This window comes from Salminus brasiliensis, chromosome 1 (assembly GCF_030463535.1).
Source record: "Salminus brasiliensis chromosome 1, fSalBra1.hap2, whole genome shotgun sequence".
NCBI classification, from domain to species: domain Eukaryota; kingdom Metazoa; phylum Chordata; class Actinopteri; order Characiformes; family Bryconidae; genus Salminus; species Salminus brasiliensis.
In genome coordinates, this window is record NC_132878.1 from 65,545,754 (window position 1) to 65,776,082 (window position 230,329).

Below are 230,329 nucleotides of genomic sequence, written 5' to 3' on the forward strand. Positions count from 1 at the left end.
TGTTCAGGTCCTCTTATTTGATATGGAAAAAATAGATTTGAAAGCATTGTGGCTTTCCTTCCTTTTTTTTTTTTTTTTTCATTCGTCAAAATTGTTTCACAGCCAAAAAGTGACTTGATTGAAGCTCAGATTCATTAAAACTTAATTAATATGCATCATTATGTAAATGAGACTGCCGTTAATGAGTTTTTAAAAGAAGCATTCCTTAATTAGTTCACTTTTAATGGCATCATCATTTATCTTTCCCTTCTTTGAAGCAAAATGATGTGCAAGAGCAGCCAGTATCAAAATGCTAATCTGTGTTTTATGATTTCGATCGTACTGATTTTCGGGCGACTGGCACGCCGCTTTTTAATGAAAGGAGGTGTTTGCGTTTTCCTGCTCGCATGTGAAATGTGAACATACATGCGGCCTGTCTGCCATTCTCTCTCTCAGTCTCAAGCGCTCTCTCTCTCTTTCTCTATGTCTTGTGGCCTTTCCTACCAGGCTGAAGTTACACACAGGAAAACATTTCAAGACAGTGTTTTCTCCGCTGAAGCAGCTTGCTGCTCATTAGACAGGCCCTGCCACAGCAAACAGCTAGAAAACAATTAAAAGCACATGTGTAAATCCTGTGCATGGCACCATCGAGTCAAATGTTGTGCGGTGGCTGTGAAAAGTCATCAACAGCTTTTTTTTTGTTGTTGTTTAAGAGAGAGAGAGAGAAACAGAGAGAGAGAAAGAGAGAGAGAGAGAGAGAGAGAGAGAAAATTGCACTCATGATGTGCCAAGAGCCCTGCTGAGAGGGGGAGATTTCCTCTGTTTCGCGACGCAGCTACCTGCCTTCTTCCTGTGAGAACCAGACGCCGTCCGCTCCCACCAAGCAAGAAACCAAAGTTCTGAGCCGTAGATTCTGCTTGCAAACGTGGATGCGTTTCAAACTTCAGGCTTCCCCAGTATACACTGCAGCTCTCTCATACACACGCGCGTGTGTTAAGGTCACTCAGTTAGAAGAGTCTGTGTGTGAGCCATCTGTACAAAACAAGAACAAGTCTGGACCAGTTTATATGTTTTAAACGCTTGAATACCTGCAGTTATTAATAACACAACCTGATTTTAAGACCAGAAAATTAATAATGATAATAATACGCAAGCTTAACAGAAATACAGTTAAGCCACAAAGAAACTACAGTTAAGAATACACACTAATACACTAATACAGTAGCAGTAAGAAACATGAACATCAGCTGATTTAATGATAAATTAATTTGATAATTTTTTTTTTTCTTAAAATATGAAACGGGTGAAATGGGTGTTAAAACAGTGCAGCATTTTAAATGAATTCTTTTTATAAACAATAGGGATTATAGGCGATAGTAGTGTGTAGCAGGATGAACAGATCTGCTTGTAAATATCAGTCCTATCACAATAACAATTCCTAAATAGTACTAATAAATCTCATTATTATTATTATTATTATTATTATTATTGTTATTATTATTATTATTATTATTAAATTCCATCACCAGCATTGTAGTGCTTCTCATTATTTAGATGTGCGTTGCCGTGGAATCAATTCTCAGAGACACATATAAATTACTGTTTAACGAGACGCCATATTCCATAAATTATTCAAAACACCTGGGATTACAATATGAGATCAAATGATAGGAAAGAAAGAGTACTCTGCTGGAGGCAGCGTGAACACCAGCCATCACATTCTCGTTTTGATGTTAAATAAGGCAGTCGCTCGGCGAGCTGCTCAGACAGGAATAATTGGTAAGTAACCGCCCGCACCATTATTCCCTCTTTTTGGCCCAAGTTTCTAACAGGACTTGGCCAAGTCTACTGACTACTGCATTACTGTTCAGCACTCAGATCTGCTGAGTTTAAGATTCTGCAGGATTTTTAATGTATTTTATTTATTTTTTTGTTCCTTCTTTTTTATGAGGTTATTTTGTATTATAAACAGTTTTATTACCTGAAGCATATTTTATACTCATTTGCAGGAATGTATTATTGTCTGCTACATTCACAGTGACAGAAATATGGACCTAAACACATGATAACAACTCATAAGAATGATAATTTGGGTTTTTAAATAAGGATTAAGCCAAATGACCAGCAGCACTCTAATCAAAGTTTTAAAACTGACATAAAATAACCTGGTAAGCCCCAAATAACAGCTTACCAAAACAGAGATTCTCAAAGAAAGGTCACATTGTTCAGTTCAAATTGTTGGTTTGGGAGAACTCTACAACCTTAACAGTGTGTAAAAGCACAGAGTAACCTACAAGCTAATATAACTACTCTGCATGTAGAACTTTACTGTAAATATGTAGTGTTCAGTACTCTGAAAGCTGTTTCAAAGAATCTGGCTGCATGTAATTCACATGAATTTTGTAAATTCAGAGAAAGTAAATGCTCACCAGGTCGACGGCTGTGTAAAATTGTTTGAACATGAGAAAAGCAAGTAGATAAGGGTGAACATGTCTGTGTGTGTGTGTGTGTGTGTGTGTGTTTGTGTGTGTGTGTGTGTGTGTGTATGTGTGTGAGTGTATATGCATATGAGATTCATCAGTACAGTACACAGTGGAGCAGCGGTAAAGTGAAGAGTGAGTGAAAAGCTTAAAAAGTGTACTACAGCGCCCCCAGTGGGCCACATGTCATTATTTCCAATAGACACTTCTTTCTAATTATACACTTCTCACCACATTAAGAAAAAGGGTGACCAAAGCTTTGCCCAGTCATGCCATGTCTGATGAGTTACACATAGGCTAGCAAATGTCCTCAATCTTCAATACAGAAAATCCCAGAAAAATCGCCCACTGTTGTTTTAGTCCTTCAGTGAAAGAGTATAGCCCACCAGGTAAATGCAGACTAGGAGTAATGGATTAACTAGTCGGCTAGTGTATCCACTAGTTACCTAATAAACCCACTATTTGGCTAATAATTCTATGTCTAATGTTAATCTGCTAGTCTGATAATATTACAAGAAATCTGCCTATAGATCCACTAGTTACCTAATACACATCTACTAGTGTGCTAATATACCCACTAGACACCTAATATACTAGCGTGCTTTTATATCCACTAGCTGACTAAAACATTGGCTAATATATCTGCTTGTTGACTAACATATCAAAAAACAGCTAATAAATACACACTAGCCACTGATATATTCACCAGTCGGCTAGCATGTCCACTAGCTGACTAATATATCAACAACCAGCTAATAAATACACACTAGCCACTGATATATTCACCAGTCGGCTAGCATGTCCACTAGCTGACTAATATATCAACAACCAGCTAATAAATGCACACTAGCCACTTATGTATTCATCAGTCGACTAACATATACACTAGCTGACTAATATATCAACAACCAGCTAAAAAAACACTAGCAACTAATATATCCACCAGTCGGCTAGCATGTCCACTAGCTGGCTAATCTATCAACAACCAGCTAATAAATGCACACTAGCCACTAATATATTCATCAGTCGACTAACATATCCACTACCTGGCTAATATATCAACCACCAGCTAATAAATACACACTAGCAACTAATGTTTTCACCAGTCAGCTAACACATACAGTAATCGTTAAAGAAAAACGCATGAATTTAACACACGAATAAGTGTCACGGATGTGCCGGCGATACAAAACAAATGAAACACATGTATGGCTGCAGCCAGTTTGCACAAACATAATTATACCGGAAATACCAGATTTATACACGCTAACTAATCAGGTCATTCAGCTAGCTAATACATAGGCTATATTTGGCTAATACATCAACTAGACAACAAATATATGTATATACAGTAGTTGCCTAATGACTAATGTATGGCACATGCTGACTAATTTTAGTGGCTAATTAGCTACTCTGCATACAGTAGTTCATTGCCTGTAGGATCCAGAAATATGATTTTTTTTTTCTGCTAAACATGAAGACTAGAAATACTTCATAAGAGATTAAACTGACTACAGTTTCACTTGCAGTTTATTGGGAGAACTACATCTACTGTCTGATTAGAATTTAAAAAATATGTCATATGGACACCCCCCCCCAAAAAGAGGGATCTATCACTGCTAGTAGTGAGCTACTAAAATGTATTTTTCACTGGTGTGTGAAATGCTCGTTTTTGATGAATAGTGAATATGTTTTGAGTAATGGTTGATTCATTCAATGGCAAACAAAGGTTATAGTCACCTGCATTCAGGTCCTGCAGTTTATAGGTTTGTAGGTAAGTTAAGAAGGAAAGCTGAACAGAAAGGTACAGCAAGTGCAAGTTATGCAAGGGTGAAGGGGAAAGCGCTTCATTATCATTTTTTCCCTTTATTGTAGAGAGAGACAGGTTTTAGAGAAGCAATGATAATGAAGTTCAATTTGCATGAACAATAGAAAAGTAAGCTCTGCAGCTGATTGCCCATTTCTAGTCATGTTAAAGCACTTGTCACCTACTGGGGTGTATGAGATGATACACATACTGTATTGGTGTGTTTTACGTCTGTGAACGAGAGCAGATATAAAAAAGCATGACCAACAGTGCCACCCATCTCCAACACACAGACACAGCAAGTGTGAAAAAGTGTGTGTGTATGTGTGTGTGTGTGTGTGTGTACGTTGTGTGTTTGCAGAAAGAAAAAGAGAGCACACACTCTGCAAAAGCAGCTCAGCGCATCAGAACTGTCTTTGGTAATGCCAGCTCGCCCACAGAAGTGAAAGAATTACGAACGAAAGGTGTGGAAAAAGTGAGTAAAAATTGTGCAGGCAGAAGATGAGCTAAGCAGGGGAGCTCGCGGTCGCGCCAGCAAACTGACAAAATAACTGCAGATAATTAGAACCTTTTGTAGCATGAGCATATTTCAACAAAGACACCTGCATTTCCTGCGGTGGGGAGCGACACACACGGTGATTGTCATTTTTAATCTGCTCCTCCCGCAGCGTTCTCCGGGGCGCCGCAGGGAGCCCGACGGGTGTGTGAGCGCCACGATGAGAATTGGCCGAGCGTCCCGTAACGGCCCGGCTCCGACAGGACCCCCGCCGATCGGATTAATCACTGTCTTCACATAAAGTCCAGATCTCCGCCTTAAGATGGTGGGGGGCCAGAGGGAGGGTTCTCTGGAGGTCAGAGGTTAAACTGTCATTTTAAAAGGATGTTTAATTTTGACTAATTCAAACAGGCTTTAAACGATCTCTAAAGGATCACGTTCTAGACTGAAATGAGCTTGGATGACCGACATCATTATTAAAGAGCCTGTATGATAGAAATATCTAATTTTCACACATGGAAATACATGGAGCTGCTTTCATTACTTTTGTGATGTCAAAAGAACCAACTATTTTGCACCGATTCAGCCTATAGCAGTTTAGCTCCGCCCATTCACAGTGAAGTTATAAGGGGTGTTGAAGCCTGGATTGCTTATTGAAAAAGGGCAGCTAATCTAGAAAGAGCTCAGTCTCAAATGCACAGTAACAGTAACTGTAAATGCTTCATAAACCTTGAAGCAAAAAGTGAAAATCTGAGATATGGGATGTCGCGCTGCAGAATATTGGGAACAACTGACATTGCAATAGTTTTTTTCTCTTCGATACATATTTCTTATATATTTTCGATATTAAATAATACAGGAATTTTCACCAGAAATCACCACTTGTCCAGCACCCTACATGTCATGTCCAGGCACTCAAGACTGGAATAAAATAAACAGTCCTGGCCAGATATGATATGCTTCTGACTCCTCTTGTAGCAAAACAGTTGTAGAATTTGTCTTAGATGACGCTTAGATGTGACTACTGTGCATGCCAATATTGCAATGATGATGCTGAAACGATATGTTGTGTAGCCCTACTTCATCTTATTATAAAGCAAAATAAACAAACACAATTACCCCCCTTACCCCAAGTGTGGTCAATGAGCCAAAGCATATTTGGTGTCTGAAGTTCTTTAGTTTTCTACTAGAAACTGAGAACTGCTGTGAGGATTTGAATGCATTCAGTGACAAGAGTGTTAGTGAGGTTGGATGATCATCACCTCACCTCGTCCCCAACTCCTCAACTCATCCCAAATGTAATGGATGGAGCACCATCATTCCAGAGTACACAGTTCCACTGCTGCACAGCTTAATGCTGGGGGGCTTTATACCCCTCTAGCCCATGCATGGCATTAGGCATGGTGCCAATAGGCTCATGTCTATATGCTCCAGTCTCCTATTGTATTGGTAGACAAGCTGTGTGTGTGTGTGTGTGTGTGTGTGTGTGTGTGTGTGTGTGTGCATTTGCAACTTAAAGTAGCTGTATGCATTCATTAGAAGGATTGTCCACAATATTAGAAGGATTGTCCACAATATTTCAATACAGTCCTGTGCAAAAGTTTTGACCACCTGTGAAAATTTGACAGCAAGAGTTTCCTCCTTGAACACCACCCATAAACATTTTTTTGGTCTCTCTATGATTGTAGATGCTGTTCTTTGACATTCACTGTGGCAGGAGCTAACGGAAGGTCCTATGATAACATGTCCTGGCCATGTTGGCAATATAAAATGTATAAAATGTTGTCTACTTGGAAATAAAATGTTTTAGCTGAGAGTGGAACAGCTAATTTCTGTTCTGAGGTATTTTAAAATCCATTGCCAAACTATACAACCTTCTTTCTGAAGGCCTCAGAGAGCCGTTTGAATCCCATCATGGGAATAACACTCACTTTACCAATCAAGAGCAAAGAAAACCACATGCCTGAGGTTTTAAAATTCTACAGACTTTCCTCTAACCACCTTCTAATCATCTGCATTTTTTCTTACAAGAAAATTGCATTTCTACTCATTACACTTTGCAAATTCTTTTAATGTTAAAGCTAAATATGCTTCAGTTCAGAGGCATTCTTCAGTTAAATTGTGGTTTATTAAGAAAAATGTATTGATAACCGAGGTAAGAGCTATACTAATGCTAGTTTGGGGGTATTTATTAGCCTACAGATGACTAAAGTGATGTCATCATTCTGTAGTCAGCCCATATAAGGATCTCCGGTGATTAGATGCACGTCTTAATAACAGAAATGAATAGGATTTTCAAAAAACTTCATCCTGTGGTAAACAAACCTGCAATGTTTTGTTCTATGAAAATTTGGATCCTTCGAATTAAGTGATTAAAAAGTTGAAATAAAATGTTACTATATGCTAGCTAACACGGCTGCACACTGAGCTGACATCATAAGACTGGCAGCCTTAACAAAACACGCCAAACAATTGAGCAGGCTTTGTGAAATTAGGTTAGTAAGTGTCTCTGACAGCAGAGGACAGTTTGAGTAGCTAGTGTTGTTATGTAATACTGATAAAGTTTAGTTGTCTACTTACCTTCATGAGGCATAATTTCATTGCACAGAAGTTTTAGCCTTTTCATAGCATGGATTATTCATAATTTGACTTACTAATGACCTCTGAAATTCTGAGGATCCAGTAGCAATAAGGAAACAAATTTACATTAGGACAAAACGACCCTAATATGGACATGATGTCGACTACAGAATGACACACAAATTCAGAAGACTGGAACAGTCCTAGCAGTCTGTTAGCAGGACTGCAGAAGGACCCCAAGAAATATTAGCATAGTGCATGTATGGTACTGCAGTGAGAAAACACTGATGGATGAAAGCACAAAAAGGATGCATTGCTGTTGTACAGAAGCCAGTTTAAGGCTGGAATTCCCTGTTAAGTAATCTGTAGTAGACTTGCATATGTGATTTCTGACACTGTATGATACATTATTAAATATACACATGGCCATTGTTAAGACAATCATGTTTGATGTCACAGAGTCCAGTATCATCACATCAAGTTTGTCGCTCAGCGCTTCTTCTCATCTTAATCTACGGAATGACTCAGCCTGTTACAGGTTAGGTGTCTGCAAAGACAACATGATGTGCTTTAGGAGGAAACAGTAGCATCTGCACTATAGAAAAAGTTTCCTCCGAGATTTGGGTGAGCCCTGCAGTGCTTTATACCCCACCGAGCTCATCAGGTTGGGGGGGTGGTGGTGGAAATCACAGCGCCTGGCTCTCTTTCATCTGCTCTCCTGAATGGAGCTCCGTGTCTGATCGCCCGAGCCAATTTGCCAGCCCATGTGGCACCCATCCCATCAGACCTGGGCATTGTGCCTCCCTGCATTCTGGCATTGCACGCCAAATTATTTTCATCCGCGCACACACAGACTCACACCCCCTACCACCCACCACCAACACACACACACACCAAAAAAAATGCACGGATATGCGCCGCTGATTCCGAATGCCCAGCTCGCGCATTGTCGGGATCGTTTTGGCTTGACGCCAAACCTATTATATTGATCTCTCTTTTCTGTGCACTTCAATGGCCCCAGACAATGCAGATTTCGAGCAGAACATATTAAGCAAATAACACGGGCTCTGAGCCCCTGCACTCAGAGACTGATGTCGTTAATATCAATGCCTCGGTGTCTCAGCCTATAACTCAGCATTTCAATACTCTCGGGCAATCGAGCAGCCTCCTGCTCTGGTCTCCAGTTTTCTCCACACCCCACACCCCCACCTCTTAAATCGTGTTACGTTTTCCATAATAAACTCAATGTAATTACGTTATGGAATATTTCTGTGCCGGTTGTGGGGATTATAATGGGTCGACCCGCTTTAATGACACTTATCAGCCTGCTATCTGCGAGCGGCTCCATGGGGTTTTCCTGCTGGCACGGAGCTATTGGCTTCCGCTGGCACACTGCACTCTTCAGCGTCTCCCAAAGCCAATATGGGAATAGTCGGTCTGCTTAAACCGGCTGGGCACAATACGTCTGCTAATGAGCACGTCTATGAGCTGATTCCCCCCCATTTTCCTGAGAGGGGAATCAGGGTAAACATTTAAATGGGAATCCTCTGTGGACCGGAGGAGACGTGGCGGGGCCTGCCAGGAAAAAGCAGCATCTCATGTTCTCGGCGTGTGATGGTGAAATGACAAAGTGTGCGATTCCTTTAACATCTGTAATGAGCGTTACACTAAGTGAGAGGCTGCATATGGCTCCATCAAAGAGAGAGCAGGAGAGAAGCCAGGCGTTCAGTGTCAACCTAATAGTATGGGTTTCTACTGCATGCAAATGGATCACTTCATTTTGATAGTTTACTTTGATGGAATAAACTATACAATATGAGCAGTGTTAGGGTTAAAGTGATCATTCATGAAAAACCAAAGTTCTATTGCTTGTTCAAAGAGTTATTTTTCAAGTGTGGTGTTTAATACACTGAAATTAAGGTGCCAAAACAGCCCATTGCGAATGAATTACTTTTGTGATGTCATACTATATCTACCTATTCAGTCCCCAGCAGTTTAGCTCTGCCTATCCATGGTCTTTAAAAGATAAAGGATTAAACAGAGGCCATTTTTTGGCCATTTTTGCTACATAAACACACAGAAATGTAATGCATGGTCGTGGACAAGTTAGCAACTTAGCATGACACTTATCCATTTTAAACCATTTTCAATTCATTCACATGCTGTATCGACATGCATTTTCTGTTGGTTGTAATGACAATAACTGACATAAATGTTGCATTAACTGCAGAACAAGACACAAAACATTGTCTTTCAATGGTTAAGTTCAATGGTTTTTAGATATCTGAATGTCTGTTAACACCTGTTATCAATGTCTGTTATCAATGTCTGTTAACATTTCTATGGGTACACACAATTCCCAACCCTCACAATAGCATAATTTACATAATTTACATATTAATACTTTCATAGTGGTCACCATATGAAAGCATAGTTACTAAATATATAAATAAGTCTTAAGATTAATAATAGAATAACATACTTGCACAACGGTCTAATCATTTACTGACCAGAATACAACTTTTTCAGTGTAAAGTAATACCTGTTTGTTGTCATCAGCAGCACAGATTAACCTCACAGTCATGGTTGCTCGTCACACACTCTAAACTGTGTTTTCTTCGTTGCTTGTCTGAATCAAGTAAAGCATCCATGTCTGTGTCTAAAGATGAAAAACAGGATAAAAAACAGCACTAGTTACATATCATTTAATATACTCATAAAGTTCAATTCATTATCAGTGTTTTGAAGGTATAGACCTTCATGTGCTTCCTTTAAGTCACCGCATCTTTTCAAACTGCTGCTGAAGGAACACCACTGGAGCTGAATGTGCGTTGCAGGAGGACGCTAAGTGTCCAATTCTGTTACGTCAGCTAACAGACACTTGTGTTGGCTGGTATCATGCTGAGTGCCGGGGGAGAGGGAGAGGGCCACCCAGACAGCAAGGCCAATTATGCTCTCTTGGACTCCATGAGCTCTAATATCTGGCCTGTAGTGCTGAGCAGATTCAGCTTTAGGATCAGCCCTCCCTGTGAAACGGTTGACCTCAGGTAATTACTACTATTAGGTATTTTCTTTCAGGCATTTTTGACAGGAATCTGTCTTTGGCCTGAACTGACAGTGAGTCACAAAGAGATCACTTGTGTTTTGATGGTCATCTCTGTCATTTTCACCATTATCAAGCGTGTCGGAAGTGGTGCCATCATAAACCCTGTGAGGTGTCCAGGGCATTCTACAGTTATATTAATTGTCTCAAAAACGAAATATAAAAACTAATCTATTTACCAGTCTATTTACACAACTGTGTCAGTAACAACATAGCATGGCCGATTATGGATACGGCTGCATTGACATTTCTGAATGGCGAAAATAACAACAGTATATGCAGTATATATTGGCACTGGCCAAAGGGGGCCCTAGGCAGCTGCCTAATTTTGCCTAGTGTAAAAACTGCCCTTGGGTCTACCTGCTATGTTATAGAGCACTGTAGTCATGTCTTTCCTCTGTAGTCAATGTTATAAACAATGTTGTAGCCCATATTATAAACTCTGGGTCTACGTTGAATTTCTGTGTAACAGAAATTAATGGAATGTTCAATACCTATATCTGTCTCCCAAATGCCACTGAAGCCTAGGAGATCAGTAACAAGTCAAAAATGCTGGGCATTAAACTGACATCATAACACTGGCAACCAAAATACCCCAACTAATCGAGCAGGCATGGTAAAACTAAGTTGAAGTTGGAACTTTGGCAGCAGCGGAGCACAATTTGAGTAGCTGGATGGATCAACATTCAACTCATTAACAATCTTCAAATGCAGAGGATTCAGTGACATTCAGGAGAGAAATGTCTGAGGGACAAAACCAAGCAGACTTTGGCATATGGGCATGACAGTGACTACGGAATGATACATGACTTTAGAGGTCTATTAAATATGCAATTACATAATTATTTCTGAATAGGCTTGAAAAAAATGAAAGTCTTGACAAAGAGTTAGTATCTATTATTCATTTGATTCAATATATAGTGATGGTCACTGAGAAAGCACAGCATTAACAATGCTCACTGTATATCAAAGCCATAATGGATTTTAAATGTATCTCACCATTTATCATTTATGCTCTTATTGTACAGCGGCTTGCTTCTTGATTTGGCCTCAGTGGTCATCACCTCAGCTCCACCATACGTGAAACGCAAGGCACATGTGTGTGACTTTAATACCGGATTCATTTGTGCCGCCAACGACGCCCTATTCGCTCGGCAGTCGCTAAAGGGACTCGGGGGAGCCCTATCACAGTTCTATATGCAAATGTCCTTGCACCTGGGCAGCGGTGCAGGCATGCTGGGAGCTTATTTATGCAAATCTGATAGAGCGCCTGCATGCACGCAAGCTGGAGACACCAGCAGCTAGATTTCAAAAAAATGCTCAGCTTCTGCCAGGAGGGTTACATCAGAAAAGGACACACAAACACGCACAAAGAAGAAAAAACACAAGAGAAGATGCTGCGGTAGACATTCACCAACTCTGCTTACATGATATTGCTCACACTCACACACAGGGACATATTATTTTCCAGGCCCAGATGAATTTGAATATGAGGGAGATCATGGTGTCACCTGGACACAGATTTTGGATTATGGCCTTGAAATTGACCCATCCAAGCCCCATTCATAAAAAAAAAAACATTTATTTAAAAAAAATAAATACACTTTAGTGTGCATATTTACCTTTGGCATTTGTCTGACATGCTTATGCAGACTTATATCTGAATCATGTTACACAGGTAGATGAATGTAATGTTAGGAGACTTACCCAAGGACTTTTATTGCTGTAGCTTGCCTGACTAGGAAGGTGTCTGTTCACTGTGTGGTCACCTTTGTAGGCTTCTATCTCTGTGAATGGAAAGAGACCAAAACACTTGAAAATTAAGGTCAAATTACAGTTACAAAATCGCATTTAAATTTTGTCTTGTTCTGGCTACTGCACAGATCTCCACCTCAAGGGTGGGGGGTTCCTTCACTCACAGTTTAACCAGCAAGCTGACTGACTCATTTTGTTGAAGGGTGTGACTTTATTCGTAAACAGACGCAATGTTGAGCGTTACAAGAACTCCCACTCATATTTTAACCAGTGGTTGGTCTCCTCATTTATAAAATCTCTGTACAACCACATATAAAGACTGCAATAAATAAATAAATGATGTTCTTATTCAGGGCTTAGAAACAGAACCAAACTCAAATCAAATCAAACCCAACCAGTTTGTTCTGAGACAAGCAGCAGAATTATAATATATTGCATTTCAACATAAACACAACAACTGTTGAGCTGTTAAGAACAAAATGAAAAAAGGCTCAAAAAATAAATACAAATAAACAGGCTACATACTTTACAAGAAACGCTTTCGGCTGTTATGCTGTAAAGCAAAACAAGCCTGCATGCACATGTTTATTTATACATTTTTACTGTTTTAATACTCAAAAAATGAGCTGGTTATTAAGGATGTTGGCTAGCTACATCGCCTAGCTTGGGTTAGCTAGCTAGCTAAGCTATTTTTCTTTCATTGTCAGGGATGTAGCACAACAGCAAGGATTAGCACACCTATTAATCCTAACACACACACACTTTAACACACTCTGTGTTGGGAAAACATTTAGGGTAAGGTTAATTTACCTTGATTGTCCATCAATGAACTGAAGCTGCGCAGCACTTCAGCCTGACCAGCACAGCTCATGTAAAATGATGCACTGAATGAAACCCTGTAAAACATCATATAGATCCATAAACAGTCAGGGGTCCAGAGGTAAAACACAAATAATAAACAGACGATAATCATATTAAACATGAAGAAATATTTAAATGAATGTTTCTTTTCCAGAATAACAATATTTTCTCCTAGAAAGATTATGTCCTGTTAGGCTTTTCATTTTTATTATTTGAATCAGTTTAAACTATGCTCTAATTGTGGGTGTTTTGACAGTATGGAGCTACTGTTTTTCATTAGGTATAACAGAATTTTAACCCTACCTATTCTTAACCAACAGTTGCTACAGAGCTTTTATGTAATGTTAAAAATGCCTCCGCCATGTTTGACAGATGATGTGGCATCCTTCCTATCCTTCTCTATAGTTGATCTTGGATTCATCTGTCCAAACAATCTTGTTCCAGAACTAGGCAGGATTTTTTTTTTAGATGTTTCCTTGCTGTTCTATCTCCCTTTCTGTTAGTGAAGGTGTATTTTGACAATTATATGCCTACCAGCATTGAGAGTGTTGGACTTGATGTTGTGACATAGTTTTTCCTCATCAGAGAAAAGATTCTCTGTTAATCTGCTTTAGTGGTGTTCTAAGGTCTTCCAAGCCTTTTGGTGTTGATGAGCTCACCAGTGCATTCCTTGTTTGTTTTTAATATTGTTAATTTCAAGTTTGTTATTCGTCAGTCTAATGAAGCCCTCCTTCACTTGCATCATCACCTCTTTGGGCCACATACAGACAGTCCCCATAAATGGCTACCAGATGCAAATTCAGCACTTTCAACATCAGCATCAGAACTTTCATGTTTTTGTCATGAAATAATGAGGGTGCCTAAAACTGCTTATCAGCCAGTTCTTTAAATATTATACTTTTAAGCCTGTGAAAATTTAGGAACTATGTAAAAAAAAAAAAACTTGAAATACAGCTGAAAGTCTACACATCTTCAAACACATCTCGATTGCTTCTTTTCAGATCCGAGGCAAAATCACAAATATTGTGTCACTGTCAAAATACTTCTCAACCTGAATGTAAATGCAGGCATCACAGTGACAAGGAAATCCATGCTACTGGTTCTGTAGTTTGCAGCTGCCCTTTAAAGCCACCCTTTAGGACCAATACCAGCAGGTGTCAGTCCCACAGCATCTGACACACATAAAACTCTGAGCCTGCTGTCTATTGATGCTGATAGATTTTAACTGCACTGGCTGCAGGAAGTAATTAATACTGGAGAGGGTCTCTGGGGGCATTCAGTCAATGATCTTCCTGCTAATTTTCTCTCTGTTGTACTAGCTTAGCTTTAGAAGGACGTTTGCAGCTTGATTCATTATTATTATTATTTTATCCTAGAGTTCTCAGAGAATGTCATTGTAACCAGCTTTTTTAAGCAAAACAATAAAATTAGGCTTAAATGAAATGCAACATACTCAATGGTATTTTAAAGATTCCAAAAATATGAAATAAATGAAAAAGGACATCTTTCAAAATACCTTATGTTCACATGTAGAAGTTATCCGTGTAACTGCAGCTTTCTAATAGCAAAATGTAGCCAATCATATTTAGCCAAATTTAGCCACAGCTATATACCATGACACAGCAAAGTTTACACACCACTCCCCAAATAACCTGAGGAGAAGCCTGTTAGCCTATTAGCTGCTGAGCTGTTCAGCCCAGGCATAAATAAACACAACCTAATTAAAATGTGCAGTTTTTGTGTTTCATATTATACTTGTATGTAATGTACACACAGTTTCTAACCACAAATGTTTAATCTTACTTAAAATATGTTTAAATATGTTACTTTAAACATATGGGCATTGGTGAGATCCTGCTGCTGTGGGTTTCCTCTCTTTCAGTCATGCACACAATAGTAATTTAAGCGCTAACAGCTTCCCCTTGTGGAGAATGTTCAGACTACTGAACATGCCTTTATGATGACCTGTAAATTCCCTGAATATGATTGTTACAACTTAGTTATAATTGCTTATTATAACTTAGTTTTGTTCAATATGTTGTTCAAATTTAATTACATAATTACATATGTCTTTATTGAGTAAGTAACCCATTAACTGACATTCATATTCAATTAAGACTGTGTATCGACAATGACGATTATTGCAAAAATATGACAAAACAAGTACACCGCATTAACCATCTTCTACGCCCAACACAAACTTGGCATGGATTAAAAGTTTAGATTCCATACTTTGGACAGAGTGTTTCTGCTTATTTTAGTCAGCTACAAGTAAAAGGTAAGATACTGAACCACACCGTGCTTTTGTTACTGCAGCAACTGTGTAAGATCTGGTGTAAATGAGTGACTTATAAAGAGTGATAGAAAGAGAGAGAGAAAGAAAGGGAGAGAGAGAGAGAGAAACAGACCAGTGCAGGCCTACTGACTGACTAGCTGATTGACTATTATCGGGTGGATGATGTCTCTCACTGCTTGTAAAAAATGAGAGCTGGGAGTAAATGTGTTAAAACGGTGGGTTGTAAATGAGGACAAAACAAATCATCACCACTCGCAGCTGGAACGCCACCCGACTGGGCCACACTCCTGTGAAAAACATCGCACAGGAAATCTTTCTTTAGAATAAACAACCCCTCACAGCAGACAATGGGCAAAATTAATGTGCAAATGTATGCAAGGAATTAAAAGGCAGAATTAAACAGGCAAATGAGGTAGCTACACTCGAATCGTCGGAATTATGAATAATTACGCTAAATTTCCCGCTCCTAATATGACTTTTTGGGCTGTAAACAAAGGCTTAATTGTGGAAATTCTGGGGTGAATATTGGTGAGCTGCTGCCAGTTGGTGCTTACAGCAATACAGAGCAGTTTGTAATGGGCTTTATATATTGGATGCCTTCTTCCCTTTTCTTATGAAAACGACTTTGAGAAAAGCAGCTGGTCAACCACACACCCCCAACTGAAAATGCTGAAAGGTAACGGGTTGTGAGTTTCTGAGTGTTTTTAAAAGCTAAAACATTTACTTCCACTGATGTATATATGTGAGGACAGTAATATATCGCTTAGTCAGATTTGTTTAATGCAACTGTGGTGGCACTTGCATTCAGCATCTATATTCAATACACACATAAAGGCCAAAAAGGGCTCTTTATCTTATTCCATATAAGAATTCCTTTCCTTAAAAAATGTCAATGCATGGTTCTTTGAAGGACCTTTTTTGTGAATGAAATGTGACTGTGAAGAAGATTTCAAGGATTTAGATAGTAACTTTCAAGGTCCTAGAAAGAGTACATAGTACATTGAAGCCTTTACGTAAACTACATAGAACTTTTAGTTTTGAGAAGATTCTTTAAATCCTACATTTTGAATATTTTATTTAATTTTATTTCCTTTCGATTTATTAATAAGGTTTCTGTGATTTTATGCAAAATATACACAGTAAGTATGTAAGTTTGGCTGGGGTGAAAAATGGCCACATGCTGTTTTACATGACTTTAAATACCCAAAAGGTAGCACATGAACACCCTCTGAAGTCAGAATATTCTAATATTCTAATAGTAATAGCGTTTTTAAAACATGCTATTTTGCATTTTTAAAAAACATAAAGAAATCCAGCAGCCTCCATGTTTCTTCCCTTACAAACCACATGAACGCAACCACGTCGGGTGAACAAGTTTTATCTCATGGAGAAAATTGCCATCCGACATGCGCTTGAAAGCACCACGTCACCACAACGGCTCACAGTAGCATAGCCCAGCATAGCATGGCATAATTTTAAGCGCTGTAACAAAATCAATCATTATTCCCGAGTCTTATCAATGTTACTGTCCTCACGTTTTTTTCTCAATGCGATGTGTGGTTAGCTAGCTGCGAATGCAGCTTTTCTGACAGTCTTGGCTTTTAGCCTAGCACAGCTCACTTCCCTGATGCGTGGTTAGCTCTAGTCCAGATTGATTTGCTGTTTGTTCTGTCGCTGGAAAGAAGAGATGATTGGCCAAGCGGGAAGGGATGGCTTTTAGCCTAGCACAGATAGGTCCTTGCCTCTACAGCTTCCCCCAGAGTTTGAGTAAGCCTTTTGTGGACACTGCAAAGCTTATATATGACACGAAAAAGGGTTGTGCTACTGGTAGCTGTTGCTGAATCAGAGAACCTTTTAGCTCTTTTACTCAAGACGTTGTCAAAGCTGACACTTTTTTTGCTAGGCAAGTTTAGTCTACCTACTCTACCTACTTCCTTATGAGGCCGATACTGACCATTTTGATTTATTAGGCTGTGATTCATTAGCCCTGCAGTCCACCTGCACAGCACTGTGTTTTCTTGCACCTGAATCACATCATTAACTAATGCGTAAGTCCCTGTGGAGCTGAATCAGGCCTGTTAGAGCATGCTAAACAGGTTAAACCAGGCAGTAAAAGTGGACCACAGTACTACAGGACAGGAGGTAGGAATCACTTCATTAGGCCAGTGACGACCGGTGGGTACTTTTAACTTCACCTCAGTGAAGACGGGCAGTTTGGTCCCCAGCACCAGCGGGGGCACTCATCACTGCTGCTCTTTAATCGGAAGCAGAGGAAACAGAGGGACGCCCTGCCTCAGGTTTTGATTGAGCGTGATGGCTAACAAAGTCGTCATTTGCGCTTGCAGATGCCTGAGGAGGGAGCGGAAGAGTGAACATTAAAAGCGGAGAGGAAAAGTGCGTCTCCTTGGACGAGGAAGAGAAGGTGTCATGGAACCCTCGGGAGAGCTCTGTTTGATGTGCTGCTTGACAGAGCTTAGAAGTCCTTAAAGCCGGCGCAGGCTTGAGGAGAGGCGAGGCCGTTTGTATTATGCACGTTCACACTGTACACCAACGTGTAGTTGGTGGCTCCGCTGGGAATTCATCATTATCGTGTGCATGAAAAAATACATAGCTTTAGACAGGGATGCAAGACACAGCCATTACCACACAGACAAGTTGCCAAGAAAATTTGTTTTGTTGGGTAAAGGGAAATGGTAACTAAATCCTATGCCCGTTCTGCTGATCCATGAACAGTCCACCTCCCTGACCCAGCTTCCACTGAACAAGTGCCATCCACTCTGGTATATTTAACTTGTAACCAGCAGATCTGGCCCTCAACCTAGGGCCCAACAAATAGAAAAGTGCAGTGACTGATATCAGTCTTAATTTAAATTACTTAATTTAAATGCTACATGCCACTATAATACAGATACTGGTTTTACATTTGAATCCTCTTTATAGTTTCAGTTGAACAGTTGCTTTCTGAAATGTGACTGTCAGTCAACTTAAATAAACAGCCAGAACTAGCCTGTGATCTGTGAATTTTATGTTTATTTCATTCAATTATTCTTTTTTAGTCAGTTTAATTTTAGTTTTTTAGCATTCTTATTCTCATATTAAAACTCTTTTTTTCTTTAACCCTTTTGCACAGTAGCCATTAAATGCCTTTTGTAGCAGACCCTCCGTTCAGAGCTTACTTTTAGTATTTTTACTTAATATCAACAACACTGCATATTAACAGGCTTCAATAAACATCAGCCTCTGACTCAATAGTTATATAATTATATTACTGTAATGTCTTTTTTTAACATTAAATAATAAATAATAGTTCAGGATGAATTGTTTAGTTCTTTAACAGTGTAGGCAGTTACTCAGTGGTTATTTTGTTATTATGTACACTTAAAACTTCCAAGTTGTGTCATTTATTTGCCAAAATGACAGTTTGCATATTTAAAATAAGGATTTGGTTTAGTATGATTCAGTAAGTATGTATGTTGCTAAAGAAATCAGAATACATTGAATGGAAGCATGTATTAATATGTAATTAACAATTACATAACTATAAACAATCATGAATAAACCAAAAACATATGCACAACCTTTTTTGGTTTAGGTTTTGTGTGTTCAAATCCCAGCAATGTCACAAAAGTCAGTCTCTAAGCCAGACACAAAGGCCATCATGTGTTTCACAAGTAGAAAGTCCTAAGCACTAAGCAAGAAACAGTGCATAGCTTTAACTTAGTGCTATTATATTCACCATTATATTCTCTTTGTTCTGATTCTTTTTCACATCATGTTATTTATTTAGTGTTTAAGTGGTTTCATATGTTTCTTATATCTTTATGCTTTATTATGTATGTAACTCACTTGCCTTGAATGTTTTCATGTTGTATTTTTATTAAATTACCCATTATGTAGCATATAGTTGCAATATACAATGCTAGTGACGATTGCTATTAGTAACTACTGCCTCATCAGGCTCTACATATGCAATGTTTTATATGTAATATGTCATTTTAAGTGACATCAGCCTTTAAAGGGCATATTTTATTTATTTAATCAATACTGTTTTGTGTCTGGCAACAGCAAAACCTTTTTTAATATCCCTCCCTCAGCGGATTGCCTTTGGTAGAAAACCCTTAGCTCGTTTTCAATTCATCAGTCAGTTTAATGAGGAATGAGAGAGTTACATTCCCATTACTGTTCAGAACTGGTTTTCAGCATTAAGTCATTCCTTTTCTGAACAAAATTAAAAATAAATATGTATCATATAGTCTACACAATCAGGTGTAAGCAGCAAATGGTCACCCCACGACCAAATCATTCAGAAGTCCCGGATCAGAGCTACACCTGAAAACAAGTAGATTTAAAAGTCTTGAGGGCAGCAAGTACATCAGTACTGTACCTGTCAGAAGATACATGAGGAGGACTATCATTACTGAGCCACTCTCAGCAGGAGTCCTTAGAGAGACAGCACAATTATCATTTTTATATCACTTCTGTGCTAAACTGGTCTCTATGTAATGTACTGAGTCATTGTTTTGTGTGACAGGCTCGCCCGCTGATGTGAGCAGGGGGAATGAGTCGAAGATGCAATTTTGCACCTGCGTCAATGACGACCACAGAGACATGCGGTGGAAAAGGGGACGCAGATGAGCTCTGACCCTAAATGGTCATTAACGGTTTCTGAGAATATTCAGCTTAGGAACAAACGGGTAGGTCTACTTTTAAATTGCAATAAACTTCACAGTTTAAGTGCAGCCAGCTACAGTTTAAGTAGCAGTGTAAGTGTGGCTGTATGGTACAGTGAAAAATGTTGGGTGGGAAACCCCAACTCCAACTAAAGCAGTGCTCTGTTAAAAGTTCCCCCACCAGAGCCTTGAAGTTGCAGATTGGGGGGGGGGTGTAAAATCATTTGAACAGTTCACATCATGATATCAGTAAACTGAATGAACATCGCTTTTGATATAAATGTGGTATTGTTCAAATACACTAAAAAGGTTGAAGAAGCACCAGCACACACTAAAATTATTTTACCACATGTATTGTACTGAGTCTCTTATGTTAGTTCATAGTAGGGTACTGGAGTCTTCAGTTAACCATTCAAGGCTATCAGTACTGAATACTGAACTACTCAGTTATTCATTCAAGTTTCATCACAGGCAGATTTTTGTTTTCCAGTTTTTTAAAATAACACTTAAATCAGTGCTCTATGATTATTAAAACATCTTTATCCACTATTGTTATGTAATACCATTAATGCCTTTAGGAACTGTTCCTTGACCAACAATTCAATAAAGCAGTACTGTAAAATGTTCTACTCAGGAACACAATGACAACATGTGAGTTTATTGCCAGGGACGCATGGTTAAGCACAAGCTTGAGAGGTCAGACATGGTGGGGCGTTGTCAAAAGTTAGGCTATGTACGCTACCTGGCGTTAGCTTGGCCAAGAAACAGTGCCTCAGAGTATCATGTTGGCACATCGTCCACCGAGGAGAAAATATTTTGTGTAGAATATGACCAGCAGTCTGCACTCTGTCAGCTAATGAGCTCTTCTGAAGAGGCAGCCTCCATTACTCATCCAACACAAATACTGTATAAGTGTCAGTGCCGATAGTTGAACAAAAGCAGTTGTAAATTGTATATAACAAGTTAAAAGCCACTCATCGATGCTCTGTGTCTTTATACACAGAGACATGTAGCTGAAATTGTTAAATGAGCTCTTTTTGTTTGTAAACTGTGACCATTTATTTTATTATTACTCTTAAATGAAGCTGTACATTCGAGCTTACTGCCATTGTGCTTATGTTTTAGTACTGTAGTCTGAAACGGTTCAAATGTTAACCAGTAAATGCCATTCCTTTAAGCTAACCACAACAAAAATATAACACATCGTACCTGCAGATATTTGAATATCAGGTCTTGTACCCCCATGATCCATAGGGAATGGTTACATTTCTGGCAGCATTGTGTCAAATCACACTCATCTGATTTCTCTTACAGTGGACCTAGTCAAAGAGAACATTAATGAGAAGAATGTCTGTGAGTTAATATATGCTGTATGAACTGAATATGCGCTGAATGAACAAATGAACAGGCTGATGGAGGGTTATACGCTGGAACTGACAGCAAAGCCTCTACTTTGAGTGTCAGTAGAATTGCGTCAACATATTGGCACAGTAGGAATCTGAGAGACGTGATAGAGTTTCCTGTAAAAAGACAGAGCCGTTCATTTTCACCTCCCCCTCCTTCCTTCAAGAACCAAAGAGGGGAAAGAAGAAAACACAAAGTGAAAACTTTTAAAGAAGAGGGTAGCAATTAGAACAGTGTTAATGAACTCTGGCTCATTATCTGATCAACAGGCCTGTGCTAATTATGAGCAGAAACATCTTAGTTCCTCTGTAGCTTGTGTTGAAACTCCCTCTGAACTAAAAACACCCCCTCCCCCACGCACACACACACACACACACATACAGTTACCTGTCTGAAAGTGCAACAGCAGAGGTCAGCAGATCAGAGAGCCATGAATTAGTTCTAGTTTGATAACTCCAGTGTCTAGCTGTGGACTGAAGCAGGAACTCTAGCAGGTTCTTCAACAGAATTGTTTGTTCACCATGAATGTATAAATGTTTTAAGAATGTGTCTCTATAAAACTTACTGTAAATACAGGATACAATACATATAGCTTAGTATTTCTGATGCGACAACACCAATTTTTCCTTTCCAGGAGCGACATTAATAAACACTGGGGCCCTGGCCACATTTCTCTGCAGCCTTCCTCAGTCCCCTCAACACCACAAAGGTTCCATGCCAACCCCGTTGTTGGGATGAAGATGGGATTGGCTTCTTATTAAGATTTCATGGCCCACTATAACTGGTGCAGTAGGTACCTTCAAGCATCTGTACTGGCACCAGAATGTAATGTGTTTTCACCATTTAAGGTGGAATGGAAATACTAACAAGAATCTGGGAAATAAGAGGTCAACTTTGCCTTGTGGTGTTGGACATGTTCAGTATGTTCCCCATCAAAAATGCAACAAAAGTACCTCCTCCTCAATGTGCATTGAAGTACTAAAGTTTTCACCTTTGTGGATGAGACACTTGCCAAAAAGTGCTTATTTATTGCGACACATTGGCAACAACCTAATTAGCTCATTTGCATAAATCCATTTTAAATTCTCAAAGTGTATTTTTATGGCTTATGTTTTTTAGTCATATTAATTTTCTGGTGTCGTCATACATTGTATTGGTTGTGTGTGACTAACAAAAATGTAATGGCCAGCATATTATAAGTCAACACTGGTTGGGGGCCCACTAGTGGCTGGGGCCTCTGGGTTTATGCCCAGTGGGCCAGGTTGGTAATCCGTCCCAGTTTTTAATTAAAGTACTTCACTCAAAGGGGACTTCAGCTCCTTTCTGCATAATTAAACGGTTAAGATGAAAACACAGTTACTGAAATTCTCTGTTCTAGAGAAACTTACAGAGTGGTGGTGAATTAAACCAGATGTTTCAAGAGTTTGATGGCTTTCAAAGCTACATCAAAGAAAGCCATCACACCAAATGGATTACGAATAGTCTGCCTGATGTCTGAGATCTTGTTTTACAACAGGTTTGAGAAGAATTTGAAGAATTACATTTAGTAAAATCTGCTCATGGTGGAGAGGTACATGTAGGTTGGTATAAGGAAGAAGACACGTATAGGTTCACTGGTGTGTAAAGTGGCTCTATTTGATTGGTGGCCTGTGGTTCCTATCAGCACCACTGTTCAGAACCTGGTGTAGTAGAGTAGTCTGTGTCTGTTAAATTTAAAAATATATATATTTCCCCTTTTACATTAGCAAACTGCTCAACAACATCACATCATATTGCGCAGTTTTGGTTGATATCGGCCTAATATCAAAAGCTTGGTAACTGAAGTGAGTTTACGAATGGTTGAAAATTGGGCTACATGATAATGTACAGTCATGAAGCTTTAGTGTCTAACCGGAAAGGTCACATTTACGACACGTTTACATCTCCAGCTCATTTCTCTACAGACACCATCTGTCAACTATATTAAGAGAAAAAGGTGTCGCAGGACACGAGATCAGTACGTCGAAACTAAACTTTGAAACAATGCTACACTGAAAGCATTTTTACTATAACGTATGTGTTCCAGTTCTGTAAAGCGATGACAGATATGTAGAACGAGTGTATACATCATGTATCCACTAGAGGAAATGCCGGTGTCATACACACACCTCCCCGTGAAAGAGATGGCAAAGCTTCAGCAGCTTAAGCCGAGAACGGTGACTAAACATGCTCGTCCCAAGGGGCTGCTCTCAGAGTTGTAATTCAGAAATAGCACTTTAATAACAAGCTTCTGCGAGTGTGCATCATTAATCTGCAAATTAATGAAACGCTCCACCCCCGTGTTAATTCTTCTTCTAGCATTATTTTTAGTTATGGGGCCAAGCACTTAACGTTTCTGCGCTTGCTCGCCTGTTTTAAATCCCACCCATCACCAAGCAAGTGGCCCTCTAGAGAGCGAGGGCTGCGGGTCTTAGCGCCTAACCTTGGCTGCTCTACATCCTGACATTATTATGTCTTCCTCATAAACATATAGCCTCCCTTATGCCCACTGCACATCACAATAAATACTGCAGAAATGAAGCGTCCTGTTTTAACGAATAGCTTGAGCACAGATTAGAATGAATGGAAGGTAGAAGCGACCATTTAGCATCATGCCATTTATGTAATCCTAATTAGTGGCCATTCACATACACACATGCATTTCTTTCAACCACTTCTAAAGGAAGAGAAACCCCTTGCAGCTGCCCTGGGCCGTGAACAGGCCCTGACCTTTCGGGCGGTTCATGGCCACCAAGATTTCGCCAGGCCCGCTTTTGTTCAAAAACATTTCTGTGTCAGAAATGTTCTGTGTTTTTTTTTAATATATATCTATTTTTTTCAAACACAGAAAATAAATAAATAAATAAAAAATAAGTTGCTAATTTCGTCTGGTGCTCTTTCTAGACAGTGCAGGTTTAATTGCTAATTGTTAACTGGGAATGAATGCATTTGCATATTAATTAGGGAGCCCATTTACATTTTTAATTTGCTGCCTTCAAAGGGGGTGAGATAAAAGGTCGCACAATTTTAAATAATTTATGCTCCATTGCTGAAAAGAAGCTGAAAAGAAGTGCTCAGCTGATTTTAACCCCTGAGAGCTTTTACAGAATGAAGCGCTCCAAAAAATTGTTTTTACAAATCTAATTAAACGGAAAAGGGCTCGGAGCAGGCTGGAGCAGAGAGCCACCCTGCGTAGCGGGAGCAAAGGCACTGTGCTGGAGATTCACCGTAAAGAAGATGTGTATGAAATTCCATGATCTGCGTTCTCTCTCTCCTTTGTGACGGTTCACTCTTGCAGGTGTGGTCACGACTCTGTAAGGTGATCACGGATGCCTTAATCGCCGCATTTCCTGGAGACTTCCGGGGAGTCATAGTCCAAGGCCATTTAAAGTCCACATGTAGAACGACTTGATTACTGTTGAAAATGCAGGTTGGAAATTGTAGTTGTACTGAATTCATATGAAAACCAGTTGCCATGACAGCCTTTCATTTATATTCCTTGAACATACAGAGATCATGATGGTACATTTGTGAAACCTGCATGCACTGCAGAGGGCCTCCTATAGCGGTCATGTGCCATATGGGTAATGCAGTATTAGTCATTCAACAAATGCAAAAATGTATTAGACATTAATCCAAGTACAGACACTCAATAAAACATGTGTTTACATGACAGTGTTGAAAAAAGGACTTCATATATACTTCGTATATCTAATCTGATTTACTGACCTCAAATAATACAAAAAGTAGATCTTTCAGCTGAAAACCACCAGTTTAACTGCTTACAACCGTGAGAACAGTTTGTTATCAGCCAAGGAACCGACAGTGCCATGGTGACACCTTTAGCACTCCTGTGGGATGACAGGGAGTGTTGTCAGCTGTGTATGCCTTCTTGTCTTATAAACACACTGATGTTCCTCAGTATTCCTAACGCTGTGTTTTCTTTCAGTGTTCATGCTTCCAACAATCTCAACATCCAGTTTAGTGAACTCTTCAGACATGGGTGTCATTAGACCCAATTTACTGTAAACCTACAGTAAAATATTGCTGTGCCCCACTAAAATCACAGTGGTTAAAAAGTCTATTTTATTGTCAACTGGATTGCTGAGCATAACTACAGAACATGCCACACAAATTCACTACAGGCACTACATTTCCCACAATGCCCCAGCGTTTTACCAAAAGTGAGTAGATGACACTTTCAGTAAGAGGCGGTTTATTTAGTGTTTTTGTAACACAGAGTAATGCATATTTAAAAGCCATGCAGCAGACAAGGGAGTGAAAGCTTATAGCTTTTAACTGTATAAACTACCAGAAATACACATTAGACCACTAAAGCTAAGGCATTAATCAAATCAGCAAAGGCATCACTTATGTTTGTATAGGCTTTATTTGCACTAGCTGGTGAAAGGGGCATTGATAAGACAAGCTTGAAAAATTAGCATCACAATAACCACCTAAATAACAGCAAACTACTCATCTTACAAGCCTGTTATCTACACTCTTAAAAGTATAAGATCCTTGAAGCACCTTTGGAGGTTCTTCAGTTTGAAACTGTGGAGAAACTTCTTAAGGTGCTATTAGGAACCATCAAGGAACCTTTGTCAAAAAAACCCTTTCACTCCAGGTTCCTCAAGCATCTTATACTTTTAACAGTGTAGCTAACATGAACAGATGATGCAAAGACTACATAATTTCTAATGTAGTTTTATACTGCAAAGGACATATTTTATGCATGTGTGACAGTAAAATTACTCATGTAATAATAATTTGTTATATTATTGCAATATTAATAATATTAACTAACAATATATTAAGGCAGGTAGAGGGCTACTGCGGTGCCCCTCTATATTCTGTGTGTGCTCCAGTACAAAAAATAGTCTAGAAACACTCCTGTCTCCAGAACAGCTCTTGTTTTCGAGTGAATAGAGGTGTTCGCATGATCCAGCAAATGTGAAACATTTTGTTTAACAAAATCTAGACCAGAACTACATAATAATTTGAAGGTACCAACCTTATACATTCAAACATGGTTCTTGGAGGCTTTTTTTTAGAACCAGAAACGTTTCTATATAGAAACATAGCAACTCATTTGAACCTTTTTTGTTCAAAACAGCACAGAAAGGCTTCAGAGAACATTAAAAAGGTTCTTCACACTCTTCTAAATCATCCACTGGGGTTTTGCACACAGTATACCTAATTCAAATATGATACTGTTGTCCATATCCTGCAGCATTAGACACCATTAAAGCTGGTTTTCAGTAATCACATGTAGTACTTTCAGTCCTGCTCATTTTACCCTCATTTCCAAGTGATTCAGGACAGTAAAGCACAGATATTTCTTGAACCACCTCCAGATCCAGATGAAATCTCCATTGCTGATTTCCCTTCATTTTTCTTTAAATGAGCTTGATGGCCTGTCTTCTATTTCCTGCATCAGGAATACAATGTGATTTTTTTTGACTCTCTTCTTTGTACCAGTGATCCTAATTACACACCCCGAATGGAGCAAAAGCTGGTACATTTAAATCTGAACACATCGCTCGTCCTCATTGTCTGCTTGGCATTTGGTCTTTGTGCCCATGCACTTAAATTACATCCTGACAATCGCAACGGTCATGAGGAACAGAAAGAGACAGAGAGAGAGAGAGAAGGAGAGTCAGAGGGGGAGAGAGGGAGAGACACAGAGACGAAGAGAGGCCTATGTATGAAAGTGTGACGTGTCTGACCTCGTCCTCATAAGCTAACTCGTAAAAAGACTGCTCCGATCTACTCTGCCTTGCTCATTTGATGGACACAATTAACTCAACATTCCAGTGAACAGAAGCGGAGCGCTTGATGGCTGTGAAATTAACGGACGGAGCGGCGGCAGATTCACCCTGGCCCCTAAAATTAAGTGAACCAACTTCATTCACCCCAGTGAATACGGCGAAGGGAGGGGGCCCTCTTGATTGAATAATTGATTTTCTCCAGCAGTCTATGTTTAAGAGGGATAACTTGACATCCTTTGGACTGTAATGATTGTAATTACTGCAATGACTGGTCATGTCAAATATGACACTGAAAGGACTGTTATTAACCATTATTATCTAGCAAAGAGAAATTTGAAATAGCGAGACACTTCTGTCTTCCGCCTCAGCGTGACCCACCTCAGCGTTCAGAGCTAAATGCATGGCTGGACTGATGGGAGATCACCTCCTCTGTTTTGATGCGGACAGGCTGGTTAATTGACTGTGCATTCAGAACCACTGAGGTGTCCACAGCTTGGATCACCAGCCTCCTCCACTTTTTATCAGAGCTCGACTGAAATCATCTATTTGGACTGCCTTTGGGCTGCAGACCAGAGCTGTAACTATTGATTATAGTCACAATCAAGTAAGCTAGTAATAAGTAAGCTTTTTGATGTGTTTTATTCACATAAATCAATTCATTTGAACATGCGTATAACTGGAAATGCAACATACAAAAATATAATGCTGCATGTGTTTTCTGTTCAACCTGTTCAATCTCTCCTACACCAATAACTGTTATCTGTTAACTAATTAACCAAGACATTGGCTCAGCAGTATCCAATCTGCTAAAACCTTTTGTATAATGTTGAAGAGGAATAGTGTTGTGTTGTGATGAGGCCATCTAAATGTTGGGTTTATCACCAGTGATCTTTGTGGATGCCACAGCTATCCATGGCTAGGAGTCCCAGACAGCGGCCTCACTCGACCTGGGTGAGTAAGATGGCCCATCCTCTTCTTTATCACTGAATGCAATGCTAGCCAGTCTGATAGTTGTTGTAACAGCATTGTCAGCACTCTCCTCCAAGCGTGTTTAGCTGTCCAATAACATTGCATTTGCAGCAGTTTGCCGCTTGGTGTGACTTGGACAAAGCGCATACTATTGCACCCTCCCAACACTGGTAGCATTGTGTGAAAGGGAAGCCATAGCTACTGAGTAGGAATTGGAAATGACTACAATTAGGGTCAAAATTGGGCAAAAAAAGCCCCAGTCTGAATAGCTAATGCTACTGTTTCACTGTATTTTGTATTTTATTCTGTAGTATTAGAAACTATAAAGACTGAAATGTTTTATTGAACATTTTAACTACATTAGATGATGTTCTTAACACATTCAAATAAATAAATGTGACCACAGCACTGGAAAATCACATTATTAAAGGACATAAATATGTTAGTATGCAAAATCAGGCTTCTGTTGTCTTAACAGAGCACAACTGAAACTATAAAATTGTGTGTACTTGTGTATAGTCATATAAACCATGACATGCACATGGTGGGATGTACAGGTTTGTCAGGACACAGATCCTAAGAGCGTCCCCATCCAGCGGACTCCAATAATGCTCATCTCGTTTCGCTTCCTGAGACTAAGAGTGATGCTTCAGTCCATTTCATCATCCAGCTCAAAGCCTCATTGCACTCCTGACAAATGCCCTGAAAAAAAAAAAAACATGCACAGCAGTTTGGCAGCTGTGCTCATTTGCATATTGAGGCATTAATTAGTGTGCGTGAGTGGTGGGGAGAGTGTGACCATGGGGCTTGGAGCGTGGAGGGGATCAGCAGGGCACTGAATGGGAGTTGCTCCACTGTCACTGGTCTGTTGGGCAGTATATGGGTGTAGGTGTGGGTGCAGGGAAGTGTGTGCACATGGCACTATGGTGATAACACATACTGGCTGTTGTTTCCTATTGCTTTAATGCAACAGTTTTGAAAAGGGAAAAAAGGACAAACAACGAAGCTCTGAACATTGTTTCAAATTTATGTTATTTTAGTTTTTCCAGAGACAAACTAATTTAAAAAATCACGCTAAACCTTCTGTATAAAACAATCATGGTTTAAACCAAGAGGCTGTCTACTGATTTCCTTAACAGGTAGATTGGCTAGTAGGCTGACGAGTTCAGCAGATAGCAAAAAAGCTCATTTGGTTCTCCATTAAAGTTAATTAATTATATTTTTATCATCACTGCAATATGACTTTCCACAGCTAACACATTCTTAAGGACTGCCTCAGTAGAACAGATCAAATTGTCTCTTGCACTGAGACTAGCATACAGCATGAACAGCTAGAGTTGAATGTTACATTTGAATGTTTTTAAGGTTTCTGGAATCAGCATACAGTCAAATTTACTACACCTATGTATATTATTAGTTCAATGGTTCCAAAGCTATGACAAATTGTCTTTTAACCCACCAAGGCCACTAACTTCCTGTTAGTGATCATGATTGACTACAGCTAGTAGCTTCCTTGTGTCCACATAAGAAGGGTTTGTTTGACAGCACACTGAAACACAGTCCAAGAAACTGAGTGCAAATCTGAGAAGGATGACTTGTAGATTTACACAAGCCTCTTGGAGCCATTTCTGAACAAGTGGATGGTTCCAAGATCATCCGTTCAAATAAGTGTTTAAGTATAAGCTAGTGGGAGGTATAACCAAGTTCTAGAAGAAGACCCAAACTGTCACTCTCAACTGAAAGAAAATTGGTTTGCATAGTCAGGAACAACCAAATAACCACCAAGACCACCAAGCTGCTAGAACACTAGTATCACTGACTACAGTCAAGCAGGTTTTACAGCAATCAGAATTAAGACAAGATTTTACAAAATTCTGCTTCCAGATTTGCAGAAAAGGTGGGAGCATGCCACAGTAAAAAATGATAAAAGGCATGCATCAGCCCAGTCATCTTCTACCTGATCTCCTTCCACTCAATGAAAGGAAGAGAGAATTGATAATCTCCATCCCAATCAAAAATTCCCAGCTGTCACTTTTACATACAAGAACTAATAGACTAGAAACTCCACATTGCATGTGGAGGTTGTTTAGTTCTTTGAAGCGTTTCTGTTTCTTTCTGATTTTCTGTTTGGTCTTTAGTGCTTCAGGGTGCTAATTGAGTTGAGGTCACTGTCCAAATAATTTTGGCTAAATGTTACCGAATGTAGACAGTATTTATGCTGTTAACGTTGGAGCTATAGTAAATCATATGAAATACATAATGGTAAACTCAAAACTAGACCTCTGTTTTTGTTTTTTGTTTTTTTGTCCTACCTCTGTCCTAACTGCACTATCTGATCTACAAACTGCACTATCTACAAAGTCATGAATCTGTGTTGTCCTAAAAAAAGCTAATTGAAGAGCAGGTATAGCGTAGCGTAAATATAGAGTTCCAAGGACTGGCAATATAAGCATCTAAATGTTTTCCCAACTGGGGGTTGAAAAGGACATTTTACACGGCATTGCCACAGAATATAAACCACATTCAATTGACTTTGACTAAAACAAAGTTTGTAGTTACCTGGCCTTATTCAGTAGGCCGAAACACTGTTCATATTCATACTTTTGACTTTTAATGAACTTTTATTTTTTTGCTGGTGCTTCCCTATCATATTCCGTGTGCCACTGGCTGCAACACAAGCATGATCAATCTACCCCCTGCTTGCTAGAGCTGGGGATGTGTTATTTTCATGAAATTCTGCTCCCTTTTTTTTTGGTTATTGCAGCCAAAAAGTACTATTTTAATGTCATCCATCCATAGGACATGTTTAGGACAAAATGCATCAGATGTCCTTGGAGTGCAACACGCCACACACAAGCCCTTAGGTCACCATGCCCAGTGGCAAGTGTGGGACAGAGGGGTATAAAACTCCTCTCTGGAGTTATGGAGCTACATCCAATGCCTTGATTAGATGGAGGGCCAAAACGTATCATCCAACATTGTGCTCCAGTAGCTGAATACAATCGAATTCACAGAGCAATGTTCCAACATCTACTGTAAAGTCTTACCGGGAGAGGCTGTATGTATTCAGGCTCCCTAAATATGAAAAGAAACACTTGCTGAGCAGATGTCCATGAAAATAACATCTACATCTTATTAGTTTAATATAAATGTATAGAACCACAGTTAATTACTTTTTTCATTAATCCATCAATCAAGCTAATCAAGCAGGCCTTTGACTCATCAGGGTTTAACAACTTTAGAGGACTGCCACCATTTAACCTCTTGTTTAAAAGCTTTTCAGCTCCTCAGCTTGTGAAGGCTAAGCACTTCATCACTCAAGGCTTCAGCTTACTGCTTTCTCTATCCACCAAGTGGACTAACCTTTAACTATTTGACCCTGACGGAGACGGACACATATAGAGGCGAGTAACAAGTTAAAGGTAAAAACCAACATTATGTGTCTTAATAAAGTGTTAACGTAACAAGAAGTTTTCATCAGCTTGTTTTAGCTCCTCATTCCACCTTAAATGCTGCCACAGTTCTCTTAACTGGCTCACAGGCACCATCTTTTGAAAAGCTCCATTTTCAGTGACCAAAAACTGAGCTTTCATGTGGACTGGAGGCCAAAACATCCCTCTTAAAAAAAATTAAGGAGACTGACACAACTGAATGAGCAGGTGTTATCAGGTACCAGTCTATAGTATGTATCTAGAAAAGACTGAGGGAGCTTTGCTTGACTTCAGTGCCTTTGGTTGATCTGTGTCTGTTGGAAGTTGATAGAAAGCATGTGAAAGTATGCAGCAATAACTGTAGTAATTAACTGTGAACAACTTCACAAAGTAGCTCATTTCTGATTTCTTTTACATCTATTGCTGCTTCCAACAATCTTCACAAACGAGCATTTTTGAATGCTTTTTAATTATCCTGAAGCCTGCCCCGGATTCACTAAACAAAGGCTTAGCCCCCTGTTCATAAAACTCCCCTGCTGGTTTGTGAACAAAGTGAATAAAGCTATTTGTGATGGTTTAGACAAAACTAAATATCCCATTCCAAATCAATTCATATTAAATCAGGTTCATTGTCATGTCATAATCACAGGTGTAAATGTAAATGAAGGCTTGACTTTGACAGTTCACACAGATTTGGGGGAATACAGAATATACACACATTAACATACACCATACATACTATTACACTGTTCAAATATACAAGTTAGTATTAGTTATGACTATACAGATTGCTATTTACATATATGCACTTACAGTGAGGGGTGAAAGAGTCTCAGAGGTGTGCAGAGTGACTGGACTGTAGTACAGTTCCCGGTGGTAAAGTGCAGAATTCCAGAGTGAGTTCCATAGTAGCACTGATTAAGGTGAGTTGTGAGTGTGGGACAATGTAATAATATACTGCTGCTGACTGTTGAGTAGCCTGATGGCCTGTGGGAATAAGCTGTCTCGGAACCGCCTGGTTCTACTCTTCATGCTTCTGTACCTCCTGCCACTCTGCAGCTATGAGAACAGGCAATGGTTTGGGTGGGTGGGTTTATAATCCTCCTGGAAGCTGAACTACAGAGATGTGCTGGGCTGTGCACACCACCCTCTGTAGAACCTTCCGCTCGAGAGTGGTGCAGTTCCTGTACCAGGTGGTGATACAGCCCATCAGAAGGCTCTCCACAGTGCAGGTGTAGAATGTCCTGAGGGATGTGAGGATTCAAACCAAACCTCCCAGGTAGAAGAGGCACTGTTGCTAAGTACCTTTGTTGTCCAAGTTAATTATCCAGGTTAAGTACCTTGCTTTGCATATCCCACCTTTAGAAAGCTAGGGTCAGAGCACAGGGTCAGCAATGCTATGCTGCTTCAGCACCCCTGGAGCAGAGGGGGTTAAGTGCCTTTCTCAAGGGCTCAACAGTGGCAGCCTAGTGGGTGTGGGTGTTGTTTTTAAAAACCCAGCACTCCAGCAATTAAGCCACCACCAAAAACTTTGTTCTCACCATATTACAGCCTCTTTCTGTTTTCTTTCTGTAAGTTGACCAGTGTTCCAGCCTTACAATACATTGATCTGAGTGGACATTGTGAATGGCTAATAGTTACACAGCTAAATGCTATCTCAAACATACTTCCGTTATAGATACATACATACACACACACTGCCTTCTTGATACTCACGAGACAGCATGGGCTGTGAGGTATTTAAGCAATTACCTTTAGTTTGAGAGCCAGCTTTGGTTTACACCCCACAAGCACTCACCCACTTATATGATGAAGGAAGACTCACCTGACCAGATCACTTGCTTTCAACAGCATACCTCCTCTACACAGTTGTGGACAGACTGTTCTTACAGACACAAAGTCTGATCATGTCCTGCATTGACATTGCTGCTCCAACATATCGCATAATGCATGAGCATCACGCTCACTGAATGCATGATTTCCAGCCCTGTTTGCTGATGTGTTTTCCAGGGGTGCTGGCAGGGATTTTGGCCACCATAACAGTTCTCAATTAAATACATAAATAAATAGAGTTCTCAACAAATACTCAATTAATACATTTTAATAAACTACAATAATATATTACATGCACTAAGGTCACTTTAATCACTGTTTTAACTAAACAGGCTATACCCAGGGCCACTACCAGGGATTTTGGGACCCATGAAATGATATACACTGGGCTCCAATTCTAATAAGCAAGTTTTAACTAAGACACCTATTAGACCCTAAGAATCACCCATGCTCCCCCTGCCATATGGCCCCCCTGCAAACACACTGACAATTAATCGCAAAAAATTTGCACTTTGCACTGGACACCAAGCAACCTTTCTGAGAGGCATCTACCGGTTTCTACATTTTTAGTATCAATAACTCCCTTATTATTTTAATGCAATTCAATTCAGTGGTCAGCTTCTAGGCTGGCTGGATTGCTTTAGTTGTACTTCTACATTTTGCTCTTTGGGATATATTGGCCCCCTTTCATGTGGAATGTAGCTGTTCACCTCAGGACGGGTGCCTGATTATACTTCCCCAGATCAGCAGTGTTGGTCAATTAAGCTCCAGCCCTATTTGCCCCAAAAATGAAAGCTGGATCTTCTCATCTGGGCAACTTGATCCCAAATGTTCAAGGTCAAGGTCAACCTACCATAGATCATGGTGGAACTATTGTTATGCTTCTCCACTCTTTTTTTTCATGCTTTCCTTTATTTTGGCCCCCTTCTGCATGCATTAGCACAATGTGCAGTTAAAGGGAACAGGGCACGTATGGGACAAATATTCAGTGCTAACAAACAAATCTGGGGAAAAAAGGGATCTTCACCTTGGTCTCAGTAACACCATGACACAAGAACGCCTTCTTCTACCCATGATGCTCGGCTCTCATTAGCAGCTTTAGTCGATCACTCAGTGTGTTTTCTAACGCGCTGGGCTTTTGATCCGGATGAGGAAAGAGACAGCCCTTTCATTTCAGGAACATGGCATTTCTCTTTGAACACACCAATGGTTTAGCGTCAAGCGCTTCGTTAACGTGAAGGTTACTCTTTTATCACCTGTTTTGGAGCTGTCAGTGGAGAGAGAAAACAGTAACCTGGTAGACAGGCATGGTGAACAAAAACAGGTATAAAAGGGAAGAAGTCAAGTCGAGAGCTGAGTCTCAGACAGATCTCACAGCAGCTCCTCAGAAGAAGGCAGTAGATGAGGCCAGCAATCAGCTTTATACAATAGCTTCAGCGTCTAACCATGAGCTTATTACAAACCCTGAGAAACCGTTCCCTTGATAGAAAAGAAAGTTTCTTTGAATTTCAGTGACATCACCTTCAGATGAAAAGGCTTTTCTTGAGCCTAGATGTGATGCTGAAGAAAACAGGTGTTCTAACAATTTGTACTGCCCTATCGAGCCGTCCTACTGACGTTTTTATAAACCTTTTTTTTTTAAGCATGATACTCAAATTATTTTTATTAGTATTTGCTTGAGTGTTCAATAATTGAATAATAATAGTCAAAAACATAATCATCACCTCCTGTACCTCATCTTTATCCTCCAATATGCTGATTTAGGCTACCAAAATGTTACTTTTCATACAGGGAGCATCTTCTGATGAGCGATTTAGGCTATCCAGATACAGTACTTGCAGTTTTAATGCTTTATAAATGTCATTTAGGCTCTCAAGTACCTACCTGCTAGAACATTTTCTGAGACAGTACTTTTAGCCTCTCAGAACATATTACCTACTATACCTATAAATATACACTATGAAAAGACGGACATACAGCAATCTTGGCCCTCCACCAAGGCAGCTGAGAAGAGCCGTCCCTCAAGTGGATGCCTAACTTGTCCTGAGGATGTGCTATCTGTCTTGTTGTTAACAGCCCCACAGATGGGTGCTCAGTGGGTGAATTGGCTAGTTTGCGTGCCACCCGGGCATGGCCTCTCCTTGGCAGCGCTCTAGGATAAGGTTGGCCTGCTAAACTGTGGAGCTGAGGGGACATTGCCCTCTTAGCAAAGGATACAGCAATCATATCACACTGAAGAACAGGGTTTGAGTCTTAGAAAATGATTTAACTATGCTTTTTACTCATGAAGTACATCGTTTTAGGTTGAAGGGACAAAAGACCATCAATTTTACATGAGATATATATATATATATATGAACACACTTTATTTTGTGTACTATATTTTTATATTCCGTAATAGTACACTTAAAATTCGCAATTGTGTCCATCTTTCCTGTCAGAAGATGACTCTGAAAGGATGTGGAGATGTGAAGTTATAACTGAGAAAAATAAATAAATAATGAACTGGCCACTCCTGACCTCAGCATCCCTGAATGTGTTTGGGAGGACTTGGAGGGTGAGAACATCCAAAACTGAACTTTGGAGGTTTAGAAAGTGCTCCTACAGCTTTCTGAAAGTGAGTCTCCTAAAAAGAATGGGAGCTGCAATTAAGGTAAAGAGTGAGCACACTAAATACAGTGATATTGTAACTGGTTGTTTGATTTCTGGGTAATTTTAATGAAATGCTTTCTGTTTTTTTCCCTAAACCAGATAAATGAGCAACTCTGTAAATAAAAGGAGAATGTTGCAGTGTTATTTATATTTGTGTTTAGCAACCTGTCAATACATTAAACCATACCACAATAAACTGCAGAACTGAAAAGCATCTTCACTACCACACAACTACCAACCCATACGGGTGCAAGTGAAACACTGCCGAATCACTAACATTTTAATAAGACGACAGAGTAGAGTAGGATACAACAAAAGGCGTTACTTAGCAACAAAATACAATTTCTTATAAGAGGCACTCAGAAAGAAATCTCGCACGAAGGCTGCAGATGGGAAATCATCATGCCATTTCAGATTAACAACCACAGCTTCCTTGTCCAATTAGATTATGTTGCTTTATGCACAAATTTTCACACTCCGAGGTGCAGTATAAATAGAGCTAGATTTCATTTTCAGCAGCAAGAGAGACCATGAATTGTAAGGTTAGAAGGTCTGATTATAACACTGTGGCAGCACCAGTTGTATGTGAATTGATATGAATCAGATCAGAGTAGGAGCGTTAGGAAAACCGCATTTGACAAGGGAGAAGTTTTTTGTGTCTTTAGTATCTGCACTGATTCTAAATAAATACATTGTTGGAGATCCATGGTCTTTACTGTCACTGACGTGCTTGGTTATACCCTCAACTGATAAGACCACTTGCGTAAAATATGATGGTTGAAGGTGTGGACTCAAATTCACAGTCGTCTTCAAGCTGTCAAGGAGAAAGGAGAACAAAAAAGAAAAAGAAAAAAAAAAGAAAAGGGAGAAAGCAGGAGAACAGAAATCAAGAGAAGATAACTGAGGTAAATTTAACAAAAGGGGGAAAAAAAAGTGAGCAGAGAGAAATCAGGAAGATGATGAAGACGAAGATACAAAAGAAAGGAAGTAAAGAAAAAGTACAAAAGGACAAAGAATTAGTGGGTTGTCACTTGTGCAGCACAGCACCCACAGAACATCTAACAGTTAGACTACCTGCATCTGATGTTAACAGTGATTTGTTGTGAATATAATATTGTGCACAACACTGTGAACTGTGAGCTACGGCACAAAGGCAGCGAGGAGCCGAGGGATTTGGTCGAATAAATGGCCGTGTTAACAAAACAGCTGGATAGAGATTCAAAATAACACACATCTGCCATCTTGCCGCCTACGCCGTGAGCGTAGAGCTTATCATACCGGGACACTCCAAGTTCTCTGCAACCAGACCACAGTGCTTCTTTGCAACTTTGTAGACCTTTATTTGTGAAAAAAGTACAACAGCTCGTCCTTACAAATAAGCCTATGTAAAGTTGAGAACTGAATACGGAAACCAAAGACAGTTGTCACTGCAGAGGAGAAGTGCATTAACAGTACTCTTGGAGCAGCGGTACTGTTACGCATCTCCACATGATTTACACATATAATTAAGACAAACAAATCTCTTGACATATCAGCAAAATATTGAATAGGAAAAGCCAGAACACATTTCAAGAATCAACCAAATCTGTCCCCCTGCCTCAAAAACTAGCACACACTACTGCTTCGATTCGTGTCTCCTCATATCCTAAAGCTTATGACAGCATGTTTGGGCTTATGTCCTAATAATGCTAGATCCAAATGTACTTAAATATGCATCACTGATTCCATGTTAGTTTAACAATAAAAAAAAAATAAAAGAGAGAGAAGGTTCAAAGCAAATAAATGAATTTTTGCTTGTTTCATTGTAATGGATTAACAAGACAATGCCAGCAGAGATCAAAAGAACTAAAGAGCAAACAGGAAAACAATACCTGTTCCATCCCATGTTACAGAAACCACTAGTTGACGCTTTCAAAGCAACACAGCAAAGCAGATGTTTAGACTAGCATAATCTCGGTTCGGAGATTAATTTGGTCAAATGAAGTTCATCACTGAGCGACAGTCACATGAACTCTAGTTGTACGTAAAGCACTACCATTTTCATTAGTCCTGACTAACCTGATGCAACTTGGCCATCTGAGCACCTTTTTGATCCTGATGTCCGAGAAAAAAAAAATGCTAACAGTGGATTGATGTCCAGTCAACTCACTGCAGCCTAAAGAAAAAAGATGCCACATTACAGATTCACAAAAAAAAAAAAAAAAAAAACACAAAAAAGCAAAAAAAAAAAACAAAAAAAAAAAACACCCCACACTCATTTAAAGGAGATGTTCTCTGTCTCTGAGGACAAATATTAAGATGCGACTATGGGAATATACAAGCTTTTTGTGCACGTGCTCACACAAACACATGTTTAGTCGGTACAATGAGGTTGTGAGGGCATGACATCATATTTATGCATCATTGTTTTCTCCATGGAGGGCAAGGACAGTAAATTACAACCATCGGAGAGTTTGTGTTTGTTTATTTTACGGAAGAGCAGCGCTGCCCTCTCGTGGACAGAGCCGGGCACTGCACCTCTTGAGTTCAGGCTGCACCTGAGGCAGTTGGCGACTTCGCACAGGACACTGCGCCATCGTGGGTTTTTTCATCTGGCCACTGGGAGAGAGGCAGACAACCTGAGCAAATCTACCTGCTGAGTCTCAGCTTTATGGAGTTTTTCAGCACTGGGATGGGGTTAGCCGGCAGAAGAGGTACATCGGAGAGATCCGCACTGGCAATTTTCTGAAAAAAATAAAATGTAAAACATTCAGTTACATGGCACATATAACTTAACTCATCAATTTTCAAGGCCTGGGGACCACACTTAATTTCTCACTCTCATAACTACAATATTTGCAGTAGTTATTAGGATCTGAACGATGTATCAGTTGGCCATACCATCAGCTGAGAGTTGACATGGATTTATCTGATACTTATAAACCATGAGTTTTGTAAAAATGCAAAGGTGCTTAAAAAAATATGTGGATAACAAAGTTTTGTGTTTAGACAGTGATGCATAATATTTGGAATCATCAAATAACCCTAATTATAACAAATGAAGTATTGAAAAATCTGAAAAGTGACAAAAACTAACAAAACCACTAATAACTAATGTTCATATACACTACAATATGAATTCTGACTGATGACTTTAAAACGGCCCATGTCCTACAGTTTTATTTTATGTTTTTTCCTTGGGGTCCACTTACAACCTTTGTGCAGCTTCATGTTCCCAATATGGTCAGTTTTTTTTTTTTTTTTTTTTTTTTTTTTTTACTAAACCATTTTCCAATCTCAATATATTTGTAATGATGTTCGTATTGTGACTAATAATGTAAAAGAGCGCTTTTCCTGAATTGTGCCTTATTGAAGAAGCAAGGTAAGCTGATTTTGCACTACATGGACTTTTTTGGACTATGAAATGAACAGTACATTTTTATGAACAGACTTCTTAAAGCAAGAAAAATTTTCCCTATATTAAATGAAATTATCAGATATCAGTTGTCTAAATTGTCCGGCATGGGTGACGATTCATACTGACCTGAGCTTGAGGCTTCTCCTCTGCACCCAGCTCCTACACGAGGAAAAAAGTAAACAGACGGAAATACATCAGCACTATCATTTCATACATGCAAACCAGAAATTTCAAACCTAAAAGTGAAATCACCAAAAGAAACACTTTTAACACTTACTGTCATTTCAGTCTCCATCTTCACCTCTCCTTCCACAGGGGCCTGCTTCAAATAAACAGCACTATTAAAACATTGATTTGTCATCATCAGCATTTGTCAGCAGCTGCCTTCAATAGCAGATTATTCTGGTAAGTGAAGAACAGAAAACTGCACCTCAGACTCTACTGGAGCTTGTTCCTCTTTTTGCACTGTGGCCTTCACTTCTGAGGTAGACTCCTAAAGGAAAAAAAATGCATTGTGTTTTGTTCAACATGCCAAACCTTCCAGATCAGCCATTGTACTGCACATAGAAAATTATCACATTAACAGATTTCCTCTGATGTTAAATAATTCAAAGAAGATCAGGTAGCAAAGTATAAGTTCTAATGAGCACAAGCACTATTACCTCTTCTACTTTGAGCTTCTTGTCCTTCTCAGCTTGGAGGGATGAGCCTGGTCTCTTCCCAGCAGGGGGACCCAGGAGAGGAGGGCTGCTGGTACTGTTCGATGTGGTCCCCTGGGCTGTAATAGGAAATGTAATATTATAGAGAATCTTTATGGTGCAAGAAAGCTTACGAAATTACAGCTGATAAACTTATACACAAAAAAGACAGACATACCTCCAACAGGAGCTGTGCCTCCTGAAGAGTCTGTTTTACCTTGAGATTCTGTACTGGCGGAGGTTGCTGTGCAGCTGGACACATTGTAGATGGGGACATCATATTTTGTAGATATTTCAAGAAAATGAAATAAATAAAAATATGGTTACACTTAATACAGATGCTACCCTACAACCTATCTACCGAAACTGTACAAAACAAAGTTGTTAAAAACGACAGTGAAACTTAACGAATACAGATAAGATTAGGACGAGGGTTGAGATTAGGATGTAGGTCAATGTTAGGGTCTGAGTTTTGCGTTTTTTGCTTGATGTTCGGAATAATAGCAACTTAATAATTAGGAAGTATATAATAATTCAACTTTAAAATATTAGGTTAAGCATTTACAAAACATCTAGCATAGACCATTAAAATGTTGTGCCTGCCACTGTAGACATCTTAAGAATAGAAAAATCAAAAACATCAAATATGGCAGTTCACGCCAAAGATTAATACAACCTTACGCTTGGATGTCTAAAGTATTGTGATACGACATGAGCTATTAGCGAATAATAATTACCCATGAGGACTGGTAGAATGACCACTCTTGGCAACAGTAGAAGAGGAGGTGCCGGTAGGGGAGGGCATGGACATGCTGTTGTCACTGTCCAGTGACAGATCCACACTGCTGTCATTCATACCACGCAGGCCCTCAGTGGAATGCTGTAAGGCAGGAAAAGATCAATAGTTAGGGACAGCAAAAGGAATGTGACTGAAATACAACTGACCAAAACCAGATCTACCAAGAAACTGCGTGTCTAGACTAGGCCTGCCACAATCAAAACCATTTTAAGAAAGATTTATACCACTGATATAATAGAAAAAGCAAGTATACCATTTTAAAGAGTAGGAATATTCATATATTAAAATTGGAATAAAAATGTTTAAATATCCTACATAAATAAAATAAAACCATTGTTAAAAATACATACAAGTAAACAAAATGCGATAATATCAAGGGCACTTAAAATGATAAAGGCCCTGTCCATTTTTAGAACAATAAGTCGATAACATAATTGTCGTGACAGGCCCATTCCAGACAGAATCCAGGAAAATGTTCACATGCCTTTCTCCTCTTCAGAATGACCAGGTCTGGCAGCAGTTGGTGAAGCTGCTTCCGCTTCACATGCATCACTGTTATTTTCATGTCAGGCTCAAACATCTTACTGGTGATGGCCTGGCGGTACACTGTGTTCATTCAGAAGATATAAGTTGCAATTAGTGATAATCAACAACTCAACCGAGCTGCTCTAAACCTGGAAATGAAGCACAAACCCTTAACCCTTACACCAAGATGCTATTAGGACCAATCACCCTTCTGTTGAGTGATTGGAAGCCAAAAGTACTACTTTTGCAAACAACTGTAACATTTTATCTCATGATTGGATTAAACTAAAACATTAACTTCGTTTTAAACCATTAAATAATGTGCAGTAATAGGCTTGTAGAAGCTTTAATTGAACCTATTAGACTTTATTATTCACATTAACCCAATCTAACTCCAGTGATGCATCTAAAAAAATATACATGGCTCATTTAGCATACAAATATATGGGCTACATGGATGTACTACATAGCCATAACCCCAATGAGCTTAGTGTTGAGCCATACTCAACTCACAAACTGCTTGGTGTCAATTAACTGAGGAGTTGCTGGAGCAAAAACCAAAACACTAAACTGTTCAGGGATTGTGGCCCTCCCGCAGTGATATGCATAAACACACACATTTACACAAAAAAACTTCTCAATAAACAACATACTAACAATCTTTTTTTCAGAAAAAGAGCATCCTACCCGTGTCAGTGAAGGACTGGATATCAAAGGTCAGGTCCACATTGAGATGTTCGGACCCTTCCATTTTCTTGAAATCAATGCCAATGACCCACATGGTGCTGAATTCCTCCCTGTTCACAAGCATTGAACATGTAACAACATGTTTAGATGAGAACAGAAAGAAGGAAACAGGGACATTTGATAATTTTCCAGGTGACGAAATAAACAAAGCCTATACAAGAAACATTTTTCTACAAATTGTAAAGCACATAAAAAAGCATTTGAATAATAAAACATGACCTCTGTGAAGGTGCTTAAACATTTGCATACAGCAGTACAAATATGTCAATGCAAAAAGAACTTGTACGTAATCACTCACTTGTCACTGCCTTCCTTGGGTCCAGGGAATGACTGTGGATTGACATGGGCAAGGGTAATAAATTCATTCTTCTCCAAGTTCCCCACCAGGATCCTGATCTTGGACTCCACAAGGCCAACCCTGTTGAAAACATACAGTATCAGGTGGAGGCTTACTCATAAGCTTCCACAACAGCCACCAAGTACTGTATCTTTAATAAAGCAACCAACAAGGCGCTGTACAGACTCAGCAAACGTTCTTTGGCAAAACAATAAAACAGCTCATCAGACCAATCATGTGTCTGCAGTACTCACCACTCGAGGTGCTGCTTCTCAGTGGGCGCACTTGCTAGCAACACAATATAATGCCTTGGAACATAAAAGACAGAACAATGCCATTACATCCTTTAAACAGAAGCCGTTCACCTAAACTCCGGGAGGGCTATGGGCCCCAGGGCCACCCAGACCTAAACATAATTGTACACTGGGATTACTCTAAACTCAAATCAACCACTGATGCAGCATTACTAGTCCATACTAGAAAACCAAGATTGTGTCTATCTTAGTCTACACTTACATATTTAAATGCTTATACAAACCAATGTAATTATTGAAGTTATACTCCAAACTAAAATACTTATGATTATGTTAATTTTACTTCTGGTCATTATTCCTGGAGTCAGATACACCCTAAAATTTAACGTACATATACAAATGAACCACTGAACGTCAAGGGCATTGCTTTGCAATTTAAGATCCTCCCTAATCAACTTAAATCATCCAGAGTCCAGTTATGATCATCCATGTATTTGGGGGGGAAAAAAATAAAACAGTAGACAATTTCACATAAGAATTTATTTTAACAGTTAGAGGGGGAAAAAAAAGATAAAAGTAGTGGTTACTATGAACAAGGTCTTACAAAAACAGCGACTCACACTAATTAATGCAGTTAAGCTGCATCATTTTTGTAAATGAGAACAAGAACAGCAAATCCATTTGGACCACCAGACGAAGAATCTCTTTCTTAAGCATATTTTATGCAAGTAAAGGCAAACCATAATATTAATTGATTTTGTCTAAATTAGAGAAGTAGATAGTCTTAATAGTGCTGTTTCTATATACATATTTTTATTAAGAGTAAGGTATACGCTCCTCTACAGTCTAAATCCATGAAAGAATGATTTAAAGGCTTAAGAATTAAGGATTTATTTAGACAAAACCAATTAATGAATTTCCCAAAATGATTACTTCCTCTGAAGACAAAAATGAAAGTTTACCTCAAACTCCTATTACACTCTAAGGCTACTAGATGGTCTATAGAAAAGGACAAGCATGTTTAACAGCTCACTTTCATTTGTAAACACAAGAAAATGTCCTACTCCTACCATCTCTGATCCTACTACGTGCTGTTTCTTCAGTTCACACGATGTCAGATACAAAAAAAGGGGACAAACATGATGCACAAAGAGAACCTAATGATCTGGAAAGTAGTTAAACTAATGGATTAAACATTACCTTTCCTTCTTGAACAAGAAAAGTTGTTCTGATCAAACAAATAGGTGCTCAGATATTTATGGTTCATTAAATTTGAAGTGCTTATATATTTATATATTAAAAAAACAAGATCCATGTATTTCATTTTTTGGTAAAAAGGGATAACTTCAGTCATGAGATGAGAACATGCACACTAAATGTTTATGGACTTATAAAAAAAAAAGAAAACAAAAAACACTACAAAAACACAGACTAACAAGAAATACGTTGTACAAATTGTGAACTAAAGCATTTTATTTTTGAATTGCATACAATAAGGCACAAGAAAAGCAGTAAAAAAAATCAGATATTTTTTTGATTTCCATATACCTACCTTAGGAAAGACAAACAATCATTTCAAATAGGAGTCTGGTACATTGTGGGCATGGTCTACAATTATTAATCGTCAAGCAGGATTATGACAATTGGATTCATGAGTACGACTGTGCCTGAAGCCCACTGCCTTGTGCTCGGAGTAATTCAAAATGTTAGCATTAGCTCTTTAATTAGGCTTTATTTCTTCTTTTTCAAACTGTAGCAATATGCAACATATGATGTAGGACAGCTTGTTTGTGTTTGTGCAATTTTGAAATCTTTATTGAAATAGTTGAATCTCACCATGTGTGTCCAACAGGATAAGCAGCTCAATACATACTTGTATTTTTGAAAGAAGTTTGGAGCTTCAAATAGTTTGGACCAATCTGCTTTGTTCAGCAATATTTCATCTGTGATGGCTAGACCTGGAAAAAAAACAGCAAAACGCTAAGAAGCATTTCAGGACACCTGATACATACATTCTCATACTATTTTTAACTGTAGTAATCAACAAGAAGGATCCAGTGTACGGCGTGTAAAAAAGACTGACCCTGTTTGAACTCCTCAACCATGATGTTCCGGGTGGACACAGACACATTGTACGTGGAGTTCTGCTGGGGATAGGCCGGAGTAATGATAGGCATGAGGTGGTATCGGTCACTAGGGGTCACCTGCAACAATCCAAGTCATTTAAAATGACAGTTCAGCAAAAATAAGTGAATGAACAAATAAAAAAATATGTAAAAACTACACATGCTTTACAACTTTCAGGTTAAAAAACAAGAAACTGAACATGGAGAACAATTAACACTTTCACTAAATTAAGGTAAGTTCAATAACAGTGCCCCAGAGATGGACTTAAGATAAAGCCATACTCTTGGGTCCCAGACAGGCAGGTTGAGGTTGCAGTCTTCTGGCTGCTTCAAAAGAACTGGATTCGGCCACTCCCTAACAAAGCATTAAAGAAACAAAGAGAACAAAACAGTGACTTACTGAAGTGTCCATTTCATAACACCACATTAGTAAGGTTCATTGATTTAACAACGGCCCTTAATTACCAATATCTTCCTTATTTTCTTAAACTCTTCTTGAGAAAAGTCCAAACAAAAGATCTATTAGAATCACAGCTGTGCTCTTACAATGATGGATCCAATGATCCCATTGTCCTCGTAAACTGAACAAATACCAAATGTATGTGTATTTGTGAAAACTGCTTACGGGGGTTTTAAAAAGGAATTTCTGCTTACAGGCCTATTATAATCCCGATGATATTATCTACCATTATAAGATAGTTTATGAAACATTAAGTACAACTGCAAGAGTAAGAGACCTTTATTAAATGAAACGTTCAAAACTATGTAACGCCACCATGTGGACAAACTATACAATTTATTAATTTTTTTAAGATGTTAGGTTAAGTCCTTGTAAGAATCATCCCTATTAGGGATATATTTTAGAGGATCTTTTGGTGATGTGATATAATGTTTAAGTTAGGAAGAACTCACCACTTGGAGAAAACCAGGAAGAATTTATGAACAAGGGTTGAGGCCACAGCGTTGGGGTAAAGCTGACAGGTACGAGCCACCAGCATGGCCCACGAAACACCACCCAGGAAACCCAGGATATTTGAATAGATGTTATGACCTGAAAAAGTTTGCCCATTAACTTAAAACCCCTTCAGTGCCTTTTAACTCAAATGCAGGATAAATAAAAAATAAAAATCCATTTATTAGACTCAAAACACTGCAGCCTTTTTAAACAGTCTGTACAAGAGACATCTGGATAAAAAAAATGGTTCACTGAGACAGCGTTCAGCACAGAAAAAGTGAAAAAAATCTGATTTATTCATAAATGTGTTTAGCAATTTTTTATTGGGGCTTTAAAGGTGTGCACTTCTAAGCTTCCATACAGATGCCAGCAATTTACCTATTCATTAAAACTGGAAGCCTTAGCAGTGATGCATCACATCCAAGCCAAACTATTGTGCTCCAACAGAAGACAAAAGTCATTCAAAATGCTGCAGTGTAGAGGTCCTTTGACAGCACTAATCCTTTCTAAACACAGCAGTTCTTTTGTTTGTATTCCACAAATGCCACATACAACTACTTCATTAAAAAGAGCATCACAAAGAGGGATGCTCACTGACTCACGTTTGGCCCACAGTTTGATGGCTCTGAGGGTAAGCCTGAAATTTTCAATGTTGGGCACCAAGTGAAGAATCTCATCTGTGACCCTGCAACCTGAGCATGAAAAGTCACATCAGCAATACATCTCACAATATACTATACTTCCACTACTATATTTCAAATTTGGCTACATAAGTAATATAATAAATAATAATTTGAGTGAAGCATTCTATTATGCCTCTACCCAGCACTAAAGGCTTTAGTGTGTACGGACCAACTTTTTATTATTCTATTTGTTGTTTCTTGCAAGTATGCTGACCAATCCGGGTCTTTCGAATGTCTAATGCATGTAAACCAACAAATCTAAATGACATGAATGCAACAACCAATGCGTAATAACAATACAAGGCAAACAGCTTGTCAAATTGGAGCAATATTGATACATTTTGTGTTCTGTCCATATCATGTCTACTATGGACTAGAAAAGATCTTCACGGTCACAAAAAAAAAATGTTTTTTTTGCTGTTTTTTACTCTTTGAAATAATGTAAATCTGGCATTTTTCTTTACATTGTGTCTAGATTTGATGTTGTATGAACTGATCAAATCTAACAATGATACCAAATAGTAAAGAATTTTTTTTTCATTCTCCTGTACAGTTGACACTTTGGAGATGCAAGGTTTTTGCACGAAAACGACAATAAATTTTATTTGGCCGCACAACCAGTGTATAGAAAAAAAAAATTACCATTCAGGCTTCTTATACAGCGGATGTCTAGGTTCTTCAGTAGACTGTCATCTCTCAGGTCTAAATTTTCTGGAATGGTCTGCAGCGCTAGCCGAGCAAACAGTATGTCAATCTGACACAAACAAAAAATAAATAAACAAATAAATAACTCTATAAAAATAACTAATAAAAATGTCCATGTTCCATTCAAACAGAATTTAAGCATATCAAGTAAAATACCTCAATGCCATCAAATGACAGTTTTATCACAGGTACAAATGCTTCTTCCACAGCCTAGAACAAATAATAATAAAGTAGTATCACTTACTTATCTACAAAAAGATTACTGCTACATACTCTTTTCATAAATATCCTACCCTCAAGTCTTTGACCTCCTCTTGCTCTTTTAATTTATCATAAAAAGAGGTGAAGAAGTCTGACCTCTCCACATGGCGAGGAGCAACACAAAGAGCATCTATATCAGCACCTGGAATTTAGACAAAATAAGTCTCCCTTAGATACTCAGGAAGTTTAAACAAATAATAACTACATCTATTTTTAAGTTATAAGTTATGTGGAAAGCTGAATCATTTATTTACCTTTAGTGTGGACTCCTAACCTGTAGGAGCCAAACGTAAATATTTTTCCTCCAACATTATCTATCAGTGATGCTGGAATATTCTGCAGAGAACAAAATCTCATATTAGACGATTGTAAAGAAAGCAATTCAACAAATCAAAGAAATGTAATTGAACACTGCTCCACTCCCTGAATTGTAGATCATTATTTGAAGACAATGCAACCATAATAAAAAAAAAGGGACAAACAGGATGCCCCAAAACCAGTGCACAAAAAAGTGCAAAAAAACATTCAAAGAAGAGCTAAAAGGCAGTAAGCCTTGTGTAAGCAGTACACAATACTATAATACATTGGGTTTTCCTTTTCTACATTAGAAAATGTGTCTTCTTACCTTGGATTCACTGATCTCACGGATCCACTCCTTAACCAGTGTATTTAATTTGCCCAGAACCAGGATTCTGCAAACACAAAAACAGTCATTCAAACTCACAAACTCTTCAATCTGCCAACAACACTCGACTTCCCAATACCGAAACCAGCTTGACACAACTGCTTCTTTGCGATTCAAGACTAAAACCAGTGTTCACCTTCGCTGCAGCTCCAGCTCCTCCTCAAACACGCCAAACGGCTTCAACGCATCTGTCAGTTTCTGAGTCAGCGCCAGGTCTGAATCCTTTGGCAGGACCAGACTGATGGGAGACGTGATCCCATAGTGCTTTGGGGTCTGCTGGGCCGTCTGAACTTGATTTGTGATCGGACTGAGGAACAACAAAGTTGTCAGGTCAGTTAGGTACGACATTTTAACATTTTGAGAGAGAAAAAAAAAAAACTACTCGATTTTTTTTATGCAAATTGAGACACTGACAAACTAAGACCATGATATGGTCTGGTATGGGTGATATACCAGATGATAAATGTCAGGATAACGCCATCCTACAATTTACAACACACATTTAGATTTGGAGGCCACTTTTAGACAACAGTAACTGAAGAACTGAATATCTTGATTACTTTATTGAATATTAAGCAACAGATCAGAATGATATAAAATATAGAAATGTTCATGTTGTCAGAAAAATATATACGAGTCGACTGAGTGATGCTGTAATTCGCCACAAGAAACTGCGACACCCAGCGGGAAATGTCTGAACTGCATGGAAAGAACAAAGTGTTCAATCAGACAGAGGACAGAAATAAACACTCCTCATTCACTCCGTTATCTACACACACATGAACGAGGACACAGACGCGAGGGCTTACACGATACGTTCAGTCTGACATGTAGCTACTACATGTGAAAGACGGGTTTATGAAACGTTATCAAGACAAACATCACATTTAGAAAAGGAACTGTCAAACCTAAGAAGCTGATTTTGGCCTTTTACTAGTATTTCAGTTAAACTAGCTAGCTAGCTAACTGCCACCACTAACATACCTAGCTATGCTACATTTAAAGTGGATCGGAAACTTCACAAAATAATATTACAGCTACTGAAAAATTACGATAATTGTCTTTAAATAATTAGTTAAATATTTTAAACCCAGCAACGTCTCTGGTTTGGTGATAAATTAGGGCTATAATGTGTCCCCTTTTATCGCCGTTTCACGTAGCTAGCTAGCTAGCCTACCGAGCTAGCTAGTGCTAGCTGTCGTTAACGTCACTTCTCAGTGTTTATAAACGTGTTTTATTTCTCTGTCACCAATAATTAGAAGATTGTCAGTTTTAGGTGTGGGCTTTTAGAAACCTGACATAGAGAATATAAACTGCTCCATTAATAAAACTCTAAGTCTTTAAACTTATGAGTGTTTTTGTTGGCCGTAGAGCTGATATAGCCGTTAGCTGCCTTGGTTACTAGGCTAGCCCCGCCAGGTCAGGTAAAATAACGTTGCAAGCTAAACCCGTATCTGACCTGCTGTTTTAACGCCATTACGTTCACAGTATTAAAACAGGTCACTCCTGGTCAGAAGAGAAATCTAATGTTGATGTTTGCTGCAGGGTTTCTGTTATTCGCTTGCCCCCCATAGGCCTCTAAATGGTCGAATAGGTCCGTGTTGGAAATCCGTCATTAATACTCACAACGGCATGGCGGCTCTGCCCCCTCTCTCCCTCTCCCTATCTAGCTGTGTGTCTCTCTCGCTCTCCCTCTCTCTTCAGTTAAAGCTCGCTGAAGTCTGTCACATTCTGCCGCAGCTTAGCGGCGGTTTACTGCGCGGGTTTGGCGCTTTTGTTCGTGCAAACATGGCGCTCCGCAAAACAGACAGCACCAGGGCTTCTTCTGTTCACACAGCAGCGAGACAAACAGGGGGAAACACACCTCCACCCAGCGGAGGAAACGAGGAAAGAGTGTGTGAACTGCAGGAGAGAGGGCGCGGAGCTTCACCGCCATCCTCATGATTACAACTGCTGAGCAACTGTACTGGTGTCAGAGCAATTACAATAATAGCAATACTAGACTCAGGGTAGTAGTAATAATAATAATAATAATAATAGCAATACTAGACTCAGGGTAGTAGTAATAATAATAATAATAATAATAATAGCAATACTAGACTCAGGGTAGTAGTAATAATAATAATAATAATAATAATAATAATAATACTAGACTCAGGGTAGTGGTAATAATAATAATAATAATAATAATAATAATAATAATAATAATAGCAATACTAGACTCAGGGTAGTAGTAATAATAATAATAATAATAATAATAGCAATACTAGACTCAGGGTAGTAGTAATAATAATAATAATAATAATAATAGCAATACTAGACTCAGGGTAGTAGTAATAATAATAATAATAATAATAATAATAATAATAATAATAGCAATACTAGACTCAGGGTAGTAGTAATAATAATAATAATAATAATAATAATAATAATAGCAATACTAGACTCAGGATAGTAGTAATAATAATAATAATAATAATAATAATAGCAATACTAGACTCAGGGTAGTAGTAGTAGTAATAATAATAATAATAATAATAATAATAGCAACAAAAATATAAACATCTAATAACTATAATAATAGCAGTAATGACAGGATAAGAAAAAGAAAAAAGAACCTCTCTTAGTTAAGTGAAACGTTATTATTTTATTAATTAATTTTATTCAACATACGTAAGTAATTTTCTTGAATAATGGAAAATCTTCACTGTTAACTGTTGAGACCATTGGCTGTAGCAGAAAATGATGGATAGGTACCCCCTAGACAGGGCGTCAGTGCATCGCAGGGTAACACACCCATTCATGCATACCGATACTGTCACTATAAGCTCTTTTAATTGAATCAGATTGTGATACAGTACTCATACTTTCACTATAGTACAGTTTCTGCTCTTTTAATTGAGTTAGATTGTGATACAGTATCCATACTTTCACTATAGTATAGTTTCTGCTCTTTTAATTGAGTTAGATTGTGATACAGTATCCATACTTTCACTATAGTACAGTTTCTGCTCTTTTAATTGAGTTAGATTGTGATACAGTATCCATACTTTCACTATAGTACAGTTTCTGCTCCTTTAATTGAGTCAGATTGTGATACAGTACTCATACTTTCACTATAGTACAGTTTCTGCTCTTTTAATTGAGTTAGATTGTGATACAGTATCCATACTTTCACTATAGTACAGTTTCTGCTCTTTTAATTGAGTTAGATTGTGATACAGTATCCATACTTTACTATAGTACAGTTTCTGATCTTTTAATTGAGTTAGATTGTGATACAGTACCCATACTGTCACTATAGTACAGTTTCTGATCTTTTAATTGAGTTAAATTGTGATACAGTACCCATACTGTCACTATAGTACAGTTTCTGCTCCTTTAATTGAGTTAGATTGTGATACAGTACCCATACTTTCACTATAGTACAGTTTCTGCTCTTTTAATTGAGTTAGATTGTGATACAGTACTCATACTTTCACTATAGTACAGTTTCTGCTCCTTTAATTGAGTTAGATTGTGATACAGTACTCATACTTTAACTATAGTACAGTTTCTGCTCTTTAATTGAGTTAGATTGTGATACAGTACTCATACTTTCACTATAGTACAGTTTCTGCTCTTTTAATTGAGTTAGATTGTGATACAGTATCCATACTTTCACTATAGTACAGTTTCTGCTCTTTTAATTGAGTTAGATTGTGATACAGTACTCATACTTTAACTATAGTACAGTTTCTGCTCTTTAATTGAGTTAGATTGTGATACAGTACTCATACTTTCACTATAGTACAGTTTCTGCTCTTTTAATTGAGTTAGATTGTGATACAGTACTCATACTTTCACTATAGTACAGTTTCAGCTCTTTTAATGGAGTTAGATTGTGATACAGTACTCATACTTTCACTATAGTACAGTTTCTGCTCTTTTAATGGAGTTAGATTGTGATACAGTACTCATACTTTCACTATAGTACAGTTTCTGATCTTTTAATTGAGTTAGATTGTGATACAGTACTCATACTTTCACTATAGTACAGTTTCAGCTCTTTTAATGGAGTTAGATTGTGATACAGTACTCATACTTTCACTATAGTACAGTTTCTGATCTTTTAATTGAGTTAGATTGTGATACAGTACTCATACTTTCACTATAGTTCAGTTTCTACTCTTTTAATTGAGTTAGATTGTGATACAGTACCCATACTTTCACTATAGTACAGTTTCTGCTCTTTTAATTGAGTTAGATTGTGATACAGTACCCATACTTTCACTATAGTACAGTTTCTGCTCTTTTAATTGAGTTAGATTGTGATACAGTACTCATACTTTCACTATAGTACAGTTTCTGCTTTCTTGAGTTAGATTGTGATACAGTACTCATACTTTCACTATAGTACAGTTTCTGCTCTCTTGAGTTAGATTGTGATACAGTACTCATACTTTCACTATAGTACAGTTTCTGCTCTTTTAATTGAGTTAGATTGTGATACAGTACTCATACTTTCACTATAGTACAGTTTCTGATCTTTTAATTGAGTTAGATTGTGATACAGTACTCATACTTTCACTATAGTTCAGTTTCTACTCTTTTAATTGAGTTAGATTGTGATACAGTACCCATACTTTCACTATAGTACAGTTTCTGCTCTTTTAATTGAGTTAGATTGTGATACAGTACCCATACTTTTACTATAGCACAGTTTCTGCTCTTTTAATTGAGTTAGATTGTGATACAGTACCCATACTTTCACTATAGGACAGTTTCTGCTCTTTTAATTGAGTTAGATTGTGATACAGTATCCATACTTTCACTATAGTACAGTATCTGATCTTTCTGCCTCTTTAGTTGAGTTAATCTCCAGTCTAGAAGAGGCAAATTAGATTTTTACTTGTCAAGGTAATAATGATGCCTAAAGGCTGGGTTAAAATAATTGTATATTAAATCTTCTGAATAGTTTAGGCAAAAACAGTATCAAGACAGCAGTCCTGTATCAAAAATTGACCAGTAATAAAGGGCTATGACAGCAAAGCCAAAAACCACCCATTTTAAACAGACTGAGAAGAGAAAACTGTTTCTAAAGATTAGGAGGAAGAATCGTGACTGTGGCATGTATAATACATGTAGGTTTTTGTATATTGTGCTATTTAATACAATGAAGAATTCCAGTAGTGAAATGACAGGCTAGTAAATCCCACCTTTCATGTACTACCTGAAATTGTCTCAGCCTTGTCTACCATTGTGTAGCATGCCCTCGTCTCGTACAATTGCTGGAGTTTTGGGACTGTTGTCCCATTCTTGTCTGATGTAGGATTCTAGCTGCTCAACAGTCCTGAGTGTCCTTTGTCTGATTTTTTATTTCATGATGCGCCAAATGTTTTTTATTGGGGATTTTTTTGGACTGCAGACAGGTCAGTTCAGCACCCGGACTCTTCTTCTGCAAAGCCATGCTGTTGTGATGGATGCAGTATGTGGTTTAGCATTGTCTTGCTGAAATATGCAAGATTTTCTCTGTGAGAGATGTTGTCTGGATGGGAGCATATGTTGTTCAACATTGATAGTGCCTTTGCAGATGTGTTGGCTGCCCACATCATAGGCACTAATGCAACCCCATTCCATCAGAGATGCAGGCTTTTGAACTGTGCTGATAACAAGCTAGACTGTCCACAACATTTTAAATTCCATCTGATCACAGAACAATTTTCCATTTTAAATGAGATTTAGGCCCAGAGAAGACGGCTGCGTTTCTAAAAACGTGTTGACATATGGCTTCTTCTTTGCATGATACAGCTTTAACTTGCATTTGTGTTCACAGTGATTTCTGGAAGTGTTCATAAGACCATGCATTCATTTCCAGCCCAGAATCATGCCTGTTTTTTTAATGCAGTGCTGCCTGAGGGCTCAAAGGTCACAAGCATCTAATACTGACCGTCGGCCTTGTCCCTTGTGCAGAGATTTCTCCAGATTCTCTTTGATTTTATTATATAATGTAGATGGTGGGATATCTTCCAAGGAATTTTACATTAAAGAACAGGTTTTTACAGATTGTTCATCCTCTGCCCATCTTTGCTTTCTGAAAAGCCCTGCCTCTCTGAAATACTTATACACCCAGTCATGTGAGTTAAGTTGCAAATTGCTCCCCCATCTGTTTTTTACTTTTACTTACTTTTTCCGCCTTTGTTGCTTGTCCCAACTGTCCTAAGATACATTGCTGCCATCAAATTCTAAATGAGTTATATATTAAATATTTTAAATATTAAATATTTTAATATGTTTTTTCAACATCTGATGTGCTCTACGATAAATGAACACAATATGTACATTATTACATGCCATGTTTGATGTGTGGTAGAAAAGGTATGTTTCCTTTGCCTTTGTTTAAAAAACAATTTTATTAATAATTAGTTTTACTGGGAAATTAATTGTGGAGTTTATTACTTATATTGGTGATTAGTCATCAAACACACCAACTGTTGTAAAGTTTACATACTGGTTACACTGGAATGAAAAACAAATAAGTAATCTTTAAATAAGTAAACTTTATTGTTCTACCATTGCCTTGTTGTTTTGTTATGATGTTCAAAGTTTAATTTAATAATCTGCTCTCAGATTTACACTATTCCTTTTGATCAGTTTGGTTGTAACAGCTGCTTGAGTTATTAGAACTGATCATTATCATATGATCACAAGGTGAATTGTTGTAAAATGGTTAACCGCCTCATGAGAAATAACACTTTAATCAGGAAATCAGGTAATCAGGTAATATTCTTCATTCTTCCATTTGGGTCAGGTCAAGACCAGAAGACTAGTCTTCCAAGGTGTTCCTGAGAAGGTATTCGGCCTATAAGACAGGTAAAAAATATAGAATCTCAGATGTATATATATATATTAAACAGTGAAATGGACAAAAAGCAGAAAAGAGATAAAAAATAAAGGTATTACCAAAAAGTCAACAGGATCGTCAGGTTTAGCCTTGCAGCACTCCACCAGGCCCTCAGTGACTGTTGGTATAATGTACTTCATCAGGTACTGTCTCAAGGGAAGGGAGCGAGCCTCCAGCAGCTCACTCTCCTGCTTCTTCACCTCCTTCATATTCTGGTTCTAGAGGGACACAACAGCTTCAGACACAACATTGACCAGTCCCAGTGCAGCATATAAGATATGATTCTTGAAAAATTTGGTGGTGTCTCATATGTAGACACATGATATAGATCCACATTTTGATACAGCAGTATTCAACACTATGTAAGTATGATATTTTTTATGAATGTGCTCTGTATTAAAACATGTTAGCCTTAAGGAACAAGTTTTTTCTCCTTGTTCTCAATATCTATTATGAGCTATGGTCAGAAAAGCATGGCGGAATGCCCTAGGCCTGGCAATAGGGCAATCATTGATAATCCATTGATAATCCTAATCTTTTAACTAGAAAATATAAAGCAGATTATTTTTAGATATCCACAGGATTTGTCTGCCCTTGTGCTTTTGTTTTTTTTTAATACTTGCAGTGCATTCAATATTAAGCTGAGTTTGTTATTTGCCCCACTCTGTTAAATGTACTTATCAATGAATAATTAATTGAGAGGTTTGTACACTGTATTGTTACAGTCCTGTAAATAAATGTATTTAAAACTAATTATGAGCTTAATGCAACTAAAACAATAAAAGAAGCTCATACCCCAACAGTTAGCTACATGCCAAAATCATCACACTTGTGATGCTAGCTAAAGTACACAAGCTACGTTTCTCTTATAGCTCCAGCTCAAAGTTTGGCTGATCGACTACATTTTTCAGAAGAAAAACTGTGTAACTGTAATGTAATTTTTCCTTTTTTTTTGGACAGCTTCTTCCAGTCTAGATAAACATCCAGGGCTGAAGTTAGTGCCCAGTCCAGCCCTGGCTTATACTCAAATAAAACAATGTACATTTGGACAACCAACCAGATCCATTCAACTGCTGTGAATTTAAGATACGCAATACTAGCTAAAATCAGGTTTAGGATAAGAGAAGCATTTTTGGTAATACTAGTCTCTGATTTACCCATTCTTCCAATTGGGCACTCATTCTAGCCTTCTCCTCAGCCTCTCTCAGCTCCCTCTCTGCTGCCTCCCGTATAAGCTGCTGGTCTTTCTCCACAGCTTTCTTTTTCCTTTCTTCAGCCTGTTCTTCAGGGGTGGGGCCATAGTTCTTTGCACCTCCTACTACCTGGATTATCTTCTTTATCACAGCCTTATTCTCAGAATCATCAGTGCTGCTGACCTCTGGAAAATAACACCAAGCCCTGTCTGCATTAGAATTCCACTCAATAAAAGGTTTCAGGATTCATGATGGCTGCTTCTAACGAAAATGGCATGCTTAAAAAAGGTTTCACGAAGCAAAAATATAGTACCTAAATATAGTATAGTGCCAAAATAATTCAACTTATCAATAGTGGAATGTTTTTTGGTGCTACATTTAACCGTTTAAAAAAAAAAAGTATCTTAAAACCAGGCAACAAATCATTTAAGCATCCAAATGGTACTTTGATTTGCCACTGTTTGACATGGACGGATTGTCTTTACTAAAGAACCCTTTAAGCAAGTGAAGTACAATTGGTAACGTAAAGGTTTTCTTTCATTGTAATAATAAAAATAATTATAATAATAATAATGTGATAGGTTTGCAGTTTTTGAACCAAATTGAAACCAAAGTTTGCTAACTTTAGACACCAAACATGTCTTAGATGAACTGTCCAGGGACAATTTCTACTAGATTTTGGAGCACTGCTGTGAAAATTGGCTTGCATACAGCAACAAAAGCATCTCCAACTCTCAAATTTATCCCAAAAGTATTGGATGAAGCACCACTGATCCACAGCTCAATTCTGTGGGGCTATACCCCCCTAGCCTCTGCCTATCATTAAGCATGGTGCTCATAGGTTCATGTTTATCTGCTCCAGAGAGTCCTGTTTGTTTGGCAATACTTCTCTGGAAAAGGGAGAATTGAATATGTTTATTTTACACTAAATAACTGAATTAAGAAACCTAGCCTCATATTTTTTTTATTCAAATCATAAAAGCTTTAAAGAGCATTAGGAATTGCAGCTAACATGTAGAGACACTGACACTCACCTATGTGTTCTGGGTGTATCTCTAGTTCATCAAAATAGTTAAGCACTGTTTTATCCTCTGTGTTTTCTGCCCTGAATGTAGAAAGGCGCTGCAGAAATTCATCCTGAGTGTAGTGCATCTCTTCTGCTATGTTCTGTGGTAGTTGCAGAACCCGCTCTTTTAGAAATTCATTAGTGGCGTCCAGTGAGAAGATGTACTCTATAGAAAAAGAGGCCCCAAAAACCCCATATGGTGAGAGCAATACAGCACACAGAGCCAAATTTTTACACTGGTCTAGAGCCTAGAATTAAAACCATCCAAACAAATACTTGGGCAGATTTAGCCCTTTGAGAATGCAGGCTTAATTTGTGATTAAGTAAGTACAGTGAATTATTCAACATTTATTAATGAATGATGAGATATACAGCATCTAATAGGGATTATTAGTAATCACCATGAATTATTCTGTGACTTATTCTGCATCTACCATAAAATATATTCATCAACTACTACAAATTATTCAGTAACTATGAGTTATTATTAACTAATATAAATTGTTCAATAACAAATATGGATTATTCGGTAACTACTATATAAATATAAAATTAAAAAGCTGCTGTAAATTATTCAGTATCTCATGTATGAATCTTTTTTATTACTGTCATGCGTTTTATTAACTACTATAAATGATTTAGTAACTACATTGAAGTATGGAGTAAATAACATTAATTATTCAATAATTACTATGAATTGGTTAGTAACTACTATGAAATATTCTGTAAGTATCTATCCATCCAGCCATCATATCCACTTGTCTTCGTAGTGGGTTCGGGGCCTACCATTGCAGATAGTGAGTAACTACTGTAAATGATTCTGTTAATATCTTATCTTATCTTATGTTACATTCAACTTTATTTCAGCATCACCATTATCTGACATTACCTGGTATTATCTTTGTGTTATATGTTGGCAGTTTGGATCTGGAGTCCCTCTGTTCCATGTCCTCATCTGAGACGCATTTGACATTTTAAAAATAAAAAGTCAGTAACTACATTAGAAAAACCTGTTCCTGCTTCTTCATACCAACTTATCACAATGTTAGAAGTGCCTCACCATAGAAGAGTTCTTTAGCTTGCTCATATGTAGTGGGATAGCCATCCAATACGAACCCTTGGTTTCTACAAGGCTTTGAGCTGAGCTTCTCTCTGATGATGCGCAACACATTTTGGTTGTCCAGTTGTTCTATACAAACAAACATCATTTTACTTCATACTCTGAAATACCGGATTATCTTCCCACAATTCATGACCCAACTGTTTATGTTGTTAATCAGTTTATAGAAAGAGGAAACTGCACCAGTATTCTGAGACAGACAGTCCTTGAGAGAGTCCAGCAGCTCCTGAGCTCCCTGTAACACGTCATCATTCTTAGAGTCTCCATCACTGCACTGAAGCATTTCTTCCTATTACAAAAATATCCTCATGTTTAACTTACTACTTCAAAACATACATGATATGGACAAAAGTATTGGGATTTCTTCTGAAATCAAGATTTTGGAGCATTGCAGTGAGAATTGGATTGCATTCAGCAAACAGGTGCAACTTAATGTAGCCGAATACATTCATTAAAAGGGGTGTCCACAAACATTTGGACATACAGTGTACATCGGTACCTAAAACAGAACACAGTGGTGAGGGTAAAAAGCTTGGGACAAACTAAAATGTTACATCCAAGACACTGGATCACACTGACCAGATGTTTCATTTTTTCTTCAATGGCATCCTTGACTCTGATATGATGGAGTTTATAATGGTTACATAGTTGGGCTGCCACTGAAGTCTTCCCAACAGCAGGAGGGCCAAGAAGACAAATCTTGATTGGCTGGAGAAAAGTCAATTAATCTTATTAATATTGCAAAACAACTTACAATACAATAATGACTGTAATACAATTCAGAATACATTTTTAAAAATACACTGAATACATACATTACAGGTGGATATGTTTACAATGTAGACAATTTATAAACAATAAATAATTCTTTGAACTATTTTACTTTCAAAAATAGTCTGAATTTCATTTTGGCTAAAAGGTTACTGAAGATTACTTTGGGCTTTCCTTTGAATGAGTATAACTGAATTATTAAACATTATTGAATAACTTCACCTTCAAATCACAATCACAAGGCATCTGTGCATTTGTATACACTTTAACTGAACAACTGTTACTGTAAGTTACTGTTACTCACTAGAAGACACCTGGTTTGTCTGTACTCCTCCACAACACGGCTGATGTTGTCTATTATTCCAGATTCACACACCCAGTGCAGATTGAAAGTGTCCCTCAGCAAAACTTGCTCAATCCGGAGGTTCAGGCTTAGGTGATCTAGATCAGTTTGCTTGAGAAGATTTAATATTCAAATAAAAATGTCATTTTCACAAATCCATGTTCACATGCATGACACATTTTGCACTACACTAAACTCTGTCCATTCATATGCTGCTTTGATACCAATTCATATCCTAGACACATCTGTGTATGGTTGTGCTGCTTATTAATGTTGTGTATATGTGTGTTTATTGGTGTGTACGTAGTTCTGTGTAATGTGCTTCTGTTGCACCATGAGCCTGAAAAAACAACATCTTCTTCCAGTGTATTCCTGTTACATTGAGGAAGGACAACAAAACTATCTGAACTTGAATAAAGTGTTCCCAGGTCAAAGTAGCCATACCGCAATTTCCTGCGTGATGTTCACATCCTCTTTCTTGACTTCCTCAGGACTCAGCTCATATGCAATAGCCTAAAAGATGAATTAATATGCTGTCTAAATAACTTTAGCTATCACTTTAAATGAGCAAAATACTCAATTTCTCTTGTATTTTGTCATCATCACACAGGCCTACTTTTGGTGCCAAACAGCTGTAATTTGTTTTGACATGATTCACAGCCATATGAGCCATTTGATTTTAACTTTTTTTTGGTTAAAGCCTTTTTTTACTCCATGATATGAAGGGGGTAAAGAGATGTTACCTTCACAATGTCTTGAAGCGTATTCTTGGAGTTATCCACAGCAACAAAGTAGTGTGCTTTGGGTTTGTGATCAATGATATTTTGTACTATCCTGGAGAGGCAGATTGTGCAGTCCATTTACAGTAGATAAAATATGTATGTATGCATAAAATAAAGTGTGACAACATCTACAAGTTAAATATCAGTTTCACAAACCCAGCCAGATCGTAGACATGGATGGTAGGAACGATATTAGTGCCTGACCCGAAAACAGGGATGCTGCTCAACTCTCCAAGCCAAGAAGCCTGAGACAAAAACAATGAAAGGGATAAATATTACATTTCAATAACATCACTACAGTCAAGACAATGCCAGCACAAACTGGTATTACACAGATGGCATAATCCCATCTGCAGTTTTTGTATAAGTAAAAAGTCCTGAAAAATCTGAAAAAATATCAGATTTACCATGATGTTAAGAGCAAATGGATAAAATGGAGCAAAATAAAGATATGTGGTTTTAAATAAGAGATGATAATAATATGAGTAATAATATGAGTTTCTGTTAAATCTGGCACTACCACTCTTTTCTGTTATTTGCATGCACAGTTAGCGCTTCAAAAAACACAACATTGTGCAAATAAAAAAAATACCTTGTGAATGAACCTAATAGTAAATTTCCTAGTAAGAAGCCAAGGGGGATTATATTGTCTTTTCTAGTTTAGAAACATGTTTAATCTCACAGGTCAGCCTTAACGCTTTCAAACACACTCAGCTGATTAACTTTTATAATTGTAAGGGCTCACTTTGATTTGTTTGGACTGAGCAAGATAAACACATCACAACTGCAGTTAAGTCGAACTTTACAGAGTTTAAAATAGATTATTGTACAATGACCTAACTTTGGTCAGCCCATGGTAAACCTGAGAGAGCAAGTAAGTGAGTTACGAGCCAGGTTCATGAGGTACTGAGGCATCTAAAAACAAATGCTGGTCATGTAGATTTTGTGTTAGCTGTTTGAGCATGGCACTTTTAGATGGTCAACTAATGTGATTCACTTGAAAGTGGCTCACGTTTAGTAGCTTTTAGAGAAAACAAAGGAGAAGTAGCAGTACTGGACGATATTTTCGATGTTTCAGTACCAGTACTGGTATTGACAGGGCTTGACAAGGATTTGAGGGTGATATGCCAATCTCTAAAAACTAACTAACTAACCCCACCTTATCAGAGCTACTTATACCAGGACAGGACTGGAAACACCTGGAGAAGAAATCAGTGCTCACTACCATAACAAAAAAGAGCACATGCAACTGGAAAGATATGCAGGGGTACGACCAAGAAAATGGCAAAACGAACACAGAACACCCTGATAGTTTAAATATTTTCTGCTTTAATATATCATTTGAATCTTCTACATCTCTATGAGTGGAATTAGATGGAGACGTTAAACCCAAAACAGTGCTGGTTAACACACTCAAAAGGTAGCTTACAAATGTTACAGTACCTTGAAGAAAAAGTGGAAAATACCCTCACCCATCCCATACTGCAGCCCTGCAGCCACAACATAGGTGGTGAGCTTGGACTTTTTCTGAAAGAAAATATTATTTAGGTTAGGTCAAACAACTGACTGAATAAATATGAGAGGAACAAAAACTGGTTATATATTCGAACCGTTTTCCCCAACTTCAAGACAAGCTTCTCTACGCTGGCCTGCTCTTTAAAATTGGGATGCGATCTTTTTCGTCTGTAGTCGTCTTCTAACAGAGGAACCTCAGGATCATCCTAGGAAAGAAAGCAAGACTGAGTTTGAGCGGTGTCTGTTCCATTGTTAAATGTGTAACAAATTATTTGGTGCAACACTCACAGGATCAGCTGGTCTAGTCATCGCCCACGTCATCAATGTTGATACCAAAATAAAGATTTTGGGGAATCTGAAGTGGTCGATTTCACTGTGGAGAGCTGCAATGAGAGAATCAAACATTCAGACCACCATGAAGTAAGACACACCCATACATGGCCACATTCATTTTAACAGGACACACAGTGGTCACCTGAGATTGCCCATGTCGCTTCATCAATTACTTCTGTATCCTCCGAGATGTTATACACAATAACATCACACTTCATCAGGCACTGCAGGAGCTCATCTCTGCTTAATGCCTGAAACAGTGAGGTTCGAAAAATGACAGGATAAGTACAAGTGAGCAAGACATCAGGTAAAGTGGGTCACTTAACTGTACCTTACATAATGGACCACCATATTGGCATGACCTTATTATTATTTCTGTTTATCATAAAATAGATTGTCCTGACAGGGAACATCACAGCCTGGTTTGGGAACAGCACCAATCAGGACAGATGGGCTCTCCAGAGGGTGGTGTGTTCAGCTGAGCGCATCATTCGGACCGAGCTCTGTGACCTGCAGACCATCTACAGCAAGCAGTGCTGGACCAAGGCCAGCAAGATCGTAAAGGACTTCAGCCATCCAAGCAACAGACTGTACTCTCTGTTGTAGTCAATGAAGCGCTTAGTATAGAGTATTTAGAGTATAAGAAGGAGTTTATTTGCATAAGCCATTCAGACTCTTAACCAGGACTGTGGCTATAAAGACTGTTGATGACACCCTCCCCAAACGGGGACACAGGAAAATAGTCATTTTAAAAGGAGGTATACAAACGTTGACCTCAAAAAACCCACAAACATAAGATATAGGCCCTTCAAGTCTCCAATCAGCAAAAATCAGCATAAAAAGTGAAACACATCAAAGTCAGAGGTATGACCAATCACAAAGCAGAACAGATGCTCAACCAACAACAGAGAACAAAAGAGTTAGGAACTACATTATATGGACAAAAGTATTGGGACACCACACTTCCACTGCTCCACAGCTCAATGCTGGGGGACTTTATACCCCTCTGTCTGGCATTAGGCATGGTGCCAAAGGTTTGGTGTTTATCTGCTCCAGAGAGTCCTATTTTTGGCAATGTTTTCCTCAGGGACTAGACAAGTTGTGTGTGTGTGTGTGTGTGTGTGTGTGTGGATTGGCACATCTGTGTCTATAATAGGTGCAACCTAAAGTAGCTGACTGCATTCTTTACAAAGGGTGTCCACAAACTTTTGTACATATAGTGTTTATTTTAATACGTAAAATGAAAAAGTAGATTAGTTTCCTCACGAACATTTGATAAGTAGACATAAAATACTGCGGAAAGTTCAAATCCTGCAGCTGTATGAAAAGGAGTAGCCTTCATGCTGGACAGCCCAATGCTGAAGAGGCCTTTTTGTGATCCGAAACCTGTGACCATAGAGGGCGCTGTTTCGCCATATCTGTTCACATGCACGACAGCCTCCCGCAGACAACGCGACTCACTTGTACTTTCGGTAGCTTTTAGCTGTGGTACCTTTAAGAAAATCTAACGACGACGAGAATCAATTACATGTTCTGTCTTTTAATTCCACAAATTTCTGCAAACGAGGGCTTTATTCCCAGTTTACAACATCAGGAAACTTAGACATAATCCACACCACAGAAATAACACTGTCCATTGGTCACCAGGCTTAATAACACATTTTGGACACGACCAATACACAAGAAATATGATATATGATGAATCATGTATATAAGATGTTGGGCTTCTAGCCCATCTTGCTTGCTGAAGGGAGCACAGCGGGAATCTAAAGGGAGTCCGTTGCGGAGCGGCGGAACAGCGCCCTCTACGGTCGCACTCAGAGTCCAGCAGTCACCAATTGTATCGGAACAGGTGTAAACAGACTCACCGAGTATTCCTCCAGCGCAAAACCTTTCACCTCCTTATCCTTATTTCTAACAGTTCCAACGACCTGGAGGCGCTCGTCGTGTCCATCTTTGTCCTTTCTGGAAACTTCATTCTCCTCTTCCGCTCCTTCATCCTCCTCCAGAGACTCACCGTCAACACAGGTGGAGAGGTGCTACCAAACACAGCAGAGAAAGGGCTCTACAGCTGCAGGCAAGGTGGGCTTAATGGCCGAGCTGTGCGCAGGCTTACCTTAGCGATGTATTTGGATGAATATGAATCTATGTTGTTGATGAAAATCCGTTTAGAGAGCTGAAACCGCTTCGCCATGCTTCTCCCCCCCTCCGTTGCTATGTGAAGTGGTCTGGTCCAGTCGGTTGCTAAGCAAAACCAACAAAACAAAGTTCATTAATTCATAAAACCGACGGTGATTTTAATGGAAATACACTAAGCGAGATAATGAAGACCAAAACGAGCTGATTTTTGTCTTTTTTTAGTGAAAACATGCTTGAACGGGGCACTGTTGGCACAAGGATGATTGTTAATGATATATTTATTAAATTATTCTAGCTGCTGTAACATTTTTAATAGTAAGGGTACTAAAATTGAGCATTGGGGAATGTGGCAAGATATTGCATAGCTACGACTTTTAAGTTTTAAATTCATGTTTTTTTTAGAAATACATTTAGCCAGATAATAAAGACGGATTAAGAAAAAAAAATCAGCAGATCATTAATTTAATTTATTAAATTATTAACTAAATTTCATTTCTGTTTATTTTAGTGAATGGTTTCTAGTGCTAAAATGAACATAACGGGGGAAAAGGCCCAGTTTTGACACTTGCGTTGGTTTCCCTGTGTCCTTAATCATCTGTCATCTAGTAGAATTAACTTACATCGAGGGACAGAACTGTAATGTTGCGACAAGCGTGACAAACTAGCAACAAATGGCAAAATGTGTAGTAAAATGTAAAAAATGTAAAATAAATAAATAAATTAATTAATTAAAATAGATCAAATAAATAATAGTCTGAATTAGTTACAATGTTTTTGAGTTGTAAAATCTTTATTATGAGGAATCTCTTTACAAAACACAAAATACAAAAAAGAAAATACATTTTCACAGTGATATTAAAGATCTCTCTCTCTCTCATCAATTTATTTATTAATCAGTAAATCGATTTACTCATCAATTAACACAAATTATTAATTTGTTCAAAACTCTGAAAACATTGATTTGGCATCTACTCTCAAATTTACATGAAGTACATATAGGCACATTCTGAGTGTCTTTAAAAGTAGTTGGAGATCAGTCTGCATCCACCAGGAAGTTATCAAACTGTGCAAATTCAAAAGAATGCGTCCCTATTGCAGCCCAGCCATTCTTTGGTTGAAGTACCACAGCATTCTTCCATAAAGGATAACCATTCAGCATCCCAAATGCAAAATCACCCTGATAGAACACATAAGTCCTTAGTCATTCAAAGGTGCTTTTAACAAAGTAACAATACAAAGATACAAAGGGAAACAGATAAACCCATACAAAAGACACATCAAAGAAAAATAAAAAACAACATCATCATCAAGTCATAGGAAATATATAGAATATATAAATGCATTTATCAAGTTAATAAGGAATTATGACAAAAATACAATACATCTAAATATATACTTATGTCAATTTCTTTTGTAGTAACAAATGTTTATCTTTAACATATTTCTAACATTAAATTTCCTTTAAAAATGTTTAAAAGTTTGTTGTGCAGTTTATTTTTTTATATTTTGTTTTTTGTTGTGCAAACAGGAAGCAACAGTGAGCAGTGAAAATGTTTTATACATTTTTTAAATAATATTTAATCAAATTGAACCTTTGGGAACATGCCAAGATATTGCATAAAACTTGCAAACCCAAGTACCCAGTGCAAGAGAAATCTAATAAATGAATGTACAGTTGTAGTCCTACTAAGAATAAACACTTACCTTTACAGTGAGAGTTAATGTATGCCATACGCCTGGTCTGGTCCCTGATAATCCTTCAGCAAGAACTTTTTGTCCACCTTAGATAAGAAGAGGCCATGGTCAGCAGAGTTTGTAGGTACAATGCTTAGTGAAAAGCTATGGAGATCAATAAGAAAGAAAGAAAGGGCTACTCACCTATATCATTGGTCACTTTGTATGTGCCGTTTCCAAATACCCAATAAAAGACACCCATGGCATTCCTTACTGATTCTCCTGCTTGATTCACCCTCGCTGCAACAAAAACACCTCCATTCGCAGCTTCAATGTAGATGTCACAGGACAGAGTCAGATCTTGCCTGTAGAAACAGTAAGCACTGAATCAGCCCCACCAAAGCCTGCATGCGAGAGCAAACATTGACTCTGAATGATCTATAGGCGTCCAAAAGTATCTAGAGACACTTCTAATTTCTTAATTCAGCTACCCTATTGTGCACCCATCGCTAACACGGACATTCACCTGCACACACACCACTTGCATAATCTTGATGGAAAAGCACTGCCAACAGAATGAGACGGCACTGGCTAGGCAATAACCACAATTTTACAAGAACACTACCTACAAGGGTCAAAGCATAACGTGCTCAATTATTAAATATAATGGCATATGAGGAAATGCTCTGTAGAAGCTCTGAGGAACCCACCAGCTGTGGTCTCCTACAACACTGATGGTCTGGTCAGCATCATAAGACCATGAAACTGGTCGCTGGCTGACAGCCTGACGTAAGGTGAAGATGTGCGGCCCTGGATCTGTGAGGTTTCTGAAATATTCAAACACTCCGGTTTGATCAGCAAAATATGGAGCCTCTGAGAAGGGAGGGTTACCTAAACATAAGAGGGATGAAGAAGAGTACACGCTTTCAGAAATGTACTCTATCAAGCTCCTGTATTTTATCACCTCTTGAGTAAAATATGCAAACTTTTCTGCTTACTACAGATGTCGTCAATCTGAGAAGACATCTTTGGTGTCCAAACTTTGCTTTTGTTGGGTTTGCACTGGAACTAACATTGCTAGAGCGAATATTGCTAACAAACACCAGTCAATAGTCACACAAATCTTTTCTGTAAATACATGCTTAAATATGTATTTACATCTCTTGTGACTTGTGTCGATGCGATTTAGTGACTGGCATGTAGTGGCAAACTTTTAAAATGAACAAAATTTCTGTGTGTACGTTAGGGGTGGGCAATATGACGTTTTATCATATGACGTTTGGTGGTATGAAGTTATCGTGGTACACAATATGCTTTTATGAGTATACTGTGGATATTGTGTAGGTAGTCCAATTTGATTAAATGGGGTGCAGCATATTTTGAGTAAAAAATATGGTACTCAGTGTGGTTGAGTCTTAGATAGCAGTTTTTACCATTTTTACACTGTTGTTGCATTTTGTCTGCATGTCAAAATATTGCAATAAATATTGTATATTGTGAAAAATGTCTTTGTATATCATGATATAACATTTTCACCATACTGCCCAGCTATAGTGTACCTGAACTGGGGCAGGGCAATATGGTAAAAATACTATATCACTATATTTAAAGATAAGAGAATAAAGTTTTATTCACTATACACAATATTTATCACGATACATGTAATCACAGACTAAAAACATTAGTAACAACAGATTCTTAGATGCCTAGAAAAGCATATTATGATCAAGATAAAATTTATCACGATACGATAGAATAGCGTCATATTGCCCCCCCCCCTCCCCATTTTAGAATGGGACACCATGCACTATGCAAATTTTGGTGCTGTTACTGAACTTACACACTTGATTGAACTCCCTCATTAATTAACAAGCTCCTCCTGTGCTGGGTCAGGTGCGTTTGAGCTGGGAACACTGAAACACTAAAATGTGCCGAAAATGTTGCCGAAATGCAGAAATGGCTCCAATACGACATAAATCATGAACGTAAACTGTAGAAAGTGGACTGAGATCCTGCAGGGGAGTAAGAATTCAGCACACAGCTCAGCTCACACAGCTGCCCCAAGAGTTCAACTGTGAGCTAAACTGTGAGGTCTTAGTTCATTTTTCATACAGCAAGGCACTCTGACTTGTCTGTGCAACATTAATGGCGACGTGGATGCAGTTTGACCGAAAAGGTTGTGTGCTACATTAGCCTCATAGCTCCAGTGCAAAACTAACAAAACAACAATCATGTTTTGTTTGATTGACTACATGTCAGTGTGGAGTATATAGAGAGCAAAGCACCTACAATAAAAGAGCAAAGAAACTGCAAAGAAACCTACGGGCATCAAAGTCATCAAAATATTTCTTGGGGAAAGGTGCAGACTTGGGGGGATCAGGGTAGAGGCCTTTTTGGCCACTGGCAATGGTTGTAACTGTATAAACTTCATCAACATCCAATGTCAGGGAAAAATATCCATTTTGAATCTGTTGACATTGATATTGATATAAATGTTACAAAGCTTTACAATGTGGTATAAACAATGCACATTCATTTGTATTGTTTTATAATATTTTTATAATATATATTTTGCTATTTTTAGCAATTTATAATACTAATCATTTTCACCTTTATGGGATCAGTCTTCTTGAAAAGTACATCTTTTTTGGTCTCAAAATCAAATTTTGTGTACCACTGCTGGAGCTCAGTGAGTGCTGCCTAAATAAAGAAAGCATGCAACATCTAATTAAACCTTCTAGTTAACAAACAGCTGTCTGGTCATATTAAACAGAGACAGAGAGACTCACAAAGGAACCTTTGAGCTGAAATGTCGCCGTCTGAGGGGAGACGCTGTAAGGTGGGAGTGGAGGTCGTATGCACTGAGAGTGATTGTGACTCTGCAGAAAGAGGAATGGAAAGCCCCAGCTTAAGTAAAAAGTGAACTAACTGGTGACTTCCTTCAGGACTAAGAGAAAAGACAACAAGAAGAACACCCACCATGGTCTCTATCACAACCGTGAGGTTCCCTTTGCCATCTGTTAATGCTACATAACTTCCACCCCGAGCAAGGTGGCCCACAGTATTCAGATAGCTCCAGCCAGGTTGTGCAAACTGGGTAGTGTGAGCTAAACCACAGAGATGCCTTTATTTTAAAACATTTTTCATCACATGAGAAATAATTGATATTTATAAAATTATGTATAATAATTAGTAGGGAACTAAGAATCTAAAAAAAAAAAGAAAGGAATTCCCTCAGAATAAAATATCCAGAAAGCTTAGTGTTTAAAACATGATGAACTCTCTAGTTACATTTGAAATTAAATTAATTTAACAGAAAATTCTAAGATAATTATCATATATTGTTCATGTTGTTCCTAAATACCTGAAAACATCTAACACACTGTTTGAAGTGCGGTTTAATGTTTTAATATTTTGGTGAGCTGTTTAAAAAGAAAAACAACAAAAATGATAAATATCTAAAATATAACTATAAAAATATAACTATAAAATATAACTTTTGCAGAAAGGGATTACCCCTTTATTTTCCTTGCAGTGTACAATACCAGCAAAAGGTATCTGAGAAAATGATAGGTAAATACATGAACAACTATATGAACGTACATGTCTAGCTATTCATCTGAGTGCTAAGCATTTATTTGTATAAAAAAAACAAACTCTAACATTACAATAAATACTCACTGAGAAAGGCCAGTATTTCATTACCTTGGCATTATGATAAATTATTACAATAATGATAACAAACAGACACCTCTACTTTGCATTTTAATTTTCACTCTTATATATGGATCACTGATGTGTATGCCGATTACCAGTTATCCATATCGGGGATTCCACCACATAATTCCCACTCCATGGCTCTTCTGCGGTCATCAAACCATCTCCGCCAAAAGAGAGATCTTCATAGTAACTTGCTATCAGATTCCAGGAAATAGTCCTACAAGACAAGACTATCACTAACATCAAACTACAAACAAATTCATTCATAGACCCTTCATCACTGAGATGTCAGGAGCATTCTGAGAGCGTTTAACTCACGAGGTCATCCTGCCATTGACGTAGTTCTGGTTCAGAATACGAGCCCAGCACCCCGCACCAATGTCATTGTTGAATGTGCTGTAATCCTCAGAGGACCAAAGCCGTTTCTCTGTAAGCAGGGCCTCCTTCACTGTAGTGGTGCCTGGGTAGTGAACTCTGGCAAAAGAGCACTGCAGAACTTAAAATGCCACTGTGAAGCTATGCAGAAGCAAACAGTGGTAATAAGGCTAGCAGAGGGCAATATTAATGTTAATGTTATTATGACTGAAATTGTTTTATTCATATCTATTCTTTCATTCATTTATTGGTTTTTATGTGGCTCTGCTATTTGCTTCTGCTCCGACATGAACTCAGAAAAACTGAATATCATTTTTTTTTTTATTATATTTTCTTTCATTGTCTTCAACTATAATTAATACATTTAATCATGATCTTTTATGTCTTACCCAATCACATCAACAGCATCATTGAGGTATGGATCAACCAGCAAAGCATTTGAAATATCCCAGTTCCCATCTGCTGCTATAATGCCAACATCTACTAAACCTGCTCTGTCTAATGTGTCTCGAAGCACCTGGAGAAAACACAAAGCATAAAAGACAACAGTAAAAAATCTAATTTTAGATTTCTTTTTAAACAATTAATCAAAATACCAAATTATATATTTAGGCCTTTTTTTCTGTCTTACCCTGATGTATTTTGCATTAAAGTCCCTTTCATTCCATATCTAAAAATAAAGTATATAATTAAAAACATATATAATATTATATATGAATATATGTCACTTGTAAGGAAACTGTGACGAAACCTCATAATGGAAGAGAAAATGCATACCCCTATGTACTCAATATCAAGGTTATGATATTGTTTTGCACCAATGACCCAAGACACAACATAGTTAGCGGTGATGTTTGGAAAGGTGTACGGCCAGTTAGTACCATTACCAATCCATCCAGGGAACGCCCAGGGAAGGCCTTCAATAAAATCAAGAGATCTAATGTCAGATAACCCATCATGGGGTGCTGTACTTTTTTTTGCTGTAGTATTAATAAAAAAAAGGAAATCCTACCAATAAGAGTAATGTTTGGGTTCCTCTTCTTGGCTTCCTTCATGAGCCACCACTCATAACCACGGAAAAAATTCTCATCTTTCTCATTGTGCATGTGTGATGGTTCTGTGCCATCTGTAACAGACAATAAATTCACATGGGTGGACAGATGAGCGTTTTGACAGATATACTGGAAATGTTTAGTTCAACAGCAAAGCTTTGATAAGTTTGTACTATTTCTTTTCAAATGATAATAATCATTTTACTGTAATGAAAGAAATCTACCAAAAGTGCACTGACAAGAGAAAACAGAGTCTAACACACTTCAGTTCCTGTGCTGAGAGATGCTGCATATACCAAGAGGCTCCACTGCAGTTCTGGAGGGAACTCATATCATTTTCCTTCAGCACAGGGACATTTTTCTGACTGAACAACAGGTCTCTGAGCTAGCTAAGCACTTCTGTCTTCAAGAGCGTTAAAGGTGGTGGGAGTGGAGGTAATAATAGTGGTTCTAACATTATTTGCCCTGTCAACTGGCGCAGTATGACATCATTCGAAAATCTGCAGAGTCTGCAAATAGCATTACATTTTAAATTTCTGCGCCCCCAACTTTTGCTTGGTGTGCATTTTTTATTTCGCGTATTTGGGATTAGTAGGATAAAAACTAAACTTTGTAGACAAAGTTGTTTTTGCAAAAAACAATGTCCTCATATGAGACCAAAGGGTCAAAGTTTTTAAAAATGAAGTATCATGTTATGGCCCCTAATGAGGACGCAGGGTCTCAAGAGGTTAAAGGATGATTACCGGAAAAGAAAGACTTATGTGTTTCTAACGATTGGATAAGATAAATCGTGCATGATCGGGAGCATGAAGACAGTCATAACGAGGGTAAAAAGGTGCATTTTGATTTCATGTTGTTTGTAACAGTACTTACATGAGTTTATTGATTAATTTAGGCTGTCTAAAAAGGCTGTCACATATCTCTGTTTACTATTATATAATAATCTGTTCAGGAATTACAAATGCATGGCAATTAATGGAAAATAAATGTTCTTTGAATTAATTTGATTTGACTATGTGTTGAAGAATAGCACACAATTGTTTTGGTTTATAAGGATCTTATTGTCTTCACACAGTCTTCACAGTCAGTCAAGACAATGACAACCTGACATTCATGTGACTTCTGGAATGGCTGATCACCTGACAAGGGACTTTCAAATCCACCTTACTAAGGACATTTGGCAAATTCTGAAAAGAATTCATGCATTGAGTAGAAAATGACTTTAGTACCATTTGTTGAGAAGACCAACAGACTAACAGTTGTCATACCTGTGGTTTGGGAATCACCACCTATTTCCACTTTAAGAATGTGTAGTGAAGCTCCAAAGCTGGGCTGCGAAGATCAACGTTGTCCAAACATTAAACAACAAGGGGAACAAATACTTGTCAACTCTCAATAATAATAACCCAAAAATAGTTATTTCTGCCAAAGACCTAATTACAGAGCTTTATTTTTGAGAGTGTAAGAATTCTGTGCAGCTACCTTGAAAAGGTAATCCAGTATTTGACTCCTGTAAGGCTCTTCATAGTTGACCAGAAGTCGCGAAGTGGCCTGGGGGGGCAAACACACACCTCAGCTGTCAGTGGGGCTTCAGAAATCAAGCTGAACAACAGCGCACATGACATACCCCTCCTCCGCTTAAGCCTCCTATGCCATCAAACCGTCTCCCCAGCCCGATCCGGTCGTCCAGAATGTAAAAGTCAGCCAAACATACGCAGAAACATGGCACCAGCAGCGGAAAACGGCCAGAAATCATAGCAGCTTCGTCTGTATAATGATGGGCGGTAAATGAGAGAAACTAATGAGACCATGACCCTGATCTCCACTTTGCTGCTGATGCTTCCTTGTTTAACAACGTGACTCGCTGGACGTCCTCGATGGGCTCTGTTCAAGAGCCACTTCAGCCAGCCACTCACATTTTTATTATTACAGTTATTTTTTTTTAACACTGATTTTATTATTTAGGGTGTTAAAGTATAAATGTTAATAGCACAAATAAGTCTAAAATGAAAAGCCTTCGCTACGCTTCTCAATCCAACATGCTATGCCGTTGTAAACATGGTGTGGTAGGGCATCACCTTGACTCTTCAAACGTAACGCTATCTTAAATCCTAACAACGTCTTCAACAATAATAAGGTCACAAAAAGTACATTATGTTCTAATTGTTGATCTTGGTTTCTCGATTTCGTGTGATCTTGGCGAAGTAAACCCTCCTTAAATCAGCATTGAACGAACAACCACACAAACACGCCACGGTCTTGAAGGTAGCCTGGTGACGTCACGGGGAGGCTTTGCTGCGATTGGTCGCTTCTCCCAGCGGGGCGTTCATCAACAACGAATGTGAAAGTGGAGCGGAGTGCTTCTGAAGTTTGTCGGGGAGTAAATATTAACCTTATAAAATATTATTTTATACTGGATACACGGACACAGCGTGGGAGCTGTTTGGTTGCCGACATGTCGGTGAAGAAACCGAAGCAAACTGTGCTGAGCCCGGTGAGCTTGATAGCTAGCACTAGCTAGCTAACCTAGCTAGCTACTCTGTTTACTCGGTGGTAGCTATGCTAGCTAACGTCAGAAGATTCACCGATGCTTCACTGCTTAGGCTGGTGCTTCTTGTCGATTAATGCATTTATGAGACTTCGTTTTGTCTCATAGTTGTTATTTTATTTCGTGAATAGACCGCTGGTTTGTGACAGCTCGTTTTTTGTGACCTGCGGATAGTCCTAATACTGTTCCAGCTTAAACGAGACTGCAGTTAGATTGGGCTGGCTGTGGGGTGACGGGGTGTAACTGCTGCACCGTTTAAGGAGGAACTGGGCTTTCGGAAAATATAGCTAGCCAGTTATATTGGAGTGTGTGTGAGTGTGTGTGGGTGTGTGTGTTTTCAGTCGGCCATTTCGACCCAGGATTTCTTACTCAGCAATTAATGACCGTCGGCCGTTGATGGGAGTTAGCACTAGCTATCTGTCTAACGAGCAAGACGCTCTTGTATGCAGTCTTGTTGCTAGTTCGGTGTTTTCCAGTGAATAACTGTTAACTAGTTCATGAGAAGGTTTATTAGCTAATTAACGAGTAAAATACTACGTGAACGTCTTCGTGAATGAACGACTAACCAGACCTGTTCTCAAAGTACTTATTGAGATGTGTTTATCCTACAGTTCAGCTTCCAACCGCCAGAGGCCGCTAATTATTCGAGAGTCGGGGTGGACTCTCTTAAAATTATATTATTTGTTAATTATGGATATTTGTATTAAATAACTGTTCAAATTTACACAATAATTTATTAAAATAATATATAGTTTCATTTTTTTGTCATTTATAAGTGTAAATAAGTTCAGTTTAACACAATGCAAAAACAAATAGTGTTTGCAAAAGTAAAGTAGCCATATTGAAGTTGTTTTTTCCTGAAGAGGATTCATTCACGTACTTATGCTTGGACCATTAACAACATGTGTAATGATTGATATATTTACACCAAATACTAAGCTTTTATGTAAAAATCTAATGAAGTTAAATGTAAATAAAACAAAATCAATGTGATGTTTCTGATTTTTCAGACAATCCCCTTTGCTGTAACCATCCTGGGGGGTCTTCATCCAGGTGAAATGGTTCTAATACAGGGTTCTGTTCCCAGTGATGTAGACAGGTGAGTTCCACTGTTTGTATACATGTACAGTTGAAACTGTAACCAGTAGGTATTTTAGTAAAATCTGTTATTTATCAATTCATTCATTTGTACATCATATGAAAATAGCAGATTTTCTATATGTTGTGTGGACATTCGATGATGAATGGGTCAATAGAAATTATCTGGTTCAAAATCCTGCTCTGTTAACAGGTTTTAAAATTAAACACAAAAAGCCCTCTCCCTATACAGTTACTGTTTACAAATACAATGACTTCTCATGACAAGAATGATATAACATTGTCTTAAACATGAACATTTATTGCAGGTTTCAGGTTGACTTCACATGTGGCAGCAGTATTAAGCCAAGAGCAGACGTGGCTTTCCACTTTAACCCTCGCTTTAAGAAGTCCCACATTGTCTGTAACACAATGCAGCAAGAGCAGTGGGGCAAAGAGGAGATCCACTATCTGATGCCTTTTGGGAAAGGATCAGGGTTTGAGATCATTGTTCTGGTAGAGAAAGATGTATATAAGGTAAGGATGCTCATCACTGCTGTTAAATTAAATACAATATGACCCGTCAGAAAAGTAATGCAATTGAATGTACTGATACAATTTTCACATTAGTATACTTTGAGCTAATACTATTAGTCTTATTCCAATACTAATATGAAAGTTGGTCTATGAATAAATTATTATTATTATTATTATTATTATTATTATCATCATCATCATATTCTTTCCCCAATACTTTCCATAGTTTGTCCTCAGTACCCAGATTTGTATCTAATGGCTTCCAGAATCTGAGCTTCAGAAAGTGAGCTTGTAAGTGTGCTCTTTTTTTCTTTACCTGCAGGTGGCAGTAAATGGTGCACATGTCCTGGAGTACAAGCACAGAATAGATCTGGGTAAAGTGGACACATTGGCAATATCAGGCAAGGTTCACATCCAGGCTGTTGGATTCATTCCAAGTACAGTGAGTACCAGACCTAATCATGATCTTAATAATCTTAAACACAGAAAACTTAAATACAGTAAAAAAAAAATGCTCTACTATGTTCTGCTGTTCATTACAGTTTATAACAGCAAAAATGTATATCTTTAAGGAACCTTTATCTTGGAAAAGTGAATTTCCCTAGTGTTTTTAAAATTAAAGCTTGACCTCCCATGTAAACATGGTTTCAGGACACACTTTTCAGTCAATGAAGTCCATAAACAGTGAGTGCTAATGGAACCTTATGTAGCCTGTTTTGAGTTTGAATGAAACAGCCGACATGATTACATAGGACCACCCATTCAGCCTACGTTTAGAATCATCCCACTTGCCTAGGACTCAGCCAATCAAAACAGAGGTTATTTACATAGCAAATGGACTGGGGAAAAAGGCTATGTTAAGGTCAAAGGTAGATGTTATAGATGTGTTGGGAAATAAATTGGAAGCGTGAATAGGACATGAGTAAATGGGAACGTTTTGTTTTTTGTTTTCAGAGCTCAGATGTTTCTCCAGCTGCTGTGATGGGGTTAAGCACACAGGCCAATGTGAGTGGAATTGGTTTTGTTATTAGTGCATGTGTATGTGTGTATGATTTTAACCTACTAATTACCAAAGACTTTGCAATTTGGGTAAGCTGTATAAGGTGAGTAAAAATGTGCTCTATTTTTATTTCAGGTTGATTTGGAAAAGTATGTAAATTCTGACCTACAGTGCACATTAAGACACTTTTGAAACATTTCATTTCAGCAATGCTGAGGGTAGTGCAGAGCATGGATTAGGAATGAGAATCACTGTCATGAACAATGATTCAAATATTGTCTTAAGCACTACTAGAGCTACTGGAGATTTTCTTAGAAGAGGATGTGTAATATAACCTCTCGAGATTGGAATGGCCGATTGAAATGGGATATAGCATCTGTGTAATTTCCCCCAAATTCCCACAGATAGCCCTGAATGGTCACAGCCTGCATGTTTACATCTTTGTTAATCTACATGACATGCTCAGTAACAGGAGCAACCTGCTGCATGGTTGTGTCTGTTAGCAGCTTTTGTTATTTCATTAACAAAAGGTAGATTGAGTTCAACCAATTACAGAAGACTGTTCACCTCGCCAATATTACTGATAGACTGACAGATTAAAATCACTACAGAATTTGTTTCTTATCTGAACATAATAGAATAAAGTCACACCACAATTACTACTGTCACAGTGTACAAAAACCGCACACACTGCAGAGTTATACTGAATTAACCCATGTGTAGTCTTAACCATCTGTATGCTCCCCTTGTCCTAATTGTCAAAAGACAATCTATCTACCCTGGTGGTTTACAGCCGTACGTATGAACTGTGAAGTCTGTTTCACTTTCCTCACTTTAATCTTTTACATTTTGGGGATACTCTAGCAAAACATGACATTGCAAGATGGAGAAAGATAATTTATTTTTTCCTATTAAACAAAGTGGAGTGTAATTTTTAACCCTTAAGACCGGACAAGGGTTAAAATCACATTATTATCAAACTGTAAAAGCAGCACACACTTGTGACATTTTCACACTGCTAAGTAGCCTGTAATACAAAACACAGAAATAGCCCAAAATATAAAAGTGTAGTTCACTGAACAGATAATATTGTCATCTTTAACAATGAGCTTGGCAAGAAATAAAATACTAAGCTTAAACATAAGAGCTGTGTCTGTTTCTTAGACTATTCACAGTAATCCTAGAATTTGTGTCAAGGAGTTTTGCTGTTTTGGAAGTGAAATCTTTTATCCTTAGTATCTGAGTGCCGATAGAATCTTACATGTCTAAGACCACAACTTCTGAACACTGGAATGAGCACAGCCTGTTTTAACATGCTGTTCATGCTCTACTCTCTGTCCTTTAGGCTGTGCTGTCAGAGTCTGGTGATATGGTGAGTACATGTTTCTCTACTGCATGCAGACATACTGTACGGATGTTTGTATGTATGTATGAAATCTGTGTTGCATACATTAGTGTGACAGTTGTGTATAAAGATGTCTTGTCAGAGTCATTCTTGTCAGTTCAGACACTGGATGAGTACACATGAAATGGAATTAGGCCATAGGGTGCACATGGGATCTGGCTTGTCTTGTATCTTGTTTATATGTGTTTTATCTTTTCAGAGTCTTCCTTTTAGGAGAAAGCTGCTGAAGGGGTTGAGTCCAGGACACACAATTACAGTGAAAGGCAGAATCAGTGCTTTTTCCCACAGGTTTGGTGATAAAGATTATAATCCATAAAACTTTATGTGCATGTTTTTAAGTAATTTAAATATTAATATTAAATTTAAATAATTTAAGTGCATGATGGTGTTAAACCATATTGTACTGTTGTGGTCTTATTTATGGTAGTCAAAAGCAGCATAAACGTGACCAAGTAATATTAGCCATGTGTGGCCATATTTGTCTGATATGATTAAAGTCAGGTTGCTTGTTGTCCTGTTCTTCCTGTGTGCACGGCTGTGTGTAGTTTCAGTATAAACCTGCATGTGGGAAAATCTGAAGATATTGCACTGCACCTGAATCCTCGGCTCAAAGCGGGATTGTTCGTTCGGAACTCGTACCTCTCCGAGTGCTGGGGTCCAGAGGAACACAATCTTGCAAGTTTTCCCTTCACACCAGGGGAATACTTTGAGGTATGAGGAGCTATCTAATAGCTGCCGGCACAAACACCAGTATACTGCTGGTCAGTATACTGGACACTGGTTGAATGTTTGGGATTAATGTTTTGATTAATTTCAGTGCTAGTTAGTTGAATGTCTGGCTACACTGGCCTAATAGTTCAAGCAGAAAAGGAAACAAGCAGACATTTGCTGAATTTGAGCCACACTGTTTTCATTTAAACAAAGTATAAAGGTTGTGGTGTCCTAAATAATGAGAATTCAAATATCCTTTTAACTGCTCAGAATAAGCTTAATCATATAACCAGTAATCTCTTGCCCTGCTCCAGATGATTGTCCTGTGCGAGGCGCAGCAGTTTAAGGTGGCTGTGAATGGAGTCCATCAGTTCAGTTATAAACATCGTGTGCAAGACCTGAAGCGTGTGGATGAGCTGGAGATTATGGGGGACCTGGAGCTGATGGATGTCAAGATGTGGTAACCAGAGGTCATCAGACACACCACAGCCAGGCTAAAGCCTTCCAGACTCCGAGAAGCCCACGAATCCAGGAACTCCTGCGAAATGCCTCCTGAATTATGCGTATTGTATAGATGCGTAAACCTAGACTATGAGAGCACATATAACATGCTTTTTGGCCCTAAGCTGAGGGAAATTCTTCAGCCTGGCTATGGAGTTCAGCTTTTTATTCTCTTTCCCTGCTTCTATCACTCTATCCACTGAACATAGTGAGAGCAGCAGGATCTCTTACCAGTTGAATAGTTATTAATACTGTCAGTACAATCAAACCCTCAAGCCTTATGATTGGATATCTTTTCTTTGGGTTGTTTTTTTCCTTGGTAATAAGTGTTCTGTTCTGCTCACTTTAAACATTAAGTTTACCTTGGTGATGTATATGTAAGGAATACAGTCTAATGAAAAAGTTTGGGCACCCCTGATTAAATGAAACATTTAGTTGAATTTCTAAATGAAGATAATTGAAAGAATTCTCTAAAGGAAATGGTTGTAAATGTACTACTGCACATTCAGACACAATTCTCATGTGTTTACTGAATTTTGGAAAAATAAAACATAGTTAATGTGCTGAGACTTTTGCAGATGCCACAGTACATCTTTTTGGAAATATTTTCAACTGTAATGATATGTAATGATAAGCTCTAGAATATGCAGAAGAGTGTCTCTGTAGAGGATGTGAACTTAATTACACATACCTGTAATTTGACCAGGGTGCCCAAACTGTTGCATATGAGTATCTTGCTAACATTGCTTAGTTAAGCTTTGTCTAGCTGCAAATGCCCTATACTGTTCTACCAAATGTAATTGCAACATTGCATCCCTCTGCCTCATTAGTTTGATAGAATTTACATATTTTTTGTGTGTTCATTCATCAGTATTCTCTCATTACAGTGCACTGTGTGAATACAAGTACTGAGCATGCCCACAGTGATAAATATCTGACTTTTTTCTGCATAGAAAACTGCCTAGTAAAATCTCTGCTGGCACCACTGTAGGCAGGCGCATGGGTGTGTTTACCACAGATGTAGTGATGATGAAATTTTCCCATTGTGTTCCTTTAAGCATTTTATTTTAAGATAAAAAAGACTATGTCCACCTGTTAAAGTTAAATTAGCTACTACTACTACTTGCAGATTTATAGCAGTACACTGTCCCTGTTCAGATGTGTGTTTGTTTTGTGTTTTTAATAACGTGTGCTCTACCTGATCATAAATCCAACCAATATGTAACCACAAGTACTCAAATCACATGGCCTTAGTTCAGATAGATACCACTAATGAATGACTCCACTGAACAGTTTCATTGTATTGGTGGGCATCTCAAGGCCATTCATAAAACCAAAATGAAATCATGTCAGATCAAATAATCCTGCACAAAAACTTATTGCAAGCGAAGCCTATGAAAGTATCAAATAAGTAAAGCACGTAAAACGGATCAGTGCCCTGCACTCTCTAGACATCACAAACACATTTCAGATGGCCTGGGAGACCTAGATATCATTATGGAGGAACCTGAATTTGCCCTTTCTGGTTCTTTAAAACCAAAGCTCAAAAAGCTGTATAACCAAGAGAGTGGTTTGGATGCCATGTTTGCTGCTTTTTTGCACTAATAGAGAAATAAATGTAGGAGTTTGACCAAGTGAAGAGCAACGCAGATGAAGGAATATGCTAGCAAGAAAAGCTTGTTTCATAAGCTTTAGTGTCGTCCATCAGCCAAGACATGTTTGGTGTTTGAAGTGTGTGTCTTTAGCCTTGTAGCAAAACCACCAGTGAACCTTTTCTGATGGTTATGGTAAACGAGTGGTAAATCCTGAAAAAATTTTTTTCAGTAGATTAAAATAAATGTTCTCTGGTGCCTAGGACACTGCTGCAAAACAGTGTCCTAGGCACCAGGCAGCGTGTTCTTAACTATTTCATTAAGAGACATACTGACATTCTTGTTAAATATGCTTCTATTTGAACAATTCAGTTATTTACAAATTTCCCTTAATTTAAAACATTACAATTGACAGAATTACATAGCATAACCATAATTGTTTGTTTGTTTGTTGTTTTTGTAGATCTTGGCTGATCTGTATATTTGGTATAAAAGAACTGTACCCCTTACCCCAACCACCACCACTCCCGACCAATATCCACTCTATTACAGCTTTGGAATGACACAGCAGACTGTGGCTTTTATTTAAACATGGGTGCACTTGCTAAAGATAATAGCTTTAATTATTTTTATCATAATAACTGACACAAAGTGTCCTCTTTTCAGACAGAGCTGTTAACTTAAAAGGTTATCAGAGAGCCCTTTTCCACTGAGGGTGCAGCTCCATTCTATGCAGTTTTTAGCAGTCTGTAGTCTGTCTATGCAACCTCCCGCTAGTCTGTTAAAGCCTAAATCATGAACTGAATACAGAATTGAATTGAAGTATCCATGCTCCCTCCGCAAATTAGTTTTAATAGCAACTGTTGCTATGTTAATTGTGAAAATTTTAATTTACTGAGCTGGCCCTGACTTTTAATCTTTAAACTCAGCAGGTTGGAAATGCCATTGAATTAACCTTTAAATTATATTAAACAAAAATATACCCAACCTGTCGTGTTTGGTCACAGCAGTGTGGCCAAACTAAAGTTTGAACTTGACAGTTCTACATTTGTGTATGCTGCGCTGTGCTGTGCTGACTAGTGGCAGTTACTCCTAGAAGACACATTTGTGGGTGGAGAACAGATCAATTGGAGAGTACTTGAAAGACTGATCATCAGTAATTCTCAGTGAACTGGGCTTGAAACTATTTAGAAATGTTGTACCAGGCTGTCTTCATCACTGTATTATCAGGGGTGTCATTTGTTTTATTGCTTCATGATTTAATATATTGCAATGTTTTTTTGTTTCTATCATAACCTGATATTTTCTAACTAAAACCTCTAAATAAATTTCATTAATATGTATTGTTTTCTGCCTATTTCTTATAAGGTGCAGGTCATTGCAGATTAAGTGTGTGTTGTATGTGTTTGAGGTTTATCAGAACAGTATGAGAGAAACTTTACTTTTTTTTACTTTTCAGGTGTTTAGCAGACACTCTTATCCAAAGCAACTTACTGAAGTGCTTCACTTTTTACTCAGAAAACATGCTTGGCTAGTTTGTATCGGCCAGAATCCAAAAGATATCTCAACCTATCTCAACTCATGCATGGATACCTAGATACACAATACTCAACATTCACTACACTTCACCTGAATGTCACGTTAGGAGTACATCCTTTAATGAGTGTGAGAGAAGTGAGAACTTAAGTACTCTTGGAGGAGGTGGGTCTTCGGTCAGGGTTTGAAGACAGAGAGCGACTGTTCGGACACCCACCACTTCAGTGGCAGGACAGAAAAAAGTCTGGACGCTTGTCCTCTGTGCATCTTATAGGATGGCGGGTCAAGCAGAGCCATACTTGAAGCTCGAAGGGCTATTAGTACGAATCTGGTTTCACCACTGCCATCAGGTAGAGGGGCTGGTTCATCTTGGCTTTGTAGGTCAGCCTCAGGGTTTTGAATGTGATGTGGGCAGCTACAGGAAGTCGGTGAAGAGAAGGAACTTAGGAACACTGAAGACGACAGGTTGTGCCACTGGGTTCTGGATCAGCTGCAAAGGCCCGAGAACATTCTTGAGATTTAGAAAATCTGAAATTATTTTAATAATACAATTTACAGGTTTTGCTGCTAATCAAGCTGGATTAGTTGTACCTATGGAGGCGGTGTAGTATTATTAGTGGATAGAACCTTATTTTTGGTATAATTTTCTGTTGTCACAATGTTTCTCAATGAATATTTCTCAGCAGATGCTCTCAATTATGACATTAAGCTCCATCACAAGATACATATCTTCATAATGTATGACCCATAATGAGGCTCAGAATGAAATACTATCTAATTGAGAGTTCTCATAAATGACATTTCATAATTACAAGTGTTTCTCTTACTAGCTCTAATTCATAATTACATTTACATTTATGGGAACTTGCCAGATGTTTCTTTCTCAGAGCGACTTACATTTTATTCATGTACGTTGAACCTCCACTATGCTTATTTCATCATTATGACTTGCTCTTATAAATGAACTGTTATTGAGTGCATTGACCTTTCTGTCTGGTCCAATGACTGTAGACTAGAAAAACGTAGACACCGTGGTTCCATCAAAGCCAGTTTATGGAGAGCATGGTCCCATCATATTTCACCTGTTCAAAACACCAGAGGGAGCATGCGAGTGGATCCTCAAGGAATTAATTCCATACAAAGTTGTGAATTTATTGACAAGATATCACCTCTACAACAGTAAATCAGTGAACTTGTATTTTGGCACATAATCACATCACCATCATGTGTTGGCACCTGATCCGAACATTTCAATAAAAAAAAAAAAAACTAAACAAAACAAAAACAGAAATCTGACGCAGTAGGTCCATAGCATATTCCATAATCACTGATTAGACCACCGTCATTGTCAGCAGAACCCCAGAGATATTAAAAGGCAGTGAGATTGCATTTAAAATCAGCTGTCTATTTTTAAGTGTTATGCCATAATACATCAGTCCACTTCACAGTGGAAGAACCGCAGGCTGTGTCCAGGGGCATAACAACAGTCCGCTCTATGTGGCCTCTTCGCTTCACAGATACATTTTGTCAGAGTGGAATGACTCAGTTGCACACTGATAAAACAACGGCCTTACTAGGAACAAAGTTATTGTGTCTATAGGCTGATTTTAAAGTGTTCTGCACTTGGTCCTTTAACACAGAATCCACTTTGAGGCATAAGTGCGAGTATGCTTGGGGTCGTTTACCAACAGGAGAGCTGGAAGACTGCCTTTGGTCCTAGGTTTGGGGCTCACACGTTTCTATGGCCTGTCCGGGGCCTTGCGTTAAGAGATTAAAGCTCACTAGAAGTGGCCATTTGATCGACGTGGAATTTCTTGGCCGATACCAACAACCAATAACGAACACCAACTTATTGTGGCATGTTCAAGTAATACAAGCATCTGCGCATTATAACCCATATATATTAGTGCAATGACTAACAGGTTAAAACTCTAAATATGCCAATTTTCTCAGGGTGTTTACTCGTGCCACTCGTGCCCTTCAAAACACCTGTAGATCCAGACTGAATAACCCCCTCTGATATAATCCACAGTCACAGCCCTTCTCATTGAAGTCTTTAAAAGGCTTGTACTGTGACACCTTCTGCAGGCTACGCTGGACAGCACTTGTGGGAGATCTGTGGATAATCAACCAGCAGAAGTGGAGCTCCAATTCACCTCGAGAGCCTCCACTTTAAAAAAGAACCCACAAGCAGTATGAACAAGAATGAGACCATTGTCTTTATGATACAGTATAAATTATATGCATATGTAATATTCACTAGAGGCCTCGAGACAAAAATGATCAAGGTCTCGACTTGAAGACCTCCGATATGCATTATTGGTTGGAAAAATGCAGGCACTGTTGCGTTCACTGGAACATTTTTTTCTGAATTACTGAATATAATAAGTACATTCTGATGTAATAAAATGTACTGATTTTTTTTTTTCAAGTCTTCAAAATCTTCAGGGTCAAATTTTGTCCAAACAAGAAAAATGCGATTGATCACATTTACATAGTCCTTCCATTTTCACAGGCTCAAAAGTAATTCAGAGTAAGTTGACTGATGAGCAGTTCCATGGCTTTCATGTGATGTTCCCTCCTTATTTCATCACAAATTAAGCAGATTAAAGGTCTGAAATTTGCATTTGGTAGCTGTTCATAGAACCTCTTAAAATGCACTTTAAAAGAGGTGTGCATGCAAGTGAAGGTCATCATTCAGCTGGAAAAACTAAACAAACCTATCAGAGCGAGCAGAAACTTTAGGAATGGCAAAATGAAAAATGTGGTACATTCTTTAAAATAGGGAATGGTGAGCTCAGCCATGCCAAAAGAACTAGATCACCACAAATGCTAACTAAAGTAGATCATCATACAATTTCTTTTTTTGTTTAGACGCATCATTGTGAAAGTCTACAATCGAGAGATGCCTTCATTAATGCGAATAGGGCTTTTACTTCATAAGGCAAATCACTGCTAACACTGAAGGAAAAAAGGCCAAAGTAGGCTGATAGAAAACAGATAAAAAGTCATTTCAGGTCTGGAACAAGGATTGTTGGATGGATGAACCCAAGATCAAGCGGAGTATGGAGGAGCTATCAAACATGGTGGTGGTACTGTTATGGCATAGGGCATGTATGGCTGCCAATAGTGGGTCACTGGTGTTAACTGATGATGTGACTGCTGGTAGATGTATCAGGATGAATTCTGAAGACAGAGCTATACTTTCTGCTCAGATTCAGTGAAATGCTGCAGAACTGAAAGGGTGGTGCTTCACAGTACAGATGGATAATGACCCATAACATACTGCAAAAGCAACCAACGCCAAGAACAAAACCAAATGTTCTTTAATAGCCAAGTCACCTGACCTCAATCCAACTGAGCAGCTTTTCACTTACTGAAGACAAAACTGAGACAGATCCACAAACGGGACAGCTGCAGTAAAACCCTTTACTTTTGAGCCTGTAAAAACGAAGGGACAGTAACTCTTAGACTGTGATCATTTTTGTTGAATCTGAAAGTCTGCATTTCAGTCACATCCTGCTTACTTAATTTTAAATCAGTTGAGGTGGGTTACAACATTTGAAACCCAAGACTTACGGACAGGACTGTACACAGACCACTGGAGAGAATCTTCAAACGATTAGTTAGATTAGTCCCCCTGACTGTACACTGGCTGTATATTTATTATAAACTGACATTCTGTTGGTGTTACTTTATTGGTTACAGTTATTGGCTGAAATTCCAGTATTGGAGCAATGATCTGTGAATAATATCCACCGCCAGTTTATCGTGCACCCCGAAATAAGTATGGCTTCAGGACCCCACCAGGCTGCTTGTGGCTTTAAGGGACCCCATTTGTCCATTTGAGCCGGCTAATTCCAGTAGTCCTCAGACGGAGCTGAGCTTGACCAGACCACGTACAGAGTCCTCGTGGAGGGAGTCCTGGCTGGCTGGGTCATACAGAGACATATGGTGACCCAAATGTGCAGCGCAGGGTGTCTCTTCTGGACTGATGAAGTGCTGGTGGTGGAGGTGATGGGGACAGTGGTTTTCTGAGTCGTGTAGAGCCAAAACTTCTCCACCGCAGCTCAGGCCTGGGATGGAGGAAGGCAGAGAGGGTTGCCCGGGACCCAGGGCAGAACAGGGACCCCCTACTGATGGCTTTGGCTGCAGGACAGGACCTCCACCTAGCAGAACAGGCTGGGCGTGCAGCAGGGGTGTAGTAACAGCAGCCTGCAAAACGAATTTGGTGCTCTGAATGCACTGATCTTGGTGACACTGAGAGTGGAGTAGAGAGAGTGAGAGGAAGAGGGAGAGACAAACAAACAGACAAACACAAAGAAATGACGGTAAGAAGTTGCTACAGGGAAACATGGGTTAGAGTAAAGCATTAGTGAAGACAACCGGTGAACAAACAGAACAACTGTTTTGTGGAAAGCAAAGCATGACAAGAGAAAGTTAAGGAACTCCCCAAAACTAGAAGTAGAGAGTAGAAACAGTTCATCTGTGACATTCACACCCCAACTGTTTTCATTAAACACTGTTTATTTACAGCCAGTGTAGAAATGACCCCAAGATGCTACACAGGTTTCAAACAAGTAGTAGTTTTAAGAAACATTCAGAATTATTACCAGCACTGTCTATACTGATTAACCCTGATGACTACTGAACACCTAAAGCAAAACACTGATTAACCCTGATGACTACTGAACACCTAAAGCAAAACACTGATTAACCCTGATGACTACTGAACACCTAAAGCAAAACACTGATTAACCCTGATGACTACTGAACACCTAAAGCAAAACACTGATTAACCCTGATGACTACTGAACACCTAAAGCAAAACACTGATTAACCCTGATGACTACTGAACACCTAAAGCAAAACACTGATTAACCCTGAGGACCGCTGAACACCTAAAGCAAAATACTGATTAACCCTGATGACTACTGAACACCTAAAGCAAAACACTGATTAACCCTGAGGACCACTGAACACCTAAAGCAAAACACTGATTAACCTTGAGGACTACCGAAGACCTAAAGCAAAACACTGATTAACCCTGAGGACCGCTGAACACCTAAAGCAAAACACTGATTAACCCTGAGGACTACCGAACACCTAAAGCAAAACACTGATTAACCCTGAGGACCGCTGAACACCTAAAGCAAAATACTGATTAACCCTGAGGACCACTGAACACCTAAAGCAAAACACTGATTAACCTTGAGGACTACCGAAGACCTAAAGCAAAACACTGATTAACCCTGAGGACCGCTGAACACCTAAAGCAAAACACTGATTAACCCTGATGACTACTGAACACCTAAAGCAAAACACTGATTAACCCTGATGACTACTGAACACCTAAAGCAAAACACTGATTAACCCTGATGACTACTGAACACCTAAAGCAAAACACGGATTAACCCTGAGGACCGCTGAACACCTAAAGCAAAACACTGATTAACCCTGATGACTACTGAACACCTAAAGCAAAACACTGATTAACCCTGATGACTACTGAACACCTAAAGCAAAACACTGATTAACCCTGATGACTACTGAACACCTAAAGCAAAACACGGATTAACCCTGAGGACTACTGAACACCTAAAGCAAAACACGGATTAACCCTGAGGACTACTGAACACCTAAAGCAAAACACGGATTAACCCTGAGGACTACTGAGCACCTAAAGCAAAACACTGATTAACCCTGATGACTACTGAACACCTAAAGCAAAACACTGATTAACCTTGAGGACTACCGAAGACCTAAAGCAAAACACTGATTAACCCTGAGGACCGCTGAACACCTAAAGCAAAACACTGATTAACCCTGAGGACTACCGAACACCTAAAGCAAAACACTGATTAACCCTGAGGACCGCTGAACACCTAAAGCAAAATACTGATTAACCCTGAGGACCACTGAACACCTAAAGCAAAACACTGATTAACCTTGAGGACTACCGAAGACCTAAAGCAAAACACTGATTAACCCTGAGGACCGCTGAACACCTAAAGCAAAACACTGATTAACCCTGATGACTGCTGAACACCTAAAGCAAAACACTGATTAACCCTGATGACTGCTGAACACCTAAAGCAAAACACTGATTAACCCTGATGACTACTGAACACCTAAAGCAAAACACTGATTAACCCTGATGACTACTGAACACCTAAAGCAAAACACTGATTAACCCTGAGGACCACTGAACACCTAAAGCAAAACACTGATTAACCCTGAGGACCACTGAACACCTAAAGCAAAACACTGATTAACCCTGAGGACCACTGAACACCTAAAGCAAAAACACTGATTAACCCTGATGACTACTGAAGACCTAAAGCAAAACACTGATTAACCCTGAGGACCACTGAACACCTAAAGCAAAACACTGATTAACCCTGAGGACCACTGAACACCTAAAGCAAAACACTGATTAACCCTGATGACTACTGAACACCTAAAGCAAAACGCTGATTAACCCTGATGACTACTGAACACCTAAAGCAAAACACTGATTAACCCTGAGGACCGCTGAACACCTAAAGCAAAACGCTGATTAACCCTGATGACTACTGAAGACCTAAAGCAAAACACTGATTAACCCTGAGGACCGCTGAACACCTAAAGCAAAACACTGATTAACTTTACCACTGCTGAACAAGTTAGCAAGTGTGTGATGATTTAGGCATGCAGTTAGCCTGACGTATAGCCTCAGACACCAAGCATGCCTTTGCTGACTACTTTAGAGGAAAGGGGTGTGTAAATGTGATAATTTAGTAATTATTTATATTAGCTAAAGTATAACTGCAGGAATGGATCAGAGAGAGTAACTGGGTTTTGTGTCACACAGATCTTACCATATGACTCTGGAGCTGAGTTGTTGGACACGTGTTGGTGCCGTTTGACTGAGCTGCAGGCTGAGGGGTGTCTGGCTCTATAAAACCTCGTCTGTCAATCAAACTGAAGGACAGATGAAGTAAGAGAGAAAGAGAGAGGGACAGTAAGAGAGGAAACAACAGCAGATTAGCAGCTTTCAGCAAACAGAGTGTGTGAGTCACTGAACGTGGGTGAAAGCTGAAGAATGAGTGAGCTTCAGGGAATCAAGAGGGTCCCTGCCTCTGCCTGCCTGCGTATGTGTGTGCGCCTGTGTGTCAACTGGGACTTCCTCCCACTCTGTGTGCCTACACATGAAACAGATGGTAACCACCTGTACCGAACTTGATCCAGCTCCATTTCCCCATACTGACAGGAAACTTGCTAATGGAGTGCAAAATGCTGTGTGTGCGCATGTGTGTGTAGAATACCTGATGGATTAAACAGCTTTTGTTATTTTAGACACTGTTTTTTTTTTTAACAATGTATTCCTTACTGCTTTTAATTTGTTTCTAAATTAATATAAACATTGAGATTATTGCAGATGTATAAAATTAAAAACAAAAATGTCAAAAAACCCCAATGGGTCTCCTCATGAAACACCTTGACAGCAGAGCAAGACTATGTAAAGCTCAAGGAAAATGAGTGACTACTTTAAAGAATGAATAAAATAGTAGCTGTCTGAAGTGTTCTGTAGTTGGCTTTAAGCCCATATTGGAAAATTCAGGCCCAGTTTACATTTGTCATTCACATGCCACAGCACCCTCTGAATTATTAGCTCATTAAATAGCAAGTTTTTACCTATTTTCCACAGGCATACTCATTTTAGCACTTCGTTAAAACAAGTAATTTTTGCAATGATATCCATTTTAATACACAGAAACTACATTTTTGCTGTTACATATCAGGTTAGTGCGCCCACTAGTGGTTCCACATTCAGTTCTTATAAGACTACCACAAACAAACCGGTATTGACGGTCTTTTAGAAAGTAACACTACTGTAGTCATCTTCACTATAACGAAGTACAGTACCATATTTCTTATATTCACATCCTGTTCTGGGAAGCCACTAGACCCCCAGCTTAAAGTGCTCAGCAGTTCCAGTCATCATTGGGAGTCAACATTGGTGGGAGGTTCTAACCAAGACCGAGATTGGTGCTGAAACCTGGGAACTCTACACACTACAGACTTGTACTGATTCTTGTAATCAGATCCGTTACTACCTCAATAAGAAATGAATTACCCACCTGTCTCTAAGAGCTCAAAACTGACTACGCACAATGATTTAAAAACATTTTTGCTAGATTGATTTCCTGCACTTGTCTTTGTGCATAAATTGTGCAAGCGTCTGGTGACTGCATGATCGTAAGTTGGAGTAGCACAGCCCAGGTGTAGGAAGCATGCATCCAACAGCCCTGGCTGCGTGTTCAGAGTGAAGGCAGGGAGAGGGACAGGCCTTTTTTTTTTTTTTTTTAACTGTGATTGGTTGTTTCTTTCTAAATGCAACACTGAAATGACATCATGAGATTTTCCCCTTATGTATTTTCAGCTGATACAGAGTTGTGTGGGAGCAACACAGAAGGGAAGTAGAGCAATGAGGAGTAATATTACTTTTTCCAGGTATTAAGTAAAATAATCCAATTACAGTCTGAAAGAAGTAATAAGTCATTTGTAATTGGTTAAATTTTGCATGCAACTACCCAACTCTGGTAATTATGAGGCTCTGACTGTTTTAAGCTACAGCTACATAATAGTGGACGTACTTTCATATCTCCTTTCAGTGTGATTTAGCCTTACTTACATTTCAGCTACCAAACAACCTTGTAATTATTTTTTCATTTAGCATGACAGAGGCAGCTGAAACGCCTGAAATAACAGGGGTCATTTCTGAATAACTGCTTTGGTTCCTTCAAATAACTCTTGTCCTAGCAGAACACCACACTGCAGCTGCTGGAGAGCAGAGTGAGCAGAGTGAGGCCATTAGCAGAACAACTCAGCATCAGTTATATTCATACGAGAGAGCTGCAAACTGCTGACACACTGTTCCAGGCGCAGCTGAATCAGTTCCCTGAAACGACAGGCGCACATAATTACCTCCTGAGCACACAGATGGAGATATTAATTGAAAAAGGTTTCGTTCATACTCTTTCAGGATAAGTTAGTGATGCTCAGTCCTGGTTCTGGAAGACTGCAGACCCCCCTTGCCCTGCACACTTGAGTGTTGTCCTGCTGAAATGAATGTTTGTGTCTCAGAGTTTTCAATATGGTGCAAAAAATGTCAAAAATACACCCCCCAACTTTCTTCCAAGGGTCTATTATTTGCGATATTTTCAAGAAACTACTGCCAAGTTTGAGGTGGGTGGGGAGGGGCATTTGCTATAGACACACCTACGCTAAACGACTGGGCTTTTCTTCTGAAGCTGCTTATAAATACATAAAAAAAAAAGCCAAACCAAGCTACATAGTATATATATATATATATATATATATATATATATATATATATATATATATATATATATATATATATATACATACATACCATCAGACGTGTCTATGATGTAGAGCGTATCACATTTACTACATTTGCTAGGTTATTGATGACAGGGTTGTAGATTTGACAAGCTATAACACATTCAGTTTCTGATGCAGGGGCACAGTATTTATATAACATGGTCTTAATAAACATAACGCCCACAACTTTTATTTATTCAGTTCATTGATTAATCAAATCATTATGCCTTTTACCATTTCCTATCACTTTGCCTCGCCACTGTTCAAAGCATTATCTCTGCAGCAAATGATTGTCTTTTATGTGCAATGAAACAACTAAAGCCAATTCACCCACTTACATTTCTTGATGTGTACTGTAATCTGTTGTAGCAATCGTAGGCATCATAGCAGTGTGTGTATTCACCTGGGCGGAAGAGGTCCACACAGGGCGGCACAGCAGTTAGTGAGGATGTTGCCGTAGCTGTAGGGATTGTAGTTGTCTTTTCCTCGTTTGGATGACCATGACCCTTTGATCTGAAACAGTGAGACAGTCAGTCAAAACAGCAGCAGCTGCCAGAAAACGTCATGGTCAAGAACAGCCTCAGAAACTGTAACTTCGTGATCATTTAGGTCATGAATCTGAGAAGATGAAACTAACACTGGCCTTGGAGAAAAGAAAACAATAAATAAAATCCTTATAATAAAATTCTTATAATTTTTGAAGCTAGCATTTAAGTTCACAACCAGACCTGAAACGGTTTTCAGCCTAATCTCTTTCGGACATTTGATACGTAATACACATGTAGAGACTGCAGAATTAAACTGCTCCATCTTCTCATGTAAAACAAATCTAATCTGAATAGTAAACACACTCTTATTTTACAAGTCAATGAGGGGGACTGAAGCCTTTAGGAACTTTTTTTCTTAAGACATCTTAGTGAACGCAGCCTCAGGGTCAAAAACCACATAATAAAGTACTGTAACACAAGGCAATACTGAACCACAGCCCTGCAATAACACATCTAACCATTTAAGCACCTCAGACCATTACTTGACCAAATAAGCAAACAAATAAGCAGTTTTCTCAATTTTTCAAATCATGTTGGTATAAACTCTTATGTAACCATCCCCCCGCATATTTTTACATTTTTGGCTGATTTATTTGTAGCTCAATTCCAAATCGTGTCTTCTGGTCTGTGCCACCAATCAGTAAAGGGTACACACACACACTCTTCCTTGGAGACGTTTGAAGTCTGCCACCCTATCTATAACACCTCTAGAGCGTTTCCTTTGATTACATTCTGTATCTTAATATAGACAGCCGCACTCTAAGGGCTGGATTAAAGCAGGATTGCATAACTGATTATGCAGGAAGTGTCTAGTCGTCGCTCACTTACTGAAAAGGTGAGGTACTCTGAAAGTACTGTCATCTTAAAAAGTGAATTAATATGTGTCAAAAATATGATGCCACAAGTGTTTTTTGTTTTTTTTATAAGAAACTGGGTGCACCAGTACTGCCACACTGAAAGGGGTGGTCAACTCAACTAAAAATATTACAAACATTAAACCATGTTTCAGTAAACCAGTTTTTAAATTCACTTTGCTGGAAAATATGGAAACCTCATCTCCTTCGCCAGATCAGGATTCTGCAGGTTTTTCACACAAAGGTGTATCTATGGCATAAAAAAACAACTCCATAACAGAAATCTTTATTTATATGGCCATCATGAAAGTTCTCAAATGGTACCAAACAACCATAGTAACGAAAACATAATTCAATTATTATTTAAAAAAAAATCTCAAAGACATTGGAAAAAGCCAACTTTTCAGTATATATAAAAAAAATGATGTGTCTCAAAAAGATTGGAGTAAATTGATTTTTTTTTTTTTAAATCAGAAACGAGATCAGGTATAATTACAGAAATAAATAAATCATTCATATATAATGTGCGGTATATTCCCTGAATGTATATAGTTTGTTAATATTCTTTAAATATTTTAATATTCTCATATACATATCTTACTTGTACTGCCTCCTTAAAAAAAAAAAAAAAAAACCTTTAAGTTACCATTTTCACAGCATGACAAAAATCCAATAACATCACCTCATAAAACATGTTATTCACCCTAATGTGACATGCACTTCAGTTCACTTCTGTTATAAACATCTTGTAACTTATTATATATGCTTCCATTTTTCAATATGCAACTTACTGTAGCCTTACGGTCAGCTTAAACCAGTCCTGTTGTCCCATTTTCATGCGTTAAATTATTACCTTCTTGTGTGTTTTTAAATGTTTTTGATACATTTTTAAATCACATTAAAATTCAAACCTTATATCACTCCCTTTTTCCACAGGAAGTGCATTTATTAAAATATGCAGTACAATTTCTTTGCATTTCATGAACTGCCCAGCACTATATACCTAATTAAGCACGGCCAATTATCCCCTCAGTGCGAATTTCCAGACATCGAAACCTCAGGCAGTTACTCCACCAACGGTTTCTAAATGAAACATGCAGTCGGCCAATGTTGTGGGAAGGGCTGAACTCCTGATAATGTTCTGTCTTATACAACAGTCTCATTCACTACTGAACACATTAGTGAGCCAGTAACCAGAATAACAGCATGATAACTGGTAGTGTGTCCATGATGGGGGAATAGAGAGAGGATGGGATTGTGTTGTGTAAAGAATGTGTAATGACTCCGTGATACTCACATCTTCATTAGTTGTCTGGTTGGAGCTGATCAGGTAGGTGTGAAAACCCGACAAACCCACGATGGACCAGACAGAGAAAAAACACACCACAACCTCCAGAACAGTGCGCCAGTCAAGGAAAGGGGAACACTGTTTCCATGACAACACTCAGACTTCTCTCTCTCTCTCTCACACACACACACACACACACACACACACACACACACACACACACACACACACACACACACACACACACACACACACACACACTCTTCTTGACACAAAAAAATAAACCCTAATCAGTCGTAAAACAGCTGGGGTATCTGGAGTTGTAGTTATTAAGCCATTAAGTAAAAGTTTTGGTTTTCAGTAGATATTTCTAAAGAGTTTGGATACAAGATTGAGAAAAGAGAAATTAAAATGAAAATATGTATTTAAAAAGAAAAGATAGACCATTAACACTGCCTTCCTCTGTTAAAGAGCACTTTAAGCCTTCATCTTTTAAAAGAACAGAAGAATCCAACTCCACTCTCGCTTCAGATGTGGAGAGGTGTTCTGTTCGTCCTTCTACCAAGAGAAGATGACTCAACACTCTGGTTCTGAAAGGACGTGGGGCTGATCAAGATAATCTGAATTTTTTTTTTAAACCATAATTTGTAAGAAGCAGAAAATGTTCCTGGACCTCTAAGATTGAACTTTGAAGGTGGGGAAAAACGTCCTGCACATTTCAGAAGAAGCACTGAACCAGAGTCTCCTGAGAAGAGTTTGAGAACACTCAAATATCTGATATTAGATTTATCTGTCGTGGCTTCTGTGTTGTTTTCTGCTAAACATATGGTACAGCTACCAGTGTGTATAAGTGAAGGGTGGTCTCTGGCGCTAAAACAGCCATATTTGTATGCAACATCTTTAAGCATTTATGCCCTAAGACTTTATAGTTCCATTTTTAGCCACCTTTGATTTGGTCTGCTCTTTCATGTTTCCCTTCAGCTCAGAAACAGTTTGTGTCTAAAATGAATTAGCTTGGGGACCAGGGGATATGCATGTGTTTACCTGCATGTTAGTCTGAGTGTGTGTGTGTGTGTTTATCATTAGGCAGTAACTGATGCCTGACAAGCCAATAATTCACTGAAAGCAGCAGGCAGGCTTCAGCTAATGAACCCCATCGCTGGTCTTTACAGCAGCGAAAATGGAGGGAGAAAAGATGTCATCTGCTATCGCAACTCTTTCACATTCAAATCCACTTTCATCTCTGCATTACAGCAGCCAAATGTTACACCGCATTTCTTTAGAGAGAGAGAGAGAGAGAGAGAGAGAGAGAGAGAGAGAGAGAGTTCAGCCACATTATTATTTCTATCAGACCTACTCAGAGATGCTACTCTTTGTCATTGGGTTTTGGGGGGGTGGGAAAGCTACAAATAGATTATTTTCATGCCATCGTCCCACTTCGTGTGCGCACACACACACACACACACACACACACACACACACACACACACACACACACACACACACACACACACACAAGGCTTTTGTAAAAGGATATCTGGCTGGGCTGTCTTTGAGGGCACTCAGGAATCCAGTCCGGTTGGATCCTAAAGAAACCGCATGGGTTATATAATGAAGTGAAACGGTACAGACAGGGGCAGAGGCACATTGCCAACAGATTTATACTGAGAAATTACAATAGGTTTTAAAAGCCCCATATTCTACTTTTTTGTGCTTTTACCTTCTACTCTTTTCTCACAGAAGTCTACTAACAATGTGCAATTTCATGTACCCTCTTGCCATTTCTTAACACATAACCTCTTATGTGTATATATATATATATATATATATATATATATATATATATATATATATATATATATATATATATATATATATATATATATATATATACACACACACACACACACACACATATATACACATATATACACACATACACATACCGTGCCCTCCATAATTATTGGCACCCCTGGTGTTCTTTAGCTTCTAATAAATTGAGTTTTTTTCTAAATAATAGGACCACGATGAAAAAAAAGAGTAAAATCCAACCTTTAACTCAAGTGAATTTTAAGGGGGAAAAAAATCCCTGACTAAGACATAATTATTCTTCATAAAATCTCCTGTTCCACAATTATTGGCACCCCTAACATTTCTTAGGAAATAAATGTAAAGTATTTCTGTCAATTCTACAGTAGTTTACGAAGTTGATCAGAGTATGTAGGAACATTTAATTAGTAATTCACAACTTGCTGTTTCCCTGGGGTATAAATATGACGTGACACAGAGGCCATTTCTCTTCAACATGGGAAAGACAAAGAAACATACCATTCAAGTAAGGCAGATGTGTGTTGACCTCCACAAGTCAGACAATGGCTACAAGAAAATAGCCACTCACCTCCACCTGTCCATATCTACTGTCAGAGGAATTATTAAGAAGTTTAAAACAACTGGAACAGTGGTAAACAAGCCTGGACGAGGATGCAAGTTTATTTTGCCACCACGCACAGTGAGGAGGATGATAAGAGAAATAAAAAGGTCTCCAAAGCTCACTGTTACAGAATTGCAACAAATGGTAGCTTCTTGGGGTCACAAAGTCTCCAAAACAACCATCAGGCGCTATCTGCATGCCAACAAGCTGTTTGGGAGGCATGCACGGAAAAAACCTTTTCTCACTCACAATCATAAACGCTAACGTTTGGAGTTTGCTAAGCAGTACTGGAACTTCAACTGGGACCGTGTGCTTTGGTCAGATGAAACTAAGATAGAGCTTTTTGGCAACAAATGCTCTAAGTGGGTCTGGCGTAACACAAGAGCTGAGTATGCAGAAAAGCACCTCATGCCCACTGTGAAATATGGGGGAGGATCAGTGATGCTGTGGGCCTGTTTCTCTTCCAAAGGCCCTGGGAACCTTGTTAGGGTACATGGCATCATGAATGCTTTGAAATACCAGGACATTTTAAAACAAAATCTGGTGGCTTCTGCCCAAAAGCAGAAGATGGGTCGTCACTGGGTCTTTCAGCAAGATAATTACCCAAAACATATGGCCAAATCTACACAGAAATGGTTCACCACACACAGAATCAAGCTCCTCCCATGGCCATCTCAGTCCCCAGACCTCAACCCCATTGAAAACCTGTGGGGTGAGCTGAAGAGGAGAGTGCAGAGGAGAGGACCCAGGTCGCTGGATGATTTAGAGAGATTGTGCAAAGAGGAATGGTCAAAGATCCCTCTATCTGTATTCTCCCATCTTGTGAAACATTATAAGAGAAGATTAGGTGCTGTTTTGTTGGCAAAAGGGGGTTGTACAAAGTATTAACATCAGGGGTGCCAATCAGGGTTTAGCCATCAACGGAGTACATTCCGCCAGAAATACCTATCGTCAACAGGAATCACGAGCTATATGAAACAAAAAGGGGAAAACTAGCTTAGGATTTGAAACACAGCCACTATTGATCCTACGGGTAATTATTGGACATCACTAGGTAACGACAGCTATCTCGGAGCTCATTATATAGATGAACATTGGCAACATCAGAGGAGAGGCATGGTGCTGCGACTTGTGCCGAACATCAGCAGTGGAACATCGAAAGTAAAGTGAGCACCCTACAGCCTACACAGATGTTTAATGCAAGGAATATGATAGCAGCGACAAGGCACCTACCTGGTGTGTGTGTGTGTGTATGTATGTGTAATATATATACACACATACATATATACACACACATATATATATATATATATATATGTGTGTATATATATATATATATATATACACATATACACACACACACACACACACACACACATATGTGTGTGTGTGTGTGTGTGTGTGTGTGTGTGTGTGTATATATATATATATATATATATTATATATATATATACACATACACTTAAAAACCTTATTATTATTATTATTATAGAGAGAAAGAGAGAGAAATTAACTTGAAATTGACCCAATAAAGGTAAAGATGGCCAGAGGGACAGGGGTGACTTGTCCTGATGGAGGGAAAGATAAATGCAGCTAAGCACACCAAGGTCCTTAAAGAAAACCTGCTCCAGAACACTCTGGACCTCAGACTGGGGTAAAGGTTTACCTTTCAACTTGACAACAACCCGAAGCTCACAGCCAAGAGAACAAAGGAGTGGTTTCAGAAAGAGTCTGTGAATGTCCTTGAGTGGACCAGCCAGAGCCCAGAATTGAATCTAATTGAACATCTGTGAAAGGAGCTGAAAATGGCCGACGCTTCTCATCCAACCTGACAGTGCTTGCAAGGATCTGCCTTGCAAGGAATGGGCAAAGACGTTCAGAAACAAGTGTACCAAGCTTGTAGCTTCTTTCCCAAGACACTTTGAATATGGAATTGCTCCAAAGGTGCATCAACCAATTATTAGGCTTAGGGTGTGTACATATATGTAACCCCTAAATAACATTTTTGCCAGTAAAATAAATTTTCTAAAAACCTGTTTTCACTTGGTATTTATTGGTGGTTGTGTATAGAATGAACTCAATTTATTGAAGTCGTCTGTAATGTAATAAAATGTGGAGAAGGTGAAAAGCGTCTGCAGACTTTCTGGCTTGAAGCGTATGTGTCTAAAAGTATCCAATAATTTAGCTAATTGAGCTACTTTGAGGAGCACTCATGCAAACACCGGCGTCCAGTGCATGCACAATTTGTGGGGCGAATTCTCTTTTTGGGACGAATTCTCTTAGCAACAGAATACAGAATATTTGGGGGAGGGCTGAGTAATTAATCGAAAATAAATCAAAACTAATATTCAGAACCTGTAATCTATGCAATCTTACCCATGTCAATTATTTAGATTTTAAATCTGTCCGTACTTTCCACACTATTTATGTTTTTAAGGGGATAGCACATGAGCACAATCACAACGTGATGCGTAAATCACAACAAGAGAATTTTCTGTTTCATCTTTTAGTTGGCAAAACCAGAAGAACCTCAAACAATGACAGAGAAGGGCATATTAGTCACTACCAAATGAACTTTAATTCAAGAACTGAATAGGATGTGTGTCACCCACCCCCCACCCCCTCAGAACAGAATGTATGTTGCCCACCCCTCTCCCTGGTTCAGCCCTGTTCCTACACCACAAGAATTCCCTCTAAAATATATCATAAATCTCATATGTGAGGTCTGAGATTTATACTCCTACTGCCCAGCACTCTCTGGGACAGGAACTGCCCTGTCAGCAGCACTGCAGGCACACACCTCCTCGACTGACCATCGGGATTCAGAGAGATGGGGCTGATTGATAGAAGGAGGCCATTCATCCATTTTCACAAATGGAGTCCCACTACACAACAAACTGTACTAGCCTTTCAAAGGAGATGTCCAATATAATATAGTGAAGCCAGTACATATTATGTACTGCCTATAAGTAACTGTACCAGACAATTAGTCTTTATTTGGCTCTTCATTCCAGGACATTAGATCTAAAATCGAATCATGGCTACAAGGTTAAAAAGCAGAACGTCAGCTTTAATTTGAAACTGCTTACACATACACTACAGGAAAGTTTTTGACAGATAGGCCTGGCAGACTTTAATGTGTTTATCAGCACAGAACAGGTGTGTATAGCAATAGTGTGTGCAGTAAGTTTAGCTGCAGCTGACTCTCCTGCAGAGTTTATCTCTAAATCAGTTTCTTGTTCAGATTTTCCTGAAACTTCATAAACTCAACCAGGTGAGCAACATTAAGAGTGTGGAACGTTTAATATCTGATCAATGTAAGAGATCATTAAGAAACAATGAGAAAAGAAAGCTTTTTACCCTAGAAACTGCTAGAGTAACAGTACAGCACTGCCGCACCAGTGCAATATCCAGGGCATTAAGTATAAATAAATGTGCTTTGTTGCTAGTGTAAAGAAACTTTCATATTTCATATCTTATTGGTCATTATTTAACTTAATTCAATGTCATGGCGCCAAAAAAAGTGATACCAGACTTTAAGACTGTAGGGATCTTGATGTAGAGCAGCAGCACATGATACTTCGGTATAATTTTAGCTACAGTCAAAAAACGTGCAGGCTGAAGTCTCAAATGTGAGTTAAACCCACAGAGGGTGCAGAAGCACTCGAGCTGAGAATTGTAGAGTGTTGAATAAGAGCAGGAGTGTGTGTTTTTGTGTGGGCGGTTAGTGTTACTCACTCAGGATGACGTGGGTGATGACAAAAGCAAAGATAAAGATGGTGAGGAAGGAGAGAGAGAGGATGAACAGGTAGAAGAAGCGGTAGTTTCGTTTTCCCACACAGTTGCCCACCCAGGGGCAGTGGTGGTCAAAGCGCTCTGTTAAAAAAAAACAAAAAAAAACATGTGTCTCACGTCAGAGTATGGAGTCATTCATATATTGTTATATACTACTCCTTACATCAAATCAAATCAGGTTTACTGTCACATCACACTAACACAGGTGTAAATGTGAGTGAAAAACTTGTAGGTACACAGTTCCTTATGGTAGTAAAAACACAAATATATACAAAATAATATAAACATATACACTAAAACACCACTATACACTAAAAATAAACAAAAAACCTGTACACCTGACACACAGTTTGTCCCACTTACCCACACAGTTGTCACACAGGCTGCAGTGTGATGCCCGAGGTGGTCTGAAGATTTTGCAGGTGAAGCAGTACTTCAGCTTGACTGTCTGACCGTTGATGACCACCTCTCTGGTCCTGGGAGGAGGCCGGTAGCCCGGACCACCTGCTCCATTAGCAGCATCTGCAAGCCACATTTACACACATAACAAAGAAGAAAATGTTTTTATTTTAGCTGTTCCTTTGTACTTTTTTCCCCCGCTTATCACATTCATGTAGGTTTTCAACCAAAAATAATCCATTCCATAATTATCCAATCATAATCCATTTCCTAACTTCTTTTAATCCTCTAGAAGTCAACAGGCTGTTTTTTGTTATTATGACTCATAAATGTAAAAAATCTGATCTGTATAAAATCTAATCTGATTAGGTGCATCAAAAACGCTCATCACATCATTCTGAACAAGCAGCTTAAGAGCTGTAGACTGAACAGGCAATCATGCCATGTGCAGGGTGGCAACATTACAACCATGATGAATTCAGAAACAGGCCGTTTCTTTGGTACATGGACTGCTTGCGCTGGGTTCCTGAATGGTACATTTTGAATCAATGTTTACATAAAACATCAAATTGTTTCATTAAGGGAAAAAAAGAAGGAAAAAGGGGGCAAACTGGGGCTAGCAGGGCTTGATAATTAACAGATGAGTTGAGCCAGGTGTGTAAAAGCAGGAGGAACACCAACTGTGTTTTGGCCTTCAGGATTTCAAGTTTGACTCCCATTTAGCTGGGTTAAGATGCACTCCACTTATGTGCTTTCCCCTGATATGCGAACAGCAGACTCAGCACTTTTGTGGAGTGCTGGCTCTATGGCTGGTTCAGCAGGAAAAAAGCCCCGGGGCACAGCAGCAGTGTTTACTAAGCTTCAGATTATTCATCTGAGCTGCGCGACGGTTAGACTTGTTTTCCTTCAGACTCCCATGTCCAAACAGCAAGAGCCAGCTCCAGCTCATAGAGCTCAATCTAACTCATTTACTCCCTCATAGCAGAGAACATTGTGTCCAAAGTCAAAACAAGACATGTTTGGACTCATTACTAAATGATTTGGATGATGTTTAGATTCTTTATGGGAATTATGTAAATCAAATCTTGCCCAAATTTGATCTGATTATTTTGGTATAACTCATTCAATACACAAATGGCTGGAGAAACAATTTACACAGTAGTGAAATATTGACAATAACATTAGCGGTAGCTGTGTTTACACATTTAAATGCAGTTATTTTGGGGGGTTATTGCATATTTAATGTTTGTTTTGCTATGGCTTACACAAAAGGAAGGACTACATATACGCACATGGACAAAATTGTTGGTACCCCTCGGTTAATGAAAGAAAAACCCACAATGGTCACAGAAATGACTTGAAACTGACAAAAGTAATAATGAATAAAAATGCTATGAAAATTAACCAATGAAAACCCAACATTGATTTTGAACCATGCTTGAACAGAATTTAAAAAAAAAGTAAACTCATTAAACAAAAAAAAAATGATTGTACCCCTGAAAATAATGTGACCAAAGGGACATGTTAAATCAAGGTTTGTGCACTAATTAGCATCACAGGTCTCTACAATCTTATAATCAGTGAGTGGGCCTATATATAGGGCCACAGGTAGTCACTGTGTTGTTTGGTGACATGGTGTGTATCACACTCAACATGGACCAGAGGAAGCAAAGGAAAGAGTTGCCTCAGGAGATTAGAAAGAAAATTATAGACAAGCATGTTAAAGGTAAAGGTTAGAAGACCATCGCCAAGTAGCTTGATGTTCCTGTGACTACAGTTGCACATATTATTCAGAAATTTAAGATCCATGGAACTGTAGCCACAGGAGGAAAATTGATGACAAGTCAAAGAGACGGATGAAACGAATGGTAACAAAGGAGCCCAAAAAACTTCCAAAGAGATTAAAGGTGAACTTTAAGCTCAAGGAACATCAGTGTCAGATCGCACCATCCATCGTTGTTTGAGCCAAAGTGGACTTCATGGGAGACGACCAAGGAGGACACCATTGTTGAAAACAAATCATAAAAAGCCAAACTACATGTTGACAAGCCCCAAAGCTTCTGGGAGAATGTCCTATGGACAGATGAGAAAAATTTTACTTTTTGCCAAGGCACATCAGCTCTATGTTCACAAAAAAAAATGAAGCATATCAAGCAAATATTGAGGAAAACATTGGACTATTCTGCAGTGGCCTTCTATGAGCCCTGACCTAAATCCTATTGAGCATCTTGGGAAGGAGCTGAAACATGCCGTCTAGAAAAGGCAACCTTTAAACTTGAGACAACTGGAGCAGTTTGCTCATGAGGAGTGGGCCAAAATACCTGCTGAGAGGTGAAGAAGTCTAACTGACAGTTACAGGAATCGTTTGATTGCAGTGATTGCCTCAAAAGGTTGTGCTACAAAATATAAAGTTAAGGGTACCATCATTTCTGTCCAGGCCTGTTTCATGAGTTTATTTTTTTTATTTTAATTTTCATAGCATTTTTATTTATTATTACTTTTGTCAGAATTAAGTTATTTCTGTGACCATTGTGAATGCCAACAATTTTGTCCATGTGTGTATAACTACATGCCTGATCAAATAATTTTTAAACATACATACATTAATGATTATTATTATAATTGCTTGACTGACACCCTTAAAACGGCTTTATCCAGCCTCAATAAAGGATAATAGGTCTATGAGGAAGCAGAAATAGTACATCACACAGCAACTTGCATGGTGACTGGGTTCACTCATTGCCTGAGGTGCAGTTGACTTTGCTAATGTATGTACAACTAGACTTTTAGGTTAAATATTAGGCTTGAAAGAGTAGGGGAAATCTACAGACTGAGCACTTCAATTTCCGCTCTAAGTATGAATATTTAACGGGTTTTTCCATTTTAAACACAGACAGGAGAAGCAGGAAAGGGCATGTATTATGCATATCCCCAGAGAGACGGAGATAATGGCAAATCCTCTCACTCTAAATCCTAACACACCCTGGAGTCTCTCTACATCAGTCAACAGAGCTTCAAGTCTTGGGAAGCTGAACAGCGAAGGCCGAAAGGGCTTTGTTCTCCCACAATCCATGTCCAACGTTTCATTAAGAAATACTGGGATGATACAAGAGACAATGAGACATTTGTTAGAAGCACTGTGACGCAAAGTTAAAGCTGAAGTGAGAGATGTGTGGACTGTCTGGAAACACAGAGGTACTTTGTAAAAGTGATCTAATTAAGGCAACAGTTAGGTACGAAATCTAATTTACAGTTTCTCTTACCCAAGGACATATCTGGTGTCTAAAGTTTGCTTCTTTAGATTTGCACAAAGAAAGGACTGGAAGCTTATGTCCCACCGATTAGCTTTGTGCTAAATGCATGTCTAAATCATGACACACTTGCCTCAAACCATGTAGAGATGTTCATTAATCTCTAATAGACTTCACTGTGTGGTTTCTGACCCTATACAAACACAGTGGTTATAGAAACCATCACCAATAGCATATTGTATGCTCCAGTCTAAAGAGTACTCCTACCATTGTGAACAGAATTAACTTTCTAATTATGCATCACCACCATCAGGCTTTTTCCCCATTATTATTGTTAGTTTACAATTTCTACAATTTACCTGATCATCTATTATGGTTATCTAGCTATAGTATCTATCAGTAAAAATACAACAAAGTTACCAGTTACCAAAACAACAAATTAAGAGCAGGTAGAGGTCGGCTCCACCTTCACCTACCTATTTGCCTCTCCACATCAGCTGCTTCTTCAGGAGTGGCCCTGGGCAGCACACCTGGGTCACTGAAGCTGGCCCGAAGGAGCATGCCCATGACGAAGAGGAACAGCACTCCACCGATGGCTGGGATGGCAGGGGTGAGATTTGAGGCCAGGAACGGGCAGCTGAAATATTGACAGAGGATAGAGAAACAGGCAAGTGGCTAAATTAATTTACCAATAAATCAATTTATCATATTCACCAATATACTGTAACAGCAATACTGATATTGACAACGGTGTGTAGAATATCCTAAGCCCATTCTGAAGTAAAACAAATGCAATTACAGTGAAACGGAGACCAACTAACTTGAGTAGAAGAATTAAAGGAGCAGCTATAACTATTTAAAGGCTGTAAACAAAGTCATCATATCGTCTCAAAATATCACCGCAGTTTATAGTATTACGGAGGGCAGGGTGTAGCATAAAATGCACAAGTACAGCAGAAAGTTCAACATTTACATGGTTTTCATACAGTCTACGTTATAAAAAAAAACAAAAAAAAAAAAACGTTACAAATACGTTAGTTTGCTCACAGGGTCTAAGTGAACGCTGCATGCCATTTTAAAATCAATAAATGTTCAACAGTTAGTCTGACACAAATATTAACAGCTCTGAATCAGGAGAGAGAGAAACTGGTTTGCACAAGCTTAGTTAGCAGGAAAACAATCCGCTCATTACAAAACAAATTTAAGTCCGACCATCAAAAATAGACGATAACGACTCAGATCGAGTGGCTGGCGTAAAAAGGACCGAAAAAACACACACACACACACACACACACACACACACACACACACACACACGTGTAATTTGTTAGATTAAGATTATTAAAAAAAAAAAACAGTCTAAAACGAAATATAGTAGCTTTCCTTCCTAGAAAAGTGCTTTCTTTCTGTGTAATGTGTACTGTGTCACTAACTACAGTATGGCTAACTTAAATATCATGCTAATATCATTTTATGCTGAAAAGAAATACCTTTTCGAAACACAACATAACACACAAACAAGCAATCTCAAGACAACTTAAAGCAGGTCTAGGTTTTACGGTCTCTTGTATCAGCGGACCATGAACACAGCCCTGTTTGTTAATAATAGGCTTCCGTTTTCTATATTTATCAGGACGTTTGATATTTTCCATCCAAAGGCAGATGATGAAATAATGGAAATACAACAAGCAATAGGAGAACAATAATAAGCAGTTGTGCCTCGGTCTGCACATTTTGAACAAAAAGAAAAAAAGGCCATTTTTCAAAAAGCGTACATCCACTGTCATGTTGAACAGCTGCTTTCAAGCAGAGAGGAATGGAGGTTTCCACAGGCATTTTCTACAGAGAAATGCAAACTTCAAAAGGATAAAACACAAGGCACCCAGTCATAATGTGTTCCTGTTTTCCTCTATGTAATCATTTTAGGCATTACTTGAGTTCGATTAGAAATACTTCTGTTAATTGGAAACTATGGATGCTCCTTTATGTGGGATAATTGTGGGTATGGAGCATGCTGGTTACTTCACTCGTGACTGGATGACTAGGACATCTTTGTGATTTTTGTGGTTGGTTTTGAATACAGTAGCAGTCACAAATTTAATGCTATAGTAGGTTTATACTGTATACCTGGTATGGACACTACTATGTTCATGCTGAGCCCATGATTATTATCCCTCTAAAGTAAAAGGTCTCACATTGCTGTCTGTTTGAACACAGATGAAAATAATTCAAACAACTTTGAATGTACTTAACTTGCCAGTTCATGTTTCTGACTAGGTTCGTTGATTGGAAAGCTGGACACTAACTGGCAATTTTGTTACGTTATCAAAGAGACACCTGCACTGACTACTATTATGCTGAGTGATGGGGAGAGGAAGGGTCGTCCTGCCCAACCAGAGAGAGCGACGCCAGTTTAGGTTTAATTGGACTCAACAGAACTTTTGAATAAACCTTACAACTTTACCATTAACTCCTGGCAACATCTACTTGCATACTGAGTATAAGGCTATAAGAGTAAGTTACTGGTTCCTTGCTGCTGGATACAACATCAGCCACTCATATATTAATGCAGAACTAAACCATCAGCATTGGTAAAGATGGTCAATGTTAGTTCATTAGAAATAACAGCACATTTATCTTTTAAAGGATACATGTGATTTAACATAGCAATGTAATTGGTTAAACTGAGAATTTACCATTTGATAACCTCATAAGTTCAATTAAAGTATCAAGTCTTTCTAATGTAATATTTCCTAAGTTATTAGTTTAGTATCTTATGTAACTTATTATTATATACATTTTTTGTGCAATGGGTTAGCTTAATTTTCAAGTTGATTAAAGTCAACTTTAACCGGGCATTGTGGTTTGAAGCATTGCTGGGTCTGCCATGGATTCACTCTGCATCACAGCTTGCAGACTTTTGGGACAATAACAACAACAACAACAACAACAACAACAACAACAACAAATACAGAAGTAGAAAAGTTTATCAGCTCACTTAAAATTCTGTAAAGTGCAGTCATTCCCTTTATTCACACAATAGTCAGTTTGTTTACTTCTTCACACACAGGCAGGATAATTATTCTGTCAGCAAAGTGGAGCGAAAAGTTGAAAGCAAAAATGCAAATGGATCTACGAAACATCAAAGGACATAAAGTAAAAGGTGCAGCTACACTGAAGGATATATCCCCAGCTAAGACCTGGCACGGTGATAGTACAGAGACAAAAGTTTAAGCTATCAGGTAGGCTTTGGCTTGTATGTGATAAAGCACCAAATCAGAGGATGTATTGATACATAAATTATTCATTAAAAATAGTAATATGACAGCTGAGTGAATGAAAGCTGTGGTTTGTGGCAGTCAGCCAAATTACCTTGCGTTGGTAATGTATTACAATTTTGCTCTACTTGACATCGCTAAAAAGTGACAACCCAATGAAAACCCAAACTGACTGAAGGGTACAATAAAGCTAAGACTATGCTCAGTTAAAGAGCAGTTAGCTACCATAGTGACAGTTAACATGGGCAGCCTACTAAAGTTTCCCAGAAAACATGCCCATGTGGGGTCTGTATGGGTAGCCCAACTGGGTCCACAGCCTCATGTATGGATGCCCACAGTGGTCCAATCACTGACCCTGGTGGGCATCCATACAAGGAGCTAACATGGATGGGACCACGTATGGACACCCACCAGGACCAGTAATGGGACCAGGATGGGGTAAACACTGGCCCCATCTAGAAAGTACATTGCATATGGACCAGAGATGGGACCCATGTGAGATTACAATGGGACCCAGTTACAACCCATGTAAAAACTCCACATGAGCGTGTTGACTGGGTTAAGATATCACATTAGCCTCGGGCTGCAGAAGAATTTGTGTCCTATTTAAAACACTACTAAAATGTGTAAAATATATACACATATAAAAGCAACTGTATAAACTGGCTTATGCTGAGTAATTCTGGTCTGTACCGGAAGGGTGATTGTCGTGCCTCTTGACTATGCCTATGCCTTTTTGTCTTAGCACCTAAAAGGACAAACTAAGCTAAATTAGTTTTAATTTCTAACAGTTTCTGACATTTAATAGCCTCCTTTCTTAAGTGAGATGGCGCAAAAAGTTGAAATTAAATATGTAGTTTGAGTTTAAAGAAAAAACAAAGTCAGATAGGACTAAAATCAGAGCAGATGTGTGCAAGAAAACCATGAACTGCTATTCTGCTGTTTATCTGACGGCTGCTTAACTGACTCCATACCAAGCAGGCAGATACCATCAGTCAGGATTTAAAAAAAGACCCCCATCTCCCAGGAGACCTTTTAAGGACGCCTTGTTGTGTCTGCCACAGCTGGTGGCACACATTGCTGCTGGCTTTTCAACTGAAAGGATTACACGTTGAGCGGCCTCAACCGAGTGGTTTTGAGGACAGTCAAGCACAGCGGCCTTCGAGGACACCGGACACACAAAGTCCTTCCTTCTGGCTGCTATGTCCTGTTACTTTGCTTTGATTTCACAGCGTCTTTGGTGGCTGTGCACATGGGGGTTGACACAAACATCATGCAAGGACACATTCTGAGGCTACTCTGATGCGAAATGAGTTTCGTCCTTGAGTGCTGATCTGGGTAAACAGTACTCAAAGGCAGGATCGTGCAGATCACACAAGCCCATTCAGACATTACACCACAGAGGCCAAACTGAAGTTATATAACCGAGCCTGACTGATGGAAAAACGTCATCACCACTGATCTGATTTCAAAGAGCTAAGAATTCTGAGAGCTGATGGCATGACATGATTTTAAAATTGAAAAGTGTCGCAGCCTTCTGAGTATTGGTGCCATTGTTGGGACATCCCCAATGATGCCACAGCCATCTTAACTGGCATCTCTCAAGCTTAACTGGCATCTCTCTCAGGTTGGGCAGGACGGCCCGTTCTCTCCCCATCTTTGATAACGTTACAAAACTGCCAGTTAGTGTACTTTAGTGAAACCCAACAGCTACTGCAAACATGGAGTTATCAGAACATCCAAAAACCAAATACCAAATAAATCAAGACCAAAAATCAAACCAAATAAATCACAAATTACAATTGAAGTGATCTGGCAAGCCAAAGGAGTCCATGGTAAAACCAAGAGAAACACTGGATAGGATTGACATGATTCTGTGATGTTGAATTGGCTTTGTCCTCCCAAACTGGTAACACAGTGGTAGAGAAGTAGCAAGATGTTTTTTCATGGCATGCTACTAAAACAGGCAGCCAGGGCATTATTGCTGTGGATTTGTGTGTACCTGCATTACAGTGTTATACAGAACAGGTGTATTAGCTACTGTCTAGCAACTTAGCCGGTTAGCTTGCTCATATTGTTGTTTTTTGCATCTGTAAAAAAATAAATAAATAAATAAACAGAGCTAGTCACTATTCCTAGACAATTTCAAGTGCTATCCTCACTGTCCTTTAAATAATAAAACACAACGTATCCAACCACCTAAAGAGGTACCTGCCTGAGTGGATGCTTTATATAAGCTACTGGGCACATGCTAACCAGCTGTACTCTTACAGCCAGTGTTTTATCTGTTACTCAGTGAACGCCACTGTTTATTTCTGTAATCGCTACATCTCAAAGAAAGCCTTCAAACTCCATTTGCCCATTTTTAGTTTTCTATGTTTGGATGCCATTGCTCTCTATGTTGTTACTGTTTCTCCATTCTAAATGAGCAAAACTATGCACTGAGAATACAGTTTCACATTTCACAATTTATATTACATTAACCAGCATTAAAAGTAAATTTTGTGATTTTTACTGTCAACCAAAAAGTTACTATTGGGGATATAGTTGTAGTTTTCTGTAGACAGTGACAATATGTGTCTAAATTGTTAAAAACCAAAACACAATTATTATGCTGATTAGAATGACAGCTGCATACAATTCTTTCATCCTCAGAGCTCTCACGGAATACAAAACTTTGAACTACTCCCCTGACTGAGTGGACATAAACTTGCAATGATCAGATTCATCCATGCTGAAGGGACACTGCACAACACATGCTTTAAAAGTATTCTTCCGTATGAACGCCAGAGAGGTCACTAAATTCCTAAATCCCCCGAAGCTACGGACTATCGCTTCATGTATCTGTATCTATATATCTCTAGGTCTTATTTCCATCAGCTGTCAACAGAGTGTTTCTCTTAAATTCTATTTTCATCTCATCAGCAGTATTGCTAATGCTGATACTGGGAAACCTTACAGGGGATGTCACCTTTTGTCAATGTGTTCATGCCTTTAGCTGTAAGTTGCTGCATGATTGTGCATCTGAATGCCAAAAAAGAAAAACGTTGGTCACTTCAGTTGGGAGCTTCTTGCCCTTATGTCTTTCCTCTGCTGGATTTGAGTTGGGAAGGGCTATGCTGGCAGTCAAGCGATCCCTCAAACCAATCATAAATCAGAAGTCTCCAGTTGTGCCTTGCTAAATACCAGTAAGTGAGGTAGCTAGAGTTTAAAAATAAATAAATAAATAAAACAGCTGTGGCGATTCGACCATTTCTGGGTTGAAACTGTTTTGTTGTTCTGGAGAGCTGTTTTGTTAGCAGACCTATTCCTTCTCTCTCTGTCATTAATATAGCTGAGCTGGATAGCAAAGCTGCAGAGCTGCTGAGTGCACAAGTAACAAATCATAGGTCCAAGGCTGTGTCTGTGGTAGGCATTTGCATACTGAATAAGCACACGTATTGAATGGTCTAGTAGTAGTACACACTGGACTAAACACACCTAGTATACTGATCTTCATGAAGTGAGTTCTTTCTGCATAATTTAGGTCAACTTTGCTTAAATGATTGGTCACTATAATCGAGCCACTAGCCAAATAGTTTATCAATTGCTAATGATGTTTTTATGATTCACCCAATTCCTGCTTGTGTTGTCTACCAGCATTCACCACTGCACCTCTGTCATTTGATATGAAACACAAACGTCCAAGCAGTGACAGAAAATACAAGCTTGGTGTCTTAACTAAGATAACTTTAATAACTTAGTCATTTCCAATAGTACGTTAACAGAATAAGATGTGTGTGTCTTAAATTCCGTTAACTTATCATAAGAAGTGTGATGTCTTTAAAATGTTTGCTTATTGAACAGCTTTTATAAATGTAGTTAAGGAACATTGACTTGATCTACTCACATCTATAAACATTTATGTTTACTTTTATGATAGTTTAATGGTTATAACTGAGATGATGGCACCTCTAATACCTGTCAGTTTTATAGGTCAGACAATATTTCACCCAGGTCCTATTACTCACTCACAGCAAATAATTTTTTCCTTTCAGTCTACTTTCAAAAGCGACAGGAATGCAAACATAGAGTGATACGGTAATGTGCAGCAGAGACAAAAGCGGCTCCAGCTGGTCCTACAGTGCAGAGGCTGGAAGTAGAGTTTAATAGTCTAGCTCCTTTTTGTCTGTGAATAAGCAGCTGATATGAAACTAGACTATTTTTGCTCTCGCGAAACACTCTACATCCAATTCCAGGAAGTTTTGGAAAACACTTACACTCGCCAGAGACTTTCGAAACCGCCGTAAACGTCTCATTTTACAAAGTCTGCTCCGTTGCTTTTGAACACAAACACTGCTGTCTTCTGCGTCTCCGCACTTAAGTGCCGACTCTAATGGCACGCAGAGGCACTTTAATGACTTTTATTACCATTTAAAATAGCATGACACAGCCGGGGGCAGCAAATCGAATCGTGCGGTGGGTGTCCGCGCGTTTCCTAGGAGACGTCGGCTGTTCAAACGCACACATGGAAGTGGCAGAGGAAACTGTTACCAAGGAAACAGCAACACCGGAGGGCTGTTTTGTTGAAAAAAAGTTGTGGTGTGGAATGTGGGTTGTATGGAGGGAGATGAGGTGGGGAGGGGGCCGACAGTGGAAAGTCTGAGGCCCACACGTCCTCTGTCCTCAAATACCACAAGCACCACCACACACCAGCACACACGAGCACTTCCTCTGAAACTCAGCATTGTGTGTCTGAATTGAATTGGTTTTAGATGATATACAGGGTGTGTCAAATGTTTTTTTTGTTTGTTTGTTTGTTTTTTTTGGGGGGGGGGGGGTAATTGGTCAAAGACTTTTAAATGGCACAGTTTATACTTCCCTCCAGATGTGATTTGTATGATATGTGGCATTACATCTCTATGTCTATGTGAAACAACAGTTGTCACAGTCAAAAGTTCAACTGATAGCTAAGTGGGCGAGTTTGTATGAGTAGGGGGTGGGACACTTGCTTACTGTGACGCAAACCCAAAATCGAGAAGAACATCCGAGTAGACATATCTGTCAAGACAACAGAGGATGCTCTTGTTCACATGTGCTGAGTCTAGACTTTAGGAAATTAAATAAAACACATCAACAGCAATCCATACCAATTTCTCCCCCTGACTGAGAAATGCTAATCACTCATGACTTGAATACTATTACATCACCGTTACCACTGTAAATGATGGGGAGTCTACAAGTAGTTGTAAGTTTAGTCCTGCACTTGCCTGGTCTCACAACAGCCTGATTCATGATGAGACATTTTATATACACTTATGGACTGAACCCACAATCTAACTCAATTAAAAGAGCAGAAACTGTACTATAGTGGAAGTATGAGTACTGTATCACAATCTAACTCAATTAAAAGAGCAGAAACTGTACTATAGTGGAAGTATGAGTACTGTATCACAATCTAACTCAATTAAAAGAGCAGAAACTGTACTATAGTGAAAGTATGGGTACTGTATCACAATCTAACTCAATTAAAAGAGCAGAAACTGTACTATAGTGAAAGTATGAGTACTGTATCACAATCTAACTCAATTAAAAGAACAGAAACTGTGCTATAGTAAAGGATGAGTACTGTATCACAATCTAACTCAATTAAAAGAGCTGAAACTGTACTATAGTGAAAGTATGAGTACTGTGTCACAATCTAACTCAATTAAAAGAGCAGAAACTACTACAGTGAAAGTATGAGTACTGTATCACAATCTAACTCAATTAAGAGAGCAGAAACTGTACTATAGTGAAAGTATGAGTACTGTATCACAATATAACTCAATTAAAAGAGCAGATACTGTACTATAGTAAAGTATGGATACTGTATCACAATCTAACTCAAAAGAGTGGAAACGAGTGTTTTAAAGGGGTAAATTAAAAAGGCATAAAAGAAATATGCTTTTAATCATTCTATGTAATTGAGTAAAACTATGTGTTCCTAAGTACATTAAGAAATACAATTGCTAAAGTATTTTTACCCTTGATCATCAATTCTACTCTGAAACACTTTCCAGATATAAGCAGAGTTCTTTTTTTCTGGACACACATTTAGGCTTTTCAATACTGAACCCCCACCGAACGTATAATTGAATCCAGAACTAGTAAGCAGCCCTAATCTGTGTCTGGAAAACTGACCATGAATGGCATGCAGAATTAAACCAAGACAGCAGCTCAGCATTGAGTGGAAAGTCTCAGCCTAAGCCTCACAACATCACACTTCCATGAATGAGCCCCTTGATAAAGCTCCATCTTCTCCTGGAAAACCTGTGTTTATCTGTTCTCAGCTTGCTCATTCGACTGCATCGCCATTCATAATGATAAGGAATGCAGTGAGGAATGCAGGCCTTCAGAATGTGAAGAAGAAATAAACAGGCCACCATCCTTCAGGGTTATGAGCCAAGCCTGAAAGCTTGCAGGGGTGGGCAGTACTGGTATAAAAGTGACCATCATGGTGACATGAGGTGAATTTTCTGTAGCTGCCCAAAATCAAAACAACATTAACATAACATAATAAAATACTACTATCATTATTACTACTACTTTTAATAATAATATTAATACTCCTACTACTAATAATAGTAATAGTAAAGAGAGAGTGAGGCATTAATTGTATTATTTTTTGTTCACTTGTGTTATTTTTTTACTTAGCTTTACATACACACATACATACATACATACATACATATATATACACATATAGTTATATGTATATATACACTTGTTTGGTTTCTTTCTTTTCATATTGATATTTATAAGATTGTCAGTAAATGGAGGAACTGCAAAGTAAGAATTTCACTGTACAGTGTATTGTATTTGCTGGTTTCTGCTGTGCATATGACAATAAACTCTTGAACCTTATTTAATTAGACCTATTTCAGAGTCTTGTATCATATTGTTATTGTGGATTGTAGAAAATATTGTAATACACCAAGATATAAATTGAGCTCATATCGCCCACCTACCAGGAGCTAATACCCCTCTGAGCCCCACAGTGAAACAGCTTGGACCTGTTCATGCAGAGCACGGACAGTTCATGTGGACTTACTCAAAGGCGAAGAAAAGTCCACTGGTGACCAGAATCAGCACAATGGTGAGGTAGAACACCCCGGTCTGCTTGGCCATCATGATCCGTCCATCGCAATAAAACTTGTTCCGGCCAGGGAAAATCTGCCACTTTCTCTTCACTTTCCTCCTCTTGCTGTGTGGAGTCTCCATGGGCGAGGAGTTATGCGTGCAGATCTGATTGTACTGACATTCCCTGGGCTCATCTATTCCAAGATGCATGTTGGTGGTGGTTGTGTTTACCACTCAGCTTGTGGCCTGCAAAATATTGTAAACCAGCAAGAGGGTCCCCCCCAAAGAAAAGCAAGGGAAAGGCAAAACACAGCATAAAGAGCATCACTTTAGATTGAGACTGAGGGGTTGAAAAGGATGCATAATTTGAGTCAAAGCCATGAATGAAAGTGGAAGCAAACCTCTTTCTTCAGAATGATTCAATGGATCTCACTGCAGATTACTGGCACATGTAGCCAGCCAGTTGCATCCAATGCATCCAGGAACACAGGCTATGGTCACGAAAGGAAATCCGCAGGAGACTGAGCAGAGCTGAACTCCCATGCTTGATGGTAACATTCCTCCACTGTGTTTAATTTCCACATAGGATCGAAACAGCTGGGGAATGGGCTCAGATGGAGGGACTGGAGGAATGTGATTAGCCGCCTCGCTTTCCCTGGCTGGCTGGGTGTGTAGAAATGTCCCCCCGCCATCCACACTGTTCAGTTTTCAGCATTTCCAGCAGGAGGAGGAGGAGGAAGCCCCGTCCTTCCAGTGTCCTCGCTCAGTCGTTGTCCGTACCGAAGGCTTTATTTCGTTTGGGGCTGAATCTTCCTCTCAGAAATGCCCACTGACTACGAAGATACTCGCAGAGCTCCTGTGATTTCTCTTCAGAGGAGAAATAAAGCAGGGGAACCGAGCAAATCGGCTCCTTCTCCAACAGCGTGTGGGCTTCGTATCGTAACGTAACGCACGCGCTTGTGTGTGTGTGTGTGTGTGTGTGTGTGTGTGTGTGTGTGTGTGGACTGCCCCCGCCACACATTAGCCCACGGCCCAGGCTGCTTCCCAAACACAACCATACAGCAGGTTAGAGATGTCGCGTTCGCCAACGACTCGGCTCTTTGAATCGACTCTATTGACTCGGGGAGCCGATTCGTAATAAAGAGCCGTTTTATTTTAAGCTATATATGGCCTCCCGTTAAACTCGTTTTTGACGTAAATGTTGAATTAGAGCCACCACAGTTCATTCCGACTTTGCAGTGCGATTAGTCGTGTCGGGTCTGTGTTGAAAAGGAATCGCAGCCGTGGTAGCTAGCTAAACAAAACGGTTCCAGTAACCCTAGCTACATTTTGCCCTGTGCAGGTCTTTAATAAAATGTTCGTCACTCAAAAGTTAAAGTCTAACATATACAACCACTCCATCTGCTCAACCTGCTGCCTAAAACACTTGGCTAGCTAGCTACTGAGCCCAGCTGACAAAGTTCAGTCCATGCTACCGACACGCCGTACTGGATGCTCACCTCAGACAATCTGCAGAGATTTCTGAAGTGTCTTTACTTGGGTATTTCTGTCACTTTCATACTTTTCTCTACTACTCCCCACAAGTCAGATCTCTACTGTCTACTCACGACATGCTACTTCTGAACTTTCATTTCACTGATGTTTAACCCTGCAGTTTCTAATCAGGCACGCAATCGCGCGCCATAGTGACTCTGAATCAGTGGGCGCTTCGGTTCGTGTGAAAGGCAAACGGAGCACCGCTTCGGTTCTGTAGTCTGGTGGAATTGGAAATCAACTTCAATCTAATCTTTACTAATGAATTATTATATTTATTTAAAAAAAAAACTGAACTATTTAATGTGATGAACTGCTCTGACTGAAACCAACAAGCTGCCATCCAAAATCTCTCCCATGCTGAAACTATGCAGCACTCCATTCAGTCAAATAGGCCTGATTACACTCTCTGTAATACAGGCCGGGTTATCTATCTACATCTATCTACATGAAACATATCGTGTACAAAATGTATCACAAAACGGTCAAGTATTGTCTTATTGCCCACCTCTGTCAGACACACCGAGCAGTGTCGATACGATCACAGCGAGCTAACAGTGTTTAATAATGATTCATATTTAAATATGACTCATATATCGGTTCAGCAGGGTTAATGGTAAGTTATGTGAGGTAGGAAGATCTTCAGTGGTCTGAGAAGCTGATTTCCAAACCTGAACAATTGTCCAGTTCTCTGGATAAGCTGTATTTCTATCACCAGTCTCTTAAAACCAGTAAATGACTGGAAACAGATCACACAGTTAAGGAGGAAAGGAGAGGTTGTTGGATTCAGACGAGGGACATCAGGATTGCACCTCTAAACACAGTTAAACTAAGGAGTAATGTAAATGCCATGAGGAAAGGAAAACCGGAATGACTGATGAAATGAAACGAATAGGAGTAATACAAGAATACAGAATAAAAAAATGAAGAAGAAGAAAAGGATGAGTTCAATGAGTTGGTCTGTGTGAGGAGCTGGAGAAGCAACTGCAGACTGGGCAGTGAGTGGAGTTCGTTACTGTGACGTGGCCACAGGCTGCTTGGTAATGGCCTCTAATTTGGCAGAAGGAAACACTAACATTAAAACATATTCACTTTCACATCTCATGACTCGATTGATCTATTTCTTCATACTTGATTCATTTTCCAAACTGTTGTACAAAAGCAATAGAACACTCTGGGTCGAGTGTTATCGTGAAATAACAGCACGGCTGGGATGAAATCAGACGCTTGCCTTCAGCTGCTATCTGCTTCATCACAGCCCTTCTGCTATTTTACGATAACACCCGGCCCGGACTGTTCTATTGCTTTACTGAAGTATGTTTGCATCAGTGCGTGGCCTTAACGGAGTAGCACACTCTGGGGTGAAGTGTGTTTGTTTTTAATCCCGTATGTATTTCTGGATAACTCTGCACCATGCAGCTGCAGGACATTACACTGAAATGTGCACAGGAACAGTCGACTGTAAATCCTGCTGAATTTCCGAGATGCTGTATACAACTTGCTGCTACCAATATGTGAGAGACCCCTGCAGCTTCCAGGAGGTTCTCTTACACCTCAGTTCTATGTGGCATGGACTCCACAAGATGTTGGAAACCCTACTGTTGTCAAGATTGTGCCATGCAGTTGAGGCCAGGCTGTGTTTTTGGAGTATTGGTTGTCTGCTGTTGAAGCCCATCTTTCTCAAGGTTCATCTGATGTTTTTTTCAGCTTTTCTTGCTATGTTACAGTAGCCATGGCCATACCATCAATCATGGCACCAACAATCGTGAAATGCTCAAAATCACTGAGATCACGTTTTCTTCATTCTGATGGTTGATGTGAACTCAGGCTCCCTGAAGCTCTGTAGGAGTTCATGCATTGCACTGCTGCCACATGATTGGCTGATTTAGATGACTGCAGAAAGATGTAGGTGTACAGGTACTCCTGTAGTACATGATGAGTATAGATCTGTTTCCACATTATCAGGGTATAACAGTACATCCAACACAAAAAATATTGATTTTAATATTTACTGAAAGATTATGCTTTACTCTCAAAAAACTGATAGTAGTCCAATCTAAGCTTGGCAACAGGTGGCATGGTAGTTTATCTTAAAATACAATAATATATGGTTAGAAAGTTTGGAAAAATGTTAAAGTGAATTGATATTTTAAATAAACATTAACAGTTGGCACTAAAATGAATGAATTAAATGATCCCTTTTACAATTTAAGTTATGAACAGAACCAAAACGAACAAGATCATCTTAGATCATAACGTTGTTACTTTTGTCTGAATTTAGACAAGAAAATCTAACTGCTACTGAAACAACAGCCGGTTAGGAACTGAAAGTGTCGGTTCTTGTCTGTAAACTGAATCGATTCTTCTGATTCATTAAAAAATGCTAATCACTCCAGCAGGTTTCCTTGGTGAAAAAAAAAAAAAATGAAAATACAGTAATGTAAGTGTGTGTAATGTGAACATTAAAAAAAAAACAATATCTCGTGTCTCAGGACAGTCTAAATCAGTGTTTTATTTGTATAGGATAATAAAACACAACATACGTTTTTCTACATATCATGTTAGAATAAGAAACATGCTTATGTATGAGAAATATACCGCAACTTAAAAAAAATAAATAAATGTGTCTTATTATAAATGTGCTCCTATTTAACTTCTGTTACTGGACGCAGAAAAATTGCATTTCTAGAGCCGAAGCAACCAGTAAAGAAAAGGTTCCTAGGGTGGTTTGCGCCGGAGCAGTAATGAGGGAGGACGCGGTGGAGATGGCGGAGGAGGAGAAAGTCAGTGAGGACGGAGCGACACTGCAGCTTTTAAAAGGTGAACAAACTAAAAAATGAACATGCTATTTTACATGTGCAGGGTTGGAGCACGTTGGAGTAGCGCCAGCTGACACCACTTCGCTCTTTAACTCGTGTTATGTTGCAGCTGCTCTCAGCTTGATGCTGTGTGAACGCTGTGTTGTGTAATGTAGATCCAGGAGGATTATTGGTGTTTGTAGTATTAACTGCAGGGTGAACTCTGCTGTGTCAAGTTCAGTCCTGATATTCTAATGCCCTGCACAGTTTCAGGTACTCCCTGCTCACAGTACAACCTTGAGGGGTTTGATCACTTGCTGATGATCTGAATCAGGCGTGTTTGGGCAGGGAATGGTTAAAAGTAAGCAGAGCAGTCTGGGCCTGGGCTTTATTGTGCTGCAAAACCACTGTCTGTTGCATAGCTTTGAAACATGAGTATTTAAAAAAATACTAATTTCAGAATGTCTGTCTGTGGATTTACACGATGCTTGTGCTTCGTCTCTCCCAGGTGGTGCCTTTCTTACAACAGTGGCCTCTGCTGGTGTAATATTTGGATTCGGGTCAACACTGGCCTTGGCTAAGAAGAAAAGCCCTGAATGGTTTAATAAGGTGTGTTGAGTTTTATGTTGTACCGTGTAAGGACACACAAAATGTGTGTGAAACGAAGATGGAAAATGAATCGGCGGCTTGAGCTGCACCAGTCAGAAGTTGTGTTTTTCAAGCTTGTGCTTGAAAGCTGTAATGCGAAACACACAGGTATCTTAACACGTACAAGGTCCAAACCCGAACAAGGATTGTCAAGCCTTCCACGACTGTGTGCATATACTAGCCTGGCTTATATGATTTGTCAGAAAATCATAACATCATTTTTTTTGGAAACTATTTTACCTGACAACACACTGTATGTGCCTCTCCACCATCAAAAAGGGTTTAAAATGAAAACATAAATAACCTAAAAAGGTGCAAGACATGCATGCTTATGTTCATAAGCATTTTCTAAAATCACTGGGGTTTGGACGTTAAACAGCTCCAGACACGAGATGTCTGCTTCCGTTGACAACCACTGTGAACAATTCTGAGCGTTTTACAAGTAGGCAGAATTCCCATCACTCTACTGACTACAGTAAGTACAAGAACGTAGAATAAAAGAAAAGATGGTGAAATACACAGCAGTGTTAAGCAAAACATCAGTGCAGCCAACAGTTTAGACACCAAAGACACCACTCTACAAATCTGAACAGGATCTGATCCAATTATTCTCACAAAGATCTGAAATTTAACCACCCTCATGAAATGTTGACCACGTGCCGCTAGCATCAGACCTGATAGGCTGAACAGCTGCAGGTAAATACTTTAGAATTGACACAATTGAGATGGTCTTAGAAGTCTTTTAATAAAAACATCTTTACTTGTGTCTAAAGAAAGCATCTACAGCATCTGCCTTTCTGCTCCACCCATAATAAAACTCTTATTGAATCAAGCTATGATTGTGTTTATCTTTGTTTACCTCACGGGATGTAATTAGAAATTGCGCAGATCCTCACATAGAACTCGAGAGTTATATTTGTTTTTAAGCCCAGAGGAAAACAGTGCCCTCCTTGTTGACTTCAGTTTTCTTCTTTTTTTTTTTTCCCCCGTCTATTTTTAAGCACAGTTGCATCTCTGTAAACATGCTTCTCAGTCATAAGGCCTTTTAAAGAGGCCAAATTAGATTCAGTGTGGAGAGGTATGCGGTTGTGAGGTCACGTTGGCGGGATGGCAGATTTGATCGTCAGAGACCATTTGAGCTCTGCCCAGTCTCTTAATTGGATTATGAGGTAAATTCAGCAACTTGGGCTGGACAGAGATGCCTTTCTTACTCCGTTTGTGATGGGGTATCGGTTACTAGATTAAGAGAACCCAGTTAAACCAAACAACACTATTTGGCCTCATGTTTGATGAAAAACACTGTTAAGCATGGGGGTGGGAGCAGCATGGTTCAGGGCTGCTGATGATGGAGGCATGTACAATATCTTGTATACTTCCCCAGATCTGTGGCACAATTCAGTCCAGCATCACAAGAATCATTGGTATAAGCAGGATGCACTTGAGCTCAATTGCAAGTGACATAACAAATTATGTAAATGGCCACTTTAATTGGTAACATGTATAAAACTAAATTTGGAGTGTTGTGTGTAACTTGAGAAAAAAACGGAATCTATTTTAGGATAGGCCTGAAAACTTTAAATAGGTTACAATGCATATGTAATCATTTTGTGCATTCAGGGTATTTAAGATGCTGTTGAAGCTTCTATTGTACTACTATTGGGTAATACCGTTGCCACGAGAAGGTGCACTTGGCCTGCATCGTCTATGTAGGTGATGTGTGTCAAAAATAGCATCTACACGAATGCCAGGATTCTAGGGATCCCAGCAAAACATTACCTAGGGCATCATCTTCCCTCTGTTGGCTTACCTCTTCCAACAGTGCATTGTCGAGCCACTGCTCCTCCCACACACACACACACACACACTTGGGTACCTGTGACCCTGTCACCAGTCTGTTGGTTGTCCTTCCTTTGGAGTGCTTTTGATATGTACTGACCGCTGCATAACTTGGGAACACCCCACAAGATCTGCCTGATGTTTTGGAGATGTTTTGACCCAGTCATCTAGCCATTACAATTAGGCTTGTCTGTTTTTCCTGCTTTTTACACATTATCTTTAAGAACGGACTGTTCACTTGATGCCTAAAATGTGTATCCTCACCCCTTGACGAGGGTTATTGTGACAAGATACTCAATGTTAATCACTTCAGCTGTCAGCGGGAAAATGGGTTCTACCTCTTGCTGCTGTGGATGCAACGTTTATAGATTTGGGCCCACGTTTGTTAGTTGAGTATCCATCAGAGAAGGACATGTGTGAAAGCTGTTTTTTTGTTGCGTTAAGGGTCTGACTGGATCAGCAGCAGTTCCTGAGAGCGGCGCTTCACTTGCTCTGCGTGCCTTGGGATGGGGTTCCCTGTATGCCTGGTGTGGAGTTGGCCTCCTCAGTTTTGCTGTCTGGAAGGCTATGGGTGTCCACAGTGTAAGTTGCATTACAAACCAATAATTGCTTCTCTCAAACTGTAATATGCTTATACTTAAAGTAGCCCAGAACGTAAGTGATTCTTGAGTACTGTACACATCTTCACCGATTGAAAAGTGCAAGGCCAATTAGTACTGTATTGCACAGCATTGTGAGTATTGAGAGCAAGGACATTAAGTTAATAACTGTGTGATTACAAGAATTTAAACCTTAGTCACAATACTTTCTTACAAGAAAATAAAATGTGTTGACCCTGTGTTGGCTTCATCCTAATTAGCAGTATTAGCTTATGTATGGGGTGTTCACAGATATTAATTTAGAAAAGTACAATATTTAATGTTTAGTGCCCTAACAAAATCACCAGTTTATGTTCACTGTATTGGAAAATCTGCATGGAACTGAGAAATTATGTTTCTCTGACATGAATATTACACTGATATCATATTGTCTCTCTTGCAGTTGGTGGAGTTTCGGCAGAAAATGCAGTCTATTTTCCCCGCCATCCCAAAAACTGAAGAGGCACAAGCAAATGCTGCACCGTTTGATTGGGACGCACTATTAAAGTCAAAATAGTCTGCAACTTGTTGATGCCCCAGCGGACTTTCCATACTGGCTGGTCAGCCTGCTTTGAATTGAGGAAGGGGTGAGAATGAAGAATGAAGTTCTTTTCCACCTTTTGACTGAATTCAGTACCACTGGCTTTGGTATTGCATTATTCTCATCAAAAGCTAAAAGGCAGCTCCTAATCTGGATGCAATACTGTATTTGATCTCAGTTCAAAGTGGTGCAGCGTCCTGCAGGTACATCGTGGGAATCGTCAGTATACTAGGACACTGAAAAGCATGGCTCTTTATGGAGGGGGAAAAGAGCCTATGAACAACAGCCAGTACTTGACAGGACTTCAACCTATTCTGCCTTTTATATTAATTTATTGCTACCTAATTATTTTTCCTTATTAAACTGTACTATTTTTTTCTTCTAAAAATGTGCACACTTCTTTTGCCTGGTATAAACTTCAGAAAAGCTAAAAATAATGATTCACATCACATATTTTGGGAAATTCCCTCAAATATTGCAGTAATTTATGCCCCATCATGCACCTTTGTAACCCTTATATGAAAACTGTAATATAACAAAGCTGCTTCAACAGTCAGAATACCTCTGTAAGTGGAGTAAAACATGTTTTTGGATTTGGGACTGTTATTTTTGTGGAATTTTACTTGAGACTGAATCTAGCTTTTCCATAAGCGGAAAAGAAGGCCCGAAATAGTGTCCAGACTGTAGAGAAATGCTGCCTGTGGGCATCAGCATGAGCATACTTGTGACCGCTCCTGATGTTTTCCCCACATTTAGTACATAACGTGATTAAGGGAAAAGAGGTCTGACCAGAGCTGATTCCTCCACAGCAGAGTGGAGGAATATAGGGCTGGCCGAGCTGAGTAACTGAATTTATGTACACAAACATACGCATCAAATATTTCTTCCAAATGTTTACTCATGATTGAGTGTATTTTGTTTGAGTGACTTATTACTATTCTCACTCTTTCCTGTCCTTTCAGCTTATTAGGTAACATTCAAGTCCTTCTGGGGCAGAATCAGCTGTGTTACCAAGTAGCATCCAGATTTCTAATGCTAATCAGGCAGAAAGAAGGCATCATTCAGAATTAAAAGACAAAACACTTAGAAACAACCTTCACAGTGCTCAAACAGATTTCATGTACATTTACTTTTTGAACATGTAGTATAAAGACTTTATACTAATAAACAATGGGCATCAAATCATATGGCATGAAAAAAGTCACAGAGTTGTACATTGTCATTGGAATTGCTGCTTAAGTCATATTGGGATAACTTCAAAAGTTGCTGGATCACAGTTACACCAACTGACTTTTTGATGAGCCTTTTTTTTTTTTTCCTTTATTTTCATTATAATTTTTTCCTCTTTTTTTTTTCTTCTTAAGCCAGACACCTAAGGCCATTCAAGGGAGTCATTCTCATCTCTGTTTCACAGAATGGTGTGCACAGTCCACACAGGAACGTCTTGCGCATCGTCACGTTACCCTCAAAAAGATGATAAGGTGAAAATGTCATGTCCAAATTGCTGTTAATAATTAGCATCAACTATCATCACTCTGTAAAATACCACATCTCAGAGAAAACAAGTGAAAAGGGCATGTTTACTGTACAGCTCATATATACAAATTGCCCTATGAGTCAAATGGAGAGGAGTGGTAACCAAAGCGCTTTCAAATTTACAATCCTGTGATCTTATGGCCATACTGGTGGAAGCAAGTCAGTTGAAAACCAGCTCTCACTTTACCCTTGTATACTGGTGTGGTTATGCAGTGCAATACTGGTTGTCAGATTATGACTATTGCCTGTGGTAAAGAGTCATTCACATTTGGTAAGCTCCCCTCCAACAAGCCAACTACACCCTATTGCACAAAGCTTTTTTAGAGCTGGATACATGTATATCTTGAGTAAAATCAGTGTTTTTATCTTTATCTTAACACATTGCAAGAGAAGTTCTATCTACAACACATCTCACAATTTAAATAAATCTGCATCCTCAAATAAACTAATCCCACCAAAAAAAAAAAAAACCCCAGAAAAAACAGCCACAAACAATGAAAAACTTTGAGAGCAAAATTCTCTGAAACCTAACATACAGTATCTATCAAGATGCCAACTTTGGTTAAAACAAATATGAGGGAGGAGAAAGACAAAACATAAAAAAGAATAGAAAAAAAAACATTAAAACATAAAAAGTATTAAATATCTGTATTAAAATCATTTAAAAATCCCAAATGAAAATAGCAAAAAAAATGGGGAAGAGGAGCTCTATATATTTCTCTATAATAATTTGTACGTAAAAACATTTTTTTTGTGTCTGCTTTTTTATTAAATAAAAATATAACACCGACAATTTTGTGTGGCTCAACTGTGTCCTGTCTTGCTGATGGCACTTAGGGCTGCTGCATGTGTCACGAGCGTCCCAGCTTAAACAGTACCTCGCACATGATGGCCACTACGCTAGAGTTTAGCACAGACGACAGTGTGATGTCCAGCAGCCGGCTCTCGTACAGCACAAACTCAGGCCGGTTTTCCTCCACCTGAGCCATTGCCAGCAAGGCTTTAGCAGCCCGGCACATCATGTTGATGCTAGGGGGCTCTGGATGCGTCGGGTGTCCCGCGTGTAAGAGGCTGTGAGGGCTCTGCTGATACTGTGCCATGGCAATACTGTCCTCTAAAAAGCCAATCAGGGTCCCAATGCTGCCCTTCTGAAGGGCGATGGTGCGAGCTGCTGTGGAGTCACCCCGTGCCAGGTTGGAGAGGATGGCCACAGCCATCTCGCGGCACACCTGACTCTTGCGTTCGCCAACGTGGCGCACTAATGTTGCGTAGAGGCGCTCTTGGCGGCTGAGCGGTGGCGTGGCCAATAGCAGGTCCACATTACAGTCCTGGATGCTTAGTTTGCACAAGCACTCCAAAACCAGCCTCTGCGGCGTTAGGGATGAGAAGCCGCCTGCTGTGCAGAAAGGGTCCTGGGCCTCAGCCGACGGACACACCATCCAGTGCAGAAGCCCGTCTAGGATGGGTAAGCAGATGCTCTCTGGATAAATCGACAGATCTAGCTGTCCTGAAATGTTGGCCAAGGTCACCAGGGTGTTTTCGTGCAAGGCACAGAGACAGTCCCACCACCACTCATCTTTGCTACAGGCCAAGCCTCGCTCCTCTTCACGCTGGTAAGTAGGGGATGTCCTTTTCCGCTTCGGGTGCTCATGGTGCAACATCACCAGCCTGCCCAGTATAAGCACCAGGCCTGGGTGGCGTGCCATGTCAGCGTCGTTACCTGGGACGAAGGACAGGCCACGGACTATGTTAGAGATGCAGATGCAGCGCTTGGCCAGCTCATCCTGCCAATCCTCAGCTGTGGAGAGCGGTGCCTCATCCCAGCATCGTGGTTCATCTTCCAGCAAGGGGATGCTGTTCTCTTGGCTTCGTAAAGAGAAGCCTTTGGCCTCATTCTCTGGCAGAGATGGTGAAGCAGAAGACAACGAATCCTCCACAGTGCCCGTTTTGTCTGTGGAAGCTTGGTCTTCTTTACGAGTTTCCGCATCTACCTTACTATGGTCTTCATCGTCTTGTCCTTTTCTGTTTTCCTCTTCCAACTCTTTTGCGGGTAAGGGTTGAGGTCCTGTCTCCTGACATTTCCTTTCAAAGTGCGTCTGGATGTGTGCTGTGGAGTCTCCTCCACCAGCTTTCCAGTGTAGCAAGCCGCTGGTAAAATCTCCAACCAGGCCCAGCTGCTCTGATCGGTCTTCCACCAGGTCATCAATTGCCTCCCTTTCCTCCACCTTTATTGGCAGTCTGTCATACTTGCTGGCTTGCTTGGGCCTAGGTTCTGAAGGAGGACACTCCTCTTGTCTTGCTTTCATGTCTCTCTCCTCTTCTTGATCAGTCATCTCTGCTGATTTCTTCTTCTCTAAAGCATCTGCTCCAGATGTGCTGCTGGGGACACGCCGCTGAGGCTCTGTCTCTGGCTTCCTGTCAGGCTGCTCAGTATCTGAAAGGCTATCCAGCTCCTGCTGCTCAGATTCCTTTTTGTCTGCTGGCTCTGAAATGGGACCAAGAAGTGTTTTCTGCCCCTCAGTACCCACTTCGTACTCCTCCAGGATCCCAAAGATCTCAATCAAACATCGTCTGAAAAACTCCACTATGAGTTCCAGGAAACCTGGCAGCTACATGAACAGAGAACACAAATGCCATTTTAATTAAGGTCAGACCAGCCAAACATTTTGAAGCAACTACGCTATTACTCATGCGCACCTAGCTGTGCTCAACTGCAAACTCACCTGGGACAGGGTAAAGGATGACACTGTGCTATCATCATACAGTAGGATGTTTATGGTATCCAAGGCCCAAGTGCTCTCTGCTAGCAAACCAGACTTCAGAGACATCATCACACGCCAAGCCTCTGGTGTTCCTACAAGAGTATGATTCAATATGACTTCAGGGTCCCGAAGACTGGTTAGGGGAATGTACTAAGGAAATGACTAAACATAGACTCAGGATGAATTTAAGCAAAACACCTTAATTGTGACTGCTAAATCTAAAATTTTACTATTAAGACCCTTACCAATGTCTTTGGAAGTCAACCTTCTACGAGGTTTCAGCTGAGGTTGTGTGGCCTCCACAGAACCCAGAGGGAAACTGATTTCTCGATGGACAGGTGGTAGGCCTTGGACAGGCACACCACCACTCTGAGAGCCTGGCATGGACCCAGGCATTCCTGGCTTGGGCATCTTCATAGACGGCATCAAATGAACTTTATTGGGCGACATGGAACCACCCATGGGTCGAGAGAAAGGCGCTGGGCTTGGAGCGCGTGCGATGTGGTTGGGCATGGCTGGAGGAGACTGGTATGAGGCCGGAGGTTGGCGGTTTGTCATCGGAGGCATGGAGCTGGAGGAGGACTGGGGAGGATAAGGTGATTGGCGCTGCCCAGGGTGACTTGGCCACTGGCTGTCCTGATTTGCCCTGCCTTCCGGGTCTTCAGTACGGTTCATGGAGGAATACGTGGGCCCGTGGCCCTGTCTGCTTGTGTATGGGTAGCCCATATCAGTCCTGGGGTGCCAACCCTGAGGCCCTCCACTGGGGGTGGAGGACGGGCCTCCACTTATCATGCCATGCTGGGGAGGACCCTGTCCTCCGTGTTGCATGCGGTCACGGTTATATTGGTACGGGAACTGCCCCTGCATGGGTCTACGGTCTGGGTATCCGCCACCATATTGGCCATACATGTCTGGTTGCTGGCCGCTGTACTGCATGCTGAAGGCCTCACCCTCATGCCGTTTTGCTGAAGGACCATACATCCCTTCCCCAGGTCTCTTGTAGCCCTAAGAAGCCAAAGAGTAGTTAATGATTCAGCTGTGTTTGAAATGTGATAACACCACTGTAGAGTAAATGTGTTCAACTAAGGACATAACACATTAGCACACTGACCTGTGGCTGTGGGTACATTCCATGACCACTGTATGGCATGCCCTGGGGATACTGCTGGCCATAGCCATCATGTCCATGCCTAGAGAGAACATAAATTACTGCAAGTTCACATATGCAGCTCAGAGGCACAGCAGTACTTCATCACATAAATTCCATCAATCCTTACCTCTGATGGGAGGGGTATCTATTGCCTGAGTACATGCTTTGATCACTGTTGGAAGGCATCACACTGTTCTGATTGCCAGGGGGCGCCATCCCACTTTCTGGACCCATGGTATGGTCGGGCCTAAAGAAGACACATGGAAAAGACAAATGAAGAAGCGATGCACCGCTTTATAGACATGCCAGTGATCCAGTAACACTTTTTTTTTTTTAGCACAATTTTACAGACCTTCTCTCAAAGTTAGGGCTGTAAGGGTACTGGGGCCGTGGGCCCATTCCCTGCCCTCCAGGGGGTCCACGTGGGTACATGTCCTGTATGCCGCTGCTGGGCATTTGTCCTGGCATGAAAGGGTCACTGGTGCCTGTAAGCACATACAGTTTTCAAAAACAAAAACAAATAATACTCCTGCAACTGAACATCATATATGTTAGACACTAGAGGGCAGCACTCTCCAACAAATTGCTCCAGTCATAAGTACAGCTCGTCGAGTCACACCATTACCAAAAGACAACATTCCAACTAGTCAGTCTGACAGTAAATGAAAAAACATTGACTTACCCTTTCTTGGACCTCCAAAAGGTTCCTTGTTAGCATCATACTGCATTCGAACACTGGGATCTGCAATACTTCCACCCTGCTGGTACATCATGCCAGGGGGCATGTTGCCCCGCTTTTGGAAGGCTGGGTCGCAGCTCTCAGAGAAAGGATCCTGCACACTCACACCACTACTCCTAAAGATAAAGGTGAGACAATCACACACCAGTACCCAGATTAGATAGAAAAGGGTGGGAAAACAATTTTTAAATGTGTACTGCCGGTACGTTACAAATGGTGGAGCGCAGAAAGCATATTCTTCCACTGCACTGTAAGCAGAGCTTGCTGAACACTGAACTTGTGAGTACAACTTAATGTCTTATTACAGGTGTAGAGCAGGCATCTGAAACCCTACAGTCTTTAGGCATTTATTTCCATAGTCCAAAATAAAGTGATTACTGCAGAGAAGCAATCAAATTAAGTAAACACGTGTACATCTTGGATCAGTGTGCAGTTTACACCTGTCTGTCTCTTCTGAATTCTCTCTTATTGGATTCTTAGATTCCTCAACCGTCAAGGGTTCCAGGTTTAGCTTTTCTTTTTTTTTTTTTGCATGTTTGCCCCTTTGGCATTCTTCAGTTTTGTTTACAGCTTGTTACTGCCCTCTGGTGATAATGGTGAATCATGGGACGCTTGAATGCTAAAGACCTACAGATATGGGTATGTTTCCGAACCAGATCAGGTTATGGCAACACTTTACGGAAACTTAACCCACCTGCCACTCGGCTGCGGTGTTATCTGGCTGTGAGGAGTGGTTGCTGGAGTAGGGGGCTTCAAATCTCCTGGCATTTCTGTCATGGAGCTGCTCCCTGTTGACTGTGGAGTCTGAGGTCCCTGGAGAGATCCAGAGTTTGCTATGGAACAGAGAGAGAAGAGAAAAGGAAATATGTGAGGAATATAAGAGACAACTAGTAGACACATCACAGCATTACTCAAACAAATACGCAATTTTTTTTTATATACGTATTTTAAGCAATGAAATGAATATAATACATAGATCATCATGAACCAAAAATCACACTACATTTTAAGTGAAAAATACATCTCTCAGAGCAAGAATAAATAAACAAGTACAATTTTGCTGTTCTATGTTTTCATTTGACTAGCAATATCATATTAGATCATTTTAAAAGCTCTCCTCTCTCAGGGACTAAGGGAAAGCGAGACGTGCTGCTACACCTGTAAAGGTCCGGCCGAAACTCCCAGTCCGCTGTGGAACGTTCTACGTTTAGAAGAGTGGTGTCAAAATGCTGAGGTCGATTGTGATGCGTGTCTGAAGGTGGGGACTCGGACACGCACCCATTCTAGAATGTTGGAATCATCTAGAAGAACGCAGTGTTCTAGCAGTGAGCGCGCAAATGTAGCGTCGCAATAAGCAGAAAAGCCTTTAGCATGCCCTCAGTGCAGAAATCAGGTCCAAGTGTGTATAAAAAATCCAATCCACTCTAGCTGCACATTAAACACATTAAATGCAACATTAATAGCATCCTAAGAACATCTTTAAGAATTAGAGGAAGTGTCATGCACCAGGGAATAGATGCTCCCCCTCCACTTTTAGGTCAACAGTGTTTTGATGAAAAATTGCTTTTGTTGTTGTTGTTGTTGTTGTTGTTGCTGAAAAGCCACGGATTTAACCACAGTTTTTGTTGTTCAGGCGGAACATCAGTGCGATGTGACTTGATGCATTAAAAATGGTGCGCAGCATCAATCTCTGCTATTCAGGGATGGCGTAGACAGCTTTAGTAATTATAATGAAAACAATTTGCATTCGGCTTTGTTGCTCACTCAAGTCACTTCCTGTGTAAAACTTAGATAATAATAATGCTTAAAAAATGAAACTTACCGAATACTTTCAAATGTAAAACAGGATATGTGAATTACTTTATTCTCTACTTCCCAATACTGCATAAACAGTCAGTTCTGTGCATGGTGTATTTAATAGTAGTAAAATCTGGGCTTTCTTAACAAAACAGAATCAGAGAAAATAAATAATTTTTCTAATAAGAAGCTGTTATTATATTTTTGGAACTACAAGAAGTATCGACTTAATTATCTTTATTCTGTATTATTATGTACAAAGAGGAGGGCTCTAAAATCCTACAACTCTAAGGCTCTCATTTCCATAATCCAATAAAATGTGAATAGTGCAGGTTTTAGCTACTATGAGGGAGATGGCATAAGTAGACATCATTTCAGCCTAAAATAATTATGAAAAGTAATAAAGCCAGCTTGTATTTCTGTAATGTGGCGAAGGACAAGTGGCAGCACTTCAAAAGAAATGGAGTGAAGCACAAGGAGGACACTGAAAGTCTTCGTAACACTGCCACCCTCAGAGTAAACAATGCAGACGGGTTTACAGGAGGGCACTTCCAGTGTGAGTGAACTGAGGTGACCTCAATGCCATATTCATTCAGAGTAAGGGAGGGGGAAAAGAGAGGGAAAAAAAGTGCTGGCTCACTGGTCCACTGTGCATGTGTGGGGTCAGACAGAGGTCATTTTTGTTTATATCCCACACTCCCCCCCACCCCCCCCACTCCCATTAATCCTCTCCAGGGGAATCCCCCCTCCTGCTGCCTGACAGCTCTCCCTCTCTCTCCCTCTCTCTCTCTGACATCATCCGTTACTTGCCTGCGGGCAGGGAGGGGGGTTGTTCCTTCAGCTGGCTGCTTGACAGCCTGCCTCCTGCCACCCCCCCCCCTTCTGCCACCCCCCTTTTTTCTCTTTTCCGCTCTCAGCTTGACTCAATCACCTGTCAGATATTTTAGGCTTATGTGCAGCCAGAGTGAAACTCATTCCTAGGTAGATGAGATGGGGATGAAGGAGATGTGTAAACTCTAGAGGGCCACTGTGTAGACTAAACACTATAATGCACCATATATAAATTATTTAACGTGCCATTTAGCTACCATTAACTTTAATACTGTACAGAAAGGTCAGTTTATCTTTGATGGGTGTGGTGGTATATGGTCTGAGCAGTTTTTTTTTTTTACTTGTTTAAGTAAAGAGTTGATATTATTGACTCATGGCATTACTGGTATTGGCAAAAATCTCACAGATAATGTCCTGATAATGACACCTCAGATGGCTGTGCCACTGGGAATCGAAAGAGGAGGAAAAAAACAAAACAGAAAAACAGAAGCGATAAAAAAACAATTACAGTAACCAAAACAGCAAACATTCCTGCTGCTTATTTGACTTTAAAATATGACAACTGAGAACTAACAATTATATAATTCAGTAAAGCACTGTTTATGAAAACTATTTTAAATATAAACTCATTATATATTACTTTCTGTAATGAACCCATACATTTCAATTTGGTCAGACTCTAATAACAAGTTGCTAAGGCTTGAGGAATCAGCTCTGCCAATGTTTAATCCATTAAGATAAACTTATAATATCAAAAGCATGGCTGTTTTAGTATACAATTCTTGAAAAAAGCTGATAATTTGAATATACTTTGCTCTATGTGCAGCTGAACCTTTTGTAATAGTCAAACCTACCATTTAGGTATTCTGACATTAAAATGAAATGAACTTGATGTGTTTTGTGAGCATAGTGCAATATCATGTCCAGGCATACCTGGTGAAGGGGGCTGGATCTTGGCCTGCTGCTGCTGCTTCTTGCCATCTCCCATGACAAAGGCATCTGGCGGGGGTTCCTCCCCACGCTCCACCTTGCACTCGTAAGCAAACAGGTACTGGATATACTGCTTTTTAAGGGAGCTGGCTGAGCTGCTGGATGTGCCCACATTCAGGACAGTGGAGAGCTCCCGCCATTTCTTATTCTTATTCACCTGTGTGAGCAAGGGAGAGGTTAATGAAGCTAATTGCAAAAAGGGGAGAACTGGGGACAAGAGTCTAAAACAAAGTCTCAGCACAGCAAACGCTGAGCAAATAAACAACATGAAAATGATAGAAACCAGACGCAACATGTTTTTGGAATTGGGTTGAAACCCTAGCCAATGGGCAGAATGTCAAAATCGTGAGGTCAAAATGTCAAAATGTCAAAATCAAAATGGTCGAATGAAACTTTCCTGTCTACTTTCCTTGCTTATACCTGATCTGATAGTCATGAGAATTCCACTTGCTAGTCTTGCTAGTAGAGGCCATGAGCTACAGATCAAGCAAAACCACTTGTGTTTTATGTATGACCCTGAACGTCATGTACAGATCGGTTCCACTCACCATTGCCAGCCCTCCGATCTCCCGCACGCACATGTAAAGACGGCACAGGTCAAGAGGCTTCTTCCCCACGGCAGGTAGGTGGGGTACAGGTGTGCCCCTCTCCTCCATAAAGGCCAGGTAACGGTCCACCCATGCCCTCCGCTCTGGCTCGGCGCCCATTTCATACAGCCGAGCTATCTTCTCATTCGTCATTGTGGCTGAACTGTGCTTCTACACATGAGGAGTGAAATTGAGCATGAGATATCCGAGCATGAGATATACACGGACACTGACACACATAAACACAACTCTGAGACTTAACTACTCTAGAATACTAGATACTAGTACTACACGTTAAAAATAAAATACTGGTAGCATCCACAAGAAAACATAAGGGCCCAGTCAGACACAACACACACGGCTGACTTTCCTAATCAGCACTGTGGTTCCTCATCTTAAGCTTAATGAGAAAATCTGTGAAACAGTGTTAACATCGACAGTCAAAACAACATGAGGGCAGAAGATACTATCAGCGAATATGAAGGGAAAATAAACACTAAAGCATGAGAGAGAAAAGGGGGAGAAGAAGAGAGAGTGAGAGAGAGTGAGAGAGAGAGAGAGCAAAAGAAAGGAGAAGGAGGCAAAGTGCTTGTGGCACTCACAGGACTGGTGGGTGTTTTTGGCCAGGCTGGGCTGCTAATGCTGTCACTGTCGTCTCCGTGATTGGAGGAGAGGCTGGCAGGGCTGGGGGAGAGGGGGGACGGGGTGGGGGGCTGAGACACACACTGAGCACTGTAGCTGTCCTGTCACCCAGAATAAGAAAATATACACACACACACACACACACACACACACACACACACACAACAGGATCACATGGTGAGAAACCAAAGTCAAGTGGGATTTCAGTTCCTCCTTTTCACTGTATCCCAGTATTTTTGCTGTCTCATGCACACACAAATCACGCTCTCCTCACAGAGAACTTCCTGTAAGTGTTGTGTTCACATATGCAATACGCCACTGTCCGATAGCACCCCCAAACCATCGCTGAGGGGCAGCCCAGAGCGGAGAAAATGAACACGGCTGTGTTTCTGTTTAGACGTTGGGACGCCAACTTGTTCTTGTTACGGTTTGGACGTTCTAGCTAAAGGTTTTAGTAAATCAAACTTTAAACAGCTAATAAATTCCTCCTAGTTGAAATAATAGGTTTAGAAACGTTCAAAAGTGCAAATCCTCCCCAAGATATTGCACATATATCTGCAGCAGAAGTGTCCAAAGAGTAGGAACAAAACGAAGGAACTTGTAGACTATTATTGTCATTAGGCTATTGGGTTAAGCTTAGAAATGAGAGTGGCTGTTCTTTGTTTAGTAAGGCAAGACGTTAGCTTGAGATTCTTTAGCCCAGCCAAAGAGTTTAAAAGTTATACGCTTTCTCCCCAAACATCCCCATCATCGCTGCTCAATGCACTGATACAAGACTAGGAAGCTGATCAAAAGACCCCGCAAAAACCAGCAAGCTGTATGAAAGGTGGTAGTTAAGTGTCTGAGGCTATTTTTGTTGTCCACGTGTCAATTTTAGCTTTGCTATAATGTGGTAACGTGCTTGTAATTTATTAGCAATATTTCTATTTTGACTATTTCTAGCTTATTTACAAAATGTTTCATGTTGCCCAGATTTAGTCAGTAAGAATACAGTATCCAAATACTGTGATTTCGTTCAACTGGATCTTCAAGGCTAATTTATCTAATGAACACTAGAAGTCAATAGTCAATCATCTAAGATCTGTAAATACTCAGTATGCATCCAGCTCCACATTAAGGTGGCACAGACTTGTGGATGTGGTTTAGGGCACAGTATTACCTATACATTATGGTATATTTACAGTTTTATAGTATAGTTTTATAATAAGAAGTTTTTGGACATGGGTGATGTGGGTGACTACTGATTTAGGGTGTTATCAATGTGACGTGTTTTGGGGAAAGAGAAAAACTCTAAATATGCTTTTGGCAAAACAACGTTGGTAGTAGTTGGGGTTAACGCAAGGCAAACTGTAGTGCCAGCTCTTATGTAAAGTTCCTTATCTGGGCATGTTGCTGACCTCAAAATAATACTCAGGGGTCAGTACTAGAATGTGTGGTCTTGAGCTACTACAGAATAAAACTGTCCACTACATGGGCAAAAGTATTGGGACACCTGCTCATTCAATGTTTCCTCCTAAACCAAGGGTTTATCCTGCTTTTGCTGGAGTAGCTGTGTCTACTGTCTAGGGCAGGCTTTCTACTAGAGGATGTTGGATGATCACCACACCTTCTCACCACCAAAGCACCGTAATTACAGAGTACACAGTTCCACTGCTGCACAGCTCAATACTGGGGGGGCTTTATACCCCTCCAGGCCATGCCTGGCATTAGGCATGGAGCCAATAGCTTTACATTTATCTGCTCCAGAGAGTCCTAATCTATTGGCAATACTGCTCTACAGGGACTAGACAAGCGGTGTGTGTGTTTGTGTGTGCATTTGCACGCCTGTGTCAACAATGGCTACAACTTAAAGTAGCTGGATTAACTCATTAGAAGGGGTGTCCAAAAACATTTGGCCATATCGTGCATTTTCCATGATGGAATCCATTTGGGATTCCTGAGATCGTCGTTTATCAGCTCACACATGACTGAAAGCCAAGCAGTCTAGCTTTTTCCATCTGTGTGGTGCATCAAGAGCGCCAGCCGGCAGCTTTGAAAGAGAGCGCAGAGGTGAGTGCTGCATTCCTCTTCTTATTCTCGGCCTCTCTTATTCACTCCGCCGCTACAGCTATAGAGCAGTTCTGAAGACTCCAAACAGCTCCCACTGCGAGCTATTGAAATGCTACCCTGCTCTGCCACGCTCCGAAACGACATGGGAACGAACAGAGCGAGAGAGACGGAGTAGGAAAATTTAACAGCGATTCAAACAGCATGCGGTTTGAGCAGCAGTTCGCTACACAGGAGCAGAGGTTCTGCATGGAGAAGCTTCCACTTTCCGCTGAGCGCGAGGCAAAAACAAAGCCATGCTACTGCGCTAGCTGTCACCATGACAACAGCCTGCACAATACCAAGGTGTGTGTGTGTGTGTGTATATGAAGAAAAGGAGGGGGGGGGGTGCTCATTAAATAACCCAAAAGGAAAGACAGAGACAAGAGAGGAATTTCTTTAAAACAATTTGAAGCGACAGTCTTCGTCTTCCTGCTCTGATCATAACAGCTCCCCCCCACAGTTCGCTACCAAAGTAAAAAAAACTCCAGGAAAAAGATGTAGAAACAAGCAACAACTCTCACGACAAGTACGAGCACAGACTCAAAAAAAAAAAAAAAAAAGAAAGTATTAAAAAAAAAAATGCAAACAGGGACATGTGTCAAAGCAGTCTGCATTGTAAACCAAGTTCTGAGAGGAGTGTTGTTATTTTCGCATCCTGATCTGCACTAAATCAGTCAAAACAGACTAGGTGTGAGGGCACATGCAGGCACATAAGAAATAAGCGTAATGAGTAACTCTGTCTCTCCCTCTCTCAATAACAAAGTACTACACAAACTCCTATCCTACCAACTGTAATGGCCAGACTGCCCATTTAAATAGAGGCCCCTGCAGTCTTACATAGACAGTAATGTTGTCTTTCCCTCAAGCGTGCCAATGGAAAATGGTTCAAATCCCAGACTAAGGCTACATGATGCGTCCTTTGTTAATCATCACTGCAATATTGGAGGGGGAAAGGAGCAAAAAGACACTACACAGGCACAGTTTTAGGTATTTTCTACTTCAAACTAGAGGTGAAAGAAAATAACGATATATCTGAGTATCGCGATATTATGTTTACCAATTCTGTATGAACTCTCAGAAATACTGGACTGGATGGATTTTCTCAGTCAACTTTTCTTTTCTACTCAGATTTTATGTTTATAAGGCTGAGTTCTTTAATAATGAGTTGCCTTACATTAAAAAAAAAACAAAAAAAAAAAACTTTCTTGCTTACAGTATCGCAATACATTGCACCATACGGAATCAAAACCCCTGTGCTGTGATACATATTTACATTTACATTTATGGCATTTAGCAGACGCTTTTATCCAGAGCGACTTACAAGGTAACTCGTATTACAGAGGTGGGCCAATGTAGTGTTAGGAGTCTTGCCCAAGGACTCTTATTGGTGTAGCGCAGCATAGTCACCCAGCCCGGGAATCGAACCCCAGTCTCCCACATGGCGTGGTAGCTCAGTGGCAGGTAGTGGTGTTATCTGTTGCGCCACACCAACCACGCATATTTTATCATCAGGTTCTATTAGGGGCAGGGGATAGTTTAAATCATGCTGGTCTGTGGTATCCACACAAGTGGACCCTATTCTTCACATTTCTAAGACTGTAGGTATGTCAATTCTATTTTACACTTTCAAATAAAAAAATGATTAACTTCAAACATAAGAGATGCAAAATAACAAACTCCACCTTCTAGGCCTACACAGTACTGTACAAGGCCAGACCATGTATTTTCAGACTGACAGCAGAAACCTTGTTGGTTGCTTCTGTGAGGAAATAGCCTGTCTACAGCCAACACGCTGTAAACGTGTCCAAATCTAATCATGACTTAGATAAAGTCAAATAACTTTGCCATAACTAAAACACAGCTATAATGAAGCTTTGGTTTGGACAAGAAGACAAAACAGTGTTGAAAGCTAACACTGTTTTCCCTGATTCAGATTTATTCATTCATGTTCATCAATACCTCCCCCTCTCACTGGCCACAAAGCGGCCATCCACACCTACAAGCATCCAGTTTTAGTTTAGTGAAGTTCTGGCCTCATGCAAATGAAAGGCTGCTGGTTTCAGGGAAATAAAGGAGAAGTGTGAGATTACACAGAACTAATATGAGTCACAGAGCCAGTTCTGATGTAAATACCAGCAGCACTTTGTGCATGCATCAGTTCTGGTAAGTCCAAAAAAAGTGTGAGAAGGGAGTTGCAAACACATAATATCTAAACCTGCACAAGTAATGTTCTGTACAGGTCAGACTGTGTGCTTAGTTTTGGGACAGTTCTAGTCTCATGCCAGTCTCATGCTAATGAAAGTTGGTTTTTGGAAATACCCAAAACTTATTTCAGAGACCCAAATATTTCTGAGTGAACTGAATGGCTTTTAAAATAATGCTTTATATTCTTTGGCCACATTTGAATGTAGCTTGGTGTAGCCTCCTGTAGAGTCTGTGCATTCAGTGCTTGTGTATGCAGTGTGTGTCTGCAATGTGTTCTGCTTTCTAGTAGAGCAGGAGAGCAAAGCATAGCTGAGCCACAAGTCAGAGGAAAGGGCAGTCAAGCAGCAGCACAGAGGGTAACAGTGGATTCCCTTTATTCTAAGGCTTGATGCGTCTCTGATCACATGCCTGAAGAGTGACAGCAAGCAGAGGAAGAAGAAAAGAAAGAGCACAAGACAGAGACAGGCATAGAGAGGGGAGGAGAGAGAGAGAGCAAAGTGCATCTGTACCTTAGGTTTAGGTTGTTCTGTGCTTGCCACACTGCTCTCCTCTTTGTGCTCTGTTCTCTGTTTTGGGTCAGTGGGCGGCATGCTGTCTCCTGCTCCCATTGCCATGGGTCCTGCACAACACACACACAGTCATGTATCACACATCAAAACAGTTGAGATTGTATTTTGTTACTGTACTGAAGTACTACCAAAACTGAATACTAAATTGAATATTTTCCCTACATAATTGTTTACTAATATTACTTAATTGTACTAAATTACTACATTTTTACAAAAGATAAAATCTTTGCTCCTTGCATGTACATTTACATCTTCAAAATACTGCTTAAAGATATTTTGTTTCCCATCTCATCTTGTTTAAGTAAAAACATTTACTGTTATTTACATTTAGCTTATATAGGTGTGCGTTTTTTAAACATTAATAATATCATTAAGATGTTGATACAGTATCCACACCAGTACTTATGTATGTACTTTTTATGTAGCATTTATTTAAAAGCATAGCTGATATTAAATAATACATATTACATGTTTAAAATATTTCCAAACAAGACACTACATAAAAAGTACATATTTTATATAGACAAGATGAGAATTAAAAATAAATAAATAAATAAATAAATAAAGGTTAAAAAAAAAATAGTACTTGTAGTTTGAGTTAGGATTGTAGTTTGAGTTATGATAGTAGTAGTTAATAGTAAATGTATTCAGAAGGACAATTACATTTCTGAACAATTTCAGTTGTGAGGTCAGAGTTGTACACCCCTTTGAATTACATGTAAGCTATACAAAAATGGAGATTTGCTTTGCTTTGCAATGCACTAACAGGATAACAAGGGTTATAAGTGCTGTGTCCCTCAGAGCTCTCACCAGAGGGCATAGTGTTGTATGCAGGGCCCTGCAGGCTCATCCTGTTGGAGTTGCTGCCCGGCAGCTGGTTATAGGGGCCACTAGGGCCCATGCCACCCAAAGGGGGACCTCCTGGGTAGCCGCCCGGCCTGTACACCCCAAAGACAAACAAACAAACAAAAAAACTTGTCATTATTTAGAACAACATATATTCCTATTAATAAAGTTAGTCATTAGCGGACAGAGTAGCCGTTAGTCATTCTGTACTGCAAAGAAAGAACGTTACTCCAAGCATTCAAAAAGTAAGCTCGTCTGGGAGTTTGGCTCCCAGTGAGGTATTGTAATAAATAGGCATGAAAACAGTGAGTAGATTAAGTCAGAAGCAAAAAAAAAACTAGAAAACTGAAAAGAAAAATTTGGACCATACCATTAAACTAAACAAAATGACCTTCTGGACAGAGCTGCAGAGAATGCTAATCTGTGTCACATTTTCATGATGGATAAACCAATAGAAATGCTCCAAAATAAATACAATATTTTTTACATGAATTATGTTTCAGATGTTATAGCAACAACTGTCTTCGTTTAAAAGCAGCAGTCAACAAACAAGAGAATCCCGGCTTCCTATCCTCACTCCTACGCATTAACAATATCCGGTAGTTAGTATTGTTTCCCATGTAGCTACTGAATAATAGGCCTAAGGATGTAATAAGCCTAGGGTTTTAACTGGGTTCAGCAGTACCTCATGTTGACCACACATTAAATAAGACGACTCAATTCACATTACTTGCTGTGTAACTGTAAGTTATTCTGCACTCGCATTCGCCAAGCTGAAGGGGTCTTGATGCTGCCCTCAGTGAGTTTCATTAAAACTGAGCCTCAGCTTGCTTACTGTATCGTTTAGTAAGAAGTCGAAGTTTTGCAGCCGGGCTCCCTAAAACCACTATCTTTTCTTACTATCTCAGAAGGGCTGTGCGTAATGAGGTTTAAGCTTCAGAGACCCAGAAATGTCTACCCAGAGCCTCCTGAGGTTGAGTCTTATCCAATTTTTAGGTATTAAGTTTGATTTCAGGGAAGAAGCCATTTCACGCAAACCAAACCATCTGACTGGAGTTTGTTGTTGCTCTGCTGCTTTGTTGTCTTGGTTTTCAACTCAGAGCCGGCTATCGATTGCTAAAGAAAATAACTTTTTTAGAGGCCTGTGCTGATGCACAAATATGGCTCCCAGTCACCTTCCCGCAATACAAAAGAACAGCATGTTTCCCAAGTGAGGGTGGAAAACAACCCTGATTCATTGATCTGACGGTGGCAAGTGTATTAGTTTTAAAAAGATAGAAACGTTTATAATACTATTTAATGTTTTGGGCTAAAATACTATACTAATCTGTGTTTAAACTAGGGATGGGTCGGAATGCAATGTCTGAACATCTGATTAGTCATAAAAGTGTGTTAAGTGGAGGGTCTCTGCGCCAGGTAGTAGGTTGGTGAAGCGTAGCAGGGTAACACCACTACCTTCCCCGTGACAGGCCAGGGTTTAATTCCCCTGGCCAGGCAAAGCACACCATACGACACCAATAAAAGACTTTGAGCAAGACTCAAATGAAAGAGGATTCAAATAAAAGTCGCTCTGGTTAAGAGCATCAGACAAATGGCATAAATGTAAATGTAGTAGATAAATAGCACAGCTGTAGCGCACTGGAAGCGTTGCAGGGAAGCCAATAAGCAAGAAATTCAATATCATTTTACACTGTACTTGTATATATATTTAACAGGATAAAAAAAAAAAATCAACACCATTTAGTGAATGTATTGTTTTGTATCAATATGTGTGAAGTTAATAAGTTAGTGTTAGCAGCAGCAGCAGCAGCTCTGAGGGCTTAGTACAGAGGTTTAGGCAGCGGTGGCGGAGCAGGGCTTGCCAGCTGCACCTACCCAAACTGTTCAGACTGAGGCTGACCCAGGCCGCTGCCATATGAGCCGTGATGTGGGTGAGGAAAATGTGTGGAAGTGAAGGGGGATGGTCGACCCCCTGGCCCAGATAGCCCAGGGTACACAGGGGACCTGGCATATGGAGGCCTGGAGCAGAGGGCAAGGGCACAACAACCTCAATCGTCAGGTTTAAAGTCACTTTGACTGATACATATTCATTTGAACATATGTATATGTCATACACTATATGGTCAAAAGTATTGGGACACCTACTCCCTATTCCCTTTCAAGGGTATTTCAAATATACTTCTGCTGCTTTTGTTGGAATATCTGTCTCTATTGTTCAGGGAAGGATTTCTACTAGATTTTCTACTAGACTGTTGTGAGAATTTAATTAATAATTTAACTGCATTCAGCAACAAGAGCATTAGTAAAGTCAGGATGTTGGCTGATCACAACTCCTCCCAAAAGTACTGGGTGGAACGCTATCATTCCAAAGAACCTCCACCGCTCCACAGCTCAATGCTTGGGGGCTTTATACCCCTCTAGCCCACACCTGGCTTTAGGCATGGTGCCAATAGGTTTGTGTTTCAGTCCTATTCAATAGTGCTATTCTATTGGCAACACTCCTCTACAGGGACTAGACTCTGTGCATGTGTGCATTTGCACCTCTGTGTCAGCAATGGGTGCAATTTACAAGTAGCTGAATGTATTCATTAGAAGGGGTGTCCACAAACAACTGGACATAATCATATAAAAATATGCAGCAATATAATTCTACACATAGACTGTGATATAACCAATGAAGCCCACAAGGATGGCTTAAAACAGAGACACTGTGCTCACCTTGCCTGGATGGATGAGAGGGGGTTTTGTGGACAGGGCACAGGTCCACTTTCATGAGGTTTGCGGCTAACCGTGGGTGGAGGGGGACCCATCCCAGGCCCAGCAGACTGGGGCATATTTGGGGAAGTGGGGGCCACACTGCTGGAGCCTGCTGGGTATGGACGGCCACTCGCTGGCTGACCTGGGCCTCGTCCAGCTGGCATTGAGCCACAGGGCTGCCCAGGGCCCTGCCCGTGCATAGGGCTGCTAGCATTCATCCCTAGGCTCATGCCTGGCCCAGGGCCGCTGTAGCTGGGGCCAGGAGCTCCACCGTAATTGGCTGGACGTGGGTAGTTACCTGAAATTGACAATAACAGTTCTGTAATACACAAAAACGAACAAATTTTTCATTGACACTATAAAAGTAACTATAAAATTCTGGTCCATGCTGACATGATTGCGTCCTCGTACTGTGCTTTAAAATTCACTGCGTTTACTTGAATAATCTAAGATGAGCTGCTAAAAGTAGGTTATCATTCTCAAACTTCTACCCCACAGCTAACATGATCACATCACGCAGTGAGAGTCTGTGCTACTTCAGGATAGATATGTCATGTTTCATGTCATGTAGATTCCCGTCATGTTTGATCCACTATTTTCTGATAGTGGCCTGATACCCATACCTAACTGCCTCTGTTTCCATCAAAACTTAAAAACTTCAGACACCAAATTAATCTTGGCAGATTGATTACATTTGGGCTAAGAGGAAAGCTGTGCAAAATAGTTTTCCCCCCTAAACTATTCCTGTAATTAGCCACTATTCAGAGAATCAGAGCTGAACTCGGAAAGGTGCTCGGGTCTTTTGAGCCCATTCGCTCTCCCTTTCGTCTCCCTCACTGGAGCAGACATCTAGATTAGCCCAGCTCCGCGGGAGAGGTGCCGGAGCCGTGAGCAGAGACAGCCACTTTGTCAGCAAGTTTCCGCGGCACTGAATGGATATTCCACATGACGGCCGTGGGGCCGAAGCTCCAGCGGATCAGCGGAGAGCCAGGATCTTAATGAGGTGTGCCTGTTCCCCAAGAGCTACAGAGAGAGACGTGACTCCAATCTGCAGGATTGCTCGGAGCGCAGAAAGCGGCCTTAAGTGTACTGAAGCCTGTGTTTGTGTCGAAATCGTATGCATATTATTATAATGCACGGGGCTTTGCCAAGCAGCGTTTCAGGCACAATTAGAACAGGGATTTCCACTCGAGCTGCAGCTGTCAAAATGCAGCCAGAAATCTCCACCTCGTCGAGCTGCCTGAGGTTTCTCGCGGGGTCTCGCAGGAAATCACAGGTTTTGGCATCTCTTCCTGTTCCCTTGACATGAAATGTGGGAGAAAAAAAAAAAATAACTAACTAATTTTTGATGTCATACATGAGTTCCAAAAATATATGAAGCAGGTCGAGGAGATGGTTGGGGAAAGCTGCCATTTTGCTATTTTTTTTCCACAGCGCTGCACTTATTCCGAGCACTAACCCCTAACAAGCTGGCGTTTTACCCTTCCAGAGCGAGGTAGGGCCCTGGAGCGCTGCCAATTACACGGAAAAGCTCTGGCGCTGTCAGCCGCCCTGCTCCGCCTCTCTGAGTCCCCGTAATCCCAGAATTCCCAGGGGGCACGAGAGGGCACGGTGCCATTGATCTAAGAGAGACAGGACAGCTGCCTTGCCTTCAATTCCCAGAACCACTGAGAGATAACCTCTGGCTCTGTGCTAGGGATGCACAATATATTGTTCCTTAACCATCATCACGACTTCAGCCTTCAGTGTGCAGAATTCGAGTCTGTAATCAAATCATTGAATGCTTTGTGGTTTGCTTTATTGAGCATCCTGACCAATCACATATGGTCATTAGGTGCAGACACGTGCCACTATAAAATAATTAAAAAAATAATTAAATGTATACCATGATATTCGATACTCATGAAATACCATCACTGCATTTTACTCTAACAGGATTTTTCAGATGCTCAGAGCAGCTCTGCTTTTACAAGCTCCCATTACGCCATCACACCGTGATCCTATGCTTTATTTGATGTTTTTACAGCAGTTTTGGTGTGTTATTAGTCTGAGCACCTTTGCACGGCTGTCCTTTTATGCTCAACATGGTGTTTAGAGCACCAAGGGTTCCATCACCCAGCCTGAAAAAACAATCTAGGAGAAACCAAAGAGCAGTAAAACTCTCAAAAGCGCAGGACACCAGAAATGAAAGAACAAAGAATCCTGCAGGAACGTACGTATTAACTATCAAATAAAGAATAGCGATGATCGTTTCAATGAAAAGATCTGTCAGAAAATAAAAGCTTAAGATAATAGGAAATAGCTGCTTCTGTGAAGTATGTAGTGTGAAACATCAATAACACAGTACATTTGGTAAATAATCATTAGCGTGCATTGTGACCGCTCTGTAGACCCATTTTTTGTTCTCTACTCTCTGTTACATGGAACCAGAATAAGAAAATGTTTCTGGTGAATGTGTCTGCTCAGTGGAGCTGTCCAGTTAGGGTAAACAAAATTGGATGATGTTGTTAGCTCAGCATAAACACTGAGCAAGATCATATCATCAATTTCCTTGCTAGACTGAATTGTTTACGGTTTACCTCCAGATTGGCAGATCGTTAAATGCATGTACTCTGTACATAATAATATATGAACTAGTGGTACTCATAATTTGTCCAGTCATCATAGCTGAGCCTCACTGAAGAATACTGTTCCTCAAATTGCTATAGCTTATATAGCTTAACTTATATCATGAAAAATATGCTTTCTGCACAGGTCATCAAAAAAGATCAAGGAAGAATTGACTAGTTTACCAATAAATATTTTTTGTGCAAAAGTCATAAATCCTTCCCTTTAAACAATTGTCTAATAATGTTTGACTCCTTTTGAATGTTTCTATTTATGTACTGCAACAAATCTAAAACAACATAATGTGATTTTTTTTACAGGCTGCTGCAAGTTCTGTATGTACTTCATCTGAAACAGCAGGCAGTGTACAGATCTGGAGCCTGTGTTTCCCTGATGTTTGAATTGTTTCTCAAGCTGCAGCGAGGGCCAAACAAAATGCAAGAAGCGATGCCAAATACAATAAGACTGGCAGTCTGCTCCACAGGCCGTCCCTCCTCAGAGCGAAGTTTTGCCCGAAAAAGGGAAATTCTGTTCATGTTAGAAAAGCATGGTTTCCTAAGGTAGCCTATGGAAGAGAAAGGTCATTTTCATTCTCGTCACGGACAAGTAAATATCCAATCATCCCCTGACTGCTTTTACACCCTCAGCTAGCTCCGCAAATCTCTCAGTGTTGAGTGTACAACAGTCACAACTCTGGCGTCTTCAGACGGCTGCCATTTACACAAGAGAAGCTACACGACAACAGGGACTATCAATCAGAAAGGAAAAGGAGGCAGGGCCTACTGACGTTATGAAGGCAATGCAGTACGGTCGTCCATTTATTACGCAGGCAATGCCATAGCATTCATGATAGATTGCTCCTGAGTCCTATTCAGAGACGACCCCCCCCACACACACACACAAATCACCTGAAACAACAGAGGAAATTAAAACAAATACTTTTGTTCACCCTAACAAAGCCCAACAAAATCCAGACAACAGAAAATGGGTTAACATACTGCACTGGTAGTGACTCATAATGTGTCTGAAATCAACTATTTGCTAGGGCTGTAGATAAAACATGTGGTTGGTGTGGTGCAACAGGTAATACCACTACCTGCCAGTGAGCTACCACACCTGACTGGGGTTCGATTCTCAGTCTGGGTGACTATGCTGCGCTACACCAATAAGAGTCCTTGGGCAAGACTCCTAATACTACACTGGCCCTCCTCTGTAATATGAGTACCCTTTGTAAGTCGCTCTGGATAAGAGCGTCAGCTGAATGCCATAAATGTAAATGTAAATAAAACACACAATTTCTGCATGGAACCCAAAAACCTAGTGATCTAAAATGGTAAAATTCTACTCAAAAAAAAAAATGAATTTGTGAAATGTGTTGCCTTCCCTGACAGTAAAAATGATGGTATTCTGCTAAAATAGTACTATTCTATTGCCAATAATGCTTTTAACAACTAGCTGCTATCACTATCACATAATTGTTAATGCAACTCTACTAGTAAGATGCTTTTCAACCACCACTTGAGTGTATGAGGCACTCTGCATCCCTTTGAGGAACAGAGGTAGGACTGACAGATGAGACTGAGGAACAGAGAAGAGATGAGGAGATGGTGGGGTATAAGTATGACACAGAAGGCAGAACAGCATACAAATATCCAAATAAACCTTTTCACCATTAGTTACCCAAACTGTAGTAAATCCAACAGGTGGCGGCAGCTGTGGCCTACAGCTTAGAAAGGTTCCCATCTCAATCCCCTGGACTGTCAGGAAGTGGTGTGGAGGGGAATGCTTTTATTTGCACCTGAAAACTGGTCTGAAAAGGTTTAATATATCTGGTCTTGGGAGAGGTAATGCTGTGTATTTACCTGAAGGACCATACTGTCCACTCTGTGGTCCATAGGTAGTGCCGCCCTGCTGGTAGGAGCCCACGCTGTGGTGCATGGAGCCCCCAGGGGAGGGATGGGGAGACATGGCAGGCCCAGCCTGCTGGGGACCAAACTGTGGGCCAGGGCCACTACGCTGCAGGTTAGGGGCAAATCCTAAACAAAGACAAGCACAAGCACACAATAAGCTGGTTTCGTCGCCGTTGTGAAAAAACACCCTTGCGTACGTACAATTGGAAGCTTTACAGAAGGTAAACAGTTCTGAGCACCTTTAATGCACATTAATGACCTCATGCAGTGAGATTTCATTGGTAATTATGGCTGATCTCTATTGGGTCATTTATAAATGCGTGTTCAAACCAAGCAGGTGGTACATATGACAAAAAGGGGGGGGGGGCTAGCACTGAAAAGGAAAATAAAGAAAATCCACCAATCCACCAAGAGTACTCAAGAATTCTGTGGCTCTGTCTGGACAAATACTTTTTTTAAAACCTAAATGTTATACTATATGAGCTCACCAGCTTATCTGACACCACATTGGTTCAAATTGGTTCTTCACCCAGCTCACAGTAACAAGCTGGGAAAGCTTTCCAAAATCTCTTTTAAACACACTGCTTGCAGAGAACTGCACAGAGCATGTGTGTATGCGTATTTTCCTTAAGTGCCTGGAGAATGGATAGTGGAGTGAGGCGAAGTTTAGACGTCATGCTGAACACAGACCAGCAGTGAACTGTTCAGAGACGGAAGATTGGCTGGAGCTGTTGAACGAGACCACAGCAAAAGAGGAAACTCTGGAGAGTTCTCCAAAACCAGAGAACTTGCACTGCTCTAGGGCTGCCACTATCAATCATGTTAGTAGTTGAGTAACTACGGATTGTTTTCCCAATTCATTGAGTAAATGGACTTAATGGAACAGTTACACATCATGTATAACATTTCAAAGATTTCAAAATACTCTACTGTGAGAAGACAAACTAGAGAGCCTTCTATCACTGCAGAGCAGCGCAGACATCCAAATGTTGGTTGCATCATTGATTTAAATGGCTTTGCTCTTTCTGGGTGGATAGGAAGCTCCTCCTCTGCCCCTCCCTTCACTCATTACTCAGGAGGATGCTATCCAGTGAAGGTGTATGTTAATTGATGTTAAGCTGTTACAATGATACTGCCTTAACGTCAGCTAAAACTGGAGCAGTAGGCTGGCCTTATTTGACTCGGGGAAGGACATGCTAGCCTTACACCTTTGCAGCACTGGTAGCATTGTGTGATAGGTGAAGACTTTTTTTTATTTATGGAGTACACTGAGGGGAAAGAAAGACTTTGTTTATATATATATATATATATATATATATATATATATATATATATATATATATATATATATATATATATATATAACACTATTCTGTCATATAAGGGTAAATGAACATAATCCTAATCAGGCATAATCATCCCACAAACTGCCAAATCCTGTACATTCCATTGATTCTAAAATGCTGGTAAAGTTTCCCCCTGAATCAACAAACCAACACTAACAATAGTGTTTCAGTTTGAGCTCACAGCCTACACACTGAAACGTTCCACAGCGCAACCGTGTCCGTTGGCCACAGAGAACGCGAAAGCATGGTGTCACGAGTCGAGGCAATGGAAAAGCTACGCTCCCAGACAGTCTGTCACAGCCACAGTAGCCTGCAGTAAGGAGCAGAGTATTGCAGCAGAACAGAGCTATAACAGGTGCTAATATGTCACACAAATGAGTCCATTTATCTGAAGTGCCTGTGGAAAATGCCGGGGAGAGATGGAGCGGCGGAGCAGAGGCATATTAGACACGTTGCGGGACAGATGAGAAATACACACAACTGACCATTATGAGGCCTGTTACTGCAGGTAATAGGAGAGAGAGAGAGAGAGAGAGAGAGAGAGAGAAAAACTCACCCCTCTCCTGAGACATGGGTGACTGACTGAGGGTGGAATGGGAGCCCACATCTGAAACGTTCCCGGGGGTCTGTGGGGCCATCTGTGTACCTAAACACACACACACACTTTGTTAAACATCGCCAGAATGAGGGGTCATATGAAAGTCTCTTATGTATATAAATCTATATGTACATCTTTAAATAACAATTAGTAGCATATGTAAATTACTGTCATTCTCACATAAAACATCTCCATTTTCCAGTTTTCACTGACAATTGTTCTTTACATTGTGTTAAAATGTTATGACAAACGGGCCAAGAGAAATGATCTGAAATGACTTGGAAAAAATCACTTTACTTTGACTTCCATTGGTAACATGTTAAAGGCTTAAAGCTTTCCTGGTGAAACTCTGATGAATGTGAAGTGGAACCACATTTCACAAGCGCAATCTTCACACACGCATGAACCAAACGTATACCCTTACATCCCTACTCCATATATATTTATATGTATCTATACATAGTAATAAAGTCTCCGAAATATTAGCTGTATCTATAAACCCACATTTAAAACCAAAAGGTTGCGTGTTAGAAATATTAGCCCAAAACTCCATATCCAACTCTAACCTATCTTCTGGGAGGTGTGTGTGAGTGTGTGTGTGTATGAGTGCATGTGTGTCCAGTATGAGGCTAATGGTGGACATTTCTCTCAGCAGGGGTGAGGTATCAGTGTGTGCGAGCGTGTAAATGGTCTCCTGCGGACCTCGTTAGTGACATCTAGAGCGCCGAGAGCGTGGACGGGATTCTGCCGCTTCAGCTGCTCAAAGGCCTCTGCTGCCCGCCTAGAACTCAACTCGGGCTAACTATGGCCCACGCTGCGGGAGAGTAATTGCGTTAAAGTGACTCCAAACTGCTAACAGAGTTTCTAAACTATTTTAATGACTGGGTGGCTTGTTTGGGAGTTCGCTGGGAGTCCATCCTCTGACCCAGGTGTGCTGGAAAACACAGACACAGTTCACCCCCCTTTCAGCCATACCAACACTGGAAATGAGAGGACAGTGAGGCAAGTTGAGGGCTGGCAGTGACAACTACTTGTTATGGTATTACTAGAATAGACATTTCTTATACTCATGTTCTGAGTTGTGTCTGAGGCAGTTTAGGTTAATTCTGTCAGTCCGCAGATTTCAGGGTTTTTGAGGCATGACCTTTTTTAGGGCCAGTTTCAGGGCATAGCAGGGTTGTGGCTACTCACATCTTGCACTGGCATGACATGGTCTCTCAGAGTCTTAATAAAACTTCCCATTTTATCTGAACCAAAAACGCAGGTGTGAAATCCACCAGACCAAGATTGTCTGTTGACTTTTGGACCAATTACAGGAAGTTGAGACAGACGTCACCCATTAAACAAAAGAAGAAACAGAAAAGAACAATGATGTAGCACATACACATGTAGTCATGGTAGCACATGGGGAGAGGAGAAGACACAATGTTTAACTGCAATATGGCCCAGTGAACAAGTCAAAAGTCAACTTGAAAAATACTACGCTTGAAGCTGGCACTGCTGGTAGTAAAGCCATAATATTAGCAGTATAGCAGCAACAAAATGAATATGTTCATTCATTTTTTTCCAGGTAAGGCTAAGTAACTAGCGTAACTTCACTAGCTAGTGTCGCTTGTGCAAGTACAACACTTCAGTAGCCCATTAGTAAGTACAACTTTTGACCGTTTGGTCAGCTTCTACTTAAGATACATTTTGGGTGGTATTCCTTTGTATTTAAAGGAAGTAGTTTTAAACTATGATCAACGAACCACATTCATAATAGTTCATTAAGTTACAAATTCAAGCCCAAGCAACCACAGCCTTAACTACTAGTTCAAATAAGCACAGACGGAAAATGGTTGTGTGTGAACAGAAGCAAGAATTGAAAGATATGACATCACATGACCGCACAAGACCTAGTACACTTCACACTGATTTACTGGGAGGGCTCAAATGTTTACTGGTTACTGGAAAAGGCAAGTCTTTAGAAGTTTACCAGGAATTAAATGACAAATATGAAAGCATGCATCCCAGTAAAATACCAATGATAGCCAGCAAGTTTGAATGACGCAAAGCCTGCACATTACCAGTAATGGTGAGCTGGTAATTCACCAGCTTTTAAGGGTAAAAATGCTATGACAGTTTGCTGTGACAGTTCGCAAGAGGAACAGAAAGAGCCGAAAAGGTGACATCATCTTCTTCAACATTCATACACATCAAAAGAGGAAATTTAACCCAGCATAAGGCCAAAAGAACCACAGCACTAAACACAGGATTTTTGGGGGATTTTTATTGCTTACTTGGTACACTAGCTGGTGAAATGGGTCCGGAACGTGATTGGCTGGAACCCACAGGCGAGCCGACCGGGGAAGGCGAGGGTCCGCTGCGCAAGCTGGAGAGACGGGGTGAGGCGTGGGGGGAGAAAGGTGATTGAGCGGGATTGCTCTGATCCCCTTGGCTGCTGGTGGAGCCTGAGGCGCTGACCGCTGAGCTGAGGGCTGCCTCCGTTCCAGTGGGGAGGTCATCTATAGAGCCGGACAGGTCCTACAACACAGACAGAAATGCTGGTTTTTATCTGGTACCTTATCAGGACATGGGGCCACCACAGTTCAAATGTTTTTGCACATTTTGACCTAATTTGACAGTTGTTGACATAATTTTATAATATGTGGGCAAACAGAAATGCTCCAAATAAAAAATAAAAAATAAATAAAATAAATAATAATAAAAAAAATAATAAAAAAAGTTAAGGAGTAGGCTGGCCTTATTTGACTCAGGGAAGCACATGCTAGCCTTACACCTTACACCAGAGTTAAGGAAGTCCAGAAAAGTTGCCATTTTGGAAATACAAGGTTTTTGCTTGACAGAAACAATTAAACCCAAGGATATACACACCCGTCTATACCAACAAACATGAGCATAAAGATGTACCATGTTTCTATCTACACAAACAGCAGGGAATAAACACCCTGTTGATGCTCCTTTAACGTCTTGAGAGCTGAAAGCAGGTTCAGCAGGTCTAACTCAATTAGATGACCACAATGACCGCTGGTCAAATAAAAAGCACTTTCTGCTCCCCAGCTAGATTGAAGCTTCTTCCATCTCTGCTGTTACTGGTGTTGGAACAGCAGGGATGGCAATTGTGTTGCAGTTTACCTGTAGAGATTTCAAATGGACTAAAACAACCCCAGGCACTCTCAAGAGAGACGCTGTCTGGAATGCCAAGCAGTCTTCTCTGAGGTGCTGCTTCATTCAGCGGCTGTGCCAGTCTAGACCTCTAGTTTTTGCAGGCCACATTCCAAGGTCTCTGCCCCATGGGTATACTGACCGTATCCAAAAGCACACTAGTGCCAGGGGTAAATTAAACCAAGTCTCCAAATAAACTGCATTGACTGAGCCCGCAGCTGTTAGTAGGTCACAAATGGAGAGGCGGTGGCAGCTACTGCCAACACAGCAGCTTAAAGAATAGTCTTTTTTTAAAGCTCCTGAATAAGCCATGTGGTCTGTTTTCTGTCTCGTTCTCTCTCTCTCACTCTCCCTCTCTACCTGGACTGGAATGATGTACAGCTTTGCTGAAAGTCAACAATTTGTATTAATTAAACTATTCATATCCGACATTTTACATAAATGCTATTTTTTTTTGCCATCTGCTTAGGACACTTGTGTGGTTTAACCCCAAAACCATTGAAACCATTCAAAAAGACAACTCGGGTAAAAGTTCAATGTACAAAACAAATAAATAAATAACCCTAACTGAATCAAACTGTGAACCAAATGAATTGAACGGGCAGGGCTAAGCTGCTGAAGACTTCATGTAAATGTGTTCGTTTATAAAAGCAACTAATTCAAAGCATTCTGTTTATGCAGCTTAGTTCCCATATTTGCACCAACTGGATTGAAGAGACTGGATTGAAGAGTGAAGTAAATTGGTTGAATAACATACATAAAAACATAAAAAGGTGGAAAAATCTACATGATATGGGCCATTTGTGCCTTGTGCCTGATGATTTCAGGTAGGCTTATTGCTACCCTGACTATGAAGAAGTGGACAGATGGATAGATGAAATAGGCCCTTTAAGATGATTTCTGCAATTTCTTTAACTTATTGTTTAAGAAAACCAACAGTGGAGGACTAACAAATCATGTAAGACAACCAACAGCTGGTCAGTAAAGCACTGTTTAACTGTAAAGTTTAGCTTCATATCAGGATCATTGATAAAACGGCTCCCGCACTTAAACATCACCAACACACACAGACACTACATATGTCCCAACACCACTTAGCCTGCTTTACTGCAGCATACACATAAAATCTGCTAATAAAATGTCACCAAATAACACGCCTATTCCAAGAGACTGCATGAGTGCTTTTTCCACGCACAAAGGAAAATGACTTTTTTTCCCCCAGCAGTGTGGCTGTTCCAGCACTAGCGGTGAGGCATATGGTACTGTGTGAGCGAACAGTATGGAAAGCTCACGCTGTCTTCGGGGGGGATGACTTCACTCTCCCTCTCTCTTTCAGCTTGCTGACTAAAATAAAGAACCTGACGCTGACCTACTTATGGAAGGAGTGAAGCTTGAGCACATGATCGAGGCTTGAAGACCCACCGCAAAGCATTCCTGCTGAAGGTCAAAGACGCATGCACTTTAGTCCCTGCTAATTTCACTGGTAATTTTCTGGGGAAGGCAAATTTCCACCACAGTCAACGTGCTTAGTAATTCCCTCATTGTTTACATGATTTTTCCATATCGTCACAGGCCACCCTGGTTCCAGCAGGGGTTCAGACCCAAGACACGGCAGGAATCTCTCACTTTTACTGGGATCCTAAGGGAGTATCTCAGTGTCTGACTTCAGCCTGGGGTGGGACTTTGAGAAAAATTAACCAAGCAGGGATGCACGTTAGCCTATTGTTATAGGGGAGATTATAGACATTATACTCCAGAAGAGTAGATGCAGGGCTGCTGCACTAAAATGTCTGGTAATGGTCATTTATTTTACTGGAAATATTACTACAGATACTACAGGTGCAGTATGTTACCACAAAAATAACATCTTCCAATACTCATGATCAGAGTTCATTTAGTTCCAATTTCTACATTTTGTAAAGTGGTAAAAATACTATATCACGATATTTAAAGACGTTTTTTAAGATACACAATACATGTAATCACAGACTACAAACATTAGTAGCAACAGATTCTTTGAAAATACTATTCAGATACTCTCGTACTGAATACAGTGATTTATATTCAACATCTGCTGCACTTCATCCAATTAAGCCAGTCTAATTACACTGTTATTAATGAAACCTGCAGCTGATCAGTGATTATTAAGCACTAACAATCTCCTCCATATGCTTAAAAAGCATATTGTGTATCATAGTAACAAAATGCATCACAATACGATAAATAAAAATATTGATATATTGCCCAGCTCTAGTTTAATGTATCGGCATCGACAGACATCCCTTATTCAACACTCAACCTAGAATGTGTAGCCACAGTTGAGAATGAACTGAGTACTGTGAACAGCAAATGCTTCAAATAATGGTTTGACCCAACATGCAAATAAAGCTAACAGTGAATGAATATCAGTAGCCACCCATTAACATGATCCCAACTGCACAATGCTAACTGATGGCTGTTCACTTTTATGTATTATTTTCTACATTAGCTTTTGGACACAGATTGAACTCTTGGAACATCATGAGATGATCAGGTCAAGATCAACTTAACACTGGTTTGAAATAAAATTGTCAAAATTCTAACTATACTCCAACTGTTTCCAGTACATTTTCTGGACTGGTTTGGTCAGTTAGAAGTAAGTAATGACCAGACATCCAGATTTCTAGATGTATTACATGCATTCTCCAATACTGATCGAATTAAACTATTTATTTTAATGATTTCATTGTTTAGGTTTAATTTAATTTGCATTCAACTTAAATTCTTGATCAACAAGGTTCAAACCTGTATATTGACTCTTTAATTTCAGGAACTGATTCAAAAGAAAGAGGACACACGAACATAACTTTTAACCAAAAATAAATCATAATAAATGATCCCCTTTTCTACTTACAAGCACAAATAGCAAGCCCAACGTCCTAAATCAAATCCAAACAGACACGAGGATTTGGTTACAAGACAAAGACAATTACAAGTATTAAAAGTACCAAGACAAGATCACAGAAAACCACCCAGACTCAAGTTTAACCTACCAACAAAAATAGTTCCACTATTAAAGAAGCCATTTTCATAATTATATGAAATTTCATAATTACAAAAATATATAGCAATTAATACTATATTTACACATTCTACTTAGAATGCACATCTGTTAAAAAGTACTAGATATTTAGGTTTAATTAAAAGACTTCAAACTATTTAATAAAACGCTCTCTTGCTCACTAACAGATCAGAAACGATGAAGCCAAGCACTAACTGCAGTCTCCTTCCTGTGTTTTTCGTCTGTCATATTGAAAGCATTAGCCAGGCCACTTAAACCTTGCACACATCAGTGAAGGTTTTTTTCCTTCTTCTTTCCCCTCGCTCGCATGATTTATGTTCATAATTATTCACATTCGTTAAGGCTCCGGGTTCCTTAATTGATGAACATAATTATTCAGCCTCATTGGCCATTCAGGCTCTCTCTGCCTCCTTCAGCATGAGTGAAAGAGGGTGGGGTGGGGGGCTGAAGTGAAGGATAAATAAATGAATGCAGACTGTCTCTCTCTGGGGTGCTCTTCCAGCGTAACCTCTCCCTTCTCTCTTTCGCTTCGTCGCTCACTCGTTCTGTCGCTCTCTAAAGGGGTAAGGAACCCCCCCCCCTCCTTTCCCCCTCACCACCACCCAACACTCATCCTTCATCATCCTCCCATCGTTCCACATGCCAGCCGCCCGAGTCCGTCTCCTCCGCGCCCTCCACGGCCAATTAAAACTCAGAGGAATAATCAGGGCTAATTGGGGAGTCAGGCGTGGCAGTGTGTTCAGCTCCACTCATCTCTATGCTATCTCTGAGCAAAGCCTGACGCTGACGAAGGACAACCAGGACACGAAGGCTAGCCTCTACTCGCGGCTCTGCTAAAGCTGCGTGGCCAGAATGCTCAGTTCCATTCAGGTTGATTGGTATATCGCTTTAATACAGTCTTGAAAAAATGTTCGAGTACTTTTTTTTAAATAAAGAACCACCTATGAAGTTTTCCTTTTATTTGAGGAACAAAAGGAAACACGTTTCTGATTATTAATACTTTAATACTCTTCATAAACCCCAACATTAAAGCAGATACGCTGCATTTCTGGACAAGCTGACAGATACAGGGCCATCACTAAAAGTGAAAGAAGCATGAGAACTGGGGTGGTAGAGTAATATTACAAGATTTTACACGAATATGACGCAAAGTATACCTTTGCACCCACCAGCATCTAACAATGTCCAAGATCTTTACATTGGACTCTTTATATTGTATCACAATAATTATAAAAAAAAAAAAAATAGGAGTCAGTTTCATTCAAAACATAGACGAACGCACAAATCCATCAGTCACAGATGAGAGGCAGAGAACGGACACACTAATCCACCAGAAACGTCGAGAGGCAAAGATGAGTGAGGATCTCGACTCACCTTCATAGTCCCATGACTCTGGATCTTGCAATGAGATGCAATGGAAGGGGTGGGCTCTACAGATTCAGGAATATTTCAGAGGGTCAATAAATGTTATAGCTTACTGTCTGGAGAACAACCAACCCATCTTTGTTAACAATCATGTTGCAGGTTGTAAGAGGTCAGTTTCAACGTGGTTACCATTGATGAGCATTATGAATATGAGGAAGGTGTGTGTGTGTGTGTGTGTGTGTGTGTATAATGTAAGGTAATGGGAGGTAAATGCTGAGGAATAATGAGAAAGGGATTATTTGACAGGGATGCTCTGAAACAGTTGCACATGAGCCCATGGGCAATGCCAAGTGTCAACTAGAGGGCTATAAACCCACCAGCATTCACCCACCAGAGTTCTCTGGAGTGATGGAGCTCCATCCAATACCTCTGTGATGATTTGGTGTGCCAGAACTGATCATCCACCATCAGTAATTGACCTCAGCAATGCTCTCGTATGACTAAATGCAATCAGCTTTGCATTTTCGTTTACTAACGTTTCTGCAAAAGGTTCAACAGAAACCAGTTTCATTGCCATAAAAAGAAAAAGGCAAGTGGACAAATTTCAGGCTATACATGAAACATTAACTATGTAGCTCCAAGATCAAAGCCGTAATGGCTGATCGGCAATATTTGAGATATAAAACAATCTGTGAAAGAGATTTTTTTTTAAAACAAACTTTGCTTTTATGCAAAATCTTTCATGTGTACCAGCACAAAAACGATGCAACACAATGGACCTCCACCACAGAAACACAGCAGCCAAGCAGTATAATGGTGTTAGGACGCAGCCTGTGTCTCGGCGCTGCCAGAGGAATCCTCTTTCCCTGCTGTGAAGCCTGACAATCTGAGAGCTGGCTGACATATTAAGTTTGACGAGAGAGCGAGAGAGCTCCCCAGACGCTGAGAACGTGCTACAGCGGCGAGAAGAGCGGGATTAGACGATCACAGGGGAGATAGAGAGAAAGACAGAGAGAGGGGAGAGTGAGAGAGCAAAAGAAAGAGTGAAAAAGAAAAGGGGGGCAAAAAGATTCCAGGAGTATTCAGAAACGCTCCACTTCTAAAAGTGCGGTGTGTATTAAAAGCACACAGGCTGTCTGAGGCAATGGAAAGGCAGATGGAGGATCAGATTTGGGCCTCTCCATCTGGGCCCACAGTGGGAGCATTTGTTTGGGTAAGTGTGTGCGTGTGTCTCTCCTGCCTCTCTTACAGACTGTAGAGGAGCACAGACCAGAAGATAGCAGTGTGTGTGCTTAAAGAGATAAAGGAGACTATACTAGAGAGAAGGTGAACAATGAAAAGAGGAAACTATAGTTCAACAGTTCAGGCAGCTGATATACTGATATACACCAGACACACCCATACACCCAACGTCTGTAACTTTGCTTCAGTACATCACCACAATGGACTGAAGATGGACAAATCTTTAAACACAGTCCCTCCATTTTCACAGGTTCTAAAGTTGTTAAACAAACTAAGACAAATTTAAGGTATATTTTTAATACTTTGATGCTAATCCTTTGCAGTCAGTAACTGACTGATGTGTGGAACCCATGGCCTTGGGCAGGCCTTTACTGCAGCCAATTTTATCTTCTGGTTGTTTGTGGGTCTTTTTGCTAGTCAGGTTTGTTTTCAGTAGGGACGCCATGAGAACCGAAACTTCAGTACCAAGTTGACCAAAATTGACTAAAAATGGGACAAAACTAGTTTACAACTACTGAAAGGAACCAAAGCTACCCCAGCACATGAGAGGATTCTTAACACTAGACATGCTGTGCAGGCCTGACCTAATTATACCTAGAAATGCCGACCTCCAGTCATCTGACCGCTGTGACTACCTACTTGAAGAGTCACATAGCTTTTACCTACCTAGAGTTACTTTTTTTATTGCCTGAGAAGATAACACTTTATTAAGACTCCAGCTTACTCTTTGTTGGGAAAAAAATGTGTATTTCTTTTAAATAAGTGTTCATGTTAAAATGCACTTAATACATTTAATTGGTTTGTTTTTGTTGTCGAGAACAGAATTTTAGTTGCATTGGTACCGACTATTAAGACATTTTATAGCAGTCTATAAAGGGCTTTCTGTTATTTTGTGTAAACAGTTGTTCTCTTGAATCTCTTGATTCTGGCCGTTGACAATGATATGCCTACCTCAGCTATGAAAGTCTTCAATAATAAACTCCAATAATGCTGTTGGCCAGTACAGTTATTGATATGTTGGTTATTAGAACAGAGTAAGAATAACATTGGTTTGTTTGATGATTTTCTGAATCCCAGTCAGTGTGTGGATGTGTTCAGTTCCACCAGCAGCTCACCTGATTCACTTTAATAAAGGACTGATTAGATAAACTAGCTGAGCTGGAGCGCTGGAAACGGTTAAGCTAACAAACACACACACACAGCCACAAACACAGCAGTTACATTCAATTGTTTGTTTTATGTTGGACATGGTCTCAGAATTTTATGATGAAAGGACCAACAGAAATGCTCCAAAGTCTTTTTACATTGACTTCCATTAAAAATAAGTTTTTTTCCCTTCTATTATGAAATTGACAGTTTGGAGACACAAGGGTTTTGCCTGACAGCAACCATATACAACCAGTCACAGATTTAGAGAGGAAGATCAGCTGTCACCTGAAGTCACCTTTTCATATCATCACGATGCTCAAACGCACACCTGTACACATCAGCGCTTGTTTATGGCTCACTGACTATTGAACAGTGATGGAAGCTATCTGCTGGAGATGATGTCACTGTTCTAACATCAGCAGTGACAGCTCCCATCCACAGAGGCCCTGACGCTCACAGCAGGGAATCCTCTCAACCATCACACCTTCTCAATCACACTCACACACACACACACACACACACACACACACACACCACTTACACTTCACCCATACACACGGGACCGAATGACATGGTGCTGAGCAGGACGGCTGAGTGACAAATGAGTGATGATTGCGACAATACAGATTTAACACTCGCGAAACACACACTGGAGAACGGCTTCACTTCTAGCTCCCACTGAGCCAATTCCCAGCTGGCAGCTGCGCCTATGATACCACACTGCTTCTAAGCGTGTCAAAGGTACAGTAAGTGCTTTCAGGAACAAAGAAAGAGAAATGGGGGGCATAAATAACTAAATAAATAAATAGACAGAGAAAGCTGGGACCCGTCCAAGACTTTCATTATCTCTGATGTCGAGCATGGAAAAAAAAAAGGCAGCATTAAAGCATTTTAATTGCCTTCGCTCTGCCCTATCAGTGCTAATCAATGAGAGAGAGAGAGCTGGCCTATTTCTCCCCATGCTCAGCCCCCCTCTTCTTTGCCACTGGAGCTGGCACCACGCCTGCTACATGGAGGCTGCTGTCTGCTGTCTTGGCAACGGTTGCTGGGAGGCCGCTGCATTCTGGAATCCCCAAGATCCGCCATGTCCCCAAAAGAAAAAAAGAGAAAGTGGTGTGTATGTAGGGCGGTAAGTCTCCTACTTCACAATGATGCCATCTGAATATGATTCGACTGATCACGAAATCTCTGACTGAACTTTAAGGGGAGTTGTTTTTAAACACTGAAAGCTTTTCCGTGGGCCTATCCGTAAAACCTCACCCTCAAATGACATTTGTTACATATCAGTTTCATAGTAGTAGTAGTGAATAATCAGTATTTATGTCAGTGTATTAACAGACCATCTAATGAGTGTGTATTTAAATTGTAAAGGAATGGCTTAAGAAATAGGAGAAATATGAATGAGGGGAGACATGGAAAATGGCTAAAAATGAATATTTTGAGATCCAAAAGACCTCAAATTGAGTATCGTGATAATATACGTTATCTGTAGAGTGCTTCTTATGCAGGTAGCAGCTCAAAGTGCTTTACAGGCAGTGATAAAGTTCGTCTAAGTAGTAATGACAATAACCTAATACCAAATCTGGCCTGCGACAGCACACATTCACACTGTGAGATGATGCCTTAAAAACTAAAAATGCATATGTGGTTCCAGGGGTTAAGAGTTTTAAGATTATTCACCATTATTCATTTCATGTGTACACTACTGTGGTTACACGATATTTAATCTGTATAGTGTTGCATTCTGCTATTCTGTGAATAACACTGTAAAGCATACTGTACAGAAATCTTCTTGTTTAGTCCAAGTATACTGTGTATACTACTGTTCTATTGTTCTCTGTATATTGTGTATTGTCTGTATATTATATGTAGAGTAGTTGTATATTGTTCATACTAGAGAGACACTAACAGCCAGAAACTAATTCCTTGTGTGTGTGTGTGTGTGTGTGTGTGTGTGTGTGTGAACAGACTTGACCAAAAAATCTAATTGATATTTTCAAGGTATTATAAAGAAACTATTAATGAGTAAATCAATAAATACTATAACTTAGGCAGCAACCACTATGGAACTATTTATATATTCAATTAACTAATAGTATGTCAATTGAACTAAAGTGTGGGCTCACATGCAGGCTTTCAGGGTTTAAAGGGTAAAAGAAAAAAGCTCACATTAAAGCTCTGTAGAAAATGGCTGACTATCATTCGATACTTCAAGTTCAATATGGCTCTCGCGGGATTAGGCCTTCTCCAATACTAGAGATACTGCACAGGACATCTTTTATAAATACTGGCATTATCAAAACTGCTATTGCCCACAAATCCTGCCCACAAAAGGGGTTTTGTGATTCTGTGTTTTAAAATACAACTCTAGAATGTACATACAGAATATATATATATATATATATATATATATATATATATATATATATATATATATATATATATATATACACACACACACACACACACATATATACATATACATATACATACGCATACATCAAATGCTTTTTACCACTTTCAGATCAGTGCATCTTGGATCCAAAAGATTATCTGGAGATCCACTCCCCCAAAAAGGGTGCGTTTAGCTCTTATATGCACTTATACGGTTTCTAATGCTTATGCTTGAGATGAAACATTCATGTTTGCGTGTGGTTTGATGTGAAAGCTAGTCATGTGTTCTCTGTGTAAGTGTGTAAGCGGGTGCTTTCCGCATCAGTGACAGCGTTTACTTCTGTTCTTGAGAAGAGAGGAGATACTGAAGGAAAGAAAAGAGGAGACCAGTGGACAGATCAAATGCGTCACTGATATGTAGGAAAATATCCTCTGAGACTTTTAAATGGAAAGTACAATTGAGTCTCTCTCTCTCTGTGTGTGTGTGTGTGTGTGTGTGTGTGTGTGTGTGTATAACAGACAGATGTAATCATCTTGTTATTTTCTTATGCAAGAGCACAAAGACAACTCTCAGCATGTGTTCACACTCACACACACACACACACACAGTCATAACTCACAAATCTAATCTTTGCTATAGGCAGACAACTCATTTCATATAAAGAGGCAAGTGCAAGTTTGGGAAAAACTCCTGATTGGCTAAACTACCTGACTGGCAGATGGTCCTGAACTGGATTGATGTAATGAACTCTGATCTGACTGTTTAGACCAAGGTCAATTTCAGTACCACATATGAAGTGGTCCAATGGATGTGAAAATGTCCCATTAGATGTGTTTGGCTGTTTACAGTGCCACACAAATTACAAATCTGTGTCATATGTATATGAGTATAAATTCCAACCTTCTTTGGCAGACAAAACTTATATTAGTGTTTTTGAATTGAATTATGGTAAAGTCCAAAAATGAACAAATAAACAGCGTGGAACTAAAAACTGCTTATATGAATTATAAGTGCCATGCCAAGGCTAGCTGACTTTTTTGTGTGACCTTGGTCACTAGTTAGGATGTGCACATGCGGGTCAACTCAGGGCAGAGCGTGTTAACAATGACCGGTATGGGTGTGAGCCTTCAAGGTGGAAAGACTTCTGCCACAGCCAGAAACTACAGTTAAGAAGTTTAATGTGGATGAAGATGAAGCGTCCTTGCTTTACTTTCACAGGACCTTCACTCTCTCCGGGCAGGCCTTCCTACAGTAGCTCCTCACAGCTCAAACTCAGCCGTCAATTAAGAAACCCCAGCGCAGAGTAGTCTGCGGGCAGAGAAGCGCATTAATATGATCTACTCAGCCAATTAGAGCAGCAGAAGCTGAACGGCGACCGAGGAGAACGCGTCTGGGTCGGCTTTCTGTTTGTGTGTAGACGACTCTAACGAGACGGTCGCTTATTTATGTGACAAGAAAGAGAAAGAGAGGAAAGGAAGCAAAAAAAAAAAAAAGGCATGCAAAAAACATCTGGGTAAAATACAAAGAGTTGTGTTCTCCAGCGTGTGTGGAGCTGAGGCTGCGGCTGATTTGATGAGCTGCTGATGAGAGGAGGCTGAATCCCTGCAGAAACACACACACGCACGCACGCGCACACACCGTCTCACACGCATGCAGCTTCCATCCATCACTCAGTCCCTCTGGGGCAGGCGTAGCCAATAGTGTTGCAGTTTCCCATCCCCCCCAACGCCCCCTGCCAACGGCTCAGCCAATCAGAATCTTCGCCCGTCTGCCTCATCAGCAGGACTCCAGCTCCTCTTTTCTCTCTTCTCTTTCACTCGTCTTGCTCTCTCGCTCTCTCTCTCTTTCTTTCTCTTATCTTGCTCTCCCTCATTTCTTTGACTCTATCCCTTGTTTTTTTTCCCTCTCTTGTCTTTCTCTCTCTCTCTCCACTCTCTCCCTCCCGTCTGTCCTTAGCTCTCCCTCCTTCTTGCTCTCTCTCTCCTGCGTCTCTCTTTCCGACTCTCGATTCTCTCTCTCTTCCTCATTCTTCATGCTCGTCCTAATTACGACGAGCGAGTCGCAGAGCGCAGGGGAGAATCAAAGGAGCAGGGGAGCGGAGAGAGAAGAAGAGAGAGGGGAGAAGAAACGAGGGATAGATGGAGGAGAAGAGGAGGAGGAGGAGGGAGGGAGAGGAGGGGATGGGCAAAGAGCTGACAGGATACACACCAGCCTCCAGGGCTGAAGGATAAACAGCACTGCTTTCAAGCTCACACTCCCAGTAAATTAGAATGCAGCGCAAAGGAAGGGGTGTGTACGAGTGGGTGTGTGTGTGTGTGTGTGTGAGCGCACGCATGCAAAGCTGGCCTGGTGTGTTTGAGCACACAGCTGCGTTCTCTGCGTTTGTTCCTTCATGATTTACTGCACCATGAGAGAGGAAGAGAAAGAGAGAGAGAGAGGGGGGCGGGATGAAAAAGACTGAGAAACAGAGAAAGGCAAGAAGAGTGAGAGAGAGAGAGAGAGAGAGAGAGAGAGGCAGGAAATGAGAATGAAGGAAAAGTAAAGAGAGAAAGAGCAAGAGAAAGAGAAAGAATAAGGGAAAGAAAGGAGAGAGTGGGGAAAAGAGTGAACGAGGTTAAGAGACAAAAGCTGAGTGAAAGAGACAGGAAAATACAAAGTAAAGAGAATGAGCAAAAGATGGAGAGAGAGCGTGAGAGAAAGAAGGCGAGAATGTAAGAGAAAAGAGAGAGAAAGAAAAAGAAAGCGAGAGAGTGAGAGAGAGAGAGAGAGAGAGAGAGAGAGAGAGAGAGAGAGAGAGAGAGAGAGAGAGAGAGAAAAAGAGCGAGCGAGAGAGAGAGAGAGAGAGAGAGGCAAGAAATGAGAATGAAGGAAAAGTAAAGAGAGAACGAGCAAGAGAGAGAGAGAGAGAAAGAGAGAGAAAGAAGGAGAGAGTGGGGAAAAGAGAGTGAACGAGGTTAAGAGACAAAAGCTGAGTGAAAGAGACTGGAAAATACAAAGGAAAGAGAATGAGCAAAAGATGGAGAGAGAGAGAGAGAAAGAAGGCGAGAATGTAAGAGAAAAGAGAGAGAAAGAAAAAGAAAGCGAGAGAGTGAGAGAGAGAGAGAGAGAGAGAGAGAGAGAGAGAGAAAGAAAAAGAGCGAGCGAGAGAGAGAGAGAGAGAGAGAGAGAGGCAAGAAATGAGAATGAAGGAAAAGTAAAGAGAGAACGAGCAAGAGAGAGAAAGAAAAAGGGAGAGAAAGAAGGAGAGAGTGGGGAAAAGAGAGTGAATGAGGTTAAGAGACAAAAGCTGAGTGAAAGAGACAGGAAAATACAAAGTAAAGAGAATGAGCAAAAGATGGAGAGAGAGCGTGAGAGAGAAAGAAGGCGAGAATGTAAGAGAAAGAGAGAGAGAAAGAAAAAGAGCGAGAGGGAGAGAGAGAGATAAAAAGAGGAGAGTATGAGGGCAAGACAGAGAGATTAAGAGGAAGAGACAGAAGACAGAAACGAGAGAAAGAGGGACAGACAGAGGGAGAGAGAAAGACAAGGAGCGTGAGAGTGCTTTTTAAACCTAGTAGAGATGTGTGAGATTGAGGGAGGGGATTAGTTATGTGGACACACACTCTGAACTCCTTCCACCCCCCTCTCTCTCTCTATCCATCTCCCCACATTGTGCGTATCCACAGTGAGACACGGCTGTGCGATATAAATAAAACAGGCCACTGTGACGATATTACTGATGATGCAGCACTTCACTAAACTGGATGGATATCAGCACCAATACTGACCTCATTAAACAGATCACAGTCCAGTGTGTCCTAGTCGTGGCCATTAGAAACCTACATTCTAATAATCACAGGGCCACGTCGCTGACTATGGTGGAGTTTAATGCACCTAAAAGCCACATCACAGAATGTTAATTAATTATTATCTAACAACTAACAACAATCTCTCTGTTGCCAGACAGTAATCAAAATCAATAGACCTACATTACACATGAGCTGTGTGCAACACAATGCAGACGTCAGAGGAGATCAGACATGGGTTAGTCCACAATCAGACAGAAAGTACAACTGGTCAGCTATTTTACTACATCAGCATCAGTTACCCTGCACTGGATGTTATTACTAACGTGCTTGCTATAACTGGTCTGAATTTGTATTATACAATGCATGTAAATACATCATATACATCTTGCACTCTAAAAGAGGGTGTTTCTTGAACTGCTAAGTCAAGAAGAGGGGTTAGGGTTGCAGCTCCATGAGATTTTAATGATATTTCCCTATTACTATAAAGATTACTATTATTATTAGAAACAATGACCCTTAATTAAACAATACCCCTTTGATTGAACAAATGCTTTACTATAGAACGCACATTTTAATTCCATACTGGAAGTACATGTAAAAAGATTATAAAATAAATAAGTAAATAAATAAATAAGCCAGCTATGCGTGAGAAAGCTTTCATATTTAGCTAAAGATTAGTTTCATTACACACAAATGTGCTGATTATTGTCTCTATTTATCTATTGACTGTTTAAAACTGTGTAAATTGGTAAAAAATAAATTGGTGGGAATCTCTGTACGGTTGCATTATTATTATTTTTTTTAAATACTGGTATTAATCACATGTGTGTGTAATTTTCATACCATGGTATACCGCTGCAACCCTGGGTGGAGTATTGCAGAAACATCCAGCAGAGTTTTCCTTGCCTCGTTTTCTACCTTTTCCAGTTCACAAAAGACAGAGGGACAGAGGAGAACAGTGGTAAGAATAGGCAGAAACATGCAGAGCTCCAGCGCATGTTTATTTAACTCTTCTTCTAAAAGAACACTTTGATCAAATAAGTACAACCCAGGAAGGACATTCCACTTTCTCTTCAACTGAGGATGATGTAAAACTCAGAACGAGAGAGGGAACGAGCAATACAGCCAATACAAATTCCTCCGTAGGAGAGCAGCTCTAAGCAGCAGGTAAAGAGGACAAAATGCACATCAGCTCTCCATGAGTCAGAAATACTCCAGGCACTAGAACACCAAAGCTGCATTTGATCAAAGTGAGAGATGACACAGCTGAGAGCGATATGAATGAAAAGTGTGTGTGTGTGTGTGTGTGTGTGTGCACATGTGTGTATAATGTAGTAGAGTGAATAGGCTGCTTTAGTCATCCACCATGGACAAACACTAACCCACATAAACAGAGTCATGAAATATGAGGTAAGTTTTGAACTGTATCGTGACTTATCATTTTGGGATGATGTTCAAAAGTTTGTGTGCATGTTGCTACACAACATCATGTTTCTACTGCTAGCTAGGACTCCAGCAAGGTTCCCCTCATGATGCTACAATTGCTGGAAGGTTCAAGATCAGCGCCTGCTTTCTCTAAGACATGCAAAGCTCCACCACCTCTTTTAAACCTGCTACTAATGCAACATCACTGGAGCTCAACATGTCTGGAGGAGAGCCCTAACAGACACCTGTGCTGGCTATCGTCGCACATTCTATCCACCCAGAGGGAGTAAAGCCAGTTGTGCTCTCTTATACTCCTGGCCATGAACGGCTGTGGCATACACACACACAAAAAAAAAAAATCTCTGGGGTGTAACAAACCATGCAGGCCATATTTTCCAGTATATTTCACAATTAACTTTTACTTTTCAGTGGTGTAAGGTTCTACGTTGTCTTGTTGGCAAATGAAACCTTGTTTGTGGTTCTCTATCAAACAAGAAGAGATGGATCCTCCAAACATATCCAGCACATCTGATCAACATCAGTTTAACTGGCATATAAGCAAACTACATAAAAGCTTTACATTAAGCTACAACATTATGTAGCATTTTTACCTTAAAGTAACATGATATATTTCGCAATATATCAGATCATATCAACAAAATTCTTTCCTATACACAGTCCTAAATGGGGTGTTAAAGGTGCTGGCTGTTCATTAACCTTGGTGTAAAACAATGCAACTGCATAAAAGTCAATCATATTTTTGCATTCGTATTACAGTTTTATGACACACACATAGTAATTCAGGTTTATTAACATACACAACCCCTCTGCAGCTCTCGGACTTCACCTGACTGACAGGTGAGTGTGTGTTGTAAAGGGAGGCTACCCCAGGTGTCAGATGGATGGCAGGGGGCAATGGTTCCCATACTAAAATAGAGGTGTGTGTGTGTGTGTGTGTGTGTGTGTGTGTGTGTGTGTGTGTGTGTGTGTGTGTGTGTGTGGACTGAACATGCGTGAGAGGGATGCTAAAGAGAGCAGACAGAACAGCACTGCCTACACACAACACTGATTATTTTTTTATTTATTTTTTGTTGCAAATACTAAATCAAATACTAAATCATTACTAGGAGTGTGACAATCATATTGCATTGTGATTTAAATACTGATGATATTCACGATACACGCAGAAAAGTAAATCAAAATCTATTCGAATAATAATAAAATACTGTCATTTTTCTCACCTCTATTGCATGGCCACTTAACAGACTGGAGCAAATAAAGAGCTTATTTTAATACTTATTGCACCGTAATATGTAATAAAGCAGGGAGGAAATGCTTTAACCACTTAAGTGTGTATTAGCTCTGTAGTACACGATAATAATAATAATAATAATAATAAATTACACATAAATAATATAATGATGTGTCTGAGGAGTAGGCTACGGGTCAAGGCCCCTCTGTACTATGGGTCACACTGGCCTGAAGCAGACAGAGAAATGAGGGCAGAAGAGGTGAGTAATAAGCAGAGAGGGATGGAGACACTGAAGAGCAACAATGACTCTATTCAGGCTGAGTAGATCTGAGGTGAATGTGTATTTCAATTCATTTTCGCCCCCCTGCATGGAACCCTCGTTCTCTAACCAAGCTTATGTCATTTTGGTGCAGGTCTTCAGTCAGATGCTGCGTGGGACAGATAAAGGGACAGATGACTAGTATACTAAAACGGTTCTCAGTAAGAAAGCTGACTGGGTAGAACTGACTGGGTACTCCTGGTTGTAGCTTTGAGAAAGGAACTTAACCCATACGGTGCTGTTTTGCTGCTGATGCTGAGCTGCTCCCAGACTAGGAATTGTCAGGCAGCAGAATTACAAATGATCCTGCAAGCAATAGAGTATAACTGATCTCTTTCTCCATTAACTTCATGGACATCAACTGTGAAAACAGCACTCTATCACTTCATTACAAAGGGCAGTTGGTGGTTGTAAAGGGCTAAACAGTCGTGGGATGAAGGGGTGGAGATGAATTTATGTAAAATGAACGGGTGGGATTACACAGCTATAGGATTCATAGAAAATAAATAGGTGGTACTAAACAACAGGATTTATGGGTGGTGAAGGATGAATGAGTAGAATAAAACTGCTAACTTAGATTTAATGGGTGGAGGTAAACTGCTATTAGAAGGGTGAGTAAATGGAGCCTAAATTGCTATTAAACGGACACAAGGGTAGGGCTAAACTGCTATCAGAAGAATGAATAGGTGGAGCTAAATTGTTATTAGAAGGGTGAGTGGGTGGGGCCCTTGTCTTATTAGAATAAACTGGTGGGGTTAAACTGCTATTACAAGGGTAAGTGAGTGGGGCTACACTGATATTAGAAGAATTAATGGGAGGAGCTAAATTGCTATTCCAGGGGTGAGTGGGTATGGCGCACTTAGAATAAATTGGTGGAGGTAAACTGCTATTAGAAGGGTGAGTGGGTGGAGCTAAATTGCTATTCGAAGGATACAAGGGTGGCGCTAAACTGCTATCAGAAGAATGAATAGGTGGAGCTATTAGTGGGTGGGGCCATTGTCTTATTAGAATAAATTGGTGGGGTTAAACTGCTATTAGAAGGGTGAGTGGGTGGAGCTAAATCATATTAGAAGGATACAAGGGTGGGGCTAAATTGCTATCAGCAGAATTATTAGGTGGAGCTAAATTGCAATTAGAATGGAGAGTGGGTGGGGCTAGCTTCTTATTAGTATAAATGGGGGGGGTTAAACCTCTATTAGAAGGGTCAGTGGGTGGAGCTAAATTGCTATTACAGGATACAAGAGTGGGGCTAAACTGCTATCAGATGAATGAAGAGGTGGAACTAAATTACTATTAGAAGAATAAATGGGAGGAGTTAAACTGCTGTAGTAGAATGAGTGAAGCTAAACTGCTACTGAATGAAAGGCCGGAGCTAAACTGCTGCTGTGACATCACAACCATGATGAATGAGACGCTTCTGCAGCCTACTTCTTAAATGTGAACCTGAAATATTAACAATGTCTGCTGTAGATCATGAAGGATAGCTACTCAGTAGCTACTCAGGAACAATGATGGACTGCTTATGACACAGAGTTCAGGGGGCAAAGAGCGACAGAGAACAGAAAAGGAAAGGATCTGGAAGAAAAGAGAAGTAAGCAACGCCGAAGACAGAGTGCCACTGGCATGAGACCGACAACCAGATGTATTGATAGTTGTCTTTCGCAGTTGTGCAAAACGTCCTTTTTAACATCCGCTGGGTCATTGTGATGAGTTTTGCTCTCCGCCTGGCTGTAAAAGCCGCTGACCCAAAGCACTCTGCTTTATGAAGCTCATGAGTGGAGCATAAAACACAGAGTGACACTGAGAATCCAGGCCCTGACAAAATGCATATGCAGTTTGTGGCGAGAGTATAATTCTGAAGGGTGACACGGACAGTCAGTCAGAGAGACAGTTTGGCCGATTCTGGACTAGATTAACAAGAGATGGAGATGGATGCTCCAAACATATCCAGCACATCTGATCAACATCAGTTTAACTGGCATATAAGCAAACTACATAAAAGCTTTACGTTAAGCTACAACATTATGTAGCATTTTTACCTTAAAGTAACATGATATATTTCGCAATATATCAGATCATATCAACAAAATTCTTTCCTATACACAGCCCTAAATGGGGTGTTAAAGGTGCTGGCTGTTCATTAACCTTGGTGTAAAACAATGCAACTGCATAAAAGTCAATCATATTTTTGCATTCGTATTACAGTTTTATGACACACACATAGTAATTCAGGTTTATTAACATACACAACCCCTCTGCAGCTCTCGGACTTCACCTGACTGACAGGTGAGTGTGTGTTGTAAAGGGAGGCTACCCCAGGTGTCAGATGGATGGCAGGGGGCAATGGTTCCCATACTAAAATAGAGATAGAAAAGTAAATCAAAATCTATTCGAATAATAATAAAATACTGTCATTTTGACCCAAAGCACTCTGCTTTATGAAGCTCATGAGTGGAGCATAAAACACAGAGTGACACTGAGAATCCAGGCCCTGACAAAATGCATATGCAGTTTGTGGCGAGAGTATAATTCTGAAGGGTGACACGGACAGTCAGTCAGAGAGACAGTTTGGCCGATTCTGGACTAGATTAACAGTTGTAGCCTGCAGGTCCAACACACACACTTCGTAAGGGGGGGGGGGAAACAAGAACAATGGTGCTTTCTTGTATGTGTGTGTGTGTAAGAGAGAGAGAGAGTATTTCACAGGTATGGTCAATACTTATTAGACCTTAATAGATCAACTGTCGGTAGATAGGTCAACTGAATCTAGCCTGTGGATTGAGGGTGTAGAGCATCAACATTAAGTTTAAGGTAAAAATGCTACATAATGTTGTAGCTTAATGTAAAGCTTTTATGTAGTTTGCTTATATGCCAGTTAAGCTGATGTTGGTCAGATGTGCTGGATATGTTTGGAGGATCCATCTCCATCTCTTCTTGTTTGATAGAAAACCACAAAGGTTTCATTTGCAAACAAGACAGCGTGGAACCTTACACCACTCGAGTGATGGAGTGAGCTGAAAATCAGATCAGTTTCACTCTTTTTTTAACTTCCCGAGACAGATTTTTATGAAGTCACTACTCAGTGTAGGGAACCAGTTTAAAAAAACTACACCCTGACACTTTACAGAAACCTGTAAATATTTTATGGGCTGTTAAGGGATGTACACAAGGGACACCAGCAGTGAGAGGAACAAAATATCCCAGGCGTGGTAAAGGGCTGCCAACTTTTACAATTTTGCTCAAGTGAGATTCAGGTTGGTCGAGCCTCAAATGTTACGAGTGGTAGGGTCTATTTATCATGCAGTTGGCTGGCTGGCTGGCTGTCTGGCTGGCTGGCTAACTGGTGGAGGGGGTGGGGAGTGCTCTCCTTAACTCCTCCAGAAAGCCGCCATATCAATCTGGAGAAGCAGCTGTAATCAAATTCATCCTATAATTGTTTTGGAGGGTTGTTAGAAAGTTGTGAGAAATGGCACGAGAGCGTGAGATTAGAGCCAACTGCATGAGAGTTGGGAACCGTACATGGTTTTGGAGGATGCACTTGTTGTGGTGAAGCTGGTTTGTAGTATAGCCGATTAGCAGCCTTGGAAATGTATGACATGCAAATTATGGTATTTCGGCTTTCTGTCATGTTTTTGGGTTTTTTTTTGGAATTACACATAATCTCAGCACTATTAGCATGTAAGACATTCTTTCTGCGTCGCTTAGAAATCTATTAACAGCCATAAATCAGTACGCGCTGCCAAAATCAGGAAAAAGAAAAGAAAAAAGAAAAAAAGGTAGGTCCTGTAAAATTTTGATTTAAAGTAAACAATTCCTCATTAACATCTTCACATGCAGTGGTTAGCTGTAATTTTACTGATTTCCTTCAGTTTGTTTTGGCACATTGGATTCTTTTCGAATTGGCGGTATGTGGCCAAAAAACCCTAAAGAAACTACAGAAGTTCTGAAAATCATCTACCCGTCTAGGTCCTAGTGTGTGTTGAGGCTGTGAGCCAAGGCTAACATCAGCCTCTGTGTCTCATCTACAAATGTCTGCGGTTTCTGAGATGTTCACTTTGTAACTTTCTACCTTAAAAGACAATCATTTCAGTCTGGCACTCCAATAAGCTGACTTCTGCCTGGGGGGAAGAAAAAAAAAAAAAGAACCCAACTGTTCCGAGATGAAAACCTTACTGCTTATCTGGCTAATAACGTTAAATCATTTTGACTGTTTGTAGAAATTAACATTATACACCAACCCTACTAATTAGGAGTGTATATAGGTAAGTATAAGTGGATATATTGCAATACAGGTTCTGTATCACTAATCGTTTTTGCAAAATGTAATTACTTCAATATAAAATTATGTAATTATGTATTAGCAGATCCTATTACTTGGTTAAAGACACTGTTCAAATAATTGTTTGTTTTAAGAAATAACATTTGAAGTAAGTAGGGATCAAGTTGATTGGGATTGGGGCAGATCCAGGCATATTTGAATGGATCAGGTATCAGCTATTTTAATCCCAAACAAGTTCAGAGTCTTTGTTTTAACCACAGTGTTCGGAGTCTGCAGTGTGGAACTGTTTTACATTGAAACGGTTTGAAAGAACCGCAAACCTTCTTAAAATACTCAAAAATCTCAAAATGAGAATAATCAACGAGATCTACAAGATCAGTGGGTGATCAATTACGTCACCTACTGCAATTAAAGATCTGTTAAGTTTTATACCAGAGAAACAAGGCTAACAATAAAATCTAGGTTACTGAAAAGATTATATCAGACAGGAAACTGTACAGGCGTACAGACACAATGAAGTACAACTGCGAAGAAATTAGAAAGAAATTTATTCGAAATTTAACACACATTCCTAACAGTATAGGATTCAGTACCTGAAACCACACAAGCAAGTCTGCTCAAAATTACTACACAAACACGGTTGGAAGCAAGTGTGAGATTAAGACGTGCAAGTATTTTTTTTTCCTGTACAAGCATCTAATTTTTTATTTTGTCTTATAGTTTTGCTGCTTTAGACATTTAGAATTGTCAAACAACATGTACTGTAAACGGTAATATTAATCTGGACAGTAACTAGATATTAGAATAAACGGAAAAATAAAGTATGAAGTGTCTGTGTCCATCTAGCCCTTTTAAACATCCCCTTAAAGAAGCCCAATATTACCGGTTAGATCTAATTTTTGGGTTAATCAATATTTCATTCCATTAAATCTGGTTTGCTGCTGGAAATGAGACGGCTAAGAGATGTTGAGGAGAAACCTGAAACCTGTTCTTCTAACTAGTTAAACAGATCAACTACTGTTTTTGGGGAAGATTATGTATATAGTTAACTAGTTAGAAGAACAGGTTTGTTATACATATATAAATATATATGAACTCCTTACTGACCAACACGGACTCCACTAAATAACACCAGTCAACCTATTCCCTTTTTCCCAAGAAAAGATATTAGATAAGAAAAGCTGAATCCTGCCACGTCTTTCACAGTCCGTTTCAAAAGCGCTCTCCACATCCATTAGAGGTGCTGATAGAAGGTCAGAGTCTCCAAGGAGGGCGTCTTGTAACACTGAATAACTCCAGACTGACACTGGGGCGAGCTCAGACTCTTTCAAAAATAAACTGCAAATTGCTGTTCAAAGACGTTTACACATCATACCTCCGGATCAGGCTTCCTCTGGGGCCTGCCAGCCTTGATGAGGTGGATTACATTTCATGTTTTATTTGGTGTGTGTTTCTTCCTTCTTATTTTTTTTTGCTCTCTCTCTCTCTTTCAAATGAAACAGGCAGCGTGTACAGCATCACCCTGGATTTCATGGGGATTCCTCAGCTGAGAACATGTAACCACAAAAGAGCCCAGGGGCAGCAAAAGACTTATGGAAAAGAAACAAAAACGTACAGAGAAAAAAGTACGCTTCCGTTAGATGTGCAAATATAAAGAACTCTCTTTTACACCCCCCCACCGATGCAGATGCGCTTTCCTTTACAAATTCAGCTTCACAGACTAAAGATTTCCTCCGCTGAAGCTCTTTTCGGAGCAAAATCTCATGATTTTCCATTCAAAAGGGCAAAAAAAACAACAAACAGCTCGCTGATTATAAATTCCATTAGAAGAATAATTTGATGAGACATCAATAGAAGCCCTGTGCACATCCATAAGTGGGCTGATACTCAACATGTCTCCATGGCAACGCCATCAGCAGCAACCCAGACTTCAAAGCCTGAGCTCAGACTTCAGAGGGAGAGCTGAAGGAAGACTCACTGGGCGTGAGGGTGTGTGTGTGTATGTGTGGGACACACTTAAGTCACAGCCACAACAATAACAATGCTGGCCTTCTTCTATTTACCAGCAGAAATCACAGCTTCGAAAATGTCTCACTGCTCCAGTCACGAAGGAGAGAGAGAGACAGACCATCAGAAAGCTTGAGAGGATAAAACCTGCCTGATAAATATTCAGTCTTCGTGCTGCTTAAACCGTCAATGTTTCATGAAGCGTCCGCCATACGCAAATAACACTCGCTTTCAGCAGTGCTTTAGGTCCGATATGTAATAGCTTCACCGTTGACAGTCTGAGTCACAGGATGCTGAACGTTAGCCGCAGAGAGCAAAAAACACACACACACTTTTCCTTTTCACTCCTCCTTCTTCTTCTTGGCAGCGTTCACTGGGCCATTGGGCCAGAGTGACACAGAGAGTGATTTAAAAATAGCTCAGCAGAGAAAACCCAACAGTATTAAAACAATGCTACCTCTGCAGCCCCATGGTAAAGGAGCATAATGGACATGGCATGAAACTTCTGCCAGACCGTTATCCTGACAGTCAATGGTCCAGTGGCAATATGGCAAAAAAATATATATGGCTGTTTGTCAGAGTTAGTCACATTAAGACAATACTCATTACAGAGCATTAACTACACCATTACATTAAACACCTAGCACGTTGTTATTAAGGATGTGCATTCGGACTAGCCTTGATCTTTGAGTATGCAACAAATTGTAAAAAGGTTTGTAGGTTTGCCACAGGAAAGAAAAAAATTATGAAATAATGAAAGAAAAAAAAAAACACCTTCTTTTGCAGTAATAGAGCAGCAATTAGCGATTTTTACAGTAATTTAGTAGCAATTAGCAATTCCACACAGAGGGATATGGTAGAGAAGGTGTTATCATTCTAAAATAACTGACAGAAACCTGTGGAGTTTTCTGTTGGATAAGTAATGGAGGCTGAGTTGAGCTACTGAGCTACCAGAGCTAACCAGTTCATCTTCAGTTGAACATGTTAGGAAATCTATCTTTACTGTTTATGGACCTCTGGACTTTTTGGGTTTTTTTCCAGAGCACATCCACAAACATGGACTAAAAATAAGTTTCAAAAGTGACACACCATTGGTAGTGCAGTTTAGTCCAAGACTAGGCTTAATCCATATCCATTGCCTATGGTAATAATGCTAAAACAGTGGTAAAAAGGTAGGTAATAATATTACAGAATCATGTACATTACAGAATGCACGATTGGACAGTTATATGCCACTTCAAAGCTTCTTCTGGACATCATTTTAATGGAACATGCAGGTTGTCAGTTTTGTGGAAGAAGTGAACTAATCATTTCTCAAAATACAGTTATAGTTGAACCACTGCTGAGGTGTGTAGAAAAAGATTACATTTTTTCAACAATCAAAATATGCTTATATAGGCTATACAGAATCCAACTGATAATTTTAATTAACTGCTGTACTTAGAAATCGTTATGAATAAAATGAAAGTTCTTGATTTGTGTGTTCATTTCTGTGAGAAGCCTTTACTTGGTATATCATGTGGCGCTCCCTCGCATTCACACTGCACAATAACAAAAACATTCCTTTGCAAGAAAAGCCTCTATGAAAACGTTTTTTATGGAACCACAAATGTATATTGCGTGAGTGCAACGTGGGTGCAATGCCTGCATTGCCTCACACTGAAAACCAAATAGCGATTCTGCTCCCAAAACTAAAATATAAACTGCGTGTGCTGCAATAGGCTGAATCTGATAGGCTTGGAAGGCCAATGAGCCCACTCTGACAGACAGGCTGATCGTCCAATGGTATGCTGACAGCTCAGCGGAGAGCGGTGTGAGCAGAGGAAGTGGTGCAGTCGGAGTGGAATGCACAGTCTCGCTCCTTCCTTTGCCTGCTTTTTCCCCTCTTACTCAATCCAGACGCACTCGGCTTAAAGAAAGCAATTTGTAAGACACTTTTGGGCAAAAAAATGAGTGCGTGTGAGAGAAAGAGAGAGAGAGAGAGAGAGAGAGAAAAGGCGCTGCTTGTTTAAATAACTAATAAATCAGTCTTGTATGATGCTTTGGCCCTTAGACGCCTTACAGTTATTACTGTCAAATTGCTGTTCTCTTGAAAATGTGCCTACATGATTGCATCATTACATTACATAGCTAGTTAAAGAATGAATTACATACCATTTACACTCTGTACTGAGTCTGCATTCCCAACTCTATTCGGTTTGTTTTGATGTTAAAAGAAACATGTACCATACTAACAATAACAGCTTTGCGTTTCATTTAAATCTCCCTGTTCTGAAACTATCCATGGGCTGAAACCGAGGAATCTGTGCGTTCTCAGCATGTCTTTCTGTTTGTAATTAATTGAAATAATCAAGCTTGGAGTATCTAACATTGGTGAGAAAAGTGCAAACATGACCACATTTATATATATATTTTTTTTTTGGCTTTGCAATTTTTGTTTGAGTAGAACAAATAATTTCCAGACACTATCTGGACACAAATATACATTAAAAAGTACAGGATTTTACTAAAAACTCACTGGAAGGCTGGATGGTCGATCTTGCTGGTTCAGACCCATCTCATCATGGTTTGGCTTCCCAGGAGTCATAGCAGGCTGGCCTCGGTTGCCGTAACCCTCCTGTGGAGCATCCTGGAGAGGTAGAGAGGTAGAGAGAGAGGTAGAGAGGTGGAGAGGTAGAGAGAGAGAGAGAGGTAGAGAGGTAGAGAGAGAGGTAGAGAGGTAGAGAGAGAGAGAGAGAGAGAGAGAGAGAGAGAGAGAGAGAGAGAGAGAGAGAGAGAGAGAGAGAGAGAGATTCTATACATCTTCCTTGTTGGCAAACATTTGTGAATAAAATGTCATGCATTTCCTTCAGTTCAGTTACAGGTTAGAATGAGCCATGAGTACAACCAATCAAGCTTTAAGAACACAAAGCAAGTGTTCTAGTGATCCGTTGATGCACAACTTGCTAAGGCCTAAATTATAAAGGGATTTGTGGAAAAACTGGATTCCACGTGGATGATAATCTCCCAGTGCTTGTACAACAATAGAAACCGCACTTAATCTGGCAGACAACAATAGCCGATAATTAACACCTTACTGCGATTAGGGTTGAGGAACAATAGACAAATGTGATTACATGATCACATACTTAATTACATAGTTAATTACATAATTAATTACATTCTACATTGACAGCTTTGAGACTGCACTCACAACTTCCAGAAGCACTGTACACAACATGATTTTTTTTAGCTAATTCTAATCATACAATAATAATGTGATACTTTTATGGCCCTGAGTCACTGAGCACTAAAATATTCTGCCATTCAATATTAAATTTCAATACTTAAGCAGCCCTAGTCTCATCAGCATCAGTGAGCCAAATAACATGATCGTTCCAAAATCTGGCCTGCTGACTGGCTGTTCGAATAACAATAACAGCTCGTGTTTATATTTTGAATCGCTTCCACACTTCCAGCAGTTCATACTCGTTTCTGGTATAAGCCACAACTACTTCTGAGGTGTCATCAATTAATAAGGGTTGCCATCTATATTAATACCATTTTTAGGTTGTAATACCCAATGCCAAGAATCAGCTAGTCCCCTAATATTGTGCTAAGGTGCAGTGGAGCTACATTCTTTGGATGCTCTTTCACCTTTGGGGTGAGCTGAAGTGGTGTTTGTGGTGCAGATATAATCACCCAACATAAGTTCCTGACCTGACCGATTCTTTCATGACTGGATGCAATCAAATCCCCACAGCATTGAATGTAAAGTCTACCCAGAACAGAAGATGCTGTTACAGCAGCAAAGGAAGACAAACCCTTTATTAGTACCACTGATTTCAGAACAAACACTGGATGAACAGATGCCTATAAACTTGTGGACATATAAGATCAGTTTCCCAGACCCAGATTGAAGCTTGTTCCAGACTAAATAGGACTAAACAGAATTCTGGAAAAGTCACTGTGGAATTGCAGTTCAGTTTAAAGACTAGGCTGAATCTGTGGCCATGAAACTGGAACATATTGTATTTAGCAGATGCTCCTATTCAAAATCACTGGAAATGGTAGGCATAAGGAATGCTAGTGATCCTGTCCAAGCACTCTTAACTGGGCCAAATCCAGCCCAGTTAAGACACATATTGATCAGCTTTGGTCAAACCGAATGAGCCCGATTTCCAATGAAGTCGTTACTGTTACTGTTAGTCTACGACTGGGTTCTTATTGGTGTAGCAGTGTAGCAGTATTCCTGTTGCCTGTCTGGAATCTAAACATTAATCAGTAGGTGCGTTTCTAAGTCTAAGCTGCAGCAGGTTATCAGCCGCAACGTCAATATTAGAGCGATCATAGTAACTACATTTTCCTATTTATTGGTGGGTAACACACTATCTGCTGAGATTACGTACTGTGCACTCCCACAGAAGGGACTTATCGAGTCTCATCCAAAATAAATAAATAAAAATGTATTCAGAGGGAATCATTACCCACAGACAGATGGGACACACTCCAGGTTCCCAGACAAACAAACACTCAGGTAAAAGAAGCCTGAGAAAGTGCTCTTAGAGCCAGACATGTGTTTGAATCACCAGTGCACACAGCCTCCACTCTTCTATAACCCATTCAAAAGGTGGAGGGGGGGGTGGAGGGTGAGTAGTAGTAGAAGGGGGAAAAAAAATTCCAAACAAGCCACAGTCTGACATTTATTTAGACTCACACGTGTGTGTGTGTGTGTGTGTGTGTGTGTGTGTGTGTGTGTGTGTGTGTGTGTGTGTGTGCGCGTGCGTAGACGATTGCTGTGATAACTGGGTCATGGCCAGGTCACACCCACAGGCTGCTGTTTACACTCTGGGCATGACATCACGACTGCGGCATGTACAGAGGGAACAAGAACAGCTGCTTCGTCCACGATAAAAAATAAAAAAATAAAAAAATAAAAAAACAGTCCAGAGAGGAGGGGGTGGGGTGGGGGGGGGGGAGCGAGAGGGAGAGCGAGAGGGAGAGATACACACACCAAAATGTGGGGATGGAAGGCATCAGCAGAAAAGTATGCAGCATGCGAGAGGCCTCCCTCCTCCCTCCTGTGTAACAGATGTGTCTTCAGACTAAGGAAAGGTGATCCCACTGGTTATCTTTTCCATCCAACTTCAAATATCCTCTTGATATTGGAGACTTTTCATTTGAAGGCCATATTAAAGGAAGAGTTTTGCCAAAAATTAAACGTACATGATTCATCATTGAGCCCAGATGCAGTCCATCGGTCAAGACATGTTTGATTCTTGTGATTACAACAGAAGGCTAATGTTGTTAACCAACACTGAACTACACCCAATCACATCTTTTATATACACATTTAAGCTGAAATTAGAACTACGTCATCATCCCTCCAACACCCTGCTATTATGTAGTACTATTCCACATTTAAACTGGACTGCAATGCGGGCACTCATACCACATACTGCGCTGAGGTAAAAGTGGTTCCTGTTACACAAAATGGCTGCTCCACCATTCAGCAAGTTATTTTTGTTTGTATAGACGTTAATAGGGTCTTAAAGGACCACACGGTCATTTTGTGGCATGTGTGTATGGATATGAGATTGGGGAGAGTGCAAGTTTGTTTGTTAGCAACATTGGCCTAGTATGTCCCAGGCTGATCGACTGCATCTAGGGTGAATGATTACATTTTTTTCGTCAAATCGTTTTGACGAAGTGCCCAAAATATACATACACCCAGCCCACTAGCGAAAGCCTTGCTAGCCCTAGTGAAAGAATAGGATCATTTTTATCAGTTTAGACCAGACTAGTGAAAACTAAGGCTAGGTAAAGGAAATTGTGTTGCTACACAAACCGGACTGTGTCTGTTTCTCTGCCAGTGTCCAGAGAAAGGTAGCTAACCTTGTTAAGCAAGAAACCCTAGGCAGGTATCCGTACTAGGCTAAAAGCTAACCCAACTGATTAGCTTTTAGCTTCTTCCCTTTCCAACATCTGCTCCCTCCAGAACAAACTGGACTATTTCAGACTGGAGCTAACTACACATCCAAAGGTCAACTCAAAAGCACTGTATTGCGCGAGGAAGCCAAACCCGATAAAGCGAGTAGGTGCTAGGTGGGCGCTCGCTAACACTAGCTGACCAGCTACAATTTCTTTAGCAAGCTAACTGCTTACTGCGCTGAGAGGACACCAAATTGACAGCAACACTATCTGTTAAGACTTGGGAATAACTACAAAATGTTCTTGTTACAATGCTAAAAACAAAGCTATGCTATTGTATACCACTGCAGTGAGGTACATAAGCAAGCTTTTTTTCAGGATCCCACTATAAAGGGAAATTCCACAGGTTTTTGTGTTCATTCTTCCCCTGTGGGAAGACAATTCAACACAGTGGCTACAAATGCTGACAAACACTAAACTGAATGCTACAGTTTCATCAAAGGATTTTTGCCAGCGTCGTGTAATGCTACGTCAGTCCAGTAAGGACTACAAAATTACATGAAATGTCCAAATGTTTGTGGGCACCCCCTCTAATGAATGCATTCATCCACTTTTTAAGTTGCACCTACTGTTGACTCACACAAATGCGCACACAGCTTGTCTAGTTCCTGCAGAAAAATACAGAGACATGAAGCTATTGGCACCATGCCTAACGACAGGTGTGGGTTAAAGGGGTATAACGACCCCCAGCATTGAGCTGTGGAGCAGTGGAACTGTATTCTCTGGAATAATGGTGCTCCATCCAATACTTAGGGGATGAGTTACTGGGATGAGTTGGGGATGAGATGATGGTGGGTGATGATCATCCAATATCCCTACCTCACTAACGCTCACAGCCTAGCGTTAATCCTCACAACAATGCTTCAAAATCGAGTAGGAAACCTTCCCTGGACAGTAGAAACAGTTACTCCAACAAAAGCAAAAAAAAAAAAAAACTATTCATTAACATGCACGACTTCAGAAGAAACTATGAACGAACATGTGTCCAAATACTTTTGTCCATGCAGTGTATGAGATGCAGCACACACCGTATACGATGAGTGTCGGCAAAGCTCCTGCTGCTGGCATACTATAATAAGAGTCTGTTAGGAAAAGCAAACTAGTTATTTTCACACAGGTAATTTAATTTGTTTACAGCGTTGATGTGAGCATGATACAGAGTGGGCGTGCTGACAAGATCCAAGCTATTTACAACTAAAGACTCATCAGATTCATCAAACGTCATCTTCGTTTCCATAAGAAAGAATAAAGCCAGTTGTCCCCCCACCTCTCTTTACAGGGTGGCTCCATGGCCTACACAACAGAGGCAGCAATGCAGTTGTAAACCTGATCTGAAGGTGGTGATTCAGCTGCTATATGCATATAAAGTATGCACACATTTTTTTACCAAAATAAAATTCTTCAAATATCATGAAAATAGTTACTGCCGTTCTCTTGCTCTCATTGCCACTGTCTACCGGCTGTTGCCAGTTGTTGTTGTGAGCCATAGCAGTCATCACACTGAGATTTTGAACCAAATTTATTATAGCAGGCTGTTTTTGGTCTTAACATCACTACGCTGGTCACCATGGAGCTCATTCAACATTTAAAGACCACCAAAATCCCCAAAATCAAACAGTGTACTGTGTGAACCAGGGTTGTGTATACAACACCCAGCCCCAAACGAACTTACATTCCAAGTTCTCAGGGCCACACATTTACTGACCTATAGGTATAAACAGCATGACAAGACAGGCTCAACGGCACCATTCAAATCTTCTTTCTAATGAGGGGTGGCCCCCCCACACAAGATAGGACTTTGCGTTCTTCAAAAAACGTTAGCCAGCAGTTAGCTATCTGGAGTGCAGCAAACCCTGCAGGGTCAAAGCACACACTGTCTCCATTCATGAAATCATTTACTGGGACATTTAGTTCTCACTGTCTGCCAGTCTGTGGCCTAGTTGTCTTTTATCAGTCAGTCAGCCGCTCTCCTAACAGCACGCTTTAAGCAAAACATGCTAATAATACAGAATTCTTCATTAACAGACTAAGAATTTCTAAGTTCCTGAACTGAAATGTGGTCATTACCTAGAACACGTTTGACACCCCTGGTGTAAGTAGTTCCTCCAGTCCCATTTGTGAACTTATTAGTGAATTAGCTTTAAATCAGAAGAACAATAAATAATTAATAGCTCATTCAAGTCACTGCAAAATCCCAAAAAACACTTCCTAAATCTTCCTCTCTACTTTGTTCTAATTCTCCTCTCCGCTCTCCTTCCTGTCAGAGACAGTTGGAGCCCAGGCACGCAGGAAGAAAATGGATCCGTTTCTCAGCCTGTCTAACTGTCGTCTGAGAGAAAATGAAAAATCGGGAGGCATAAACAGAAGCTTAGTGATATGAGCCGAGCAGCCACTGTGCTCTCATTGATATCGTCCACACATCCCTGAGAAATCCACTCAAGGTCAGTTTAATACTGCAGCCTTCACCACAGCTTGTGAGTCTGCGGTAGATCCAAGCGCATGAGATGTGTGCAAACCAGAAAGATTTTAAGGCCTTCCGCAAATTGGCCTTCCCGTCACGCAGAGCTAACAAAACGAGGCTGTTGAACTGTGTGTGCTTGAGAGAGTGTGTGTGTGTGTGTACAGCTTAAGGGTCAGCGAGTGCGCCTTCAGAATGTGAACGCTGCTCTTTTGTTAAAAATCTGCCAAATGTTTTCTTTTATGTTGTGTTTCCGCCCCTGCATTTCACCTTAAACTGGGGCTTCATCACTCACCTGGAGGCTAGACGTGCACAACCTACACTACGGACTGCAGAACCTCCGTTTTGTTTTTTTCTAGTCCTAGCAAAAGCTGCACTGGGTTGGTGAAGCTATTGGCCTTACCTGTTGAGGTGGAGCCCGGGGCTGCATGTAGTGGGGCTGGGAGGGGGCGGCGGGCTGCTGCTGTGGAGGGCTGAAGTATGGAGGCTGTCCCTGCTGGCAGTACCCGCCCATACCCTGCTGCCCGTACTGTGCCGGAACCTGCTGGGGGACAAAATCAACAGCTACGTAAAGCAGAGGTTCTTAAACCAGTCCTAAAAGGCCAGATTTTTACTCTAGCCCAACATGCTGCAAAATATGTGGATCATCTGTGGGTCCCTGAGGACAGGTTTTAGAACCATTGATCTAAAGGGATAAAGAAGCAATAAAAGTGATAGTTTGGCGAAAAGCACAGCCATGTGAGTATCATCACAGTAAAAAAAAAACAGGAGACAGGAAAATGAAATAATGGGATAATCAGCTGAAACAATGAATCGGCTGAGCTGCAGCAAGACACTAAACTGTGCGTGTCACCACTGCCCCCAAAGACTGGCGGCAGCTCGTTTCAATAAAAGAACCGGTGCAGAAAGAGCCATCTGTCGGGAACACTGCTACCAGCGCTGATCCCTCATCACTTAATCAGGAGCTGCAACATGCGGGCCAGAATCCAAAACCCAAAATCAAGACTGATAGTGCTGCACCTTCCACAGCCTGCTCACAGCATGCGGGCCCATGATGAGTGATGAGTGGGAGTGGAGGCTGGGGGGTTTCCAAGTGTGCGTTGTTGACATCGTAATCCAGCAACCCCCCCACCCCCCCCCCACCCCCTCCTCACGCCTCTCCCATCCAAATTCACCGCAAGCTGTCTTATGTAACAGGTTTACAGGAGAACAGCTGGTATCGGCACGCCCCCTTTGCATCATGTAGACTCGTTTGCATTCATCACTCAAGCCAAATAGAAAACAAAATCCAGTCACGATGATGACAGCAGTCCCCCCCCCCCTCTCCTCCATTACAGCCCCAGCCCATCACCAATGAATTTCACTGGTGTGTCAGCATTTTCACTAGCACCCACACACTTTCAGATAGTTCTGAACGATTAAAAGTGGTTTTCGCATTTTGACATACATTTCTTGCTCATACCTTTGAAATCACATGCATACTTATTCTGAGAAATTACGGTTAGTCGTATTTTTCCACCTTATTCTAAATTGTTTCTAAAATTATTTCAGCCAGCTGTAGCAACAGGCTCAGCATCATGGTGTGTTTTTGTCCATGCGTCCAGCAATCATGAATTTCTACAGAAAAATTGGCTACTTGAAGATTGAGGCTCTTTTTGTTATTGATACAATCCATCAATAATATTTCTAAATGAGCCACTGGTTCTTCTTAGCCCATTTAAACTGACCACATATAGAAGATTATTTGACATATGACGTATCTGGAAAGTTCAAATGTTAAAATATTGCTATAGTATATTTATGCCATGCCACCCACACCTAGGTGCTGGGGGTGTATTTTTGCCCGGATACACTGCGTTGGTGTTCTCGCTGTCCTCCTGTGATAAGTAACGTAGCCACTCTTTTTACCACTCTTTACTAAAAAGATCATTTCTGTCCAGGCAGATGTTGTCCTGCATTGTAAAAATAATGATTTCTGAACCAGGCTCATTGTATTCGGTCTTCTAGTTTGTGTATCCACACTTCCCCAGTTGCCAAAGAAGGGAAGCTTTGGAAAAGTCAACCCATTTACTCAGTCTTGGTGATACAAGACCTACATCCTATCCTTCACTTGCTAGAATTTGCAAAAAAAAACAACAACAAAAAAACAAAGAAAACAACAAAGAAAACCTGCGGGTAATCAGTCTTTACCTTCACACGGGTCTGTTACTATGGTAACTGTTAACCAACTCCAAGCACGAGCCTATTTCTGATGTGATGTGGTAATATGGACAGGCTGGAAACCAGGAAACAGAAACACCTTCAGACCTACAGGGACAACTTGACAACTCAGACAGTTAAAAACAATGAAACTAAAGGCTCTAGTCTAAAGTACAGAAAACAATACGCAGAGAAAACTATTTATTCTTTAACACATCAGACAGTTTTCCATATTTGCTGATAGCTTGATGAGCTTGATGACCTTGATGACCATCTGAGCTGATAGCTTGATGACCATCTATCCACTGGTTAAATTCAGCCCATCTTGGAATAAGCTGTTCCAGCATGGAATCCTCGTCCTCTCGTCTGAACTGGAATGAGCATGAAAGTCTGTTCGATTATTCCCTGCTGTGCGTACAACGGACAATCAGCAGGCCTGTCAACAGGTCACTAATTTGGTCACCAGACAGGACCACTCTGTCATTTGCCAAAACGTTGAAAAGCTGTCAGTTTGCTAAATGACGGACCTCTACTAGAGAAATGATTTTTGGACATTTTGCTGTGTTCTTTGTTCTCCCTTTGCAAAAATAAATCAGACAGAAAGCATGTCGAATCAGAAGTCTCTGTTGTTCCAAGTGCTGCACAATACTGGGGAACATATTTCTTTTCTGCTATGAATATTGTGATATTTTAAAAAATGCAGTAATATTACCAGAGGTCACCAGAATTCAATGATCCAACATGTAATGACAATAACAATGCACTCAGTTTATCCAGCCTATTTCATAAACAATATTTAGTATAGTATAACTTCATCAATCTTTACATCCATCAGGAATTACTGGGCAGATTTTAATTAATTTATTGACCTTATCTGGACACAAGCTACAAAGATTTAATTTTTTTTTTGCCTAAACTCACATTTTACAGGCCACATGAACAGAAGGACAGAGATTACAGCCCTTACAGATGCACAAATATGCTGCACTTTAAACACAGCATTCAGAGGAGTACAGATTTCCATAGGGAACATATACACAGGACTCTTATAGCCTTCGCCAGTATGAGTCCTAGTACCTTCCTTTGCTTTAGGCTTTTACAATGTAGCCATCACAGAAACTGTGTGTAAACAGGCAGAAAACCCACAGCTCCAGCAGAGTGTTTCTCTAAGTGGTATTATGAATCAAAATAAACAAAAAATAAAATACTTAAGATTGAAACAACGCAAGCCAACCTTTACCAACACTGATATTCTGTCCATACTGGGCAGCTCTGCTACACGGGGATGGAGAAAGAAAGGCTGAAGCTGTGGACATGACCAGTGCTCAGACAGGTCAATTGGAGCCCCACAGGGGACTGATGAGTGGGGAGTTTTGATGGTGCTGTGACAGGCCACATGCAGACGCTGTCCAAGCCGTCAACACACCTGCCATCCGTATACAGACACACTCTCCAGTGGAGAGAGTGAAGAGAGAGTGAAGAGCCTTCACTGCATTTCTCCTAACAATGAAACCTCCAGACACTTCAGGCTCAGCTCCAGCAAGATGGTTCTGAGGTGTGACTTTTTTTTTATGGATCTGTACCTTTTTTTTTTTTTTTTTTAACTTTTGGGTTTTTTTGTATCAACTGATCCTGCAGTCACTACATGAGCCAAGACTATTAGAGTTAGGGCTTCCGTTTAAAAAATAAAAAATAAAAATAAAAAAAAGACTAACTAATAAACTAATTTCTATTAATCCTACTATGAGATTCCAATAATACAGTATGTGGACAAAAGTATTGCGACACCTGCTCATTCATTGTTTCTTCTGAAATCAAGGCAATTTATATGTATATATATATATATATATATATATATATAAATTGCCTTGATTTCAGAAGAAACAATGAATGAGCAGGTGTCGCAATACTTTTGTCCACATACTGTATTATTAGAATCCCGGGGTACGCACAATGTGTACAATATTGTCAATGCAATATTGTATACGCACAATTTGTGGTTTTAAAATAGTTAAAGATAAGAATATTAATGTGTATTGTAACTAGGGGTGTAACCATTCACATATGGAGTCTCGTTTTACTACTGTGAAAACTAGGAGCGGTTGTAGATGTGCCATTATGTTAATATGCTCAACTTTCTCATTTCAGTTTATAACATATAACACATAACAGCATTCAACAAGGAGCTCAAGAATATGTCCCTGTGTCTGAGCAGCCGTTTTTATAAATAACAGTAGGGTTCCCTTGGCATCTGACCAGTCGAAATAGCCAATTTCAGGTGAAGTTGTAGTAAGCACTGTCCCTTGGCCATTCAGGGCTCTGGTAGATAAAAATCATTACTGGACACTCTGGCCAACGCGAACGAAAATAACAGCATCACCGACACATAACCCTCCCTGAGGTTAAAGATTACACAAACACTCCGGGCCTGCGACGATCTAATTATGCGATGAGTGATGATGTGGTCTTTGGTCAGTGTGTCTTTTTTTTTTCCATTCCTTCACACCACAGGCAGAGAATCCTTTGTGTTGATTTCGATCTTTCAGTCATGACCAGGGGGGAATTACACTTGGAAACTCGATGAGATGGTCAACTGGAAGGTATATTGTGAAAGTAGCAGAATGGGAGCTGGAAGGCAGCATTCAGGACAGAGTATAATTCTGTCCAGGAGTTACGTTGCACTGAATGCGTGAATTGAATAGGTCTCAATGTTGTTAAACACAAACGGTAAGAGTAGGGGCGGGTAATACGATGCTATGTCACAATCCACTTTCCTAAAAATATCATAAATACGAGGGCCTGACCGGTGGATCAGAGGCCCACTCATCGTTTTTGTCAGTATTAGTGAAAACATCAGCAGTAATGTGCTGAGACTTTCACTGCATTTTGGTGCATGACAGTTGTGCCACTGGGGAAACCAATGTAAGACTTTCTGTAATTAAATATATGACTGTAAGCATTACAAAAAAATCTAAAAGGCTTCCAAATCTAACTGTTAGCATATGAATAACACCACATAATAAACGCTGTTATAAAGAAATAGAACGATTAATAAGAAATTATACAGATTATACGCAAATCCAAACTGCAATGAATTCTGGGTAGCTCTGCCCCCCCAGAGCTTTAAATGTTTATACTTTATACACCAGCAATAGTAGGGTCTGTCCTGCCTTGGCTGAATTGTAGACTTTGGGACAAACCTACAATTTAAGGATGCACTTTCCTGCTGTTTGAGTTTAAGACATAGATATGACAACTAAGAACTGCCAACCATAGATACTGACGCACTTAAGTATAGGGTTTAAAATATTAAATTATAACAGCCAGTATTACTGATTATTGGATTTTCAACCCATAAAATGAGAACAGACCTTATCCAAATGCCATATTAATGTTTCATTAAAAAGAGTGCAAAATTAGTCCTGCAGAATTTGTAGCAGTAGTGTTAAATCTAGCACTGAAGCTCCAATTTGTTGGTTTCAACTTCAAGTGGTGATCTTCAACACATATGCGCATATGTTATAATATATATGTGCATGCTGTTATCCAACATTTAGTGACTTCTTCATCCTATTAAATATACTTACATTCCTTCTCATTTCTGCTTAATTATAAATCACAAACATCCTTATTGTAGTTTGTATAAATTTCAGCAGCCATATTTAGATCCATGCAATCACATTGAACTGCTATAGAAGATGTGCATCAGAAAATATGACAATTTCTGTAATAGTGTTTATGTTACAATATTGACAAATAAAACATCAGACATCACCACAGTATGGTAACTAATCACAGGCATACTTTGTTTCCCTAGTTTTACCTTAACTTGAATGAATGTAGGTTGTTGCCACATGACATATGACTTATCAGACTGACTTTCCACCCCTGGTGTTGGTGCACCATGAAAATTTTATAAATAGTGATATTATATTTTTGCCATTTTCGCCTGTGCTTTTTCAAACATTGTAAGGCATAGCATAATATAGTGTAGCAATATAGTAGAATTGCAATTCTAATGTTATTTAGACAATGTGTGTGCGAGAGAGAATGAAAATGGTAGAAGGGCACTTAGTATTATTGTTTCATACCATAACAGCCAAAGCCTGTATCTGTATATGCTATTACTCCTGGAAGAGAAGTTCTTTCCAAACACACACACCAGAACAGCACTCCACTTCAACCAGCAGGCCACACTAAATATAGCAGTAGATTCTGTACCCAGAATAGGACAACGTACTGTAGCCCAGCCTAGCCCAGCAGAGCAGAGCCGAGCCCAACCTGCTCTTACAAGCAGGAGCATTATACTGAACACATTAAGTTGAACACTAAGAGCCATCCACTAACTCACACTTTCAACACGAACACCCCACCCTACCCTATCACACACACATATCTCTCTCCCCAAAGAACGCCACAAGCCCCCAGCAACTTCCAACAGTTATAACAGGTTGATCTGGTTTCTGACTCCACTCCATCTTGCCTAGCCCTTCCATGTCTTCCTGTTACCTTTTTTTTGCTATACTGCTTAAGTTATTTTGTATGAATATATATATATATATATACACACATACACACACACACATATTTTATCTATACCCCAGAACAGAAAGGGATGTAGTGAGGATTAGAGGATTACAATTAATCAAGACCATGTAGGTACAAAAGAGGACGGCTCTCTGACTTTGATAGTCACCTGTAGATTATCAACACATGCTTTAAATGTTCAACTATGCCAGGCTTTGACCTTCTTATTTTCTCTGTGTATGTGAAGCAAAATCCAGTAATTGTCGAAGGTCTGGATTCTAGAGAGAAACTTAACAGGTTGGTGCAGCATTATGTCGACTGAGCAGAAAAAAAAAAAAAAAAGCTGCTTGCTGCTTAAACTAAACTAAAAATACAAATAAAAAAAGCCCTGCCTTTTTTATTGGCTCTCGTTTCTGAGGTTCCAAATTCACTGTGTTCAAGCTTATCTGCATTCAAAGAAACAAATGTGTTCCTCAAGGGTTCTTCAGCAAATGCAACTCAAAGAACTGTTTGGACACTCAAGTGTTTTTCCCCCCTATGTTAAAAAGGTCCTCGGATTAGGGGCAAAAGCTTTTGTAGATGGTTCTACACACAACAATCTTTTTAAACTGAGCACCAAAAATGCTTCCACTATTGTTACAAGTCAAAGAACCCTTTCTCAGGACTATTCAGAACGCTTTTTGCTTTGAGTGTCTATGAAATGAACCGCTCCCAGAAGCAGATGCCGTATTCATCAACTTACATTGTTTTTTCCTGGTGGGTTCCATTCATTTTCACCAAGACAAAATAAAAACCCTAAAGTTGAAGTCATACTGAACGCAAATAAAATCCACCTGGCCGAAAGCTGGCTCACTTAAATGGAAACGATGCAAAATTGGGGATTTGAGATTAGATTGAACTCAATCTATTTAGTCGAATGTTAAAAACAAACAAAGCACTTACAAAGTATCTACTGTGGACCTTTGAAAAGAGCCATCAAACATATTTTACTAGGATACATTTTGAATGAGAATTACATAAGTGCACTGAATAGCAAAGCAATATGAATGTAATAACTCTAAACTATAAAGTAACTCTAAACTCTTATGGCTTGAAGAAGGCTACCTGCTTAACGACTAAGCATCCCAGAGTTAGAGGGAGTTTATTTAATCATACCTGTTGTTGAGAGTACTGCATTCCTCCCATGCTGACCTGGCCACGCCCCTGCATTGCCATTGGGTACCGGTGTGGTGCAGGAGCTCCATATGGTTGGGTGGAGTAGCCTCCACCTGTCTGTTGCTGCTGCTGCTGCTGCTGCTGCTGCTGCTGCTGAGAGTAAGGGCTGTTACCCATCCCGTACAGCTGGGAACGCTTCATAGACATGGCGTCCATAGGTGCCACCTGTAGAGGGAGTTGCACAGGTTCAGTCGTGACAGTACTGTAACAGACTCGCTATCAAATAAAAAGATGCAAACAGAAATGTGCAAAACTGATGTCGCTCTCTCTCTCTCTCTCTCTCTCTCTCTCTCTCTTCTGAGCGCTATTTGTTTACAGTTTCCTCATGAAACTACCATTAATGAACACAAATACTGCAGCTATTGTCTATTTGCTCATGAGACCACAATTTCAGACAAGGGCATGCAGCCCTGCCATATGCAGTGGCGTAGTAATTAATTGGAGCACTGTTGAATTAAGATATTTACACATTTTTCAAATCCTGACCCAAAGTATCTTAAAACCATTACATCCCTAACTCATTACATCCCCGTTACGACCGTGTTCAGAAATAGACTACAGAATACAGGTCATTGCTCCTGACCTTGCTGAGCTCACAATAGTAAGCACAGGACACGATGGTTGGCAATGTCCAAAAATTCAGGGCAGAGTGCCATCATCCGCTGATAGGGAGAGTCAGGTTTAGTCTCAAGTGAGCTGGCTTTGCCAAAAAAAAATAAAGAGTGAGAGCTATCCAAACTAATCTTCTCATATCACTGCCAAATTCAAGGCAATTGAAGCAGCACTTACAGAAAATGTGCGCAATTGAGAGCGCCTGTGAGGGCACTTTAAACCAGCAGTTTAAGTGTCAGCAACCATGCCCTGGCACACTGCAATTTTGCCTCTTTTTCTCTCTCTCGCTTACTCTCTCACTCACACTGCAGATTCAAATAAGAAAAACTCATGAGCGACAAGTTCAAAAACCAAACTCCTGTAGCAGATCTGGCAGCATCGTTCCCATGAGAACTTGATTTTAACATGAAAATTCTGGTACGTTTTGGTGCACTCTGCAGCTAAAAGATGGAGCTAATTGACTTATTTAGTTCAATAACTCAAATTAAGCCAAAAATCTCCTTTTAAGACCTTACATTTTCTACAAGTCATTTAAAAAAAATAATAATAATAATAATAATAATTTTTTTCAAAATCTATAACACAACAAAGGGTTATGAGTCGAAGAACCACTTTTCAGCAACGCAAAGTGTAGTGCTTGGACCCCGCCGATTGCCACTAATTTGAAGACAGACACTCAACTCTCGCAGCGGTTATGGAAGTCCACAGAAATCAACATGTTCTGCATCAATTTTAGACCCAAGCTAAATATTAGCCTATTAGAAATTCGAATATTATACTATGATGATTCAACACACATAAAACCTTGACCCAGCATAACAAAGTACTATATCTGTGGGTTGGGTGAATAATGATGTCAGCTGCACTGCAGTGCTGTGCTTGAGGGAGAGGAGAATTCTCTGTTGGAAGCAGACCACCCGCTCCTCTCCCAAAATTAAAAACTCATCAAATCTTCACAATTCAAGATTAATGATCATTTTCATGCAAGCAACCTGCAGATCTTTGCTGCAAATGAAAATGTAAAACTTTCTTAGCAGCGGTTTATCAGAAAACAGTGTCACAAGTTACACATTACAATTTTTTTTTTAAATATATAATTTCCTAGAACTGCATGCCAAACAAAAAAAAAACATTTAGCAACTCTTCTTTTGTAATCCTGATTAGAATCTGCTCTGATATTAGGTCTATGAAGTTTCCCTGAGCAGTAATGCAGCTCACTCTGAGATGGCAACTAAACTTTTGGTTAAGAATTCTTTGGATTAGAAAGTACACGTTAAACAGAGCGGTCAAATTTACAAAAGGGAAAAAGAATCGTTGAGCAAGTACTAATAGCAAAGTAATAATAACTAACACTTCTAAAACTTTACATTTCCTTTCCAATGAATGACTTTGCAAAACAATGACTTTCATTATCAGGATTTTAACTTATCTTGACATAATAATCATTTCCCCAAAATCAATATGACATAATTCTGTAGTAATTTTACCATATTCGTGCAAAATCTTAACGCAATTCACACATTTTAGAAAATAAGACATTTTACGTACTAACCAAAATCTAAAATAATGAGTCTTAAGAGAGAATTCCAAAAAAAGTCACTTAATAAACCAAGAACGCCAAGTAGTCCATTTGAGACCCTCAAAATAACAAGAAACATTAGATATTTTAAGCCAAAATTTCCAGTAAGTGATTATTTTGACACCAAATGTTTTGTAACATTACTGACAGAAGCAGAAGTAGAACAACAAAGAACCTTTTTCTTTTCTTTTCTATAGATTTTAGCAAAGCCTAACCCATACTGCTTCTTTAAAAACCATAAACAGACAGAAACCTTCACGCTCTGGCGAACTGTTTTTTTTCTGGTGCCGGCACCGGAATGACTGACATTTGCAAGTGCTTTCCAGTCTCTTGGCACCTCCTTCAGTCAGGCCGGGGCTGGACAGGCCCTGGGAATAAACCAGGGCGCAGGAGCACAAACCCTCCATACATTTCCTGCTGAGATAGCTGGCAATAACACCCAGCGAGCACATGGCTAATCTGCATGTGTGAAGGTCAGGGCTACTCATCCACAGAGGTGCCACAGAAGAGGGCTCACAGCCAAAGAGCATCACATCACACAAGAACACTAATCTATGGGAGAGACCGCTGAAGCAGACAGAATAATGAACCTGCTCTTTGTAAAATGTAATTTATAAACATGTAAAAACTTGTTATTTTCAGGCAGGTCCAGTTATAATGCTAAATAAATTAAACGCTACTGGTAGAATTTATTGTTTATTACTATTTAAATATTTTTTATATATGACATTATCACAGTCTCATACGATATTCAAATTAGTATTAAAGATCCCATATCATGATGAAGATTTATATCAAAATTTTCCTTTCTTTTTTTAACAGCTTTGTGTAGTATTTAGACTTTGTTAAAGGTCTATAGCCATGCATAGGAACTATATACATCTCCACCAAGAATAATGAACATATGAGTGCCTTAATACAGTTAATAACTTGTCCTGATTGTCCTGTTTTGCTCCACTTTCTTTAAATGATATTAAGAGTCTCGTACAGAATTGTAAACCCTGCTATTAAATTCTCAAAATCAGGGGTTGAAACTCTCGCTTTTCCAAATTAAAAAAGTAAATGCTAAAAGGAGCTGCCTGTCAACATAGTCTGGCACTAAATCAGGGATATTATTATATTTAATACTAGCTACCTATATTACAGAATGACGTGTGACTGACATGTAAGGTCCGCTGTAGCTCTCTTCGAGCCCCCTCTTCAGTCACTTTCTCAGAATAATGGTGGTCTGTGTTTATACAATGACAGCTCACTAGTTTAACTTGGATCTCAAGATCATGACAATTCTTTCGCAATACGATAATCCTTTATTAGTGCCACAGTGGGGAAATTCTCAATAATTACTTACTTAGAAAAGTAAGGTCATGATCTACATGATCTACTGAATGATCTACATGATCTAATAAATCTACTACTGATCAGCAGTATGAAAGTAGCTGCTCATATCAGCACCACGATCTCCTACAGCGCTGATGTATCGGTCCAGCTGTCAAACGAACTGACACAAAGAGCCCTGTAAACAAGCTCTCGGAAAAAAATAGAACCACACAAAGGGAAGAGGTTCAAAATCAGTCACTCCAAGGGACGTCCAAATAGAAAGCGTAGGCCAAGCAAGAACTTCCCTAAATGCTGTTTTTCATGTTGTTGGAGCGAGTTCGCCTCCATGAACCGAGAAAGCACACAGCTCTGCTTGCGAAACAGCCTCTGTCTGGTTGAGATTTCATCACAGCACAGGGAAAGATTTTCCATCTTCCTGAACACACGTTCACAAACCTTGGGCGTAAACATGTCCCATGCAGTCCTTCAGCCCTGCAGCTTCTGATATTTGAGCAAAATCTGTCAACAGTATGACAAAGGGGGAGGCTTTTTTGGAGGACTAGTGCAGCATTTTGGCCGAAAATCAAGCTAGACGGAAGGCTGCGTTAGAGTTAGCTAGCTAGCTATAGCACTGTGGCGCCTGGGTTTATTTTAGCGTTAGCTTTAGCGCTAGCTAGCTAACTATAACAACAAATGAAACAAGTCGGCGTGTGGCTGAGGTGGTTTGAGCTAAACGTGAAGTAGCTAGCTAGCTACTGCAAATAAACGCGTCCCTAAATGTTTACAAAAAGACCACAAATCACTGGCAAACATTTACTAAACAGGTTAATGAAAAACAACGCTTTCAAAAATAGCGCTAGCAGGCTGCTAGGTAGCTAACGCTAACGCTATCGCTAGCTAGCTAACCCTTAGCCACACTTATGCTAGACTGTTCCGTCGCTGGCAAAGTTATTTTGCAGTTATTGTAGCCAACAGTGTCGCATGTGTCGTTCAATATCATTTACGGTTCACGCAGAATTTCATACATAGCATTACAACACATTATAAATGTACTCACTGCAGCAACGGGAGAGCGTAGCTAGCTAAACAGCCGTCAGTTTCAGCGAGAATGAATGACGTGTTGCTGCTCGTCCTACTAGCCATGATTAGCTAGCTATAGCTAGCTCTCCTTGCTCAGGGCACTCAATCCTGATCTTAAAAATGCCACCTGTCCTCCTCTTGTGCAGAACTGTATTTCCTCACACCTTCTGTAGATAGCTAGCTAACTACTGCAAACTCTAGCTACTCCCGAAGCTGGTTGTGTTGCTGATCATTTCAGTGGAAAGGAAGCACAGACAGTTCGCTAGCTAGCTAGCACTAGATGCGTTACTTGGCCATGTCACCTTGGCCAGAGCTTGACAAGCTATTTCTGTCCAAACAACAAGCGGACACCTCTTCACAAGATGTATTGGGCAGATGAGTTTTGGTGTGAAAATGGACGGTTGAGCTGGCCAATTTATAAACACAATGATTATAAAAAATAATGGCGTTTTGCTTTCTGACTTGCGAAAACTAGGCTAGCGCTTCCTTCCCATTAGCAGCAGGCTAGCAGCAGGCCACTCATTAGCTAGCTGTGTAGCAGAACAGCTATGCTGGTGGTCTAGTGTTGGTGTTCGTGTTAAGTCTACTCACCTGGGACCTGTTTCCTCCTTGCCCGTTGTTTCCCGGACTCATAGCGGGGTGACTTCTTTGTTGTCCTCCCCAGTTGTGGCTTGCAGAGCTGTACTGGGAGCTCAAGTCTTTGCCTAGTCCCATGTTCGCTTGCTGTTGAGCGCTGGGATTACTGTATTCTTGATAGCCGCTGCTATAACCTCGCATCATCGGGCTGGGGGATGTCAGGAGCTGGTTTAAAGTTGGGGTGGCACCCGAGGGATGCTGTTGGGTTTGTCCCGGGAACCTCTGAAATCCCCCGACATTGCCAGCACCGCCGCCGGCTCCACCACTGCCTCCTCCACCACCACCAACAACACCAACAGAGGCAGGGGCAGCCTTGCCGTGAGCGGCGACAGCGGCTGAGTTGCTCCCCGGGCCCATCATGTTTCCCTGCCGCGATGGGCTCATCATACCGTACCCGGTGCCACCGTAGCCGGGCCGGTAGTTCGGGTAGTGGTTGTAGGGGTTATTGTGGTACTCCTCGTGCGAGTTTTGCATCTGATCCATGTTGTTCTGGGCCGAATGCATCATACCCGAGCTAGCTGGGCTTTGTTGTCCGCCATGTTGATCAAAGCAAGGCCCTCCTCTTCCATTCCCGTAATAATTATTAAACTCGAAAACCGAGCTGCTCCCACTCCGAGACGGGTCACCACCACCGCCGCCGCCGGTCGCTGGTCCAAAGTTCGCCTGCTCCTGCTCGCGCCTGCTGCCCATGCGATCCGCCGTTTTGCACGGTCGACCCTCCTCCTCCTCCTTCTCCTCCACCTCTACCTCCTCCTCCTCCTTCTTACTTTTGCTTAGCGCTTGCTGATGGTGATCGACCAGGCTGGCGATAATATTCCCTTTCCCACCACCATGTTGTCCGCTGCTGAAGTCTGCCTGAGCGGGCTGCTGCTGCTGCTGCTGCTGCTTGTGCTGCTGCCGCCTGGGCACGTTAATCTGTCCCTCGCTGTGCCGATGCGGGTGCTGGTAGAGCGGCGGCGGATGCTGCTGCTGCTGCTGCTGTTGCTGCTGCTCTGGAGATGTGCGACAGTGGCCAGGCGAAGGAGGGGGATCTCCACTGCCAACATTTTTCACTTTATGAATCGCAAGCAGACTCGTTTCCATGCTCAAAAGTCGATCACAGTACTCGTGGAGGAAAAGATCTAATGTTCAGGTCTACATTTGTCACTTTCGAGGGAGAAAAACAACACACTGCTACTCAGATCGATCCACATTATCATAGCCGGGTACCCTCTACCAACCAACCTACGAGCCCAGTCACGGAGCTGATACCCCTGCTGCCACGAGCCGGGATTTTCCATTCAAAGCCAGTTTAATATTTTGAAATATGAAACATGGCAAATACATTGTATTGTTTAATGAAAGGTGCACACACACAAGAAACAAGCACAGTTTTGTCTCCACAAGCCGTTTAATCTTTCTCATTCATAACAGTCGTGTACTCTGGGACCTATTTTGAAGCTCAAACTAGTCGTGTGTGTCAAAGTTTTCCTGCCCCACTTGCGCTGCCTAGTCGAGCCAACGAGCTGGCCACGGAAAACCCGGCCTGGATCACGGATGCTGGACTTGGCGTGTTGTCGATGCACTGTGTTTCCTCAGAGCAGCTTGAATGTACAGCTTTTATAACGATGCTAACTGTATTTACATATTGTCGCCTGTGTATCAGGGCCGGCTGTTTGCTTTTAATCATATTAAATAGGTTAAATCCCTCACGGTGTACTAGGCAGCTCCAGCTCCGTTGTGCACTCCGTCCCGCGTTTTCCACACAACCTCAGCTGACGCTGGCTTGAATTTCTCCGCAGCTCGAAAAACACGTCTCTCACTAACACGAGCGAGCCCGGTCCACGATTCTGCTGTTTTAGCCATGAGAAACACATGAAAATATAACATTTGGGATTATTACAGCATGTGCATTTTGTCCTGTCTGGAATAACACCACCACATAATCGCCATGACGGGCTGTTTTGCAACAACCTTCAACGTTACCTCGTGTAATCCTGTGCACTATCATCATTACAGCCGTCATCGTCATCTTCCACAGCAAGGCGTACTCGACCAAAGACAGCCCCCTAGCGGAGAGAAAACCGATCACACAAACACACAGACTGTGTGCAAACGAGAGATCGCAATTAGGTAAAGGATCCGGTAGAATTTGGCATATTGAGCTGTGTAAAACAGTGGGCAACAACCAGGCTCAGATTATTTAAAGGAGTGTGTGATAACCGTCTGAACGCTGAGACATAACCAGCGGCGGAAAGCACTCAGTCAAGTCAAGCACAGAAAGTGGGTCAGACGGTAAAACCCACAAGAGAAGCTGTGCTCAGTGTCGCTGTACAGCTCTGATGGCGCAGAGTCTATTTCATGGCTTGGAAAATGATTTCTTCTGCTGGTTTATGGCTCTAAATTTAAGCCACCTCTGTCCAGTCTCAGGGTCTGCAGTACCAGAAACATGTGAAACATCCTCTCTGCATCTTGTCGTACTTGGTTCTTTGTCTCAAAGCATAGTGGAGCTCTTTGTGGTGCCATATAGAGCCCTTTATGTAAGGATCTTTAAAGAGTCATCCACAGCAGGTCTTCCATCAGACAAATTAGCCTAACTGTTCTGCATCTAACTGGGATGTCATGATTCTATACCCTATATAACCGGTGGGCAGTGGTGGCTCAGCCATTAGAGCTCCGGGCTATTCATGACAGGGCCTTGAGCCCTTGAGCCCTTTACCCTCTCTAGTCCCTGGGTGCTGGAGTTGGCGGCCCACCGCTCTGGATGTGTGTGTGTGTGTGTGCGCACTGCCCCTAGTTCACTAGTGTGTGTGTGTTCACTACCACAGATGGGTAAAAAAGCGGAGGACACATTCGTGCACAACCCAAACAACCTCTTTTTAAAGAGCGCACTCTAAATGTAGTAGTTTCTTGAAGAATGTCTAGGCTACCAAAAGATCCTAGGGGTTTCTCCACGAACCCTTTTGAATTAAGGTCCCTAGAGCATCCATAGGCTACACTGTTAAAATAGATAGATAGATAGATAGATAGATAGACAGATAGACAGACAGACAGAGAGCTATAGATAGATAGATAGATAGATAGACAGACAGACAGACAGACAGACAGATAGATAGATAGACAGACAGACTGATAGATAGAGAGCTGTAGATAGATAGACAGACAGACAGACAGACAGAAAGATAGATAGATAGATAGATAGATAGATAGATAGACAGATAGATAGATAGATAGACAGACAGACAGACTGGTAGATAGAGAGCTGTAGATAGATAGATAGATAGATAGATAGACAGACAGACAGACAGACAGATAGATAGATAGATAGATAGGATGTTGATAGGACACTTTAACTTTGAGATATTCAAATTCAAATATCTCTGAAATTCACCTTAATTTTCCCAAACCTTGAGCCTCATGCAAAACCTAACTTCATTCTCAATCTCAAACCTAAACCCAACCCTCAACTGGATGCAAAACTTAACCCTAACCCTAACCCTAGTTTGACATCTGCAGATAATCTCCAGGAGACCAAACCTTTTAATGTTTTAAACCCTGAAAAAATGTCAACAACAAAAGGACTGTGCAAAAATGTTAATGTACAGAAAATTGCAGAATTGAAAAGCTCTCAAGAGACGTCAACAGCACACCCTGCTCTTCTTGTTTTGTGTACAGAATGGGAGAAAGCAGCGTGATCTAAATATGGCTCAAACGCATCCCATAGTAGCAGCACTACATTCCCGAGTACAAGCCTCATCCTGTTCTGTAGCAAGTGTCCTCTTCTGATGCGCCTGCTGTTGATCTTTCAGCATTCACATCTTCACCCCAGGAGATTCCCTTCATCACCCGGACTCAAACAGCTGAGGATGGCGGCCGGCCTTTTTAATGAACGTGCTGGCTCAGGCGTGCCTTGAGCCGGTGCTGGCGCAGGCCCAGGCACTCATCAGGCAGGAGAAGAGTGACGCTGATTGCACGTTTCCTAATTAAACCTTGTCTGACTTTGATAGAGGGAAATTGTTGGGCGATGGGGGGTGTTCATGAGTGACAGATCCATGGTGCCAGTAGACCTTGAAAGTAGTTTGCTTCAAGAGAAATCAACCTTTCATTTTCCACACCACTTAAAAAACCTTGGCTGTCCTTAACACCGGGTGCACATTACGCGATGAATGGACCAATACAAACGGTCTTAAAATGCAAAATTAAAATCTCATTATATGAATATACAATGATACACTTCAGTGCTATTTCTTCTCCTGTCCCATTTTAGAGATACAAGCTTTTGTTAGATCGACAGAAGCAGGGCTGCAGTCTGAGACACTTTCACTCAAGCTGCAGATTGTTGTGAATTTCTTTCCAGATTTTCGTTCCACTTAAAATTCAGCGTGCTACAGCGAACATAATCACAGCTTAATCACTGAATTACTTGCATCATTACAGATTCAATGCACGGTAATAACGCCTTGCTGTAGCTGCGCTAATGAATGGTTGCAATCAGTGTTAGAGATGGTATACTGTTTCAAAGCGCTAGTCTCTTCAAATCCTCAAATGACCAGGACAGTGGTCTTTTGTATATACAGGGGTTTATACTCTTTCCGTCTCAAAAATGAGTATCTAAAGAAGTATCTTCCTCACACACCAACACAGCGCTGCCAATGAAAGCTGTGCCATAGTGACGATTCTCACAGCAGGCCTGAGGTCATGCATCATTTTGTAGTCGGCCACTTGCCCAAACGAGGAGTATTAGAGGTTTTTCTCTATGGGAAAAATTCATCTCACCCTGTGGAAAACACGAATGTTCCCAACCCTGTATTTGGTCTTGTGTACATTCTTCCCCCTGAGTGTCACTGAATCCTCTGAATTACGAGGTCATTAGGATAGATGGATAAGGCTACAGACGTTCTACAAGCAAGCTAACACAGCACAGTTAATCAGCATCACTAAGTAATAAAAACTGTGCTCTGCTTTAGCTGGATTCGTTTTTCCAAAGGCGGCCAGGTTATGATTTTCTCCCAGATGATTCCAGATATCCTGGATCCAAAAATTATTTGAAACAAATAAACAAATATTTATTTCTAGTAAATGTCAGATTAGCATCAACCCACTAAAGTAGGCATATTCACTTAAGCTACAACATTACATTATCAGCCATTACATTAGTATTAGGGAAAGTTAAAAACATCTGTCATTGGGGTGGGATTGTGTTAAAAGCAGGAAAAATAGGAGAGCGTAAGAATCTGAGCTACTTTGACAAGGTGCCAAATTATGATAGCTAGACAACTGGGTCAGAAGATCTCCAAAACATCAGGTAGGTCGTGTGGGTGGTCAGTACCTACCAAAAGTGGTTCAAGAAAGGACCTACCTGTGAATTAGGCTTATTGATGTGATCCATGGAGGCCCCACCTCACAACTTACAGGACTTGGTGGTGCCAGATACCACAGGACAGCTTGTCCATGCCTTGAAGTCCAAGCTGGCGGCACAAGAAGGACCTACTTAATATTAGAGAGGTGGTGTTAATGATATGGCCATCCAACAAGTAATCTTATTGCCTTGCCATGGCTAACTTTAAAATAGTACATTTTCCTGCTCCTTTTACTAAAAGCTAAACCACATTCAGCTTGAATAGCATTTAAGACTACCACTAAAGCCATACACTATATCAACAACATATGCTTATGACACTTATAATAATCTATAATCTAAATAATATATATATTTCTGATGCTCAAACTTCCAAAATGTATTTTAACCTGCTAGGGCCAAAGCTTCTTAACTTTGTGCTAGTGATCATGATTGACTACACCTCATAGCTTCTCTGTGCCTACATGAGATGGACTAGTATGACAGCACTCATTGGTGTAATGTAGGGATTGCACATGGACAGGCCAGGTGCTCCAGTGTACTCTGGCTAGGCTCCGCCCCTTACTTTGGTGCACTCATCAGTTTCATGAGCCTGTGTCTTTGCACTTGTCTTTGTGAAGTCTCTGTTTTGTACTTGAGTTCTGAGGGTGGTCTTTGTTAAGGGTTCCTTGTGTTTGACCTACTGTCTGCATCACCCCTGCCTGTGTGTGTTCTGACCCTTGTGTGCCTCAATGACAGTGAGTATTGGGAGAGCCCTGATAAAGCCTTGATGCACATGCAGCCTGCCTGTAACTGTTCATGACAATTGGATTGACCAAGAGAAAGTCCAAAGAGCCCAGAGCAGATCTGAGAAGAACGATCATAGATTCAGTTAGAAATGTCTTTAAACCACTACTTTTTTCTTCAAATAAATCATTGATTGTCCAATATTGCTGTGATATTCATGTCCATGATGAGTGTATGTTAACTTCTGACCACAACTGTATGTGTAAAAATTCAGCATTGGCATTAGGAGTTTGACTTTGCTGCAGTAGCTCTTCTGGTAATATTTATTTACATGAGGATTTGATTGCATTCAGCTACAAGAGCATTAGTGAGGATGGGCACTGATGATGGGTACTTCACTCCAAAGAACTCAGTTTCACCGGTCATTATCTTCTTGAGACCCTGCATCCTCATATGGGGGCATTACATTCCTGCTTCTCTGGACCATGATACTTAATTTTTTTTTCCTTGTATGAGGACATTGTCCTACTAGGAGAAATTAAAAATGCATACCAAGCAAAGGTCTGGGTCTTAGGCCTTTGAGCAAGCTGCCTATCTGAATACTTTTGGACATGAACAGCAACTTATTATCAAACTCATCATAAAAATGTTATATTTGGTGGAAAATATAAAAAGCATATTTTGTGAATGGAGCACCAAGCACCATTTTTATTTAGATTTTTCCATTTTTGATCTTCATTTTCAGACCCAGGGCTTCTCCGGCTGCTAATGGCAAACTACAAAATGACGACGTATCCTCAGTGGTCTGTTGTGAATTTGAAGTGTTCATTTGCTGTCAGAAGGCCTGGTCCATTACCGTAAGAGTGCACAGGCTGTTAGTATTGCTAACACATTGTACTATGTGAGGTTGATTTAACAGCTCCCCCACACCCCTAAGGCGTCTTCTCTCCCACTCGCTGCAGTGGGCATTTCTCAGGCAGGGCTTTTCAATCCATTAGGGACCAGTATTAATCATTTAACTGACGGACTGCTGGGTCGAGACTTGGGTTAAGTTGTTCTGGCTTAGTCGTTGAATGGGCCTTCTCATTTCCTGCTGCTGCTGAATGATTTATGAGGCCAGTTTCTGTCCATGGTGCCCACTGCATGCATGTCACTGTGACATGGTATATTGGCTGTTTAGTGGAATGCGGTGGGGTGCATCAGTCTTCTTGACCCCTCTATTGTACTTCGGTTCGCTCAGGTCAGGCTGTGAATTCACATATCATGAAGTAATAATTTGGCAACAAATCACATTTATACAATGTAGCCAATCAGTAAAGACGAGTGTCTCTGCTTTTTCTCAGTCTGTTATCTGTCTCCCTTTCATTCTTGATTATACTGCCTCAGCGCATGGTATAACTCTCAACCAACACAAGAACAGTAATAATTACACATTTGACTTGATACCAAGCTAGCTAACTAGCCTATCCATTAATATGGATCATAGTCAATATCATTTGGTAGTAAAAACATTTAAATATTTCAATTAAATAAAATGAATAAATAATTAATATATATCAAAAATATATCAAATAAGTGATTGCCCCTTTTTAAGTGACCTAGTGACCTAACTCCTCTCAGAGGTCCAGGCAGTTGGTGCTAGCAGGCTCAGAATAAGTGAACTGGAGATCACCTGAGTGCAGTGAATGTGTCTCAAGTGACTGTAGTATAAAGACACCTGTCTGGAAAGTCTAGTCACTGGTTAATCAGTATCCTTGGCTACAAATACACCATGAAGACAAACCAACACTCTGACAAAGCACACAACTACTGACATCAGAGAGGGAACATCCCCAAGGGTTCAGTTAAATCCATCATTAGGAAATGGAAGGAATATGGCCTGTGTAAATTTACCTAAAGCAGGCCGTCCTCACAAACCGAGTGACCCTGTAAGAAGGAGACTAGTGAGAGTGTCCACCAAGACACTTTTGACCACTCTGAAGAATTAATTTTTTTTTTAATTAAATGTAAATTTTTATGTTACACACTCCATGATCTTCATCTTCATCTTCAAGCTATGTGCTATGCTCTGTTAATAGGTAAAGCGAACTGTGCAGGCTAATGTGACCCAGATGGCCACAGACAGACACACTAGAATAAATAAAACATACGTGTGAGTTTGAATACATTTGATACATTCAAATATTCAAAGTAATGTTATAATAATATAAGCCATTTTGTATTTGCTAGAAATGCAGAGTGATGCATAGTAATGCATGCATTTTCAGATCAGATCACATCATGTCACATTACGCAGGGGTGAAGGTGTTAACTGTAAAGATGGGAAACCACATGCCCAGCGTGCTAAGGAACCTTGCCTTGGACCTGGACTTAGGCCTAGGCTTATGTTATCCGGCCAGATGAGAAACCAAAAGGATTTGATTGGTTGAATCATGCACCTCAAAGACTGAGTTAGTGCTGCCATCTGCTGGGAATTAGCAAGTCCTACACTCGATGTATTGGGCACAGCTGTTTTGCGACAGTGGTACGGTGTGGACAGGGACGAAGATGTCCTAGAAGAGAACTGTCAAATTGCCACCATAAAAATTGGATAAAGATCTCAGTCAAAAGTGTGAAACCTCTGCTAATTACAATGTATGTAACATAAAAAGAAAAGGAGCAGTCTTTGTACCAGTACTGCAGGCGCAGTGGGTACATGTACGACTAGATGCATTTTAATAATAATATTTAATGTTCTCCAAAAGTCAATATGCTATGTCACTATTCCAGGAGGGCTTGGCTCCCTCCGTGCCGGGTCCCAGCCATCACTTCAACTAGCATTTCTTAAACCAGCCGGCACACTTACTGGCACTACACCCAGCACTAGTATTGCTGGCTGGTGTGCCGCTGCCAGATGGTGTGCCAGCTGCTTTAAGATGTGCCGGTCGGAGTGCCGGTCGGAGTGCCGGTTGTTTTAGGATATACTGGTTGCTGTGCAGGCAGTTGGTGTGGTGTGCCGGGTGATGTGTCAGTAGCTTTACGATGTGCCGGTGTTACACGGAAATCTGTGACCGCCGAATTCTGAGACCGTAGATGGAGCTGTTCAGCGATATCTGGTCACATGCACGAGCGCATTACACCGAGTACGGAAATGACTCGTGACGGACTTCAGACTTCGGACTTTTCGTTGTGCTTCCTTCAACAAGAGACGACAAACACTTACATATTATGTGTTTTTTTCATTATTTAAATGTGCAGACCAGAGTTTAATTCGCAGCTGTCCATAAATCCTCAGAAATCTCAGACAGAATATATACAAATAAACAATTTGTAACTATAAACAATCCATTTTTGAACAATAAAGCGCTCGTCTGCACACTGGTGGAATAAAAAACACCTATAATAATAATATTAATAATAATAATAATAATTATTATTATTATAATAAAACGTTTCTACTGCGCGTCCGTGTAACGACCGACCCCTGCACGAGTCGTGAGGACAGATATCGCGGGACAGCGCCCTCTAGGGTGCCTCGCTCACGTTAGTGATGAAGAGTCGACTCAGGATTCGACTCTTAGCTCTGCTGTCTCTCTGTCGGTCAAATATAGCCAACTTCGCGATTTGGGATAAAGGCCTGTGTGCAACTGTGCTTTTTTATGATTATCTTGAACGGACTTGTAGGTTTTGAGAGTATGCCTTTCCTAACTAAATGTTATAGCTAACTGTTATAATAAAGGGGCGAATGAATGTATTTGAAATATCTACAATCGACAGAAAAAAGAAAGACATTACAAAATAATAATAGTTTTCCAATGCAGCATCACAGATAAGAGTGTCTGCATTACCAGATACACCGTGAACGTGTTTTATAAGCTTAAAGTAACAGTTTATTTCTTAACACGCTGATTTTTGTTGCTCCAGTGTCAGGTTCGCACTTCAGCCATTAAACATCCATATTAGTCCGAATGATTGGAGCAGCTGCCGGCTGACCGTTAGGCTGAGGCAGCTGTAGCCCTCGCTGTGTCTCGGTTCAGACGTCTGAGGTTTGTATCTAGAACTGTACACTGTAAAACACTAGGTTATTTATTCTACTCAGGTGCTGGGTTATCGTTATTTCTGTCCTCCCTCCTTTACCCAGCATTGTGAAATCAAATGTTGGGTTGTTTTGTTTGACCCAGGACTCGTTAGTTAGCTAGCTAGCACTAGCCACCGTTTTGCCGCCGCAAAAACGGCCAACCAGCTAGGCTAGCTAGCATAGCTAACTTTTAGGGGCTGAGAGGAGGTCGGGAAGAGTGTCAGATATGCGGTAAGTGCTTCTTGTTCAGTTGGATTAATGATTGTGGTGATGTTTGAAAGAATACCAACGGTGCGCTTTTTTAATTAAACGATAAATAATATATAAAACGCCAAACGATAGCTAGATAAAACGATAGCTAGGTTTTGTGTAGTCATTTAGCTAGCTAGCAACGTCGACGATTTAGCTAGCTAGCTAGCTAGTCAGCCCTTAGCTAGTTAGCTAGCACTATAGCTAGCTAGCTACCTCAGTGAAACTAAGCGAGAGGGAAGAAAACGATGTTGTTGAGCGCTAGCTACCACCAAATTACACACATGCTGACTCTACGATTCATTTATTTCTGTTTTCCACCTCTCTTAGCAGGTTAAACTAACTGACACCTAAAATATAGCTGCTACGATAGCCACAAACACACTAACTGTGTTGAGACTCTAGCTTTGTTAGTTTTCTTCATCATCATCATCATCAACAGACACTGCTCCATGCCCTTACAGCTTTTCAGTGTTTGGGTAGCTAGCATACTCTTTTAAATTATACATTAAATTATAAATACTAAAATATTATGCCACAAACAATTAAAATTGATTATTATTGTTGTTATTATTATTATTATTATTGTAGCCATGCAGTCACTAATGTGTGGTGTGGTGGTTGCTAGGCTGTTGTAATGCTATTTTATGTAAAAGGTAAAGGTGCAGGTATTTGTCACTGTACACAGTACAGCGAAATGTGTCCTCCGCATTTAACCCATCTGTGGGACTGAACACACACACACACACACTAGTGAACTAGGGGCAGTGAGTACACACACACACACCCAGAGCGGTGGGTAGCCAACTCCAGCCCCCGGGGAGCAGAGAGGGTAAAGGGCCTTGCTCAAGGTGCCCAACAGTGCCAGCTTGCTAAGCCGGGGAATCGAACCCACAACCCTGTTATTGATAGCCCGGCGCTCTAACCGCTGAGCCACCACTGCCCCAGTGCCCAAGTGATTGCTATGGTAGGTCAGTTGTTTACTATGCGGTTTCAAGTGGTTGCTATGTTGCTAAGCAGTTGTTATGGTAGTTCAGGTTGCTAGGTGGTTGCTGTGCAGTTCCATTGGGTTGCTAGGTGTTGTTAAACCTAACCGAGAAAAACTGTAAACAAGCTACCATAGTCAAGTGGACTGAACATTCAGACAGAAGAAAAAGAAGAAGAAAACAACAGTCACAGTCGTGTTACTGAAGACAGCAGCAGTAATGGTATTAACTGGGCACAGTGGGGTTATTTTAGACCAAGCATTTTTAAGAGCGTAGATTTAGAGTGTAGATCAAAATGCTGCTCAAACCTGTCTCAGGTATTGGCTGGAGGTCAGTTCCACTTCTCCACAGCCCAGTGCTGCAGGGCTGTATACCCCTCAATCACCAGATGGTATTGGGCATGCTGACTTTAGACTTGTGTGGCTGATCCAAAGCCTCCTGTTATTTTGGGGAATAGTGAATAACCAAGATGTGCATGTACAACTGAATGCCTGTAACGAGTGCACTGTAAAGTAGCTGAACTCACTCGTTTAAAGGAGTGTCTGGGTACTTTTGGACATAGTGTATACAGTCAAGAACAGACACAGTTTTTAGATAGACTGCCTCAGCTCATTTAGAGATACATTAATTTAAAAAGACCACACTTGATGGGTAGGGTTAGGGGTGTGTGATATGTATTGTCTACAGTAATATCTTAATTGTTGTTTTAACAGTGTGCGAGCAGACATTATCGAGTATGTCACACACTTCGTGGAAACAGCTTAAAAACTCTTTGAGAGTTCACATATTCCCTGCGCCTGTTAGCCTGATAGGACAGACTACTGCGCATGTGCAAGGAGTGCATGTTCTCAGTGTTCTGTCTGAGATGACTGGAGATAAAAACGAGAGAACAAACTGCACTAGGAGACAAAACACAAGCAGCAACACCCTGCCAGTCCGTGACATTAGATTTAGTTGCTAGACCTCGCTCATCCTCACTAGCTTGGAGGTGGTTTTGCTTTAAAAACACTGAGGTTTCTCAAAAGACTGCCTTCTGCAAACCATGTTGAAAATCGTTTGCAATTGAATTGACAACGAACTTCTTTTACCATCTGCAAACTAACCTCCATGCTGAACATGACGATTATTAAAAACTTCAGGAGTCCGCTGCTCACTACAAGCCCAAACCAGCCAAGGACCTGTTGGACCGAAATCCATGACTGTTGAATTCTGTGAGCTCAGTGGGTGGTTTCTGAGATTTCTACTTATTCTGACAGAGACAGACATTGTCAGATTAGGTGACTGCACTGTTTCTACTAGAAGTGTAGAGGGGTGACAAAATGTGGCGCAACCAGAAAGTGTGACCCCTGTGTACTTCTATAAGAAACAGTGCAGTCATGTCATTTACAGTTTAAGTGAAACTTGAAATGTTTAAACATACATAAAGTAAAATGATAAAACTTAAAACCTTTGAAAATTACAATAAATAACATCAAATATAAATATAATGTAATGTAAATATGGTACATTCATATGTTTTTGTATTGTTTTTACTTAAATGCTTCAGTTTTAAGTACACAAATTAGTAGAACAAGCTAGCACAATGCAAGACATTTACAAACACATATGGAAGAATGAAAAGTATCTTCTAAGTATCGGTATTGGCAGAATCCCAGAAAATATCAAGATATATATTTTTTGTCAATATCGCACACCCCTAGGTAGGGTATATTTAAGCTCTGTTTACTGTCCAGTGAAGGAATTTCAACTCTGGGGTTTACAACGTACAACATACCAAGTGTGTGGGGCATTGAAATGTCAGGTTAGCCCTCAAAACCTAAATCCCCATTTTCTTCTCCAACAGCCAGGAAAGATGATGGACACCACATTCTCTTATTTCTCTTGTTTACCTAGTAAATCTTTTACTTTTATGAAGGATTTTATATTCCACCCTTGGTCACTGTTTATGTTTCACCCTGTCAGTTGTAGTATTTTTCATTGCTGCCTTGCTAAGATCTGCTTCCTAACTAAGATGCAACACTGACTCTCCATGAAAATGTTGATTGGGACATAATGGTTTTACAGAGGCTGTATGAAGACCTGAGAGTTAGTTTAAGTCTGTGACCCAGTTCTCTGTTATTTAGCCAGTCAGAGCGGGAAACTCATTTTTAGGGCCCTTGACTGTAGGATATGGTTTAAGCTTTGTTCAATCAGTTCAATAAATAAATATCACTTCAAAATACAAACAAATGTTTGAGGCACTGAAATATCAGGTTAGCCGAAAACTACTTCTCCTATACCCACAGTGTACAGACTGCATGGCATGCATATGTTATTTAAAACGTTCTTTACAGAATGTATACAGGTATTTCTGCAGTACAGTGGTAGCTATATGATTATGATTATTATTATTCATTTTTTTTTTCATCAAAGTGAACTGGCTTGCTCATTTATTTCTCGATGTTGCCCGCAGGCAAAGTCCAGCTCCATTTATCATAATGTCAGGTTCACCACTAAAAATACACACGCCGCCACTGAAGAAAGCCCATGCAAAGTGACCCCTATTCAAAACGCTTCAGATCATTTACCTCGTTACTAAAGGCAGATGGTGGGCCTGTGTGTCAGCATCACAACGTGCATTCATATGCAGCCCATCAGAGCTCTCTGTCAGCCTGAGGCGCTTTGGCACAGCTCGCACACCTCCAGACCTTATCAGTGAGTGGAGGTCTTTTGTAGAGAGGAGGACCTATTTGAATAGCCTAATATGGGAACATTCTCAACATAACTTGTAGGAGATAGTCTTCTCCATTGTGGTAGTAGATAATTAACTGTTCAGTCTTGCATTGGTAATAGATAATAAGTTTCTATTTATAAGAGTACAGTATGAGCGTATGAGTCATATAGCTGCCAGCACCAGTGTTTGCTATGGATATTGCCACGATTCAGTGGTGTAGTCGTTAACAAGCTGCTTTCTCCTTGGCAGAGAAATCAGCTTAGTTTAGTCAGTTTCTTTTCTCAGGAACAGAAATGTCTTCATACAAGCTCTATGTTTTTAAGCCGGAGTGTTCAGTCTTCCCTTCCTGACCTGTTTACTAAACATGATCATTAAAGCGATAGTATGGTGACAGCTGCTGGTTGTGCTCTTTGCCTTTATTTTTTTTAACGTTTAACTTTTAACTATCATGTATTTCCAAGCATTATTGACATTATTGACCAACGGTCTTCCCATTTTTGTCTTTGTCTATTCCTTACTAGTAGCTAAATCTCCTTCAGTCACATGATGCTACCAGTGCTGGCACAGTGACAGCTACCTTGAGTTTCTGTGTAAACGAAGTCTATTTCCCGCTTGGTTTCCCCCACAGAGGGACTATCCAGATCCAGACTGGAAGCAGCCTTATACCCCTACTCCCCCCCCCCCTTTATTGGTTTTAATGGCATTAATGGATTGTCCATGTAATCTCTGATTGTATCCATCCGTGTTGTTGCTGGTTGTCCTCTAAATTTTATTTCCAGGCATAATTGGCTTTCCGTATTTTTATTGGATTTTTTAAACAACTGTCTTCCCAATTTTGTTTTTGTCTATTTCTAGTAGCTAAATCTCTTTCAGTCACATGATGCTTCCAATGCTGGCAGAGTGACGAGTTTTTTTTTTTTTTGTTTTGTTTTTTTTTTTTGAAGCACCACCACATCTTTTTGACCTCTAACTCAAAATAAATGTAATATACATTTATGACAATATACATTTAAAACATAATTCATTCAGTACAATGCAGAAGTAGAGAGCCTTAGTTGTGACAGTCATGTTTAACTAACCCTGCGGTGTAAAGGCTGTACTTTAGCCTGGCTAGCTCTCATTGGGAGTTATTCATCTGCTTTAAAAAGACACCTCTTGGTGTCTATCACAGACGTAAAGTCTGGATAAAAAAGGAATTCTGTTGCATAAACATACAAGTCAGTAATCAAAGGATACTAGGATAAAGAATAAAAAAGTTACTTTTGTGGTTTTAAAAAGAGTCTTCAGGATGAATCTGGAGAACTATCTGCTGGATTGATGTTAAAAATTGCAGATACATGACCAAAAGCATGAATGCATGTTACATTTTTACCTCACTTTAGGTTGTCCCCTGCATCCACGTCATCTATATTTATTTCCAAAGTACACAGACAATGAAGTAAATGTAACTACTGTATGAGTTTGGCATCTGGTGCAATGATGGAGCGATGGGTGTAATGTGTGGCTGGATGGATAGCTGCATCACTCCGGTGAGGCCCGGGCAGTCAGCTGTGTAAACGAAGTCTATTTGCCGCTTGGTTTCCCCCACAGAGGGAATATGCAGATCCTGACTGGGAGCAGCCTTATACCCCAAGCCCCCCTTTATTTGTAGGTGTTGGCAGTCTAAGCACGAACTCGCAGCATAAAATGCACAATGTGAAACAGAAAATTGCGGGTCCAAAGACGCCCTGTCTGTAACTCTGCTTCAAAACACAGCTGTCATCTTTAATGAAATCAGCAATTGTGTAATCTACTGCTTAAAGCAAGTAAATAGAGTTTCTTAAAAAGCCCAAACAATAGAATTTGCAAAAGATTTGCAACTATTTTACCATCATCAGCATAACAACTGGTTTTGGATGACAAACAAATTAACTATTTGTGTAGTAGTACCCCCAGTAGTACCACCACTGTAAAGAAATGTCACATGATTACACATGTAGTAGTTTTTTTTTTAAGGGGGCAGTACATAAACACACAGTGGGGAATGTACTAACACAATTTAAAAATGTTTGTAATATAAAATATTAATGTATTAATAGAATAACAAAAGTGTCAGTTAATTCTAAATGTCGATTTACTATTATTATTATTATTATTATTATTATTATTATTATTTGTGCTCAAGTTAATCTTAGTTTAGTTAAACCCTCTGAATTTACTGTCATGAAGGCATCTATAAATTGTACATTTAATACATACTTGTAAACAAATACATGCTTAACTTGACTATCTTGACCAAGTAAAGAGTTCTGCATTTGTCTTTGTTTGGGGTAGAGAGACAAAATGATAAATTGTCACTATCCAAATATTTATGAACCTAACTTTATATTGCCTACATTATCATCATAAAATTAATATTACAGCCCCAATAAGTCTTTGTTCCTTCAATAAGAAGGTAACTTTTAATTTAATTAAATGTAATCAAGTAATTATGACAAAGTTAATTAATGCATGTTGCCTTTGTGCTGAAGGACAGTACGTAGATGTGAAAGTTTGCTCTTTGATTTGTGCTTTGAATGGCAGATCTTTAGAAAGATATTCTGTAAAGACCTTATAATTTTGCTGTCACCATGTCTTGAATAGCATCTATTCAGCTGTTAGACACTTTCTCCCTTTCCTATGAAAAGCTGAAGGCTGGAAAAAGAAGAAAAAGACAGCAGATTCGTCTGTACAGGCTTGTGCTTTAATCATACATACTGACAACACACTCACTGGCAACAGCCTGAACCACTGTACAGAGCCCTTACATGTTTCAGTCAGAAATGAGGAATGAAAGCTATTCAACACATGGCAGATATAGTCTTATGCAAAAGTTTGAGTACACCTGGTCAAATGACATTTGGTTAATTTTTGTTAAAATTAGTGGAGAATTAGTAAACAAATCCTCAGGTTTTGGTTGTTTTTTTTTTTTTTTTTTACATAAAGAATTGAACATTTTGAAACAAAAGAAAACATTACACAATGTGCCATAACTGTTGTCCGTGCCACATTTTACTTTTTACTTATTTTCCCAAATAGGTTATGAAGTGGGAGTGAATGGAGACAGTACTCCTCTCTAAATCCTTTTATTATTAAATCTGGCTTTTTTTTAATCATCTCAGTAAGGGATCTTAATCATGTTGGTAATTATTACAGGCTCACATAATCTTTAACGTATAATCCTTTATTAGAAACAATGCGTATTCTTTATTTTTTCTGGAGTTGCCTCAAGAAGGATGGGCTCCCCCTTTTTTAGCTTGGGCCCTCTTCAGGTTCTTCCTTATTAACATATTAGTTTGTTTGATTTACATATCATTTGCATTAAGATATAATTGCTTTGACCTTGTCTGTGTCGGTGGAGGGGAGATACCTAAAAATGTTCTCACCCACTTTTTAGATTTTCCCTCTGTCTCGCTCTCTCTTTACCTTGGGAAATCCAGCAAGGATGAAAAAATCCAGGGATGCCCAAACCTTTGCATAAGACTGTAAAATATGTGTTTGTATACACCATAACAGCCATAACGTTTCAACCACTGACAGGTGAAGTGAATAACATTGCCTCCATAACATCTGTCAAGGGGTGGGATACATAGGGCAGCAAGTGACCAGCCAGTTCTTGAAGGTGATGTGTAAACTCTGTAAAAATGGTCGAGCGTAAGAATCTTGTCAAGGGTCAAATTATGAGGCCAGGCGACTGGATTAGAACACCAGACGGGTCTCGTGGGGTGTTCCTGATGCCAAATGTTCCCCAAGGAAAGATGACTGGTGAACAGGGTAATGGGCGCCCAAGGCTCATTAATGCAATCCATGGAGGCCCTACCTCACAACTAACAGTACTTAAAGGATCTTCTGCTAAAGTCTTTGTGTCAGATACCACTTAAGTCCATGCCTCAACAGGTCAGAGCTGTTTTGGTGGAATAAGGGGGACTTGCACAATATTAGGGAGGTGGGTTTAACGTTCTGGCTGACTGTGTATTTATTTGCCATATTATCTTTAATTCATTACAGTGGTAAAAGTAAGAAGTTGAATTTACTTGCTTGAAATGTTTTACTCCACATGAATACAATATGTTAAAATTATTACCAAAAGTAAGTAAATAAAAGACAAAACTGGGTGTAACATATATTATTAATGTGAAAACACATTTGCATCAAGCAAATTCCAGTTCTCACTTTTATCAGTGCATCAATTCCCTGATTTGTGATGGAATGATCATTCAGAATTCAAGCATAAGATCAGTCTTAATAAACCATTGGCTGCTTACAAAATATGCTTACAGGATGTAATTTGTGTGAGTGCTCGGAGTTTGGCCTTTAGCAATTTAGCGTTACTTTATTTTAAGCTTACATGCAGAGTGGAGAGAAGCGAGGCAGGACACAGTGCTATTCAAGTTGTCTGAACAATCGTCTGTTCTTAACTTTTCAAAAACAGATTTTAAGGACATGTAGCAAAGGACCTCCATCTTTGGCTCCGGCTTTCCCTGACAGAGGCTCGAATTGTTATTTTCCTTCATCCGTTTTCAACAGATACATGTCAACAGGTAAAGAAGTGTGTGTGTGTGTGTGTGTGTGTGTGTGTGTGTGTGTCTGTGTGTGTGTCTGTGTGTATCCAAATGCAATGAACAGCATTAAGCGTGACATGGCTGCCATCCCTGGAGATTGTTTATGCAATGGTTTGACTAAAAATCAGATATACAGTTTACCCCTTTCTCCAAATGAAGTCAATTAGATAGGACATGTTTGGTCTCTGAAGTTTGCTTCTTTAGTTTTTTGCTGATGTAGTTAGCACGTCATCTTAGCACAATATCTAAAAATCTGCTGTCTTGAAGCCAGTGTTAATGCTGATACCTGTTTGTTTTAGCTTTAGTCCTACAAGCTCAAACTGTCTGTGTCTGTGGTGTAGAACCTAGTTAGTAATGTGCTGTTTCCAATGGGATTTCTGGCAGTGACGAGTACTACTTTGAATGTACATCAGTAGATAGATCATTCTAGGAGAAAGACAGCAGTGATGTCATGTCATTCTGTAAGACTGGATTTGTTTTTACCATTGGCGAAATGTTTTGCCAGTTTTATAGGTAACAGTTTCAAGTTGCTTGCCTATTACTTGTTATCTAAATTAGCTTCATTTAGTGGAAAACTAAAGCAGGAAACTGCACATACCTAACATGTCATCGCAAATCATCTACATTGTTTAGAACTGGTAACCAGAAAATTGTGTAAATTCAATTCTTGGCCAAACCATTAACTTAAGAGCAGCATAAGTATTGAGCACTAGCAAGGAGGAAAAAGTCATAGTCCCTGTGAAGGTGATGTGCTGAAAATACATTCTTTTTCTCTGTAAACCGTGACTCATTTGAAATGGCTGTCAGTGAATGGCCGCAAAATGGTTCTGCTGAGTCTGTGAGTGGTCCACTTGCTGGCCAGCAGGGAGGCCTATCTCTCCTGAGACTTGCGGCTGATGGGACACGGGTCTCCTCTGTCCTGTTCCGATCATGAGGGACAAAACAACGTCCCGCTGGCCTCAGAACAGTGTCTACTGCGCTTCCTGCAGCAATGACAGGCAGTCACACACAGTAAAGATGATTGGGTGCAAGACCCTATTACCCTCGCAGCAAGAGTGGGAGGGAGGGATGGAAAAAGCTTGTGTGTGTGTGTATATGAGTGTGTACACTCTCACACAGGCGCGCACACGCGCACTCGCATCTGCGCTTGCTAGCAATAAATGAGCAGTGTGCACCCATCCGGAGTGAAACCTAATGGGAAAGCAAAGAGCGTAATTACCTCAGATGATCTGTGCTGCTTTGCCTGACTCTTTGGAAAATATGGACTGGACATTGTGTGTTCTCTTCATTTTGTGCATTTTATTCTTGCTTGTACTCTGTTTTGCAAATGGTGTGAAGCATGCCCTTAGGCCTGAGTTTAAAGCTTGATTTGCCTGGGGTGTTCTTGTATTTACTAAGCATTCTGTTGCATTATTCACAAGCTAGAGGCAGCAAGCACAGACAAAATGGTACTAAACTAAATTCTAGATTCGCTGGACATTTGCACAATTGTGAAGTGGCTCACACGCCTAATTTTGCCAGCTGAATTTTGTGCAGATGATGGATTCCAGGCAGCTTTTCCATGCAGAGTGTAAACCTTTGGTAAGTAACAGCCTCCTCTCTAACAACCTAAAAGCAGCCTTCCTGGGAACTTTTCAGATTTGCTGCGTTTGTGCAGAATCGCCTCCCTCTCCCTATTCTCTTTTAAAGCTCACTGCAGCATTGAGCGTTTGGTGCTTTTGCCCGAGGATACACGGTTCTTTCCTGATCCGAGGCTTTGGAAATACCCCCAGCTTATGCTTGCAGTAGGCAAAAGAACTGATGAGAGGGGGAGATAACACAGTCAAAGTCATTACTCCTCCTCCTCTTTCTCCTGCTGCTCCTGCTGCTTATTTTTCTCCTCCTCACAAAGAGAGACAGCCCTGCCACAGCAACCACTTTCCCTGGGTTTTACCCACCTCTAGATCTTCACACGTAGTCCTGCAAGCTATAGACGGCCTTGACATCTTGTACTCTGTTTCTGGATGGCGAGTAGTACTGCTGCTCTTGCTCCGGCTGAGGCTTCTCTGGCTTGGGCTGGTCCGGCTGCAGCCCATCCACCTGGAGCTTCTCCTGGTGTGCGGTTTTCTCTTTGTGGTGGTGTTCCTGTGGCTCCGTCTGGCTTTGCTGTTCTCGTCGTTGCTTTTGTTTGTCCCGGTCGTTGGCTATCTGCTCCTGCTGCTGCCGTAATAGCTTGTCGGGGTGGGACGAGCCAGAGTCCAATGGACCGTTTCTTCTTCTTGGACACGATAGACAGAAGATCACACCTCCGGCCAGGAAGAACCCTGCTGATACAAATGCAACATAAACAGCTCCCCCTGGCTCATACTTGCTGCTCTGGGGCACCTTGGAGTCCAAGAAAGTGGTGATGACCTCATTGGTGAACCAGGATGCAGGAACAAGGCACAGGACTCCAGCAATGACAAAGCAAGCCCCCGCAGCTATGGCTGTGTGCCCCTTGGAGCGGTGGCTGCCCCCCCAGTGGGTACATTTTAGCCCCAGGGCAGCCAGACAGAGCCCCAGAGTGGCCAGCATGCAAGAAAGGACCATTGTGGTGCGGGCGGTCTGGAGATAGGCAGGCAAGGCTAGTACAGAGTACTTAAGGGTACAGCTAAACACTCCGGTACTGTACCATGTGCAGTCCATCCAAAGACCCTGCATCTGCGAGATCGCGGTCATGATGTTGGAGCCTACATCAGCGCTCACCTTCCAGTTGGGAAGCAGAGTGGCCACAGTGGCACCCAGGACCCCGAGCAGCGCCAGGACGAAGGCGAGCATCTGCATGGTGGACGAAGGCATTGCGGGCGTCCAGCCTCCAGCTTCCCTTCCCCCCCGACCGACGCTCACCTTGCGGTGGCCCTCCTATCCCTCGCTCTGCGGCTCCCTATCAGTCCGGCGCAGGTCCCTGCCGCAGATAATTCCTCAGCACAGGCTCCAGTGGTCTGCGATAAAGAGCGAAATGAGAATTGAACCAAGCGAGCAAGCGTGACGTTCTGACAGATGAGGCACAGGGGGTTGGTGCCTGGCAAGAGAGACTCTATTTTTCTGGGGATTTTTTTTTGTTCCCTCCCCTCTGTTTTTTAGGACATTAACGCTCAGCCAGCACCGCATTTCGCCTTTCATGCAAGTACATTTTTTGGGGCGTTTTTCAAAGCCTAATCATTCTTTATGCTTTTACAGCGGCAGAGTAACCCTCTGGCAATGGGCGACGAGGTTACAACAACCCTCCTGTCAAAAAATCGCAAGGTAAAATACAACCACAGAGAAATTCAATTTACAGTCTTGACAGGCATGCAAGTTTCACGAGAGTTAATTGATTTTTTCCTCTTATCTCTCCCAACCATATGACAAAACAGAGCCTTACAAAAAAAATAAATCGCCCGCTCCCTTTGTTGCTCTTCATTTGGTGATTTTGTTAATTTGTAGATAAGGACATGCATGCAGTTGAAGGGAACCATGTGTCGGTCATCTCAACAAACAGAAACAATTATAATTACCTTCTTGATGTTCGCTTTGTGCTATGGTGCGGCAGTCAATTTGCAAAGATCTACCACTAAAGAAGAGAGGAATCTGATCACTAAAAAAAACAAGAAAAAAACACATTAGGACTGTAAGTTTTTTTACAGCGATATCAGCGATATTCAAAGCCTTTATCCGGTTATCCTGCAGTAAAAAAATACAATAAAGAACACCTCCACACGCGTCCTCTGTGTGACTGAAGCAGGACTAACGGTAGTCCACAGTATCGCAAGCCTGAAGATGGTACCCAGAGTGTTGGGCTACTCACCTGAAGGTCGTTCCCTTACTGAGGCAGCGCAAAACAAATGTGCCCCAACAAAAATCACAAGACAACAACAAACAATACTTTTCTCAGCTTAGTAATTTCATGACTTCAAAGAGCTGCTGGAAATTAACTTTTATTACCTGTGACAACCAGTTATGTATGACGCACCCATATTACATCAGGAATATGGTGCAGTGAGCATGTGCTTGGATGCAGTTGAAATATAATGCCAGTCCCCCTTCAATCACATGGTGAAATTATAGTATACACAAGCTCCTTCTCCTTCACTTTGGTGAGAAAGTTGGGATGATACAAACAGGTCTAAGGCAATGAATGACATAAGCCACAGTAAATGTATTTATCCACTGAAACAAAGTCTCCCACAGGACCACCCGCATAGAGACAGTTGTAGAGTAAACATATAATTGTACCAAATCTCCCCCCCCATCCACTTTCCTTCCTAAAACTTTGGCCTGAACAACCCCAAATGCTTTGTCAGAAATATAGGGGCAACTTTGTGCCCTTGCACACTGCTTATAAGTTATTGGGTATAAAAGGTGTTCTCTCACAAAGCTAAAAAATGTCCTAAAACAATTTAGGGGGTAAAAAGTGCCCATGATGAAAATATGTTTCCAACAATGATATGACAATATTGTGCCATAGTCATTTCTGCTGTAGTTCCTCTGTGGTAAGATACTTGATGGTATGAGCAAAACGCTTATTGCGTTACTGTATGGGACCATTTGTAAGGCGACCTTCATTAGCTTTTTTATGACGACCGTCACTACATTATATTTGTAAAGGCTTACACCAACAAATGTCAGTTGTCAACACTTTGTGGAGTAAAAGGACAAACCAAATTAATAAAGGACAGAGATGAGATTAAAACCTTTTATAAGAGTTTATGTAGGTTTGTCAGTTTGTCATTTGAAGACGATATACACTATGTAGACAAAAGTATTGGCACCTGCACATTAATTATCTCTTCCAGTTTACCCTGCTTTTGTTGGAGTAATTGTCTCTACTGTCCAGGGAATGCTTTTCCTTGGATTTAGATGAACCTCATCCCAAAAGTTTCAGATGGAGCACCGTCATTCCGGAGAACACAGTTCCACTGCTCCACAGCTCAGTTCTGGGGGGCTTTATACCCCATTGACCCATTCCTGGCATTAGGCATGGTGCTTGTAGGTTGATGCTTATTTACTGCATTCTATTGGTACTTTTCTACAGACTAGACAAGCTGTGTGTAGTGCAGTGGGTGCGACTTAAAGTAATTGACTGCATTCATTAGGAGGGGTGTTCACAAACATTTGGTCATATAGTGTAGGTAGCTTTATTAATGGTACCCTACAGTGAAGTGGTACCGTAATATGCACTCAAGTGATCTGTTCAATCACAATAACAGGAATTTCAATACATTTCAGTTTCACAGGACTGTTTCTTTGTATTTTTACTTTCAATATGTTTAACAAATGATTCTGTAAGAACCAATATAGGGGAGGGGTTCAGCCTAAAACTATGCAATATAGTGAAGTTGTTACTGTACAAACTTGATTATTTGCACCTTTAGTGGAACAATGAGGTGTTTCAGGAATAAGATAACACGACGAGGGCAAGTAAAACCATATGCAAAGGGAGTATGTCAGTGGGACAGATGTACAGTTTAACGAGGTCACAAACACCGTTCACTATATTCTATAAAACAACACAACTGACTCAGTGTTACTCGGACAATAAAGTAAGGTGTATGGAAAAATCCACAAGATAAAAGTAATTAAAACAGACAGAATTTAATGGACTAATGGACAGACATTAGTGCGGTGTCATCTGACCCAACAGTCAGCTCATTGCTTTCCTATGTGATCTGTGCCCAGCTGCTGATGGCGGGCTACCTGCTGAGGGGCGGATTGTGGCATCCTGTGGGACTGTAGGGTTATACATGCCAGGGTTATCATTACCACAGATATGTTCTCATTAGTGGCACACCCCAGCTGTAATAGAATCTCATTCAGATTGAGGAGCCTTCTTACCTCCCCTGCACTCCTAAAAGTGCAGGAGTCGTCACTGCAGGAGCAACAGTAGGAGTAGTCCTCCTCTAGACAGGCAGATTAAAGACTAATACACTTGGGTCTGAGAGCCCATTAGGGGACACTTTTTTTTCATTTAAACCTGGAAATGATCAACCTGGAATAAACAAAGCTTTAAAAGTAAAAAAAAAGGTTTAAACACAAACTTTATGAGAAGTAAAAAATTAATAAATACACTCAAATTTAACCATTTTTATGACATGGATCATACTTGGATCTTTGTTTAAAAAATCATGTTTTGTGGCTAAAGGATTATTATTCAGTAATTATTTAAAATGATCCAGTAGCCACTGTAAAACAAATATAACTATATGACTTTTATATAACATTTTCTTGAGAGATGATTGAAGTGTGCACTCATCCATAGACCCTTGCACTTTAAGGGGTTAATTACAATGGCTAGTGTGCCTAACTATATAAAACTGAGCGTGTGTCCTGAATTGGGACACATTCAAGTGTGTCATCGTGCTTCATTGAGGCCCCAGTTGTGGGATTGTGTGGGAGGCTATGGATTAATAATGCAGTCCACTTGTATTCAGGGACTTCTTGCATGTAGGCCTGTGTTCCTGTTATTGCTCATTTCTCATTCGTCTGGCTAGATTTAGCGAAAAAGACTTTGCCATGGTAGACTGCTTCTATCGTGAGCCGCTCAGAAAGCAAAAGTCCATATTAAATTTCAACCCATACAACGTTTACTCAGTAAATATTCTTTGAAGACTTTGCAGGCGTGTCACAGACTGGCCTACATTCTTACTGTGCAAAAATAACATGTGGAACAGAGTATAAAATGTTGGCAGTTTGATCGTGGTGTGATGTGATGTGATATTTTAAGATTGTTCAGTGCGGAGACGCTGATATGAGACGATTCATCTGAAGCCTGTGCACATTTACTTCCTGCACATATAAATATGAATCTGATTGCTGTACATTTACATTTACAATTTAGTCAAAAAAGATAAGTACATCATTATGTTGAACCAAATTCATGGTTGTTATAATCAAACATTATGAGTTTAGTCACCCAATCATGATTATTCCTTTGTGGGATGTAGGGTGGATATAGACTTGTGAGCTCTTCCATTGGTTAGGCCTCCAGGAGCTGGACTGAAGGACTTGCACACCAGATTAACTACCAACATATTTCTAAAGAAGGAATCAACCAGTCATATTTTGGTTTACATTAAATGTGACTTATTATGACAGAGACATCACACTAGGCCTTCTGGAAGTTTTAGACATGTCATTGACCAGAGCAGGTCTGGACTAGAGCTCTTTACTGAAAGAGCTCTACATACAAGTGCAAATGCTAATGTCTGTTACGGTTTTAACATGTCTGTGTATAGTCTATAACAGGCAAAAAATGTTAATGTACATTTATATATAGCAAAGTGCTAATATCCCACTAGGCAGCCTATGTGAGGGCCCTTTTTTTTCCCTCCTAGCATTTAAAGCTCTATTGCCACTGGATGTAGTGACAGTTGCCATATGCATTTGTGGGTGGTGCATGAACAGGTATTGTCGTGTCCCCTGTTTCCAGCTCTGCTTACTTTTTTGTTTTATGGCAGAAATGCCACTGTCTAGTTCATCAGTAGCCACTGGACCAGCAAGGCCATGGAGTGAAGTGTGTCCGGCCCCTGGTTGTGAGGAAAGCGTGGGAAGAGGGAGATGGCAGCCACTGCATTTCTCATAGCGCTGTTTTCCCTCACTATGAGCCAGACCGTAATGGTACTTGGTGTTATGTAATCTCAGTGAACATGTTAAAGGGGGTACTCTTTCATTTTTCAGCTTAATCTCTGTCTGCTGTATGTGTAGTGCTTGCTTGTGTGTTGCAGGCAGTAATTCTGATGCTTTCTCTTGTATTTGGTAAAGAACAAAAGCCCTTTTGCTTTAAAACACTAAAGCCAATGGGTGTAAACTGAAATGATTTTTTGTCACCATCCGTTTTTTATCTTATTTACCACCTACAGGAAAGTGCCTCAAATTATTGTGGGAATTGACCAGGCACTACAGATGCAGCAAGCAAAGACTATTTTGCAAGTCTTTTTGATAGCATGGGCATTTTATATATTTTTTTGAGGTGGCCATAAGCATGACCCATTATTTATTCTCGATGTATCCTTGGAAATATGTGTACTGGAATATAATTCAAGGCACGCCCTGGCTGTACCATTACATGTCTCATAATAAATAAAGCAATGAACAATTAAATATTTATTGAGCATCACTTCTTTTCAGAGCAGCTCTAAATCTTTGTTTACCAAAAACTGCTACAGTGCAAAGACATCTTATGCTGTTTTTGGGGAACCAAGGCCAAAACAATTGTGTTTACAGATATCCAGGATTTGTTATTCTTATTCTCAGGCAGTTTAACTCCTTCTTAACTTGCACGGATTAGCAGAGGCTTTAAAAAGCGTGTTCATATAAGGTTATAAAACTCATGAGCTGGAAACACCTACTAGCCTCACATTTACAAGATGGAAAGTCCTGGACTGGGCAAGTATTGCTGGAGTTTGTTTTTCTTCTCCAACCAATTGTTGTACTTTGTGTAACATAGAAAAAAGGGCACTCACAAATGACTTACAGCTGCACTGAAAGAGAGAGCTGCATTACATTTAGTACATGAAATGTTCAAAACATGCACATGAGTAAAATAGATTGCACAATTGTGTGTCTAAGTTTTTTACAAACAACTGCACCAACTGAGTTGTTGGTGTAGTATTTTATTAATGTGAAAGTTGTTATATATTATTTTAGTTAAGTAAATATAATGCAGCGTTCTTTTTCAGTGTAGTTCTGTAGTTCAGCATGGGGAATTCCAGGCCATGTGAATAGGTTAAGGTATGAATTAGAGGCCTAGGTATTCTTTGTTTTGGGTGATTTGGACAATAGAAGTCCAGAAAGCCCTACAGAGAGAGACTGTTGTACACCTGCTGGTAAATAATAAAAGGCACTCATTCAAAGTGGTGACCTCCATGCTTTGCAGGCCTGAATATGAACAGTTAACATACTCTTCAAACCTACACTCTCATGTTCCACCTGCTTATCCAGCAGGTCCTCTAAAATCCAGGGTATTGCTGTGATAACACCCTCTACTACTACTACTACTTTTTTCTTCTTATAAAGCTTTCGCTACATGGCTTCCTGTAGCTGCTGCCCACATCAGAAGATTCAAAACTCTGACGCTGGCCTACAAAGCCAAGAATGGACCAGCCCCTCCGTACTTGATGGCAGTGGTCAAAAGCCGATCTGCACCAAGAGCCCTTCCAGCTTCAAGTACGGCTCGGCTTGAACCGACATCCTTTAAGGTCCACGGAAGACAAGCATCCAGGCTTGTTCTGGAAGTGGTGAAACGAACTTCCTCTTACAGGTGTCTGAACGGCAGAGTTGCTTGCTGTCTTCAAAAGCAGACTGAAGACCCACTTCTTCCAAGAGTACTTGGGCGAAATGTAGCGTATCTAGGACTCCATACTGACTTTTGTATTTTGCAGCAGCTAGATTCAGGTATTTTTTGGATTCTAGGTGATGCAAACTTGCTAAGCATATTTTTTTGAGGAAACAGTGAAGCACTTTTATCACTCTGGATAAGAGCATCTGCTACATGCCTAACTATAAATATGTATTATAACATTACTGTGAGCATTTGATTGCATTCTTGGGCTCTTGGACTCCTAACTATCTGCCACTATTAATATCACCACTGTAAACTATCTACACCATGATTAGTATATTATAATTATGATCAGAGCAGTTCAACAGTATAGATGGTTTGGTAATTTATCAATAATGTTTAAATAGTTCTGATCAGAGGAGGATGGGTCGGGTCCCCTTTGTGAGTCTTGGTTCCTCCCAAGGTTTCTTCCTCCAGCTCTGAGGGAGTTTTTCCTTGCCACAGTAGCCGTTGGCTTGCTCACTGGGGGTCTTGGATCCTTCATGTATTCTCATGTTATTTCTTTTACTAATTACTAATTATGTAAAGCTGCTTTGTAATGACAACAGTTGTAAAAAGCACTATACAAATTAATTTGACTTGACTTGACTTGACATTCTGCTCAGATGTTGGATGATCAGTTCAGCCTCTCCTAACTCATCTCATAAGTATTCCAGTGAGCGCAGTTCCACTGCTCCACAGCTCAATGCTAGGAGGCTTTGTATCTCTATGTCCGATGCTTGGCATTGGGCATGGTGACCTTAGGCTCATGTGCGGCTGCTCCAGGTTGAAGATGTTCTACATAGCCCACACTATGAGTAGTTGATGTTTGTGAGGATACTCAAAAGGGAGTATTACACTCTTACACATGTGATGAATCCTCTTTAAAAGGCTTTAAAATGTAAAGTCAGTTACTAAAGTAATGCAGAATGAGAAGCTGATGGGTTAGTATACAGTAGCTTGACCAAGATTGAATGGCCAGGAGCCACTAGTGATTCCAAGAGTGCGTTTTTTGAAAATAACCCTGTCTGGTCGCATTGTTTTCCATGTTGTTACTTAATAATAATCTTGGGATTGGAAGAAACTTCAGGATATAAGGGGTTAAGCTTAAGCAAAGCTGACTTTTCAGTGGTGAAGAGCCATTGGCAACTTACTAGGTCAAGTCACACCACCTCTCTGACATTTCTTGCAGAATTTCTGAATCCACTGTTGTTTCTTGGTCCCTCTACCATATTTTACCGTATTGATAATGTAATTTAACCATACACACCTGAGCGTTCTGCTCCCGTCTTCATAGCACAACCCAACACTTATCCCAGATGCCTGTGTGTGACTGCTGCACTCGCACATCTATTCACATACGAGCGTGCACCCAAAGCATGTCCAAAGTGTGCCCATGCCAGGGGTTTGGGAGGTCCAACATGAGAGAGTGTAGAGATCAGCACATTCCACAGAGTCACACAGACAAAAAGTCAGCGGCTTACAGTCTCACCCGGTCCTCACAGTCGAGCTCCAGCAGCCTGGCATTACAACCCCTAGTCCTTCTTCAGACATGTCGGATAGATAGCCATTGATGTCCATTTCTCAGGGTTCAGTCCAGCAGGAGGCTGAATGAGGACAGCTGGAGTGCTTCCCGAGTGTGAGAACGGAGTGAAAACAGAGAGGCGGAAAAAAGAGAGAGAGAGAGAGAGAGAGAGAGACAGAGAGAGGAGAATCCAAGCAGTGCCTCATTTCTGTGTGCTTACTTCCAACCCTGTCAGTTCAGTTTAGAGCAGATAGAGGGCAGGAAGAGCCAAGGCTTAGCGTTCGGTCAGCACACACTCCACTCCTCACTCTCCCTCTCCTTCACACACTCTTCAGCATGTTGTGAGGCTGGAGCCTCATTCAGCATTTATGTGAGAGTGTAGTGGGCCGGCTCTACACTCCTCCACACAGGTGTTACTGTGGCAACAGATGAACTGCTGGCATTGCGCTCAACAGTGTGTGATATTTTTTGCTTTCCTGAATTCAGCTCCAGAGAGATTTCCATCCACATCTCTTACCGTTTTAATACTGCTCCATCAGTCAACATACAGGCCTGTCTCCACTGCTTCACAAAAAGCCGTTCCAATCAACACTTAATATCTCAGAGGAGCTCGAACTATAATTATGCCTTATTAGACTTCACACTTTAAGACTTTTTAGACATTAAGACTTGTTTCATAAGTATGAGACAGTAAGTCATTTGTGAGATATTATTTTGTACACACTGATCAGCATTAACACTGAAACCACTGACCGGTGATGTAAATAAAGTTGATTATATTTATACACTGGCTTCTGTCAAAGGGTGGCTATATTAGACAGCAAGTGAACAGTATGTATCTGTAGTGTGTAGTTTTTACTGTCTGACAGTAGTGACTGTACTCTGTCGTCTCGGTTCGTCTTCCTCTGGAGATGGACTTGTTATTAAAAAAGGAGAGTCTGTAACCACCGTCTTTAGTTGTAACAATGAAATATTTTATTTCAATCAAAAGAACAGTGTGGAGAGAGTCTGCCATATTACTCCAGTTATTTACATCAGTACGACAGTAAAAACTACACACACTACAGATACATACTGGATCAAAATGACTACAGTCACTACTGTCAGACAGTAAAGAGTACACAAGCTACAGATACATACTGGATCAAAATGAGTACAGTCACTACTGTCAGACGGTAAAAACTACACACTACAGATACATACTGGATCAAAATGAGTACAGTCACTACTGTCAGACGGTAAAAACTACACACTACAGATACATACTGGATCAAAATGAGTACAGTCCCTACTGTCAGACAGTAAAAACTACACACTACAGATACATACTGGATCAAAATGAGTACAGTCACTACTGTCAGACAGTAAAGAGTACACAAGCTACAGATACATACTGGATCAAAATGAGTACAGTCACTACTGTCAGACGGTAAAAACTACACACTACAGATACATACTGGATCAAAATGAGTACAGTCACTACTGTCAGACGGTAAAAACTACACACTACAGATACATACTGGATCAAAATGAGTACAGTCCCTACTGTCAGACAGTAAAAACTACACACTACAGATACATACTGGATCAAAATGACTACAGTCACTACTGTCAGACGGTAAAAACTACACACTACAGATACATACTGGATCAAAATGAGTACAGTCACTACTGTCAGACAGTAAAAACTACACACTACAGATACATACTGGATCAAAATGAGTACAGTCACTACTGTCAGACAGTAAAGTCTACACACTACAGATACATACTAGATCAAAATGAGTACAGTCACTACTGTCAGACAGTAAAGAGTACACAAGCTACAGATACATACTGGATCAAAATGAGTACAGTCACTACTGTCAGACAGTAAAGAGTACACAAGCTACAGATACATACTGGATCAAAATGACTACAGTCACTACTGTCAGACAGTAAAGACTACACACTACAGATACATACTGGATCAAAATGAGTACAGTCACTACTGTCAGACAGTAAAGAGTACACACGCTACAGATACATACTGGATCAAAATGAGTACAGTCACTACTGTCAGACAGTAAAAACTACACACTACAGATACATACTGGATCAAAATGACTACAGTCACTACTGTCAGACAGTAAAGAGTACACAAGCTACAGATACATACTGGATCAAAATGAGTACAGTTACTACTGTCAGACAGTAAAGAGTACACAAGCTACAGATACATACTGGATCAAAATGAGTACAGTCACTACTGTCAGACAGTAAAGAGTACACACTACAGATACATACTGGATCAAAATGAGTACAGTCCCTACTGTCAGACAGTAAAAAACTACACACACTACAGATACATACTGGATCAAAATGACTACAGTCACTACTGTCAGACAGTAAAAACTACACACTACAGATACATACTGGATCAAAATGAGTACAGTCCCTACTGTCAGACAGTAAAAAACTACACACACTACAGATACATACTGGATCAAAATGAGTTGTAGTATATTCATTGGCTATGCAGATGTTCATAGGCCTGAAGGAATGGTATGGAGTTGAGGAGTGATATGGTAAGCCACACAGGATAGATGTAGAAAAGAAAGGGGGCCCCGTTTCTTGACCAAATATACATGAATTGAACAAACATAAGATGCTGTTTAGATTTGGACATCCCTTTGGGTGAACATGACATTGATTTAAACGCAGTCCAGATGTGGCTGTGGACCACGTATGTAATAGTGGGGGCTAATGACTGTTCCTTATGGATGAAATGCAAACATTCCATATATGGCAATAATCCAACAGAATATGACGTGAAGTAGGGTATAAAAACGCAAGGTATTCCTAAGTCGGGGAGAGAGAGACCGAGGGGCACTCAGAATTGGCAGACTCTCTCCACACTGTTCTTTTGATTGAAATAAAATATTTCATTGTTACAACTAAAGACGGTGGTTACAGACTCTCCTTTTTTAATAACAAGTCCATCTCCAGAGGAAGACGAATCGAGACGACAGAGTACAGTCACTACTGTCAGACAGTAAAACTACACACTACAGATACATACTGGATCAAAATGACTACAGTCACTACTGTCAGACAGTAAAACTACACACTACAGATACATACTGGATCAAAATGACTACAGTCACTACTGTCAGACAGTAAAGAGTACACACTACAGATACATACTGGATCAAAATGACTACAGTCACTACTGTCAGACAGTAAAAACTACACACTACAGATACATACTGGATCAAAATGAGTACAGTCACTACTGTCAGACAGTAAAAACTACAAACACTACAGATACATACTGGATCAAAATGAGTACAGTCACTACTGTCAGACAGTAAAAACTACAAACACTACAGATACATCCTGGATCAAAATGACTACAGTCACTACTGTCAGACAGTAAAGAGTACACACTACAGATACATACTGGATCAAAATGAGTACAGTCCCTACTGTCAGACAGTAAAGAGTACACACTACAGATACATACTGGATCAAAATGACTACAGTCACTACTGTCAGACAGTAAAGAGTACACACTACAGATACATACTGGATCAAAATGAGTACCGTCACTACTGTCAGACAGTAAAAACTACACACGCTACAGATACATACTGGATCAAAATGACTACAGTCACTACTGTCAGACAGTAAAGAGTACACAAGCTACAGATACATACTGGATCAAAATGAGTACAGTCACTACTGTCAGACGGTAAAAACTACACACTACAGATACATACTGGATCAAAATGACTACAGTCACTACTGTCAGACAGTAAAAACTACACACTACAGATACATACTGGATCAAAATGAGTACAGTCCCTACTGTCAGACAGTAAAGAGTACACAAGCTACAGATACATACTGGATCAAAATGAGTACAGTCACTACTGTCAGACGGTAAAAACTACACACTACAGATACATACTGGATCAAAATGACTACAGTCACTACTGTCAGACAGTAAAAACTACACACTACAGATACATACTGGATCAAAATGACTACAGTCACTACTGTCAGACAGTAAAAACTACACACTACAGATACATACTGGATCAAAATGAGTACAGTCCCTACTGTCAGACAGTAAAGAGTACACAAGCTACAGATACATACTGGATCAAAATGACTACAGTCACTACTGTCAGACAGTAAAGAGTACACACTACAGATACATACTGGATCAAAATGACTACAGTCACTACTGTCAGACAGTAAAGAGTACACACTACAGATACATACTGGATCAAAATGACTACAGTCACTACTGTCAGACAGTAAAGAGTACACACTACAGATACATACTGGATCAAAATGACTACAGTCACTACTGTCAGACAGTAAAGAGTACACAAGCTACAGATACATACTGGATCAAAATGAGTACAGTCACTACTGTCAGACAGTAAAGACTACACACTACAGATACATACTGGATCAAAATGACTACAGTCACTACTGTCAGACAGTAAAGACTACACACGCTACAGATACATACTGGATCAAAATGAGTACAGTTACTACTGTCAGACAGTAAAGTTAGTTTAAGACTTTAGTTTAAGACTGTGTTCTGTGTTTCTTTGTTACTTGTCATACGTGTTGCTCTCACCAAGACAAATTCCTTGTATGGGTAACATACTTGGTGAAATAAAGAGATTCTGATTCTGAGATTCTGATTCTAAAGACTACACACTACAGATACATACTGGATCAAAATGACTACAGTCCCTACTGTCAGACAGTAAAGTTAGTTTAAGACTTTAGTTTAAGACTGTGTTCTGTGTTTCTTTGTTACTTGTCATACGTGTTGCTCTCACCAAGACAAATTCCTTGTATGGGTAACATACTTGGTGAAATAAAGAGATTCTGATTCTGAGATTCTGATTCTAAAGACTACACACTACAGATACATACTGGATCAAAATGACTACAGTCCCTACTGTCAGACAGTAAAAGACTAGACATGCTATAGATATAATGGACAGTAAAAACCACACACACCACTCCTATAGAGCGTTTGAATCGGTTTGTGGAGCTCAGTAGTTTTATATAAGAGAAACTTTTTTGCTTTACTAGATAACCTTCCTGCTCTCTGTCCCTCTCCTCTGATAGGAAAAAAAGGTGACAAAGAGCATCTGGCACAGAGAGCTGTTATCCAAGCCCACTCACCCACACGCTCACATTAACATCGCCCACTGAAGTCCTGAACAAAGCGAGAGCTCAAGAAAAGAGCCGTAATTATGACTCATTTGGGTTCTTCTCTCTCTCTCTCTCTCTCTCTCTCTCTCTCTCTCTCTCTCCCGCTCTCTCTCCCTCTATTCAGGAGCAGCGTACTG

The 230,329-nt window shown here is 40.1% G+C and overlaps 7 protein-coding genes and 1 long non-coding RNA gene across 24 annotated transcripts; 2 read left to right on the top strand and 6 right to left on the bottom strand.

Moving 5' to 3' along the window:
- Positions 1 to 37,421: 37,421 nt before the first annotated feature.
- Positions 37,422 to 50,129, bottom strand: papola (poly(A) polymerase alpha). Of its 3 annotated transcripts, none has more exons than XM_072686674.1 (23): positions 49,904 to 50,129; positions 48,414 to 48,584; positions 48,218 to 48,284; positions 47,847 to 47,928; positions 47,625 to 47,734; positions 47,488 to 47,541; positions 47,269 to 47,380; positions 46,546 to 46,635; positions 45,901 to 46,039; positions 45,271 to 45,343; positions 44,946 to 45,066; positions 44,736 to 44,820; positions 42,863 to 42,916; positions 42,570 to 42,689; positions 42,212 to 42,321; positions 41,484 to 41,605; positions 40,938 to 41,080; positions 40,418 to 40,452; positions 40,165 to 40,280; positions 39,933 to 39,995; positions 39,780 to 39,824; positions 39,629 to 39,661; positions 37,422 to 38,829 (listed from the first exon to the last, which is right to left on the bottom strand). In XM_072686674.1, exons 1-23 carry the CDS (start codon positions 49,909 to 49,911, stop codon positions 38,734 to 38,736), a joined length of 2,049 nt encoding a protein of 682 aa, XP_072542775.1. In that variant the 5' UTR covers positions 49,912 to 50,129; the 3' UTR covers positions 37,422 to 38,733. The 3 variants fall into 3 exon arrangements, with proteins under 3 accessions (XP_072542775.1, XP_072542758.1, XP_072542767.1); XM_072686657.1 differs by having other exon boundaries at positions 40,379 to 40,452; positions 49,904 to 50,128; XM_072686666.1 differs by having other exon boundaries at positions 39,780 to 39,821; positions 40,379 to 40,452; positions 49,904 to 50,127.
- Positions 50,130 to 54,797: 4,668 nt separating this feature from the next.
- Positions 54,798 to 73,426, bottom strand: LOC140561664 (galactocerebrosidase-like). 4 transcript variants are annotated; one of them, XM_072686898.1, is made up of 20 exons: positions 66,301 to 66,387; positions 66,127 to 66,203; positions 64,400 to 64,527; positions 64,152 to 64,322; positions 62,426 to 62,534; positions 62,239 to 62,333; positions 62,046 to 62,156; positions 61,879 to 61,962; positions 60,592 to 60,680; positions 60,397 to 60,487; positions 60,098 to 60,166; positions 59,615 to 59,764; positions 59,119 to 59,247; positions 58,723 to 58,828; positions 58,480 to 58,608; positions 58,309 to 58,374; positions 57,388 to 57,585; positions 56,318 to 56,538; positions 55,220 to 55,378; positions 54,798 to 55,118 (listed from the first exon to the last, which is right to left on the bottom strand). In XM_072686898.1, the coding sequence occupies exons 2-20, from the start codon at positions 66,152 to 66,154 to the stop codon at positions 55,083 to 55,085; spliced, it is 2,169 nt and encodes a 722-aa protein (XP_072542999.1). In that variant the 5' UTR covers positions 66,155 to 66,203; positions 66,301 to 66,387; the 3' UTR covers positions 54,798 to 55,082. The 4 variants fall into 4 exon arrangements, with proteins under 4 accessions (XP_072542999.1, XP_072543020.1, XP_072543014.1 ...); XM_072686919.1 differs by lacking the exons at positions 54,798 to 55,118; positions 56,318 to 56,538 and having other exon boundaries at positions 55,248 to 55,378; XM_072686913.1 differs by lacking the exons at positions 54,798 to 55,118; positions 55,220 to 55,378; positions 56,318 to 56,538; ... (11 more) ...; positions 62,239 to 62,333; positions 62,426 to 62,534 and adding exons at positions 66,807 to 66,987; positions 68,420 to 68,564; positions 68,707 to 68,796; ... (9 more) ...; positions 72,726 to 72,794; positions 72,871 to 73,426 and having other exon boundaries at positions 64,230 to 64,527; positions 66,301 to 66,461.
- Positions 73,427 to 73,561: 135 nt separating this feature from the next.
- lgals8a (galectin 8a) lies at positions 73,562 to 81,955 on the top strand. Its single transcript, XM_072686928.1, has 9 exons — positions 73,562 to 73,737; positions 74,802 to 74,890; positions 75,198 to 75,405; positions 75,728 to 75,847; positions 76,360 to 76,410; positions 77,751 to 77,777; positions 78,010 to 78,098; positions 78,356 to 78,521; positions 78,836 to 81,955. The coding sequence occupies exons 1-9, from the start codon at positions 73,699 to 73,701 to the stop codon at positions 78,983 to 78,985; spliced, it is 939 nt and encodes a 312-aa protein (XP_072543029.1). The 5' UTR covers positions 73,562 to 73,698; the 3' UTR covers positions 78,986 to 81,955.
- Positions 81,956 to 83,281: 1,326 nt separating this feature from the next.
- zdhhc14 (zDHHC palmitoyltransferase 14) lies at positions 83,282 to 115,540 on the bottom strand. 2 transcript variants are annotated; one of them, XM_072686695.1, is made up of 10 exons: positions 114,887 to 115,540; positions 114,457 to 114,731; positions 104,583 to 104,743; positions 100,820 to 100,978; positions 100,400 to 100,537; positions 95,768 to 95,816; positions 94,240 to 94,342; positions 91,944 to 92,053; positions 89,011 to 89,113; positions 83,282 to 86,365 (listed from the first exon to the last, which is right to left on the bottom strand). In XM_072686695.1, exons 2-10 carry the CDS (start codon positions 114,693 to 114,695, stop codon positions 86,021 to 86,023), a joined length of 1,407 nt encoding a protein of 468 aa, XP_072542796.1. In that variant the 5' UTR covers positions 114,696 to 114,731; positions 114,887 to 115,540; the 3' UTR covers positions 83,282 to 86,020. The 2 variants fall into 2 exon arrangements, with proteins under 2 accessions (XP_072542796.1, XP_072542787.1); XM_072686686.1 differs by having other exon boundaries at positions 83,282 to 86,410; positions 114,887 to 115,538.
- A 3,222-nt stretch (positions 115,541 to 118,762) lies between these two features.
- On the top strand, positions 118,763 to 124,485 carry tmem242 (transmembrane protein 242). The gene is made up of 4 exons (XM_072686760.1): positions 118,763 to 118,838; positions 119,325 to 119,425; positions 121,745 to 121,882; positions 122,342 to 124,485. The coding sequence occupies exons 1-4, from the start codon at positions 118,763 to 118,765 to the stop codon at positions 122,453 to 122,455; spliced, it is 429 nt and encodes a 142-aa protein (XP_072542861.1). The 3' UTR covers positions 122,456 to 124,485.
- On the bottom strand, positions 123,585 to 196,726 carry arid1b (AT-rich interactive domain 1B). Of its 10 annotated transcripts, none has more exons than XM_072686725.1 (23): positions 195,432 to 196,726; positions 190,193 to 190,417; positions 182,715 to 182,855; positions 176,402 to 176,512; positions 165,445 to 165,519; positions 150,719 to 150,962; positions 148,398 to 148,487; positions 146,448 to 146,621; positions 141,940 to 142,276; positions 141,097 to 141,240; positions 139,186 to 139,313; positions 138,316 to 138,425; positions 133,474 to 133,614; positions 132,833 to 133,042; positions 132,228 to 132,441; positions 129,361 to 129,499; positions 128,610 to 128,776; positions 128,280 to 128,412; positions 128,055 to 128,174; positions 127,889 to 127,967; positions 127,023 to 127,782; positions 126,739 to 126,869; positions 123,585 to 126,624 (listed from the first exon to the last, which is right to left on the bottom strand). In XM_072686725.1, exons 1-23 carry the CDS (start codon positions 196,557 to 196,559, stop codon positions 124,867 to 124,869), a joined length of 6,759 nt encoding a protein of 2,252 aa, XP_072542826.1. In that variant the 5' UTR covers positions 196,560 to 196,726; the 3' UTR covers positions 123,585 to 124,866. The 10 variants fall into 10 exon arrangements, with proteins under 10 accessions (XP_072542826.1, XP_072542819.1, XP_072542834.1 ...); XM_072686718.1 differs by having other exon boundaries at positions 128,610 to 128,782; positions 182,715 to 182,852; positions 195,432 to 196,725; XM_072686733.1 differs by having other exon boundaries at positions 128,610 to 128,782; positions 176,402 to 176,500; positions 195,432 to 196,725.
- Positions 196,727 to 196,847: 121 nt separating this feature from the next.
- LOC140535151 (uncharacterized) lies at positions 196,848 to 197,568 on the bottom strand. Its single transcript, XR_011977528.1, has 2 exons — positions 197,442 to 197,568; positions 196,848 to 197,308 (listed from the first exon to the last, which is right to left on the bottom strand). It is a non-coding gene; the product is annotated as an uncharacterized lncRNA (long non-coding RNA).
- Positions 197,569 to 212,245: 14,677 nt separating this feature from the next.
- Positions 212,246 to 225,360, bottom strand: cldn20 (claudin 20). 2 transcript variants are annotated; one of them, XM_072686779.1, is made up of 3 exons: positions 224,934 to 225,360; positions 217,641 to 217,720; positions 212,246 to 217,085 (listed from the first exon to the last, which is right to left on the bottom strand). In XM_072686779.1, the coding sequence occupies exon 3, from the start codon at positions 216,940 to 216,942 to the stop codon at positions 216,073 to 216,075; it is 870 nt and encodes a 289-aa protein (XP_072542880.1). In that variant the 5' UTR covers positions 216,943 to 217,085; positions 217,641 to 217,720; positions 224,934 to 225,360; the 3' UTR covers positions 212,246 to 216,072. The 2 variants fall into 2 exon arrangements, with proteins under 2 accessions (XP_072542880.1, XP_072542873.1); XM_072686772.1 differs by having other exon boundaries at positions 224,712 to 225,360.
- Positions 225,361 to 230,329: the final 4,969 nt, after the last annotated feature.

Excerpts from the sequence above, each read along its gene's own strand:
- lgals8a (XM_072686928.1), top strand. The coding sequence starts at position 73,699 with ATGTCGGTGAAGAAACCGAAGCAAACTGTGCTGAGCCCG. Across the intron at positions 77,778-78,009 it reads TGTCAGAGTCTGGTGATATG|AGTCTTCCTTTTAGGAGAAA; the intron begins GTGAGTACATGT and ends TTATCTTTTCAG. Across the intron at positions 78,099-78,355 it reads ATCAGTGCTTTTTCCCACAG|TTTCAGTATAAACCTGCATG; the intron begins GTTTGGTGATAA and ends GGCTGTGTGTAG.
- papola (XM_072686657.1), bottom strand. Across the intron at positions 42,690-42,862 it reads GAGAAGCAGCACCTCGAGTG|GGTTGGCCTTGTGGAGTCCA; the intron begins GTGAGTACTGCA and ends TGTTTTCAACAG. Across the intron at positions 39,996-40,164 it reads AGAAGCTCAAAGTAGAAGAG|GAGTCTACCTCAGAAGTGAA; the intron begins GTAATAGTGCTT and ends TTTTTCCTTTAG.
- zdhhc14 (XM_072686686.1), bottom strand. The coding sequence starts at position 114,695 with ATGCATCTTGGAATAGATGAGCCCAGGGAATGTCAGTACAATCAGATC. Across the intron at positions 104,744-114,456 it reads GGACTTTTCTTCGCCTTTGA|CTGCCCGTTCCTGGCCTCAA; the intron begins GTAAGTCCACAT and ends TCAATATTTCAG. Across the intron at positions 95,817-100,399 it reads CATCACCCACGTCATCCTGA|GATCCAACCGGACTGGATTC; the intron begins GTGAGTAACACT and ends CGGTTTCTTTAG.
- cldn20 (XM_072686779.1), bottom strand. The coding sequence starts at position 216,942 with ATGCCTTCGTCCACCATGCAGATGCTCGCCTTCGTCCTGGCGCTGCTC.
- arid1b (XM_072686709.1), bottom strand. The coding sequence starts at position 196,559 with ATGGAAACGAGTCTGCTTGCGATTCATAAAGTGAAAAATGTTGGCAGT. Across the intron at positions 141,241-141,939 it reads CTCTCATCCATCCAGGCAAG|GCCTCCATATGCCAGGTCCC; the intron begins GTGAGCACAGTG and ends CCTCTGCTCCAG. Across the intron at positions 132,442-132,832 it reads AGATCGGAGGGCTGGCAATG|GTGAATAAGAATAAGAAATG; the intron begins GTGAGTGGAACC and ends TTGCTCACACAG.
- LOC140561664 (XM_072686898.1), bottom strand. The coding sequence starts at position 66,154 with ATGGCATACATTAACTCTCACTGTAAAG. Across the intron at positions 62,334-62,425 it reads AGCGACATGGGCAATCTCAG|CTCTCCACAGTGAAATCGAC; the intron begins GTGACCACTGTG and ends CTCTCATTGCAG. Across the intron at positions 58,375-58,479 it reads AGCTAAAGAACTCTTCTATG|ATGAGGACATGGAACAGAGG; the intron begins GTGAGGCACTTC and ends AATGCGTCTCAG.
- tmem242 (XM_072686760.1), top strand. The coding sequence starts at position 118,763 with ATGAGGGAGGACGCGGTGGAGATGGCGGAGGAGGAGAAAGTCAGTGAG. Across the intron at positions 118,839-119,324 it reads GACACTGCAGCTTTTAAAAG|GTGGTGCCTTTCTTACAACA; the intron begins GTGAACAAACTA and ends CGTCTCTCCCAG. Across the intron at positions 121,883-122,341 it reads AGGCTATGGGTGTCCACAGT|TTGGTGGAGTTTCGGCAGAA; the intron begins GTAAGTTGCATT and ends TCTCTCTTGCAG.